This window comes from Lasioglossum baleicum, chromosome 11, assembly GCF_051020765.1.
Source record: "Lasioglossum baleicum chromosome 11, iyLasBale1, whole genome shotgun sequence".
Lineage (NCBI taxonomy): Eukaryota > Metazoa > Arthropoda > Insecta > Hymenoptera > Halictidae > Lasioglossum > Lasioglossum baleicum.
The window spans coordinates 6,019,010-6,227,005 of NC_134939.1; the positions used below are offsets into that span (position 1 = coordinate 6,019,010).

At 36.7% G+C, this 207,996-nt stretch overlaps 7 protein-coding genes and 1 non-coding gene across 18 annotated transcripts; 4 read left to right on the top strand and 4 right to left on the bottom strand.

The window, feature by feature from the left end:
• Positions 1 to 7,714: 7,714 nt before the first annotated feature.
• Positions 7,715 to 10,479, top strand: LOC143213243 (dynein regulatory complex subunit 2). The gene is made up of 7 exons (XM_076432898.1): positions 7,715 to 7,878; positions 7,965 to 8,512; positions 8,789 to 9,041; positions 9,126 to 9,340; positions 9,411 to 9,803; positions 9,888 to 9,998; positions 10,077 to 10,479. The coding sequence occupies exons 2-7, from the start codon at positions 8,369 to 8,371 to the stop codon at positions 10,269 to 10,271; spliced, it is 1,311 nt and encodes a 436-aa protein (XP_076289013.1). The 5' UTR covers positions 7,715 to 7,878; positions 7,965 to 8,368; the 3' UTR covers positions 10,272 to 10,479.
• Thoc5 (THO complex subunit 5) lies at positions 9,410 to 13,574 on the bottom strand. Of its 3 annotated transcripts, none has more exons than XM_076432895.1 (12): positions 13,444 to 13,574; positions 13,031 to 13,139; positions 12,824 to 12,961; positions 12,533 to 12,747; positions 12,387 to 12,462; positions 12,124 to 12,309; positions 11,921 to 12,053; positions 11,617 to 11,856; positions 11,442 to 11,544; positions 11,159 to 11,360; positions 10,784 to 11,078; positions 9,410 to 10,707 (listed from the first exon to the last, which is right to left on the bottom strand). In XM_076432895.1, exons 2-12 carry the CDS (start codon positions 13,124 to 13,126, stop codon positions 10,391 to 10,393), a joined length of 2,001 nt encoding a protein of 666 aa, XP_076289010.1. In that variant the 5' UTR covers positions 13,127 to 13,139; positions 13,444 to 13,574; the 3' UTR covers positions 9,410 to 10,390. The 3 variants fall into 3 exon arrangements, with proteins under 3 accessions (XP_076289010.1, XP_076289009.1, XP_076289008.1); XM_076432894.1 differs by having other exon boundaries at positions 12,830 to 12,961; positions 13,335 to 13,561; XM_076432893.1 differs by having other exon boundaries at positions 13,335 to 13,561.
• Trnaw-cca (transfer RNA tryptophan (anticodon CCA)) lies at positions 13,540 to 13,611 on the bottom strand. The gene has a single exon. It is a non-coding gene; the product is annotated as a tRNA-Trp (tRNA).
• Positions 13,612 to 15,555: 1,944 nt separating this feature from the next.
• Glu (structural maintenance of chromosomes 4-like protein gluon) lies at positions 15,556 to 22,651 on the top strand. 3 transcript variants are annotated; one of them, XM_076432892.1, is made up of 9 exons: positions 15,556 to 15,575; positions 16,444 to 16,727; positions 17,125 to 17,316; positions 17,382 to 17,558; positions 18,067 to 18,359; positions 18,420 to 18,699; positions 18,790 to 19,386; positions 19,789 to 21,956; positions 22,215 to 22,651. In XM_076432892.1, the coding sequence occupies exons 2-9, from the start codon at positions 16,482 to 16,484 to the stop codon at positions 22,348 to 22,350; spliced, it is 4,089 nt and encodes a 1,362-aa protein (XP_076289007.1). In that variant the 5' UTR covers positions 15,556 to 15,575; positions 16,444 to 16,481; the 3' UTR covers positions 22,351 to 22,651. The 3 variants fall into 3 exon arrangements, with proteins under 3 accessions (XP_076289007.1, XP_076289005.1, XP_076289006.1); XM_076432890.1 differs by lacking the exon at positions 15,556 to 15,575 and adding an exon at positions 15,768 to 16,025; XM_076432891.1 differs by lacking the exon at positions 15,556 to 15,575 and adding an exon at positions 16,182 to 16,327.
• Positions 22,652 to 22,779: 128 nt separating this feature from the next.
• On the top strand, positions 22,780 to 46,846 carry LOC143213242 (putative inorganic phosphate cotransporter). The gene is made up of 7 exons (XM_076432897.1): positions 22,780 to 23,014; positions 37,003 to 37,142; positions 38,197 to 38,497; positions 39,317 to 39,579; positions 42,839 to 42,988; positions 44,429 to 44,803; positions 45,470 to 46,846. The coding sequence occupies exons 1-7, from the start codon at positions 22,951 to 22,953 to the stop codon at positions 45,602 to 45,604; spliced, it is 1,428 nt and encodes a 475-aa protein (XP_076289012.1). The 5' UTR covers positions 22,780 to 22,950; the 3' UTR covers positions 45,605 to 46,846.
• An 8,950-nt stretch (positions 46,847 to 55,796) lies between these two features.
• Positions 55,797 to 72,901, top strand: LOC143213773 (putative inorganic phosphate cotransporter). Of its 4 annotated transcripts, XM_076433971.1 has the most exons (8): positions 56,031 to 56,186; positions 61,807 to 62,878; positions 63,025 to 63,158; positions 65,632 to 65,932; positions 67,967 to 68,205; positions 68,767 to 68,916; positions 69,507 to 69,884; positions 71,588 to 72,899. In XM_076433971.1, the coding sequence occupies exons 3-8, from the start codon at positions 63,060 to 63,062 to the stop codon at positions 71,795 to 71,797; spliced, it is 1,377 nt and encodes a 458-aa protein (XP_076290086.1). In that variant the 5' UTR covers positions 56,031 to 56,186; positions 61,807 to 62,878; positions 63,025 to 63,059; the 3' UTR covers positions 71,798 to 72,899. The 4 variants fall into 4 exon arrangements, with proteins under 4 accessions (XP_076290085.1, XP_076290086.1, XP_076290089.1 ...); XM_076433970.1 differs by lacking the exon at positions 61,807 to 62,878 and having other exon boundaries at positions 55,797 to 56,186; XM_076433974.1 differs by lacking the exons at positions 61,807 to 62,878; positions 63,025 to 63,158 and adding an exon at positions 56,994 to 57,119 and having other exon boundaries at positions 56,039 to 56,186; positions 71,588 to 72,901.
• A 1,076-nt stretch (positions 72,902 to 73,977) lies between these two features.
• On the bottom strand, positions 73,978 to 91,699 carry LOC143213772 (aminopeptidase N). 2 transcript variants are annotated; one of them, XM_076433969.1, is made up of 10 exons: positions 86,537 to 91,699; positions 83,646 to 83,804; positions 81,979 to 82,622; positions 80,770 to 80,851; positions 79,964 to 80,633; positions 79,035 to 79,216; positions 77,317 to 77,484; positions 76,163 to 76,309; positions 75,776 to 75,851; positions 73,978 to 75,654 (listed from the first exon to the last, which is right to left on the bottom strand). In XM_076433969.1, exons 1-10 carry the CDS (start codon positions 87,031 to 87,033, stop codon positions 75,508 to 75,510), a joined length of 2,772 nt encoding a protein of 923 aa, XP_076290084.1. In that variant the 5' UTR covers positions 87,034 to 91,699; the 3' UTR covers positions 73,978 to 75,507. The 2 variants fall into 2 exon arrangements, with proteins under 2 accessions (XP_076290084.1, XP_076290083.1); XM_076433968.1 differs by having other exon boundaries at positions 73,979 to 75,654; positions 81,979 to 82,628.
• Positions 91,700 to 92,103: 404 nt separating this feature from the next.
• On the bottom strand, positions 92,104 to 206,897 carry Gukh (NHS actin remodeling regulator GUK-holder). Of its 3 annotated transcripts, XM_076433966.1 has the most exons (12): positions 206,012 to 206,897; positions 127,419 to 127,669; positions 124,473 to 124,636; positions 123,229 to 123,429; positions 121,570 to 121,821; positions 121,234 to 121,500; positions 119,020 to 119,470; positions 118,036 to 118,879; positions 117,480 to 117,770; positions 94,967 to 95,582; positions 93,556 to 94,012; positions 92,104 to 93,200 (listed from the first exon to the last, which is right to left on the bottom strand). In XM_076433966.1, exons 1-12 carry the CDS (start codon positions 206,328 to 206,330, stop codon positions 92,373 to 92,375), a joined length of 4,941 nt encoding a protein of 1,646 aa, XP_076290081.1. In that variant the 5' UTR covers positions 206,331 to 206,897; the 3' UTR covers positions 92,104 to 92,372. The 3 variants fall into 3 exon arrangements, with proteins under 3 accessions (XP_076290081.1, XP_076290080.1, XP_076290082.1); XM_076433965.1 differs by having other exon boundaries at positions 121,234 to 121,821; XM_076433967.1 differs by lacking the exons at positions 123,229 to 123,429; positions 124,473 to 124,636; positions 127,419 to 127,669; positions 206,012 to 206,897 and adding an exon at positions 121,969 to 121,991 and having other exon boundaries at positions 121,234 to 121,821.
• Between the last annotated feature and the right edge of the window lie 1,099 nt (positions 206,898 to 207,996).

Here is a 207,996-nt window from a genome sequence, read left to right on the forward strand (position 1 = left end):
ACTCTACAATAAAACAGCACTATTTTGAATTGTAGTTGTAGCGACGTTTTTATCAGTCTACACAATCATTCTATTACTGCTTCCTACGTTACTACACGCGGGATGGCAGCTGCGAGCTCTAAAGTTGTATGGATACATTTACAAGGACCACAGCTCACAGGTCGATGCAGTTTGTTTAATGTTAACCGCAATAACCGTAGTAGGTATCTACGCAGTAGTCGGTACGGAATCGACACTCGCCGTTTATGCCTCATATTTCTGTGGACTACTTGAAGTTGCCAGGTATCTTTAACAACATTTTTCTTAGTATTTCAATTAAAGTGGATTTATCAAGATTTTCTTATGAAAAAGAATTTGTTCCTCCCATGCAGGGTGATTCTGGGAACTGGGACAGGCTGCTGTTCTTTTTTCAAGCAACAATAGAAAAAAATGATAGAGGAAAAAATCATATAATACGTCCTACAGTGGCGCACCCAGGGGGGGAGCCAGGGGGCCAAGTCCCCCACCAAGAAAAAAATGTTCAGCTTCCAAAATTAAAATCGCGGAATAGCCCTGGGTACCGTTGATAGATATTTTGGCTTAAAAAAAAGGTCATCACGCAAAACCTAGGGCTGGGTTCAACTCGCCCCCCCCCCAAGATTACATCCTGGGTGCGCCACTGACGTCCTAACTTCCTATGCAGTAGCACTGTACTCTTTAATGCAACCCAATTTTTTCGTTACTATCCTGCGTATAGACGCACTAAATCCAAGGTCAATTGGGAGTTTGGATACTTCCTGTAATAATTAAATGAAAAATTCAATATTTATCATAAAAGTAATATTGAATCCATATTCCGACGATTTGTAGAATGTCTTATGATTGTGTCTGCAATACAGAGTAGGGCAATAATCAACTAATATTTAAAAATGACTAATAGTCTTCTTGAATGTTAGTCGTAGCAAAATAGTAATTAGTCAAAACTTTTTGATTAGTTAGTGATAACTAATTAATGATATTAATGTATGTTAATCGCACAATAGTGACTGATGACTAAAGATTGATGACTGATCATCAACTACTAATTCACTAATAAGCAATAGCTAACGATTGCTTAGAGCTGTGACTAACTATTTGCCATTTAGTTATCACTAACTAATAAAAAAGTTTTGACCAATGACTATTTTGCTATGACTAACATTCAAGAAGACTAGTATGTAGTCATTTTTAAATATTAGTCGATTATTGCCTTACTTTGCTGCAATATATGTATTATTCAAAGTAGTCATTAGACTGCGGATTTTATGTATTTATGACAAAAATGGGCACGTGCAATTTAAAGCAGTGGACGAATTACGAAGATTTAAGGACATCAGAGTACTAATTTCAACTTCATAAGACAATTAAAAGAAGAGAGAAATTTCTATTTGGTGTCTGTGTCTTGCAATCAATGCAAACATTTTTTATGTTGCATAAACATCCGCAGTCTAGTAATCATTTTAACAATATTGGGATATAGTGTAATTTTTCAGTTACCGAATAGGCTTGGCGATTCAGAATGCGGAAAACACAGACTCATCTGTGCTAATAAACGTGCGATCGTCTCTGGATCTGCAGAGGAAAGCCTTATAGTTTGTATCTTCAGTCAAATATCACGGTAACATTAACAGAGGAAAGTAGCCTAATGGGTTCGGAATACTGGGTGGTCTAAAATCTATGCAAAAAGAGTGCCCCTGTCCGCGCAAATGTTACAATTAGTTACAATTTTGTATTTTACTGTTATATTCAGGACTTTGTTCTTAAAAAACATTATCCCCATGTCAGGCCTCAGTCAGTCAGGTCTGCCTCGAGCAGATATCGGGCACAACCTGCAATCGTACGATGCGAGCACATGGCGAGCAATGTGCTCGGAATCTGCTCGATTTTGGACAGCACACCGTGCCAGCATAAAGCGATACTTATTCGGACGCAGATGTATGGTATTCTGCTGGCACAGCCTGCTGTCCAAAATCGAGCAATTTGCTTACTGGGTACAGATCACAAGATGTTGGTTTATTTAATAATACTTGTATTGGGACAAGAAAATTGGTGTACCTTTTTACACCAGCGCGGGTAGTTAAAGGTTAACTGGCCACGAGTGGACCCCGGAAAATAAACTGAGTTCGAATTTCGACGCCGGGGCAACGACAAGACGACACTTGATGACGTGACATAAGCAATCGAGCCCCAGGAAATAAACTGCAGATAGAACTTCGGCGCCTGGCCGATAACGAGACGACCCTCAACAAAAGATACATACCAGACGGGCAACTAAACAAAGGGCACCCTATTTTAAGGAAAACGCTTACATATATTATAACAAATAAACATGATATAAACCTGCCCCTATTATGTCACTTTCTTCTAGTGATTTCATTGTACATACTAATATTGCGTTGTATGGTATTAAGATGTTTTCAATTTTTGGTAATTATGTATACAGAAAAGGTCTGCCCCCTCCGATTTTGATGAAATTTAAATATGTTATGCAGCAACACATTCTGAACAGCTTTTTCCTTTTCCAATATAGGGGGCTCGCTTTAGTTTACGAGATATTTGCAAAAAACTATCGCGAATATTGTATTGAATTTTTCGTATTCCTGCACGCTGCGCTGCAACGTAAGCCTGTTTCGGTGCGACGTTTGTTTACATTTTGACGCTGTAGAGATGAGAGAAAAAACAGGGTCTCACTCTGTGACCATACATATATAGGGTGATCTTTCAGTTTTGAAAGACTACTTCTACATTTTCGTATGCGTGGTCGAGCCGGCCTAACGGCCGGGCCTCTCCGCCCCCCACTACCTAACCCTAACTAATTCTGATCGCATAATCTTTTCATTCTATATAGCCGTCATACAGAATTTGAACCAGTAATGGAAAAATCATGAGATCAGAATTAGTTAGGGTTAGGTGGTGGGGGGCCGGCCCGACCACGCATACGGAAATCCAGAAGTATTCTTTCAAAATTGAAAGCTCACCGTATATATACATGATCAGAGTGAGACCCTGTTTTCTCTCTCATCTCTACAGAGTCAAAATGTAAACAAACGCCGCACCGAAACAGGTTTACGTTGCAGCGGAGCGTGCAGAAATACGAAAAATTCAATACAGTATTCGCGATAGTTTTTTGCAAATATCTCGAAAACTAAAAGCGAGCCCCCTATATTGGAAAAGGTAAAAGTTGTTCAAAATGTCAATATCTATAACATATTTAAATTTTATCAAAATCGGAGTGGGCAGTACTTTTCTGTATAATTACCCAATTTTTTCACGTAGTTCAGTGGCTAAACTCCAACGTCAGCAGACAATCGCTTACTTATTAGCGATTGGAGCAGTTATCATCTCGTTCGCTGTAACCTTATTCCGCGTAAGCATTACTACTGAAATAGGAGAGAATCGCAAAAATTAAGTCGAGTAATAAACTCGATTTTCTCATAAACGAAGTGTCAAATGAGAAAAAGGTAATTATTTCGAAAGGGTCACCGTACTCCGATTTTGATGAAATTTAAATATGTTATGCAGCGACACATTTTGAACAACTTTTTGTAAGGAATATCGAAATTGCGAACGTCGAGAGCGGGCAGCGTGCGGCTCGACAGCGCGACGCGTACCCTTCAAGTAAAAATCCAGTGCACATTTGGGGGTGCAGGTAGCAAACACGCTGGCAACAAGGTGTCCTTAAGACTAGAGCTAACCTGAGCGGTCACTCTTCCAGTGACGCTCGGAGTGTCGAGTACGGAAAGATCATTTTTAATAAATCGCACCTTAGCGGACGGCTTCACCGTCAATCATTGTATTTATTTACCGCCCACACCTTCGACCTAACAATAGGTTTAGTTAGTAGGCAATTATCTTACATTTTTCTGTTTCCAATACAGGGGGGTCGCTTTTAGTTTTCGAGATATTTTCAAAAAAACTATCGTAAATACTGTATTGAATTTTTCGTATTCCTGCACGCTCCGTGGCAACGTAAGCCTGTCCGGCGCGGCGTTTGTTTACATTTTGACGCTGTGGATATGAGAGAGAATACAGAATCTCACTCTGGTTATACATACAGGGTGTTCCATTTTTACCCGGCCCAAATTTGCCAGCGTGTTCTACACGCTCCAGGATCACCAGATCTCACGCCAATGGATTTTTACGTGTGGGAAGTTGTGAAAGCAAAAGTTTATGAAGCACAAATTAACACTCGTGAGCAGTTAGTACAGAGGATACAGACGCATTTGCTGCGATTAGAGAAAATAAAGAAGAAATTAGTAGTACGATAGGGTCAATTTTTGTTAGATGCCAAACCTGTATTCGTAATAACGGACATCATTTTGAAATGTTAACTCGTTAATAAAACATTTAAGAGCATATGTTCATATAACATTTGTTTCTTACTTTTGCGTGTAGAACACGCTGGCACAGTTTGGCCGGAAAAAACTGGGACACCCTGTATACAGGGTGGAATACATACCTATATTGGAAAAGGAAGAAGTTATTCAAAATGTCGAAATCTATAACATATTTATATTTCATCAAAATCGGAGAACGATGACCCTTTCGCAATAATTACCGAGAAAAATGTTATTCTTTTATTGGACTTATTTTTATATGTTAACATGGGACCTAGGTGGTTCGGAAAATCGAACATTTTTATAAATTACTTATTAAATACAAGAATACTGCTGCAATTAGAAATGCGATATACATATATTACTCAAAATAGACGTACGTGCATATTGTATACAGTATACATACATATATTCGATACATGTTAACGAAACTTATTTGTTAAAGTAATCTTTAATTTTGATAGGTGGCTGTTTATTTGCAGCTTCACCTTGTGGTTTCTTACATTTGTTCATAAAATTTTCGTGTATTTTTTATTAGAAAATGTGTACATTACGTGACATGGTCGAATTTATCACTCGACCTAATAATTGCGATAAAATGGTCCCCAACGAACGAAATATACTAAAACAGTGTTTTATGTGCGACAGTTATTTCTCGTAGTTAAGTTTTATTTAACTTTTGAGGATCTTCTCTTCGCTGGTGGATCTTTAATACTGCAACTTTCTATCATGTTCTTCAATAATTATTGTGGACAGTTGTTCAAGGACTGTGGTGCAGGATTTTACGACGTAATGTGAGTCCGTACTTTTACTTACGAAACGTTTCTGCGAATAACGTCCGTGGAATAAAAACCGAATTGATCTGATAGTATATTTATTCTGTACACAACACAAGTGATATTTCGGTCCTGTGATATTTACATTGTATATTGAAACATATCGCTGTCGTTGAAAAAAGATTTACAACTTGAAATCAATTAACAACAAATTCAATTTAAAGATTAATTACAAGTTAAATGTAAAGTCGAGACTAACTAAACAAGACCTACTGCGGTACGCACCTACATACACGTATAAGAAACATGTAATAAAATGTTCCTGTTCTTGTGCAACAGAGTTCAATCGGCATGGTACAATATACCATCGAGATCGCAGAAAATATTATTATTCATAATGTTACAAGCTATCAAAGATGTGGAGTGTAATCTGGCTGGTTTGTACAGACTGAGTTTCGAAGGCTTCGCAATTGTAAGTAATAGTGGTTTTTCTATTTTAGTAGAGTTATTTCATGCCAAGTGATCACTCCTTTCGAAGCATATATCTTTGGATATTCCTTGTATTGTATAACACTAGGTTTACCGCACCCGTCGAAATGACGGGTTCTAATATTCTTAATTTGCGATTATTAAGATTGTAAAGATGCTTCCCTGAGGAATTATTTACCAAATTTATTTCTTTGGGTATATATTGTTGGAAGAATGGTAAAAAATTTGGATGGACACATTCTTGTTATGTTTATAAAATAATGTGAAATAGTTATTTCTAGAGCCAGACCTGCCTCGAGCAAATCAAGCCCAGCCTGGTGAGCAGGTGACGGGCATTACGCTGACAGAACGACGTTCGAAGCTGCTCGGGCACTATGCTGACCGCTCGGTCCTGGATTCTGCCTGAGTTTAAGAGGGCAGCACGGTGGCACTAATGTGACGAATGCCGTCATACAGGGCAGGTTGCACTAATATTAGTGCCTTCAAACGAGAATACCTCGTCTGTGTTAGTACAACGCAGGTAGAATCCAGGACCGAGTGGCCAGCATTGTGCCCGAGCAGAGCAGCTTCTGCCGGGCAGATGCCCGGTCTTTCTTCCAGCAGAAAGCGCTACTTATGCGCGCGCCGATGCCCGTCCAAAATCGAGAATTTTGCTTGCTGGAGTTAAGCTAATGCAGATCCACAAGTTTACAAAATTTCATAGAAATCCAAAGGCATGCGTTCAGAAGCGTGGTCACTTTGCGTGAAATAGCTGGACAAACCAGAGTCATTTGATGAGGGGAGGGAGCACGGATTAAGGGGAAAAAGTTACCCTCTCTCTGCCAGTACGCATGCACGACAGAGACGAAACGCATCACGTGACTGGGCCGCGGCGGTTGCGTGGGAAAGGTAGAGGGAGGAATAACGCCGATGAAGGAGATGGTAGATTGGGGAATTGCCTTGTAGAAGAGTTTCCCTCTTCTATCTTTCCGATAGAGTGGGGACACAAATCTTAATCTGGCGACCCTTTTGTCAACTGATCAAGTTTTCCGTTTCAGATGATGAACTCATCCTTTTCATATTTTACGCTTCTTTGCTCAACCCAATAAACTATTGCAACAAGATAACTGTAAGAGTAATGATTGTAGGCGATCAAATTTCTGGAGAATTATAAATACGTGATTTGGTAATTTGGATGTCGCAATTTCATAGTTTGAGATAGCTAGTTTAGAGATAGCTGATAATGGTACATATCTTCCAGATCAGACTACACGATGTCGTACCATTCAGTTGTGCAAGGAATCTCGGAAAACATTATTCTCTACAGGAATTACACATACACATACGTATAGACCACGTAACGCGAACCGTCGAATCTGCAACATAGTTATTAAAATTGGCCACCAATCAATCAGTCAACGCAATTTATAATAAGCACCATCGATAAACTGTAACAATAAATTATTTTCCAAATAAGAATATTTTAATTCTTACAGAAAAATTCTACAAAATGTAACAATAAAACGTTAGCGTTTACTTACATACTTGTGTAACGTCTTATTGTTAGTACGATAGTAATGGTGTTTTAGAGTTATTTAAATTGAAATATCTCCTGTGAACTACTAAGTTTTCGACATACATATGTTAGTACTTTTTTATAGCGAATGTCCAGCTGCATCGATTGATATATTCAAAAATACCTCATTCCATTTAAAAAGATGAAGATGGCCTTCATATCTCTAAAAAAAATTACATAAAAGCAAAAATTTTTTTGGTATTGTATGAGTCCCATTTTATCATTCAACTTTGTCCTTCAGACATTTGATGTATATTTAAAACCAAGGAAGTTATTTAAGGCGGTCAAGTTAGGTGAAATACCCGGTATACAAAGTAGAATTGGTTGATCATGGTCAGATGCGTGTGTCAGACGATTCCTATGCAATAGCACCAGTACAGCCAGATGAGGGGAATCACGGTGAGTATCCCATCTCTGATGACTAGTCCATTCTACGGCACGGGCACCGTGATCTTAATGGGGGACGTTGGAGAAACAAGGATAATTATTAAATCCTTCTAACAGCTCAAAAAAACTCAAGCTGTTGGGTCGAATTTTAAAAAAGTTATTCGTTTTGAAAAGGTGTACATATATACTTTGTACACCCACTGTATATCATAGGCATGTCTTGCGATATTTTTGTATTTTTAAACCCAACGTTTATGGAAATAAAGCGTTTTACCAAAAAAATTTCCTTCCCCCATGCTGTCAATTCTCGATATATGTATGTCACATTTTTTATATGATTCCTGTTGAATGCATAATAGTGCCATTAATAATTAATAAATATAAATTATTAATTAATTTCAGAGCTAAGAGAACTCGTTTATTATTATATCATTACAAGGAAATCTTTACGGAAGCCACGTTGTTTAATTTACTATGCAATAAATAATGCTACTTAAAAAAAAATTGGTTAACATGAGAAATTATTATTTTCAAACTAACATTACCATTATGTAGAAATGAATATTTTCTGCTGAAATTATATATTTTCTTGTTAGAGGTTCTTCTATATTCTTAAAAGTATACTACTGTATTGATCAAACACGTACATCAGTACGTATATCTCTGAAGTGAGAGATACGTACACATATTTTGGAGTACAGTGATTACGTATAACAATTAAAACTGTGTTTATTATACATTGTGAAACATATTATTATATTGACGAGTAATTGTCTTCTATTAAATAGAATAAGAATTATATAAAAATGATGAAACAACGCAAAAGTAATAGAAACAGTAAATTTGCTCGAATGAGTGAAGAGGAGCGTGCCCGTTACATGCAACATCGTGCTGAATTTGAACTTGAAGCTAAGAGGCGTAAACAACAATTAATTGCAACCTACATTAAAGTACTAGACTTATTAACGTATTGCTACCCATACAGATTTTTTAAATTCGCAGGGGCATAAAATACAGCGACAGATAAAAATTCAATCGGTATTTAAATACGGATGAAATCTAATTAAAATTTAATAATGTTTCGTGCATGCCTTCAACTTATAAAAAAAATTAATTTGTCTTTGATTCATATTATTCTGCAATGCGCACTGAAATTAATACTGAGCAATAAAAAAAATTGTTACAATTTTGTTACATCATTGTGAATATTATCCATATCTTTACAGAATAAATTAAAACATGAAAACGTATTTTCGAAATTAAACACTGCTAAAATCAATGAAACATGGAGACTTGTTTTGAGACAAATAAAATGTAAAGAAATTTATGAAAACGTAAAGGATCTTTCTGAATCATTCGATAGAGTTGTAAATTTGAAAGATAAAACAATTTGTCAGTTGCAAAGTGAATTAAAAGTAGCAGATGAAGATCATAGAAAACTGCAAGAAGCTCACATTGAGTTGATGAATGATATAATCGGTATTAATCGAATTTAATTCAGCGTACTTCTAGTACTGTAATAAAACATAGATATGTAAACAAATCTCTTTTTATGTTATGTAGGAAAATATAAACACAAGTTGCAGGACTTACATGATTTATTCAAATTAGATAACAATAAATCGAGTGCGTTAGAGTTAGCATTTTTGAAAATTAAAATGAAACAAGTCTATAAGGAAATGCAATCTACTGTAGTGAAGAAAACTGAAAAGTTGAAGGAAGAAAAATTTACAGCGAAGACAAGAAATGCTATTAACATTCGTAATATTTTAATTTTGGTAATACTGTAAACATAAAATGTTATTACTCTTTAGACAGTTGATAATAGACAAATTTATTGTATGGTAGGAAGAAGACGTAATGTCGAACCTTATACATATATCTTCGCAAAACCTTAAAAACCTTTGGGAACAATTGAATAGAACACTTATTGAATATGAAAGAGTTACAAAAAATAAAAAAAAACAATATGAATATTTAAAGGAACAAGATAGTGTATATCAACAATGTATATTACAATACCCAAAAGTACAGTTGCAACTACAAAACGCTGCTGAAAATTTACGATGCAATATACAAATTCTATCATTGAAGAGAGATGAACAAGTTGGAAACCTTAAAATGAAAAATGCACATATAAAGAAGGAAACAAGAGATATGAAGCAGTACTTTAGTACAGTTCAAGCTGTAGACTATGTTCAATTAAAGAAATTGACTGTTTTTAGCAATGATGCATTAAAGGTTAAACAATATGTATACTATATGTACTTTCCTTTGCCACATACCATACTGTTCATAATATGAATATTATCATTTCATTTTCAGAACTTGCAGAAAACCATGCAAAAATGTTCGACTATTCTTGAATTAATTACAATATGCTCTAATTTGGAACCATTTCACGTTAATTTCAGAAATTATTTTATTGAAGGCGAGGTAATTCTTTTTACAACATTGTAAGAGATAAATTAAAATATTTTTTGACAAAACTTTAAAGCTGGAAAAATTTTACAGATTCCTAGTTCACATGATAAAATTGAGAAATTCTGGCAAAAGTACAATGACGTAGCAGCAACCAACATTTTATTAAGAAAGGAATGCAAAAAACTTAGTTTAGAAAACAAAAGATTAAAGTACGAGTTACAAGCCCACGTTATAAGAATTTCTGGGGTGCCTGAAATACGCATGAACACGTCAACTTCGATTTGAGCAATCTTTATATTCAAATTACATTTTATAATTGCAGAACGTAGGTAAGTTATGTTTACATTAGAATGTAATATATATCGCACAATATGCATTTAAATGTAATTTAATATCATAGCGAATTAACGATGGATAAAAATTCCACCTCCCAATTCCAAATATTTATAAGGTCTAGCACGAGTACGGCCTTTTATGGGGTGAAAGAAAATTTTTTCCTTTGATACTGTATTTTCTGTTTCCAAATAGATATCGAAACACGCTCTTAATCGCTGCAATTGCGCAGATAAGGTTGGTGGTTTCGTCCACATTACATTTATTTCTCTTTCAATATCTCGTAAAATGTCAACAGCAACTGGTACCGTAGGATTTATACTTATATTAAATACTGCAGCTATCTTTGGATAATCAGGTTTTATAGCAATTTTTGCAATTAACTCGTCTGAAATGGATAACGTATATGTAAAAAAAAATCTGAAATAATAATTTCTATATAAAATAATTTGAAAATATCTTACTATTTCCACGTCGAAGAACAGCTTCATAGAATATGTCTAATGAAGTCACTAAGCCTTGCTGCTGAAGAGCAGAGTTCGCAGAAATAGCATAACCGTTCCAAGACATTGTTGTAAATTTTTGGAGAATTGTATTAAGTTTTTGTGGTAAGATGTCGTTAGTACTAGCAAGAATTGGTAAACTTCCAGATTCCAAGTGTCGAATCTCCATACATAATTCCAATCTAGCTTTCAAGCGTCTTTTAATCTCTCTTAATACACTTTCAACACTATCTTGAGCTATTTCGCAACGTGTAACCTGATAGCATTCAAACAATTTCATCAGTTGAAACAGTTTAGAACCATAAAATACATGACATACGATATTTATGTTTATACCTTTTGTTCACGAGAATCAGGTGAAATGAAATTCAAACCAGCCATTCTTTGTGCCCATTTATATGGAATTCCTAATCCAAGCGATGAAAAGTTACCCAAATTATATCGACTTAGTTGATAGTAATTAGCTGGATTTGGACTTTCTAATCCTAGATCTCTTGGGTACAATTCCCTTAAAATTGATTCTGATGCAAGCATGTCTCTGCAAAATAAATATATAAAAGTTCCGAGAAAGTATACATAAAACGGCATATACTTAATAATGTATGGGAAAATAGCATACCCAGTACTATTGCTCTCAACACCTTCAGTTTTCAATTTTGATTCTACTGTAACTACTTTCAGGAACATTATGTAAAAAAACTGCAATGTCAACTTCGTTTCGTCTGAAAACGTTAATGTTTTAAAATATTTTACATTCATTTTTAGAAATATTGATTTGCATTTTCGAAACTAACTTTTCAATTTAATAATTATCTTCACGTGTAAGGGGTGCCTTTGAAGCAGCTTTAATCTTTTCTCTTCTTGTCTAGCTTCCCTAGACAATCTATGGTGTCTTTTTTTATGAATGTGGGTTTCCTCTATAATACTTTCAGATAAAGTTTCAGGATCTGAATCAGATTCCTGCAATCCTTCCTGATTATTTGCACGTTTTGCTTCTTCCTCGTCGCCTTCTATTTTTACTGTTATAGTACTGTCTGTAGGAAGATGTATATAAAATAAAATGTGTAATGCTTAACAAAATTTTAACATCAAACGTACCATATGCATCTCTATAAGCAGATGCTTTTGCATAAAGAACATATAATGGCGAAGCAAGTAACGTCGCTTTGTGATGTTCTTGTCTGATTCTGTCTAATGGTAATCCAAGGCTTTCTTGTAGTGGTTTGCTTGCCTAAAATATAAAATAGTTATTACTTTTCTGCATTTTCTGAAATATTGTAGTTGGACAATACGCATATTACTTCTAATATTGAATAAAGTTGAGGTGCCAGATTGTCAAGTCGAGATTGTTTAGATTCTATGCTTAATGCTACTGCTTTTTTACTTTCTGTTAATTCATCGCACAAAGCAGCAAGCTGTTTTCTTTGTGTTAATTCCCACTCCAAGCGAGCTAGTCTCAATTGATGTGGATTATGTTTTGCGATGTCCTAAAACAAATTCATTCATAGTATCATAGAAGTAAAAGTAATAAATCTTACTTCTATTATTCTATTATTTATCTTACAGGTCTCGATATGTTCTCAGGGGCTTCTTTATAAAATTCTTCTTCCGATACAAGCTGTATCAGTTCATCTTTAGACCTAAGTAGAATCATATTAATTTGATGTGCAAATTACATTTTAAGAAGATTGTATAATAGGAAATATTTACTTGAATTGAAGACACTTAAGAACTTCCTTCTTCAAGTGCATCACTTCGTATAATAAATTCTGTAAATGTAAATGTCTACTGTCAACACTGCCTTTCGAAGCCATTAAAGAATCTCTTGCAAATTTTGTACGAAATTTTTCCATTCTATTTAATTTTTTAAGCTCGATAAATGCTAACGATGTTTGAATTTGAAGTTCACGTATTTCATCCTTGGCCTAGAAGAGATAAAATTTAGGTGTTCAATAATCAAATTAAATAAATACAGAATAATATTTCAACAGAAGTACAAACAATTACATCTCCATTAATTTTTAGTTCTGCTATTTTATTCATAGCTTTACGTATGTTGTCACACGTTGATAAGAAATTTTCAGAATCATTTTCTGACAATCTTTCTGTGGCTTCTTTCTCTTCGTAACTGATTATAGCCTAAACATAAAAGATTGTTTTATTGAAACTAAAACGCAAGATATGCACAGTTAAAATTAATATTTATACCTTATAAGTATCTCCATCCTTAAGAGAAATTCCAGAATTCCCACTAACTGATTTTCTCCGCTTTTTCGAATTTTCGGTATCAGTTTCCTTACCCATTCTATTCACAAACCTTAAATTATATATAAAATTAAAAACATGAGAGACTTATCATACACACTATAAATAAACTATTATTTCTTTTATAGAAGTCAAAATTTAAATAACTTAATGAATATATATTAATTATTTAATAGAAAAAAAATAATGTAATTATGACCACTTGTATATAGAAATGATTTAATTTAATCTTTTAAAACTCTGTTACATGTCCATGTTGCATTTTAATACACGCTACACAAATACACAAAGCGGTACACCGGGTGAGGTTATGTTTCCACTCTTTAAAATTTCAAGAATATACATTCATCTATTACAAGCTATATTTATAACTTTCTTCATTCGCACGTGTTGCACTATTATGTAGATTATTTTCCAAATTTTTTATTGAAAAGCAAAAGACAAAAATGAATTGACCCCGACGTGATTTGAACACGCAACCTTCTGATCTGGAGTCAGACGCGCTACCGTTGCGCCACGGAGTCTTCGTACAAAACTCTTTTAATATGTAATTTCTTTACGAAGACTACGAATGCAAGTACGTAGAATATTGCTTCTTCTAAATATGTTATTGATATAAAATATTTTCATTACTTTTCATAGACCACCGAATGAAACAAAATGTAACAATTATTTAAAACTAATAGTATAGAATTGTGTATACACTGCTGTGCAAAAGAAAGAAACATCCGGCCATATATTGAATGGAAAAACGTAAAAAATCAAATAAGAACATAATAAGTTTTGAAAAAGAATTCCGCTGTTTAATTGAATATATATTCTCAGAATTATTATATATAAAAATTAGGATCTTTCAGCTGAGTGTTGATTTGTCGGGTGACTCCTCTCCCGGTTGCAGCTTGACGATCATTTTTGATTCCTCGATTAGTCTCGCCAACTAGAATTTTGTCAAAGATCTCTGTGGGAATTCTCTCTCTCTCTCATTATTTTCTTATCTATTCTAAGCTATTGTGCCCAGATAAAATAAATTAGAGACCCCACTCCTGACGCCAGACGCCAGATTGCGGACTCCATCCATTCTTACGCTTAGGTTTTGGCGGGAATAGCCGACATTGGAGCTCAGCGTCAACATGGCAGGAACCCAGACGGCACACCGCACCGGCTCGATTTCAGCCGGGCACCTGTGCACAAAATGGCGCGATTTTCACCTGCCGTGGGCTCGAGCCCAGGGCCTGCCGGCCGGGCTAGGATTCAGCCGATTTGCAAGATTGCAAGGGTGCGGGATTCGCGTTCTCATTGCGTGATAATACAAACACGGGTTTTTTCAGTAGTTAAAAACGCCAGATAAAGGTCAATCTAGGCAGCAATCGCCCTCAAAGGTCTTATTTATTAACTTATTATACTTTTGTCGGTAACAAGGAAGACTGCTACGCATTTGCAAAGTACTGCCACATTGATGTGACCCGCCCTGTGTCGCGCATGCGCGAGAAAAGTTGGGCTCAATCGAAGCACTGATTGGCCACATTAGTGTGATACCGTGCTGCCCTCTCAAAAACAGGCTGAATCCCAGCCCGGCCGGCAGGCCCTGGGCTCGAGCCCCCGGCAGGTGAAAATCGCGCCATTTTGTGCACAGGGGCCCGGCTAAATCGGCCTGTCTTGGTCTCAACGCTGCTCCAAGCATTGTGTTTGCCCGTAACCTGTCGGGCAGGGGCTCTGCTAGCTGGGTCCGGCGGTAGGCTCGGTCAGACTGTGCTGTCTGGGAACGTATCTACGTCCTAAGTTTGTGGGGAAAAATGGCAGGAAAGTACCGGAAGAGTTCAGAAGTTTATATGTATATATATATTATTTCGTAAACATTGCAAGGAACGACAGAACCGTGATACAAATATACATATATCTTTCCACAAGTATTTTATACTTCATATCGCATATATGTATATTGTTCTTACTATTCATATTTTTAAATAGAGTAAGTTGTGAGGAAATATATACAGATTTCGTCGATCAGCTGTGCAGCAATCAGCGGCAATACATTAGACAGAGCAAGAAATAGGGAGTTTTGAAATAATCGCTCGCCGTTCCTGAGTCGGTGGAAATGGCGAGAAGAGTCCGCGGTCTCTTTCTCTCTCTTTGAAATACTCTCTGCTTTGAAGTATCTTGAACTCAGAAGCGATAAATAAATCATTTGTATGGTGACGGTTAGATATCATTATTATATGTTTAGTGTTTGCTGGAAATTTCGGTTACCATGAAGTGACGGCTGCTCAGTAAGCAAACGTGCTCGATTTTGGACGGCATCTACGCACGCATAAGTAGCGCATTCTGCCAGGCATATGCGCGCACAGCTGCCCGTCCAAAATCGATCATCTTGTGCTTCGAGCAGCATCGAGCGTCGTCCTTTCAGCATAATGCAGCATAATGCCCGTTACCTGCTCGCTAGGCTGGGTTCGATTTCTGCTCGAGGCAGGCCTGGCTCCTGGCTGACTGGGTATGTATTGGTATGTATCACTGATATCAGTGGTATGTAGTATATATTTTTCACTGATATATGTGATATCAGTGATGTATATGGTAAATACATCAGCGCTGTCAGGCGCTGTCATAACTACGTGATATTATATGCTTTATGGCGAGGTTAACAAAGTAAAAATGGAGTATAGTATATCCTCTATGTTGATTTGTATAACATGTGCTTGTTCGTTATGTGCGTTACTTTCAATTTGAATCTGGGAAGGTGTTATTCAGTGTTATTTCATAGTTATCAATAGTTATTTAGAATAAAATAAAGTACGATTTCAGAACTATCGTTTTCTACGTATTTGCATTGGCAGTGGAATGATAAAATTGATTACACTTGAGTCACGGTTTTATACTAAAAATATTTTTATAGATGCTGTTTAGTACATACATGAGTATGTTATGTATTATAAATTATAAGGTAAGTTACAGTAATCCAGTGTTCTTAGTTTATCTCTTATATATACATTGTTTTACATTTTTGTTGTGAAGAAAATATATTGTAAATACATACACGTTCAAGCAATGTGATACTTCTATGAAATATTGTAATACATATTTAAATTGACATTTTTGTCTAACCTATAAGTAATAACATGGACGCCGGATTTTATGCATTTATAACAACAATGAACAAGTGCGATTTAAAACAGTGAAAATATTAACAGACTTTAAGAGTATTAATATATTATTTTCACCACATTAAAATTATTAATGAAGAATGTAAGTTTATATTTAGCTCCTGCATCTCACAATTGATGCACAAACTTTTTATTTTGCATAAACATCCGGAGTCTAGTAATAACACTTTGTTTTACGTGATTTTATTTAATTTTCAGATTCTGTAATGTGAAGAATATACCATATTGAAGTTGAAATGAGTGGAACCCATGAAGCTGATCAAAATCAAGATAGTAATGAAATGGAAGTTGTTGAAGATAATGCTACGATAGATACCGATGATGAAGGTGGATTAAGAGTAGACGATGATATATACATTCCACCACCTATCAAAGCTGTTCATGAACTTGATGTTAATGGTCCTAGGCTTATGATTATCAAGATTGTTAATGAGAACTTTAAAAGTTATGCTGGCACTCAAACAATTGGTCCATTTCATAAGGTATACGGCAGAAATTTTTATAAAACGTATGCATCAGGGTTGGACAAAAATAATAAACTGAACAGTCACGAATCACGATATACATTGTGTCGCATATCACACAAATTCGTCTTATACCAGTATAACAACAAAGTATTGCCGGGGGATGACGAGAAAGTCCCTGGCAGGAATGTGGTGGTGAGCTTGGAAGGAGCGTGCCTTCTATTGGCCGAAGCAGTCACACACACACTACTACATTATTATGCAGCACAATAAACCCATCTTGCCTCTGTGTCGTCCCAGGGTCCTTCTTGTCATCTCCCTACAATATATTACTCCTCGATCGACAGTTAGAAAATTTATTCGAGTAATGCTCAACTCTGGTACATATACATCAACTAAATTTTCTTTTTTGTAGTGTTTCTCAGCGATTGTTGGTCCGAATGGTAGTGGCAAAAGTAATGTAATAGATTCAATGTTATTTGTATTTGGATACAGAGCTAGTAAAATTCGGTCGAAGAAGCTGTCTGTTTTAATACATAATTCCAGCGAACATCAGAATATCAACAGTTGTACAGTATCTGTACATTTTCAAAAAATCATTGACAAGGTATTCACTAGACCATTTTCTATTTAAATTACAACCATTTCTGAAATATAAATACTTTGTTGTAGCCTGGGGCAGACTATGATGTTGTTCCTAACAGTGAGTTTAGTATATCACGAACAGCACTTAAAGATAATTCTTCACATTATGAAATTAATAGGAAAAGGGTGCAATTCAAGGAGGTTGCGAAGCTGTTGAAGTCCTATGGTGTGGATTTAGATCACAACCGTTTCCTAATCTTACAAGTACGGAATGCAATATTATTCTATCAATGCTCTCTTTCTATTTTACCATTATACCAATTACATTCATTTGCAATTACAAGGTTCACTTTCTGATCACATTTCATATTATGAAATATATTAATTATGACTATGGAATATTGATAAAACGAACAAAATTTTAAAATAATCTATAGATAGTGTGATGATTAGACAGCAGATCTTTATGCAAAATAAAAGTTTTGTACCTTAATTGCAAGAAACTGGAGTGAAATAGAAATTTATTTTCTATCTTAATATGTTTAATAGGTTGAAAATAATAAGATAGCATTTTTAAATTCTTCTTATGTAATTTAAATTACACCTATTCATTTTTGTCATAAACGCATAAAATCTGCTGTCTAGTGATGATACACGTGATAAGAATACTTTCTAGTCTTATTTCATTTTAAGCTACACAATTTTTATGTATTTGTGTAGCGAGAGGGATTTTATTTTATTATAATTATTTTTCCTTGATCTATTATACCAGGGAGAAGTTGAGCAAATAGCAATGATGAAACCTAAAGGACAAAACGAAAATGATACTGGTATGCTTGAGTTTTTGGAAGATATAATTGGGACAGTACGTTATAAGGAACCATTACAAAAATTATCAGATAAGCTAGACCTGCTTACAGACTATAGAGTTGAAAAGTTAAATCGTTTGAGAATTGTTGAGAGAGAGAAAGCAGCTCTGGAAGAACCGATGCAAGAAGCAGTGCAATATTTAGAATTAGAAAACACAGTGACAGAGATAGAGCATCAACTTTATCATTATAAGAGGTAACTTATTAATATTGATATACAATGATTTTACGAAATTCATAAAATTCCTTTTTGTAGATTCGAAACTACGAACGAATTAGAACAACAAGAAAAGAAAGCTAACGAATTGGATACGGATATTGCAGATCTTGTAGATAAAATGAAAGAAGTTCATGATGAAAAAAGCAAGCAAAATAAAATAATCGAGGAGAAAAACAAGAAATGGGATAGCTTACAACTGAAAAAAGATGAAATTTCAACTCAGTTTAATAATATTCGCAAACATGATGAATCACTTCATGCGGAACTTGTGGAGACCAATAAACGTCGAAAAGCTAACATTGCGACGTTAAAAGCAGTAAGCTACATTACTATACTATCTATAATGAAAAAGTTGAAATATGTAGCGTTTATATTATATAATTAAATAATTTAATATTATTTGTAGGAGAAAGCTAAAGTAGAAGAACTCCGTAACGTGCCTGAGAAAAGCATGGAAAGTATTCAGGAATGTGAGCAGCTTATTGAAACTAATTTAAAAAAGAGAGAACACGAGGAATCAGTACTGGAAAAGTTAATGGTTGGGTTACGCGGAAAAACGGAACCACTATTAAACGAACGTTCTGTACTTGAAAAAGAATTAATTTCTCTAAGGAAAAACGTTGATGAAGCTCAAGCAGCTTTCAATCTTGCACAATCTGAATTTAAATTATATATTTCCGTAGAAGCGACAGAAAGAGACAAGCTAGAAAAGTTGCAAAACTCTTTAAAATTAACAGTAGACACTTTAGCAGAGAAAGAGCTACACTTGAAGAATTTACAAACAAAAATTCCGAGTACTCAGCACAATTTGACTCAAGCGCAACACGCGTTGGAGACAATAAAGCAAAAAGAGATCGAAGAGGCCACAAAATTGAGACGGATGAGAATGTCGTATGAAGAACAAAAGTGTGCTATGCAAGCAAGTCGATCAAGAAACAGAATTTTAGATAGTTTAATGCGAGAAAAAGTGGAAGGGAGAATTACTGGGATATTCGGAAGATTGGTAAGCAGATAAAAAATTCCTTTCTTTGTGAATGTTAATTTTATTTACAAGATGTTCGACAATTAACGCTAATTGACATAAAATTTAAAAAATCGATATTTTCAAACAATTTACTATTTAGAATATACCAGACGATTGTCGCTTAATTTTCAAGGTTTGATAAATTTATAATTAGACTCCGGATGTTTATGCAAAATAAAAAGATTGTGCATCAATTGCAAGACGCAGGAGCTAAATATAAATTTACATTCTTCATTAATAATTTTAATGTGGTGAAAATAATATATTAACACTTTTAAAGTCTGTTAATATTTTCATTGTTTTAAATCGCACTTGCTCATTTTTGTTATAAATGCATAAAATCCGGAGTTTATAATAATTAAGTTATGATTCTATATGTAGGGTGATCTTGGAGCTATAGACGGAAAATATGACGTCGCGGTTTCAACAGCTTGTATGCCCTTGGACAACATTGTAGTAGACACAGTATCCACAGCACAATCATGCATATCATTTCTACGTCAAAATGATATAGGACGCGCAACGTTTATCCCTCTAGAGAAACAGCAACGTCTATTGGACAGATGTAGACAGAAAATACAAACACCTGAGAGTGTACCGAGGCTGTTCGATCTTATACATGTCGAAGATGAACGGGTACTGCCGGCGTTCTATTATGCATTACAAGATACATTAGTAGCAAATGATTTAGATCAAGCTACGCGTATTGCGTACGGCCAAAGACGGTTCAGAGTTGTTACACTGAAGGGTGAATTAATTGAATTGTCGGGTACAATGAGTGGAGGTGGAAGAACAGTACTGAAGGGTAGAATGGGGCAAAAGGTAATTCGAAACGAATTATCTGCCAATGACATTGAAAAACTACAGGGGAATTTGGACAAACTACACGAAGAGTGTACTAAACTTAGAAACGAACATCAATCTTTAGAAACTCAGGTTCATAGCCTAACTGTAGATCTAAAAGATATGGTTGTTGAAAAAGAAAAACTGTGTATCCAAGCTAAAACATTGCAAGGGCAAGAACCATCTTTACGACAGCAGTTGAAAATTCAGGAGAAAAAGGTTACAGAGTCTGTTGCGGATCCGAAAAAGGTCGAACAGCTCAAGAAAGGGATGAATATAGCCGAAAAATCATTGGAGAAAGTGAAAGACAATTCAAAATCTGTTGAAAGTGAAGTGCAGCGTATTAGTAGAAAAATAGAGGAAATTTCAGGAGGTCGTGTAAAAGATCAGCAGAAGATGATAGCTAACCTGAATAAAACAATTGAAAAAGCTAAGGCCGAGATTTGCAAGTTGCAGGTTGCAATGAAAACGTCTGAAAGGAATTTGAAAAAGGTCGAACAACGCATAGATAATCTGGAAAATGATGTTCAATCCGCTGAACAAAGGCTTCGAGATATTCAGAATGAGAAGCAGGAATTAGAGGTACAAGGGAAACAGTGTATACACGAACTAAATGAACTTAACGAAGCTCTTACGGAAAGAGACACAGCTATGTCATCCCTTAAAGAGGAGTTAGACGCTTTGCAAGCGCGGGAGAACAAAATGAAAGGCGTTAAAATCGATTTAGATCAAAGAATGAAAGAGTGTAAAAGCGGAATAAAAATGTTGAAACAACGAATTCCAGATTACACGCGAAAAATTGCTGAATTGAAGCTTCAAGCTATACCTGGCAAAGACTTAGTGAAACTGAGGGAATTAACTGAAGAACAACTACGCGAGCTGGATGAGAAAACGCTTTTGAATGACTTACAAAAGGCTAAAAAGAGATTACCGACCGACGTTCCAAATATGCAGGTTATCACAGACTATAGAGAAAAGGATGTAATATATTTGAAACGTGTAGCAGATTTTGAAAAAGTAACGGGGGAACGCGACAGAATGCGAAAAATTTATGAAACTGTGAGACTTCGTAGAATGCACGAGTTTCTCTCTGGTTTTGGGGTAATTACAAATAAGCTAAAAGAAATGTATCAAATGATAACGCTGGGCGGCGATGCGGAATTGGAGTTGATCGATTGTTTAGATCCTTTCAGCGAAGGCATTGCCTTTAGTGTCAGACCACCTAAGAAATCGTGGAAAAATATTTGTAACCTTAGCGGAGGTGAAAAGACATTGAGCTCCTTAGCTCTTGTGTTCGCGCTGCATCACTATAAACCAACTCCCCTCTATTTTATGGACGAAATCGACGCTGCTTTAGATTTTAAAAATGTATCGATCGTTGGAAATTACATCAAGGAGAGAACGAAAAATGCACAATTCATAATTATATCGCTGAGATCGAATATGTTTGAGTTAGCGGACTATCTTGTCGGTATATATAAAACGTACAACTGCACGAAGAGCGTTAACGTTGATTTGAGGAAGTATTACGAAAATAGTGGGATCGCGCCACCAACGCAAATTACATCGAAAAACCAGCTAACTGCCAGCCAAGCACAAAGATTCAGCTTGCACACTCAACAGAAGGAGAAAGGTGCATCACTAAATCCTAGTAATTTGAGAACCTCAGAAAAAAATCAAGAAGGGAACAGAGACAATGCATTTAAGTAAGTAGAGATAATTGATGCAAGATTTATATTTTTAATTCCCGGGCTAATTCCTTATTTTGCCAATCCATCTTACAAGTGGCATTTAAATAGTGACTCATCCGAACAATTAGAAATGAGTTAGACACTCTGTTTATTGTTGCATTTCTTGAAATTGTTTAAAGTAGTACTTATAACACACATAAAAAGACAGATAGAGGTATTTCAAAGGTGAAGAAACATGAAATAAATTCATAGAATTCTCCATTTCTTTTTTAGTTCACTCGAATTAGGATTGTGTCCAACACCGCAGAAGACACCTATACACAATCGACGATCTAAAGATGATTCCGCATTAGACACAGACAATGAGGACATCAGTGTAACTCCGTCAAAAAAGAAGCGTAGGACATGAATATCGTAAAAACTGTTTTATATTTTTGTATAAAAACAGTTTTAAATTCTATTCGACTACGTGAAAATAGAATTGTATAAACGTACCTAAAACTTTGAGTTGTATCTTATGAGAAATGAAATGATTAATATTTTTATGTAAATTTTTTATGAGAAGTGACAAAATGATTAATATTTTTATGTAAACTTTGCGTATGTAAAAAGTGTATATTACATCTTATATTTAAAGCTTTATTTTAGTATTGATTTTATATTGATGATTATACATTCTGGTATTAAATACTAAGAATAGTCTAACACTATTTTTGTTCTATGTTTAATTGCTTCCAATCATACCTGCTTTTACCTACCTAGATATATACTAAGTCCTGAGTTTATATATGTATATATTAATTTTGTCGAGATACATTTTCGCTATTTTACCACGTTTTTTCTTTTCACGAAGTCTGTTGTGGTGAAGGTTGTCAGTAGGAAACTAGCGAGATATACGTGCAAGAAAAAGGAGAGGAAACCGTTTCACGGTGGGGCGCATGTGTGATATAGGTAATATCGAGTACGAGATTAGAATTTGAACAGTCTGTGTTTGAAAGTGTCAGAAATAATGTCTACAAAGAAGGAGCAGTTCGTTAATGATGATTTTCACAGGGAAGCTGCCAAATCACCAGGTATGCCATTGAACATTTTACGTTAAATATTTCCTCGAAAAAGTTACAAAATTTGTTGAAAGTTGTTAAACATTTGAATATGTTTAAAAATTGAACTGTATCAGTTTAAGTCAACTGGAATTTTGAGAATATTAGTAAAACATTAGACTGCCTTTTTTAGTAATAGTTATATAAAATTCTAGCAGGTAAAACACAATCAGTTGATAACATAACGACGGTTTAATGATGTTTCTAGTACGTTTTGAACTATCGAATAGCTTCTAAAAACACTTCAATAACAGCGTGTTAGTAGTTAATAGTTGTGTTTTGTTCTACTAACAATGTACAGAGTTATTTAAATATATGTACTACCTAGTAATCAATACTGCATATGGATATTAGTCCAAATTATATATTCTTGTTACAAAAGCAAAAGATAAAGATAAATGTGTTTCACTCGTTAAGCTGTTTATAAAAGTAAAACTACTTTATTCGAAGTAATACACATTATTTATTACAATTTTAATGTATGCAGTTTTACAGTAGATTTGTGTATAACAACATTTTGTTATAACATATGGGATCATATTATGTGTATTGTCAATTTTTAAACACATACTTTCATACTATATCACTCTGGTGGCGTAATATCCTTTATATTATTATTTTTTATATTTCGCAAATGAGTCTGATTGCAAAATATTGGAGATAGACATAATTGTGTAATGTTAGCGATATCAGTGTAATGGCTGGTCGAATTATTTTTAAACAATTTATGCTTCGTGTTTGCGTAATGGATGACCGAGAAGTTTATTGGCGATAAAACGTCATGGAAATTATTATATCTAGCGAAGAAGCATATAAGATATCAAAAATATTCTATTCAATTAACTTTATAATGACAATCGAAGGGAGTAGGACTAATAAACTATTAATTGTTTTGTTTATTATCTATTAAATGCCAGTTGATTACACACGTAATTAACGTAGGTAATCAATGTTAATTTTTCAATCGGACAATGTGAAAACTAATAATCAAAATCTCTAAAATCCTTGTAAATTACTTATACAATCATATAATATCGTGAATCGTTGAACGGTAGTTACATATATGTGCATTGATCTTATCAACGATGTTATCAAACATATAAAATGATATCGATAGAGCAATTGATAAATCTTTAGAAATATCTCTCGTTTTCGAAGTATTCCTTATTCGAATGTTTAAGACAGTTAGATTTATTAAAATTCTCATAAAAGACAGTAGTACTTAAAGGGCGGCAATATTTGCTATAGTTACAATTATAATACAAATATAAATTATAATTACAATTGTTCCGGGTTAACTGAAACCTCTCCTTGCACTTTTGGAGGAAAGACGACAAGTGTCACTTTATTCAGTTAAACTTTGTTAAATTAGATCGAAAGCTCAATACTATTTGTATTTATTCGTAGTAATTAAAAATCAAATCAAGACTCTTTCGATAAGCTTTATTTCGTGATATCTCCCTTCAGCATTGTTAATGCTTTTGTTCACGTTTTATTTTTATACCAAATCAGTTCCAAAAGAAGTTGAACGTACAGAAAGTTATTTCTGATCATTTATTTATAAAGAAAGACCATTAGTATCGTTTTTCTTAAACTTTCGTATAGTATGGGTGAAGAACTTATTTGTCCAGATTTCGAAATTAATTTTGAGGCCAATATATATTCAGTGTACCACATTTGATTAGGATATGAAAAATGCAAGAATGTAGCAAGAGTGCTCAACATCGCATGTCTTAATTTCGTAATGTTGATGTCATTAAGTAAATTACTGATTTCATGGGATTTTTGAGGTTGCTGGGCTGCCAGTGAACGCGTCAAGATCCTGTTGTAACCGTGGATTTATAATTTCTTAGAGTCATTGCCGTTGAACCTTCTGGCATTGAAAATAATCAGCGCACTTTCGCACACGATATCGTGCACCTCAGCGGCGGCCTGTTTTGGTTTATGAGGTTCGCACTAGTTTCGATCACCTGTTCAGGGTACCTTGACCACCTGAGCCACTGTGCGCTACACGTTTCCCTCTCCAACGTGACATTAATCAACCTGCTTTCCGTTTTCGAAGGCATCCAAACCCAGAAACAAATCTCTGCCAAGTTCAATCTTCATTAGACAATCTTTACTACATAATCTTTACTAGCCAATCTTCAGCAGTCAGTCGTCAAGACCGAGGCAGTACATAGTTCGAATCCTTGACGCTTAGCAACGTAGATAACGCTACAATTATCCTTGCAAATAATTCCTTCCGTTAATTATCAAAACAGGTGATTTGTACAATAAAATTGCACAATGGTATTTCGAATTGTACTGTGGCGATCGCCATTGCATACCACACCGTGATCTGTATCGTTGGAATCTGTTAACACTTCGAAGCATGGTAGAGTTTATTGTATAATTATCCTTGATCGAGATTTAGTAAATAGTGTTCTCAAAAAAAATAGTGTATTGAAACAGTATTTTCTGGTGAGGATAACAATACAATAAGACGAATCCACAGTTTAGTCCTTGCATATTTAGTAAAAAGTTGCTAGTTAATATTCTAGATTTAAGAAGTTATTTTCGTAACATTTAAAAATTTCCAACAGTATTTTCCTTATTCATATAATGTGTTTTCTAATGAATCTATATATTCTGCAATTTGTCTTCGTTGACAAAGTATTGCCAAATTATAATCGTACATAAAATTATAGATAAGATAATATAACGCAAGTTATTAACACAAGCGTCCCAGCTTTTCAATATCTAAATATGCACACCGATACATTTTTTATATCCCCTCGAAAAAATAAAATGGCTCGGAACACGTTTCGCACACACACACATTTCGCGTAATTAACATAGGTAGTAACTTCGTATTCTTCGTATTCATCTGATGAATTCTCTACAAATTGAAAGAAACCTACTTTGTTAAATTTCGAACAGTGAAAAAAAGGTTCCAACACAGTTGACCTTGACCCTTTTCTCAAGGTCGAATGTTCTTGCGTGGTATTTTCACTCGTTACTAGGAACAAATGGAACTACGGATCGTAACTCGATCGTTCTGTTGAAACACGATGGACAAGTTTCGTCATCGATTAAATGTCGTTGGCGCATTATGGTTGATCAAAAAACAGAGGCGACACTACGTGGAAAAATAGGCGAAATATTGTTCACCCGAGATTTTCTTTTCGAGAAAAAAATTGAATTCGATGATTGACAGAGCACGAGCGAATCAAGTATCGGGCGACGCGTCTGTTCAGTACTTGCCAATTCTACTTCCGAAAGCGTTCGAAGCGTTTCGCTCTATTTAAGCATTGTCAAGTGTCCATAATCTGATCGATAAATATTACTTGATAAGTTCTTGAAGATGAAGCATCGATTTCCTTTCCAAAATTGGTGTTGGTCAGTCTAATTGTTACGACCACAGCTATCCATTTCAAGTTAAGGCAATACGGTGTAAGGTAATACTACCGTGTACACCTGCACGCAATAAATACAGTTTATCTGTACACGTGAAGGCTTAACTTAGAACATAAATATGTTAATAAATGAACTTGCATAACAGTTAATACCAATGATGGAACAAAAATTAAAAATATTTTGTGGAACTGTTTGTTGTATGTTTCGTATGACGGAGATATTTCATGCCTGAAGGATGCTATATTACGTTCACTATTATGTGGAGGCAGTTTAATTATAATTATCAATATGTATCTGTTCCCACGTGTGCGGTGGTCTACCATCCGTATACAAGTATCCGTATTAGTTGTTAGACTGAAAAGTTGATCCTACCTTTAGAAGAGTAGTTCGAGTCAATTCAGACTTAATATCTTTTGGGATATTTGGGATATTCCGACTTGTATTTGATGTGTGTTTAAGAACACGCTGAAAGACACGGTTGTGAGTAGCACACGTGTTTATTAACCGCTTGCCTTACAATTTTTCTTTCTTCTTTTTTATTTACGCTTACCCAGACCCCTATACAGCTGAACATGATATACATTATTTTACAGAGTTTTACGGTTTGAGTGTCCGTTTATCAGATTGTTTAGCATATCTGGTTATATACGCAGGTTGCATTCTTTCAAGAAAGTAAAGATACGCAAACACGCCTGGATGTTAGGTCTGGTAAAGAACATATCGGCTCTGAGGGGTGGAAAGAACCCCATCCTGCGTAGATCATCAGTTACTCCCTTGCCTTACAATATCGTGTCTGACTCGTGATGAAGATTCTGAATAGATTTTAACAAAAGTGCATGTCAATGATTTCCTATAACCGAGATAACGTTATATTTTGGTTTTGTTAATGTACAGTGTGTTAAGAAATGTTTGGTCTTGACAAGCATAGGCGTATTCTGCATCTTCGAATCGATGGAGATCTGTAAAAAAAAGTTGCCGCAAAATTGTCCTTAACCTTGAATTTCAAGGTCAAATTTTTTTTTATTGTATTGTATTCTACGCATCATGAGGATAAAAAGTGTCAAAGGAACTATGGGTCAAAACTCAACCGTTCTCATAAAAAATAATAGTAGAGTTATTACTAATGAAGCATGCAGTTACTATTGTTGTTTATCTGTTGTTTATCGGAAATCTAACATAATCAATCATAATCAATATTACCTTCTAAGTCTTGAAAGATGTTCATCTTGTATTTCTTCTATAGCCGAGCTTGACTGCCAGCTTCAATATGGCCACCATTGTTTTGCAAACAGGTCTCTAATCTGTTCTGAATATTGTTTATAACTCGCTGATGTAAATTTGATATACTTCGTAATTGTTGGAAGGCATGCTCTATTCGAATTTTCAATTCTTCCACAGTTCTTATTTCGTGCCCCGATTTATACATATGTATATCTGTTCCTTACCGCTCCCCATAAGAAAAAATCTAATGGATTTAAATCGGGCGATCGCGGAGGCCATATAATTGGTGGAGGTTTTCGACCAATCCATTTAGATCCAAACATTTGATTTAAAAAGTCTCGAACCGGCCGACTAAAGTGTGGTGGTACTCCATCGTGCATAAAATAAGTAAAACGACGCATCTCACGCGGTATAATAAGACGCAGATTAGTCAACAATCGTGAACGTAAAAATCTAAGGTAATTCTCACTTGTTAAACGATTTGGAAGATAATAAGGACCAATAATTCTGTTTCCTAGAATAGCTGCCCACACATTGACTGAAAAACGTCCTTGATTGAAATGTTGTATCATGGCATGAGGGTTTCGATAATTCCATATTCTAACATTTTGCCTGTTTTGGAAACCGTGATTAGAAAAACTGCTCTATGTCTGTGTCAACAACTAGAATTTCCATTTGAAATCTCCAATTTCTATGAATAAAATTCATCTTACAGCCGACAAAACTTCCGCATCAATTTTTGGCGAAACGGTTGAGTTTTGACCCATAGTTCCTTTGACACTTTTTATCCTCATGATGTGTAGAATACAATACAATAAAAAAATTTGACCTTGAAATTTAAGGTCAAGGACAATTTTGCGGCAACTTTTTTTTACAGATCTCCATCGATCCGAAGATATAGAATACGCCTATGCTTGCCAAGACCAAACATTTCTTAACACCCTGTACAGCTATTGGAGAACATATAGGCATACTATAGATACAAGTTTTCTCCTTTTTTAAGAAATTACGATCTACAAAAAAGTTTCAATCCCTGAAACTGTAAAGCAAATCGTAGGGCAAGGGGTTAATATTGCGCCCATTTACAAGCACGTTGTCTGTTCAACTTCAGATTAGAGCTAATCGTATGATCGCAACAAACCAGAGGATTATTTACATCGAGATATCTGTCTCATACTTGTCAGTGAAGCGGTGCTCTAAATACCTGCACTTTCAAATGGCGCAGCTGAAAGCTCATACGAGCTTGACCTCTCTTAATGAATTAATTATTATTTAAACACTACGTAAAAGGGAACGATGAATGGAATACCGTTCTTGCAACAATTTTTTCCCGCAACGCACTATTCTTAGATTACAAAATATATATATATATACAGGGTGTCTAAAAAATGTTGTACCTCTCTGCCGGCCTGGACAAGTTGCAGTTCGCGAGCCGCAGACGACTCTTCTCCCTACTCCTGGGTCCTCCTCACCAATCTTCTATGGAGTATAGGAGGAGGTTGGGGAGATTAGGTATATACAAAGGAGGATTTTAAGTTTAACCACTTGCCCTACGATTTATTTTACGGTTTTAGTGATTAGAACGTTTTTGTAGTTCGTAATTTCTTAAAAATGGAGAAAATTTATATCTATTGTATGCCTATCATATTCTCCAATAGCTGTATTTTAACAAAACCAAAGTAGAATATTATGTATTTCGGTTTAAAGGAAATTAATAACACACATATATGTATTGGACTCTGTTCAGAATCTTTAACACGAGTCAAACACGATATTGTAGGGCAAGGGGTTAAATTAATTTGGAAAATTAAGAGGATCTTTATAATAAATTAAATTTTGTATAGGAGGCCGTATAGGGACAATACGATATAGTTGATAGTGATTAAGATATAGATTAAATCATTATTGAAATATTAGAAAGGGAACGACCAGGATTATAAATTTTGAGGTAGCCTTCTTCGGGTTCGAACTCACCGAGAATGCCTTCCTGAAAACATCTAATGACTCGACTTTCGGATCTTCATGCGAAATAAAGTTTAATATTGCATTGATTGCAGGACACAGTAACCAAATAAAAATTCCTTTCTTCTTTTAATTATCCTACCAAGCTGAAACTAATACACTGATGTCCTTGAATCTTACTAATACGTCCCCTGCTTGAAATTGTACGTACTCATTTTTGTCATAAATGCATAAAATCCTGTCTCGCATATCTTAAGCTGAACAGATAACATTTCTACTAAAACATGAGAATTGCGAGGGGAAAAACCGTTCCGTTCGACGTACATCATCCTTCAAGGATAACGAATGGAACGTATTGGCAGCAAGCGATATGCAACGCCAGCGGAGGATTCATTAACCCTCAGACAACGGACGATTTTTATAGCTATTATAATTGGCAATGCTTAGGACCGATTAAAATATTTCAGCTGATAAAAATGACAAGGCTCTATTTATTTAGATCTCACGCAATTTTTAACACAATATGGATGAAAAAATGTATCGAATCAATTTCCATGTGTGCAACTTCATAATTTCAATAATCATAAAATGAAAAATATGAAACTGGTCATTTGACCGACGGTGATAGGTTTAGTGTTAATCAATAATATCTAAAAATTGACTTTTGATGATATCTCGTGTAGACACATTAGTCTTTCCGATATCCTCAATGAAACAGCTATTCAATTATTTTAATTGCCACAAATTGGGTACTCAAATGACAATTTGGATGTTCCCGGTGTAAATAGACCCAGGCACAGCCGTCGGAGGGTTAAACGATTCTCGTGTGTGAACGGCAGGGGTTGAAAATAGTTAGTTGAAAACAGAATACGGGATGACCGAAATCCAGAAGAATAACAGTTATATGTCTTTGCAGCAAAAGATTCTGTAGACTTTCCCGAATACAGTGATATCCAATATTAATACATTATGATTGTTTAAACATGTTTAAACAATGATTAAAGACGGAGGGACACCACTTTTGCACCAATTTTTGCGGATATTTTCGAATTTATCTCAAAAAATTAGGGTCCAGCGGAAAATCGAACTATACCACGCGACAGAGCAGACTTTTATCTTGAAAAACCCCCGTTTGAAGTTTGCGACATCGACGTTTTTTTCGAACCAGAAAGCAAAATATCTTCGCCCGACATGAGTTGTCACCAGTGGCGCTCACCACCAGAACGGTCGTTCGCCGCTCCGTATCCCGTCCCGAGCGCCACTAAACATGTTTAAACAATCATAATGTATTAATATTGGATATCACTGTATTCGGGAAAGTCTACAGAATCTTTTGCTGTAAAGAACAATTCAATATCTTTTATAATAACATTACAATATTTGTTTAAAGTTGAAAAATATGTCTTTTTTTTAAACTCCATTTTCTCAAAAACTGGACGTATAGGAAAAAAATGAAAAACAGATTTGAAATCAGCGCGGAAAACTCTATAAAAATCGCATAGTGGGAATCGAAATACTTTTTGGCTGTTGAACAGTGTAATCGAACAGTTATTTTCAGAACGGTTTCAACCCCTGGTGAACGGTAATGATCAAATACAAAAGAATGTCGTTTCCTTTCGCTGTGTTTTTGCGGAACTTTCGCAGACGACGCGGTGAGGTTCACTGAATAAACGCTGAGATTAGACGTAATGTTGATCTAATAACTTCTCGATAACTCCGAATACGTTGTGTAGTTGGAAATTACGAGTTAGTGACGCAGGAAATCGACGCAACGTCTCTTAGCTACAGTGGCGAGTATATAAATATAAATAGGGAAATTTATCCGCAATTATATAACACGATATAGTTGCTAAAGAGCATCTACTCTGGACAAGGCAACAATGGGTGGAAGTCATTTTCACTGATGAATCCAAATTCAATTCCTTCGAATCAGATGGAAGATGTTACGTAAGACGGCGAGTAGGTGAAGAATTTGATACAAAATGCTTGAAGTCGACCGTTAAAGGAAGAGGTTCTGTAATGGTTTGGACCGGTATGATTATAAACAATATAAACGGTTCTGGTCCAATTTGCAATATCAATTTGTTGACATCCTGAATGAATATTTAATTCCTTTTACTCAAATATGCCGAAACATTGTATATTTCAAGCAGATAACGATCCCAAACACAGGTTCCAAACGCGAAGCGGTTTTTGGAAGAACACAATGTTAACGTTATGTGTTGGCCATCACAGTCGGCCGATTTAAATTCAATCGAGCATCGTCGGAATGACGTAGATAATGAAATTAAAATGAAAAAACCTACGAATTTAAACAATTTATACGAAATAATCGAAGATGCATGGAATGATATTTCAATCGATCGCTGCATTCGACTTATTGATTCTATGCCTTGTCGTTGTGCTGAAATCATGAAAAAGAAAGTTGGTCCAACAAAGTATTAGTTACTATATTATTTAGTATTATTAAATATGTTATTTATATTGATTAGTGCTGCATCTAATGAATAGAGTAACACATTCAATTATTTACGTTTCTATTACGACAATATTATGTGTTTGGTGATCGAGGCATTAGATGTGCTTGAGATAATGCATGAAGTCGTATTAGGATAAGATAATTAAAATGATTTACATATTTGACAAACACAGATACGGAATCATGTTATTTAATGCTACTTTGGAAGACAATTATAGTTGTTTGCGTTACGGCAAGAAGGAAATCATCACCAAAATTATACAAAAAATTGTTTGAAACATTTCATACTGCGGATATTTATGCAATTTTCAATTTTTGTAGACGAATTTTAAGAAATTTGAATAAAATAGAATCGCGCGTATTTTCCGTGGTAGTAGCCTTTTTAGATCTGTAATAAATGAAAATCGTACTAAATTCTGTCATATTTTATATCGTAACATTTTTTTAAAATTTTCAAAAGCCATAATTGCATAAAGATCCGCAGTCTAGTAATTATTTAAATTGAGGATTATAAATATATAATCCTATATAGGTACTATATAAAAATGTGCTGCACAAAAAAGCTGCTTTCCAGGTGAAAGGATAAGCAGTGATGTAGAATATGTTATGCTAATCTTTGATATTCCCTTTTGTGACCTAATGTTACTTAATATCTTCAAGGATGCTGACAATGTGCACATATTATGTATAATATATTTAGTGTTCTATTTTTTACAATTATAATTACTCCAAGTAAAAAGAAATTAAAGTCTGTGAGAGAACTGTTCATTACAGACAATAAAAACAAAAAATACGTTGTATGAGAACATTTGTAATATTTTTGCCAAACAAAACATTAAATAATTTTGTTTCCACTTGGAGAAACTCATCCTTGATTCCGATAATATAAAATTACCTTTTTATTGACATGAAAGTATTGATTTTCTGTGAAATGATTATATTGTGGTTAGATTTTCTGCTCAAGTCAATATTTATTAGAACTGCTACCGAAATTTTGATGATTATTTCGTTAAAGGAATGCGATTATTTGTATGTTCTAATATTATCTACGCCTAAGTTACGAAAAATACTTAAGGCGGGTTTTCCAAATATATTTTGATAGCTATCAGTTTTGCGGAGTGATTTAAAACGTTTGATTGTCATGTCAGTTTAATTGAAAGACAGATTTGATTTGGAAAAACCAAATTGAAATTGATTGATGTCCGTGATTACTACATAATAACATGATCTTATCTGTGATCGATCGTGTCGATCAAATTACATGATGGTACAAAAAAGTAATTTTCCATCTTTTAGATTTATGCGATTGGATATGCCTACTAACACTACCACGGACCTCATTACAATTTTGCGGTTTACCAGTAAACAAAAAGATAACAGATCCTGTAGATTTAATTTTTGCAATTCATCTGCAATGAATTTATTCCCTTCCTTTTCTTATTAGTAGACTGCGGATCTTTATGCATTTATGATTTGTATAAATTAAAAAAAAATGCTGGAGTATCAAATTTGACAATATAATATGATTTTTATTTATTTTGGATCTACAAATGCTATTGCCAATGAAAAAAAGATTTTATTTGGTCCCACTTTCTTAAAATTTTACGAAAAATGAAAATTCCATAAACATCCGCAGTCTACTTATTAGATTTATAGAGTAGTATACCACAAAAATATGCTATAATACATATTGTAAACAATTAAGAGGAAGAATGCAACAGAAAATAATGCGTACTTGGAACATTGTTCTAATCTGAGGGGATTTATAAAATCTTGTAATCAACTTATGGCTGACGTTATCCTATTGTGCTGATATAAAATTTTAAATCTCGAATAGAGTTAACTTGTTTTCCTTTCTGCTACTGTAGATTGTATTTAACGAGCTATAGTTTTCGAAAATGAATGTTCATGCCTTGATCGAGAGTTAGTAAATACTGTTCTCAGAAAAAAATAGAAATAAATAAAACGAATCCAACGATTAGTCCCTGCATATAATGCAAATTACTTAGCAACAGTTTATACATAATTAAAAAGCAAAACGTTACTAGGTATTCTAGATTTAAGAAGCTTATTTATAGTATTTTCAATTGAACATTTAAACAATTTCAACAGTATTTTTCTTATTCATATGCTGTATTTTCTAGTGAATCTATATATTCTGCAATTTGTTATCGTTGATAACGTATTGTGAAATTATAATGGTTATATAAAATGGTAGATAAAATAATAAATAAAATAATTAATGTTCTTATTTATTATTTATGCCATTTGAAACAACTGGAAAGTGATAAATATTCAGATAAGACGTAATATCGTACTTCGTTCGGCAGCGATTGCAAATTAATGGTTAAAACTTTAAAAATGATACGATATCTCCGAAGTAAAAACAAGTGGTTTGCTTAATTTGGTCTAGAGGATATTTCAGCAAGAGGTTTTGAAAAGACTAAGGCGTGGGTGATTTTATCGACATTCTGCATATGGTAAAACAATTTGAAGGATAAAACTAAATGTAATTTATTTGACATAGAAACGATGGAAACATTCTATTAACTGTGTATACTATTTTTTATCTACGAGTGTGTACAATCATTGATAAAATTTGATAATCAATCATCCAAGTCTGAACTATTTCAACGTTCACTATATCAAACTACGGATAACCAAGAGAATTATCCTAATCGCGAATTCCTGAAGCTGGACATTTTTTCTTAAACGAGTGTTCATTCCGTTCATGGAATACTTCTAACTGACACTGAAGATACTAATCATTGCATAATACATTACAGAAATGTTAGTCACAAGCAGAGCTGGATGAGATAGTATTTGAAATAAATAACAATATTTTTAGCGATTATTGTCTAGAATATGTTACATTGTTTAATTCATACAAGTATCCCAATATAGGTACATAATTGTGTTTGATAATTTTGAAAGAAGCTTAAAGTCTAGCGTAAGTTCTGTTTCAGATATTTATTAAATTATACAGTAATTATATACAGCATTGTAAATAAAATTTAAAATAGTATTTGAAATAAACAACAATATTTTCAGCGATTATTGTCTAGAATATATTACGTTGCTTAATTCATACAAGTATCCCAATATACATAATTGTTTGATAATTTTGAAGATAGCTTAAAGTCTACTAGTTATATACAGCATTGTAAAAAATATGGGAGATAAAAATACATGCCAAACTATTGTGAATTGTATATACTGTGCCAATATGTTTATATTATCGCTGTGTAATTTCTAAAATAAGGGAGTCCAGTCGTTTGCATCATAAACCTGTTCGTTTCGATTATCTTTCTGTAGTAAAAAAAATGCCCGTACGTCATAACGTGATGCACTTACGTGAACAGGTATTGGGTCAAGTATAAGATTTTCATGACGATCAGGAACAATTAAGACAATCCTGATAATTATTCAGGACGTATCCTCGACATATTCACGCATCAGAGAGAAACCCAGAGAGACCATTCTTCATTAATGTAGGAATGTTTGATAGCCATCAAAATGTCTTCCCAGAACTCGCTTCACTTTTCCCTGTTTCTGCATTCTGGATTATTTCACTCTCATGCGATATAACATCGATTCTCAGAGGAGATGATGACCTACATTAACTCGACACCTATCTTGGGGGTCATCGGCGATCGACACACAATGGTCATCGGCGACCGACAACTGCAATGTCATTTACATCAGTTGAAATAAGACAATTTATTAGGTACTTGAAGAAGTTCCTGTTGTCCTTTTGGCAAATAAAAGTCCTTCGTTCCTATAGAAAAATACAGAAGATTTTATTCAGAGTATTCTCTATCTATAACATTCTCTCACTTTTAAGTGATAAATGGTTTCCACAATAGAAGAAATTCGGTTTGTGTGACGTAATCCAATCATCATTTTTTTATATCTTCATGTAAGAACCGAGGAACTGCTGGGAAACGGTAATCTAAGAGAACGCGCACAGTGGACCCATTTTCGTCCGATTTGGCCGATGTTCGACGCATGTGTCTCTTTTTTCAAGCGTGCGAAAAAGAGACACAACGTCTGACGTCGGCCGAAACGGGTCCACTGTGCGCGTTCCCTAATGGAGCACTATCTGGTGAACATTCCTTGACTAGTTTTGCAATGTGTAGTCTAGCACAGATAGTGTAGCCAGATTAAGACTTGTGTCCCCACTCTACCTTCCCCTTGTACGACGCTACTCCCCACGCTCCCGCTGCGTCACGTGCAGGCTTGCCATATTCCGCGCGTGCCAGGCCCCTTACCGCTGCGCCCCTCGCCACGCTACTACGCTGAGCTCGCCCCACTCTTCCCACTACACTGACGCGTACCGCGTGGAGCAAGCTAAGTTAACGGTACGCGTCAGTGTTAGTGGGAAGAGTGGGGCGGGCTCAGCGTAGTAGCGTGGCGAGGTGGGGCCTGGTACCGCGCGGAATATGGCAAGCCTGGTCACGTGACGCGTTTTGTCTCGGCCGTGCATGTGTCCGGTACTGGCAGAGACAGGGTAACTTTTTCCCCTTGATTTGTGTTCCCTCCCCAGCTCCCCTTATCTGACGATTCTGGTCGAGCACAATGTCGTCAGAAAGCTACCGAAGCGGATGCTTTTTCCTCTCCTTTTCCCCTTTCACTATCCCATTCCACTACCATGAACACACTCCAACGCCCCCCACTTCTTAGTGGACCACGGTGCCCGTGCCGTAGACTGGTCTAGTTATCAGAGAGGGGGTAAACTGTATTCTCCTCGATTTCCTCGATCTGGCGACACTGGTCTAGCATTGTCGTGCTAGAAATTCACTTTGCCATGTCTTTTAGCATATTTTACGCGTTTTTCTTTCAATGCTCGACCTCAAAATATTGAACATATCATCTGTTTAACAAAGAAATGTATGTATTTCAGGTCGATTTGGAACACGACACCTACAGCTTCTTCTCTGGTTCTTGGGGAACGTGATTGGATATTGCCTCCGAGTATGCATGTCGGAAGCCATTGTGGCGATGGTACCATCGTCGACGAGTAATCATACGTCCGAATCCGAAGTATGTTGTATCATTTAACGAACTATAACTATACTAATTTACCATTCGATACAAATACGAAAATCTATAACTGACAAAATGTGTATCTTCAAATAACATACATAGAAATGATTACAATAATAGGTACAAAAATAAATTCTGCTAGGGGTAGTAGTGTTATAGATAAATCGCGAATATTATGAATTTATAACAAAATCGAGTAGTTACAGTTTTAAGCAAAAATATTGAAGAGTAGGGATATGCTCGGATTTACTTACTCATGACGGCCGAGTTTCGAAGGCTGCGCCCCCTCGACCCGGCCGCGCGTCTCGATCCCCGTGGCGGTCCTATTTCGGAGCTCCTCACACGTGTTCCATACTCGCTATTCGTGGCGCCTAGGAGAACTAGGGCCGTCATGGGAAGTGAGACGCGCGGGCAGGTCGAGAGGGCGTAGCCTTCGAAACTCGGCCGTAGCGAGTATCCGAGCGCTGTATTTAAATGATTGCATAAGTTCGTGTCCGATTTGAATATAAAATTCAATGGTTAAATTTGAAAGAATACAGCTGTATTAATTAATTATACAGCCACCATCCTTTTCTAATTGTAGAAGAAGACTATACAATTTCTTTTACAGTCCACCGTGCAGTACAGTTTTGCGACATCTATGAAAATCGGGCACGAACTTATGCAATCATCTGATATTATATCTTCAATCTATTAAAATAATCAAAGAAAAAAAGCAATTTCAAAGTGGCTCCTGTTACTTGTAGCAGATGCGGACAATTTGTATTTCGCATAAAAATCCGCAGTCTAGTTACAAGTAGACTGCGGATCTTTATGCAAAATAAAAATGGTCTGTATCGGTTACAAGAAATGAAAAGCAGATTGAATGTTATTTCTTCCCTTAATGATTTTAATAGAGGAAATATCATATATATAATTATATATATATATATATATATATATATGTATATACATATATATATAATTTTGAATTTCGCTATAAATGGATAAAGATGCGCAGTCTAGTATGTGTAAAGCTCTTTATTGTCCTGATGACCTAATCTAATTATAGACTTTTAATTGGAGCTCAACCGATAAGTCTACCATCCTGAGTGCCTTCTTTTGGGGATACACAGTTATGCAAATACCAAGTGGCTACATTGCAAGAGTTTGGAGTGCGCAAAGGCTACTTGCTGTGGGCATGCTACTTTGTGGTGTTTTGAATATTTTAACACCGACTGCTGCACATTACGGGGGTATGATCGCTGTCTGCATTTGTAGGGCATTGATGGGTCTCTGTCAGAGTTGCCTCTTGCCTTGCACACACACCTTGCTTTCGAAATGGGCACCTCCGAATGAGAGAGCACGATTCGGTGAGTTACCTTTGTTTGTTAGTCTTCCTAACCGGAGTACATCTTACATGAATTCTACCATTTTACTACGTTTTTATTATTTCAATAATTACATGTAGTCTAGTCAACGAAAAGTTGTAGAGGGAAATGGAAGGAACACAATTTTTAACTTTGGGTCTTTGTTTGGACTAGATAGGAGGTAAACATACTAAAAGGTCCCACTCCTCGGAGGTGAGCGGGGTGCAGGCGGGCACGTAGAACGTCCCCTTCTTCGGTTTTCCGCTTATATCTCGGAAACTATGCGTCGTAGCGATAAGACCATTCTACACAAAATTAAAGCTGACAAAATGCGTCACAAGATTAATTTGATTCAGTTTTTCGCTATCTCGCATAATTTCCGAGATATCCGCGCTCAAAGTTCACTAATTGTGCTGAAGAGTTAGCTAGTCAAATAAGGCAAAAATTTCTTATTCACAATTAGTGAACTTTGAGCGCGGATATCTCGGAAATTATGCGAGATAGCGAAAAACTGAATCAAATCAATCTTATGACGAATTTTGTCAGCTTTAATTTTGTATAGAATGGTCTTATTGCTAGGACACATAGTTTCCGAGATATAAGCGGAAAACCAAAAAAGGGGACCTTCTACGTGCCCCCTAGCACCCCGCTCACCTCCTAGGAGTAGGGACTTTTAGTATGTTTACCTCCTAACTAGTCCAAACAAAGTCCCAAAGTCAAAAATTGTGTTCCTTCCATTTACCTGTACACCAGTATTCATTGATTGGACTAATGAGAATATGTGGCTCTGAATAATTTCGAACTTGATTACATTTGTTTTAGGTGCGTTCGCCTATGCTGGAGGACAATTCGGTACCGTGATCTCGTTCCCAATTTCCGGGGTGTTAGCGGCCTCCTCTTTGCATTGGCAGTCTATATTTTATGTTTTCGGAGCTCTAGCTGTAGTTTGGAGTATCATATTCTTCATTTTTGGTTTTGACAGTCCGTCCAAACATCCACGGATGTCGGAAATGGAAAAGGAATATGTAGAAAACAGTTTAAAGACATCTGAACAGGAAGAGCCAGAAGGGTCGTCCGCCGAAACGGTAAGAATACTCATTGTTTGGTATCGAAGTACCGTCTTATTAAGTAGCAAGAATGTCACATTTTGGTAAAGAAAAGGCCTTTGTTTGTGTCCAAGTATGTTTGAAATGAAATCTCATTTTGATTTTTCCATGTATGAAGATAGAATCTCCATGTGCGCGTCTAAGATCTACCCAAGTCTCCTTCAAAAAATATTTTTCCTTGTTCAAGGAATATTTTCTTTTAATAACATCGCGATGAGTTGTTAATTACAGTAACGTTACGTGTGTCTGGTAACAGGCATCAGATCAGCGGTCGCGGTTATTTAATCATGCTGCATACCTGCTGCATTATATAAAAACGAAGTTTCCATATGAATTGAACGAACGGTATAGTTCATCCAGAAATGGTATTTACGTCTCTAGAGGAAACGGTGATCCATTTTTCATCGCTGACGTTATCCCACAAATTCCAACTTCTTTATACGTTAGAATTACTAATAGACGATCCTTAGATCTTCTAGATACCATTTTTCTTCATTGCTCTTGGTTTTCGAAAAGATTTCGTACCAAACAAAATTGTTGAATTTTGTTAGTTTGTCAATATTTTATGTGTTAACCTTAAAAACTTTGTGAACGTCTCCGAATTGGTTTAAAATAGTTTTTATGACTTCTTTAAGAAAAATTCTTATAAGAATATAACTTCTATTCGGAGCAAAGAACTTTCCATAGTTATGAAAAATTGCAACGGATTGCAATGGATCTCGATTTTAATGAAACTTTTAGAAGATGGTAGGTTCAGTACACGTTGAAAAATATATGTTCTATTAATGAAATTCCTGTTCGAGGTTGGCCAAGCATTGTACAATGCACAATTTAGTATTAATCTCTATACCACGAGAGAACGGACTTGTGTAACGACCAGTTTTCGTTCTTCGCTGCGCATCTTGGCCCTAATTGGTTCAATAAAATGGGGAGTGGGTAGTGGAGTGAGAGATGATAGGTTCGCTGCGCCCCCACCATCTAGATCAGCTCAGAAGGCTGCGCAGAGCGAGTTGGTTCTCTCGTGGGATAGAGAATAGATACAAGCCCAACAAGAATTTTCCACATGAATAGACTTACTTCTCGTATTTCTGGATTCCACATATATGATGCAAACATGAGCCTGCTACATATACAACAAATATTCGAGCTTCATAATAAGTATTATTAAAAAATCAATGGTATAGAAAACGGTAATATGTATATGTATTTATAATGATGTATTTTTTCTAGTGTTCATACATTTATAATATGCTTACAATGAGTTAACTCAAGATATTAAACAATCATTGTATGTAATGTTTCATGATTTGACTTGAACGGGAATTCATGTAAAACTAAACATTCTGAAGTGTGTAAAATGTAAAAAGTGAACACACACATGTGAAACTAAAAAAGATGTTCATTCTGTCTAATGTTCTTTCTAAGTAGTATCTACAACAAACTTATTATATGTATATTGAATTTGTCGCAACAGTATTTTTTCAAAATTACAGTAATTATTAGTTGTGACAGATACGTATACACAGGAATTCGACAATCACTTTTGATCCACATAATGGCTCAATAAGAATGTTTCAAATAGCCTTGGTTGGTGAACCAAGAAGGTGTTCTTGCTCTAATAATATTTGTTCCTTGACCGTCCAGAAATCCGTGTTTGCCGCGTAGAAACTTATTATAACATAAGAGAAGGATTTAAAAGTATTACGGTCCATTATACACAGAATTGATAAAACTCGTTTGAAGCGATTGTACTATCGCTGGCTGGCAATCGAACCACTGATGTGTAACTGTCACTACAGTTTATCTCATGAGCTTGTAATTTATTTTCTAATATAATCTCTTCTGAGGATCGCATATTTTCTAGTCAAGGCTACAGATAAGATTCATTTTTTCAAAGTGCTGCATTGCAATCAGACATAGCACTGACAAATAAAAATTTCAAGAATTGAATGGAACCAGGAAATGAAGTTCAATCAGGATTAAATGACATTTTCCGTGATATACACTACTGTGCAAAAGAAAGAAGCACTTAGTATAATTATAATTATAAGATATAATGACAAACAATATCTTTTTGTGGAAATTGTATTGTACAATGATTGATTTATTGCATTTAAAGTATTAGATAGTCCACAATAACACATATTCTCAGAACTATTCAATTAAATAGCGGAATCCCTTTTCAAAAATTACTGCGTTCTTATTTGATTTTTTACGCTTTTCGTAAAAATGACAAGACGTCCATGCAAAATACAAATTTTTGGTAACAATTACAAAAAATAAAAGTCCAAATCTGTAGACTCCTTTTTCCAGGATTGCAAGGGTGCGGGACTCGCCTTCTCATTTCTCGATAATACAAACACGGGGGTTTTCAGTAGTTAAAAACACTAGATAAAAGATCGATCTAGGGCGCTATCTCTTTCAAAAGTCCTATTTTTCCGTTTATGAGACGTAATTTGCATTATTTGGAAGCATACAACTGCGCATGTAGCTATGGAAATAGCCAAATAATGCAAATTACGCCACGTAAACGAAAAAATAGGACTTTTGAGGCAGATAGCGCTCCAGATCGATCTTTTATCTAGCGTTTTTGACTATTGAAAACCCCCGTGTTTCTATTATCGAGAAATGAGAAGGCGAGTCCCGCACCCTTGCAATCCTGGAAACGAGTTTACTCCCTACTTTCCCCTTCTACGACGCTACTCCCCACGCTTCCGCTGCGTCACGTGACGCGTTTTCTCCCTCATATGTTCCTCAGGGTGAAAACTCACTTGTTCGCTATTTTTACACATCGTAAAATGATTAACTCGTTGCTCTACAATATCGTGTCAGACTCGTGATGAAGATTCTGAACAGAGTCTAATCAATACTAAACAATTGTTAATGTATAGTTATTGGAGAACATGTAGGCATACAATAGATATAAATTTTCTCCTTGTTTAGGAAATTACGAACTACAAAAAAAGTTCTAGTCACTGAAACTATAAAATAAATCGTAGGGCAAGGGGTTAATTCTGTTCGTGTTGTGAGACATACTTCTTTAAAATGGCACATTATAAACGAAACAGATTTTGTTGTTTCAAGGCACAAGAAAAACATTGACAATGTACACTAAATGTCCTCAGTTGGATTAGAATGCAAACGATACTTGTAATAAGTGCAAATGTCCGGAGAAATTAATGTTTCTGTTAATTACTGCTTGAATTGGTATTACACATTTGAATTATTTTGTTACCAGTCAATGTCGATACCATGGAAAGCAATTTTCACGTCAGTGCCAATGTGGGCTCTTATAATTGTCCATTGTGGTCAAAACTGGGGATACTGGACCCTTATCACTGAAATGCCAACTTATATGAACGGAGTTTTGGGATTCGATATGCAACAGGTAATTACAAATTTATATATTATAATCGATACATGATGATACGTGACGTTTCGAACCTGAAAACTATTTAGTGTGTTTACATTAATGTTTCTATTTCGAAGAAGTGAAAGAAGTGATAAAGCTTTGTGACACGAGAAGACTCGCCATTTAATGCCAATATTTTAGTTCAAGGTCACCCCAAGGTCATAGTGTAGTGTTGTAGGTCATTGAACTCGTCTAGAAATTGCCTTCAAAACTATGCAATCCTGGACTTTTCATTGAAATAAAACTTTTTGTAACATTCCTAATGGTGCAATTTATAGGCCATTGAGAACTCATCAACATTTCTTCGAAACATGCTTTTGTCTGAAAAATCCTGGAAAATTATTTTCTTTTCTCTTCTGTGAAATCATTGAACACCAAGAAGAATCGTTGTGGGTGTTAACAATACTATAAATAAGGATGTTATCAATCATACAGCAAAGTCGCGATATTTGTCAGCGACCGCGTACGCGATAGTTGTCAGGTGCCTACCCACTCCACTGCCGGCAAACGCCGCAGGGCGGCAATGATTGATCTCGGCTCGGGTATATCATCGCTGTGAACCACACTAATCCAATGACAAAAAATGAGAAAACTTCTTTATTTTTCATTACTTTTTTTATGGGTCTTCACCAACTTATTTCTAGCATTTTTCTGATTAAAATAACACCAAACACGACATAATTTCATCTGTATTTAGTGGTTTAATCGACGATGAAAGTTTCGAGCGCAAGGAAGGACAGCGTGTGGGAAAGAAAGAGACCCGGATAGTCGCCGCCACCGGCACAGTTCAGAACTTTCATCGTCGATTAGACCACTAAATACAGTTCAAATTATATCGTGTTTGGTGTCATATTAATCAGGAAAACGCCAAAAATAAGTTGGTGAAAGTCCCATAAAAAAATAATAAAAAATAAAGAAGTTTTGTACATTCGATTACGTCGATTAGTAGTGGTCCACACCGATACGCTTCGGCCGCGCGATCCATATTTACATGCTGTTCCTATGTTCTGCTTTTCGTTTGTACTCTCGGCCGGTCGGCGCGATAGACGCAGTCATAAAACAATAATGTCGGTATGCGATAGTTATCCTTACAGAACACAAGCTATTTGACAAGCATCGCGACTTTACTGTATTTTGGGAATGGTACCAGATTAATACTAAACCTACGACGAGGGGTCAAATGTCCCATTTTAGATTTGTTATTTGACAATTATTGAAATTGTAAAGATGTTCTCATGGGAATTGATTGAACACATTTTTTTACTCCAGTACATATTATAGTATAAAAATCGCACAAAATATATAAATAAATTTAATCTTGTTATTTTTATAATACCTACACACATCAGTCACGTTTGATGGTCGGTAGGTTTAGTGTTAAATGACTGTTGTTTCTAACACGTTTCTATATTACAGAATGGACTGATGTCAGCCTTGCCGTATCTGACGATGTGGATTCTAAGTTTCCCAATGAGTTGGTTTTCCGATTATGCCCTGCAGAAAGGTATTCGAAGAGGTGTAGTTAGAAAAGTTTGCAACACTATTGCACACTGGGGACCAGCCATAGCTTTGATTTGCCTTGCCGCGGTGCCAATCGAGAGTCCCGCTGTGGTCGTAACCATGCTCGCAATAGCGGTGGGATTAAATGCTGGAGCGCTTTGTGGATTTCAGATAAATCACGTCGATCTGAGCCCTAATTTCGCTGGGACAATGATGTCAATTACAAACTGCATTGCGTCAGTAATTGCAATAATTGCTCCTCTAATTTGTGGAGTTATCGTACAACACGAGGTACTTTCAATCATAATATTAGTTACGGGTCCGTTCGTCGGAAGATGAGCAGACAAAGTGTTCACACTATCGACTTCCCTACCATTGCACGCATTGTCGCTATTGAACGAAGACGATGACGAAGTATTCTTTGCCTATCCATCATCTGACGGACGAACAGTACTTGAACAAGCTTCTGCTGTTTATTGATAAGTGGCAGGACTTTCATTTTATTTACTTTAAATTATCTTATTTTTTATATCTTGTATCTACTTTATGATCTAAAATGAAAGCAATCGGTGATAATTCTGTATTTTATTATCTAAAGTACGCAACCACTAGACAGCGGACCTTTATGTAAAATTAAAATTGTCTACACGAATCACAACAAATCGCAGTGAAATCGAAATTAATTTTTTTTCTTAATATGTTTAATCGGTTAGACATAATATAACAGTATATTTAAATTCCTTAAATGTTTTTACCATTTTAAATTACACCTAATTTTTCTCATGAACGCATAAAATCTGCTGTCTGGTAATCACAATAGATCATATTCTCTATTTTTCTATTCAAACGAGAGACTCTAGTTTACGAACGGCAGGAATTTGTTCGAGTATCTAATAATTTTGTTATAAAAATGCTTATATTAACACCATGCTTTATGTGCATACGTTTCTTTTTCAGAACAACAAGGGGGAGTGGTCAATAGTATTCTATCTTTCCGCTCTCGTTTACATTCTAGGAAATTCTGTTTTTATTATGTTCGGTCAGGCCGAAGTTCAACCATGGAATGATGTCGCAATTCCGAAGACTGCGTAGAAAATACTGGCGCGTTATGTACTCAGTACATTAGAACCTTGATCGTTGCATGGAACAGTACCGGAAACACGTGCAAAAGTCGAGGTTATGCAACGGAAGAAGTAACAACAATCGTAGCACAGTAAAGTCGCGATGCTTGTCAAACAGCCTGTGTTCTGCACGGACAACTATCGCATACCGACATTATTTTTTATGACTGCGTCTACCGCGCCGACCGGCCTAGAGTATAAACGAAAAGCCGAACGTAGAGAAGGAAGCATGTAAATACGGATTGTTGCGGCCGTAGCGTATCAGTGTGAACCACTACTAATCGACGTAATCGAATTTACAAAACTTCTTTATTTTTAATTATTTTTTTATGGGACTTTCGCCAACTTATTTCTGGCGTTTTCTTGATTAATATGACACCAAACACGATATAATTTGAACTGTATTTAGTGGTCTAATCGACGATGAAAGTTCTGAACTGTGCCGGCGGCGGTGACTATCCGGGTCTCTTTCTTTCCCATACGCTGTCCTTCCTTGCGCTCGAAACTTTCATCGTCTATTAAACCACTAAATACAGTTGAAATTATATCGTGTTTGGTGTTATTTTAATCAGAAAAATGCCACATATAAGTTGGTGAAGGCTTATAAAAAAGTAATGAAAAATAAAGAAGTTTTCTCATTTTTTGTCATTGGATTAGTGTGGTTCACAGCGATATACCCAAGCCGAGATCAATCATTGCCGCCCTGCGGCGCGGCGTTGGCCGGCAGTGGAGTGGGTAGACACCTGACAACTATCGCGACTTTACTGGAATTCGTAGTGTCGACCTTCGTTCGTTTCTACGTAGACCAGAATTCCCACCACGAGATCTAGAACCTTGAACACCTTGCGGTGGGTGTCAATGAACGAAGTTGCAACTAGCGAGGCTTTACTGTATACTGTATATAGTTTGTAAAAATCGTTCGAATTTAGTGTCTTGCAATGTTACGGTATTGTTGAACGGTATTTATACTTTGTCCTAGTATAACCAGTTCCTATAAACACATTCCCAAACCGTTCTGACGAGCGATTTTGTGTACAGCTGGTAGACAAAATGCAAAGAACTCGTAACATTGTTTTGCGTACACAATGAGTAGACTGCGGATCTTTATGCAAAATAAAAAAACGGTTGCATCGACTGCAAGACGCAGAAGCTAAATAAAAATGTCTTTCTTCTTTTAATTATGTTGTTTAATAAATTCTTGAATTTAATAAAACGTTGATGTTCTTAAATGCTTTCTCTAAATTGTACGTACTCATATTTGTTGTGAATGCATAAAGTTCGTAGTCTGATAATGAGAGATCGCCAAATCTGGACCGTTTTGCTACGAAATGCGAATGCTGCCAAAGTGGAGCTTTAAATCTCCTCGAGCTTTAACGCGATGTCCATTTAAGTTTTACCGCAGGAATACTCTGAGAACTTGTTCCACGAGTTCATTACGTTTTGTACATCTGTTACGGCCATGAGTTAGTTCATTAAGGACGAATGTGGTATGGATTATGAAGTATTGATCGTCCATCAGAAGACGCCAGTGAGAAACTTGTAGGGACCACGTGACATCTCTACTCCACGCTACACGTCTTCCACAATTGGCCGAATTGTTTTTGGTGACGCCAATTCCTGCCAGAACCCGAGCGTAAGAGTGAGAGTATCGAAATCACTGCCATTTCCTGATGGACGATAAGTATGACCACTTGAAGTATGCATGGCAACAGAATAATGTACCGCAAAATTCGGAAACCGTTTTTAGTCGAACAATTTGACGACGAAGTTTAGCATTTAGGCGTTAATCCTGCACGATAATGACTTTCGTCGGCGGTGTTCGCAATTAAAGGAGACTCATTACTAGATACTCAATATCGGCCTAACGTTGTCGTAATTGGTCTCACTCTCGTCCTGAGAAAACCTGACTGATTCATCGATAGAACTTTCGTCAGAATATGCATTACTATAGCTTTATACAAAATTGTCCACACCAGTTGCAAGAAGCAGTAGTCATATCAAAGTTTCTTTCTTTTTTAATGATCTTAATAGATTGAAAATAACATACTGAAATTCTTTAATTCGATTAGGTCGCGGCACATGAAATGCCCGAGTTTAGAATGTAAGTTCTAAAGGAAGATTTTGATCGAGTGGTTTCCAGGATTGCAAGGGTGCGGGATTCGCCTTCTAATTTCTCGATAATACAAACACGGCTAGTCAAAAACCGTAGATAAAAGATCGATCTAGGACGCTATCTCCCTGGAAAGTCCCATTTTTTCGTTCACGAGGGTAATTTGCATTATTCGGCAGCATGCAGCTATGAAAATAGCTACAGGCGCAGTTGTATGTTTTCGAATAATGCAAATTACGCTGCCGAATAATGCAAATTACCCTCGTATTCGATAAAATAGGACTTTTGAGGGAGACAGCGCCCTAGATCGATCTTTTATCTAGCGTTTTTGACTAGCCGTGTTTGTATTATCGAGAAATGAGAAGGCGAATCCCGCACCCTTGCAATCCTGGAAAAAGTAGTCTACCCCCTTAAGGTGGTAAATTTTATTTTGTTTAACGCTACTGTTGACAATCGGACAGCTCATATGCAACGAGATCTATTATTAATCTTTTTACTATTTTAATGTGCATTAACTCATTTTTTCCGTAAAGGTCTAAAATCCGCAACCCATGCATTACTTTGATACTACTGACATTGCATTTGGTAAAATGGCGAATCAATGGCAAATCGATATATGTAGTTAGAATTAAACGGTAACAATTTCTGAAGTGTTAATGTAAATGATCGTATTATTAATGGTTAGTACTGTAATCAATTCGAATGGTTGTTATCATAATAGCCGTTGTTATAGATATAGTTAAATAATAACGAACGTGGCACAGCATTACAAATAACGTAGTTAGAACAACGATAAGCAAATAATAATTATAGTTCTCTAACGTTCGTTGTAATGTCGGCAATAATGATTGCGACAGGCACAAGACATGAACGGTGATTCATGACGATTATAATTAGACTGCGAATATTTCAGCGAATGCATGTTACCATAGGAGATAGAGTATAATAGGAGATGGAATATTTTCGGGATCACACGAGAATATTTTTTCATTTTACATAATTTGCATGTTACATATCTCCTGCATACTTTTTGTAAATATTATTTTTATTCTGATGTTCCATGTACATTCATTCGATTGATTGGCTCATAAATAAATTTATAAATTCTTATAAATGCCATGTATTCGGACTGTAATGAATGCATTTAATAATTTTTAAAAGGCTCTTATACATATATTTTCAGGGGAGTTGAAAGTATAATCATTAGACTGCGGATCTTTGTGCAAAATTTTTCTATCTGAATCCCAACAAACTGGTGTGAAACGAAATTTTAATTTCTTCCTTAATCTATTTAATTAACTCTTCTGTTCTACTGCTTTAAATTAAACGTATTTTTATTATAAATGCATAAGATGCGCAGTCTAATAATCACAATCCTTATGTCAAATACCTGTCATATACCTCTTTTATTGTATTACGTGATATTGTACCCTAATTATATTGTATTGTACTATTTTAAACAAATTCTCGTCTATTTTACGAATTGAGGGGAATAAGTTTCCCTCTCTCATCTTTGATTTAAATTATCTGGAAAAGTACTAAATAAGTATCGACTATACAATTTCAAATATTATTTTAAGACAATCAAATTTAAACAATGAATTATAAAATTATTACAAAAAATATACTCCTATATTTATTACGATAATTATCAGTAGATAGGAATAATTTTTTAATGAATTTTAGTGGAAATTTCATCCGGATATGTATTATGTTTTAAGAGTTATAGTAAAATGTCACTAATTTCTCGATCCAGCCCACTGTGGCACCAGATTGATATTGGTCTCGCACCTTCCCCTTTCACGATGCTTTTTTTTATTCTTTAAAGATGAGAGGAAAAATACCTTTATGTACACCCCAGAAGGGGGTAGTGTGGGACTCCGAGGGAACAGATCTTCGGTTCCCCCAATACCCACTAAAAAACCTCTCATCCGGGACCTTTTTAGAACAGGCCCCATCCTCCCAGTCCGAACTAGTTCGATAAGGCAGCACAGGGACCCGCTTTTTGCATAACTACCTGTGCTACCTTATGCATCGAACTCATACCACTAGACCACTACCACTCATGTTCTTGGCTGTCGTTCCCCTTCCACGATGTTGTTTCCCCACGCTTGCGCCTCGGACCGTGGCAGATCCGAGTCACGTTTCGGCTCTTCGCGTATGGGTCAGTATGGGTCCAGTGTCGCCAAATCGAGGAAATCGAGGGGAATACAGTTTACCCCCTCTCTGATGACCAGATTAATACGTGACCAGTCTACGGACTTATGTTAGCTGGGGATGTGGAGTATGCTCATGGTGCTGGAATGGGATAGTGAAAGGGGAAAGGAGGAGAGGAAAAATCGACTAGTTTTGGTCGATTCTGGCGACACTGCACGGGTCAGAATGTGCCGTCCCGAGTGGATTTCGGCTGATTTCAGTATTGCCAAATAGACCGATATCGCGCGGCCATTTCACGTTTCTTCTACATAGGAAAAATGCATTCCCCGTACCCGCGCGTAAGAATCCAGTCCTCCAGGAGGGGGAGAAATTTGCCAGGGGATGGCGACGGGGTTTTTGCCCACAGGGCAGGCCTTCTTTCTTTTTTTTGTTAAGGGTGATGGAAAAAATACATTTACGTACACCCTCCAAGGGGGGTAGTGTGGGGCTCAGAAGATCGGGTGGTTGGATCCCCCACTACTCACTAAAAAAAACCATCACCCAAGACTTACGCCCTTTCATCCCTCAACTTCTGATTCGCGTGTGGAACTGCCGGGACTGTTTGCATTTCTCCCGTCTCACCTAATATGCGAGCTGGCTCCACTCATGTTCTTGTCAAATACCCACAGCACAGGCCTGATTTAACTTGGAAACAATACACGTTGCCTCGCTGGGCCGCACCGCGGCAAACAACGCGTTATCGCATTGCTTGCCTCGCTCGGCCGATTCAAACCACGGATTTACTCATATTTGTTTAACGGTTCATTTTACAGGATTTCTTAAATGATTTCTTAGTCTCTTTATAAAACCTTAACCTTTGAGAAAGTGGAAGTCCAAAATTTATAAGACTTTAAGGAAGCACATATATGGAATATCCTGCAAAATAATGTACAATTAGAAAGAAATACGTTCCGCAAGTTAAAAAGAAACACATTTTCCGCTAACGTTTATTGATAAAATATAGTGAAACCACACCACAAAAAGACGCACCCTGTCCAGATCTACAGGTATCGCCTAACATAATTTTCAACGCGGTAAATAGTTCAGAAGACATTCGAGAAAGATGATTTTGACAATAAAATTTGTTATTTATTTATTAATATCGAAAAATCTTATGGCAGACGAGACTCATCGATCTCGTAGCCGTAGTCGTCAGTGTTTGATAGTTGATCTATCGTCGCTTAGCGTAGAGGGCGTAAGAAATCGACTGGTTTTTAGCGATGTCGGTATTTCAGATAGTGCGACTCGAAAGTTACGAGTCTAAACTCCATACGGTGCGCTGAGAATCATAATGGTGTAAGTTACATGTACATCTCGAGTAAAATAATGTTTTGCGTTTGTTGTTATAAAAAAACTCCGTATACGCATTGAGGTTGCAAAAACACACTTATAGATTCAGGAAAAAATAAAATATTTCTGTATGCGAAAATTACAACACTGAACGGAATTGTATAAATGTACAAGCGAATTAGCTAATTAAGATTGACGTATACAAGGGTGATTCTTATAAAGTGAACGATTGAATTATCCCTGAAATGGATAGACAAACGAAAAAATCGATTCAACGAAAAATGTTCTGCTCGGAGGGGGATATCTACTGCTGTATGCGTTGGCGTTCTAGGTGGAGGATCCTAGGTGATCCCAAGGTCTTTAAAAAAGAACAGGAGTGGAAGGGAGTCCGGGAAAAGCGGCAGACAGGAGAAATGCAAATAGCGGGACCTCTCAGTCCTAGACGTGTGGTTTTTTTAGTGGGTATTGGGGGTACGGACCACCTGCGTCCCCCGAGTCAAACACTACCCCTTCTGGGAGTACTTAAATGTATTTTTTCACACATCTTTAAAGAAAAAAAGGTGATCCCAAGGTCAATTTAATTTTTATAAATGGAGTTCTATATTCTTTGGCCCATACAGTAAATCCTCTATAGACGCAACAGCCTCCCGGGGGGATTTGGTCGCATGTATCTTATAAGTTAGCTATTTCTTATTTCCAAAGGCCGAGCCGAACGTAGAGAAGGATAGCGCGTGTAAAGAGAGTCCACGCGCGGGCCTTTGAACAGTGCCGCTGACGGCAACTGTTCGCGTCTCTTTCTTTTTTATACGCTATTCCTTCCTTGCGCCCGGAACGTTCATCGTCGATGAAACCACTAAATACAGTTGAAATGATATCGTGTTTGGTATCATTTTGCATTAGAAAGATGCCACGAATATGTTGGTGAAAGTTCCATACAAAAATAATGAAAAATAAAGAAGATTAAATATTGGTGTTACATTATGATGACGCACGGGCGTTTGAACTGTGCCGGCGACTGTGACTCTCCGCGTCGCGTTAATAGTGGTTCACACCGATATACCGAGCCGAGATCAGATTACTAAAAGTTGGGGGGGATATTCTTGGTTGCATCTATCGTATAGAAATTGTTGCGCCTACAGAGGATTTACTGTAGTCTGATAGTGTCCTATGTGACGAGTTCGTTAACCACAGCACAAGATCATCCAAGGTCATGCTAATTCAACCGGACCAAAAGCTTCAACTACTATGCTTAAAGAAGATAACGTATTTTTTAATTAATTCGTAAGAAAGGAAATTCTACGCATTACTAAAATTCTTCAGTTTGAAAATATTTGATATAATCCCATCATTTTGTTAAAATTTAATTACGTGATGTGACACCAGTCAAATTTTGTCATATTTTCTTTTAAGTAACTAATATTTCTTCTCTTATTTCATTATGTATCATTTGTAAACTGCGGATCTTTATGCAAAATAAAAAATGTTTGCACTGATTGCAGGACACAGAAGCCAAATAAAAATTGTATTCTTCCTTTAATTATCCTATTAAGCTGAAACTAATACATGGATGTCCTTAAATATTTTTAAAATGTCCACTACTTTAAATTAGAAACACCCATTTCTGTCATAAATACATAAAATCCGCAGTCTAAACATTTCTTTTAAACTCCTTTCGCGTAATTCATATTTGGAAGTCCTCATATAAATTTTCAAATATCGTTTTAGTGGTGATAATCATAGTTATGCTCCACATTGTATTTTTTCATAGATCATAGTGTTCTTACAGAAATTTCGTCTGTTGAACTGTTTTATTTAAATAAACATATTTCGATTACTTTTTCTGATATTTGTTATTTGAAACGTACCCAGCTCTGGTCGTAAGTATACTTAGGCGCCACTGCATGTATTATCCTTGTCCTAGAACTTCGTGTATTGTGATAGTGTACGAAAGTCTGTTTAGGACCGATCCATTACGGAATGTGGTACAGGTAAAATTGCGTAAGAAGTGACATCGACGGTAATGTCACAGAATATTAATAGCATCAATTTGCAATCCCATTATCTTGTAGTGGTTGTTTTCGCAGCAATTTGATGGTCTTAATTTGTATGAGAATGGGACCTGCTGGAAAATTTTGCTTCCTCCGTCTTACCCTTGATCAAGTGTAATTAATCCCTGTCATCGCGCATACTGACTGCCATGTCTCTGTGGTAATGTGCACTGCAATGCACGATGCGTATTCGTGTACAAACTGTTAACACGACTGGTACGTATGCATATATTCTTTTAAATAATGACGAAATTGAATTTACTCACACACACAGATTTTGTACGATTTTTACGACTTTTGCATCAGAATAATTTTTTTAAAAGTGAACCGAACCACTTCACTTTTTCTGTGAAGAAAGAACCATTAATTTAACAGATGCTGCGAAATGGAACACACATTAGAACATAGTACAAGTTGCTTTTTATAATTTTTTCATCCGAGCCTGTAATGAATAAAATTTATTTTGTACATTTAAGCCAATGATATATATAATCTGAAAATGTCTGAAAATATTATGAGCTGCAAATGATTAAAAATTTTGTGGAGAAAAATTTTTATAAAATATACATAATGAGATAAATGGATAAATTTGAAGGATGAGCATATAATAGGATAACATTTTTTAACATTCTTACGGAATTCAATTTGTAACATTTTTTACCATAAAAGGTAAGGTCTCCCTGCTGCTGAATCATGAAAAAAATTTCTTAGGCGAACACCTATTGTGTGTAAGCCTAAACATTAGTATGTATAATTACAGGGGGAGTGAAATAATACGTACACCAGTTACAAACAGAAGATTACAAGAACTGAGATATGAATTCCCGTCATTCTACTGCTTTTGTTGCTCATTATCTATGTGAAAATAATATGCCAAGATTCGTTACAAAAATCATTACGTTCACAGTAACGGAAATATTTTTGATTATTTGCATTGTAAACGAAAATGTCGCATTTATAATGAATTCTATAATGCAATTACCGCCAATTGAAGAAATTTTATTCGTCGATGTTTCTTAAAATTTGATTCAATGTTTATTAATAAAGTTTCCCGGGTATAAGAGGATCTGTCGAGTTTCGACAACGGGATTTAAAATTTCGTTTTATTGGGTTTTGTATAATGCGAAAATCACGTTTTAAACTGGGAAATCCGGTTTTAGATGCTAACGTTAATGTGCAATTGACCATTTGATTACAGACATTAACAATAAAACTTCCGATCACCTCGCCTCGGGCTACAAGATGAAGTAATCGTTCGGTGAACATTGTATGCGTTGGGAGAAAACGGAATAAGTATTTATGATTCACATTTTCTACGGATATTATTTGTTTAGCTCAGCCGAGGGAATATTTTATTTCGCTATATTTTATTATTATTTATTTAATGCTTGAAACCATGCAAGTATGGTATATGTAGCATATACAATAATATATATATAATTAATGTTGTTTCTAATATTTTTGCAGTAGCTATATAGTACAAATAATTGTTTACTGTTCCAATTATAATCCAATTGTTTTGGAATGTTACGTTGTACAGGTTGAACATTATAAAGCGTTACAGACGAATATCTCCAAAAATATTGATCATACGCGAAAATGTTTCAGATGAAAGTTGTTCAGTACCGAGGGGTACATCATGCTGTGGAGCTTTTATTTTTACCGGTGGACACTCCAAGGTGAGGTGAAGGTCAACATTCTTTTTTTAAATGGAATGTCCTATTTTTTATACCACAGATCGATAGAGTATCAAATTCTGAGCATAAAAGTGTTGATCTTCATATGTCCTGAACCTAATAGTTAATGAGATATTATCCAAAGAAGGAAGAAAATTGTTTCGATAATATTTCGTCAACTATTAGATTTAGGACATATGGAGGTCAATGCATTTTTACTCAGAATTCGATAGTCTATCGATTCATGGTACAGAAAGTAGGTGTTTCTATTTTAAAAAATCAAGGTGACCTTCACCTCACCTTGGAGAGTCCATCGGGAAAAATAAAAATCCCACCACACGATGTTCCCCTCGGTACTGAACAACTTTCATCTGAAACATTTTTGCGTATGATCAATATTTTTCGAGATATTCCTCTGTAACGCTTTATAATGTTCAATATATTATCTACGAAACGATGAATTTCCAGAATTCACTAACAGCGGCGTGTACGTTAAAAGATTAGTGTGACGTCATAAGTGTTGCCAAGAATTTTATCAACATAAATATCGATGTCTCGGGATTGTCACGAGATTGATTCTGTTATATCAGATTTAACGGCCCGCAAATCATTCTGATTTATATCGGACGCTTGACCATTGCAATTACAAAATTGCTATTTAATCTATAAGCAGCTGCTTTTATCTCTGCGAAGTGTATACTCAGTCGCAGTTTTTTCTAGTGAACAATTTCCACGGTGCCGATACTCTAGCAGCTGTATTTAAATCTTATTAAGCGATCAAATCATTATATAACTAGCAGTGCATTCGTCGTTTACTGCTCATCCTGGATTCCCTGTTGCATCGGCATATTCTCGAGCATGATCGTTGCGGTTTCGAACAAATTATATTATGCTTTTTAATTACATAACGAAGAAAAAGTGATAACCACGCGGCCGTGTCTGTGTCTGCGCACGTTGTATACTTATTATATGTACGTATACGCTCGGCGAGCACACAAGTGCGACAGGAAGAGTGGGGGAATCCCTTTTCGGTGATGGACTATAAAACCACGATCAACTGATTGATGGATCGTAGTGTCTTTTTCGCGAGTTAGCTCAGAACTCGACCCTACCGAAGAAATCGTGCGGCGCGAACCAATTTCGTTATCAACATGACGCACTCGCACAGCATGAAGAGGGTATCCGTTATATCCATCTCGGAGAAAATGAAGATACCGGCTACAAAACCAGAAGGTATTCGCGACAGTTTTCTTTCTCGAATTTTTCGATTAGCACATCGCCTCGCCAGACAGCCCAACTGACCGGCGTATTGTGTAATATTTCCCGAATTGGAAAACAACAATACCGATCGACGTTCGAGTGCTAGTTCTTCGCAATCATTATCGCGGTTCCAAGTTGTTCTACGTTGTTAACAGTACCGTCCGACAATCATTGCCACTTTTGGGGAAACTATCATTGCCTACGAATCGTCGCTTCTAATGCAGACACGTTTCACGAGTGTATCAATAATCCGGACAAGATAATGTACGAAATCAATCTGATACAGATTTAGTGACAGTAATCGCAGATAACGCGTTATTTGTGACGACTTCTGCAAAGATTAGCCTTGTTTGTCCTCGTTCGAAATCGTGATTTTCACGTGCTGGGGAACTCCCGCTTGCAAAACGATTTTACGTCACGACACACGCTTGTATTTTTTAAACGTAGGTCTGTAGAGTGCTTGGCAGTTTCGATAGACACTCGGGGAAATTTTCGTTATGATATATTCGTGTAAACAAACGTGTAAACAAACAAAATGCGTCTTCGACTCGCAGTTTCTGGTGCATTCGCTTCCAGAAGTGTCACCTGAGTGATTCGCTAAATACGCTCTCCAGTTTGAATAGTGAATAACTGAAAAATCGTCTAGGACCGATACAGAAAAAGTTTTCTCCGGAGCGGCGATAATATAACTCGGCAAATACACTTCCTGGTGGTTTATCTTCGCGATATATGCAGTGTAATGTCCCATTTAAACTGTAAACAACGTCGAATATCATCTAGGACCGATATAGAAAAAGTTTTCCCGGGAGCGGAGGGGGCTTAGGCAAATTGTCGATGCAGAACCGCCGAACAACACACCGCCATACTTCGAAAGGAAACATCGACTATTCATTCGCTAATAACTCGGTAAATACGCTTCCTAGAGATTTGTCATTGCGATATATGCTGTATAATGCCCCGATTAAACTGTAAATAATGTCGAAAATCGTCTAGGACCGACCCTCGCATTATAAAACCCAAACTTCCCGTTAAAAAAATTTGCTATACATTATATTTTGTGTATGTGGGAGGGATTTAATGAAGTCATGGTGCTCCGGTGGTATATTTCGTAGTCAGTCCATCATATCCTTGAATTTCGCTGTTGCAACTTGTCTCATATTTTTATAAACTGGTATCAATACAATATTTTCAAATTTTCTTGGTCTACCCTGATGTGGTGCTAAATTCAGTATTTTAAACTCTGCATTCTCATCCATTGATATCTTATAGAAAATTTTATATGGTTCATTTCTCAGAAAACGCATCCAGCATATTTTTTAACCAATTTATTGTTTCTCCGTTAGAATTCTGTACTCTTTTAAAAATTGCATCCTCCAAACATCTTGTGGATATGAAATCCTCTTGTTTCATTTCATTTAAAATAAAGTTATTACCTTTCCGATACTTCTTGATAACATTATAATAATCTTGGGGGACAAACAGTAAATTATTGTCTTTAATGACATTTCTACGACGCCAAAATCTCTGACATTCGGTAACAACGAATGTCCTGATACTAAGAATTTATGGTTCATTTGTCAACTGATAAATGGACTTAGGCCACTTTCAAAATAAAAATTTGTATCATTCTATTAACCAGCTAATTTCCTATTTACAAAATCCTTGTGATTTTAAATATATTAGTTACAATTTGCTTCAGAATGAAAAGATAACGTAGAAATGTAAATATTAAAATTGCTAGCTTGATTTTTCTCGAAAATGCACTTAGGCCGCTTTCGAAATAAACGGCTCAAATGTGTAATCTTTTCTGTCGAACTACAAGAAATTTTATTATAATTAATGAACGTGCGGTTTTGCATACGGGTCCGCAGTTGAGTAATAAGAAGACGCGAAGGCAAAACGGCCGTTAATTAACTATTTAAAGTACGTTTGAACTTGAATCGCAAGGACTATTCGGAGCACGATGTACGATTGCAAGCAACGCGGTACAAGATAATGAATTTTTCGTGCAACGTGTGTAGCATATGTACGTGACGAATCGCTTTGAATTCCAAAACGTGACGTCAACGATTATCCTCAATGTCAGATTTCTCGCGATGTCCTAGAGACGCGAAAAGAACGATTTGCTCGTCCGCATTCTCTGCATTGCTTGGCCATGGAATGCAACAAACACATGCTGCTGCGGTTGTTTCTCCGCGCGAGTGCATGCGCGACGATAAGTATAACATATAAGCAGACTGCGGATCTTTATGCAGTTATGGCTTTTGAGAATTTCCAAAAAATGCTAGCACACAAAATTCTACAGAATTTAGTACGATTTTTATCTATTTCAGATCTCAAAAGGCTACTATGTACCACGGAAAATAAGATTCCATTTTACCACGCTTATATTAACTTGCCGTGTTGTTGTTGTTGTATGCGTTAAATCTTGTAATCGAATTTTGAACCTCTTCCCATAGTCCAATCTTGCTGAACTTTCGTATACACACTTGCTTCCGAAGACAATAACAGTAGAAAATAAAATATATAAAAATTTAAATATTATATTAAAATGCACTAAAAAGGAGAAAATAATGTTTTTCCTGGTTCTCCATAAAATACCGAATCCAGTTAAATGATTAATAATATTTTCCCTCAAAATTTTAAGGAATTAGTTTAAAATTTCTTCTGTTATAAAATTAGTGTCGGAATAGATAGCAAAATTTAATGTAAATTTAAATAAAATCATGACATTAGTGACTATAAAAATAGAAGCGTGGAGCGCTAAACTATGTTGACGTAATCTTCGTGCACGCTTAACTAATTGCTTAAAATTTTGGGGAAAAATATTATTAATCATTTAGCTGGATTCAGTATTTTATGGAGGACCAGGAAAATAATTATTTTCTTCTTTTTAGTGCATTTTAGTATAAGCGTGGTTTTTAAAAAGCTTGTTTTTATATTTTAGTTTTTACTTTTTATTCCACTTTCTTAAAATTCGTCTACCAAAATTGGAAATTGCATAAACATCCGCAGTCTACTCATAAGTGTAACCAAAGTGCAGAATGGCTCTTTCTGTTTGTGTATCCGCCGAGACTGACTTGACGATGCGGGTCAACACTCAAGTCGCGATAAATTCAATGAACTTTCTTCCTCCGCGTAAGGCTAGAACATGAAATTAAATTTAGATTGTACAGCTACACGCGGTACATAGGTCATGTGCGTGACAGATCGTCCAAGCATGTGGATAGTGGAGGATCTGCATGATTTTATTACGACGTTTATTAAAACAATGTGCATTTAGTACTACTAAGTGGATGCGCTAGATCCAAGAAATATTTTAACACTAAATTATCGAGAAGTTACAATAATTAAGAGAAATTACAAACTACAATAATTATATTTAAAATAATAGTATAACAATACATTTGGACTCATTTTTAAAGCCTCTACTTTCGCAGACGAACATTCATTTTTGTCTAAGATAGTTTTGCACGATGTAGCAAGTGAAACATTGAGGACACGTTATCGGTCGAAAATGCTACAAACTGAAACGTCTGTGAAAACATTTAAAAATTGTTTTCCCGACTGATATTGCAATAGATTTAGAGATTCAAGCTTCCTGTTTACAACGAGGCCTTGAAACTTGAAATACAATCTCTTTGGTCGATTTATCGAATTTTGAATGGAGGGTGTACTAACCAATTTGCAAAATATAAAATGCTCTGGAAGATTTTACACGACCAAACTGGTTCTTCACTTTTGTTCTATAAAACGATAAAAAAAAATCGTAAATATAGTTTTAAAGAATCGTTATAAAGGGGAAGCCTCAATCTTTAAAAACATAGTAGATTTATCTACGAGAAAAATGATTAAATGTTTCTACAGACGTTTCAGTTTGTAGCATTTTCGTTCAAAAACGTGTCCCCTGTTTTTCACACGCTACATCGTGCAGAAATATCCCAGAAAAATGGAATGATGGTACACAAAAGCAGATATGTCAGGTTTTAACACGAGTTCAAGTTTATTCTTATATTTTTCTTAACGAAATTATCGAAGATTGAATATAGACAATTTCTAGATAATCTGAAAAGTGATCAAACACTTTTTTTCGATCCAGTATATTTCTTTATAAGGCATTTTAAGGATTTCGGGAGTTTGATCGCTAATAGTAGTAGCTAATAACACTGTCCAACAAATTTCAACTTTTTAAAAGTATTTCGATTCCCACTATGCGATTCTTACAGAGTTTTCCGTGCTGATTCCGAATCTGGTTTTAATTTTTTCCCTATACGTCCAGTTTTTGAGAAAATGGAGTTTTAAAAAAAGACATGTTTTTCAACTTTAAACAAATATTGCGATGTTATTATAAAAGATATTGAATTGTTGTTTACAGCAAAAGATTCTGTAGACTTTCCCGAATACAGTGATATCCAATATTAATACATTACGATACACCACCAGAACGGTCGTTCGCCGCTCCGTATCCCGTCGCTGCGCCGTATCCCGTCCCGAGCGCCACTGGCGGAAACTCATGTTGCGCGAAGATATTTTGCTTTCTGGTTCGAAAAAAACGTCGACCATGCAAACTTCACAGGGGAGTTTCTCAAGATAAAAGTCTGCTCTTTCGCGTGGTATAGTTCAATTTTTCGCTGGACCCTTATTTTTTGAGATAAATTCGAAAATATCCACAAAAATTGGTGCAGAAGTGGTGCATCTCCATCTTTAATCATTGTTTAAACATGTTTAAACATTCGTAATGTATTAATATTGGATATCACTGTATTCGGGAAAGTCTACAGAATCTTTTGCTGTACACAACAATTCAATATCTTTTATAATAACATCGCAATATTTGTTTAAAGTTGAAAAATATGTCTTTTTTTAAAACTCCATTTTCTCAAAAACTGGACGTATAGGAAAAAAATTAAATCAGATTCGGAATCAGCGCGGAAAACTCTACAAGAATCGCATAGTGGGAATCGAAATACTTTTTGGCTGTTGGACAGTGTAACTAGCAGTAAGATAATTTTTATTATAATACTATTAGTATTGTTTCATAGGAATTCGCAAATAAATAAGTTATTATATATTTACAATAAATATTATATATAATTCATCCACACAAATGTTTATATACAAACAGGAAGAACATAATGTTGTCTCTTACATTCTGACGGTAAACGCTATATGTTACAATACTAGACACACACACTCGCTTCATTCTTAACACTCTTCACAAATACACAAATGATTAGTCTTGATGTATAATATTAAAGTGGTATCACCATTCGAAATTTGATTATTATCAATCTTACAATTTTGGAGTAGAAAGCATTGTAATTTCTAATTTCACGTTTAGTCGCACTTGCAAAATTGTTCGGAAACTACGTTCAAGTATATTCCGAGAATTACAGCACTGTATACATTTTATTGCTGGTAGTATATTTAGCGGATAATTGCCGCTCTATGAAGCGGAAAAGTTACTTTACAAAATTATTAATACATTATTACTGCTGTCATATAGACAAATTGAAACGATTCGTCTTAAAGAATTACGGCTAAATTAGGTTTCGTATCTGCCAATACATGAAAATTATTTATGTATTTTCAGCACGAGAGACTCTGTCGAAAAATAAATGCACTAACTCTCCGATGATGGCACCTGGGTCTATTTTGACCCAGACTATCAACACCATCATTGAATCACTCGATTTCTGGCGGTTCGGTTAAAGGAATAACTTACATTAGAAACGACAAGGAAGCTGATGAGTGCACGCGAGGGACTCTTAAAAATATTTTGAAAATATTGATAAATGACTTTGTGAATGGTGCTAAGTATCATCAATTGTACAGGTGTAAGAGAGATCCGTCCGACCAAGGACTCAAAAAAAGACATCAACAATGTCGTAGTAGTATTATTAATTTCATTCTGGTACCACTCCTTCGTTAATTTTTCCCTTCTTCGTGTATCCATGTTCCACCGCTGCCTCTGTTACGGATTTATCGTTACTTTCCGTTACGGGATCGTTCGCTTTTGAATTTTGCATGTGCCAAACAGAACGAACACGAGATTTCTAAGAAACTAAATTACAGCTGATAAGAAGAATGTATTTCTCCATTGCAACACGTGCGACTGAAAAGTAATGACATATTAGTAATAATATTTCACAGAAGAGTCTGAGCAATGTGATAACGTATATTGATTAGAAGTATTGTTTGACATCAGATTCGTTAATATCTTATCGGCTATCGTTTATTGAGACAAACATATTATTTGATTGAATTGATACTGGGTTATTTATCTCCTGTCCACTTAAATAGGCCATGCGGTTCGCCGAAGTTGTATGCAATTACATTCTGATGTATTTTTGTCCCGATTAATAAAGTGTAAATAGATTGACTACAGTCATTGTAAATTCACCCATTTGTATATAGTAAACAAACAGGCAACTCTCATTAGACACTCGAATGACGTTGTTCTTGTGTTGGGGAAATTAAATAAATTAATAAGACAACTGCTTGTTTCGATTCCTGAAGAGAATTCTTTTTATATGATTGGGAAAAACAACACATCGGCAATAGAAGTCTGCGGCGTTTGAATAAAATGTGGTGATTAAGCGAAACGCGATTTCAAGCCTCTACCCACGCCATCCGCAAGTCGAAGCATCACCTTATCGTGTAGAGTAATTATATTTTCTGCTGCATGGTTAGTTTTATAAACGAATTGAACAATCTCTGCGAAAACTGGCACATATTAGATGCTTCTAGTCTTCGTCTCAATATTTGTCGTAAAAGTATAGTTACTTATCGTGCCCTTCATAATTTGCAGCCTGGTTCGGATGTAGACATGTGCAAATTTCTTTGATGGCCTTGGGCTTTATGTGCTGTTATGCTGTTCGAGTTACTACATCCGTGACACTGGAAGCGATGACCAATGCTACCTCTGCAAATCCTGACTTTGAAGTATGAATCTTCTTTTATTTTAATTTTTTTTTTTAATCTTAATATTCCGCGGTATGATGGGGTTATTCTAGCGTAAATCTATAGGTTCCCCCAGAACAAAGCAGAAAAACTGATTTTTCTCATAAACGAATCGATCAGGCGCGACGAAATCTTCAGCATATACAATGTATATGTACAATAACTTATATGCATCTACAAAATGTTCTAATGTAATAAGTAGACTGCGGATCTTTATGCGTTTATAGCGAAATTGAGTAGATGAAATTCAAAATTGTTGGAAAATTTTTAAAATTGAAGATGTCAATACATGATTTCTCCTTTATTAAAATCATTAAGGGAAGAAATAACATTTAAGTTGGTTCCTATTTCTCACAATCAATGCAGACAATTTTTATTGTGCATAAAGATTTGCAATCTAGTAATAAACAACTTCTACTATCTTTTTTCCGTAATTCGGTGCGAACGCAATTTTTTCAAAAGTTTCATATCATTTAGTAAATATCATCTAGCTTGGCAGAAAAATTGAAGTACTTCAGGTTATTTATAAAAATATCGTGTGCGTGGAGTCCACGTGCGACAGAAGTGAAACTTCTTGCTTATTAAGTATAGATAGAGATAAATTATTAGTATTTTTTTTATTAAACAAGAGATAATAAATGAGAATAGTAAGGATGCGGGTTTTCAAATATATTTTACAAGGATTTCGTTATTTAATTTGACAAAAACATGAATCAATTATGGTAATTAGTTTCTCATTTTTTATGAATCATATTATCCGGAGAATTATCAGTGTCTATTATAGTGACAATTGGCTTATGCTAGCTAAAATACGAGACAAACGTTTGGTATTTAATACGTTCGAAATTCCTAGAAAGTATAGCATCAATTGTTGTACCCAACCTGGTAGTTGGGGTATTGACATTATTGTTGATTTCTAAATTGACTTCTCTAGCCAAAAAGTCAATGAGAGAGGTTGACTTTCAGGTTTGGAGAACTATTTACATAAAAATGAATGATATTTATAAAGCACCTAGCGGCGCAGCGCACAATGGGACCTTTCGTCCAAATCGGAGACAAAATCAAAGAACTTTCGATAGAAATGAGGTAGAGCGATGAAATTTTTTTTAAATTAAAGCTGAAACTTTGCAAAATATGGGAAAAATAGGGAGATTATGGTAAGAACGTTTTTTAATGTTGAGAAAATTCGTTAAACTTGCACAATTTCAAGAAAATTGTGGTTTTTCCAATACCACGCGCGGAAAATTTTTTTTTTGAACTTGCTGTATTTCATTTCCCGTAGATTTTTTCACGCTGAATTCAAATCTGGTCTCAAAATTTGTCTACGACCTCAGGATATTTCAAAACCGATTTCTTGAAATTCTACATGTTTAACGAATTTTCTCAAGATTAAAAACCGTTCGTACAGTAACCTCCCTATTTTTCCCATATTCTGCAAAGTTTCAGCTTTAATTTAAAAAAAATTTCATCGCTCTATCTCATTTCTATCGAAAGTTCTTTGATTTTGACACAGATTTCGTCGGTTTGGCCCACTGTGCGTCGCTTCGGCGCACAGTGGAAAATTTGGACCAGACTCGATTCAAAATCAAAGAACTTTCGATAGACATGAGATAGAGCGATGACATTTTTTTAAAATTAAAGCTGAAACTTTGCAGAATATGGAAAAAATAGGAAGATTGTGGTACGAACGTTTTTTAACCTTGAGAAAATTCGTTAAACATGTAGAATTTCAAGAAATCGATTTTCCAATATCCTGAGGTCGTAGACAAATTTTGAAACCAGATTTGAAATCGGCGTGAAAAAATCTACGGGAAATGATGTGTCGCATGTTAAAAAAAAAAATTTTCCGCGCGTGGTATTGGAAAAACCACAATATTTTTGAAGTTGTGCAAGTTTAACTAATTCTTTCAAGGTTAAAAAACGTTCGCACCACAATCCCCATAATTATCCCATATTCTGCAAAGTTTCAGCTTTAATGTAAAAAAATTTCATCGCTCTATCTCATTTCTATCGAAAGTTCTTTGATTTTGACACAGATTTCGTCGGTTTGGCCCAGTGTGCGTCGCCGCTGACGCAGTCTACTCCTCTATAGGTTCCCCCACCATTTACCTAACTATTCCCCTCATGCGATCAAAATTTTCGTAACGCTCGAAAATTGTAGCCCCCTCAGCAAAGAAGTTTCACTTCAAAAGTTATTCTGATTTAAAGTGTGTGCCATCAGTTATGAGACGAGATATAACAGCAAAGTTCCTTCCCCTTCTTCGACGGTATTCCTGCACTATTCCGCTACGTCCCGGCCACGTGACGCGTTCGTCTCCGTTGTGCATGTGTTATAATGTCCCGTGACACAATGTCACAAATTCGGTACTGGTAGAGAGGGGGTAACTTCAATTCCCCTCATCTGGCGACTCTGCATCACAGAAGTCATCTAATTTCGTTTGCCTTTGTTTCGTAGCAATTCGAATGGAACAATTCGACGAAGGACATAATCTTGAGCTCCTTCTTCTGGGGCTACGTGTGCACGCAAATTATTGGAAGTATAATTGCCCACCGTTGGGGGGCTCAAAAGCTGTTTTCAATTGCGCTGTTTATTTGCGGCTTAGTAACTCTCCTCGTGCCTGCGGCAGCGAAATATAGCGGTTGGGAAGCAGTATGCGTTTCAAGAGTAATCGCAGGCTTTTGCCAAGGCACTGTACTACCTTGTCTTCATACACTACTTTCCAAATGGGTACCCATGGATGAAAGAGGTCGAATGTGTAAGTATTAAACATATTTCTATCTTATTATTTTGTCCAGCATTGTAGGCATTCTTAAATTACGACTACAGTGTTCCCGCGATTGTTGTGAGTACCTCGGGGGTATCGAGTCTCAGGAAACGAAATTGTACTACGTTTTCTGACGTGTGTGTGCCGAACATAGATTTCTTGGATAACTTTTCCAAGTGTAAACGACGATCCTGGGTAAACAACGGTGCTAAGCGGAAAATTGTTGTATTGTACTACATAATGCTATTCCATACCTGAGAATGATACATCGAGTATCATAAAACCCCAATTTAAACAGCCTAATACCTTAATTTCTTTGTAGCGCGACCGACCGCCCAAGGGGGAACCCCCTAGTAGTGGGGATAAAAAAAGTCACATCATCCGCATACCTGAAAGTCACATCAATCGCGGGAACACCGTATTTTGAATTTCACCTACTCATTCGATCATAAATGCATAAAATTCACAGCTAAAGAGTCTAATCATTGGACTGCGGATCCTTATGGCGAATAAAAATTGTTTACATCGATTGCAAGGAATAGAAACCAAATATTAGGTTGTTGTAATTCTTATAATACGTTTCGATCAAGAAATGCTATTATAGCGTCTAGGTTTATTGTTACTAAACGTACCACGACTGTTCGAATGACCGGTACTAGATTTTTCTATTTCACAATTAATAAAATTATAAAGATGCATCCATAAGAAATTATTTAATAAATATCTTTATTAGAACACATGTTATAATAAGAACCGCGCAAAGTCTAAATAAATTAATTCTTGTCATTTTCATAGGCAATCACGTGTCTGTTATTTTTATACAGTGACTCCCATTAATATTCGGACGCTCTAAAAAAAAACGATAACTTTGTTAATACTGGATTATGCGTTTCGAAATTTTTTGGGAAGCTAGAGTAATTTTACTACTAGCTAGAGTATGTTTACTACAGGATGTGAAAAGAAATTTTTTCAAAAATTGCATTTGGTCGGAATTGTAGAGAAAATACTAAAACTTGCATTTTACGACTTTTTTATTCGGGCCTATATTGAAATTTTAAAAAATACTTTTTGTAAATCTGTGTCAATTATATGCACTGCGAAAGTTTCATAGTAATTAGTTGATGCGGGAGAAAACGACAGGCGCAGTTGGAGGCCGAAGATCGCGAAAAACTGCAATTTTTACCATCTTTAAACGTTTGTAGCTCATTACAACGTCAACCGATTTTGATGAAATTTTCAGAATATGTTTACTCGATACAGATCTACGATATAAAAAAGTTGGAAAATACAATTTTCAGTATTTTCTCTGCAATTTTGACAATTTGCAGTTTTTTTTCAAAAAATTTTGTCACGTTATGTAGCAAACCAATTGTGTATATTCCAATATTAAAAAAGTTATGGTCTCTTTAAGGGTGTCCGAATATATTAGCGGGAGTCATTGTAGCTCGGTACGTTTAGTGTTACGTAATATCCTATGTTCAATTTTAATTTAGGTGTATAATTTTACTTTTAAATAAAGTTTGTTTCAACGTCAACCAACGCGTCTGTCGTGTATTCCTTGTATATGTCTGGAAAAATAACTTATTGAGGATAGCATTATGTGATTTTCGGTCAAAATGTGGTCATTAATTAGCTTACTAGCCGTTGGTGGTAAAAATGAACTACAAAATCAAAATCTTGTAAATGAAAAACTTGAATGACCGTAATACGATCAAGAAACTTGAAATTCCTAGATAGAATACGTTGGACGTTGGGCACAAAATTGCGTTTGTTTAATGTTAAAAATCGGACATTTCATATGCAACAACCTAATAGAATGTTATTTCTTCCCTTAATACTTTTAATAGATGAAATATAATATGTTGTCATCGTTAAATGTTTCAAATTTTCCTACAATTTTGAGTTTCGTCTACCCAATTTTCCTATAAATAAATAAAAATCCGCAGTCTACTAATCATAACGGTGACTTTCCGCACGATCTACTGTTTTGTACAAGCCACTTTATATGCGTCACGTTTGTTTCAGCGACGTTTGTCTACGCTGGTGGTTGGATCGGAAACGTTATCAGTTTGCTCAGTTCCGGTCTACTGTCAGTCTCCTCTGCAGGCTGGCCCAGCTGTTTCTACGTTTGGGGTGGTATGACTATTGTATCCGGTTTGCTAGCCTACTTCATTGGCAAAGAATCACCAGCTGAACATCCAAGCATCCCTCAGGACGAGAAAGAGTACATTGAAACTAGTCTGGGAGTGACTGAAACTGAAGAGGTAGGCAAAGTGGATACTGTATTTCAAATTAATGTGTTAGACTGTGGATTTTTATGCAAAATATAAAACCTGTACAAGTCAATTGTAACGAACAGAAATTAGTTACGAATGCCTTGTTTCCTCTTTTAACGATTTTAATAACTTGAGAATAATATACCAACATTCAATCCTTCTAATGTCTAGACAGCGGATTTTATGCATTTCTGACAAAAATGAGTAGGTGTAATTTAAACCAGTAAAAACATTAGAAGAATTTTAATTATTAGTTATTAAGAAAGAAAATAAATGTCTATTTCACTCCAGATTGTTGCAATTCAGGTAGAAAATTTTTATTATGCATAAAGATCCGCTGTCTGCTGATGTCTTTCAACCAATTTGACGGATTTTCAAAGTCGATTTTTTCGAGGACAAAGTCGCGTATGAAAAAATTTTATTCGTCATTTTCGACTTATTTTTCAAATGTAGAATCACTCTCTGTGTTCGGTTGTACCATTGGTTTCCAAACACTGAATATACGAAGATAATGATGTATTTACAATCGAACGAATGATGATGTTTTAGAAATTACCTACTCCGTGGATGGCAATGTTTACCAGCATTCCTATGTGGGCACTGTTGGTGACACAGTGTGCTCATAATTGGGGCTTCTGGATGCTGTTAACAAAAATCCCGTCATACATGGCATCCGTCTTACGCTTCGACATCAAACAGGTAACTAGAAGAATGTAGAAAATTCTACTTATTGATAAATTATAGAACAAAAGCCAGATAAAAATACCATTGTTCGCGTTAAACCGACGATGGATCGAACTGAGATCGTTTGTGGTCAATTTTCTTCTTCTTTTTATCGAAGTTCAAGATTAACAGGAACTGGAAGCACACTTTGGAATAAACAGATAGTGCACATAAAGATCTAAATGATTTTAATTTCTAAACTAAAGTAAACTCAATTAAACCAAATGAAACTCAATTAAGCTAAATTAAACTCAATTCAACTAAATTAAACTAAAAGTAAAACGAAATTGCACTACACCAACCAGTTTAGTTTTATTTTGCCAAAGTCTAGCGGGGCAAAATGATAGCACGCGTGCATAGAAACTTGAAATACTAACAATTATTTTAAATTAATTTCTAGTACATAGTAACATATACATTTTATCTTATAAATTTTTATTTTATTATTTTGATTTTATGGAATTTTTGCTGCATTAATAGCCAAAGCGTTAGAGAATTATGAAAAATGTCGATTTCAGATTGCTCGAATAATCGATCACTGACGTGCCAATTTTTATACTTTTTAGAATGGTATGCTGACCGCGCTGCCTTATCTTACGGCATGGCTTCTTAGTTTTCCGACTAGCTACGTCTCGGATCTTCTTATAAAAAAGAATGTCGTCTCGGTTGGAGCTTCGAGGAAGATTTGCAATTCGATCGGTCAGTGGATCCCAGCAATAGCTTTAATCGGCCTCGGATACGTTGACAAGGACCACCCCCAAGTAGCAGTGGCGATTCTAGTTATCGCTGTTGCTAGTAACGTTGCCGTTTACTGTGGTCACAACGTGAATCACATGGATCTCAGTCCAAACTTCGCCGGCAATCTAATGGGCATTACAAACACAGTTGCGAACGTTTGCAGCATTTTGGCTCCGTTGATTGCCAGTGTCGTCGTTACGGAACCGGTGAGTACACAGCCACAGAAATGCCTCGATATCAGAGTTGGGCATTAATCGATTAAAATTTTAATCATGATTGATTGATTAATGTGTACGATTAAAAGAGAAGTCATCGAAAAATCGACGATTGATTCAATTGATTGATGAAGTTAATCGTCAATCGTTGATTAAAAGAAGAAATCATCAAAAAATCAACGATTGGATCCATCGATTGATGAAGTTAATCGTCAATCGTTGATTAAAAAAAGAAATCATCGAAGAAAAAACGTAAAAGCACGTAAACAGAGTTTATATTATATGTATACCAAATGACAATACACCTAAACTCAGTTTACATTTTTTTCAGTATTCATACATAGTTTTGATTCCGTATTTCATTTCGAAATTTCAGCAGTTAATCATTAATCAATTATCTGATCGACGATTACAATTGAAAGGAATGTAATCGTAAATCGCAATTAACGACTAAAGTAGACATGTAATCGTTAACCGCAATTAACGACTAAACTAGGAGATTAATTGTTAATTGCGATTAGCGATTCAAGTAGAAATTTAGTCGCCAATCGTTGATTAAATTTTGGCCCAACTCTGCTCGATATACACTACTATGCAAAATGAAGAAGCACCCAGCCATATTTAATAGAAAAGCGTAACAAAATAAAATAAGAATCATTGTACAATACAATTTCTACATAAAGATATTGTTTGTCATTTTATCTTATAATTATAATGGGTGCTTCATTCTTTTGCACAGTAGTGTATGTTCTTTCTACTTTTTATTATGTGTATACTCCCTCTGCCCCATAATAATAGAAGCAGTTGATGAATTTAATTTGTCCCATAATAATAGTAGCAAAAGAAAATAAATATAGAACGCAACATTGATTATCAAAAAACAAACAATAAATTAAAAATGTTACTCCTAATTTTTATTTTGGGTGTTCGGATAGTTTCTGGATTTTTCAATAATTTCGTTACTGCATTTTAAACTTGTAGGTAGGATCCCTTGGCTGCGAAGCTTTGATTTCCCTTGCGTGAGCTTAAAATTATTGGAGCCATCGTTCTTCATTGCTTCCAGTATTGCTTGTTCTTTTTTCATCTTACTGTTACAATGGGTTGATATTCAACTGAAATAACACAATTGATTTCGATAAGCGAATGAAATTAGAAAAATAGTTACAATTCGTAATTATTAGATTAACCTAAAAATTGAAAGATGTGTCAAAGCAAATGACTGATGTCATGAAACATTGATTTTGATTGAAGGCTTCGCAATTTTGCGCTACAACATAACTTACAGCTGCATTCGTCAATAATTCCCGTTTAAATATTCACTTGCTACTATTATTATGGGACAGAGGGAATATCAAATAAATTACTAAACATTCGAGTATTGCACGAGTAAATTATATCAGTTTAATATGCATAAAATGAAAAAAATCGTGTACAAGGGAAATATTGTAGATCAGAAGAAATGTTTAGTTTTCGTGTTCAAATACTTCCAAGTGCAAAGGGTTAATATCGTTATAACACGAAGTTCTAGTACACTTCAGGTGTAAGATATTTTTCAGACATGTATCTCTTAATCACGTGAAAAAGCGATTGTGTACTTGTTTTGTTAATTACATAACTCTTGCAATACTTATACAAATGAAGATCGATTTACCACATTGATTGAATGTCATTGGTAATATTTCATTACATTTCAGTCGAACGCGTTGCAATGGAGGAATATATTCTTCCTGTCAGCTATAATTTACTTCCTTGGAAATCTTGTGTTCGTTCTGTTTGGCACAAGCAAAATTCAAAAGTGGAACGATCCCGTAACGGAAAGTAAAGATAAATCCGTAACAGAGGCAGCGGTGGAAAATGGATACACGAAGAAGGGAAAAATTAACGAAGGAGTGGTACCAGAATGAAATTAATAATACTACTACGACATTGTTGATGTCTTTTTTTGAGTCCTTGGTCGGACGGATCTCTCTTACACCTGTACAATTGACGATACTTAGCACCATTCACAAAGTCATTTATCAATATTTTCAAAATATTTTTAAGAGTCCCTCGCGTGCACTCATCAGCTTTCTTGTCGTTTCTAATGTAAGTTATTCCTTTAACCGAACCGCCAGAAATCGAGTGATTCAATGATGGTGTTGATAGTCTGGGTCAAAATAGACCCAGGTGCCATCATCGGAGAGTTAGTGCATTTATTTTTCGACAGAGTCTCTCGTGCTGAAAATACATAAATAATTTTCATGTATTGGCCGATACGAAACCTAATTTAGCCGTAATTCTTTAAGACGAATCGTTTCAATTTGTCTATATGACAGCAGTAATAATGTATTAATAATTTTGTAAAGTAACTTTTCCGCTTCATAGAGCGGTAATTATCCGCTAAATATACTACCAGCAATAAAATGTATACAGTGCTGTAATTCTCGGAATATACTTGAACGTAGTTTCCGAACAATTTTGCAAGTGCGACTAAACGTGAAATTAGAAATTACAATGCTTTCTACTCCAAAATTGTAAGATTGATAATAATCAAATTTCGAATGGTGATACCACTTTAATATTATACATCAAGACTAATCATTTGTGTATTTGTGAAGAGTGTTAAGAATGAAGCGAGTGTGTGTGTCTAGTATTGTAACATATAGCGTTTACCGTCAGAATGTAAGAGACAACATTATGTTTTTCCTGTTTGTATATAAACATTTGTGTGGATGAATTATATATAATATTTATTGTAAATATATAATAACTTATTTATTTGCGAATTCCTATGAAACAATACTAATAGTATTATAATAAAAATTATCTTACTGCTAGTTATTAGCTACTACTATTAGCGATCAAACTCCCGAAATCCTTAAAATGCCTTATAAAGAAATATACTGGATCGAAAAAAAGTGTTTGAGCATTTCAGGTTATCTAGAAATTGTGTATATTCAATCTTCGATAATTTCGTTAAGAAAAATATAAGAATAAACTTGAACTCGTGTTAAAACCTGACATCTCTGCTTTTGTATACCATCATTCCATTTTTTCTGGGATATTTCTGCACGATGTAGCATGTGAAATGACGGGGACACGTTTTTGATCGAAAATGCTACAAACTGAAATGTCTGTATGTTAACGTCAACGTGTTTTAAGCCGAGTCAGGGGCTGATGTAGAGGCGACCATTAAGATTTGTAAGGATTTATGGTAGGACCTGGGCGTACATGACGTCCTGAATAGGGCTGCATTAACATGTAAAATTAACATGTGCTGTGTAAATGCTGGAGAGATTTTAGGACTCACGCGACAATAGAAGCTATTTTTGAGGAAACTATCAGGTAGGCCCATTAAGACACCTGCTAGGGTTGCCATCAGGTTTATTAGCGACAGTATCCATAGCCCTCGCGAAGAGTCATAAAACCCCGAATTTCTAAAGGCCCAAGTCGATGGTACGGGACCCCGCTAAGGTAAAAAGGACCCGTTACCTGAAGATGCACAAGGCACGTTGAGGATGTGGGGGCCCGTGGAAATTCCGCTACAGGGTTAAACTCGCGACACGTCGCTCTCGTGACTTTCCCACTCCTTAGAGAAGTGTTCACGAGTTACTTTGCACCCCCACCTATCAGTGACAAAGATGTATTTTTCGCCTTGCGTTTTTTTGTAATGTTAGGAGACTTCAGTCTTGTCCTAACCAGCCAAGCGAACAGTTCACTAAAATAAAAGGAGAATTCGTCCTTATACAAGCTCTCTTTCACTGAACCTGCAACAAGGTCATGTTTATGAGGTAACAAGTGGAACTTGCCGGGGGGATGCAACCCAAGGTCACACTGCCCTAAAGAATAAGGACTTTGTTCGAGGAGGATCTGGTCACGGAGTGGGGAAGGCAGGGTGCCTTTTGGTGAGAGGACTGTGTCAGACCCCATGTCTCTCACCCTAGAACCGTCTCATTGTCAGAGTAAAGTCGCGATCACTAAAGTTCACAAGTAGAAACATTAAAAATTTTTCTCGTTTAGAAATCTACTATTTTGTTAAATCTTGAAGCTTCCCCTTTATAACGATTCTTTAAAACTAATATATTTAAGAACCAAAAACATCAATTTATAAATGTATAATTTATTCCATATATGTATTTGGATATACATTGAATTAAGCTTGCATACATAAACACACATCAGTTGATAAGATTACATATACAGTTATGCACACAAATGAACACTAGACTGCGGATCTTTATGCAAACTAAAAATTGTTTGCATCGGTGCAAAAAATATAAACCAATCTGCATGTTATTTTTTCCCTTAATGATTTTAATAGAGGTGAAATGATATCGTATATTGACATCTTCAATTTGAAAAATTTTCCAACAATTTTGAATTTCATCTACTGAATTTGGCTTTAAATGCATAAAGATCCGCAGTCTACTGATCACAAACAAGTAAGATCAACTGATCACACTGTGTAAGGTTAGAAGATGGTGAAAAACAATAGTAAAAATCGATTTCTACAACTGTTTTAGCTGTCTCAATAACGAAAATGTAAAAGATATGTTTTGTAAACTCGTATAAATTTATTCCTCGTAGAAATTGATTAATTGGTTAATTATTTATGTATTTTATAATTCTATTATACATATAATCATATAATCATGTATATATTCCATAATTATATAATCATATACTATAATTAATACAATTATATAGATATTAATAATTATATGTATAATATATATATACACATATATATTAATAATTATACATATGTATAATATATATGTATATATCTATACATATATAAAAGCGAAGTCCTGACTCACCTATCAACGCCCAGGCTAAACCCTTGGACTTAGAAAGCTGAAATTTTGCACAGAGGTTTCCCTTATGATCTATACAAGGGATAAGAAAGGATATTTCGAAATTCAATCCCCAAGGGGGTGAAAAGGGGTTGCAACGTTTGTATGAGGAATATTTTGTTCGTGGTCGGATTTACTTCGTACTTGGTCTTAATGCTCTTTGATATAATTAATCAAACATCTATTTCGGCATTTTAAAAAATTCAACCCCTAAGGGGGTGAAAAGGGGTTGCAACGTTTGTATGAGGAATATTTTGTTCGTGGTCGGATTTACTTCATACTTGGTCTTAATGCTCTTTGATATAATTAATCAAACACCTATTTCGGCATTTTAAAAAATTGATCCCCTAAGGGGGTGAAAAGGGGTTTTGAAATCTAAGATTGCGGCATGACATAAAATTAAAACTCTATAGGGGTGAATGGGGGGTTAAAAGGTTTTATATGGAGAAACAATATCAATTTCCGAGGGCATTAAACGGTTTTCTGTGCGAGCGAGGCCGCGGGCAAAAGCTAGTAATTATATATAAATCCTTTTTTGACAAAAGTTGATCAATTGCTGCAAGAAACTTGTGTCTTCGAAAAATTATAAAAATAAATCTATGCAAATTCAAACACAGCAATTTTGAATAATTACTATTGCATTAAATAATAATCGAGTATAATATTTGTTATTACGAATAAAATATTTGAAGTCGAATAAGATTCGTTACATGTTTCCTTCAGTTTCATTTACCGAAACCATGTACAAAGAGAATGTGTTATGACAACAATTTTTTCAGTTAGACCAGCCGCTTAAGAGCGTCGGCGATTATTGGTGAATATTTCTCTGTCCAATCGACATTTTCCGAAGCGACAGCGATCGCTTGTTTCGCGGTCGTCAACACTTCGTCGAGTCCCTCGAGATTTTCCTCGACAAACGCTCGTAACTGGAAAATAGAGATGTGAATTGTAATTAAACTGTAGATTTTAATGCATTTACGTACCACGCACAATATTATTTTGATTGACTGTATGAGAAATTTCATTCAAAACATTAGTGACTAGTACCTGTTCCGTTTGCTTCTGCGACGTAATCGCGTTCCCGATCGCTGTGATCACTTTCCCCAGAAAAGCGTGATCTCTCCTAAAACGATCGAAAATTATTTTTATCGCGATGCAGCAACGAGTCGATGACAATGCAGATACATACACTACTTTGCAAAAGAAACAAGCACCCGGCAATATTTTATAGAAAAGCGTAAAAAATCAAATAAGAACACAGTAAGTTTTGAAAAAAGATTCCGCTATTTAATTGAATAGTTCTGAGAATATGTGTTATTGCGGATTATCTAATACTTTCTACATAAAGGTATTGCTCTTGTCATTATATCTTATAATTATACTGGGTGCTTCTTTCTTTTGCGCAGTAGTGTGTAGCAGGTAGCGTGTACGTACAAGCTGATTAGTTTTTGTAAATTATGTCTCAAGTACTGGAGTAAGCGGTCGACGTTTTCCGTTTCTCCGTCCAAAACAGCGTTGATTATAGTGACTCTGTATTGTTTGCGGACCTTCGATTTATCCGATATCGTCATCGCGAGATATCTACATAGGAATTTCCGATTGCAGTACAGACATGCATGCATGCATTTTACATTCATTTCATTCCATTCATTGTTGAAGATACAAAATAAGGATATTATTCCGAAAGGCACCGGTGGCCAATCGATATGAAATTTGGAGCATGTTATGAAGATTGTGGAAGGACCCCAAATATAAAATTTTAACTACGTTACGAAACGGCTAACGACTGTGGATAACCCGAAAAGTTTATTTCAAGAGCGTGCGGGAATGGTATTAGTCTGAGCTAGGTTTGGCTAGATAACTAAAGTTGTTAATCTGGGCTAAACTTTCGAAGACGTCCATGTTCAGAATTCAGAATAGGTTCCTTTTCGACTAAAATGTAGTTAGCCAATGTAATTAGCAATGTAGTAGCTGCAGTTTGTCGCAAATATCACAAAAACTAAAAAATTCACGAAGTTAAAATTTTATATCTGAGGTCCTTCCCTATCCCTCATAATACCCACCAAGTTTCATCTCGATCGGCCATCGGTGCCTTTCGGAAGTACAGCCCAAAATAATGTTACACTCCTGGACAAAATGACAGCACGTGGTTGCTATCTTGAATTTCTCGAAGACAACACAGATTTTCTGAATGAAATACACAGTGACTGCCCCAAAAATTGTCTGCCCCAGTTGCAATAAACTGGAGTGAAACAGAAATTAATCTTTTTTCTTAACAGGTCTAATGGATTGAAAATGCTATGGCGACATTTTTCATTGTTCTAATGAGTTTTGTCATAAATGCATAAAACTCTAATTATTAGATTTCAATGACCTTGCAACATGTTCTCTCTCAAGGTGTCGTTCTGAAGTTACAGTGAAGATGTTCACTGTAACTTTTTTGTTAACTTAAAATTACAATTGATATTTTGATAAAATTTATGATCGCTTTTGAAAAATACGGTAGATAATAGAAATTGATCATCCTGTTATCATTAAATGTGTGGGTTACCATAATTTCAACGATGGTATATGTATGAATAACCTACTGATCAATCAAATGCGAATTTCCGGTGCAGCCAAGAGCTTTCAATAGAAGCTCTTGCTCGGTGTGCAGATCGGTTACCAACCAAGTTGTCAACATCCGGTACCAGTCTTTATCGCTGCCACTGCGTATTCCTTCGCGGTAGACAAAGCTCCTGGTATCTTGCAATATCCTGCACAATGCACCACCAGGCGGTTATAATGTTGACTGTATTTATAATGATGATGAGCATAGCAAAAATTTCTTTTTGTTAGTAACTTTTTATCATTCGCGTACGAAATCGTATGAGGCGTTTTGAGAGGTTTTTCTATGGTGAATTCAGACGTGAAAGAAATAATAGTATATTCTTCTGAATTGTTTCAGAATCGATTAACCCTCGGAGTACCGAGGCACAGCGGTCCGTGCCAGGTAGGGATGGGATAAAGTTCAATATGTACTCACGAATCCGAGTCAATTTCAATAACCAAGTTTCATTTCATAGGTTTCGATCACTACTTACTTAAAAGCAATAATGTTTCAATGATTATATTTGAAAACTATTCATTGTATACAAACGCATATCGAACCTCGGAATGAGTACTTCCAAGTTTCGAAAAGATACTTATAAGTATGTACTTCGATGTTGAAAGGAATCGAATCTTTCACAAGTAGTACTCGAATCGTGGAAATCAGAACTGCATAGTAGGTTTTAACCACTTTCTTTATTAAATTCGTAACTATTTAAGAATAATATTTCCGATAGATTATGAAATTATAGTCATACATGTTGTATTGAATTATGCATTAGAGGACAACATAATTGATTTTAAAGGTAAAAAGAATAATGATTAGAAAAATCAGAGAATTTCCGGTACGATATTCATAAAAGTATCGAATCTGTTCGACCAAGATTCGAATATACTTGCAAGTATTATTTCCGTTTACCAAAGTACTTGTAAAAGGTTCGAAACTGTCTGGCATAGGTTCGAGTATACTTCGGAGTATTATTTCTGTTTTTCGAGGTACTTATAGAGAGTTCGAATTCAACCAATCAAAGTTCGAACCTGTTTGCGAGGTACTTGATCCCATCCCTAGTGCCAGGGCCAATTCTGACCCCACGCGTATATTCACAAATACATTTACTATCGCTCGAACTCTCCACTATAATTCACGCAAAGCACACAGCGAAAAGACTCCTCTTGCATCTGTGCCGTCTCGCATACCTACTAGGGCTGTTGCTTTCCTTCGAAAGTCGAAGAATTCGAAGCTTCGAAGCTTCGATTTCGGAAACTTCGGTACTTCGATATGTTCGATTCGTTCGATTCGTCTCGAAAAAAGTTGAATCGCGCGAATGAAGAGGCTTATTTTCTAAAATGCGTTACAATTTACAATGTAAGCGTCGACGATGCGAAAGTTTGGACGTAGCTGTTCGCAATTTCGCATCGCTAGGATCGCCGGAAGCGAAACGCGCGACTGGGCCGAGGCGGCGCGACGCGGCGTAGCCTTTGAAAACCGCTTCGAAGTTCCCTTCGTTCCTTCGAATCTTCGAAGAGTCGAAGCTTCGGAAAAGTAACAGCCCTAATACTTACCATCAGCGGCTACGTCACATTTCGTCAACGTGTGCGGCACCGCTCTCGAGGAGCGCGCTGCGATGGGTCAAAAATGACTCCGGCACGGTCTTCGGAAGGTTAGAAGAATGAATTATTAATCAAGAATTGAAGAAAAAATTAAAATGTTACATACTGTTCGTTGAGCTTCCATTTCTCAAACAGGGTTTGAGACATCCTCACGCAATGAGGGTTCCGCATCAAACAGGAAGTGGATAAAATTAGCTCGCGTTGTAATTTCGTCACCACGTTATCATTTGCGGATTCATTGAAACTTAATCGGTTGTAGATTGGATCCAATAAACGTTTCACGTGATTCTGTGGTAAAATAATATGAATTTATTAAAAAACACGTTCGAAGGATTGATAAATAAAGCTGCGAATGATCTCCAATAAATATTAACTTTATACTTCCTAAAAACGACCGCGGTATATGTCTCATTAAACATAAGGCCGTTATTAGACTAGGCCACTGGTGGCGCAACTCGGTTGCGCCACCAGTGGCTCAGCACGTCGTGGGGCATTGAAACAAATGTAACCTATTAGACTACGGTAACTGGTGGAGCCACCAAAAATAGTTGCCGATCTGGTGGACGGCATCGGCAACCGGCCGGGCAACATTTGGTGGCGCCGCCACCAGCCGGGGTATTGATTTGAATGTAGCCTATTAGGCCGTTATTAGACTAGGCCACTGGTGGGCAACTTGGTGGCGCAACTTGGTGGCGCCACCGAATTGAAGAGCTTTTATGAATCGGTAACTGGTGGTACCACCAAGCGTTCATTCCCGCTGTCGATAAAGCTCTTCAATTCGGTGGCGCCACCAAGTTGCGCCACCAAGTTGCCCACCAGTGGCCTAGTCTAATAACGGCCAAAAAGCTCTTCAATTCGGTGGCGCCACCAAGTTGCGCCACCAAGTTGCCCACCAGTGGCCTAGTCTAATAACGGCCTAAGAGCCTTATCATTGCGACGAAGAAAAAGTTGGACAGGCCTGAAGTATGTATGTACATATAAGTGACATTTCGGTCCCGTTTTCGCGCATTTCGAAACATCCAGTGTTCCACTTACCCGAAAGAGCTGGTGCACCTCCGGTACGCTTCTCAACATTTTCTCCAGAAATTTGAAGTTGTTAACAGCCGCGAGCCAAGGTTCGTAGTCAAGTTCCTGGATCAAGTAACTCGATAGATTAAACGGAATCGAGTAATCTAGATATCCTGCTTTGGCCAAGTTGAAAGCGTCATCAATCAGGGAAGCTCTATTCACTTGATGTATCTTCTTGAAGTCTTTCGATATTAAAGAATTGATAAGCAATCGCCAATTTTTCTCGTCATAGTTCACTCGGTAATAACCAATTTGTTGGACGTTGAAGATCACCCAATCGCCGGACGAAAACGGTCCGATAGTTAAACTTTCGTCTTTCGGTTTTAACCAATCTTTCGCGGCTGTATACGAAAAGTTAGCCGGTGATGACTCAGTCGCAAAATTCAGTGGTACCCACCACTTGTTCATTCCACCGGTCTTGTCACACCGATCGACGCTTTGGCAGAATCGTTCTTGTGATATTGAAACTGTGTTTTCATCATAATTTCGTGTCACCGTGACCAAAGGGAAAGATGGCTGATCCGTCCAAGAATCCATTACATGTTTAATCGAAATGTCAGCTCGTAGATAACCAGACTTGTTCGCAGCGAACTGCATGTGTTCGTATAGGTCGTTTGGTGTAGCTGGTCTGTACGATCTGAATCGCAAACGTTTTGTCAAATTAAACAATATTATTTGGCCCGAAAAGTCGGAATTACGCCATATTGAAAATTATGATATTTTGAAAGTCTTAGATAAGTAATTAAAAGTACGATAATTTTAAAAGTACTCACATATCTTTTAAGTAACTTCGTAAGCCATTTTGAAACGCTGAATCCCCAATCACGTGAGCAAGCATGCGTATCACTGACGCCCCTGGTATAAATATATATATACTATATACATATATATATCTTTTATAATACACAACGAAAGGAAAAAACGCAATAATTTTAGCCATATCACAAAATATGAAAAGTTAGATTTTTAATTAATGCTTAATTGTGATACTTCACAGTCACGGACACGTCTCGGATAAGTACATATTAATCAACTGAAGTAGTTATTCGTAATCAGAATATTAAAAATGAGTATTTCTTAATCATTTCAATTTTTGGAATATTTCTTTGAGATTTATTACTGGCATAAATACTCGTTATTTTGGACCTCTGTCTGAAAACATTGATTTTTGCACCAGTAGTTCCTTATGCTATGCTTTACATTTATCGATCATGTCATACGGTGGAACTGTGATTGTATGAACTTCATTTGTACGAACTAATTTTAGGAATGCCTGCTTCACTGAACTCTAGGCGAAATTATCTTATGTGAACGTGGACTCCTATTAAATGAAAGGAAAATCAGTAGCGGGAGACAGGTAAACTCCTATATTAAATGAACCAAAAATCATAACACTGTCCAGCACCAATTTGTTTCAAGATTACTGTTTCCTGAGATAAATTCAAAAATATCTTCAAAAATGGGTGCAAAAGTGGTGTCTCTGTATTCGGGAGATTCTACAGAATCTTTTGCTGCGAAGAATAATTCAATATCTTTGATAATAACATCACAATATTTGTTTAAAGTTGAAAAATATGTTTACTTTTTCAAAGTCATGTTTCTCAAAAACTGTGCGTCCAGGAGAAAAATTAAGGGCAGATACGGAATCAGCGAAAAAAACTCTATAAGAACACCGAACAGTCATTGTGAAACACAACAAAAATTGAAATTTGTTGGACAATAATCAGTAGCGGGAGACAGGTGAACTCCTATCATATGAATCACCCCATTATGTAAGCCAACTTGTCTGCCGACAGGTTCATAGAAATCGAGTTGTAATTACATGGTACATATGTAATTTGTGAACATCATGTGAACGTCATTTTGTAGCAAGTTCTAAACTAAAAGAGAGGAAACATGTTGGGCCCAAAAGCATTTCATAGCTCCTTCTTGCAGTGGACCCCTGAATTATTCGCATACTGTCCAAGTCTAGGCAAACGTACCTTTCTTATAAGAAACAAAATCCAACACAGCCATGATGCTGCTAGGACTGCCCACGTCCAGGCCGTTCATGACTCTGGTATGATTCGCGGAGTCCAAGAGCAGTGTCGGCTGCAGCATATCGACCACGAATTTGTCCATCATGTTCCAGCTCGGTTGCACGAAGGACAAAGCGTAGTATTGGAAGTAGGAGGCGAAGCCTTCTTTCAACCAGGCCACGTTCCAGAAGCTCGGCGTGACGAGGTTCCCGAACCAGGTGTGAGCATACTCGTGAGCCATAGTGGTGGATCCGTCGAACATGTACTTCGTCGGTGTGACGGCCTTCTCATGCAAGACCACCGACTCTCTGTACGTGATCATACCCCAGTTCTCCATCGCGTTGAAATTGAAATCGGGCACGGCGATCTGGTCCATCTTCGGGATCGGATTCTCGACGCGGAAGTAGCTCTTGAGGAAGGAGTAGATCAAGACACCTTGGTTCAACGCGTCAGATCCCCGCCGACGCATCGACGCTCGCGTCCAAATTTTGAAATTTTCAGAGCTTCCCGACGTCTCCGGGAGGAAATCGTGGACTGCCCAGCCGACAAGGTAAGTGGACATTCTCGGGGTTGGCTCGAACGTGGTTAAATAATAGTTCGTGTTGTTCCTGTAACTGGGTAGGATAGAGCAGATGATCGAGGCGGTGCAATTATCAGTAATTAGAATTGCCCGAGGGATGTGAAATTAGTATTGGACGTATTGATCGTCTATCAGGAGGCGGCTGTGAGAAACTTGTAGGGACTACGTGATATTGGGTTGGCAGGAAAGCAGTGCCGGATTAAGCCATCACGGGGCCCGTAGCAAATGTTATCACGGGGCCCTAGGCTTTGTATCAGAACCGCTTGTGTGCAAATGTAGCGCACCCTTTTTAAACAAACACAATGAATGATCTTTCTTTTTGTAGCAAAAATATCTGTGCCTCCTGGTATCGACAGGCGCCCTTGCCCGTTCATGTTTCGGCGCCTCTTCGATGAAGCGCCCGTGTGCGGGACACAACCTGCCCAACCGCACATGGCAGCCCTGTATGGCTGTATTTTGTATGGCGCGGTGCCCTCAGAACAGCGGGGCCCGTAGCATTTCTCTACTTCTGCTACGGGGCTTAATCCGGCACTGCAGGAAAGTAATTTCGGTATTTTAAGGTGAAGTAAAACCGAATTTTTGTTTATTCAAGCGATAAACTTTAATCAATAAAATATTTTCTTGTTTATCCTTTTTGGCAAATGATTATCGAACGAAAAGGCAAATATCTTATTCGTTAAAGTTCAAAAATTGGGCTCTATTTCACCTTGAAATACCGAAATTACTTTCTTGCCAACCCAATATATGTATAAAACAATGGAATTAAAATACATTCTGCTCTTTTGCATGGGAGACAACTGTTTAAACATTGTTAGCACACGCCTTTCTTCCAGAGACGTTCAATTTGCAGGTTGGAACCAATTTCTTTTGAAAGTTCTGATCGATCATGGATTGGAGCGATGCAAAGAGGATCCATGTTTGTTTTTCAAAAAATTTCCGGTCATCAGCGCTTGCAAAACAGAAGACATCAGTTTCTGTTTCCCGTCCACAATGCGTTAATTGTGAGAGTCACAAATGAATGTGCATATCTACTAATATCTAGTAAACTTACGCATATTTGACTGTAGTTGCAATGGGAGTGTTGCTTGTTGCCAGTTGGTTACCTACATGACCGATACGAAGGGTGAAGATGGCTTTCAAGTGGGGCTCGTCGAGACAGGGAAACGCTCGACGCGCGTACACAGGTGAGAATTGGGTGACCCCCATCCATCTAGAAAAATTATTTACTTTTGTCAAGTTCTGATCGTCCATCAGGAGATGGCATTGTGTGATACATAATACATACACTGGTAGACAAAATGATAAGGCACCTCAAGATTTTTAGCAATGAATATTCATTTGTACATATAGATATACATATACACGTAGAAAGTGAATATACAACAAAACAAGGTATTAACTTTTATACAGGGTGTTTCCTACTTTTCCGGAAAGATTGTAGGAGCATGATCTACAAGCGAAAATACGAAAAAAATGTTATATGAAGTTTGTTTATAAACGATATCAAGTTTGTATCAATGCAGAAGGTGGTCATTTTGAAATGATGATTTAAAAATTTTTAACAATCCTCGTACGTTAAGAAATATCTCGTAAGTACAGGCAAAGTTAACACAATCGACCTTCCGTATTATTCAGCTTTAAATCTGCTGTTCCGAACCTATTCAGGCTACATTCAATATTTGCTTACAATATTGTAATAAAGCGTTTATAAATAAAATTCATATAACATTTTTTTCGTATTTTCACTTGTAGATTATGCTCCTACAATCTTGCCGGAAAAGTAGGAAACAGCCTGTATAATATACTAAAAAATAAAGAACTCGTTGAAACCATTATTTTTACAAAAATTGACTTTAGCGTGGGCAAAATGACAAGACACTTTGAATATAAAGTAAGAAAAGTATTAGAATTCAACAAAATTACATAATTTTTGGCAGTTTTAGTAATGCGTCGACTGCTCTTTACGTTGTACCACTTCTATCATTCTTCTTGGTAAACTTCTATACATATAGATTTTTTTATATCATTTTGATGTATACTTTCCCAAGCTTCTAAAATTGCTGATTTCAATTCAGATACTGTACTGTACTGCTTTCCACCTTCGTGTAATATTCTTGACAGTCTTCCCCAAATGTTCTCGATAATGTTTAGGTCAGGAGACCTAGCAGGCCAATTCAAAACCTTTACATTTTTCGCTTCAAAATAATTTTTTACTATGCGAGCGGTATGCACAGCTGCATTATTTCGCTAAAATATATTTTTTCTGCTAGCAATTATGCGAGCATTGATTCCAATTTGCTCTTTCATTAAATTTAAGTAGCCAGCACTATTCATACGGCCTTGAAACAATTTTATTTCTATTTTTCCTCTATACCCTTTGTTCCTTTCTTAAATCATGGGAATAGTACTTGTATCTAGATAGATACAGTCCAAATTTACCATCCAAATTTAGTTTCTTTTCATCCGTGAATATAATTCGTTGCCACTCTGATTTCACGACATATATGAAATTTTGTGTGTGTACAACGGTGCCTTATCATTTTGTCGACCAGTGTATCAGTATGGCATGAATCGCCCGTACGTCATATGACTGATGTGATCATAAAATAATTAAGATGTAATATCAGTATCGTTGAACTATGATTTTGTTATTCAAAGTTTGTGTTTAAATCTTTATCACAGCTACGCGTGGAATTTCCTTGTAATAATAATTTCAGTTAATCTAACGAAAGTATAATGACAATATTCGCATATGTACAAACTGCAATATGCAAATGAAAAAATTTTGTTTAAAAGAAAAAAAAACAATATCGATTTGATTTGTTAAATATTAAATTGTAGTTTAGATTTGATAATGTCGTAGCTGATGTTAAGACGAATTCAACGATATAATATTATCTTGGCCAGTGGCGCACCCAGAATGTAATCTGGGGGGGGGGGGAATCAAGCCCTAGGTTTTGCGTGATGACCTTTTTTTTAGCCAAAATATCTGTCAACGGTACCCAAGGCTATTCCGTGATTTTAATTTTTGAAGCTAAACATTTTTTTCTTGCGGGAGACTTGGCCCCCTTGCTCCCCCCCTGGGTGCGCCACTCATCTTGGCACTATTAACACTAGGTTTACGGGACCCGTCAAAAAACAACGGATTCTAATATTCTTAATTTGCGATTATGTATTAAGATTGTAAAGATGCTTCCCTGAGGAATCATTTGCCGGTAATTATTGCGAAAAGGTTACTGTACTCCGATTTTGATGAAATTCATTTTTGATGAAATACATTCTGAACAACTTTTTCCTTTTCCAATATAGTGGGGGTCGCTTTTAGTTTTCGAGATATTCGCAAAAAAACTATTACGACCACGCATACGAAAATCCAGTAGTAGTCTTTCAAAATTGAAAGCTCACCCTATATACGTAGAGTGACATTCTGTTCTGTTTTCTCTGTCATCCCCCCAACGTGTTTACAAACAAAAACTAAACAAATGCCGCCCCGGAACAGGCTTACGTTGCCACGGAGCGTGCAAGAATACAGAAAATTCAATATAGTATTAGCAATAGTTTTTTGCGAATATCTCGAAAACTAAAAGCGACCCCCCTATATTGGAAAAGGAAAAAGTTGTTCAAAATGTCGAAATCTATAGCATATATAAATTTCATCAAAATCGGAGTACTGTAACCTTCTTGCAAAAATTACCCCAAAATTTCTTTGGGTATATATTACTGGAAAAATGGCCAAAAAATTAGATAGACACATTCTTGTTATGTTTATAAAATAATGGGAAATAGTTATTTCTAGAGCTCCGTAAACCTAGTGTTAATAACGTTGCAATATTAGTTTCGGCTTGCTAAAATGGCCAAATAGGACTGATTGATGGCGGGGACCGTGCGGTTCGCGACGAAGTTTTATATGTAGAGATTGTTTTATAGCACTAATTGATTTACTTTGTCTCTCCGTTCCTGACGTACGAGCTCCTGTAAAATCCAAACACGTCGTCGCGCGCTTCACCATCGAAGTCAAGCTCCAACACGTATATACCGGGTGTCAATTTTTCCGACAATTTCAAAATGTGAAATTGCCTCTTTTCCTCCTGCAAATGACCAGTAATTGGAATAGCAATTAAATTCGTTTCTCCGTCAGCTTGCCGGTAAAGCTTCGACTTCTCTTCCTGTATAGTCAAGCCATCATTATGAAATACAATGGTGCTGGTCGGCTTAATTATTTCGAACGTTATCTTCACGCGGCCTTGGTAATCGAAATCGTCTAATCCCAATCGAGTGAATAACCGAAGGTCGTAAGAAATCGGTACGGCCTCCTCGGGTAGTCTGTATGAATTATGATCGTCGACATTATGGAGTTCGCCATAGATCGTTGAACCTTCGAGACGTTTACTGTTCACAACGATCAATAATAACGCGAGAAAGCACTGTATAGCTGCCATAGCGTCACAATTCAAATAGACATCACAATCACAATACCAGAAAAATCTCTGTCAGTCGTTAGCGTCTTATAGCCCTTGGCATAAATCACAAAGGTGACAGCGATACTAATTATTTTTATCGTCCCAGCTATTTTATCTTTATCAATGTTCAAGATAAGTGATCCCCCACTTCGATTATTTTCTCGCGGCGATGTGAACACAAAACTAGTCAACCATAATACCGTAGATCTTCGAACTGACCGTTATGGAGGCCCTTCTTCATGGAGATGAAGGGAGATCCTCTATTTTCTAACACTGTATGAACATCAACATTAAACAAAGATGAAGGTTCACCATTCTTGTTTCACGATCTTTTTTAGATGTCAACTGAGCGATTTTTGATAATGCTAACGTTATTATTTTGATGATGCTTTATCTCTTTCTACATATGTTCTTCTTAGGTGGATTCAAACTAAGATCCAGGTGGGTGCTGTTGCATCAGTTATAGTGATACCCCTACCTAGAGCTACTGAATTAATATGTAAAACCCGATTCATGGTCTGCACATGGAGTGGGTTCGCCAGCAATGACGAAAGTAAAAAATTTCATTATCTATTATATCTTAAATGAAAATGAAATGAGAAATGATTGTAATACTTTTATGTAATATTTCTGTAAAATACTCATTTCACAATATTTAGTGTTAATAAACACTACTTGATGTTTGCAATAAAATACCAATGAAATACTATTTCTTTATGTAATCATTTCAAAGAAGAATTTCTATTACCAAATTCAGTACCATTTGAAAAAATAAAACTATTTATTTGTATTAATCTATTTCAAAAATCTATTTGTTATCGGCCAACAGTATTTGGATTTTCTCCGTTTCCTTTCGTCGGAAACATTTATATTCAATACGTTCAACAACCGAGGAATTTATTTATCATGACTTGTGTTCTCGCAACTCAAGCGCGTTGATTAATTTTTCAAAATAAATTCTTCAATTTTTAATAATCAATTTAATAATGGAATTACAAGAAAAACGTTCTACAATCTTTCTGACCTAAAATCCAATCAAAGATTAGAATCGTCATCATAATTTATCTTCAATGTAGTTGTTAACTTCAGATACGGTTATCACGGTGGTTGTTAATGCCAACAACATTCTCGTTTTAATTTAGTGTCCACTTTATTACCGTTATTGTTGAGCTTCTTAGATTAAGACATATAGATTAATTAAGTATCCGTTTAATCGAGTTGGGGTTTGTGAGAATTAATAGGTATATATTAGATACAAACTCTACCGTGCTCGTTCAACAGAAAGCTGACATTATATGTACAAAATATACATATATATATAAGACATTTATTGGTTTCTGCGTTCATCGTGTTTGTCGGCCAAATTCTTCAAATAAATAAATACATTTAATAAAAATGATTCTTTTATCAAACGTTATATCGAAACTTAATTTCGTAGCATCTTGTATCCACTAAATTTATTCGACGTTTATTATTTATTAGTTGATTACAAAAAATACTATACTATAAAATTTGATAGAATTTAATAGTACTATTTTTATTTGTTCTGGATCTACAAAGGCTGTTCTTCATGTACAATAGGATTTTAGGCCAATCCACTATCTTGAAATTTGTCTATAAAAATTGGAAATTGCATAAACATCCACAGTCTATTAATTCCCAATAACCTCTATTTTGTCTTGTTACTACAAATGAACTTTTACCAACTATGATAAGGACAATATCAAAGTAAATGACACAATATATAAATATAAAAATGGATATTTTTATACTAAATGTGCAATCGTACTATTAATAATTGGATGTTCACACTGTCGTTCCTAGTAACGGATGATTGATTGGCGAAGACATTGGGCGAATCATAAAAACGATGCTATCGCGCTAAGCAGAGGATGATGCTGGCATAATGTTAAAATAAAAATGTCCATTGAATTATCGTACACGTAAAAATAAAATAACAAAAAACACACTTTAATTCATAGTATTTCGTTTATCTAAAATGACCGCGTGATATTGCCTTAGATCTGTTTAAACAAGTGCTGTTCAAGTGAATGTTGCGCTCTCGGAAACTAGTTCAGATAAAGGAGTATAGAAATTAGCACAAGTGACACTTGAAGCAACACATTTGTCAGTTTTCCGTATTATGTGATGGCTATATAGATTCAACAATAAAAGAACACTATGCGCTACTTGTAGATAAAATGTATAAAAGTGTAAATAATTTATTACGAAAGTTTGCATAAACTTGCACGAGCGAACACTTCTGTGAAATATGTTTCTTTTTATTCTGAATAAAATACAAAACATTCTTGGCTTAAAGACTAACCTTATCGTCCGTAAGTTTGTCGTGTTACATTTGCGCGTACGCCATCAGTATACGAAAATACGATCAGCCGGTCGTAGCATAACTTAAAATAATTTAATTAAGGCAACTCTGTTATTATTCTAGGCATTAGTCTTCGTCGAATATATTACTATTCACCACCCAAATAGAATCGTAAAGCTTATGTTTTATTATACGTCGACTCGCGACTACTACAATTACACGCTAACAGTACGCAATTTCGATTGATGGACTCTGTTCGAAGAAACTTGAGACTAATGGACATTAACACTACCCCGACTAGAGAAGCAAGCCATTAAATTTTAAGCAGAATGCAATTTGTAATTACATTTGTGTGCCACATACGCTATGCACCGGTGTATATGTGTCTCTTCAACATAATTCGTGTCTATGTTTATAACAACCGCGTACGTACAGAATTATTAGTGACTATCTTAGGAGGAAATTTCGTGGAGGAACCTGTAATTACGAACCATCATTATCATCTTTCTCGAAACATTCACAAGATCCATAGTGTACGTTTTTCATCTGAAAAATATCGTGACCGAAAAGTCTTCAACGTTGATGCATTCTTGTTCTTATCCTAGGTTTAATTCGGTACCTTAAATTACTTTTCAGATTTCCCGATGCTGCATAATATTTCGCAGGTATAGTCGTTTAAGTAAAACTATCCTCAGCTGGTTGAACTGTAAGACGTATAGACCTGTCTGAAATGCGAATTATTGCTTTCAGTTTCATAAGAGTTCAAGTTTTCGCTCGGTATAGTAGATGTTCAAGCACAAATAGGCATCCTCCTAGAGCAGGCACGGGCAAAGATTGCCCTTTGGGGCCACTGCTCTGGCTCCGCCGAGATCGAGAGCAACGAAACCACGCCCACCCAGTGCTTTACCACGCCCCCACGACCAGAACCAATCCAGTAAACAGGACTTATTGCCCGCGCTGAGTTTGGACTATGATATATCAAAAACAAAACGAAAACTGAGAACGAAAAAATTGTGGTTACTTTCGATTTATGTTACTAGTAATTATGATTTTTCTTATACTTCAGCAGACAACCGTTATTGGTGTATATAAATTATTGATTTAAGTATAAGTTCATTTTTAACAGAGACTGTCACTGACAGCTCCCCACTGTCGTAACTTATGTGCACCGCTGTTGGCGAGTTGCTATAGTTCAGGGGGAGGTTTAGTTATTAATAACATAAACATTTAGCCTCGACTGCAATTTTCTCATTCTGGAGTTTCATTCTATTCTGGCATGTAGAGGCTGATCCCTATAAAGGATACCCACCTGTGGGCGAACACGTTGTATGTTAATGGATTATTTATCAATAATTTCAGTCTGAGCTTCGTAATACGTTGCACGCTTAACTATTTTTCGGTAATTATACATTATATGTATATATAGACGGTATTGTTATTCTCCATTCCACGCAATTGCTTAGCACTATTCCCTATAAATTATTGCTTCCACGTAGAAAAAGTAATCTAATACTGCGTAATACTAATTACTGCCTCGCAAACACGCACAACGTGAGAAATTGTTCATGGATTCAATCGAAATCAATTTGACTGTAAAAATGAGAATTTACTAAAATATCCGCAATCTAATTGTAATCAATCAATATAATAATAGCTACTATAACATGCATAGGACATTTAATGATTATTCTCATTTTTCATGTTACTGATTGGCCAAGTATTTAAAAAAATAATTAATATCATTCCCCAGCAGTTAAAAAGAAAGTTGCAAGAATTGTCAAGTTGTTGTCACGACGACGTTCATCCTCTTCATTTATTGTCATTGTTTGTCTGTATATATGTATAAACTTTGAACAAAACTCAAAACAAAAATATGTTATCATTATAATGCATGTAAAATAACTTATGTAGCTCGGAATGTTTAAAAAATCTTCTACTTTGTATTAGTCAAATAAGTTACAAATTTCGAAATGTTAAATTGTTCTGAAATATTAGACTCGTTAGAAAAAAAGTCCGGCCACTATATTTCATTAATAAGTATAATCTTTTTTAAGAGCTTCTTCAAGTCTTCAAGTCATACTTGTTTCAATTATTGAAGCTAATATTAATAATAAATAATTATCAAAAAATAAATTCTGTTATTTAACTTATTTTTCCTTTTAAACACTGATGACAGAACTTTTCAATCAACCTACTCATCAATTTCGTATATAATATAGAATGTTCATTTGCATATACCAGGATAAGACAAGGAAAAACAATGTTTCCAGCAAAACGGAAGAACCACGAAAACCACGTTTCCGTTAACGATAATCTTAGATTTAACAAATACTTTATCGCAAAGTCACTTTCCTCGCTATAATTAGACTGCGGATAATTACGTAAAATTGCATTGTTCGGAGCAAATTCGAATGGACAGGACTCGAGCAGCAATATATTTTGTCCCTCCCAAAAACCTATGTATTCAGTGAAAGCTAACATGGAAATTTTATTTCATAAATTCATGTGTGACATATAAAGGCATAAAATCCGCAATCCAGGTATAATATTACTGACCACCACATATTATATATGGCATTGCTTATTCAAAGAAACAACGGATCACTGACAAAATCGACAATAAATAAACACACAAAGAATGCATGTACAAAAGTTGACACATACATGAGGACAATGGTAGAAACAATTTCCTTTCTACGGCCTTGAATTTTTACATTTTACTGTTCGTTGTGAAAAATAAATATATGTACGCGCTCATGAATGTTTGTTCTCAGAAGTGCTAACTACTCGTCTGTTCGAGTAAAAATGATTTTACGGAGAATGCAACTATGAGGACATCCCATGCGATTGAAACAAACTCTACAGTTCGTATCGTTGCCGCGTATGCACAAGAAAAAGCGCGCGACTTTGTTCACGAATGCGAGTGACGTAAAAGTTCATTCATTCTCTGCGTCAAGGTCTTTAGTTTCGTTACGAACAAGCCACACTGCGATCACAAAGCTGTTTCCAACGTAGGGGCGCTGGGACTGCGAGCGACATTCTGAGGCACGATATTCTGCGGTGACTCTGATCTTGCTCGAAATATTTGCCTGACGTAAGTATTGTGAGCATTGTTGCCGGTCGACGTTGTGCCAGCTAAGAACTGCGCCCTGGCTAGTTGGTTGCTGATCCTCCTCGACTCGAAAGCGTTTATTGCTTTCTGACACGAAGGCGTCAACTGTGTACTGTTGTACGAATACTGAATTTTCGGATTCATAGCGTTGTGTTCGGAGTCCGGGACACATTGGATAGGCGATATACTTTGAGTAGTGCTAATTTGCAGATTTATAGTCGGGTAATTGTTACTGGCAGGTGGCCCTACGTTGTCACAGTCACCTACGTTGTCCAATGGCAGCACGTCGTCGTTAGATATGTCAGCGACGTTGCTTCTTGGAGTAGAGCTAGTCAAATGGTTGAGGAGGTCATCGCAGAGGTCGATCTGCCTCCTCGCGTTCAGTCTTGATATCGGAGAAGTGTTTTCTGGGGACGGTTTCATAGCTTTCTCCTCGGCTGCGGTGTCTTCGATTATCGTGGATGAGAGGACGTCTGTTCGCGGCGTCTGGAACCTCCACACTGATCGGGGACTCAGAACTTTCGCCAGGGGAGTTGTATGTGGAATGGTTGGCGATGACTGCTGTTGCTGAGACTGTTGTCGGGACAGTTTCAGCTGCTCCGCCGCTGAGAGTCTCGTGGGACCACTCTTCACACTCTGCTGGAGCAACAGACGTTTGAAGTCCAGTCTGGACGTCGCTGGTGACGACGACTGGGCGTTCTGGAGAATCTGGAATAGAAAGAAAAAATGTTAGTCGACTGAACAATGAAGTACAGATTTATCATTGTATTATCTTTTTTTTTTATCGATATAATCATAGTTCGAATATTGATAATTTCTTGAGAATGGGAAATTTTCTTTTGAGTCATTATTTGCAAGGATAAGACTGCAAGATGATAGATCAATCTCAATCTAACAAAGTCAAAGAAAGACTGTCTGACCAACCTGATGCATTCTTTCCTTATTTACGATTTAAAGTGGGCTTCGAAATTTGGCCCACATAATTTTCTCATCAAGTGTCGCAATTTGAGACCGGGAAAAATGGAAAGTGGAATAAATATGGGCGACCCTAACGTGTACATACCACTGGTGGTTTCTGCATGTCGGAGCTCCAACTGTGTCTGTTCCCTGACGACAGGTTCAGTAGCGACTTGGCTGAGCTGTAGGGGGTAGGGCTGTCACCGTCGTCTTTGATGTTCAACCTCTTCTTCGACTTGTGTATGGCAGCGAACAATTCTTCGTTCGACATTGTGCTCTTGGTCGGCGACAGTACGAGGTTTGTCGGTGTGCTTCTGCCAGAGTTCGGCGTCGGCGAGGAGCAATTCGGGCTACCGATTAGCGCCATGCGATCAGCGATAGTTGGCATAGTATGTCCGATCGGTGTCGACGTTGCGAAACTATTCTCGTGGCTCTGCCTGGCTGGGGAAATTGGATTGTGGTGCAAAGCATCAGCGCTGGAAGTTTTCGTAACGGGATCACGAACAGGCGAGGACCCGAAGAATCGATACCCGTGCGCGGTCAGTCCTAGTGGTGTGGCGAATCTAGAATAAAACGGAAACGAGTAAAACAATGTCTCCTCCTTGACCGGATTGCGGATCTTCGCGCGAAATGAAAAATGTTTTCAGTCCGCCTCGGTCGCAAAATTCATATATTCATTTGACCGTAAGCCTCTTACACTAAAAAACTTTAAATCTTAATTGTTAGTATTTGTGGATCAGGCGTAACTAGACCGCGAATTTTAATAACAAAAATTATACAATATAGAACAGTGAAAACTTTCAACTCGTTAGAAAAGTCTATGTAACTCCTGTATTCTGAAATGTACGAATTTTTATCTCAGGAACTGTTTGTCCGATTGAGCTACATTTTTTTTTGTTTTATACAGAAAAGACTGGGCTATAACGAAATCATTTTTTCAACCTCGATAATTAACTTTATAAAATCGAAAAATGTAAACAAATTCTTTTTTGCCCTCTTTTTTCGCGCCTACTTGAACGGGGTACACCGCGTCCTTTTCCAGCTCATTGTGACGTCAATTTTCAATTCTCCATCCTTCCGAGGGACTCATTTTCAAGGGGAAACTCCCAAGAACATGACTATAATTTTTCAAAATTTAAATCACTCTGTCCCACCATCGAAAAAAAGAAGAGATGTTCGCCAAAATCGGCAAAAAGTGCAAACTTCGAAGGCCTGTAATTTCACATTGACTACGCAATATTTAATGTAGAACAAACTCGACGAGATGGTGACGATTTGGCATGGAATGACCCTATATGAATTCGCAGTCGGTCATAACTAGACTGCGGATTTTATGCATTTATGGCAAAAATGATTGGGTGCCATTTAAAACAGCGAATAAGTTGGAATGATCTGATTCCAGTCTGTTGCAAATGATACAGACAATTTTCATTTTGCATAAAAATCCGCAGTCTAGTCATAACAAATGGTTCACAACCCCGTGACGTCCTCCGCCAGCGAGTGGCGATGTCGCCTACCTGTTTCTGACATCCACGATTGCCGGCTGTTGTCGATTAGGCATCGGCCTGCTCGCATCGAGGCTCTCGAAATGTTTCCCGTGCAGGTCCACCTGCGACTCGAATTGACCGTGCATCGCGTACATGTGCATAGCGCTCAAGGAGCCATGACCGAGGCCCCTGGTGATATCCGGCGTGATACTGCGCGGTGGTTCGACATCCCTTCGGGGTCTTCTCGACGGCAGCGTGTAAAACTGATGGCTGCCGACGTGTCTCCCCGACGCGCAGTATTGCTGATTCCTCGCGTTGTGCATGTTGACGATCTGACGTTGCTTGCATTGGCGCTGGTACTCAGTGCAGTTCGCAGCCCTGTTCTGCTCGAGGTACTTGTTGTTGTACGCATTCTGCCGTGGATCGTGCGGGTACATCTGCTGGTCCTGGTACATTGTACATGGTCCTTGCTGTCCATGATTCTGCTGCTTCTCGCACTGTATGCTCGGGGCGGTCTGAGCGTTCTTCAAGGCCTCCTGGATCTTATGCTCGTTTCTGCACTCCTTAGGCTTCGGGGGCGAGTTGTACGACTGCGGCTGAATGATCCCATGAGGGGGCGCCGAATCGATAGCCAACAACGTGTTATCTGAAACGAAAAGATCAATGACTGGCCATGCCTGCGCTCCACAACTCCATGGTCGACATCTCCTGCTCTCGTCATCCTCCTTACCATCGATCGCTCGACTATCGACCAAAGAGAATTTGCAGATTCTATGGAGGGTGCTGTTATGCTACTTTCGATAAGAGAGCTATCGGTTATCCTATTTGTTAGACGCTCACTGCGGCTCACGCTGCTAACCCTCGCAAGGCGGATGCTTTTGCCAATTTTATGGTATATTATTGGTATACATATAATCTGATGGTAGCCAGATTTATTTGAATCCTTAAGCTATGTCCACACTGAAGAACACAGAAGAAGCATATAAATAAGGAAATATGAAGTCGTCAATTTAGTTGAGTTTAACAGTACAAATTTTAATTTGAATCAAGCTTTTTCACAACAAAATTTTTATTCATTTTAATACACAGTTTCACGTGTGTATAAATTATTTCATGCAACAGAGAAGCGTGGATGAAAATATTATTAAATACATAGACGTATGACAGTAATGAATTCCATGGCATACAGCTTTGCCAAAGTTATTAATAACAAAGTGTTGCTCGATGTTGCTTCAGTGTGGACGTATTTTTACTCCTGTAAGATCAACATTTATTCCCTTATTGGGTAAAACGGAAACAGTTGACGATTTGAACTGGCTACAAGACAATTAGAATACAGATGGAACGTTTGTAACTCCTGGTCAAAATGGACCCCACTTTCGCCATCCGAGTGTTAGAGGCTCACCAAGTGAGTTTGAACATTACGCTAAGGAATCTTCCGCGGGAAGAATTAGGGAGAATTGGTGGCATAAGTCGATTAGGGCACTCTCGGGAGAAACCAATTAGCTTCGGTGCAATAATCTAGAAGTGGTGGGGGATAAGAAGCGTTTCCGATCGATTACATCGCGTCGATAATCATGCCAACTGTCGCTGCTAAATATGAATACTTTCGCAAACGGGTTTTTAACGAATGTATATCAAAGCTGTGAGTGATTGTTACTGAGAAAAGGCACAAATGGACTGAAATATTCAGAATTTTTAATCGGTTATGAACCATAATCTAATTAACCAATTTCTAGCAAAACAAATTTTTTAAATTTTCGTTACCGACCCAATTAAGCAACTTTTTCTATTTTTTCTTCGTAATTTCGACTGAACGTAATTTTTACAAAATTTTCAATAGTTATTCATAATGTTATTTTTATTTGTTTATGTGACTGACTGTATATTACAATAAAAATAGCTAGAAATCTGAATAAATGCATGCTTGCCATGTTTTTAAAATAAGGTACCTTTTCGTAAATAATTACCTAGTCCACTTTAATTAACTGGAAAGGGGAGTCTCGTTGCCTTTATAGCTCGCAAAATCGACCCACGTGCTCGTTAAACAGAAGTCATACTACACGCTATCGTATTATAATGTGACCACATTTGTGAGAATCCTTGCCATATTTATAAAGTGTAAACGCCCCATACTCTTACCGCGCGTGTGCTCTACTTTGCTCGATTCATTTCAGGGCTCTACGGATTCATTGTAATTTGTTAGTAGCATTGTTGTTAGCAGTTTACAAACGAAGCAGGCGACAAATACTTGGTAAACACAAGCATGCGGTAGAAGCGTGAAAAACCATCGATACATCTGTGAAATCCGATATGGAATGCACTTCTGTGCTGTAGCATAACTGTTTTAAGCTGTTATGCAGTTCACATGTTTTGTTGTTACATTTTATGCTGTTACACATGTTTTCGACTGAATGCGGGAACCAGATTTTCCTGGTTAGGATTCGATTCGACATGAGAGGAACCGAGTTGTTTTAATTAGCAAATAAACTGAAAAATGATTCCATATCCGACTCTCGATTTTCTCTGACGAAGTGAAAAATAAAATGTACTCACCGAATAGGATCTATGGTACTATGACATATATGTGTGCTACTAGCGGGGGTTGCCACACGTGTACGCAGTGCATTTTTCTCTAAAACTAGTATGTACGTAGGTACGTGTACGTGGATTGATATAAACAAAAATAAACGATGAATCGCAAAGTAAACAAATGAAGGAAAAAGAGGAAAGAATGTATTGTGACAGAGAGAGTATGTACAAAGCAGTGGTTCTTCATCAGTGAAAATTGGTTGTAATTGTCTAGCCAATTGTGAACAAGACACATTTCAACCCTTAAGTGGACCTTCAAAGTGTACTTTACAAATGCAACTGTTTTGTTCTTTTTGTATTGTATTACTTTTTGTCGGAAATTCATAAAATCCGCAGACTAATAATGAATATAAAATTTTTTGAGTTCGATGTTAATATCATGTACATGAAAGGGTAGACAACCACTGTGTTAGGGGATAATCAATGTACAATGGTGGCTAAAAACTTGACCACTTGCAATTAAAGACAACATGGACAAAACACATAATTTAATTTAATAATGAATTTTTTTGTAATGATTCGAATTCAAACGACCCTATTATCACGGATAAAATGTTTTTAGATGGTCAAAAATGAACAATCTGTTTACATACATGCATAGGTTAATCATAAAATCATTTTCAAAATCATCCTGAATAATTTTAGTTTTTTATAACAAAGATTCTGATTTCCTAAAATTAAGTAGCCAACATCAATACAATTATTGAATAATTTTCCTCTATAGTTTGACTCTTTCTTCCAATTTCAATCTTTTTCCAAAAAGTTACAATTTGTTAAAACATGATGAATTTCATAGTTTAATAAATCACGTTAGAATTGAAAAGATAGCTGTGAAAACGAAACTATTCAGTGCTCGTAGCATTGTTGTTTACTAACGCAGTGTTTAGAACAAACACTGGACTAATTTAATTTAAATTTGATTATTGCATTTCTTCGTACTTCGTCCATATATCAATTAGAAATGTCGAACAATGGGCGAACGGTTTGCATGATACGAAAAAATAGCAGATGTTCGTTCCTGTAAGAACAACAGTATGGTGAACGAGTTAACGTGAAAGAATAGATGTGGCGCGTGCGAGACAAGTGAAACGAGAAATAGAAAAAAACAAATAACAAAACACATCCGTGATTTCTATCAAAGACTGTCATCTATTCACATACATTCCTCCCAGATTTGAACGACACAGTTTGCCGGTATATACAATCGAGAAATAAAATACGCTGTTCGTTAGCCAATTACAACACGGAATATACATATTTATAAAACATACAGTGCACGCGAATGGGAAAGATGAATCTTATAAGTAACACGTGCGTATAATATGTACATATGCATACGGTACACTTGGCCCCATAGATTCACTTATAGATTACAAGAGGAAAAGCTGTTTCTATTGATTAACGATACAATCTACACGTTGACGATTCGGGTAAAAATCATTTACATACAATACCGCAAGAACCACATTTTTACAAAATTCACCAATTTCAAGAATTTTCAAGTGTGATGTTCGAAAGAGATATTAATTGTTGAAAAGGTTATAATGTCTGATAAAAAGTACTTACTGACATACTTTGATTCACAATCACCTAGTAGCAAATTATATTGCTCCTTGGTTTTGTATTCTTACATACTCGGAACGCGTAGTTATACATGGTGCCCCCAAAATGTACTTCCTTGAAAGAGGTGATTCCTGAGGTCATTTCAAGTAACTTTTCCCTCTGCGAAAATGTTCTCCGCGGCTTTGTTAAGGAGTTATTAACGAAAAATCAATCAGATCAGGGGAATTGACTCGAATTGAGGGGAAACCGTTACCCTCTCTCTCTCTCTCTAGTCCAGCGCTCGGATTTACTTACTCGCGACGCCCGAGTTTCGAAGGCTACGCCCCCTCGACTCGGTCGCGCGTCTCGCTCCCCGTAGAGGGGGTAGTTCGGAGCTCCTCAGGCGCGTTCCATACTCGCTATCCGTTGCGCCTAGGGGAACCAGGGCCGCCACGGGGAGCCAGCGTGCGGCCGGGTCAGGGGGCATAGCCTTCGAAACTCGGCCATCGCGAGTAAGTAAATCCGAGCGCTGCTCTAGTCGCGCGACATTGTAATACAGGCACGACAGATACGGAACTTTGCGGAAGCGTGGGGGAACATTGTCGTGGAAGAGGGAGAGGGGGAGACGAGTATTATAATCTAGCGACTGTGGCCGCTTTTTTCTTTTTTGGTCCGTGTTTTTCGTAATACAGTAAATCCTCTATAGCCGTAAAAAGGTCGTACACGATGAATGCAAAAAAATATCCCCTCCACTGCAGTAATCTGATCTCGGATAGGGTATATCGATGGGAATCACTACTAATGCGACGCGGAGGGACGTCTATACCAATATAAAAGTTTTTTTATTATAACTTACTTTTTTATGGGACTTTCATTAACTTATTTCTGGCATTTTTCTGATTAATATAAGACCAAACACGATATAATTTCAACTGTATTTAGTGGTTTAATTGACAATGAAAGTTTCGGGCGTAAGGAAGGACAGCATATGGGAAAGACAGAAACGCGGAGAGTCGCAGTCGCTTCGGCCGCGCGCGGTCTCTCTTTACACGCGCTGTCCTTCTCTGCGTTCGGCTCGGTCTTTGAAGCTCAAAAAAATAGTATCGTCTGCGAACTTTGCAAACGAACCTCCCCGAGGCTTTTGCGACTATAGAGGATTTACTGTAAAGCGAAACTGCAGTGACTGAATGATGCCAAATAGCTGTGCGGGATTATGGTATAAAACATTTGTTGTAAACGGAATATATTTTGCTACTTCTGACCTCACCCCTGCAAATAAAATACTTATTGTTGAAGAGAACAAGGAGAATACTATTCGTTGGCGCAGACTATAATTTTGTAATACGTTTTACATCGAACATGTGTATTGTTACACGAATCCATAGGGCCAAATGTACAAGGCACTGCATGCTCCTCTACCCAGGTTGTAAGTAGTCCTCCCGATATTAGTTGCAAGCTGATTAATTCTTGCTGCAGTCAGAGAGACACGAGGAGATGACGTTCAATGACATGTTACATACACATATACTCATTCATTGCACGGCTATGTTAACTCGTTACGTGAATTCGCAATCGGGACGGTCGTCTACACGTCCCGCGATCCGAAAGTTAATTAACAGGCGAGCTTCCAAGCGTCCGAGCGTGACCAGGTGGGTAACAAGTGGAATGGACTTTCGTATGTACATACAATGGTGCAGGCGTGATGCAACGGTGCACTGTGCAACTTGTGGCCCGGATCGAAGAACTTTGTGCCTCTTTTTTCTAAAAGCTCCATTTTCCCGCATCGACGACTAACGGGCTAGCATCGCTTCCTACATGGCCGTCGACCTCGAAAATTATTTATTAATAAAATTACTTGCAACTTTCCTTACGTCCGTAACGATTAAAACTTCTCTGTCGTTTATAATTTCCTAGAGATTTGCGTTTACTACTTGTCTACATTTATTTGTACCTTGATAATTGTGGAAACTTCGACGACTGTCATTCGTCCATTTTCTCGTATATTACTTTCTAATAAATAATAAATAGTAAGTCTCAATATAATGCAAGAATTTTCACCACTGAACAATGCCTTTCATTTAAACTTTTCAATTGATGAAAGATTGTAACTATTTAGATCTTGAACAACATTTCATGCTGATTGTGGACTTTGAGGTTTGTTATTAACAGTAAATCATAATATAGGCTGTAAATTATTACCACAGAAGATTTACTCAATCGAAAAAAAGCATTAAGAAAATATAATAACTTAGGGCTTAAGGGATCATGAGAGTCCCATTTTTGAGACTGACTAGCATTTAGGAAGCGATACAAATATATACTTCCTTGAGCGGGACTCTGAGGTCTTTTCAAGTAACTTTTTCCTTTGCGAAAATATTCTCCGAGGTTTTATTATGGAGTTATTAACGAAAGACCAAGACCAATCAGAGCTAGGCTGAAGCAGACGGATTCCGACTCGGCCAATGCCAACGCCAATGCCAATGGCTGTCGCCAAACCAGCCAACTTTAGCCAAGCTATGATTGATCCGTGCTTTTCGTCAATATCTCCTTGACAAAGTCACGGAGAAGATTTTCGCAATGGAAAATGTTACTCGAAATTACCTCAGCAATCGCCCCCTTCAAGAAAGCACATTTCTGGGTCACTCCGAACAGTTATCGATTTGGGAAAATCGAGCTTCTATGAAAATGTGGTATCTGAAGTGTCGTGTCCGAAGTTAGTCCCGCGGGGTGTTAGTAAACGCTACTTACAACGAGGGGGAGCACACATCGGGCTAACATGCGACACGGCAAGTCGAGGCACACTCACATCAATAACACATGCCAAAAACGCAATAATGTGTCACTACAATGTAACGGCGAATCAGATTTACGGCGAAGGCTGCCGGTACAAGTACGAGACATTGAACACTCATGGAAGCGTATAAATCTTAACCCATTAACGCTCGGTATGTTATTCGGCTTCGTTCGAATATGATTCGTGTTGATTGTTCAGTCGAGGGAGCCTTGTAGTTTATTTCATTGGAATGCATTCTTGCAGAAGCCTGCAGACGCATCCGGCAGTCGAAACCTGAGTCCATTCTCGTGCAACGTAACAGGAATTTCGATGAATCATCGACATATGTAGATATTGTCATAGATAAAGTCTTAAATTTTTTAAGCTCGCGATTTCCATCTCGAAACTTATTGGTGGGAAATCGCTCTTCCTAATAGAATACTTTTCTGGTGGATATCGCATACTTCGTTTATGTACATAATTCTCCCTTCTCGATAAAAGCATCGAGCGTTGAAAATGGTTTGTATCTCCCTCCATCCTTAAAAATATATTTTCCAGAAAAATCTTCTTTTCATCATTCTCCAAGGAAGACCAGATTATTTTATAAAGTAGAATGTAGAAGAAGACGTGCCTTACACGTTCACTGTCTTGTTCATTTGCTTCGTCATATTGAATCGAGAGAAATAAACGTAAAGTTCAGTATTTTTATGACATTTTCGAAGTAATACTTTATTATTTATTATTCCTAAACCTCGTCCCCAAGGTTCTTAAATTGACACGGTTTCTTCTTTGAACTTTCTAATAATTTTTCTATGCACGCTTTTCAGTAGGATATTCTTGTATTATATGTATAGTTGAATTTTATAAACAAACACCTAAATTAGAAAATTCGCATTAGAATCTAGAATTCTGCTCTACACTGTGGTCCTAAAAAGATTAACCCTTAGCACTCGAGTGGTCACTCGAACAGTCATCACTAAAAATACTCTACCATTATTTGCAGTATTGTTTACATTATTAAATATGTTGGTATCTAATCAAGTACTACACATTTAAGTATTGTATGAAGTATTATATCAATTTCATATCCGTAAAATGAAAAAAATCATAATTATTCTAGGTTAGAAGATATGTTCAGTTTTCGAGTTAAAATAGCTCCGACTGCAAAGGGTTAAAGTTGACTTTTATCCAGTTGCTGTAGTATTTGAAGTAAAGTTTTGAACTGTATTCAAAATAATAGTTATTCGCTCTCAATAGAGCAGAGCAGTCTTTTTTAAAGAAGAGGAAGACTTAGATATACTATGGTTCTAGTCAAAATCTTTTTTTCGAGACCACGATTAGGACGGATTACTTAAAAACTATACGACCGATTAGTTTCAAACGAAGCTCATTCGACTCGTTGTAAGTTTATCCAGGTACTATACTAACAGTATTAATATTATTTTAAATTAATAACATATTTTTAACAATATAAAGACAATTTTTCTAAACGTTAGAACTCGTCCAATCTATAATTTTTTTTTGGAAACTTGTATAATCCCAATATAGAATAAATTAATAAACAAATGCAACTAAAAACATGCTTTCTCGTAGTTTGGGAATATATCTATACATATGTATATCCCAAGTAAGTTTATATATCATCTATAGTTTTCTGTGAAAAATTTATAAAAACACTTTAATTGCTGTCCCACAAGTATCATCCCTTAAGCCCTTTCGTAATAAACATACCATTATGAATCACGTTTGCTTCGAGTTTGTGTGTTTTCTATTGTAATAGAACCACAATGACCCATACATTATTGAAATATCAATTAACAACACATTCAGATGAAGAGAAACATAATTACGGTTCGAACTGTGAATACTTCAAACCCAGAATGTTAATTGAACTGTCATAATTATACTGCGGATCTTTATGCAAAAGAAACTCTCCGATTCAATTATTTTATATCGACAATTTACCGGGAATGTAGTGTTTAAATAATTTGGAATCCATTGCAGATCTCACACACACACACAGAGTATATGTATTCAGAGTGTAACTGAATTGACCGATAACCGTGAAAATGACAAGCTGAAAGAGCAAGTCGAAAGTTTATCGAGCACGAGAGTTGAGAAGATTTTCCTGTTCAGTAGCAACGAATCAATAATATGGTATTGCAAAATTGTTCCACAAAGCGTGTTTGCACTCCGATAATATTCGAAACACGTGCAAATAATGTTTCACAGTCGTCACAGGTCACAGCTGAAGAAGACATTTCGATGTTCTTGGATATCATATGACACCCTGTACACGTCGAAGATAATCGGTTACCAAATGATGCGGGTATAACACACGATTAATGATACGGTGGATCTACAAGTTACAGTACGTGACCTATGTTATCGTTCGTGACGTAACATGAAACGTAATCGCCAACGGGTCGATTAGAAATTAAAGGAATACAATTAAATTACGTATATATTCAATTATTTTAATACTAAAAAATGATGAAAATATTTTTAATATACTCTAATTCAGTACACAGACTAATTCTGAGAATAAACTAATTATAATTTGAAATAAAAATTTCTGATATGTAACACATGCATTGGTTCATATGGTTTTACATTTTTTAAAGGGGAAAACGACATTTATTTCGTGAACGAATTTGAAACTGTGAAGAATGTAATAAAATTTTGAGAGCGATAGACCTATCTTTTGTGACTAACAATAAAATTGCAATATACATATACCAACGTTTGTAACTAAATGGCAATATACACATATGTAACCACTATACAACGATAAGTAATGGATTCATTGATAACACGGTCATTTTGAGAAATAAACAAAAAATGTAAAATTTCTGTGAGAAGTAACAGTCCTGTTTCGATAACCGTATCATTCGCAATGTTACAGTTTTTTCCTCCGTTGCCACATTCTTCCAATAAAACAAAGCTTGTAGATTTGGATTTTGAAAAATATCAGTTCACCGACCTCACAGATTCTTTCGCGGTTGCATTACGCTGAATACTGATTAAATGAAACGAGAAAAATATTACGTTACTATGCAGGTATATTATATTATATTATAATAGATACATTTTCTGCATCAATTGTAGGATACAGAAGCCATATTTAAATTGATCTCTGCTCTCAATGATTTTAATAATTCACATTTGTATTATCGTGTATCACATCCGACAATGTATTTCCCCAGAACATTATTTTCAAATTCTTCCAATGTGTCAGCACTTTCGTTTTTCATTATTTTTCGTTACTTATAAAAATATTTGGACGCTCTAAAAAAGGCGATAATCTTTTTAATCTTGTACTATACGATTTGAACTTGTTTGGAAAGTTAGAGCAAATTAGTTTACTACAGGTTGTGAACAAAATTTTTTTCAAAAATAGCAATTGATCGGAATTGTAGAAAAAATACTAAAAGTTGCATTTTACAACATTTTTATGTAGGCCTATATTGAAAATTTAGTATTTTTTCTACAATTCCGATCAATTGCTATTTTTGGAAAAAACTTTTGCTCACATCCTGTAGTAAACTAATTGCTCTAGCTTCCCAAAAAGGTTCAATTCGTATAGTACAATATTAAAAAAGTTATCGTCTTTTTTAGAGCGTCCGAATATTTTTCCGAGTCACTGTATATGGTTCGATAATGCATAAATCTTTTTTCCAGCCCACGATTATGGTAACGGTAGCGTCGCAGTCAACTTGAAATGTACTTTTGGTGATCGTGTGTCAAACACGTCATAGATCGGATAATAATGTGGACTAGGTCAGCATTGAATAGATTCATTCAAAGCTCATCAGCCTTGTAGGCGAGACAGAGTGAGAGATAACGTCGAATGAATTTAGTAGCGTCTGTACGAGCGAACAATTGTCTCGTACACTACTGTACTATAAAATTATGCCTTATGAGTAGACCAAATGCAAACGAGTAAAGACATACACACACACACTTAAATAAATTAAAAATATTCGTGTGTTGTCTTCAAAATTCAGTAAAATTATTTAACTGTTGCTTGAAATTTTGGACAGATAAATATCATACTATTCAAAGTTTCCTACATCTTCATCAGTTTCCTTGCTAAATACAAACGCTCATGACTAAATTACTTCAGCTGATAACTGTTCTTACTATCTGTGACATAACCTTACGATATAATCTGATTCTATATTTTTATGGTTTTCTAAAAGAAAGTTTATTGTGGAATGCACTATTTCGGAATGCAATATTTCGTGTATTATAAATAGACAGAGGACTTTATGCGCTTACGACAAAAATCGAATAAGCGTTTAAATAAACGAGTAACAAGATTAAAAGAATGTTAAAATACTGTTGTAGCCATATTCGGAATGGTCAGGAAATTGCTGCATAGACAATGTTTATTTGGGATTAGGTTTCGGATACAAAGGTGTGACGGATCAAGGATATGATCTTCGAACGTTCTGATTACAATACGAAAATATGTTTTCTCAAATTCACATGTGTACTCTAGCTAGGTTCCATGGTTCTACTCTAAACAGGACTCTATGTCGAACGAGTGGCTAGGAACAACATATTAAGAAAGAAAATAAATGTTTATTATACTCCAGTTTGTTGTAAATCAGGTAGAAAATTTTTATTTTGCATAAAGATCCGCTGTCTAATTATAAAGATTAATACGTTCGCTATTTGTTTCCTCTAGATTTAAAATAAAGTTGTTACCTTTCCGGCTTTTCTTGATAACATTATAGTAATCTTGGAGGACAAATAGTCAATTATTTTTCTTTAACGACATTTCTACAACGCCAAAATCTCTGTCATTCGATAAAAACGAATGTCCTAATACTAGGAATGTATGTCTATGATTTTCAAATTATGTTCAACAGTTTGGACAATATTTTGCCACGTTAAAGCTACTTTAATATTTCTAATCTGTCCTGCACACATGTCACTGTAAGCTATAATATGCCTTTCATTTCTTAACATCAAACAACTGACACTTAGGCCACTTTCAAAATAAAAATTTGTATCATTCTATTAACCAGCTAATTTCCTGGTTTACAAAATCTTTGTGATTTTAAATATATTAGTTACAATTTGCTTCAGAATGAGAAGATAACGTAGAAATGTAAACATTAAAATTTGCTAGCTTGACTTTCCTCGAAAATGGACTTAGGCCACTTTCAAAATAAACAGCTCAATGTCAAATAAAAAATGTAAAATGGGTCATTTAACCCCTCGTGGTAGGTTTAGTGTTAATTCAGAAATATTACAATTGTGGAGACCGGAGCTGGTCCTAGAGGAGGCCGAAGAGTGGGGGAAGGATAAGTGATCGCCCGATTAATTCGAGTGTCTTTAAATAAACTGTCACATTGTGGATGTCACGTATACGTGCTGGTGGTAACCAACGTGTTAAATCGATGTGTATGATTCTTAATATTTTCGAATTGACTAGACTGCGGATTTTATGCATTTATTTAATGCTACTGTTATATTATTTTCAATCTGTTAAACATTTTAAGAAAGAAATTACATTTTTATTTCAGTCCGGTTTATTGCTACTCAGGTAGAAAGTTTTTATTTTGCATAAAAAGATCCAACAGTCTAGAAATGACTAAATGATTTTCTAAAATGTACCAGTAAGATTTGGGAGCTGGTGTTGCACTTCATTTGTCATAGGCTAACGCTAGAATTCCGCAGTCTGAAAATATTGCAACTATCTTTCCTGGGATTAGGACAACGTGCAATGACAGATGGCATAAACATTCAACTGCAGACTTACATACATTTCTGCCGTGGGTTCTAGGTTTCACTGATCGGAAGGGGTTCTAAATAAAATATCGCGACGACTTACGGTACTGTCTCGTTGCCAGAAAAAGAAGATGTCTCGCCAGCATGTTGGAACACAGCACTGCACTCAGCGAGCGGACTGTCAAACAGCAAGTAACACTCTCACGAACGGATTCCTATCACGCGATGGCGACCGTGTGTCTACCGACAAGATTTCCTCTTGGGAGGACCGATACCGGCTTATCATCGTTTCATACTATATACAATACATATGTGTAACTGTAAACGCGAATTTCCTTCTACCGGCCTCGACGCGCGAAGATTGAATGGCTCTCCGACAAGCGCACACTCACGGCTTTAAACGGAGAACGGAAATACGCGTACATTTGCGCGGGGGACCTGATGTTAGCGCACCCCTTCTCATGCTTCATACTTCACATTTTCTTTTAAATACAGCGACCACAGAAGCTATTTTCGAAATGACTATATGATTTTTTTAAATGTACCAGTAAGATTTGGGAGCTTGTGTTGCACGAAAAATGATTTTATCTGTTGTAATTTTGTTGTAAAGCAGGCCTGGGCAACTTGCGGCCCGCGAGCAGAGTCGCTATGAAGATTCCTATCCCCACTCCGCATTCCCCTTCCCTGGAGCCCAGTCACGTGACGCGTTTCGTCTCTGTCGTGCAAGTGTCCGGCACTGGCAGAGGATAACTTTTCCCCTTTAGTTTGTGTTCCCTCCCCTCATTTGGCGACTATGCTCGCGAACCGACTCCTGTCCCTAATCCCAGGTCCTCCCCACCAAACTATTGCCGAATATAGGAGGCTGTATCCTCGCAGAGTGGGTCTTATGCAAAGAGAACGCACTATAATTACTAGACTGCGGATCTTTATCCAAAATAAAAAATGTCTGCCACGATTCAAAGACACAGCGGCGACATAAAAATTTCTTTCTTGTTTGAATTGTTTCATTAAACTGAAACTAATACGTTGATGTTCTTAAATTTTTTAGATATGTCCACTGCTTTAAATTGTACGTACCAATTTTCGTTATAGATGCATAAAATCCGTGGACTAATAATTACATTGATTGATATGGAAATAAGCGTTACTTCAATGTGACATTAAATATCTATTGTAAGTAAAAACGGAAGTAAACTAGACAAGTAAAATAGAGCCAATTTTGCAATTATTATTGAGTAGTCTGTACCAATATGGCTACCACAACACTACGAAGTTAGTTGCTGTATCAAGAAGAAAAACGAAATGAATCTGGGAGGTGAGAGCAGTCTTGAATGACGAGTTAACTCGTCATCCCCAGTTAACACTTTCAACGCCACGTATATGTAAATGACCATTGAAAATGAATTTTGACTACAATCGATTAAGCCTTATTAGGATGTATTATTACGATAAACTTTGCCTTTTATATTATTGCATTATTAAACAAGTTGTCGTGATTTAGTGATACTTTTGATTGGCGTGGCACTCGACGTGTTAAAAGATTAAAGATCAGCTGTGCACTTTCAAATGATGTACAGGGTGTATCCAGTGATTGGGCCGAATTATAACCCTGTTGTTGTTGAAGATAGAAAAAGATTATACAGCAACATTTTGCATGGATTAACAAAGCGAAATGCAAATATTCATAACCACGATGGCAGATCATCTGACCATATCCTGGAGCTACTGGAAAAAGTAAAAAGTATATATTTCGAAAATAAAAAAATTTTTTACGATTGTAAAACAAGAATGTAAACATTGAAGTAGTATTCGTAAAACAAGTGCAGTTGTATTGTTCAACTTGACCGATGCACGTCCGTAAAAATCATGTAAAACATCCTTCTACAATTTTTTTTCTACCTTGAAGAACAACCGAGCTGTAATTCCTCCCAGTTCGTAGATACACCCTTTAGACTGTAATAGTATTACTTGATCAAAACGATTCGTAACGTTCTCATTCTAAGATCGGACGTTTCATACGTAACCGTAACCCTGTAATATTCCTCGGTGACCGAGAGATTCCTCAATGTCGGTATCGAGCAAGATTGTCGAATGTTACATCAGCCGAATAGCGTGTGATTTATTCGCGAACGTAGACGGAATTCGTGGCGTTGTTGTCTTAAAAATCAGGGAAACCACTTCAATTAGATACGGATTGCGTGATATACCTGAGAAACCGTTCGCGTCCAACGATCGAGACGAACTGAGGGTGGTTGCATTTCCGTGGAAAGTATTTCAATCCTCGGCGAGCAGCACACGCAGGGGAATTTTGTTTATCTGGAATTTGGCATTATCAGACGGGATGAGCATCATGTCTGATGCAACTCCGTTAGTTATTGAGCCAGCGACTAATGATCCCGATAAGGGCTAAACAAAGTGTGGCTTCACTGGGGGCTTCTTGGAGTTTTCCAACACTCTGTCTCTTTGGCCCGCGCTGCTGAACTTCGATACACTACCGCTCAAAAGTACAATAGAATCCTTCTTATCCGAACTCCCGTTATCGTGCGAGTATCTCGTTGTTTGAACAATTCATTATCCATGACCACGCAGTTGGAAACAATTAAAATAGTCCACCACATTTATTTTTTCTTAACACATTATTCACTGAATTGCTTACTAGTTTTTACTGGAATCGTAGAAATACGAAAAGATAGCATTTAACGTCTCAGGCTATCAACACCTGAGAAATTAAAAGTACCAATTGACATCTCTACAGCATTCAAAAAATGGAAGACGCCAATTGACGTCTCCGGTCAACGACGTTCTAAAAATGAAGGACGCAGCTTAGCTTCCCCGTTAAAGTGTTTTTGTTTTACATAAAAAAATGTGTAACTCATGTAATTTTAATTGCTTTTACTTGAAAAACATAACTTGATAAATGCTAAGAAAAATGTCATTTCCCTTAGATTTAATTATTTTAAAAAAATACTAATTGTCTTTCACCAATTGAAACACGTGCCTTAAAAGTCACCGAGAATTGAAATTGAATAATTATTGAGAATCCACGTAGATTACGATCAATAGAAAAACAAGTTAAATTTCTCCAGGTCAAGGTCATTTCAATGACAATATCAAAATTCAGATGAAACACTTGTTTTTTAATTAAATTACTATTTTTCCGAATGTCTGCTATCATTTTGCCTCGGAGTGTATGTAATCTTGTACAAATCGAGTACTGTAACCAGTGGAATGATATCCTCTAATGACAGCAAGACGGACACGTGTAATGTCTACAGCAAACTGATAAGAGATACATTCTATTCATTAGAATGAAATATCAGTCAATATTTGATAGACTGAAATTGATAGAATGCGTACTTGCAAAATCAAGAAATAATTGTAAGTAAAAGTTATGAAATAATTGTCTCCGATCAATTAGCATCAGAATTCACAATCGGTAAGGAAAACTGCAAAAAATCCAATTTGTAATATGTTATTTACACTAATGGCATTTTGAAAGTTTCAGTCAAAAAAATTAACAGCACAATTTTCAACCCTTCACTTTAAGGGCTGTTTTCATCTGTCCAATGTGGACGATGGCTAATTAAAAAGGTATGTATCAAATATTTTTCTGAGAAATATTTCTCACATCGCAATCGGTTTGTGTAACTTGTTTATTATCAACTCTAGAACTACCGAATACTAAAAATGACTATGTAGTATTGTTTGATGCTTAAAAAGTAAGAGTATCTATTCAGATTTTCAATTCTGAATAAGTTTGCTTAGTAATTTCCCACAAAAGTATCTTTAGAATCTGAGAAGTGTAAAGTAAAAAATCTGAAACCCGCCATTTTGAAGGGTCTGGTAGTGCTGGTGTTGATCTAATCGTTCGCATGCTCTACTTTCAGCGTTACCTAGGGTGGGTATCTAATAACACTGCGAAACGATAAACATGAATCCCTTGTTCCGCGTAGCGCGGAATATTTCAGAGTTCAATAATTTCATCGATAACTCCAACAAAGCAATGCCAACATGGCATATCTTTCGCAAGGTTATTAGATAACGCGGATTGTCACGTTTCCACTATTATCATTGTTTTGTATGCGTTCTGGATTTTCTATTTCCATCCCCCATACGAAGCGGATAGATGAAAAGTGTCTCGGCATGTGTGCAATAGGCATATCTATTCAGATAAAGAAAAGTATAAGATAGATAAACAAGAACAACAACAACGTTCTAAAAATACCACTTTCGTTGAAGTGCTAATACCTAAATGTATTTAGAATGTTTTGATCGACTATCAGCTTATAACTAGATTGCGGATTTTATGCATTTATGGCAAAAATGGGTACGTACAATTTAAAGCAGTGGGCATGTTAAAAATATTTAAGGACATCAATGTGTTAGTTTCAGCTTAATAAGATAATTAAAAGACAAATACAATTTTTATTTGTCTCCTGTATCCTGCAATCAATGCAAATATGTTTTATTTTGCATAAAGATCCGCAGTCTACTCATAACATACATGCTATTTTAAATATGTCGGAGAGGACGTACAAAGTTAAAGAAAATACTAAAAAAAAATTGGTTGAAGATTCTTCCTGGGAGTTCACATCTAAAAATAGCGATATCAAGAATATAAAACATTTCCAACAATTTTTTAAAAATAGTTTGTTATGGAAGTAACAAAGTGACAAATTTAACAAAAATATTGAATAAATCTTTGTGGCTTTATAAAGGTGGGATCTCATAAGTCCTAAGCGATCCATACCCAATTCGTCGTTTAAACGCAGACGCAAGCGATCACTTTTGATGAAGTTGGATGAATGGAGTATAAGAGGCTCCAGGATCGCAAAACGCGCTGAGGAGATCTTTGTAGAGGGCCCTAGGAGGACCAGGGTTACCTGGGGCGCCTTCCAAGTGATGAGACCTGGACACCTTCGGTGACTAACGGGGCTCTGGTAGAGACTTAAACCATGATGTAACGATGACGTAGCGACGAACCACAGGAAGGTAGCCCGGTGGTATATTACGGAAGGAAAAACGAGGGTCTTGCATTCACTGGCTGGACCAAGGGGATGTTTCCCCCTTTAACAGACCCCTACCTCTATGCTGAAGACCGCTGCGAAAGAGGTTCCACGACCCTAGCGGCTAACCTCAGAAAACCAGGCGACATCCAGAGCGTAAAAGCCTTCTCCCTGGAAAGGGCGTCACCCGGGAAGCTACTGTCTTTTGTCCCTACTCGTGGGAACAATTATGGAATCTCAAAACCATATAACTAAACGGTCTACCCTTCTGATGATACTTAAGCGGTGAAGGAGCGGTTTTTCCAAGCATACCATCAACGTAGAGCCAGAAAGTTGGACCAGGTAACTGGCTGGCTTTGCCGATATGAGGGGAACCTCGAGCTGCGACATCCTCCCCGAAAAGGGGAGTCAATACTAATAAATGTGCCTTTATTAGGTTCATAATGATTTAGGGTAAGATTACTCCGTGAGAAAAATGGAGAGCTACTCTTTGGAAGGAAAGAGTCTTTACCGACCATCGGCAATACTGAAATCTTGAGTTAAATTACTTGAGATTATGATTAAACATGAACTAAATAAAAAAACTGGGCTCTGTTCGATATGAATGAAAAGATAAACGTACAATTCACGTCCTACAAAAGATTGAGTACAGTAAAATGACGTTAGAGCAGACCGAGAAATAATATTTCAGAATAGTTTATCGATATATTATTATCACAATTTTACTAATTTTAATTTAATTATATTACTACAATGTTTGTAGGCAAATTGTCAGAAAGTGGAACCATGTAAAATCTCATTTTCAGCGGCAGTAGTCTTTGTAGTTCTGAAATGAATCAAAATCGTACTAAATTCTGTGCCATTTTATGTTCCAGCATTTTTTTTGTTAATTTTCAGAAGCCCTAAATGCATAAAAATCCCCATTCTAATTATTACGTAACTGCTAAAAGTCCTTAAATTACAACCTACAGCATACACCTTTGACAATAGACATTGCTAAGATTGCATAAATAGTAGTGAAAGTATAATAATGAACACACAAAAATAGAGAAGACATCATTTATCAAACGGGTCCATAAAAGTTTTAAGTTAGCTAAAAGGCTTTATTGTATCTTTTAAGATTTCAAGAAAAATTTCACTTTATTAAAACAAGTTTTATAAAACTTTGCACATTTTATTTAGTTACTCATTAATAACGTAGAATCATTGACAATATTCTATTTATTAATTAAATCTTTCGCAATATCATCATTGCTCTGTTAAGAAAAACAGCAGACTTTGGTGGCTAACTCAACAATAATTGAATAACTGGACGAGAGAAAAATGAGGATAAGGAATCTTTGTATAAATACGGAAAAGTAATCGCAAACTTTGAGATAAAAATTTTCGGATCAAAGATTATCCTAGTCGAAGAGATTAAATACTCCGATTTTTGATAGGGGTACAAATTACTACCAATACCTACGATGACAAATAATTTCCGGGAAAATATTGTTCGGCCTTGTTGTCATGACTGCCGAGCGAACTGTTTATCGTTTGCCCTCATTAATTCCAAGCAATAACGATCTGCTCGATCTCCCTACTTTTCCTTTACGCAATTCCCAGTAACTGGTCGATAAGACAGACATTTTTCATGCCGGCAAGAAGTCCTCCCTCGTTTCATGATCTCTTTATTACTCTGACATTTTGCCTGTGCCAATTACCTCATCCTGTTCACAGAACATAAGAAAGGGGAAGGTTAAAAACAATAACGGTTTGAACCAGTTCTAAATATGTCGAAGGTCGAATGAAACAGATAAAATTTTCAATTAATTATCGAATAATTGAGCGAGTACAATTTAAACAGTTAAATTATCAGAAGAATTTAAAAATATTGGTAGATTACGTACAAGGGGTTAAAACTATTAACCCCTGGACGGTCGGAATTGGGTCCATTTTGACCCAGAGATAAGAACGTCCTATTTAAATTTTAATCTTGTAGCAGCAAGTTTAAATTATTGATTATTTATAGTAACCAATTCGAATAGACGTTAGAATAATCTCGGTCGTTATCATGATTGATGGACTACGAAAGAAAAACGGAATAATTCCTAACTGCACTTCAGGGCAAGGACTCGACATAAGTGCGTGAACAAAAATATCGAATTCTACGGTTATCTCTAAACCGTATCAAAATATTATTATCAATAGATTGTTGGAGGCACTTCCGATGAAAGCGAGCTCGAACATGAGGTCATTGAGTAATTTTAACTATGCGTAATTGGAATTGCTGTGAAACATCGCGCGTGCTTATTAATCCCATTAAAGACGCTGTGTTTGGACTTCATATGCGATATCTCATCAGTATGTTTTGCAAGTCGTTCATAAAAGTGCGATGAAAGGTGAAGAAAATTTAATTTTTATTTTTATGACTTTTCCTCCACTGCTGTATATTTTAAAAAATTCGATGATCGCTGTGCGCCATAAAAATGTAAACATAAATACTTGCGGTTTAATTGAACTAAGAAATCATCGTAGTATACCGGTACGATGTAGATAAACCTTCCCGTTTTGCTTTCTTTAAAGTCGCCGGCGCCATATAGGTCACGGACAACCAGCGACTGAGAATTTTCCCCATAAATTCTTCTTTGTTTCGCCATGTCTACATTCACAATACCATAAAAGCGGCATTGGGTAAAATACATAAACCATAGACGCAACATTTATATTGGTAAATACGTCAAATATATTAGTGAACAAAATTATAAGACAAAATTATCGGAATAAACATTTGATTTTGCGTTTATATTAAACAGACTTGTCCGACAGTCCATGAATTAAACGAAATATCGAACAATTATATTAAAATGTGTCCAACATCTATGTAAATTAAACGAATAATGCAAGTAATTTGTATTGTTTGTTTAACTTATGCAGCTATTGGTTACAAATAGCCATTAAGTGGCGATTTGAATACTCTGAGACCAAATAGACTCCAACGCTGCTGTCGAATGGTTAATTGGCTGTTTGATTACACCGTCTAGGAAAATATTTTTACAATTCTGTCCATATGAAATGCTATTGCTTTTGTTTAAATAAAAAATGCCTTATATCATGAATTCAATTCACGAAGATATATTGATTATTAATAAATGGTTCCGCTTCACATATAATACTGTTAGACATAAACATAATGCCAAGTCTTTATCGCGACAATTTCGGAATGTCTTACAATTTCGTCCATCAATGTATGTCCAATTGTAAAAGTGAGTGATCGACGATTCAAACGTGAATTCATAAATGGTAATATGGTCCTAGTCACATAGTGACTACTCATACTTAATATGTATATCAAATTGCATATGATTTTTATATGCACTCCGTAAATTCGGATCATCTGAAAAGGGAGAATGGTCCCAGTGGAACAGCTAATCTCGGATATTACTGTTGGTTAGAAGACGCATCTTCAATATCATTGACCTTTACGTATGTTGTCAGCGTCACCTTCCAAATAACTTTCAGAAATTTTGGTTCAAAAATTCAGGCTAACACCTTCTGGAAGTCACTCAGAATTGTGCCCGTAACAATATACGTGCTGGTCAATGAAAGTGAGTCCCCTAAACAGCATTTTTGCCACAACCTATTCATTTGTAACATTACTTTTTAAGTAGTAAGGCAGTGTAGTGATACAACTATAACTTTCTCCAATGATTCCTCAGTATCCTTCTGCTATTTATCGATGATACTAATTACTACGTTTAATTGTTTCGTACCGTTTGCAATACTACAAAACAGTATTCCCGTCCATATCTAATTACGTCCACTCAGGAGTTTACCATAAGAGAAGATGGCGCGGTTAACGAATTAATGCAGAATTGAAATCACCAAATTTCTGTATCGTTTCCGGAATATTTGAGCACTCTCGCGGGCTCAATGTCCGTAGCTCTAGGTCGAGGACTCTTTGGGACAGTAGTAATAGGTACTGAAATCGCTATGTCCGCGCAGAAGCCCAGGTCATTCTGAGGCTCGGGGCTGGACACGGTCTCGGGATAGTTGATGCTCTCCTTCAACAATTCCTCCTGCAACTCCTCCGACGGCGTCCTTGAGATCTTGGATGACTTCTCCGCGGTACTCGAGAACTTTCTTATAAACATGATCGGGCTGTTCGCCATCCGATAGCTCTCGCTGCGTTTCACTTTGTGTTCGATTCTATCCTCCCGGAGACTATCGGATCTTCTCGTCGCGTTGCCGTCGGAACACGTCTCGAGAACGCTGGAGGACTCGAACGCGACGTCTTTGTCGGTCGAGTTACAGTTATTGATGTGTCTCTCGGTGTCCTTGACATCGGCCAGGTCTTTGTTGTCGCCTCGAGGGTCCACCTTGGTCAGTTTCCTGTAAAAGCTCGGCGTGTCGAGGTCCGACACTAGCAACTTCCTGCTCAACTTGGGCGTGTTGCCTGTCGGTCTCAGACTCTTTAGGCAGAGGGCCGACTTCTCGAAGTCGAGGCGCAGGTTTGTTGATCTAGAAGACGACGTCCTCAGCGCGTCTGTCTTATTCATGGACCGACAGCCTTCCTGAGCCGACAAGCTGTCGTCGCCGGTCGCCGGTGGGTGATTCTCGTCGCAGACGATCGCACCCACGGTCGATCTAGCAATGTACGGTTTGTTAGAGGACAGCTTGGGTTTGTTAAGATCTAGGACTTTGTTACTCGGCGCCAGCGCCACGGTTCCGGTGGCAGCGGTCTGACACGTGCCGTTGGCGGACAGCAACGGGCTGCCGTCGGTGGCCACAATTGTACTCGCTTCGTCGTTAAGATGAGTGTTGCCGGGGTGTGCGAATGGTGCTTCTAATCTACCGACACAGCCAGTGCAATCTCGTTCGTCAGCGCTCGTACCAGAAGCCTTCTTACCTTCATCCTCCTGCATGTTCACGTAAGCGCCGCGAACTTGTCGATGGGCTGTCGTTGGACTCGTGGGTCCCACCACGGTCGTCGGTGTTCGAACGTAGTCCGGACTGGATGCTCGATCCGGGCTTCTAGCTGCTCGGATGATCAGCTTGCCCAGCTGAGGCGACGTGGGTGGCGTTAACTTCGTCGGACCATCCACCGCGTCGTTGCTCTTCGTCACTGCTCGAACGTTCGGGGTTGCACGGTGTAACAATGGCGACGGGCTCGGTGATATTCCTTCTCTCACGAATGGACCTGAAATTTCGTGAACATATTAGCGACAGCTTATCTTGAAGGAAACGAAGACGCTATATCGTGAGAGGATCAGGGGTTGAATGTAGCCTTTTAAGGCGTAGCTTCGCCAACGAACACACTCCAGACGATGGCTGACAACTCATCGTTGCGCACACATCAGATGTGGTGCATTCGTTGGTGTTTAGAAAGTTAGGGATCTATAAAGTATGACAGGTGACCCGACGTTGCGCGTGGACAGAACAATGAAATAAACAATGAAATGTACCTGGATTAAAGGTAGAATGCGCCCCTTTCCTTCTTTTCAAGCTGTCAGACGTATAGACAACCTTGCCCTCCGAATCTAACGTGACTCTTGCACCCTGTCTCTTCCTCTCCAGAGAGGAGGTTGGCTTTTTTGGTAACTCGCTTAGACTAACGTACTCGGCGTCCTTCTTGAAGATGTCGGAGTTGGCGTACAAAACTGGGGACCAAGCGGGAGCCGTGTTCGAAGCGGTTGCTGGCTCTTGTCGTTTGTCGTTGTTGTTTCTCACGTCGGCTATGGTGACATAGTCGCCGGAGTCTGCGCTCCCTTGCTCCTGATTCCCTTGATTCTTCGACACGTGCTTCCTGCCCGGAAGTACGCCACGAAGCTTGCCCAAAACACCGCTGAGAGAGTTGATCTTAGCAGACGCCTGTCCGATCGTTGGTTTATCGCTCACCGGCGAAGGTAACACTTGTACAGTTGCGTACAGATTCTTGTCCTGTCCGTTGATTACCTCCATCTTGGAGGTTCCAACAGTGGCGGACATGAGGACCGATCCTCCAGCCTGGATCTCAGACTTCCTGTTTTCGCTTATCTTGATGGGCTGTTCCGATTCTCGAGTGAGTTCATCATCTGAACCAGGTGGCGTGATCACGCACATGGACGGTATGCGACTGGTGTTGATCGCCGTTTTCGAACGAATTCTCTCGATCCTCTCGCAGCCCTCCAGATCACTGGACTCGGAGTATTCGAACTCCGAACAGGATCTTCCCGTGCAAGCTGGACTCGAAGCGGACTCCACAGGCGAGGAGGAGGTGTTGTGCCCGCTGTCCGGAGACTCGTCGCCATTTTGGTTCTGTCCGTGCACCTGGAGACATGAAAGAACCCAATCAGTATCATGCTATTTCTATTTCTCCATATAGCCTGTTGCATAGCTATACGGAGCTATAGAGGGTTAAGAGAACATTGCGCAATGAATGAAGAATAAAAGCCAAGGTGAATCCTCACCATAGCAACAACCGTAAGGCTGGACTTTCTTTCCGGCGGTGGAGGTGCCAATAATGCTGTGCAGACTGTTCCAGCGGAACTTGTAGTCGTCGACGTTGATCCTCTTCCGAATAGTTCGTATTCATTTTCCACTGTCGGCGAGGTGGGATCAGAGCTGACGTCGTTCGTCCTAGTCGATGAAGAACTCTGCGGGACTGTCTCCTCTTCTCGCAGGGTTTTCAAGCCGGAATCCACGTGGAACGACGTGTAGTACCCTTCTGTGTCACAGGAATACACGGACGATGTCTCGCCATCATCGGAGAAAGGCACCACCGCAATATCCTGTATAATATCGGGTGTCAGTGTACCTTCCGATGTGACCGAAGACGAGGCTGACGTATCTCGCCCCTTGAATCGCCTGACGTGGCTCAGAGAAGTGGAGGATGTGCCAATCGATGCTGTTGTTGTTGACCTGGGTAATAACATTTCACATCGTTAGAACGTGTCGCATGGAACCGCATGATTTGACGTAAATCATTTATTTGATCAACTCTAGATCTTCTGAGATATCATGGAAACCTTGGATGTAGGGGTAGTTATCACGATTTCCCAAACCAACAAGGTTCTTATTACATACATTAGTTGAAAATAATTGCTTTTTTCTTTAAATCCTTTGTACTTCGAATTTTGTTCAATTTGGTTCCCAACAATTATTTGTTGGCTAATTGTTATGTAATTTAAAAGATTTATTGATACTAATGTTAAACAGTTTTTTCACTAGTCGTGTTGAAAATAGCTAAATATTTGTATGTGTATTGCTTAAGCTCTAAATAAATAAAAATTCATATTATACAATTTAATGCACGTTTAAACTGACGATTTAAAAACTTTGAGTCACACTCGCATTTCTGTGCTGAGCTGTTCAGTTATTCAGTGTCGACGACAGCTAGTAAGTAACATGAAACTTGAGATCAGACGTGTACTCAACTCAGGACACAAAAAATTAATTATCACGGCAGCGTATCTTGACGAAAACCGTATGTCAGTGCTAAAACAGGCGAATGAGATTGGAATACGTGAAATGATTAACACTAGAATTACCAGACTGATCAAAATGGCATGTTTCTCATCGTTTATTATCAGACAGCGAATCTTTATGCAAAATAAAAATTTTCTACCTGAATTGCAACAAACTGGAATGAAATAGAAATTTCTTTTCTTTCCTAATATGTTTAATAGCATGAAAATAATATAACATTTTTAAATTCTTATAATAGTTTGCTGTCTTAAATTGCACCTACTCACTTTTGTCATAAATACAACAAATCCGCTATCTATTGTTTAATAAACTCCTTTATTCAGGAACATATTACAATAAAGGTCTGAATAAATGCAAGCTTGTTATTATTACACAGTTTTATATACAATCAATCGCCTTTAGTGTTTGATAGTTTCAGTGTTAATAATATGTGGACAAACGGGTGCGTGCAAAATATTTGCATCAAACGGCAAAAGTGAGATTGAATGTAAACCGAATCAAGAATAGCAGATAGAATAGATACTGATTTAAGATGTCGATCGTTTAAACGATGTTTGATTGAATATTAAGAAATCGTATGTCTCGGTAAAAGTAGTTGAAGAATTGTACAAACTTTTAAGTAATACAACAGTGACATACAATTTCTCAACATTCTTTATAATATTCATTCACTGATGAAGATGGAAAGAATAAACTGTTGGATCACACGTTCCAGTTTCGAACATTAACACACAAGTTTCAAATTCGATATACACTCACCGCCAGATAGGTAATACCGACTTCTGAAAGAAAAAGGAAGAAGATCCAAATAGAAAGAATTCGAATCGAATGGGTTAAATGTTGTCAAAGAACGAAGCTTTCACAATCAGCAATACAAAATTGCGCACCATTGATTATGGGAAGAAGTATGTCGGGGGGTTGGGGAGGTCGGAAGTATCGTTGAGCGTGTATGCCGCTAGATTGGTTCCTCGGGGAATGCCCCCAGTTACGATAGAGATCTTTTGGACATTTACGGAGAGAACACTGTATCTCGGAAACGAAGCGAGACCGTCACTACATGCAAAGGAAGAAGTTGTCCAAGAATACTGCTTTCTACAACTTCTCCGAATATCATCGAAGGGTAGATAGTTGTTGTGCAGTTTCACGCAAGTGGGGAATCGGTTGGCCAGGCTTGCTCGAGTCTCCAGGGAGCTTACCTTGGCTGATGGGTGGTGGTGGTCGTCTCGCTGCCGATACTCGCCCTTCCGCTCTCCGAAGACGCACTCCAGTTTCCTGAACTCGAATGAGGCGGGTCATCCCGGTTGCTCCCCTTTCGTCTCTCTCTCCTTTGGACCGCGCTCTCGCGTAATTTCACGCTCGGCTGTTTCTCCGTGGTGGGCACTGACACCGGTATGCTCGCGATACTCTTCCCGCTGGAGCTCGACGAGCTGGGCTTCCTCTCGTGCGACTTGTCCTTCCTACGCCTACTTGTTACCATTTCGTAAATATTTCTCTCTTCCGTCGACCTCGATTGATTTAGATCCGTCTCTGACCTCGTTGTGCTCGCAGCGGTCGTCCCCGGTTGCTCCTGCTGCTGTTGCTGCTGTTGCTGCTGCTGCTGACTCGATTTCGGGCTGATCAACTTCAATCGGGACATGCCCCACGCTTTCAGCGTGTTGAAGTGAGACTTTTTCTCAGTCGGCGACTCCTTCTTCGACGAGCCCAGTATGTCCGTGCTCGCCGAGCGCTGCGTCCGAGACGCTATGTTCGATATCGTTCCGTCCGCGTCTTCGTCGATCGTTTCTCTGCGAACAGACACACGCAAAGTAAATCTAACGAGTATTTCATTTCTACACCAGGATCTCAAATTTAATTGGTCCACCCTTCTCTTTCCAAGAATAAATTACTCGTCCCCCTAACCCTCGGGAAGTCTATCTTCTTTAACCCCTTACCTTATCATCTATTTTGCAGTGATTAGAACTTCTTTGACGTTTATAACTTCCTTTAAGAAAAAGAAAATTTTATATTTAATGGATTGTGTTAAAAATCTTCATCGCGAGTCAGGCAGGGGGTTAATCAAACAGACAGATGCAGTGGTGAACTTTTGTTTCTTAGAACACCTAGAGCATCCTACAGCATGCTGGCAAAAGATGTAAATCGACATCTTAGAGCTTGAAATTATGCAATCTCTATCGAACATGTGTTTAAGACTTACGAAATATATGTACGATCTCTTCAAATTTTCTTATATTTATTTTAGTTAGATTTTGGAAACTGTGTCCAGACGGTACGAGGCATCCTCGCGAGTCAGCCGCATCTGACAACTACCTCAATCATGTTGTCTCAAGAGCTTCTTTACTATGCGTAAGGCAAGGACACGAGACAGCATGAGCCATCACTTACTGCAAGACATTCATGGTATTTGGATCTATTGCTTGTGCTAGAATCTAGCTGGCAATAAGCTGGATGATGCAAGTTCAAATGTAGAGAACAATGACAACTCTTTCTCTCAAATTATCTCAATAATTAAATCACTCTCTTCAACAGGTAGTTAATTAAATATTATAATTTTGTTTACTTTCATTAGCTTCGAAAGCTATTGCTACACAGCTTTGGAATGGACGATCTTGATTTAAAATTTACAATTGTGTTGTTCAGTTAATTTATGATGAGGTTAAGTATTAACGTTTGTTTTTTGAGTTCTCGTCCATAACTTAAGTCTACCAAATTTCATTTTGATATCTTGGTTGTATCTTGATTCCACCCATTTTAATTTCTTATTTGTTTTTAAATTCTACCAAATTTTTCATTTTAATTTCTTATTTGTTTTTAAATTCTACCAAATTTTTCATTTTAATTTCTTATTTGTTTTTAAATTCTACCAAATTTCATTTTGGTTCTCGTATCTTTGCTAATTCTATTGTTTCGAATTTCTTAATTTTTGATGGAGTTGTTAAGGTATATTCCACCCCATTTCCATTCCACCAAAGAAATAGAGAAAATTGATGAAGTAGTGTGCATTCATTTTGAAATGTTCTTTCAATTTTTGTCACTCAGTGGTATTAAGCAGGATTGTGGAAATTTATTTTAAAAAAGTTTATCAATCAAGGGTTTTAGAAGGGAAAGGTAAACAGACTCGAAAGGTGGTTAATTGCTTTGGATTATGAACGGCTCAATTTTGTAATCAATTAAATCGTGCATTTCTAACTTACACTCCAATAGCCTGTCGTATTTCTTTTTGATCGGTACCAGCGATCGTATTTCGTCTTTTCCCTCTAGGCCTGCGAAGCCTCGATCGCCTTTTCACAGCGGTTTCTTGGCATTCTGGACCGGACAGCAAAGATCTCCTTCTCATCGACATTCTTTCGAATCCTCTTCCACTGACGTCCACCGCCACAATTTCTGCCGGGAATCTGAACAACATATACATTATTTTTGTAGCCTTTTCTACTTCTTTTAAGTTGCAGTTCCATTTTATTATTCTGTAATTTGATATAGGATGACCTTTAGTTGTGATGTGAAAAATAGCTTATATGCAATTTGTGAGCTACTTTTTTATAAATAATATTGTTATGTTGAGACAATTTTTTCAATTTTAAGGCCACTCATATAATATTCCGACCAAATGCATTTTTTCAACATATTTTTTAGACGTCATTTACTAAATTAATTCTTCTAGCCTTACAGAGAAATTGACGTTGTTTGGTCCATTCATAATAACGTTATATATTCTGATTTAAAGTGTGTGTGATCAGTTTTGCTCCTAACTGTATAGCTGACACGAAAATGCATTCAAAGAAATCGCATACAATATACATATTTTTGATGCCATCACAACTCAAGAATATATTCAGGTGCATCTACAGAAAAACTTATTCTTATTTACAGTGAGTGTGATCAATAGATTGCCTTTTGACAAAAATGAGTTGGTGCAGTTGAAAACAATAAAAAGATTTTAAAAATTGAAGAATGTCGATTTTTACCATTTTCAATTTTCTAAGATTACTAAAGACCACTGCCTTATTCAGTTCATACAATTTCGTAAAAAATTATTTCGTCCTTTAATCATTTTAACACGTTGAAAACAGTAAATTCATGTTTTTAAATTCTCTTATTTCGTTATTTTATTTTAAATTGTACCTATCCATTTTTGCCACAATTGCATAAAATTCGTAGTCTACCGATGATCAATTACGAGAGTCGTTGCACGCGAATAGTACCCTGATGATTTTACGAATTTCTTTTTATCTTCTGCTTCCTAGTGATAATTTGACTACACATTTATAACAAATTAAATTTTAATGGCGCTACTGCCTTTAACGTGAAAGCTGAAATGGCTCGGCTGCTTGGCGAAGGAAATACGAGAATTTTAATGCGTATAGAAAAAGGATTACGGTATACGTCAGAAACACCATTCCGCAGTTAGCGGTTAAGATGGCATAAATTTCGTTCTTACTTGAGAGCGACAGCTTGAACCTGTTCTTCCGGGCTGGGAAGTTTGTGATCGACGGCATCGTCGTCTGTATCTCCCAGGATCCTGGACATGCAATCCGGTGGTACAGTAACGTCCCCGAGAGCCTCCGTGGACGTCCATCTGCGTAGATCTTCGATAACGGCCGGCTGTATTCCAGAATTATACTCGTAAAATTATTAATAATAACAAAATACTTAATGACTACGCTATCTAATTGTAAAATTTATTATGGAAAAGGAGAGGTAAAACTTTGTCCATTAATATTAAAGACTAACTAAGATTTTTGTCTAGGTTTGTACTTCGTACACTCATCTTTCATTATTTCGAAAAATTCCGATGCTGTAATATTTTTCAGAGGAATTATCAAACACTATTTGCATTATAATTTTCCACACATATTCTTGAGTATTCAAAGTACATACGTTATATTTTTCCAAACGGAAACAATTAAAATTACATGAGTTATATGAGTATTTTGAAAGTGGTCTAAGTCCAGTTTGCGTTTCAATGAAATTAAAAATATATGGTACCTATAGGATATCAATGTATCACACTCCTTAAATGTATCGAAGAGAGTTAAATTTACAATTCCTATTAAAATAATAGCAATTATTAAGCGAATAATATGTGTCTTCTTACCAAGAATGGACTTAAGCCACTTTCAAAATTAACAACTAGATTTGTCATAAAATTTGAAACAGCCCAAGTCCATTCGATATACTTGAAAATGCTTCAAATTGAAAAAACAATATTCAATTTATTTTATACTTCATTACAAAACACCATTTATGCAATTCAAGAAATCTTCTAACTATATAAATTACATAACAATTTACTCCTCGTTTACATTTGTGTATGCTGGAGGGATTTGTATTTCGCTGTTGTAATTTGTCTTATATTTTTATAAAGTGGTGTCAATACGATATTTTCGAATTTTCTTGGTCTATCCCGACGTGGTAATAAATCATCCATTGATATCTTATTCAAAATTTTATATGGTTCATTTCTCAAAAAACCCATCCAGCATATTTTTAACCAATTTATTGTTTATTTTTCAAAATAAAAATTTGTATCATTCTATTAACCAGCTAATTTCGTTTTTAGAAAATCTTTGTGATTTTAAATATGTTAGTTACAATTTGCTTCAGAATGAAAAGATAACGTAGAAATGTCAATATTAAAATTGCTAGCTTGATTATTCTCGAAAATGAACTTAGAAAATAAACGGCTCATATATTTTTTCACAAGACAATGAGGAAGTATATTAAGCAAGATCAATTGAAAATCTCGATCATTTATAAAATGGCGGAATTGTGAACACACGAAGCTGGAATTACGAAGTATCCGTCCGCCGTATTGGGTCAGTCGTTTCTAGAAATATTCAGTTCAACGAACAGTGATCTTGAAAAGCTCGAATCAGAAATTTTTAATGAAATCCAGGACTTTCCTCAGCGATTTTGGAACCATTGCGAGTTGGACGACAGTTGTCAAACTTCGTTCGGTTCGAGCCGACAATGGTATTGTAGGAAGTATTGCCGCATTGCTTCTGTTTCATAGAAACTTGATGCTGCGGCGAAAAGCTACCGACGTGTTTTACGCACTGCGGCACTGCGTGGGCACAGCCATTGTCAGATGTCACCTCGTGACCAAGCGGGTTTCACGCACGGAATACGCAACGGATTGTGTTACAGTCTGCTCCCTTTCTATGCGCTCGTTACGAATACGGTGAAAATGGCTCGACTATATTTAAGACTCGCGATCGTGTCTGCGGCCGAATCTCCCGTGTTATCCGCGTCGTTGCCTGTTTAAAAGCGTATCGAGATTACGCAATTCAATAAGGGATGGAAACTACACTCGTTGCCGTCCACAAATATCTAAATATCTAGCAAACCTACAACGTAGAGAGTAAATGTACCTATTACTGCGGGTGTACGTTTTACTGCGGTATTTTTCCCAATGAGATTAAAATACGTAAAAATAAATATTTTGCCCGAATAAATTTGTACAATTCAATGATAATGTAATCTCGTTGACAAAGCAAACTAACTTGTCAATCATTCTCATACTTTTATAATCTCAGCATTTGGAAAACGATTCTTCATAAAAGGTAAAAATAAGACCTCGGTCTCCAAAGGACTATTGTTCACACGATTGTATATTCTTTATATTGCTTTAAATTGCATATGGGAAAGTTTTATTATTACTTACATACCTACTTCGATACAATAAAAATATAAAAAGAAACTTCTCTTGTCTTTTCAATAAACATATTAAACCCTCAGCATTACGTACATTAAATCACTAGGAATGTCCCTGATACTTCGGTGTGAATTGCAACTACTATAAGAAACGAGCTTCACTTCAGCCTAACGTTTCTGGTTAGGTACATATTCGATACACGTGAATAGGTAGGATACGATTCTAGACGAAAAGTATTATAGATAAAACAAGCAGATATGGCAAAAATTAAATCGAAAAGTAATGAAAAATACAGTAGCAAAAATAAAAATCTTAGTGAAGTGAAGTATACGAAAAAAAATGTACTCATGGAAATGAAAACTTAAAAGACAAAGAAAGAATGGAGATTTTAAGAAATAAAAAGGTAGAAGAATTGAGAAGGACAAAGGAGTTTACATCCCCTCTCTCTGCCAGTACCGGACACATGCGCGACAGAGATAGAACGTGTCACGTGACCGGCACGCGGCGGAAGCGTGGGGAGTAGCGTCGTAGAAGGGGAAGGTAGAGTGGGGGAGTAGTCTCAATTGAGAGCAGTACTGTTTTCCTAAATATTTGTAATAGATGAAATAGCAAAAATATAGAACACTAACAAATAAAGAGAACACTAACGAATTAATTTTCTGTTTGTTCGCAATAATACTTTGATGTCTACTGACATGTGGTTCCACATTCGAACAGATTTATACATACGATTCTGGATTCGATGTCGAGACTCTGGTCCCGTCGTCTCTTGCCAAGGACGGGCGTGCACAGGAACATATCCATGGAACTGCCATCCCTTCTCAGACTATCCAATCCTCTGACAGCGACTATGGCAGCGGCCTCGTACAGCTCTCTCAGCGCCTTCGGTCGTGTGTTCGACGTGAACAACGACGACGACGGCTTGTTGTTCACGTGGAAATGCTCGGTTCTTGCGGAGAACGTGCATATGTCCGATTCAGCTGTAACAGAGTAAACGTTTGTTAACGTTAACAAATCTGTATCAGTACAATAATATTAATAAAAGCAGCCAGGAACTTTGTTCTAACTTATCAGAAGAAATAAATTTTCAATTCCCCCATGTGAAAGTACTGGAAATTTTTGTTGTGGCATATGACACACTTTTTTGTACTTCATTATCTTTTTATGAAACTTTCAGTAACATATTTGTGGCGTTTTTCCGATTAAAATGAGCCCAAACATGACACAATTTGAAGTAGAACATCCATTATCCGAACCAATGTTATATAAATTCTTTATTTTGAACAATTGGATTTCAAACGAATCATATACAATTCATTCTTTCAATTAGTAACGTAAGTGTTCTATTATCCGAACACTCACGATTCATTGATCAGTTTGAATAATCGAGGTTGTACTATATATGTATATCCCGAATTAAATAAGTAAATATAATCTCAATGGTGTCATGTTTAGTGTCATTTTAATTATAAAAATCATATACGTCAACAGTAATGCAAATTCTCTTTTTAGCGAATCTAATAATAATTAACACTAAACCTACCACCGCTGGTCAAAATGACCGGTTCCAGATTTATTATTTTACAATTATTGATTAACAATTTACAATTATTGAAATCAGTCTTGTCATTTTGATAAGGGAACATGTACCAGTTACTTTTAAGGCTCGGTAGGTTTAGTGTTAATTCTATCAATTCTATCTATTGTAGTACTAATATTATTATTGTTATAAAATCTGAAATCACTTATGAAATCACACACAGTTGCATCGAACATTTAGTTCGTAACCTCGAACCATAGCTATCGATGGGAATATGCACTATAGCGAACGTATCTACCTGGCCTATCAATCATACTTCTCTCTGCACCGAACAACCTGTGCAACCGACCTTGAGACATAGTTCGCTCTCCTCTGATTGCGAGAGAGCGAAAAGACCTATTGCCCGAACACTTTTTGCTAACAGCTGTGGCGCTATTGACAATGAAAGTATTGAATGGTCCATTCAAACCTTTATTTACGAATTTTTCTTAATGCTAGAACTACAGGACTTCTCAAAAGAGAGTTGATCCCCATTGTTCCTTCACTTGGGCGCATGATTCTTTCAATGAAGATAGTGGAAAGTGATATTTTTTATTTAATCATCCCTTCAAGAAAATCCATCTCTTTCAATTGGATTCGAGTCTGGATTTTATGCTGGCCAATCTAGAACTTTCAACACACAGGTGAGAATTTAATTGAATTTGTTGAAAATTAATATCGTTTTCTTCGACTGGCATATATTCAATTGCGTTCGTAATATTTCTTTGTATTTAAAGTCACGTGATTCTTGAGATTTTCTTTTAAACACATTAATTTTTGAAAAAATTGTTTCCTTGGGTCATTCTTGCTTTTCACTGCACATATATGTAAAATGATTGATAAGTGACTAATTAGAGAACAAATGAATATCAAGTGCAAAATCTTTTACGTAAAACGGCTCCAACAACTCTTCCCCAAACATCTACCCCAAGTCTAGGTTTTGTGGGGGTGTAAGGGCAGAACACAAATGGTTCGAACCGCGATCTTTCAGCGCCCTTTGGATTCGTCTACGGCGCGAGGGCGAGAACGAATATTCGTTTTGTACTTGAGAAATAGAGAATTGTTCCGTTGTGCGCTGAAACAATGCCAATTGACTCTTCGCGTTATTGTGCGAACAATAAGCAGAGAAAAATGGAAAGGGATAACAAGCAAGTAGGAGGGATAATGGCCGCCACCTACGGCGGCACCGAGGTACACGCGTCATTGTTTCGGGGCAGCAATCGTTGGCTGCCTGCTCGAAACGAAGACAATAATTAAACGAATAATGAAATTGACGTGACCGATGTTCGGTGGACGAACAATACGCGCTCACATTGTCCTAGAACGGCAATCTCCCACGAACACAGCGAACGTGTGAAAACAACAAACCGATGATTCACGATCGACGGGGCTGAACGTTTCACGATTAAAGTTCATGACACGTCATTGAATCTAGAGGACACAGAAATGATTACGTTTACAACAAGAATTGTGGTATCAAATTTTTTATTATAATTTGGTTTCAATTTCATCACTTTCGGCATTTTGTTAGGTAAACTTGTCGATGTGCTACCTCCTCTCCAATGTCAATGATCTTGAAATATGTTCTCAAGGTTACCATTTTATGGCATTTTATGGAAAATTAAACATTTCTTCCGTCCTAGAATAATTCCATTCCTTTTCATTTTATGCAATTGATATAATACCTCGTACAATACATAAATAATTTCGTAATATTGGTTAGATACCCCAACATACTTAATAATGTAAACAATATTTTGATTAATGGTACAACAATTTCTAGTGTTGCTTCAGAGCAGTGTTGGGCAAATTTTATTTTAAATAATAAATAAACGTATGATTTTAATTGCAAATAATAACTAAACTTTTTATCTAAATAAATTATTATTCCTTATTTGCAAAGAAAAGATTATTTATTATTTCGATTGAGGTGGAAATCAAATAAATAGTTTTTGGTCTTCTCTTCTGTTTTTCATTTTGTATATGTAATGAACACGTGCGCGTTTTTTGTCTGTTATAGCAACCTTTTCAGGTTACCGCCAGTGGTCGGGCCCGTCCGACGGGCCTAGCTGCCTATAAAAAAATACAATTTAATTTATTATTTGTCAACACAAATAATAATTGAAATTGTATTCGTAAATAACAATTAACTTTATTATTTTAAATAATTCATTTAGACTTGCTCAAATAATGAATAACTCTATATTTAAATTTTTATTTAAATCATTATTTATTTAAATAAATTTATTTATTGCCCGAAACTGTGCTTCAGAGTCACCACTCGACTGCTAAGGGTTAAGTTCTAATTGGCAGTAGAAGTAAGATGACAACTATTTATGAGAAGTTGCAAGGTGAGTCTAAGAATCGTAGTTCATTTAATTATACAACAACGAATAATTGTGATCTTACTCTTGACTGGTCACTTGCTGGTACACTTATCCTATTTTTATCATCATTGTCTAATAATTAAATGAAAAATGTTCGGATCAGCATGGCCATACAGAGACGTATCATACGAAGGCCAGACGCTTACCTCGAAGCTCTGACCTGGGGCCCAACATAATATTTCTTGTGGAGCTCACATACAAATCGTTGCACGATATTAAACCTGTTTGCTCGTTGAAATCCATATAGGTGTATTAATACCTGCCTTGCTAGTTTTCGAATGAAGGGGGCAAATGCATTCTATAGCACATCATTTACCTTGGTACCATTCTCATTTCCTTCAAATGTTTATTAGTTGATTTTGTATAAATTGATAGACTTCCTCGATTTCATTCGATGTATTTCGAACTTCATCGTCATCCAGCTCATAAATTTTTTCGTTTAATATGAATATAACAATATGAACACTAGACTGCGGATCTTTATGCATTTATGGCTTATGAAAATGTTCAAAAAAGGCTAGAATATATTTGACAAAATTATTACAAAGGCTGTTTCGAATAAAAATTTCATTTACTTCATTCTACTTTCTTAAAATTTGTCGACAGAAATTGGAAAATGCGTAACATCCGCAGTCTAATGAACACATTAAATATGTTCGCATTCACTGGACAGATTACCTTAGCTAACATGTATTGGTTGATTCTTTTATTCAGAATTCTGATGAAGTGTGTGTTACGTAAAGTGGCCACCGTTTTTAACGGCATTAACTATGGTCACGCCTGGTTCACGCCGCGCCGGCATCGGCACACGAGACTCGTTACGCGTGCAGAGCTAAGAAAGAAGAAGCATTCTGCAGACTTTATCTTCAATTAACCGAAGCCTAAACACAGTTAATAGTACAATGCACTTCCTGTTGACGGGCGGTTGCTGTCGGCTATTTTATGAACAACGCTGTCGCGGGTTGGAGTGGAATTTTTCTCGTTTTTACATTTAGCACCGTATGCGTACAAGTAAGTTTTTAAAATAGTATTAGGTTGTCCCAAAAGTTTCTTCCGCATTGTGTTCCTTTAACGTAGCTAAATAAATACAAACAATACGATAATCTTTATCTTAATATTTTAGTACTTCTTAATATGAATTTGCATTATGTGCATGCATCGAAAAACAACTTTTGGGACAACCTAATATGTATTTAGCAATATTAAAGAAAGGCATTGCGGAAGGAACTTTTGGGACAACCTAATATTTTATTTTTGGAGAATATTAAAAATATTTGGATTATTTTCTGAAAATAATGATTTGTATTTAATACATTTATACGTATAAATTGTTTCCTGATGGCAAGATAAGCTGTATGTTTATATTGTTTATCAACAAACCACGCGTATATTAAAGTGGTTGTACTAATGATGGAGTTATTTAACTTGGTCATTAGACTACGGATTTTTATACAATATAAATATTTATTGCAAGGTACGAGGTTTAGTCAGTCGACTATTAAAAATTATTAAATCCTTTGATTGCCCAGTGATTGCGTTAGGCGTTTTACTCCGCATGCGTTACGATAATTAAGAGACCGTTTGCTAACACGTAAGGGATTGCGCCGTGTACCAGAAAGTATCGAGTTGATCGAGCACGAGATATGTTAGAAGGTTTCTGATTCAGGCTCCATGTTATTACAAATAAAGCCGTACTATATTTCCCAGGTAAAGGAGGTACATAGAACACAAAAGATGTGTATACAATAATCACTACATGCTATACCACCGATCTGGGCCAGAGGTTAGGCAATAAAATAGATATAACCGATAGGCGATTAAAGATAACCTTATTGGACCGGTGGAAAAGAGAATCAGGTTGGCCCCTGTTATCTTTTCCTCGTCTTGCCAGGATTGCGTTGCGACTGCCAGTTAAAAGGGTGTTCCAATTTAGTGAGATCATGTTTTAACTGAATAAACATAATTCATATTAAACCGAAAAAATAACAATTCCACTTAGAAAATTGAAAGTTACCTTCATCTCTACAAAAATAATGCAGATAAACAGAATTACAGACACCATTATGTTACAACCTGATTAACATAACATATAGGGTTGCCAGAAATGTTATATCCAAATATAGAAGAAGTAGTGAAAACTGCAATTATGTATGTATGAGATAGGCTCAAAATATAGGAGTTCAAGTAAAAGAGGTACACAGCATATTTTAAACTTTTTTATTCAAACAAAGATTTTTGAAAATTATATGCTATTCAAATATGATATAGGAGATCAAGTTCAAATATAGAAGACTCATATCAAATATTGTAGAAGATCTGGCAACCCTAATAACATATGTTACAACATAATTGTTTGCAAAAAACATTATCACGTTTACCTCTCTCATTTTTTTCCAATGTTTACTATTTTAGAGAGAAACGCTGGCTGGTAACGACGCGCACACCCTGTATACCAGTCATAAAATTAAGTCATCCGTCAATCAGCGAAATTGTATGTCAACTTTGGCATTCGACGTTTCTCTCATTATTCTTAATTTTTCAAATTGGCTCGTAGAACCACCACCCTTTAAAATATTTGACACACGCACATAGTATAGTCGAACACCCTGCATAGCACGCGATGTCTCAGTCAGAATTTATTAGCAGGCTTTGGGCTTGGCCACGTAGAGACGATAAGCATTAGGGATGAAGAATCGATGCATGGATCGAGACGAGGGGCCACAAATGACGCGCGTAGAGGCGAGCGAAACTGTTAGCTATAGCTCATCTTGTACATCCCAGCAAATTTTACGCGCGATTTTTCGCAGCTTTTCTCAACGTGTTTACAAAAACAGAAAATACAATTTAGTGGTAGCAACAGTTTGTTGCGAATATCTCGAAGACCAAAAGAGAGCCCCTGTTATATGAAAAGGAAAAAGTTGTGCAAATTGTCGAAATCTATAACATATTTAAATTTCATCAAAATCGGAGAGGTGTGTCTCTTTGTAAATAATTGCCCTTTTAATTTATATAAAGGGTGATTTTTAGCTAGCATCTCTCCGCGAAGGAGCTTGGGGTCCATCAATTAAGACCCATTAAAGTAGACAGAACCACTGGCGCTGTCATTCCGATTGATTGGCAGGGAGTGCACGGGCTCTTAGAGTCGCCCATGGAGAATGCAACTGGTAAATTGCATTGTCATAGTATACATATATATTCATTTTTTACCCTCCCTCTTGTATGGTTTTCTGCTGGGTCGGAGAAAGCTATTTTGAGAAAAACGTATAAGTTGGGACCGTACTTTTTTCCACATTAACGCACTGGAAACACCAATGTCATGGTTGTCAACTTTATTTCTGTTTATAAACAAACTTTTCATTAGCATTAGTGAAAGTGAATCAGACGATTAAGCCAGTTATTATTCAGTGAACAATGCTTTTCATTGTATCAAATCATGATCTAATAAATAAATACACTCAATAAACATTGTTGATTTCATTTCAACACTTAGTTCTCAGTGTTTTTGATATTTGAGAAAACATTGCCTTCAGAAAATTGGCTACAACCTTTTATCAATGGTATACATTTTTTTCGTGTAATTCTCATCCTATGAAATTTTATAGATAAAAAACAAAAACTGTCCCAACCTGTACGACAGTCCCTTATTGAAAAATGTTACGAGTCCTTTGTTATTCTTCTCCAATTGTAAAAAGATTGAAGAACTTTTTGCGCATCATTTAGCATTACTTTTTAAATCGCACTTCGGTACTTTTCAGCAGAGATTATAGATTTTCGCGGGGCTAGAGCGAGAAAGCAACGCCGCAGACGACATTCCGCGACGGAGGACGCTAGCCGTATACGCGAGCGTACTTCATGACTCTTCTTTTTCCAATGAAATACTATCTTCGACGTATTATGCCAGCGTATACGTGTATCGTGACTTTTAGTTCCAGCCCACACAGTACACTGACCCTCGATTCAGCCAAGTACAGTGCATATGGTACCGTGTATTCGGTACCGACGATGATCGCGACCGAAAGGTATACTTGTCCTTTACGTCTTTCGTCTGCAACCTTTCCGCCATCTTTGTTTCATAATTGCACGATAGAACCGTGCTCGTAACGCGTTAAGTTCTGAATATCAACCCCCATAATTTCCATAAAATCGAAGCAGTTTTACCAGTTCTTGTAGAGGGTCCATTAAGAAGTGTCATTTTAAATGATAAAAAAATTGTTTTTACAAATAAAAAAAATAACGTGTTTAAAATGACACCTCTTATAGATTGCAATGATAATGAATGCGTGTTTAAGCCTAGTTGAAGATTAGTGTCATCCACATGTGACGTGGCAGTGAACGTGCTAAGAATGGCTCTTGTTTAGTGATAACGATGTAAAAAGTATGGGAGCGAAGCCAGAATTATTTCGATTACGTTGATAAATTTCTTGGCCTCTGTGTCGTAGAAAAAGAGATGTCGTTTCAAGTAATAGCTTCTAGACTGTCATCGTTGGCCATTAGTTCGAGGAAGTTGTTAACCAGTGACTCTTGCAACATGAAGACACATATGGACATGTGGCGGCATTTCGTGTACCCGCCATTACAGGATTCCCGAGTCAATACCTTTCCCACAGCTAGGCAACTTGTTGCTGATTACTACACTCTCAATGATTTCAGGTGAAACTCATATAGAAAATTCATTTTGACTTACTAGTTAATTTTGTGTGAGTTAATCAGCCTTGCAAAATACCTCGAGTGTTACACCACCTTTAAGAGTTATACCATTTCTCTGTATATCTTTAAAACTATAGTAGATGCACTCGAATGATTAAAATGGAAATGAATTTCATGTTTCATTTTAATTTTGGAAGTCGAAGAAAATGTTTGTAGTTTGTATGACGAATAATATTGCTTACAGTGTTGTTAAACGTATATTTCTAATTTGCAAACATTAATACTAAAAATAATAGAAAGTCGATGGAGAAATAAAATTGCTTGATACGTCATCTTTACTGCAAACATGACAAAGTTTAAATTCGTCACTTTTTGGTTAACGGAGTATCTTTATATTAACCCCTTGCCTTGCAATATCGGGTCTGTTAATAATTTCCTTTAATGTATGTTAATAATTTCCTTTAAACCGAAATATAATTCTATTTTGGTTTTGTTAATATACACAGCTAATGGAGAACATATAGGCATACAATTTATATCAATTTTCTCCTTATTTAGGAAATTACGATCTACAAAAAAGTTCTAATCATTGAAACCGTAAAATAAATCGTAGGGCAAGGGAATAATAACCTCTGACTTCTCTGAAATTAAAGCGATTATGTGTAATTGGTTCAGTGTGTTGGCTTAATTCGTTGCAATAATTACCCTTGCGATTAAAGGTCCCTTCTGTTTCCTCTTTTCGAAGGGACACGAAAAGGGAGTTATTTTGTACAGTTTCTAAGTAATTACAGTGCCCAAAGCAATCGCCATATAACATGGCGCTCCTACAATATGGTTACACTCTAACGCGGTTAGAAAATTGGGGAAACCACCCTCGTGTTTTATGGAGGGGTGAAAGATCGCAGCGGACCAAAGGTGTATTTTATTTTGTCAAAATGATATGTGGGCAATTTCCTTTTTACTAGGAACGAGCATTGTTTTAGACTGCAGGTGTATCATTTCCAATGGAAACATCATTTTACACATATAATCATAATATTTATATTCACATAGCGTATATCAATGTTACATAATAGTATCTACCATAAGTGAAATAAAAATATTTCTCTTTCTTCTTTCAATTAGTGTTTGCAGACATTTTCCATAATTACATTCAAGAGTGTTAACCCTCAGTTGGTGACACGTTAACAAATATAATGTAAACGCAATAGCAATTTAATTAGCAAATAAAGTTACACTTTATGTCAAAAATTTTCTAATTGCCTGGCGATCACAAAGTCAACAATCTGAACTGTCACGTGTCGTCAGAGACTCAATAACACCAACTAAGGATTAAGCGATTAAGGATTAAAATCCCGTGATTGACGGGTCAAGAGAAAGGCGTCTCTGTAGAATGACACTGTCCTCAAATTGTCCCGAGGTTGTGGATGAAGTCTTTTAAAACCGAATTTGTGCCTGAAAATGAAATGCGTGTTTCTTTCGACACCATTCTACAGCCGTCAATCGCAATTAACTAATTCCGTTATATAATGAAACATTTCTTAACAGCAGTAATAATAATCAAAGCAACCATTCAGAGGGCCTGTCTCATTGCTTGACCCGTTGATCGATCGTCCTGAATCAAGTTCTGGCGCTTTTGAGTGCCACTTGCACGCCGCGCGCAGCCGGACAAAGGGACAAAAGCCTGAGGACACTTATTGTTGCCTCGTGGAACTCGAATGTGATTAAGGATAGTTGTTCTGACAGGACATTTTTAAACTGACCAACAAACGCTGCCTGGCGTCACTGTGCTGATTATCGATGACAAAGTCTCTGAGAAACTACTTGAAGCAGCAGACTACAGCATTCAAAATGATTAGGGGTTGAAACAGTTGAAACAGGGGCACATTGATAACATTTTTGGGACACACTGTATAATAACATCCGGTGGAGCACATTGATACGGCATGATTATACTGCGGATCTTTATGCATTTATAGCGAAATTGAGTAGATGAAATTCAAAATTGTTGATAAATTTTAAAAATTGTCCTCAATTAAAATCGTTAACGAAAGAAATAAAATTCAATGTAGTTTCTATTTCTTGCAATCGATGCAGACAATTTATTTTGCATAAAAAAAGATCCGCAGTCTAGTCATGATTGAATGAACTACTCAGCTCCTGGTGATTAACTACCATTAAATTAATCTGGATAAAATATTGTTCAGAAAGTGTTTAAAAAATTTATGAACAACTGCTTAAATAATGCTGAAAATAAGAATCGTCATATAGAGCTAGATGGTTAAATATGAAGAAGCCATTTGGAGTTAACGATTTGATAATTCATTGATTGCAATTTTGTGCTTTGTTAGTAAATGAAAAAAGATATTGACGATATAACTGAATAACAAATATGCACGTTTTCATCACAAATATGAAACATTTTTTAATTTTAAGATCATTTTGCCAAACTCTACATATATTGCTTGGCTTCTTTTGGCATGTTGATTGATTGTAATTTTGTGCTCTGTTAATAAATGAAAAACGATACTGAAGATAACTGAATACATATATGAAACATGTGCTACTAGTTAAAACAATTATTTTTATTTTAAGATCATTTTGCCAAACGCTATATTGCTTGGCTTCTTTTGGCGTATTAATTGATTGTAATTTTGTGCTCTGTTAATAAATGAAAAACGATATTGAAGACAACTGAATACAAATATGCATGTTCTCGTTACAAAAATGAAACATGTCTGTATGTGCTAGTAGTTAAAACAATTCTTTTTATTTTAAGATCATTTTGCCAAACCCTATATTGCTTGGCTTCTTTTGGCATGTTGATTGATTGTAATTTTGTGCTCTGTGAATACATGAAAAACGATATTGAAGATAACTGAATACAAATATGAAACATGTGCTACTAGTTAAAACAATTCTTTTTATTTTAAGATCATTTTGCCAAACGCTATATTGCTCGGCTTCTTTTGGCGTATTAATTTATTGTAATTTTGTGCTCTGTTAATAAATGAAAAACGATATTGAAGACAACTGAATACAAATATGCATGTTCTCGTTACAAAAATGAAACATGTGTGTGTGTGTGCTAGTAGTTAAAACAATTCTTTTTATTTTAAGATCATTTTGCCAAACCCTATATTGTCTGGCTTCTTTCAGGGATCGCCAGCTCATTGTCAACAGTAATTTTAACAGTATCAACGCGTATGCCACCTGTACGTTAGTCACGCTTCATTTTGCAGTTACTGAGATTCGATCCAGCGATCCATCCTGATCGCCCATTGTCGTCGGTAGCGTCGCGTGACGTAACCAGTTTATGCAAATAAGAAAGAGTTTGACTGAAATCCACCATGGCAATCTCGCCGGACAATGCATATATGAATTTATTCGCGGCCACCGCGTGATTTACAATACTGAGCACAATTTGCAAGGTAAATGCGCATGCGTGTGGATCAGGCCGCAGATCGACCACGTGGAGTAACATGTTGTACACATACGCGTGTATACATTGTGTACATTCAAACTACAGGTCGTTCACAAACATGTGATGATGTACTCTTGAAATAACATTTCACCTCTCAAACGTTTAAAGTCGTTCGAACAATTATGAATGGTACTGTATCTACATACAATGTTTTCGCACACACTCTTCACCGATGCTTTCTCTTCATCCATAAACTATCGTTTTTTCTACTACGTCACGTACACGGGTTTATTGCTCATGATTGGTTGGTATTTTTAAACTATAAATTTTCTAAGCGAAGTTTATGGTACTCTTGCGCAGACATGCAAAATGTCTGGCGAATGGAATATAAATTAATAATTACATTCAAATACTGTGGAACTATAATGTTCATGTGTTACGTTGCCAAAGGGTAAAAACATTCGATTATGCTACGAGAGCATTCATCAAGTACAAACATTGAAATTATTGTGAAAATTGCTGATGCATCGAATATGAATAAAAATGGAAGAAATACAAACATTCGAATATGAATAAAAATTTAAGACATGCAAACATTCGAATATGAATAAAAATTGAAGAAATACAAACATTCGAATGTGAATAAAAATTGAAGAAATACGAACAATCAAATTAATAAAATTAATCAATAAAAATCTAGGAAGTACAAGCATTGAGCTTATTGTGAACATTGCTAGTGGATCGAATAACTTAAAAATTGAGGAAATACGAACTTTGTTCCTGCGTACTCGGAAGTATTCGTTTGTTTCGAAGCAACTTTAAATGCACTTCCGGTGAAGATTTACGTTAAAAGGGGACAGCTGCGATTCGTCGTGCAGATGGTACATCGCATTCGAAAAACACGCCCATTTTTCGGTAAGCAAAACTGGCAGTAATGCTGTCGAGTGTAGACCAGTTTTACTCCAATTGTAATATTCTCAAATAGATGGTTTTTTTATCGAGAACTGGGTTAGTACGTTTCAATTAAAAAGTTTAAATTATAAATATAGAGAAGATAGTATTTCAAGATTCCTTTTACTTCACAGTTTTACATATAAATATATTTGGAAATATTTATTGTACAGAAATTGAAATTATTAATTGAAATAATATTGTTTGTACGATGTATTAGATAGAATTAATGATCTCTCTTTTATTTCAATTTGCTAGGTTCAGCCTATTATTACATTCTTATACATAGATTATGCAATGGTGTTCTAAATCACAATCCATGTAAGCTGTCATGGCCAGTTATCATTGTACTCTATCTGCGCTGAAACAGCACTTGACCAAAGAATAACTTTGTTCCTATCATTTGAGGGATAGAATATCGATCGTAGGATTCTTTACGATTATTCGAGTAGAGTCGGAGGTATTAACGTCCAACATTGGAGACCTAGATCGCGTACGACAGAAGTACCAAACCATCGACAATGAGAGACCACTTGCTCTAAAGCATCAATCATTTAAAATGTCTTGTCTTTTCTGATCAAATGCTTCTGCTTTTGTTTAACCCCTTGCCGTATCATATTCTTTACAGTTACAGCGATTAAAACGTCTTTATCCCCAAAAATGTCGTAGAAGAGAAAAGAAAATTTAATTTAATTTAATTTTATATTTTTTGTATGGCTCAATTTATTTTAATGCTTAACTATTCATTACAAATTAATCAAATCTTATTTCATTTAAAAAGAAAGGAGTAACATTTATATTTATTAGGCTTTGTTTAAAATCTTCATGACGAGCGTGACTCATTAAAATACCGCAAGGGGTTATATGTATAATATCAATACTCGTACAGCATTTAAAAAATCAATGTTTCTTTAATTCGAACATAAACGCATGAAATCCACAATCTACTTGCTACATATGAATTAATAATTAAAATAATGCTTTTCGTTTTATTATTTGAAACAGTATTTTTGTACGAGATGTGTTAGAAATAATAAAAGAAATTATTTCAGCTAACATTTCACATTGACTGATATTTACTTATGAATGTCGAGGCTTAGCCATGCCTATAATGCTTTGTAGAGAGGACGTGAAAAATTTTTTATTGAAAATAATTGATGACTTTGAAGTTCGTTAAAAAAAATAATTGAAATGCACGTTAAATATTCCTGTGAAATCATTCCTGTTAAGACGAAAAGAAAAATGTTTCAAATTAACCAACGTGACAAAATATAGGTAAGAATGTTTGAAACTAGTTTACCAATATTTTTTATTTAGCACTGACTTAAATACTTTTATGAAACTTCTCGGAATTGAATTTTTGTTTCGATGACTTGCAGCTCGGAACGTTAGAATTCCCGAACTGTTAGCCAAGAAGGAGTGGAAGGATTACACTGTCAATATCAGATGAAGAGTCACTAGGAAAAAGTCAGATGGCCTGAATCTGCTGGGCCAAGGCAGCATGGGCACGCCTATAATATATCCCACGATCAATCGATAACGCGTAAGGTGCGCTATCGTGCTCGCAGCCATGATAAGAAAGAAGTTTACCTTCTAAACAAGTTTGTAGAGTCCAGTGTAAACACGACAGACCCCTTTTTCTATTTACAATGTCCCGTTCGTATTGCACAGATCTCGCGTGTACACGAAAAAGAACGAATCAATGAAAAAATAATGGCGTAGAATGGTCTTACATATTTCCCTCTGGAAATCACCTTGCGTTTTGGGATCTTAATTTGTGTTGAAAGTGTACGGAATTCATTAGCGACAATTAACACTTATCCGTCGTAAAACGTTCCCCCGAAACTAAAGTGTAAAATAAAAATGGACGGAATTGTTTTTAGATTAAACTTTCACTCAGGGGACAAAACATTTTCAACTTTTCTGAATGTAATATTGTACAACCCGACGAGACAATGATAATACTTTTAATTCTAGTGCGCGTTCTAGTGAAAGTTCAGCCTTTTTATAGATTGGGCTGTGTGCTACGCCAATTCTCATAAAAGTCGCAGAACATCAAACAGCTGTTTTAACCCTTTGCACTCGGAGCTGTTTTAAATGGAAAATTAAACATTCCTTCCGATTTAGAATATTTTCATCCCCTATGATTTACCTCATACAATAATATTATTACATACGATAATACCACATACAATACCTAAATGTTTAGTAATTGATTAAATACCGCTACATTTAATAATCTAAACAATGTTTTGAATAATGGTACAAAGGGTTAACACTTCGAGTGATTAATGTATTAAATGAAATAAAAATTAGAACAATTCAGATCATTAACTACGTCGGACAGCAAAGATTGTACAACTTACGCAAAATTTTGAAATTGACTTCTTTCTGTGCAACGTGGCACGCAAAGCGCGAAGAGAAATCGGAAGCAGAAAGAAGAAACGGAACATAAATATTCCCATGTATGTAACAGTTTCTAGAGACGCTCATGAATCATTCCAACGTTCTCTCCGCGGGTTCTCAAGTATTCATTCATTCTAAATTAATGCAATTATAAAAATACAGTTCACTGATTAACAATCCCCTCGCATCTCAAGTGCTACGGCATCGTCCACAAATAGTGACCGGACAGCGTGCGTGTTCGAGTCCCTAAAATCATTCATAGATCACCAGTACTATGATAATGATTACCAACACGTAACAGTAGACGATGCGTACCTTGCACATGGATAGGTGCAATGGAGACTTGAATGCGTGCACGTGTTCGAATACGAGGAGCGCATAGACAGATAGAGCCCGCGGCCTGTTTGCTCCGCTCATGGCTATTCCTACGCAGCTTCGTATGCTTACTTTCGGCTCGCTTCGCTGAACTTTCGCCTAACAGTGGACGAAGCCAACAGTTACCGCTTACCAGTAAACCAACCTTCTCTTTCCTCTTCTCCGTCTTCTCCTTGCGAAGGAAAATTGTAATCAGACGGGCGCTCTATGAATAACACTTGGCATTGGTGCAGGAGCCGCTGTATCTGCCTAAGTAAACTTTATAATAATAGCTGATAACGCCCAGCCGTGTTTATAAATACGTTTTGTGGAAGTTTAATTTTTGTAGTTAGGCAGGGTTTCGTTTTAAGTACCATAAACGCTTCATTTTATGGGGTCGTAGCATATAAATTCGTTCGGTTGTTTTCGATGTCCTCTTTTCATTTAAGCAAACTTTGTGACAGTTGCTGATAATAATAGACGCATTTATAAATAAATTTTGGTGAAGTTTCATTTGTATAGTTAGGCAAGTTTTCGTTGTAAATACCCTAAACGCTTCATTTTATGGGGTCGCGACATAAATTCGTGCGATCATATATTAACAAAGTAGAATATTATGTATACCAGGTGTCCCATTTTGAAGTTCCGCACGCAAATCTTATAGTGGTCACGTGACTATCCCGAGACGAATTCACTGATGACATTTTCGTCGTTCAAGGTTATTTAATGCCGGTCATTATTTAGCTAGATGGAAACACGTCGACTTAGAGGTTTCTGAACTTCTTCCTGTTTCTGTGAAAAAACTTATCAAGGCGAATATTTTCCGCTCAGCAATCGATAAAATTGACGCACGATTGATAATTCGACGAATTCACGATCAATTCAATTTGTATGCGCCATTGCAACCTTACGCTTCAGTCTAGTTGCCTCGCTGGATGCATTTGGAATTTCGATTTACATAATAACATCTTAAACTTGCACAATTTACATTTCCTTTCCATTTCTCTGCTTGCATCTCGGATACGACGACGTTGCGGATGTCGCATACTGGCGAGCATGTTTCCGTATTGGAAGCTCGCGGAGGATCAATAAGCTGCGTTTCCATCGAAATTGAAGGCGTTACTTAATTAAAATATTGGAAACTGGAATGAGGATTCAATGATATCATTTTCTTTCCAACCATTAGGAAATAAAGTATTATTATTAAGACATTTATGTATTTTTATTACGCTTACATATTCATGAAAGTTTTCATAAAAACTGAGGAATATTGTTGCACTTATTTTCAAATTATCTCCTGCTTATAATAAAATCTAAAATCAATGTATTAAACAGTCGAATCACAGAATCCAATAAAGTACATTACTGTTAAATTCATTTACTATATGTATTCATATAGTATACATATTTAGAAAATAACTACTCCAAATGTGTTGGCCATTTTCAGAGTTTATTTTTTGACTATGAACTATCTATTTTTGGGCAGAAACTATTTTCGACAATTTGTAAAGAAATTTATAGACAGCCGTGACACTCTGAACCGTTAGAATGGATCGCGATTGTTATGGTAATTTCGGAGCACTGAGCCCACAGACTATCGGAGAAATGGGTTGCCTTGTTACAAAAGTGAAACAAATTGCGGAAGGAAGTCATTGGTTCTGTGACAAACACTGTTTCCGTTGATGCATCGCCGGCAACGCAACGAAAACAGGTTCACATAAAAATTCAGAGCTCCAGCGGCGCGCCGGAAACACCGCTTGTTTACCCATTATCTATTACGTTTTTCACCGACTTCCGGTTTTGCAAATACGAGATTGATCGATCCCGTGCGCAGATCGGAACACGAAATAGATTGGCGCCTCGGCTATGCGAATCTGTCCTTTGTCCTGATACAAGTTTTAGTAAACAACTGACCGTTAAAAGTGACCAATTTGCATTGCTTTTTAAAAATGACATTTTATCAATAAGTTGCACGATTATTTTTTTAAAGTACGCCTGAACAAATAAGTTTACCCAGTAAGTGTCTAATTCGCTATTGTTATAGGTTCTGTAGTTCTGGTGTTAAATCGAGAAAGAATTTAACATCGAATTTACATAGCACTTAAAATGGTTGGTATGTGTTGCCTTCTAAAAATTACATTGTCTGTGATTTTTAGTATAGTGTGTGCTTGAATAGAAAAATTGATTGATCAATTCCTGGGAAAGCATCTTTATGGGTTCAATAATTGGGAAACAACAAATCCAGAACCGGTCATTTGACCTGCGATGGTACGTTCAGTGCTAATTTTACAAATTATCTACTAATAAACGTGTTGTATCTAATTATCGAACGGTGGACCTGTTTTAAAATTGTAGAATGGACGGCGCTATGTCCATCCGCAGTCATATTTATCAATTCCTTTAAACACAATTTTAATGGTACTTCTTGTAGATACACTTTTATTGTTCCTAATAGAACTTAACTATAATTGAATGAGGACGAACTGCTTTCATGTAATTGTGACAGATCGTTAGAGAAGAGAGTTATAAAAAATAAGTTAGTTAAATAAAATAATGTCTCAAAGTAAGTCAGACACCATCGAGTATTGAAATTGATTAATTCATAGAATAGAATTGCAGGAAATAATGTAGTGTTACATTCAATATAAATATACGTAGATACGAATGTTGAAATATAAGTAAGAATTGTGTGATTCCTTCACCCTTGTAAAGGTTTAGGGTACATGCAGGAAACCTTACGACGTGGCTAAAGAAAATATCTGGTGTCGAAGGGGCTGAGTTTCTTCAGAAGAAAGGGGTTTCCTTGGACGAAAAAGAATATCCAAGTTATGTAAGAGAAGAAGAAGTGATGGTTCTTACTACAAGGTTTGAAAAATGTAGGGTTGTCAAATTGGTTAGACATTCTACATAACTCTCTACACTCCATTGCCGGCATTGTCCAGACATTTGCTCAACAATTATTATAGCAATACCATTTTATTACCACTAGAATACAGCAACCCACTAATGGAAATCAAACTAACTAAATTTACAAACAATTCTTAATTTTCTACAATTATTATATTATTATAGAACAGAGTTGTGCTAATTCAATTACATTGTAATTCAATTACACAATTGAATTATATAATTCAAACCTTTCAATTAATTCAATTACTAAGTATTTTAATCAAATGTGTAATTGAAATTATATATAATTAAAATACAGATCTCCAAATTATAGCCCAGAACTTTGAAGAAGTGCGCTATATTTTTACGTTTTTCTTTCATATACTTGTTTCATAATACGTAACGTTATTTTATAATTGTACTCCAATTGCAATTACGAATTACATTGTAATTTAATTGAATGAAGATCTGAATTATAAATTACAATATGACTGAATTACAGTGTAATTAAATTATTTTGTAATTTATTTATATAGATTATAATTACTGGAGTAATTCAATTGTAATTCTGCACAACTCTCTCTCTCTCTCTCTCTCTCTCTCTCTCTCTCTCTCTCTCTCTCTATTATAGAATATAATATAATATATTGTATATATTATACTATTATATTATATCATAAGATGTTATAGAATATTATTATATATTAACAGTTCGTGTTGTTGGTATATAAAAAAATACTCGGAGTGCAAAGGGACAAATATGCATCCTGATGTACAATGTTAAGAATATGCAATTCATATTCACATCCATTTGCATCATTAGAGACAGAAAACTTTTCAGATTTAATTGGAACAAGCGTGCAAGAATTCGTCGAAATATTCACAGCGATTTTTGGATCATTTATATGTATATCTCATTTTCATTCGCGTCAAATGATATATTTTGCAATAGAAATATCTTCCCTATAGAGCTGATGGTATGATGAACTATATGCATTTATGCGTCTTTTACCCGAAGATATATGAACCTATGTTCGTCTGAATATACTTCCGAGGTAACCGGAGCTCCGTTCGAAATACGAAGGCTTCCCGCGGTACGCAACTGTAGAGAGAATTTGCTGCTTGAGGTTTAGGGGCTATACTAAGTCAGCAATTCAAGAATCATTTCATTTCAAATTTTGTCCCATCGACTCCTCCATCATCTTCGGTTTACAAAACGTGAGTTTTGTCGTGTATGTAAACAATTCAGTACCCATGAGTCTGTTGAAAGCAGGAAGGCAAAAGAGTTCGAGTATGATACGTTAATGACATGGTCGTTATAATGTTGAAAGCAGACGGTGTTAACGTACGACGTGTTTCCAGCTTGGGAACATTGGTTGACTCGCGGCGGGATTACCTCAGCTTTCAGTGTTTCATCTTCAACCCGCGATATGGACATGATGCTGGTTAATTGGGTGAAAGCGACGCGGACGACCGGATGGCAGAATTAAGCGATTAACTTAGGTAGCTCGCGGGGCCTCGTTAAGAGGTTAAGTTTCGAAATTGGGGACAACCGAGCCGAGGTTAGAGTTCGAGGCACAGAAGTGACACGTAACTACATGTCGAACACCCACGCCAGACCATGCAATTTCAAACACGGAAAGCACATGTGCTGGGAGAGGACTACCCATTTCTTCGGAGATGATCAAGCGATAGATTCTGTTCACATACCGTGCGGAGCACGAGAGAAAACTAGCGGGAAGGGAACGGGGCAGGAAGCCTGACCATTCAGATTGCCTTCGCGTTCCTCTTGCCCCGTTCCCCTCCCGCTAGTTTTCTCTCGTGCTCCGCACTGTACTTTCATGGATAGAAGCATACCTGGAGATTAAATTCACAAAGACTGAGATAGAAATTCGAAGTACAGACAGTGGGTGCACAAAGTAATCGTACACCTTTTAAAAACGAATAACTTCTTCAAAATTGGACCTAGCAGCTTGAGTTTTTTTGAGACGTTAGAAGGATGAAGAAGGTAATGATAGCAGCTCGAGAAACATTTCTTGGGGTGATGCACTGAATGAATTGAGGAAGTATTTATGCAGTTTTTTACGAAGCAAACGGTCACTATTTAAACAAACTTCAATTATATTGTATATTTAATACGGAAATTCTTTTTCCAATAAATTCGAATAAGTTTCAAATCATTTTCCTTGTTTTAACCTCATTATTAGACAGCAGATTTTATGTATGTACTTATGACAAAAATGAGTAGGTGAAACTTAAAACAGTAAAAACATTTTAAAAAATGTAAAAATGTGGAGTCATTATTTTCAATCAATTAGAATTATTTACGTATGAAATAAATCTTTATTTAGCATCAGTTCCATGCAGATGATGTATAAACATTTGATTTTGCATAAAGATCCGCTGTCTACTCGTTATAGATACAGTAGTAATTCCATTGTAGTATAAATACAACTCACAAAACAGTCTTCGGTTCAGTAAGATATAATTTGAAATTAATGTAAATGTGTTATTTCCTAATTATTATATTTGTTTAGTGACTGATTCTGACTCGAATATTTCGCGGATATTTATTTGCAAGTTCAGCAACAGTGGAGAAAGCACGATTTTGGGCAGCAATGAGTAGAAGACCGGTTTCTTAAATCTGAGCATGAGTTAGACGCAAAGGGCCGTGGATAAATTAAGGGAGACCGTTCCAAGGAGAAAGCGGGAGAAGGAGAAGAGAAAAGAGGAGAACGGTTTCAGCCGGTCGTCTCAAGGTTTATTCACGCTTGCCCGAGCAAAGTTTTGGTTACATTCTCCTTGAACGGCCACGGACCATGCGAACCTTCGCTTCGTTCCTCGTATTTTTAGCAGAAATAACAGATTGCCGCAACAATTCGCCATCGCCGGCGATGACAAGAATTCCGAATCATTATGAACCTTATTCGGAATCCGACGGCCTTGGAAATTTCAATAATCTTCCTAAAGTATAGTCCCTAGAGTATAAAAATATTGTGAATGTTAAAAGTTAACATATTACTCGCCGGTGATTACTGCACAATATTTAAAGGGTATGGTCCATGACTAAACACTTTTTAATGGATCCTTCAACAGCAAACTCCCTGTAACGCCATCTATTAATTTCGTTTAGGATTATTATGTAAAAGTACATTTTCTAAGCTTCCTTTTGGTACAGTATAATTATTGGAAATCCTATTAATAGATAGGATAGTTAAAGTATTAAGAGAAAACCAATTACAATTCTTAGCCATCTTGTGTCACGACACACTTTCATTATGTCAACGTTTGAATGAGTAAGAAGGTATTACGAGAACAATATTGTGAATCACTATCAATGTCAAAGTCCAATAAATACTATTATGTGTCTGCGTTTATTGTGTTAACATAAATATTCTTCAAGATCTTAAGAACTCTCAAAATGTTTGAGAATTAAAAAATTATCATATACAAGGCGATAATGATATCTCGTAATGCGATTATTTAAAATTACTCGTAAATTATTGGTTGTATGAGAAAACATTTCAAACGAAAGCATTTTTATGCTTTTTTTACGAGTCGATGGTCTTTTTATATATACATAGTAGTAATAATAAATCTAACATTATATTGTTATGAGTTTTAGCAATAGTACAGCTTTCTCTGAAATTCCGGGACAATTGACATTCAACCGAGATTCTCGACAGCAATTTCAACTCCGGGACGATCCCGGCCAATCCGGGACGGTTGGCAACTTTAGAGGGCGTGCGTGTGCGTAAAAGGAATACATACGCTGTAGCGTAAGAATTTGTGTGCGTAATACAGACAGAACTTTCCTAAATATAATACATACATTAAGTTAGGTAGGATTTATAGATAGGGTAACTGTACCGATTACTGCGGTATCATGCTTTGATCGTACTTTATTTTAATATTATTCCTAATTTCACTAAGTATCACTTTACTTTGCTTTTTATTTTTGTTACTCTTTAGAATCGTATCCTACCGACTTACGTGTATCAAATAGGTACCTAAGCAGAAACGTTAGGCCGAAGTGAAGCTCGTTTCTCATTATATTTGCAATTCACACCGCAGTATCAGGGACATTCCTAGTGATTTTTGTTCCTCAGTAATGAGCTCCTCTTTCATTTTAATGTACGTCACGCTGAGGGTTTAATATTTTTATTAAAAAGGCGCAGGAGAAGCTTCTTTTTATATTTGTAGTATATCGAAGTAGGTTTCTAGATAATAATACAACTTTCCTTATGCAATTTAAAACAATATAAAATATATAAAGAAAAGTTTTTAGAAACCGCGCTTGTATTAAAATGCACTAAAAATTAGAAAATAATTTTTTTACTGGTTCTCCATAAAATACCGAATCCAGTTAAATGATTAATGATATTTTTCCCCAAAATTTTAAGCAATTAGTTCAAAATTTCTTCTATTACAAAATTAGTGTCGGAATAGATAGAAAATTTAATATGAATTTAAATAAAATCATGACATTAGTGACTATGGATAAATAAAAGCGTGGAGCGTCCAGAAAGATTACGTCAATATAGTTTAGCGCTCCACTCTTTTATTTTTATAGTCACTAATGTCATGATTTTATTTAAAATATTACATTTTTCTATCTACTCCGTCACTAATTTTATAACAGAAGAAATTTTGAACTAATTGCTTAAAATTTTAGGGAAAAATATTATTGATCATTTAACTGGATTCCGGTATTTCATCGAGAACAAAATGGAGAAAAAAAATTATTTTCTCCTTCTTCTTGATATACTTTATTTTCTACTTTTATTGTTATCGGAAGCAAGTGTGTATACAAAATTTCAGCAAGATTGGACTACGGGAAGAGGTTTAAAATTCGATTACAAGATTTGACGCATACAACAACAACACGGCAAGTTAATATAAGCGTGGTAATGAAGATCGAGGTCTTATTTTTGCCTTTAATGAAGAATGTTTTTTCAAATCCTGGAATTATAAAAGTATAAGAATGATTGACAATTTATTTGCTTCGCCAACGAAAATACATTCACATTGAATTGTACAAATTTATTTAAGCAAAATATTTATTTTTACGTATTTCAATCTCATTGGGAAACAATACCGCCGTAAAATGTACATCCGCAGTAATAGGTACATTTATCCTATATCGCAGAATGAAAGTTTCATTACCATTTGTCGTTCACTCTAAAGCCTTCGGAGAACTATTTGTCTTAGGAACGAGACGTTACAAATTCACCGTGCGGAGAAAGTTCTGTTTTAAATGTTATTCCGTTAGGAATGGCTTCCATATTATGAAATGCTCGTGGAAGAATGCATTCATCATTCCGGCAGATCGCTATTTTCGAGCTGTACCTGCGCATGCAACCGTAAATCGCCGCGTCGCATCGGTGCGACGAAAATCCAGTCTCCTGCCGGCGTGCTGCCCATTATGAATTTATCATAAAATGATAACATCGGAAGCATCGCGGGTCATGTTGCATTAGGGGAGATCGGGGCAAGTTGATATGTTTTTCAGTTTTCGATTTTCGTAATTACCAGGTTGCCGCAGAAATAATGGCCGATTCGTGTTCCACAAAGAATTTTTCTAATCAGTTTCATTGCTCATCAAATACACTGTAGTTAGCTTTAAAATAATTGCTATTCCTGGCTGGAAATATTCGATCAAGATCGTGAACATGAATGTTGAACGAATTATTTCGACTGGAAGGCACCATTAATAGTCTCAGGAAACATGAACATATACAGTGGGTGCTCAAATTAGTAGAGCATTGAAATAAATGTATAATTTCACACTAAATCAGAGAATTCTTAATTGGAAACCTAGTTACTCCAAATTCTCATTACTACTTCCGAGCACGATTCTGCAAAAATAAAAAGTCTAACAGAAGGTAGTCAAGGTTAAAAATAGATAGTTCCTCAATCTTACAAAGGAATGTAAAATGGATAGTTTACAAAGTTTATTAATAAAACGTGTTAATCAAGCAACGAATTTAATATTAATTCAGAATATTAAATTTCATTTTTTTCTGATGGAGATATAAAACAGTTTAATACTTGCTAATACATACGTCCACACACGTGTACATTGTCATATTAGAAGCCTGAGCAAACACCTTTTTGTATCTTGTCCTGGTTGGACTACATGTAGCCAGTGTCGAAAAAATTTCTCCGTATCAACCTGCTCATGTATCAACTTACCCAGGTTTCCCCTACATCTAGAGCAACATGTGCCAGTTGAACTTTGCAAACTGTTCATGCTCAGAACACAAATATAATATATTATCTAAGATATATGAATACTGCACGCACTAATATGATTTCTCTTTTGTCCAGATACTGTTAGAGTAATATTGAGTCGTTCCGTAAGTAATGTGAATTTCATTTGAGCCCAATTGAAGTTTCTTTCTTTCTTCAGTGATTGATGAAAGGTGGAACCAACACAGTGTGATATCCTTCAACTTTTTTAATTACCCAATTTTTGGGTTTTCTAGCGTTTTCGAGTTCGAGTGGAAAAATTGTCTGTCAATCCTCCTTTATCTTCCAATTACAAGAAAGAGAAGTCAGATCAGAATTTGTTTTTTTTTTCTCTAATAATTACGATCAACCGAGAATAATGTATCGATATTCTTACGATCTTTGTGTGAATCTTTATATTCTATATTCTTATCTTCTTGTTCGCGATGAAGATTTTAAACAAAGTTTAATACATAATCTATGACTTTCCTTTCTGACCAACCGGACTTTCAACCCCACTCTGCCCTACAGAAGAACCTCGATTATCCGAACTAAACAAGATCGGAGAGTTCGTATAATAGAAGAGTAACTTAATTAATTTGAAGCTTCCAGGGGTAATACAGACTTCAGATATCATTGGTTCGGGTAATCGAGGTTCTACTGTATGTAAAATTGGATGAATGTTCGCTCTGAGGAACGTATAAGGGTTAACAGGTATTCATGAATGCATAAACTTCGCAGTCTGGTTACAACTTTATCATTTCCAAGGTCGAGGAGATGAATGTCTGTGTTGAACAGTTTCCCATCGGTAAGTGTGATATTCTTTCGTAGCACATTTATTGCCGTTCGATTAGTAATGCTAGACACATCGAACCGTGGTTCGATACGGCCCATGATTCAGCGGAATAATACGTACTCGCGGGTGTCTACAGAATCTCAGAAATACCTGAAGAGCCAGACTGCGTTTATTCGCACGCACGCACGCAAACGGTGCATCGAACTCGAACTCACCTATATTAAGCGGCCCTTGACATCGTAGAGGCATAAGCGACCGAGCGCGCGCGTGCGTTCGGCTGGATTTAGACAGTTTCTAAGACAAAGCTTGGCCAGTGCGCGTTCGCTGCTCGTCCAGTTGCTGAGAGACGAGTGTTTAGGGTCCTGGTGCCTAAATATAACTGCCAAGGGTGGCGGTGTCAGGCGTAGCCACCACCGAACTCGGAATAGTGCGACGGCACTCCATAACACGGGGACAAAAATATACGGCCAACTATATTACCCTTAACACTCTCTTGACGCACTCGGGAATTGTTCCGACTCACTCGTAATCTCTCCACGATCTTGTGGACTCGATTTGAAAGCTATAATGAGTTAAAAATAATCTGCCGCAATTCCCGTTAGCTGTTTACTCCTTCGTAAATAAGCAATTCTAAATGCAAACGTACAATCTGTCCAACAAGGACGTGTTGGCGATATCTCTGCAAAAATTAATATATTTGGAAAAAATGTAATATGAATAGAGGACGCACTTTACTTTACCGGACTCAAAATTTGTGCCTTTCTCCTACAAATTATGATGTATTTGGTATGTATCCAGTAGATTTGTACCCTGGGCGGCTGCAGATCAAAGTTTCGATCCTGTAGGATCAATGGTTCAGGACTTATGCTTGCTTAAAGTTGAGAAATCTGCAATGTTTTTGACAGGTAAGGGCTCCGCCATATTGACCATTTTGTAGTGACGGTCGCGCGCCGCTTACTGAGCAGAATTAATTATTTGATTAGTGATTAGCTCGGGGGCGGGGGAAGCGAGGATCGGCGGTTCTGATCGGTAAACGGCTCGCGGTCGTCACTACAAACCAATATGGCAGCGCCCTTATACATGTAATATTATACATGTCAAAAACACTGCAGATTGCTAAACTTTAAGCAAGCATAACTGCTGAACCATTGATCCTACAGCATCGAAACTTCTATCTGCAGCTTCCCCGGGTACAAATCTAATAATTTATAGGAGAAAGGCATTTTGAGTCCGGTAAAGTAAAGTTTACCCTGAAAAGACCTGGAAGCAAATGGACTTTGTAAAAGAATAATTATACGAAACATCAATTGGCCGCGTATGCACGAAATGCATCCCAGTCACCATATACAAATATCATCAAACGACTTTTTAACAAAATGTCTTCTGTTACATCAATTTCCCGATATTTTTCTTCAACACGAGAATTATGTACTTTCGAGTGTGTTACTAAATGCTACTGTTTATGAGGAAAAAGTTTCATTAATTTTGGACACAATAAAAATGTCGACTTCTGGCCAGTCACTCATCGAAGGATTAATTAAAAACTCCGTCCAATATGCTGATCAATCAGATTGATATTATGTTGCAGCGCTGCGGATTAATTTCAACTATCGGAAATGTTTTCGGACGAACACTACACTGCGGTGCATAACTATAGCACCGTTTAAATTTTTACCCGTTTCAGAATTCAGAGTGAAAGCGCGAAAAAATTAATTGTAAAAATCGAAAGGGTATGAAAAATATTGAAGTTTAAATTAATTTTTATTTGAATTCTCCTCTTGTACAAAACGATACAAACAATAGTATGAATTTCACTGTTGCGTAACAATAGCACCACATCAATAAAAACAATGATAAACGATTTTAATATCTTGTAAGACCACCTTTTTTTGAAATTAACTCGAAAACTCTATCTGGTACGCTATCAATAAGTTTCCGAAAAATATCTCTGCTGATTGTTTTTACTAATATCGATTATGGCGCTTTTTAATACGGAAACGTTCCCGTATTGCCGATTTTCTGCGTAAACGTTCCTGACAATTATGCCCCAGATATTTTCCATGGGATTTTGGTCGGGTGAACATGCTGGCCATTTAATATTGTTAATATCGTTTGCTTCGAACCATGCCATCACTTTTCGACTTGTGTGTATAGCCGCGTTATCTTGTTGAAACGTCCAATTTGTAGTACTATTTTCTTGTAGAAAGGGTAGCAAATTGTTTTCCAAGATACCAATATATTCATCACTATTCATTTTCTTCGATGGGAAAGCTAATTGTAACATGCCATCACTGTGAAAAGCCCCCCAAACCATAAGACTTCCTCCACCGAAATTTCTTTTCGTGAAATACCGTGGTTCCTTGCGGAGATCTCGCCAGTAGGAATTGTACCCATCAGGTCCATCAAGGTTGAATTTTTTTTCGTCCGAAAAGATAGTCTAATTGTCAATAAAAGAAATTACAATAAGCTGGGTTTAGAAGATTTTCAGAAATTAACTTACGTTATGCCAGTTCCGATGCATGTTTGCTCGAGCGTATTGAAGTCTTGCAATCTTATGGCGCGGTAGAAGTTTGGGTGCAGACTTTAATTTTTGTCTCACAATGTTTCCATTTGCTTGTAAAGCTCGATGTATAGTCCACCGTGAAACATCAAGATTAAGTTCTTTTTTAATTTGGTTACAACTTTTTAATGTGTTGCTGGCCGTTTTCACAATTATTCGTTCCGTACGTGGACTCAATTTCTTCTTTGGTCCACCCGTTTTATTCTTCCCATAGTTATCTTGGTCACGTAAAAAGTTTATAACAACTTTATGTGACCTTCCTAGCCTACGAGCAATTTCGCGCATGCTAAAATCTATTTCCTTCAGGGCTAACGTTTTACCCCTCTCTTCTTCCGTTAAATATGTACCACGCGGTATTTTCAAGATACAAATTTTTATATTTACTGTGGAAAATTCTTTTTTCAATTTCTATTTTCACGGATACTTCGTTATGTAGGTTAAACGATGCGTAGCGAAACTAAACACAGTGAAATTAGCAAATAACAACGACGGTGCTATAGTTACGCAACAGTTGAAAATCACATTTTCGATTATATCGTCTTGTATAAGAGGGCCATTTCAATATGATTTAGTCTACAGTCCATTTTTTTCATACTTTCACAATTTCTACAATAAATTTTTTTGCACTTTTCACTTAAAGTCTGAAACTGGTAAAAATTTAAACGGTACTATAGTTATGCACCGCAGTGTATAACATCACTGACTGGTGTCAGCGAATCGCGTCGTTGTACGCTGATTTCGCAACCTGGCGCACGGATATCGATGCACGCCGATGTCAATAAAGATAGACCGACCATTGGTAACAGTTTCCATGGTGGACAGCCGTGTATCACCAAAAGCTTGTCATCCCATAGTGTCTCGAGTGGTGTGCTTTGAAAAAATAAATGAGCGAACGAGCGGGATGCTAAGACGGGCAATTAGGTCGGGAAAACAACTGCTTTCTATTTCTTGGTCGTGTCCAAATCCGTCGAAAGCGTCTATGCTCGCAGACGCGTGGGCGTTTGTTTCTAAATCCGTGAGAGTTTACTGTCCGGAATGGGCGCGAGTCTGGTATAGTCTGTCTCTCTTCACCTTGTCCTCCTCCGCGACACAAAGTGGAGTATTGTCCCGAAACGTCAGACCAGAAAGGACCAGAAATACCAAAAAACGGTACCAGAAAGTTCACCGGATATTACTCAATATTATAACAATATCGCCAATGAAGTTTTCTAATAAAAAGAAACTTACATAATGATTGATTGTGCTTAAACATTAATAACTATACTAATTCAGATGATAACGAAATGAAATCTACGCGAAAGTGCTCTGTACACCTACTTGAAAAGCTTCTGCAATGTAAGAATTTACACAATTTCCTTAAAACACTTCAACATAGCTAATGAATGAACGCTGTTTCAGAGACTGTTTAAGAACGCAAAGCGTGCTGCTATTAAATCTCTTGACTATCGATGAAGTAGGGTACTTCACGGGTGTGCAAATAAAAAAATTATACCGAAACGTTATTCTTCATACCTTTAACTACGTCGGACAGCAACAATTCACCCGAACTTACGCAAAATTTTGAAATCTCGTAAATCGACTTTTTCCCGACCTTTCGGGCCAAATCCCGATTATGAGACACTTTGAGGCACTCCGGGGTACAACTAAAAAATTAAACATTATCGGACATGCGTATGTGTAAAGGAACATATTTTATCATTTCAGTCTGTGGAGTCGACCCTCCTAAAAGGTCCCACATGGTAGGAAGCACTCGTTGTAATAGTATCAGAATCATCCGTATGAATTAGAGATACTTAATGATACCGGTCTATTAGGGAAGAAGGATTTCAGGCCCACATGTGCCATTAGTTTTAATTTCCACGGCATTGTCCGAGGTTATTATCGTTTTAGGCATCCGTTACACGGGTGCGACACTTAATTGCTGTAATCTACGAAAGTGCAGTCGTAGGAAGCTTGATGCTCATCCAAAGACCTCACGCCTCACGCCATATACATATACATGTATAGTGATCAATATACTGCAAATCTTTATGAAAAATAAAAATGTTCGCATTGATCGTGGGGCTTCATCCCTTAATGACTTTGTTTCATTAAAAACAACATTACGATATTCTTAAATTGTTCTACTCTTTTATATTTGACCCAATCAGTTTCTTCATAAATGCGTAAAGATCCGCAGCCTAGTGATCAAATATTAAATATTCCAATTTAGCGTTTTAGAGGACGAAAGCCAAGTAGAATTAACATAATGTTACATTAAAAACAACATTACAATGTTCTTAAACTGTTCTAATCTTTTATATTTTACCCGATCAATTTTTCATAAATGCATGAAGATCCGCAGCCTGGTGATCAAATATTAAATACTCCAATTTAGCGTCTTAGAGGACGAAAGCCAAGTGGAATTAACCTAACTTATCTTGCGATGTGAAAACGATAACAAATGCTTGTTGGAGCCACCGTATATCGTCTACCGTACATTCAAATTAATATTTCGGCTCATTTCACTCTTCCATCAGTCACCGGAAACGTTTTACTTAACTTATGGATTCTCTCATCCCCAGCATGTGTACACGCCACCCACAACAGTGGTGGAATCGTTCGTTACCTTGAACAGCTGCCAAGAAACGGATGAAGTGAAAGGGTAATACGTACCTGAAAGAAAAGGCAAAAAAAAGCCGCACGATGAATTACATGACAGTGGCGCGGGGTGAACGATCATTCATTCTACACGCGGCGATCGCACAATGTACACGGCTACCAATAGAAATCGCCTTCCCCGAAAAGTCGGGAGCATTTGGATCGATTCCAGCGGGCGGCGGACTCGCCCTTTCCGTCAACTCATTCTCTTTTCTAACCGGCTTACTTTTTTCCACTCGTCTATCCTCAAAATTGGCCGTAGCGTTTTAATAATTGGAGCTAAGCCAGCCTCGCTCTCGCGCCAATATCTCGCCGTGCCGCGCCGGTCCGACCATTATTCATTACGCTACCGTATCTCCAAAACAATCTGCGGTTCTTTTCTGTAGGAACAGACCGAGTAACGTATACTAACGAGTGCATAAATATGCTAAATTGTAATGCACAGCATGATGCTCGGAAACCTAACTTTTGTGTGAAAATATCTTTTTCAGACTCTGCAAGAGGATGTACTGTGTTTGATAAATCGTTGCAACTATGAAGATTGTTGCTGAGCTAAATACTGGCAGCGATCGTAGTAAGCATTTTTAAATATTTTCTGATAAAATGTTGATTTTACATTAACGAGTAGAGTTTACAGTGGTGGAGTCGTCGATATTAATTAAACTTTTCCTGGTGAATCTGGAGCAAGAATAAGCTGACTCATGTCCGAGTGTTTTTGACAATACTCATTATTTCTCAAGATAATTAACATTTAATTTTATGATATCCAGAAAATTCATTGATTTCATTTCTTAATAATATCGCACACTTATGATAGCGAGGGTGGTAGAGGTAACGTGTGTTCAAATCCCTCTCACGACTAATCTTTTTTTTTTATTTTTGTTTTTATTACTTTGAATTTTAAGTTTTAAATCCTTTTTCCGTGTTTCTTTAAAAATGTTTTTTTCTTCTCTTTCTTTCCAATCTTGCTATTTATTTATTGGCGTGATCGTCAGTAGTATGTATTGTGCAGGAAATGGACATGGGTCTGTTTATTTTTTCTCTAGATTCGCCAGAAAAAGTTTAATTAAAATCGACGATTAACACTATGACCTCTCCTTGTTAAGTTAGGAAGCTTTCGTTTCTATAGGTACTTAATATTGGATGATAGCAAAAGTCCATGTTTTCAGAGACCATGTTTACTTCCAAATGCAACTAGTTTTATTTTCAAATCGGAGGCGGTCCTCTGTAAAGGTCCAGTGGGATGGGTACGAGCATATTGAAGGATGTAATGATTCCGAGTTCGGCAATATGACCAAACCATTTTCATCGATGGATACGCATGACCATGGGCGTGCAGCGGTAACTGTGCTCACTTTGCCAGTGGTGTCGGGCTCGCTCGACCATCGTTTTGTACCAGACTGGTTCGCCCACTTCTTCGAACCCTGAAAAGGGTTCCCCGCGCAAGAATTCTCGCAACTCGAGGCTGCACACTTTCGAGCAGATCTGCTCTTGAAATCGATAAGCTACCGGTAGCCACCCTTTCCTGTAAAAAAACACCTCGGTGTTCATAAATTGACCTGGAATCGGGATCCCTTCGCATCCGTTTGCCTCAAATGAAATATGTTTTATGTATATTGCAGGCAACCAGTGCACAACAATCTTCAAATCTATAATAGACTCAGTCACGAGAAATTTATCAATGCTTTTAGAAATAATTCATAACGATGGAGAGGTCTCGTTCAAAATTTTATTATATTATTCTAAAGATTTAGACTGGAATACGTAAAGAGATATTAATATGTATACAATAAAAATATATTAATTTTATGCGTTAGATAGAATATATTAAAGGTAAACTTTACTTTACCGGACACAAAATTTGTGCCTTTCTCCTATAAATTATGATGTATTTGGTATGTAATTCATTAGATTTGTACCCCGGGCAGCTGCAGATCGAAATTTCGATCCTGTAGGATTAATGGTTCAGGAGTTATGCTTGCTTAAAATTGAGCAATCTGTAATGATTTTGACAGGTAAGGTCGCTGCCATATTGGTTTGTAGTGACGACCGCGAGCCGCTTACCTTGCAGCTCCCCTCTTGTCCTAATCATTAAGCAACTATGTACCACCTAGCGGCTCTGTTCGATAAGCGGCGCGCGACAGCAATATGGCGACGCCCTTACCTGTCAAAAACACTGAGAAATGCATAACTTTAACCAAGCATAACTCCGGAACCGTTGATCCTACGTGATCGAAACTTCGATCTGGATTACATACCAAATACATGATAATTTATAGGAGAAAGGCACCAATTTTGAGTCCGGTAAAGTAAAGAGCAGCCTATATTAATTTTATGCATTTATTTCATTTAGCATTTTAGATATTGGGTTGGCAAGAAAGTAATGTCGGTATTTTAAGGTGAATTAAAAAACCCATTTCTTTTTATTCAAGCAATGAACTTTCACTAATGATGATGACCTGAAATCGCACTTGGATCAGTTTTCGGCCGATAAGGGCCAGAAGTTTTATGAACGCGGAATTGTGAAGCTACCAGAAAGATTGCAAAAGAACATCGAACAAAAAAAGATCGGTTTTATTTCACCTTAAAGTACCGAAATTACTTTCTTGCCAACCCAATAGTATATTCAATATTTCCTCGCTATTTTATCCATCTCTAGTCGGTACGTTGTCAGCTAGGGGAATATACGCCGGGTCAAACATTCAGGCGCCACTAATCATTTAGTCAGACGCCACTAATCATTTAGTCAGCCGACAATCAGAAACGATTACGTTTGTTTTCAATGCAGCTTCCAGTATGCAACGTTAGTGCCGCTGTTCTATCGTTACACGTGAATAAATAATTTTAAAAAATTGGAAGATAATTTTGTGAATTGTGAAATGTTGTAACACTCACAATGCTCTTAATTTAAAACAGATTCAAACCAAAGATAATAATACATACATTCATTTAAAATGTAATGAATAAAAAAATTATTTGTTACTGTACTCAGGATTTATTTAAATTAATGTCTAGATACCTAGTGAGTTACGATGAGAGAAGTTCATTTCGATCGCTCATAACTGTTATCAATGAGAGAAATTTATTTCTATCGCTCATAACAGTTATCAATGAGAGTTTATTTCTATTGCTCATAACAGTTATCGATGAGAGAAATTCATTTCGATTGCTCATTAGAAATTTATTTCGATCGCTCTTAACAGTTATCGATGATCGAATTTCTTTTCACTTGTTCATAATAACTATAGTGATGAGAAAATTCATTTTGGTTGCTTATTTAATTATTGAGTTGTCTACTCTTTTTCGGATGGAGCAATCCTGTGAAATTCATTGAGAGGGTTCCGTACAAGACGAATCAACAGACCATAAAAACAACACAAAATCTGTTTGTCACATGAAATTTTGATTGTAGCAATTAATTTTATTAATAAACAATGTATGAAATAATTGATTGTCTACCATGTGAAAGTTGTACTATTTAATAATAACTATTACGAATTTCCTTCATCAATTACTGTTATGAGCGATCGAAATAAACTTCTCTCATTGATAACTGTTACGAGCGATCGAAATAAATTTCTCTCATTGATAACTGTTATAAGTGATTGAAATGAATTTCTCTCAACGATAACATTTACTAACAAGAGAAAAAATTTCAGGTTACTTATAATCGTTATTTGTAACCAATACGATTGTAGCCGATGAAATACTTTTTTTCTTTTTGTTTATAACAGTTACGGTACCCCTGTTTAAAACAGTACAAACATTCGAAGAATTTAAAAATACTGTTATATTATTTTCAACCTTTTGAACATATTAAGGAAGAAAATCAATTTCTATTTCATTCCAGTTCGTTGCAAATCGAGTAGAAAATTTTTATTTTGCATTAAAATCCGCTGTCTAATAATAAAGTATAAAGTATAAAGATCGAAGCATGATACCGCAGTAATCGGTACAGTTGCCCTATTGAATGAAGTCGAAGTGATAGTTATTTGGCAGCGTCCACAGTGTTTCCTTGGTACGCCAGAGGCGGCGCAATTTCAGCAACAGTTTGGCCCGTAATATTTCACAGGTGTAAGGACCGTTAACATTAGTGATACCCCTGAGATTCCCTTTTCTCCGGGGAGGTCAGCGAACCCAGGTTCATCGGTCATCCCCGGGGTTCTCCGATCGCGCACTTGTCTCACGTCGCGATTACCTTATTCGGCGTATCTTTGTGCCTTTTGCTGTTGGCTGCTACCGCGGGAGGAGCAAGGCAAGGTGGTTTGTCGGCGCGGCGCGGTGGCCGCTTCGCCGAGAAACTTGCCGAGCCAGAAGGAGAAGAAATCGGACTCGCGCATGACGGAGAAACAGAAAACGAACCGAGGAAGAACGGAGACAAAAGAACTCTAGCCACCCGGGAACGAATAAAACCGTGCATTGCGAAATCGGGAGAACGAACCGAGGAACGGATGCACAGGTTGCATCGGCGCACGATCGAGAAATATCCGACAGAGCCTTTTTTCCGTCTAACTTTAACCCTTTGCGGTCATGGTTACTTCTGTCTTTCGTTTCAGCTAGACCGCACGTATTTGGTCATATTCAAGCTATATAACGGGTGTTTCGTTTGTCTTGTCCACTTTAATATCGTCGCCAGTCTTGCAAGTACAAAGACATGCATGCGGGAATGAACGTCGTACCTGACTCATGTTTTTTTCTTTCGAGATGATTATTACAGAACTTTTAAGATCGCCGACAATTTTTCAATAATAATAACAGCCTTTATCGTGTTATTGTAGCTACGAAGAGAGGATTTCAAGCAGAGTAAGCCACAAATCAACTAATACAATTAAAAATGATTAGTCTGATTGATTGTTAGTCATTGATTAGTTAGTCATAGCTACATGGCACTAGTTACTCACAGCTCTAAGTAATCGTTAGTTATTGCTTATTAGTTAGTTTATATGATCAGTCATCAATATTTACATCAGTCACTATTGTGCGATTAACATACATTAATCTAAGGAATTTGCAGTGACCAAACGTGTCATAATCTGTATTTTATATGTTTATAAACTAATAGCATATTTTTTTGTTATTGTTATGTCTTATTTTAACTCATAACCATTTTTCGTCATTAGTCATAGTGAAATTCTGATTGCGTATTTAGTCATTAGTTATGCCATTATAGTCAGTATTCATTAGTCATTACGGTCAAATACTTGTGTAGTCATTGCTCATCAGTCACGCTCAAGTTTTTATTTAGTCATTAATTATTAGTTACTTTTGTAGAGCTTATGAAGTTATTAGTCAATAATCATAATTGTGACTAGAGTTTGCCCAACAGTGATATCAAGCAGGTAAATATATTGACCTGGAAATGACCTTGTGCAAGAAATTCATGATAATTTGACGATTGTTGAGTATAGTTTAACCCTTTGCAGTGGGAGCTATATTAACTCGAAAATTGAACATTTATTCCAACCCAGAATAATTACAATTGATACAATAGCTCATACAATATTTAAATGTTTAATAATTTATTCGATACCAACATATTCAATAATCTAAACAATATTGTGGATAATGGTACAGCAATTTTTAGTGGTGACTCTGAGTCACCCCTCGACGGCTAAGGGTTAAAATATTATACATGTAGTGGGAGTAAAAAGTATTCGAACGTCCTTTAAAACAGAAGAACTTTTTTTATAATTGTACTAAACAACCTGATTTTTTGATATTAGAAGCATTGGTTTCCGAAATGATATGTAAAAAAGATTTTCCAAGAATTATAATTTACAAGCTAACATGCAAAAATGAAAAAGGCATTTTTTAAAACTTTTTTATTTGGACCCTTAATAAAAATTTAAAATATGTTTTTTATAGATCTATGTTAGTTGTACATATGCTGAACATAACATGATCTATAACTAACATAGATGTACAAAACACATTTTTTAAATTTTTATTAAGGGTCCAAATAGAAAAGTTTTAAAAAATGCCTTTTTTATTTTTGCATGTAACCTTGTAAATTATAATTCTTGGAAAATCTTTCTGCATATCATTTCGTAAACCAATGCTTCTAATAGACAATTATAAAAATATTATTCTGTTTTCAAGGGCGTACGAATACTTTTAACATTCACTGTATATCGAATGGATTAGGTCGTCGCGTTGGAGCGGTGATATGAATGTGGCGCAATGTGAATGTTGTCCATGTAGAAATGATCATAGTTTAAATATTGACAATTTCTCGAGTATGGGAAATTTAGTGGTGAAATACTTTTTGGATCCACTGTATATCGAGACATTTTTGTTTCACGTAGGCATACAATAACGCTCGTTGTCCGTGCGTTTCGTCAGGTTTCGATCGCGAGAGCAGGCGGTATGAAAAGCCGGGCAGATTCGCAGAAGGACAACAATGCGGCCGGACGGAGAGCAGCGGCCGTTTCGCGTGCTCGTAAACATCGCATCTGCCATCCGGTTTTATCTGTCCACGGTCTTTTAATCCGATCCCCCGGCCAAGGGCGTGTAAGAACAGCAGATCAACAGGGGGATCAACCCTCTGATTGCGGGAGCAGTGTATGGTCAGCTGCACGAGGTCCATCCCATGCGACATCCTTGCCCAGCTTTATGCTCGCCCTTCGCCGAAAGGGTTGGAACCTATTCGAGCTCGTACGTAATGATTGCCAATTGTAATCTTTGTTTGCGATTGGCGGTCCGAACATATTTGAAAACAACGAGCGAAAATTGACGGTCTACAAATCTTTTAACAGGTTGCTCAACATTTTAAGGACAGTTGTCAATATCGTTCACTTAAGCAATTTTTGGTCCTCGAGGAAATTTGAAGAGCTCTTTTAACCATCCGACAGCGGACCTTCCTCATAGTTGAATAATTGACGATACTTAGGACGTTTCACAGCTTTAATTATTAATTTTTAAGAGTACTTCTTGCAGCTACATACTATATTTTTGTTGTTCCCAATGGAATGGCGAACCATTTAATTAAATTTCCCGGAACTTGAGTACTTGAAAGACAATTTTGACACTCTGGGTCGTAATCGTTATGTTTCAATTTTCATTTCATTAAATAAATCAATGAAATTGTTTAAACATTTGCTCATAAAAGAAGCAGTGCATGAGTAAATTTCAGTGGCCCAGTAAAGTGGCTCACCCTGTATAGAATCCATAATCTGGTCGTAAAAACATGAGAGACGGATTACAAGTAACCCGATAGAGGATGGACGAGTTAATCAGTGCCTCGTTAATCACCGCCGCCGAATTTAAGAACTCTTGCAAATCGCTGAAGCAATGTCGATTACGTGAAGTTTCTATACGACCTCAAACGCTGCAGTTTCTCCGGAAACAACTTGCAAAATGTTACTCGAATTACGCGTACGTATAGATGTGTGTTTGACTGTGTGTGTGCGCGCGCTGGTATTAGTGTCGCAACAGCCGGGAATCCATATACAGGTGGCATTTACGACAGCCGTCAAGACTTTAGACTCTCCTCCCTTCGAAGCTGGATAGATCAGTTACGAAATATTTTTAACGCGTCCATAGGGTGTCCCGAAGATCTCCATCGGCTTTTTATGATACAACTAGCTTTTGCCCGCGGCTTCGCTGGCATAGAAAACCGTTTAATGCCCCCGGAAATTGATATTGTTTCTCCATAAAACCTTTTAACCCCTCATTCACCCCTATAGAGTTTTAATTTTATGTTATGCCGCCATCTTAGATTTCAAACCCCCTTTTCACCCCTTAGGGGATCAATTTTTTAAAATGCCGAAACAGGTGTTTGATTAATTATATCAAAGAGCATTAAGATCAAGTTTCAAGCAAATCCGACCACAAATAAAATATTCCTCATACAAACGTTGCAACCCCTTTTCACCCCCTCAGGGGTTGACTTTTTTGAAATGCCGAAACAGGTGTTTGATTAATTATACGAAAGAGCATTAAGACCACGTATGAAGTAAATCCGACCACGAACAAAATATTCCTCATACAAACGTTACAACCCCTTTTCACCCCCTTGGAGGTTGAATTTCGAAGTATCCTTTCTTATCCCTTGTATAGATCATAAAGGAAACCTCTGTGCAAAATTTCAGCTTTCTAGGTCCAAGGGTTTAGCCTGGGCGTTAGTCAGTGAGTGAGTGAGTCAGCACTGCATTTTTATATAATAGAGATAAAGTGATAAATTGTATTATAAATATGCATCTTAATATTCTAACATTTTTTGAAAATTTTCATACACGTTCAATGCATAAATCCGTAGATCCATAGCCTAACTATAACACTATTTCCAACCTATGAAAAGTATCAACAATGAGAATAAACTTCGGATACTTATTTTCCGTTTGTTACAAACAAAATAAAAAATGTATACTTTGCCTAAAGATGTGCAGTAAACTAATTAAACACGTTACCAAACGCGACGACTACTTTAGAACAAGTATTGCAAATGAAAATCTGAAGTGGCTCAATAATAAATGTTTATTTCTGACTTTCAATGACACGACCGGAGCAACTGGTGGTTACTTGTAGCACGGTCACGAATAGGGAGATTTGCCATACTTTTGCGAGCCACTGTGTGTACATTCGTGCTTACGGACACGCTTGTGGTGGCATTCCCTTGGGCGAGCAGTGGTATCGACCAGAAATCATCATTTTCATTCAGCATTCATCCGCGAGCCAGCTTCCACTGAACGCCAACGAATGCGCATGCACCCGTCGTCTCATCGGGGAAATTAATCGTGTGAACATTTCGTGAGATCACCGCGATGAACTTTGCTTTTTAGATAGTTATTAGTACGTGCTCGTAGGCGATCTAATGTTTCCTGTCTCTTAACCTTTCCTAGTTTAACGCGTACGACGTCAACCATCGGCGAACGGTGCACGATATCTATTTCATCGCAAAAATTATTTATTTATGTAGAATGTTCTTGAAAAAGAGATTTATCACTCGTCTGCGGATGTTTATGCATAATAAAAATTGTTTGCATTAATAGATATAGGCAGCAAGTAGGAAATAATGTTGGTAAATCCTTTAAATATTTCTACTGTTTCAATGAACCGAACTGAATCCAGTTAGGTGGAAAATAGCTCTAGACGCAATAAAATGCATGCGAAACACCGTCTTTGAGGATAACGAGTTTGAAAATTCGTTGAGTGTGCACGCTATTGAACAGGATTTGGCTGACGTGTCTGTTCATGACTTGCAGTTTCTCCTTCTTGTGAATGCACACTATTGCATACGAACTCGAGAAATGCTCTGAAGCAATTTACTCTATAAAACATGGGAAAGTTCGAAGGATGCGTATGAATACCAATGATTTGTTCACTGGTAAAGAAATGCACGTTGGCTAGCAATTTAAATTAATGAAACTAGTGCTTTAAATAAACTATCTGGATAGAATTTATAAATTTTCTGGATATAGAAATTTGTTTCCCCTAATGTTTTCATAGGTTGAAACTAATGTATCGAGATACTCTTAAATTATTTTAATCTCTTCACTATTTTATATGCATCTAATCCGCAGTGTACTCATTATATTAGACAATTTTATGCATTTATGAAAAAATGAGTAAGTTACCGGCACTTCTTGATAACATTATAATAATCTTGGGGGACAAATAGTAAATTATTTTTCTTTAATGACATTTACGAAGCCAAAATCTCTGTCATTCGGTAAAAACGAATGTCCTGTTACTAAGAATTTATGGCCCATTTGTCAACTGAGAAATGGACTTAGGCGACTTTCAAAATAAAAATGTGTATCATTCTATGAACCAGCTAATCTCCTTTTTACAAAATCTTTGTGATTTTAAATATATTAGTTACAATTTGCTTTAGAATGAAAAGATAACGTAGAAATGTAAATATTAAAATTGCTAGCTTGATTTTTCTCGAAAATAGACTTAGGCCACTTTCGATATAAACGGCTCATATTATTTTCAATGTATTGAACGTATAAGAAAGAAAATAATTTTCTATTTCACTCCAGTTTGTTGCAATTCAGTTAGACAATTTTTATTTTGCATATAATCCACAGTGCGCGCATTATATACAAGCATAGAACTACTTTGAATACTAATCTGATTATAGAAGTATAATCTAAAAGCCATTGTACTGTAGAATTGTTGAATCTGGCCTACATGATTAAATCTGTATTGTTAAATACAGCCTTGACTACCAGACCGTGTTTTGGTTGACAGATCTACTTCTAATATTAGCTCTAGTTATCATTGTTAGACTCAATCCTGACTATCAAACCTGAGTCAGTCTATTGCAAACACATTCCAAACTATTAAGCTTAGCTTATACTGTTAGACTTAGAAAGTAAATGATGTAGCCTATTCCTCAGTATTCAAGCTTAATCCTAAAATGCTTATTAAATTCTATCGAATCAATTACATTTCTAAATATTCAAAATTCCATTTTATATCGCAGAATAGCAACAGCATATAATAGTATTTTTGTTAGATCGATTAAATATACAATATTAATAAACACATTATTATAGTATCCGTCGTTATCAAAAATTGCAAATGGAGCTTTTCGAAGTTCTAAGACCAAACTCTATGTCACCGTCGCGTCGTCCCTAAAAAATAAATAATTATTCAGGCGACGTTCGAGACACCCAGTGTCACGTAGCGTGCGTTTAAGGTCCGTATCGGTGATAAAAGTAAAAAGCAGTAAAGGCTGCAACGTAAACCACGGTCTGCGGTCAAAGTTGGATCCTCGTCATCTGTTAACGCAACCTGTTGTTAAAAGTCTGCGTTGAAATATTCCTCAAAGGAGCCGCTACGCGGACAGCGTGAACGTTAGCACACAAAGCACATTGAAGAATATTTCAATACTGTTTCCGGGTAAACGGGAATTTGTAATAAACTATAGCCTAATAGTCATGAAAGTATTTCAAACGAGCATTTGCAATAAAAAGGAAAAATACTTAGGTACCTCGTTCACAGCTACAATGATTGAAACCTCTTTGTTGTTAATAATTTTCTAGTAGCAAAGGAAAACCTATATTTACTGCATATCTAAAGTCATTTTTAGTCTAACTTTATGCATCTGAAACATGCAATTTACTCACACAGTACTTACTTAAATGGTTATCAATGTGTTTAATATAAACTAATTTAATAATGTGAACAATATTCTAAATAATGATATAGCAACTTTTCATGGTGCCTCAAAGCCGAAGAGTTTGTGTTGTATTTATTAAAAATAATTCTTGATCAGGCCATTTATAATTTGATAGAACTCATTTCAAATCTTCATCGCGAGTGTGATTGGTAATTATAGTACAAGGGATTAATAAATTTCTTTTTTTATTTCCATATGTATCCAGCGACTACTTGGGTTAGTTACATATTTATGTTTCTGATTTTTGTTCTATAACGTCGTTACATGCAAAAGAACTTTTGGAAACATGAGAGTTGTTTAAAATTTCGGTTATTATTGGCAGTGCCACGACTAATTCAGACACGGAGTGCAAATAATTAACTTTGAAAGGAAAATGCCGTTTTAAGGTCCGGGTTAGGTACGAAATAAATAAATACGTGCAAAAGGGTTAAGAAGGGACGAGTGTACAAAAAAAGAAACGGAAAACGGAGGGATCAGACAATCTCGTGCACGGCTCGTGTTGAAGCAAGCGCTCTTCCCTACTTAAAATAAACTGAATAGGGTGAACTAACTGTCTGGTGTAAATTACCCGTCCACAGCTTGTCTACACACAGTATTCTCGTTCAGAATACTCGTTAAAAATGGCACTTCGTGCGCTAGGTAAACAAACGACTGAAAAAACATAATAATTTCAACATATATTCCGTTTCGAACCATAAAGGTTCGCAGAGTGCGAATCGAAATATCGAAGGCAAATGCTTCCCTAACGACGCCTTGCAATTGGTAAAATTAATTTCAGAACAAGTTTTAGAGTGAATGACACTGTCTTCTTTTTATTAATTATTAAATATTAATTCATTTAAATAATTGCAGTATGCAGAATCTGAAATCGGTCTGACCAGCATGTTGGATGTTAATTGCCAACACTTTGTAGAAGGCTTTTCGTATACCCTGTAGTATCTGCCGTCACCGCATTAACTTTTAACACGTTCTAGTGTTATTTTTAAGACCTCCGCAGATGAAACACGCGTTACCGATATTCAATCCGCGGTCTCAGATTGCGTTTACAGTCTTGCAGACGCATCCGATACAATCTCGCAGAGAGCTTATGACTAATCGGATCGAAATTATGACAGCCGGAAGTGGCTGACTCTGCGACTAAACTCTCCAAATTTTAGTCTTTATCGGAGGGCTGCTAACAAAGAATTAATAACATTGAAAAGTTAGTTCAAATAACGTCGGGAATCATAATTTTCAAGGAAATACTATATTTCTCGAACAACCTTATCGCAGGACCATTTTTTTTCCAAATTGCTGATCTCTCGACGACAGTACTTGAACACGTGGGATGTCGTTCGAACAAATGACTAAATAAATGAATGTAGTGCTAACACACAGAATCTATAAACTAACAATAGAATATTTTTTCGTTTAATACGATTTATGTTCATTTACTAAACAGGTCACCCTAACAGTCTCAGGTATGGTACTTCAAAATTTGATCGAATTGGCCCAGCAGTCTTCCAGATATTTTCGGTACAACATTATTTTCAAACTCATTTAATTATCAGAAGTGTTAGTATCAGGGTAACACGTCATTTTCGATTAACAAACTAAAAAGGCACAGATCGTGTACCCTCCTCGCGAGAGAAGCCTTAGCCTCGTTTCCAAGAAATCATATCGCATCAGGCAGTAGCAGCAGCAGCAACAACAGCAGTTCTTATTCCCTTGGCAACTCGGTCGGAAAGGAGACCTCCCGTCGCAATTAAATTCGCAGGTTTTGTTACGGTCCTTGACTTGTACTCGCGAAGGTTCTTGAACTTGAAGCGTCCCGACGCAAGTCGCTGATCCTTGTCTTGACGTGCTCCTACGTTGACGTATGTACGTTCGATTTGCTAGGTATTGGCTCAAAACCAGTTCCTCGGCTAGTCCACTAAAAAACTTTCCACTAGTTCCCGATGCGCTTTGCGAAACGGTCATGGGACTTTGAAGTTGCTCGTCCGAGTAGTTCCGTGGTGTATTATGCGAAAGATTGTGGTGTGTGTTTCTCACTTTATGTCGCTTCTGACGGCATACTCGCGGATGCAAACCGTTTCACAGTTATGGAATTTATGGATGATTTAAACGTTTATATCATTGTTACTTTAACCGCGCAAATTTTACGCTTGGGCCTAGTTGAGTTTGCACTCCAACGGTTCGTAGCTGTACAAAGACAAAATACTGGGTGGTCCAATAATTTTGACCACCTTGAATAGTTCCGTCATTTATAGACTGCGGATCTTTATGCAAAGCAGGAATAACGTAAAAATTGATGTCATCCCTTAACGACTTCGTTACGTTAAAAGCAACATTACAACATTCTTGAATTTTTAAAATCTTTTACTGTTTTATATTTCACCAAACCAATTTATTCATAAATGTATTGATTATGATAGCGAAACTTGCGTGAAACATTTTTTAAATCGGTGAAAGAGGTTAGGAGATTTCAAGGTCACCTTGATTTCTTTAAATGACCCACCTCATGTATCGTGAAACGAACATCAAATTCTCGAACACTTGACATCAATTTTCATTTTTCACTGTTATAGTCCTGCACAATACGAAGTAATTCATAATTGAAAAGTTACCCAATAAACAGGATGGAGAACAAACAAACAAGCAAATCAAATATGTTACCCTTTTAACTGAGCGACGCGACGTTCTAATCAATAACATTATGGAGGACGTAATGCAAGATAAAAAATAATTTTCTAAAAATACCACTTTTTTAGAACGGATAAAAGGATAAAATAATACCACGTTTAAAAAACGGACTAAAAAGTATAAAATAATTTAAATAAAAATAGATTTTCAAAATAATACCACGTTTAAAAAACGGATTAGAAAGAATAAAATAATTTTTCCTAGCCCCATACAGGTTCCTAACCCCATAAAGATCCTAAAATAGTCCTGAAAATTTGTGATTGTGAATTTTTAATAGCTATGAAAATAATTGTAAGATTTAAAACGAAAAACGTGGGGCGCGTGCAATACATAGATAATTGATGCATTAATAGTTCACCTAAGTCACTAACAATTTTATTGTACTGCAAATGATATGAACTTTTGTATGAGTTTTCTCGACGGCAGCTACTCTCTACACTCTTTACTATTATCTTGCGCCCCACGTTTTTCGTTTTAAATCTTACAAGTATTTTCATAGCTAGTCAAAAATTCACAATCACAAATTTTCAGAACTATCTGTATGGGGTTCGGAATCTGTATGTGGGGTTAGGAACCTGTATGGGGCTAGGAAAAATTATTTTTTATAGTTTTTAGTCCGTTTTTTAAACATATTTTTTTAAAAATCTATTTTTAGTTAAATTATTTTATACTTTTTAGTCCGTTTTTTAAACGTGGTATTTTTAAAAAATTTATTTTTATTTTAAAATTATTTTCTGCTTGTTAGTCTCGAGTGTGTGAAATTTTTCAATCTATTTTGAACATTTTGATGAGATTATAAAGGGTCCCCTAGACGATCAATAATATTGTCAATACGCCTATCAATAATATTATCGAGGCGCATTGAAAGGGCTTCTTGACCGTTTAGCAGGGATTCAAACGCATTGCCAATTAATTAATTCATTGTTAATTCGAGAGCTTCAATATTATTGTCAACCTACATTTTTTTTTGACAATATCATTGATCGTATAGGGACCCCTTTACAGAGACATGTAGTAAATTTCAGACTGTATTGTCTTAGTTTAAAATCAATTGCAAAATTTGTACCGAACAGACGAACAGACAGACAAGAAAGCGAGCTAATAAAAACGTGGTAATAAAATGGACATAACAAAATTATTTGAATTTATGAGGCCTTATCCGTCGGGCTCAAACTTTGCACGGATTGTGTTTTACTAGTTAGAACAATCCCGGGGGAGGTGGCGTGAAAAAATTTTGAAAAAAAATTTCTTCAAGAATAAGAGCCACCGTAGTACACTGTACAGTGAGTCTCGCGGTGAGGCTTCGGGAATTTTGTCCCATCGGATTGCGATTAGCGTTGTCGACAACTTATCAAGCACGCGAGCCGATACAAACGCCTCCCGGAGTCGATGGATATTCGCTCCCACGATCTCTTTGCTCTCGAGTTCCACGACCCGGTGGTATCGGATGACTGGAACCAGTACTTGTCGGTGTTGGTTTCACGACTCGCGAATCCCTCTTATCGCGCTGCGAGACCTGACCGAGTGATCGGTATTATTAGGTGTGTCGAACAGTAATTTGTAGAAAGTAACTGCCACGGAACCTCCACTATCCGAACTACCGTTATCCGTACATCTCATTAGACCATTCCTAATAGGTACTGCATTTATTAGCACGTTGTATTGAGCAATCCCATAAGTAGGGGAGACCGAAGCTATGAGTTCCGGCTTTAAAGAAACGTATAAAATCCATATAAAGTCTGACGATTCCTGCATGTTCGTGGGATTTTCAATATTATTTTATCTGAGACTGTGATGAATATTTAAAAAATACATTCTAGATTACGTCTGAAATTTTCGAAATTAGTTAATGTTGTTGTGAGCTACTTCCCAAAAAATAGGGAAGTTTGGAATAGGTAATAAAAAGATTGAAATAATTTGCGAATATCAATATATTATTTTCCATCTACTGAAATTGTTCCAGAGAGGAAGAACTACTTATAATTGATACAAAATATGTTTATTTTGCATAAAGATCCACAGTCTTAAAAGTATAATGATTGTTAAATTGTTAACACACATGCGCGCCTATTTTCTCTAGAATGTATACGTGTAATATACGAAGAAAACGTTCTATAAACAACAAATTTTCTTGAGACATTCAGCATAAATTCTTGAAGATTTACCGTGTTCAAGGAAATGACCGACAGAAATTGTCAGTGTGGAAGTTACGTAACGCCATAAACACGTTTTTCAGTAGATTTTTGTTATGTAAGTGGCACCCACGTGTATCCGAATACGTGTTGTTATGAGTATATTACTAAAAACGCTAGCAACGGTTACACAAGGTCGACAACTGTTGTCTATTTGTATGTTCGCATAAAATCAGCAGATCATTTCTTGTAATATATCTTATAATCATCGTACAGACAACAAATGAAAATATTTTAATTTTCTGTGGTCCGACATCGTCCGAGCAATTTCGGACGCATACGTTTTATTTACAAACCTGAAAGAGTCGTAAAGTGAGGTCGTAAATATTTCAAGGTACAACCCAAGTGCTCGGATAACCAAGCCCTCGGATGGGCAAGACTGTGTTCAATCACTACTCGGTCAATCGAGGTTATTTACGATCAATTTTATTCATCAACTTTAATATTAATTGATTCATTTATCTAATTTACGGCTCACCCGTGAATTCACTCATTTGAACGGAGATTTTTAATTACCACAAATTTAAAGAGAGTCAAAATCTACCAGACAGCATAGACAGAGTCGTGCTAATTTAAATACATTGTAATTGAATTATGTAATTTAATTACATTGTATTTTACATACTCAGTATTTAAGTTACATTGTAATTGCATTGCATAATTCGAAGCTTCCACTTAATCTAATTGTTAATTACGCGAATTATGAATGTAGTCGAAATAGAATGTATAATTGAAATAAAATGTAATTCAAATACAATATGATGTAAATTATTCAATGTGTACATAACTCGCTTAATGTGAAAAATATTGTTCATTCTTATCCGTGTTTCTTCCGTTTCGTATTCACAGACATCTTAACGACAAGATGTTTAAAACTAATTTAAAACTTGCTGACAATTTCCATAAGAAGATATGATCGCATTAAGTGATTAGTACCACACGAAAAATGTTCTTGTTTTAGGTCTATCTTATTATTATTTCTATGTATAAAGAAAAATAAATTGTAGAAAGATATAGGACAAAATTTGATTTTATTAAATAGTGTTACTTTTTTTTTGTAGTAATTTTGTCCTATGTCTTTCTACAATTTATTTTTCTTTTCCGAAACCAACGTAATACATAAACAAGTTTAATTTTGATCACACAATATGGATTTATGAATAATACCATGTTCATCACTGATACTAGTCATTTTCTTTTTCCACCTCTTTTATCCTTCTTATAATATATTATTAATTATGAATTATAATTCATAATTGCACCGTACTTTGTAATTGTATTTCAATTGTGAAAACGTATTACACTTGTAATTTAATCGAATTGCAAATCACATTGTAATTGAATTTAATGAAGCGACTGAATTTTGAATTACGAAATAATCGAATACAATGTATTTTTTAATTATAATTTTGTGATTATAATTCGTAACGTAATTCAATTGTAATTCAACACAACTCTGTGCATAGAATTGTTATGGAAGGGTTAAACAAGTTATTCGTCTTATCAAACAATGTCCCAAATGAATTGAAAAAACATATGCGCTGACGGGTTCGCGAAGACCGAGTTTGTCAGATATAAATATCAATCGAGCTTCGACTATCTGCACAAGGTGAGCTCATCGTCTCGTACAATTAGAGTCGAGTCTGGCGGAAAAAACATCTACCGCAAGAAGTGCGCGCCGATACTCGTTCCTCCAATCCATGGAAGAGCTCGAGCAAACCTTGGTTCAAGACGAATTCCTCGACTCGGAACGGAATACATAAGGGGAAGGATGCACAGAGATGCAGGATGCAAGAACTGTGAGAGCCAGCAAGCAGGCATACGTGCCTTGTAACCGAGATAGCCGCAGCGTTTATCCTCTTCAGCGTCCGCAGATACTGGCTCCGTTGCTAGTCGATACCACGGGACAGAAGAAATCGATTGCATTCTGCGAGTCGTGAAATCGTTCAGTTTTCAGTTGCTATTCTGGTTTGAATTTTCGAAAAATCCATTTTTCGCATTTTCTTTCGATACGATTGTTCTTGAACGTGTCCACAAAAGGAATTGTTTGCTGGCTAAAGCACTAACTTGAGCACTATTTTACATTACTTTATAAAAATAACAAGAATAGCCTTTCTTTTACGATATATACCCAAAGAGATTATATTGAACATTTCTTCGTGCAGCTATACAATCTCAATAATTGTAAATTAAAGGAACACATAATCTTGACGGATCTTAAACGTGAATTATGATTTTTATCATAATAAAATGGAATAAATTTAGAACTCGTCATTTTGACTTAAATCTATTGTTAACCAAGAATTCTGTAATATAAGAATTATATTGCACGCACTGATCTATTGTTTACTTCCTGTTTGGTGTTCTACTGACTTTCGTCATAAATGCATAAACCACAGTCTGGTAACTGTGCTGTAAGAGATAGAAACAATGGTGTAGAAATCTAAATAAATAAGAGAATTATGAACGAATCCTAGACGTTTGGAAAGATGTTTCGAGTATTGTCAACAAGGTGGAACAATGAACTGCACAGCGTCTTATGATGAAAGACACTCGCAGAGGTAGAAGGCAGACACGATGCAGCAGCAGCAGCAAGAATTATACACCAGGAAGTGACTTAAAAGAGTCGGCTCACTACAGAAAGTACATCACACTGCAGGTACACCCCCGCAAGCATACTGGATAACGAGGTCTACAAATTCTGCTGGGATCCAACCAGCTACACGGATAAAACTATAACACGCAACCAACTAGATAAATACAACGCTATGAGATAAAACAGCGCAATTAACATATGCAATTGAAAAACAGTACAATTAACATATATCAGGTTGTTGCATACAGTGGCCGAAATTTCTATAAAGTCACTGTGTTTTGTGCCCGTGCGAAATCAATACGGGCCGGTTTATGTGCTTCTTTAAGACCTGGTTTACGTTGTATTTTTGTCCAGGAGAATTTAAAAGTTGTTGCACACGTCTTGTAGTTACTGGGAGCTCCAATTCAGCTCGAAATTGTGCTGCATTTTTCCTTTCCTTAGCTGCAGACCTCATTAATATTGAATGTTGTCTCTTTGACTATTTTTTATTACTACCTTTAAGGTGATTTTTCCGTAATTTTCACGTAAATTGATATAATTATTAATCACAGTATATGACCGATAATTTTTCTTAGCAATTGCGCGATTAGAGCAGCCCATATCTTTCTAAGCATCGATTGATGCTTTTTCTTCACTTGTTAGTACTTTTCCTCTCGGCATTCTCATACACGTGAATCAAATTATAACAAACAGGGGATTTCTGTGAGTTCTAAAACTAATACTTTTAGAATATTCGCAGTTTTCCGCAGTTCTCTGCTCAGAATACAGGGAAACACTAATTGTAAGTGACTTTATAGAAACTTCGCACTTGTGTTCTGCACCACACAGAAAAAAATCGTGAATAGTAAACATAGCGGTCTAGAGTACGCAGTCCCTCTATCCGAGTGTCTACAAGGCACAAGACCAGATACGATAAATCAACAAAAATGGTGTTATTTTTTAAATATCTATGAAAAAGAAGATGACTTCATAGAAATTTCGGCCACTGTATGAAAAGTCCAATTTTATAATGCAAATCTTATACAACGTCCTTCCTGAACAGAGGAAGATCAGGAAACGTTTAACGCAAACGTTAGGATTACAAGGAACATGGAGACCTGGAGCCAGGAGATCAGAAGAGTATCAATCGCAGTGCCAGTAACTGGAACAACGCCATGTTGATACGTCAACTTGAAGGAACTCCAGCTTTACAAAAATACGCCAATGTATTAGTGCAGAAAATAATAATCTTGAGAACTGGCAGTACCCACCGGAACTGTCTACGCGACCGACGGATTCAATGGAACTTCGCCTGTACCTAACTTGGCTGGAGTCCATCAGAAACAAGGATTACCGAGGTCCAACTCGAGGAAAAAGTGAATGCTCAAACTGAATCTTATGTGTCTACAGAAGCGTAAGTCCGTGGTCTTGATTATTGCAAGATACTTGTGAGTGTACAGTGTACATAATGTTAGGCTAGTACAGAAATAATGTTTTGAACCATTCGACAAAAGATTTTGGAACAGTACATCTCAGCCTGCAATACATTTTGCTACGATCTTATTTTTAGTTACACGTAGATTGGAAAGGCTGCAGACACGTTCATTCACCTAATACAAAAATCCATACACACGAGATTAGGTAGCAGCTCCAGTCTTATAGGAATGAACGTAAAAATATTGTATCATTGCAAAATAATATTGCAAATTGTACTTTCTTTAAAAAGAGAGAGAGTGTCAATATTCCGCCATCTAACTCTCTATAAAGAAAATAATTCAAATGATTTAACAGAACTTTTCTTTTTCAGAAGTTTGCATTTGAACATAGTTAACTGTAGCAGTCGTACGTAATATTAATATTATTTAATTCATATTTATTAAAGGGAGCGACCAAGATAGCAGAACGGGAACACAAACGAAGAAACGGTAGGATTTAATAAAAGAAGCGTACGCGGTATAAAAGGAAAAACTGTTACTACACGAACGAAAATTAAATTCATAATTAAGCAGAAACGCAACTACCAGAAACAAATGACGACCAAAATGAAACAGTCGGAAAAGAAATGTACAAAACGAACGGCAAGAAATAAGGAACGCAGATATGCAAAAGCGAATACCGAGATGGAAGCGAACAAAATTGAATAGAAATAGAGGAACTTATTCGATATAGCAAGCATCATAAATGGTTCATAGCGAGACTAAAAGAAAACACGTGTTCTGGACACACCTATATTGATCTGCTACGGGGGTTCTTAAACTTATGTAGACCGAGGCCCCCCCCCCCCTCTTGAACATCTTTTTTGCGGACCCTGTCCCAATCCTAGGCATTTTTCTTCTTCATGTAGGATTTTTATTAAATAAGTTATTTGAATAAAAGCGAAAAGTTGGGGGATGTAAAGTTAATGTCAAAATTGTTTCGCGAACCACAGTTTAAGAACTCTGATGTACTAAATCGCCGTAAATTGACTCGAATTGAGGGGAAAAGGTTACCCTCTCTCTCTCTGCCAGTACCGGATTAGTCACGTGACAGGGCCGTGGGGAAGTGTCGTAGAAGGAGAAGGTAGAGTAGGGAAACAAATCTTAATCTGGTGACTCTGAACAGACATAACACAGAATAAACAGAACGTACAGACGAACCGATTAAGGTATGGAATAAAAGTAGAAAATCGGAATTGAAAACAATATAGCCAGAATAAATGAAGGTGTGGAAAGAACTCAATAGACTACAGTAAACCATTCAAAGCAAATCATGGAACACATACAGGAATTCCAGGACAACAGAGAACCTCGATGGAGTTAGCATGATACTGTAAGATTGAGGAGACGCAAACAATCAAATAAGAATACAATATAAAATATTAAACGAATAAGAAGTATTATAGGAGTTCAATAATGAAAAGTGAGAAAAACGGAATATTAATGAAATCAAGATATATTAAAATAGTGGATTTAGGCCGGACCTTAAGTTTGTTCCTTTTGCAGATAGAAAATTTTGCATTGTTTCACAAGCTACCATCAAGCTTACCATCAGGTGCCAAAGTGCAATTGCACTTGTTTTTTAAATGGAACAAAAAAGTGTGATACCATGTAAAATATTCTAAATTTAGTATATCAAATTTTATTCAAGATCCACTAACGTTGAAATATTATGACGCATGTACTGTTGCTAAGATAACAATGCCTCGTATGAAAAATGTTGTTCTACATTTTCGACTTATTTTTTCACGGAGAACCGCCTCGTTTTCGGTGATGCCGCCAGTATACTTTCCAACTTTTCATTTCCAGCGGACGTTGCAACCTGTATTGTTATGGAAACAAGGAATGCAGAGAGCCTGGTAGATGCACTTCGATCCCGGAAAGGGAAGCGCTTCTATAGCTTCCTACGGGGCAGGAATATGAGCCCGATCTGCGGTATCGATAAAAACGAGGCTCAGTTACCACCGCAATGCCGGGAAGCTAATTAGTGGATGCCAAAATTGTTGGCCGACGAACCGTTACACAGCCACCCACTCACAGCCGAGTGCGTGTCCTTCAAGAAAATTAATTAAATACATGCATTCCAACGAGACAGTAAAATATTATGATTCTCCTCTCAGACGATCCACCGCATGTCCCGTTTGAAAGATGAGAATGTTTTTCGTCCTTTTCTTTCTAATTTATTATCACCGATTCCTCTTCAAGATGGCTTATACTGACATTTTTTCTTCTTCTGTGAAGTATGCATTACCTTAGCATATGTATCACTGATGTTAAATTTAGCTGAATGCCACTTTAACCTGAAATCACTAGTGCCGTTTGCGGCAGGATTCTTGTGTAATCAAAGCGAATGATTTTTTGGATTTTATTATGACTCAAATGAACGTATAGTATTATTTTCAGCAGATTAAAATTGAGAAAAAAATATTTACGTGAATCCTGTATCTTGCAAGAAGGCACAGACAATTTTTGTGTTGTATAGAAATCTGCAGTTTAGTGATTAGAATACGCAGTTTGTGTGTGCAAAACAAAGCAGTGAAACTTTCAGGGGAGTCGAAGAATACTCTTATCAATTCCCAGCTTATCAAAACCCTACAATAAGAGGCTTAGTACCTGTTTGACTTGTAGTTTTTCAAATTGTGTCAGTAGGTTCAGATTTTGCATAAATGTTTACATTGTACACTCTTATCAATTTCCAGCTTATCCTTAAATAAGGGACTTCGGAGAATTTCAGAAGAGTGAAAAAATGCTTTAATCGGTTTCCACCTTATCAGAATTCTTGACTGAGAGGCTTCGAGAGAGTTGATGAATGCTCTTATCAAATTCCAACTTATAACTTAACTCGTGGCTTTTCAAATTGTGTTAAAAGGTTCAGATTTTGCATAAATATATATTTAAATTTTACACTCTTTACTCGTGTGATCAATGGCCATTCCTATGTTGACACATGTACAGTGTACGTGTACGTAGAATGTAATAAAGGATAGAGGATCGCCAGGGTTCACGTGACCGCCATTAACGAGGTATCTTCGAAATTAATCTAGGGCACGTTCCAGTATAATTCCGCCGCTTACCAAGTTTCTATGCGAAGTGAGCATGATAAGACAGCCCTCAATGCTCGCGTAAAACGCAACCGGATCATTAAAAACCACCTGGCAGTAGAAACTAGCACGATTTTATACGAATAATTCATTATGAATTACATAAATATTTTAAATCACGTGGACGGTCAACAAACAGTAACTTACTACGTGTCTGACTCATTATAGCACAGGCAGAATCTTAATAAAACATATAAGCAGACAGCAGGTTTTATGTATTTATGACTTATGCAAATTTCATAGAATTTAGTTTTTATTTATTTTAGAACTACACATAATTTAAAAGTGACTATTTTGAATTATTGCATAAAGATACTAAGAATATATTCAGCCGGTTTTCTCGCAGCTTTTAGCATAATATACGTATGTATGTTCAAAGGAATATATGTGAACGTATTAAATAAATATCTTATAAATAACTGTAAATTAAAAAATTTAGAACCCGGCATTTTGACTGGTCCCGTAAATCTAGTGTCAGAGACAAGCCCTAACTGTTCATTTCAGCCCCTCTTTCATACAACAATTCAAAAGGCGATGATTTCATTCAGCTGAAACACCCTGTAGCATTGTCGTCGTATGGATGTATAAATGTGTATACATATATGTACATATAATGAAAATCTTCGTATATTGCTCTTCCTTATTTCATTAGATTGGCACTCCGATAATCTCGGTTCTACTGTGGTAAATAGTAGACGACCGGCTTATCATGAAACGCTTGGAAATCGCCTGGTCAGATAGCCTCGCTTCCATGCAAGCGAATCGAATTCGCTGACAGATATAACGCGACGCCGCACACTTTCTGACACACAGGGCAACGTCAGTCACGGTGGATTATGTTCTGCACACTTGCCCCTTTCGTGGCAGATATTTTATCTACGCTTGGGATAGCACAGGATGTCCGTAAAGCGCCTGTATGATCATCGAGCCAAGTAATTTTCGTAGAGTAATCATCGCGTGCCTCAAAAAATACTGGCACGAAATTCTCGGTATGCAGCTCTGCAAGAAACCAAGTACTTTGCAGAATTGAAAGAGACCTTGACCTTTATATTACTTAATATTACTTAATATCGTACTAATCAAATTAGATACATTTCTTTCTTTGATACCTAAACTTATGCATTTTCCTACAGTCTACATTCTCTTCTGCAAAAATATTTCAAAGTTATTTTTGAAGCTACTTCTTGTGGACACGTTAATCTTTCTGTTGCTGCTAATGCAGTTCACATCTAATTAATTCATTAAAAACTGAATAATTCAATGATGATTGCAATAGTCTCGAACGCCTGGCCACTGTTTGAAATCTCTGTTGCCCATTTCCACCATAAATGCATAGAATCCGCAGTCTAATTATCACCAATGTGTAATACAAAACATAATCGAGCTCGATCGAGCAAAATTGTACCTGGAACCGATATAAACGTCAATGTGCACTCGCGTTCGAGGACTCGCGTTCATTGACACGGAGGACAACCGGAAGGAGATAGAGAAAGGGAAACACGGCCGTGATTGGTAAAACAAAAACGACTAACGTAATTTCGCGTCCATTCATCGGTGAATTAAGTCCCTTTCATACGAAACCAGTCGCGCCGAAACCGCATAATTTCCGAGCACCGATCCGATCGACTCTTCAAAGGCAGCGCCACAATGGACTGTCCAACATCTGTTCGCGTTTCTTTACCTAAACGATTATCGCATTATGCTCCAGTGCGATACATTTCTGCCAGCCGGTGTGCAATGCTTGTTCCACGGTATGACCGGATGACGAGGCATTTCGTCTTTTTGCTTTCTATTTTTCGTGAAACGCACAATTGAACGTCCGTCATGCGACGGCGACGTTGCGTCGAGCGCATCGTCATTTTGCTTCGGAGTCCCATTAATCGTGTGATTCGATTGTTGTATGATAATTAAACTTGTTTAACACGTGTTTTCGTTAAATATATTCGACATTACGCGAATGCATTCTTTGAGGGCCATTAGTTTAAATTTGAATTTTGTTTACGACTTTCACTTTCATTTTTCAGAGGGAGCACTTCATAATTGAAGGGGTGGATGGATAAAGGTGTCAAGTTTGTTTTCTGTAAAAGAGTTTTTAACAAAATATGTTGTCCTTTTTTGATGAATGAAGATAATTATTACCTTTTTTTGTATTAGAGATTAACCATAACAATATATATATATATTTGTAATTGATTTGTATTATTATTTTCATTCATCAAAAAAGGACAACATACCTCGCTAAAAACTCTTTTGCAGGAAACAAACAATTTGTTACTTGACACCTTTATCCATCCACCCCTTCAATTGTTATCGCAGTAGTCAAATAACAATGAAATATCATTTTAAAGAACATTTTATTTTATTTTATAATTACTTCCATACCTGTGATCAGGTTTATAACAACATTGTTTAAAATAATATTTCAAATAGCATGTTATTGTGTAATTATTTGAGATAATTGTGAAATTGTTCTTCGAAATTATATTTAGTGATCTAATTATGATTATAATCTAATTTCATGGACGACGGGTGGAAGTTTAGAAGAAATGTTAATGCAGAAAATAAACAAGAAATATATATTTGAGACTTCGATCAAGTCAATATATTTCGATACGTTTCGCCACATTGCACGTTGGCACAATAAAGCCAAATCTATTGAAAATTAGGGACAAAGGGCCCTGCGGCTTGTAAAATCCGAAGTTTAATAGCTTCTAATCAAATTGTATATATCGTACGATAATGATCCGTGAATTGTAGAATGGCAGATGGAGCCCTGTGAAAACGAACACCTGACAGATCTTTGGATTGTGTGAACCAGATGACAATCAGCTGCAATCGAACTGGGAGAATCTAGCTACCTGTCAGCCGGTTGACATCATGCGAGTCCCAGAATGCATGGTTCCTTCACCACGAGTAAATAAAAAATTACAAACAAATATGAAATTCGATATCATAGCTTTAGAAATTCGGAGTAAAGGTTTTGTATAAAAGCGTAAACAAGCAAATATGATCCAATGTATAGATAATTGTTACAAATATCGGTCCTTTATGAAAATTCTCATTTTTATTATTTAATAAAAATCATAATCAGGAAGAAATCTCGATCATCAGCTAGATACCATTTTATTTACCCATTGTAGAAATGAAATAGAAATTATTTTTTTTATATAATAATAAATGCATAAAGTCTAATGACCAGTACAGTGCAGAATTTTATCCATTTATGGGTTATAAAAATTTTCAAGAAATTCGATACAATTTGGGCCGTTTTTTTGCGCATTTTGAATCTACAAAGGCTATTACCACCGAGAATAAAATTTCATGTGACTCCACTTTTTTAAAATTCGTGTACCAAAATTGAAAATTGCATAAACATCCTAGTGATCAGTATGCGGGGGAACTGTAACACTAACTTATTCAGAGAACGGGAATCGCTGACTCTCCGGAAAGTGAAACGCAGCGAATGTGGATCGACACGCGCGGTAATTATCTCTGGACACGTATTATGTGTCCCACGTGCGGGCGGGGAGTTGGAAACGGTCGCGAACGTGTTTCCCAGCGAGCCATGTAATGTAACAGTGTTGTCGTAGGCGACAGACATTTCATTCACGGTGAATAAAAGTCCTATTACCTTACGAGCTGAAGAGGCCGACGTTCGATCGCTTTCATCGTCCGTGGACAATTGTCCTCCCTTGTGCACTCGCGACAACTCGTGTCAATTCAGTCTCCACTCGAATTGCTTACGTGTTTCCCACTCATGATTTCTTCGAACGATTCACTCAATAGTAACTAGAGGAATTTATGCATTTGTGGCGTACAGGAAGTGCAGTTTTTAGCTGCCACATAAGGTCTTCCTAAAATATTTAACTAAGAAGCACTAAGAATCTGGCGGATCGAATTAAATAAACGAACCAATCGGAGGATAAATATTTACTTATTAGTATCTTTATTTAGATATTCATTTTTGATTTTTTGAATGAAATTTATTTAAATGTCGATCAATGTGATTGTTGTGTATCCTTTTTATACGAAAACAAAAGTAAAAGTCGATGATAGAATTGTATGATGTTTGGTTAAAAGATTTATGACAAAAATAGATACAACACTTTATCAGTGAAAAATGTAAATTTATATTTAGTTCCTGTGCCTTGCAATTGATGCACAAACTTTTTCTTTTCCATAAAGATCCGGAATGTTCTAAACGAACATTACATCATTACACAAACTCCAATTTTTACGGGTTAAGTTATAAACATCAGAATAAAGAAGAAATTCTTTTCACCATTTGAAAACTTCTGTGTAATACAAAATAAAAATACTCTTTCCCTCCATTCCAAAAATTTCCACATACTGTAAAAGGAGAAACACATTCGCGCAGGATATTGATTATACGATGTGCGAGGAAAAACGAATAGCACAATCAAGAAAAATAGACATTATGCACGGTTGATTTGGCATAATGCTTTCAGGTTAAGATAAGCTAAAGATAAGCTAAAGATAAGCTGCACTGCCTACACAAGTTCTGCGCAATCATGCGCGAATATTGCGGATCTGGACTGCAAAAAGTTGCAATCGTCAGGTACTGGTATCTAGAGTACGAAATATTAAAGCCAAAGTATCATTGAATTAGGTCATTGATAGCTGTTAATCTTACTGACCCAACAATTATAAATTTTCTACTAAAATAATCGTTTTATCTCAAAGAGTACCTCAGCAAAGATTTTAAATTGTATCTCTTCCTCGAAGAACATTTAAATTTAATACACCAAAAAAAAAATGCCATTATATATTTAAATTATTGCATCTCTTCCAGGAGATATTAAATTGTTGCCTCTCTTCTACGAAAAACATTACTTAAATTGAATACAGCGAGAAATGCCATTGTATATTTTTTGATCGAATCAATATTTTGATGATTTACTGGCACAAATAAATCTACTGTTATCCCTCATACGCTCCTCTAAAATAATTACATAAGAGATGATACTTTTACAGTATTATAGTATAGACTTTATAAACACATATATTCTACACATTTTGCAACACGAACAATAAGAGAAATGTCGCACTAATACGTTGTTCTTTAAAAAGATCACCAGACATTTTCCAAGTCGTACGACGATCGAAAGATGGACATGAATACCAAAGACGTTGGCCGCAAGTGAAGGGCTTATCTCAGGCACATGAAACTTGGTTTGCTTATTGATAAGCCTATAAACAATCATTCCCCGAACTGTTTGAATAGAGTACCTATTAACCTTCCGAACTGACCGGCAGTGAAACAATAATTCCACGAACTGTTTGAACAGAGTATACATAGTTCGAGCTCCATCTAGCACAGACATTTCCTGACGAGAAGAAATATTCGGACCGCGACCTCCGCAGGGTTAACGAGCTAAACGAACCGCGCAAGAGTGGAAAATGTCAAAGGAACCGTGACACGGCTGGACTTAACGGGGAAAAAAAGAGCACGTGTGTTGCAGGCCGGCACACCGTGTCAGGAATGCAACGTTGAAAGCGGTTTCGCGTGGTCGAGCACCGTACGTTGACTCTATTCTCGACGTGTACCGGGCAGCAGGTGCTCTTGGCCCGTTGCTCGAGGGAAACGACTGATAACTCGACCCGTGTACAAACCTATGTATGCATCTATACGCGGGCGCACGTGTGCGACGTGCACGTACATTTACATCCACCACGACGCGTCCAGTGGATCGTTCGGGCCCGCACAAACTCGCTCACCTGCAGCCTCTTCTCCCACTGTTCCACGGGCACGAAAGAACGCGCGACAATGTACAGGGTGTCCCCGACCACGTCTCTTACATGATTATATTTCAGGGGTGAGTCACACTGTTAACCCTTTCAGTACACGAGAGCCAATACGTATACACTGGGACTCCATTTATCCGAGCATCTTCGGAATTCCAAATTCGCTGAACTCGTAGCTCCCATTATGCGATCTGACTGCTTGTACCGTTCATCCGAACTGTGTTCAAATGGTGATCACGTCCTGTGATGGGCATGAACGCCAGCTCCTATTCCACCTTTATTATTAGACCGCGAATGTTATGTGTAATTGAAAACTACCGTTCTACTTTTAGCTTATTGAACATAAACAGAACAGAACTTTTTAGAAAAACCTTTACTTCGCACGGAGATCCGCAGTCTATTACATGAGGACCCACCTATGGACATTGGAAGAGTCCAAGGACATTTTTCTATCATTTTCTATTTATCGAAATTATTGGAAGAAGAAATACATACATTCTGATTTACATCAAGAACATTTTTACGTTGCATTCAGTTCCACAGGCTAGTAATAATAAATAATCTTCTACGTCCCTAGGCTCAATGTGCTTTTACTATACTGCTACAATACCGTATTGACAGTACAGAATATTTCAAAGCTTGTTGTTTTAAATCCTCAATAAATTATAGTGTATATGTTGGCTATTTGAAGTTACAGTATTGTATATTGGCTGTTCGAAGGGAACTGGTAGTCGCGCGTCGTCCCTAAGGGTTAAAGTAAATGTGAGCATGCAATAAATATATTGGGTTGGCAAGAAAGTAATTGCGGTATTTTAAAGTGAAATGGAGCCGAATTTTTTAAATCAAGCAATCAACTTTAATGAATAAGATATTTTCCCTTTTGTTCGATGATCTTTTGCCAAAGAGAACAAACAAGAAAATACCTTATCGATTAAAGTTCATCGTTTGAATAAAGAAATTCGGTTTTTTATTACACCTTCAAATACCGAAATTACTTTCTTGCCAATCCAATAAATTCCCTTTTTTCTTCTACGAAGCTATCGAAGACAAGTTCTAATCATTGCAGCAAAGAAAAAAGTAATAAGTGCTTGGCATAGACAAAATGATTCAGTTGATCTTCACGTCGTCAATTTCTCTTTCAGGAAACGATTTCCCGCGCATGTTGACGAACAACAACTTCCAGGCCGCGCTGCGTGCAACATCCGGCGTTCCTCATCGGAATGCACGTTTCCATCGATTTCCCGGGTACGGGGGACTCGTCCCCCATAAATCTTACAGTGGCAACGAAAAGGAGAGCCCCGCCGAGAAATATAATAACGACAGAAACGAGAATGAAAGTGGGCCACGTTCGGCGCGCAACGGTTTGTTAACTCTCACCCCTTCGAAGTGTCTACTTCATTCACTCGTGACGCGCGTTCCTTTTATTTTTTTTTTCCTCCACAGATGCTCACAGCCCACTTCCGGCTGGCAGCTGTGTGGAAGGGAGAGCCTCCCGAGTTCCGGCGACAGGGAGAAAGGGAGAAAGGGCTCAAGAACCCAGGGGGATACGCCACTCGTTTAATTTTAACCTGCTCGAGATCGTGGCCACGTGCGCCGAATGGAACTTTTCCTTTCCGCGTTAAAGCTGGAACTCGTGGGGTGCTGAGGGATACCGTCGAACCCATTCGGGGTGATTTAAATTAGCTGCCTCTCTTCCGCGAAAAATTCTCGGAAATTATTCTCTATACGCCTTCAACCCTTTCGGACCTAATGACACATATACACCGTGATGCAAAATAGCTGGCGCACAGTGGGGTATTTGTACCGAAAAATCGGAAAAAGTAACATTAAAAAAAAGTGAAATTCTTGCTGTCCGACGTAGTTAAAGATCGGGAGAATACGGCTTCAGTGTGGTATTTTTATTTGTACACTACTTCATCGAAAGTCAAGAGTTTTTATAGCAGGCATTATGTGTGTGCGTCCTTAAATAGTCTCTGAAACAGCGTTCATTCATTAGAGTTTATTGGAGATTGTCAAGTGTTTGGAAGAAAATTGGGGTGAACTTTACTTTACCGGACTCAAAATTGCTCTGTTCTCCTATAAATTATGATGTATTTGGTATATAATCAAGTAGATTTGTACTCGGGGCGGCTGCAGATCGAAGTTTCGATCCCGTGGGATCAATGGTTCAGGAGTTATGCTTGTTTAAAGTTGAGCAGTCTGCAGTGTTTTTGACAGGTAAGGGCGCCACCATATTGGTTTGTAGCGGCGCCCTTACCTGTCAAAAACACTGAAAAATGCACAACTTTAAGCAAGCATAACTCCTGAACCATTGATCCCACAGGATCGAAACTTTGATCTGGATTACATACCAAATACATCATAATTTCTCGGAGAAAGGCACAAATTTTGAGTCCGGTAAAGTAAAGAGCAGCCGAAAATTGTGTAAATTGCAGAACCTTTTCAAGTAGGTATACAGAGCACTTTCGCACAGATTTCATTTGGTTATCATCTAAATTGGTATAGTTATTAATATTTGAACATAATAAATCATTCTGTAAGTTTTTTTACGATCATAAAAATTTATGAACGATTTTGTTATAGTATTAAGTAATATCCTGTGCTCTTACTGGTATTTTACACAAAAATGATCCACAGAATTAGCATTAAAATAATAAATAACATCCCCTCATCCTCACTGGTTTCAAGACCGAACATTTTTATTTAAAATCTCGCCTAACCAATTCTTTCGTTCCATATGCAAGTGCCAGTTGCTTTATTTAAATTAAAAATCTATTCTCGGTCTTCTACTGTTAGTCCAGTCGCCAGGTACTTTTACCTGGAAAGTATTCCGAACTTAATGAAATTTTGGCACGTCATTTGGGGGTACTCTGGGGAGTCGAATCTCAGTTTTCGACCTCGAGGACCCTGTGCTAACTTGGGGAGGGGGAAAAACCACGATTTTTCTTACCTGTTTTTGGTATTTCGCCTATAACTCAAAAACTATGGGTCCTACGAACTTTTTCGTAGGAACTTTTTAAATTTCTTTCGAATTTCACTGGTCCAACGTATTTTTTGACCCAATAGGTACCGAGAGACAGGTGTTCAAAATTAGGAAATGTTTCCCAAAATGACATTTTGAGCCACTCATTGTGAAGTTTGCAGGTAATTGCAAGTTTTTGGCTCATAATTTTAGTTTTTCAACACATCTACATATAATCTACATACTATTATGTATACCCCTTACGTTGTAAAGCTTAAAATGTCATTTTGAGAAACATTTCCTAATTTTGAACACCTGTCTCTCGGTACCTATTGGGTCAAAAAATACGTTGGACGAGTGAAATTCGAAGGAAATTTAATGCTCTTTTAAAAAATGAAAAGAAAAAGTTCGTAGGACCCATAGTTTTTGAGTTATAGACGAAATATCAAAAACAGGTAACAAAAATCGTGGTGTTTTCCCCCTCCCCAAGATAGCACAGGGTCCACGAGGTCGAAAACTCAGATTCGCGACTCCCCAGAGTACCCCCAAATGACGTGCCAAAATTTCATTGAGTTCGGAATACTTTCCAGGTAGACGCCTTTTTTTCGACCTGGCGATTGGACTATGTCCTTGAAGTCACACACGAGCAACGAGTGTAAATTATTATGTGCAAAGTGGTGCAAACAATGCGTTGATAACACCTCTCTGCCGTGATGCAATTGCAGTTCCGATTACGGGAAAATGATGCAAATGACTCGACAGAGTAATTAACCAGTTTCGCGCGTGTGATATTTTTCCCAGGCCTCGCTGGCCGAGCTGCAAAAATGTTAATCGGTTGAGAAACGGATCACGAAGCACATGCCGCTAAAGGAAGGAACCCCATCATTGGTTATACAATTAATCACAGTAAACTCGCACACCTGCTCTCGTCTCCCGAGCCTGTTATTAAGCGGCATTGCTCACCTGTACCCTTCTATAGAACGATCTCGCGACCTTCAACCCTCTCGCTCCTACGTGGAGAGCAAGAAACGGCAAACATCTCTCCCGGTGGGCCGATTTCGCAATTAACGGGTTACATACCTTTGAACGGCTGAGAAATCAGGCAAGTTCTACCATTGTTTTAGCACACAAAATTATGCTGCATCGAAATCTCGATGTGTACGTCTAGTGATTAATGTTATTCGAGTCGCGTTTGCTAAAATATTTAGCTCAATCCATTAAATTCCGTAAAAATATGGCTTCCGTTCACTGAAAATTAATTGCGTGGAAAATTGCAGCTATTTGAACTGAAATCTGTCATTTTCTACCTTTTGCAAATTCCTTTGTTAGTAAAAAGAAGAAAAATGCAGGAATGGAAAATTAATATATACATGAATATTCAAATAATACTTCAGAAAATGATAATTATAATGCGACTTTTATTTTAAAGTAGACTAGAATTGGAACTAGACCTTAGAAAGTTTGAAAGAGATTTATTAACATATGACTTTCCTTCAGAAACTATACTAATTTATTCTGTAAATATCTATTGATGAATTGAAAGAATATTTATTTTAAAGAAATTGGTTATGAATAAACCTGTTTGAATTCAGTTCTGATAACAAAGATATACGCAAAAATTATGCGCTACATATCTCTCTGTCAACCAGTGCGTTATTCACAGAAGAGCGGCCACACCGTAGACGTTGGGTTATCGCTCGATTATCCCGACCGTGTAACGACCCCGTTTCCTTCAAAGATTTCTGTTTACAATCCACTGACTCGTCTTGACGAAGATAATTCGTAGCGGAACGTCACAATCTAGCATAAGTAAATTCTCAAAGAAACTGTTCATTTGTACGCGAAAAGGAATCGATCAAGGTAAACTTATAATTCAATGGAAAATTTTTCGTTTTGTTAACTAACATATTTCTAAAAAAATTAATTAAGGATTGTTGGTTACAGCGATATAACGTTATTATATTGCAGACGATTTTTATTTTACATAAAAAAATCCTATCCGTCAGGCTTAAATACTTCTTGAACGTTTGAACAGTTGGAGCTTATTGCATTAAAAGTAAAATATTCAGTAGTCCACAACATTGTTTAACGTGCACTACTTTCATTTTGCATAAACATCTGCAGTGTAGTCATGGGGCTTAAATAATTTTTGAACGTTTCAATAGCTGCAGCTTATTGCATTAAAAGTAAAATAGCGCACAATATTTGATTCTTTATCGTGCGTTATTTTTAAAACACATTCCAAGCGCTTGTGAAGCTAAACTCCAAGTTTATTAGAAACGTAAGATGCAACGTCCCTCGTCTTGTTATCGCAGCGAATACTGATGGTTGAATAAATCTGAATCTTTCCGTTCGTAAGCACTAAAAGAGCGGACTGTTTGCCGTCCCAAATGAACAGTGAAGCCCTCGAACTCCTCTTGCGACGAAGGGTCGCGTAGAGGGAAGTACATGTCCGTGAGAGTGGCATAAATCCATTGAAGCTCATTACGCAGATCGCCAATTAAACGTAAGAGGTTTTTTTCAACCTCTCCATCATCGAGCATCGTTGCGTTCGATGATCACGAGTACATGCTCTTCTTGAACGTTTGAATTGCGCTAGCAAGTGCGTTCCCGGCCCACACCCTTCTAACGAGGGACTTTGATAGAACTCGGAAAGATCTACACTGATCAATAGACTGCGAATTTAGTGAGTTTATAACAAAACTGAGTAGGTGAAGTATTACATATACAAATTGTTGATTATTTACAATCAAAATACATTCTATATAATTTTACATAAATTTATTCATTGTGATGGGTTTACATTTTGCTGGATAAAAGATTTGGATTTAAAATAAAATTATTAGCAATAAATTCTGACGATCAATTTGTACAAAACCGAGAAGTGAAAACATCAGGAGAATTTCAAGATACTGTAATTTTATTTTCGACCTGTTAATCTTATTATTTGAATATAGATTTATATTTTTCAAGTAACAATTTGAATGAAGTGAAAATAATACATTAATACTCTTAAAGTCTTTTAATATTTTGACTGTTTTAAATTGCACCTATTCATTTTTGTCATAAATGCATAATATTTCAAATTAAAAAATATTTGTCAATTTTCAAAATGCACATAGCTTAAGGAAAAGTTTTTATCTAAGATGTTAGTACCTTTCTACCTATCATTTTCTCTCTGTCAAATTTCAACACGGATTAGAAGTACATACTATAAAAGTTAGACTTGGGTGGGTTCAAATATTTTCATACTACATATACTGTATACGGGTATTCGCCTAACTTGGAACCCTTATGTACGAGAACAAAAGCGAACGGCAACAGCGCGACATGTACGGGGACTACCACATTCGTCGACTTGGGCGACTTTCCAGACTCGTTAAGTCCTAGAGGCAAGGTTGGTCAGCTAAACCGAGCAAAATTTTTCAATGATATTTTCACTAACGTTATTGTTCTTTATATAAAATATTTATATGTCTTTTTGTTAGGATCTCCAGTTGATATTTCCAGTTATTGTGTTTTCCTTACAATAAAATAACATAACTGTTTAACATATATTCTATGTCGTAGTAAATGTACACACAATTGTTTAAAATATTGTACACTTACTGCCACGGAAGATGTATATGCAGTCTTTTTAAATAATTTTTTAGCGACGTTATACACTGCATTCCACAAAATTTAAACGAACTCTGAATTGTATCTAAAAAGTCGTCAATTTTTGAACTCGTGTAACATCTAAAAACATTTTTAAAGGGTGAACTCTGTACCCTCATGTCGCTGAACTCGCTACTTCCAGAATCTTTCTTTCAAAAAATAATAATCTCTTTAAAAAATAGAATATCATTTTTATAATTCTTTAGACATGCTTATCGTAATTAAGTAAGGCGTATACGTAATACTTTTGAACGCGCGCGAGAGTATGCGTACACAGTAGAACTTCATTTAAACGTACCCTCGGGGGACAAGCAGTTCATGCAACTTTATTATTCACGTAATTGAATGCTCTTTTTGGCACAAATATTTACCGTTCTTCATAATCAGATAAGTGGATTTCATGAATTATTTGGAATCACGTGTTTCCAATTTTATGAATGTGCAAACTGACACTAGCCAGCGTTTATCTTGAAAATAGTAAACATTAGGAAAAATGAAAGAGGAAAAGTTGTACTGTAATTTTTTAGAAATAAAGGTGACCTTCAATCTTTTAAATGGACTTGTATCTATTTTTTATATCATATGAATTCATTCGTACACAACAGAATGACCATCAAGGTTATACAAGGTCACAAATGGAAGAAATGTTTCTTCCATTTCTTCCTTTTGTGCTCGTTAAGAGTTCTGCTGTATCCACTATTTTTTAAACGGGTATTTAAATGAAGCAATCTTGCAATTTGATTGTCACGATTCAACCGTGTAGCAAAACCACTTTCTGGTCAAAGTATACATGGACCCCATGTCATGAGGGCACACGCTGCGGTTGTCGTGGCGAGTACATACGGTTTTTAGGAGGGTCCTTTATTACCCATTGTATATTTTCGAAGTCCTCAGGGGCGACAGAGCTATTTGGATTTTCTCAGGATACTTTCTATCTTCCTTCTCTCAACGGCAATTAAAGTATCGTGGGACCTCACGCAATGCAAGGACTTCCAGAAAGATTTAGGGATTTGATGTTCCTGAGCCGACTATCTGTAAACGCTACAGGTTCCAGGAAGATATCCATAGCTTCCTATTGAACTGTGCATGACCCCTATATCTAATTGCGTCTACTTTCAAAAGGCATTCAAAAAGAGAACCATAGACTTGTCAGATTTCCCGAATTTTGAATCAGTATCTTGCAAAGCACCTGAATATTTGAATACATTGTACAGATTCCTGTTGCTTCATTTTATTATGTTCCTCACAGGTAACCTCCACTCTTTTTCAAATAGCTTTGACCATTTGACTTATGATTTATCTTACAGCTACAGTGATTACGTAGCCTGCGGATTTTATGCATTTATGACAAAAATGATTTTGTTACTTTATAATTAATGTGGACTCCTGTTATATAATTTCCAATCTACTAAACATTTTAAGAAAGAAATTACATTTTTATTTCAGCCCAGCTTGTTGCTATTCAGGTAGAAAGTTTTTATTTTGCATAAAGATCCGCAGTCTAGTGATTAGAATTTCATATATCGTTCATAAATTCCTATAAAAAAATGATTGCATGCCTATATCTCGTTTAATGGCAAAATATTAATAACAGCAAAATAGAAAATTTCACAAAATCCTGAAATTCTTCTACTATCTTTACGATTTTATTTTTCACTAACCCATTTTATAAAATTACAAAAAAGATTAAATAGAAACTCAAAACATATTGGACCAATTTAAAGATATTGTTATACATTGCTATCGACTTTTTAAGATGATCGAAAGTGAGAATACATATATTTTTATTTAACCTCAGTTTCTTACAACCGACACGAACAATTTCTATTTTGCATAAAGATCCACAGTCCAATTCATTAACACGAAATATTGAAATCACTTTAATAAAATTCTGTTGCAACTAACAAAACATTTCCACATGAATTCTCACAATCTTTCAACAAAATTCTAATATTTGTTCGATCCACGGCCAACAGTCTCACACTGAATCATGTAGTTTAACCATCCTCATTGCAGGTCTCAATAACGGATAAGGACGGACCTCGCGGTGGAAAACTCGCGAGATAAATCGATCTGGCGAGTGTATCTAATTGGATCGCAACGTCGTGAAAGTTCGCGAGAAAGGTAGTAGGGTGTAACGCGAGCAAGGCCACGTGGAGCCACCGATGCCCGATAAAACGAGATATTATGTCCCGGCGTGCAAGTAATGGTAATCGAGGATGCCTCGATAAGGTCGACGAGTTTCTTCCCCGCCTGAACCCGCTCGGTAACGAACTCTTCGGAACCTTTTACTCTACTCCTCGCAACATGTTCCCCGTCAGGCTAGCGCGGGGTCGCATTTGCGCGCGGGCCTAACTTATTGCGTGGCTCGATCGTAAAACAACGTCGATCCCGCACAATGAACCGATTTCTCCCGAGGAAAGCCACCCACCTGACAATTCCAGCTTTAATGGAGCTCCGTACGATCGTAGACCAAGTCGCGTCACACTGGACGCAGACATAGCACCGTTTTAAGGTCCCATTTTGATCGGGGAAAGGTTCTAAAAATAACTCTTTCAAACTGTTATATACAGGGTGTTTCAAAAATGTATTTCCTTGAGAGGGATGCTTCCTCAGGTGATTTGAAGTAACTTTTCCCTTTGCGAAAATGTTTTCCGCGACTTCGTTCTAAAGTTATTAACGAAAAACATGGACCAATCAGAGCGTGGCTACTAGTGGCTCGCGCTGAGGGTAGCGTTGGCATTGGCCGAGCCGGTATCCGACCCCTGCAGCCGCGCTCTGATTGGTCCGTGTCTTTTGTTGGTAACTCCTCAACAAAGCGCGGAGAATATTTCCGCAATGAAAGAATTACAATACTTCATATAACCTCAGCCATTATTCCTTTTAATGCTAAACCCACCACTACCGGTCAAATGATCGGTTTTATATTTCTCATTTTACAGTTGAAACTGTGAAATTGCTTACATGGAAATTGATTTGATAAATTTCTCTATGCACGTACATTTTGTTTAAAAAAATGCCTTGTCCTTTTCATAAGCTAAAACATTTCAATCGCTTTTAGTGCTCGGTAGGTTCAGTGTTAAGGAAGTGCAACATTTTTGGGACACCCTGTATTATATCGGTTCTAATCCGACGCCATGGATGTACGGAAATAAAATGTTCTCGATTCCAGCCACGAGAAAGAAACTCCATCCGGAGACATGCAAATGGCAGCACGCTTCCTCTCCCACTTTCGCCGATGATCATGATCGCGAGCGTTAGCGCCAAGTCGCCAACAGCCTTCGCTGATTTTCTCCCTCTTGAGTCCGCGATGACGCAAAAAGACGCGGTCTTCGAGCGCAGCGAGAGGAATCATTTAAAGATATACTCGTCGCTTGGAACGTCGCTCACCGAGCACGCCTCGTTCAATTGTTCTCAGAACGCACATTGTTCGAGAGGCCAACTCGTCGGCCAGCTGACTTTTCAAACTGCCGAATCGAGCAGCCGAGCCAGCCTCTTGGCAGACCGAGCTGCTCCGCCCTTGGAAGGATCACTTTATTCCGTCGATCATTCTAATCCAACCCTTTTACCCTTTGTGGGACTATGCCGAGTCTGACTCGACAGTTTCCGTCGACGGAGCTGTTAGCTTTTATAAACAAAAGGACTTTTGCCTTTTGAAAGCATCTCTTCCCGGTCTAAGTTAACTTGGCAGAAGTTCTGGAGGATCAGCTTTGAGAACATAGTTAAGGGTGAATACAAAAGTTAGGAGTCTAACTAGGCTGTGGTTTTTAATGCAAAATAAACATTTTCTCTATGGCAAGGCCTAGAAGCCAACTTAAAAGATCTTTCTTGCTTCAATGACTCTAACAAATTGAAAATTACACGTATCCTATAATTCTTCTGATGTTTCTACTCATGATACTCATCAATGCATCAAGTCCTCTATTTATACGTAATAAAAAATGTGGAAATAAGTGAAATGGTCCGACGTTGCTAAGGACACTAGAGACGAATTAGCTAGTAGTCTCCAACATAACTTCGTGTAAAAGTGAATCAGATCTTGATGTACTCAAAAGTTACGATTTCTTACGAACCTCTTGTTAAAAGGTTGCGTGTAGAAAGAGACGTCACGCAGTTTTATTGCTGACAAGTGAAAGGTATAAAAATAACCATTTTTATTGGCCTGTAACTCGTTCTCGAGTCCGAAGACTTGCTCCACTGCAGATCGCGGGAAGCTATGAAATCTTCGAAAGAGGATCGTTGTGTCTTCCTTTCGTAATCAGTCAAGTGTGAAAACGCTCGAGATCTCTCTGCCGCGTATGCATAGATCTATGTACGTGCAGCTGGGGGGGGGTTAAAGGTACGCGGATCTCCGACGCGGAGCGTTGAATGAAGCCTACTAGACAACTTCAACATTCTCAGGAGTCACATTCGCTATCTGTTACTACACCAGTTTCCCAGGAACTTTCTATTTCCGTTTCGTCCAACCGTGGCGTTCCATTTCTTCTTACGTCAACGTCTGCGAGAACCCCATCCGTTTTTCACTATGGTTTCAGTCGATCCGTGCTGCCAAGACACACGAACATTCAGAGGTATAATATCAAAGCAGTCTATGCCCAGTCTAACTAAACCAATCTGAACTCTTAACTCTCGGATGAAACCTATTTTTAACCTTTTGAAACCTATTTCTCAAGGTATTCTTCCTAGACAGGTCAGTCTTTTTATTGATCCTGACGGAACAGCTGTCAATTAAAATTATTTACAAGCAACCGAGCACTGAATTAAAGATTTCTATTTTTCTGAGTCAAAATGAACTCACGAATTAATCATGCTACAACGTCTACGAATTTGCAATGGAATAAATGTATTTTCAACTTGAAGACTTTAACACTAACTGGAAAACTCGCTCTGCTGCTGATAGTTTAAGTATCTAAGGTTAAGAAAAATCGCACAGTGACTCCTCAGATGCCGTTTCAAAGAAGAAGCTAGAATCTTCGAGACCAAGGTGGATTCTGGGTCAGAAATGATCGATGTCGACGATTCTGGGAGTGTTAATTCCAAGGAAATTGATAAGATGCGTATTAGGAGCCTTCCCCAGAGTACACGACTGTATCCAGTAACAGCCGACGGCGTTTCTGCTCGCTGTTGCGCCACGAAGCAGCCTGCAGGTCGAGGTAGACGACGTAGAAAGAATCCTACGGCTTCCATCGGCAAACAGCTGAGGCTTCTTCCTCCTATCGGGGGCCCTAACCCCGAGGGATCGTTCGAGTCGACTCGAGTCGAGACGAGTCCTGTAGGTCTCTTTGGAAGATCGTCTGGAACAGACAGCTGACTGGACAGGTATGTACAGTCAGGCGCAAGAATGTCTTCAAGGTCAGAGTCGGAGGTTTATTACTTCTATAGCATTCCTCGACCTCCTCCGATTAGACCTCCCTTCTCGTTTATGCGAGCCCTTGGCGCCGATAACCGACCATTTGCGAAGATGACTGTATGTCCTTCCAATCGATTCGTAGTTGGGTATGTGTTTTTAATACACTGAAAAATTAATCCCTTGAAATACTATTTTCTTTATTTTTGCGAAGATTAGAATTTTTTTGTCCTTTATTCTAGTAAATGGAACAGAAAATTTGTAGTCATTTCCAGTTTCAAAATTTTTAGTTGAAATTAATCACCAGGACACGAGTGTCCAAGTGTTAAAGTAACGATCAAATCATTAATTACATTGCACAAACAATCTTTAAGTTATAAATGATACTGTGTCATAATTAGATTTTATCGATTAATCATGAACATTGCAAGAATTTTAAAATACTATTTTAAACCTATTAAAACTATAAAAAGCGGGAATAGATTTTCCACTTTGCTTGTGTTTGTTACAACCGACTTAGAAAATGTTTAATGTAGCACTATGTTTTCACACGAATATGCAATTAAAAAGCAGAACAGTCTTCTTCTATAGTATTAAATTTGGATTGTACGTGCAAAATTAGCAAGCAGAATTAAAATGCAAATAAATTGGGAATCGAAGGTTTGTTTACGTAATATTTATCGCCACTTTTTCACATGCAAACTTCTGTAATAGTATCCATTGACTTTGAAGAGAATCGGTAAGAACCACAGCGTTTTCAGGGTGCTATCACGGTATCAGAATTGTCAATTGGGGACAAGATAAGTGGGGAACGAGGATTGAAGACACGGAAGTGAGAGAAGATGCGACAGCGATCAGATTTCGAGGGCAGAGCACGCCTGAAACGTGGCGGAACGAGAAAACAGTGTTTCCTCCGCTCCGGTTCGACTCGAGCCGTCGAATCGTGGAAGGATACGCACAGCATCCTAGAGAATCTGTTCGAAGAAGCTTCGGATCAGAACTCTAAATGAACAGTTAGGTATTCATTTTTTTTTAAATTAACTGCTTCGTTTTACAAGATATCTTCCCGTGGAATTTTTACGAAAAGAATTTTTACTCTTTAAAACTTCTCCGGGAAGTGTCAACATTGAGCAAATATTTTAGAATCTGTACATTTAATGAAAAGTTCGTGTAATAAAAAAGATTTCAATAAAACATTCTTATTATGTATGCAGCAATGATATTTCATATTATTCATAAATTACTGTATGACAATTGAATAAATCCTTCTTTCAAAAGAGAACTTGTCTACAATAATAGAATGTTCAAAGAGACACTGAATACGATTGGAATTCTCATTGAAAAACGAAGAATTTTAAAAAAATTTATCGCAAAGTCCAGTAGAGGCATCTTAAGATTGCAGAATATTCCAACCAAAAGGAAGCAGTATTATAATCAATGCAGTACAGAACAAAGCAAATGGCCTGAATGAAACATCCAACAAAAACCTTCGGCACGGAACGTGTTAATAGCACCCTCCATCGTTACAATCTTTACCCCTTACTTCGGTTATGTGTTCTCTAGTGTTCTATATTCCTTCCAAAATTCGGTATATTGCTCGAGTATTAATCGTTGTTGGGATGTATAGCTTCCTTTCTAGGCTATAAAATATTTCTTACGAGGAATTATAATTACAATATATTTATAATTACTATAATACTGCAGGTATATACATATTATGTCATCTATTGACCCATGTATACCTGACGTTATTACGGTAATGCGCCTTTTCCGCAAGCGTAGGTTGTACAGTGACTCCCACTAATATTCGGACACTCTTAAAAACACCGTAACTTTTTAAATATTGAACTATGCGATTTGAACTTTTTTGGAACGCTAGAGCAATTAGTTTACTACAGGATGTGAAAAGAAATTTTTTCAAAAATTGCATTTGACCGGAATTGTAGAGGAAATACTAAATGTTGCATTTTACAACTTTTTTATACGGGTCTATATTGAAGTTTTGAAAAATGCGTTTTGTAGATCTGTGTGGGTTACATGCATTGTGAAAGTATCATCGAAATCGGTTGATGCGGGGGAAAATGACAGTCATTGAAAGATGTAAGAATTCTTCGATTTACTGCTGTTATAGGTTGAAAATCGTGAAAGTCTGCAATTTTTACCATCTTTAAACGCTTGTAGCTCATTGCAACGTCGACCGATTTTGACGAAATTTTCAGGATATGTTTAATTGAAACAGATCTACAAAACGTATTTTTTAAATTTTCAATATAGGCCCACATAAAAAAGTTGTAAAATGGATCTTTTAGTATTTTCTCTACAATTCCGACCAATTGCAATTTTCGAAAAAATTTCTTTTCACATCCTGTAGTGAACTAAGTGCTCTAGCTTTCGAAAAAAGTTTGGATCGTATAGTCCAATATTAAAAAGATTATCGCGTTTTTTAGAGCGTCCGAATATTAATGGGAGTCACTGTACTGTATATGCGTATAGCTACGATAGAACGGTAGTAACTATTTTCTTTATGACAGATATCAATATATTTTGAACTTTAGTTGCGACAATTTTTTGTTTCGTACACGTTTGCAGAATACAATAAGGTCAGTTTACTACCCACGTATAAAATTCCAATAAAGGACTGCAACTCTGAAATTCTAGACAAATCCGTTCACGGAATACGACTCGCCTCATTAAACGTTCCCTGCAGCAATTTCGGCTGGTAAAACCGAATTACGACCGTGGGGGATCGTTGCTCTCGCGAAATTGCAGAATTGTTTGCAAAAATCGATCGTGCTGGTTTTATTGTTCTCAGAGGTTCGCAAACGAGCACGAAAGCGAAAGATCTGACCAAGAACGCAATTCCTCACAGAAAACGAATATCCTGTAACAACTAATTAGTCAGCGACTCTATCAATCGAATACTGTAGTACAACAAATTGTCTTGTTAACCGGGAAACACCAGTTAACTTATCTGTCGTGTTTGCTTTCACCTGTCGATACCTTTTAACTTTCTTATCTGGTCAACGAGTCTTGTGTTTTATTATATCGTATATATGTACACTGCGTATACATATTAGCATAAATCGTATTATCACATTTAAATACATCACAGCAAAATAACGATCCTATCTCGACGTAAGCATTGAAATTAAAATTATGTAAATGATCGTCACATTGGACCTCTAATAGCTCTTGAAAAAATTATTTTTTTTTCACTTGTAAAGAATATGCATTAAATGGTGTAATAGAAAATATATGTTTCCATTTTTAAAAAGTGAATGACCTTCTATATATAAATTCTACGCGGCGGTCAATAAAGCAGAACTTTTATTTGGCTTTATTTTTCTTGCAATTTTGATACTGACAATTTTTATTTTGCATAAGAGTGACCCGTCTAAAATTTGCATTTCTAATCATCTGTTTCGTCAAGTGTCGCGGTGGGATAGAAGCGTCATGGACGCCAAGAAGAAGATGCATTTTTATCTGACGGAAGTGCGTTCGTCTTATCCCGGAGCCGAGCGGGATCAGAACAAGGGCGTCTTTTAAACAGTCCAGCATCACCGGCAGCTAATCCTTCGTCCTCAGGTGAAACTCGCTTTCAGCATCGAGAGAACCGTTTCCCACGGTACGCGCCAGGTAACCCCGGGCCGTTTTCCCCGTAATGTGGGTCTCTACGGATACACCCTTCGCCCCCCATGCCGTCGACACCACTATAAGCACTGCAGCTACCATTGCCCGCCACACGATCTCGATTGCCCAAAAATTCAGTATCCCCTCAATTTTACCATTTTGTACACACCGACAATAGAAACACTACTATAATTATTCGAGTATGTATCAAAGCGTTGTTATTATTATTAATATTATATTATCATATAATAATTCACATTTCTAATCGACGTTCTAAAATAACTTGTGTTGATATGTGAGCGGAAGAACAAGAGAAGAGAGAGAATGTAGTTTGATGGAAACAGAAGATTATTGTTGTTACAGACTGATTGAGAAACGTGAGAATGCACGTGAACAATTTCTTCATATTATGTTAATAAATTGCACAGTTCCCGAACAAATCCAATCTCCTGTTTTAATAACACTCGTGTTACTTGTACTTCCTTGAAAGAGACAATTCCGTTTGAAGTAACTTCTTCGTTTACGAAAATTTCTCCGTGGCTTTGTTCAGAAGTTATTGACGAAAAACACGGACCAATCAGAGCGCGACTACAGCACACGAATTCCGGCTCGGTGACAGGTCCCGCTAAGCGCGGCGTTGGCATTAGCCGAGCCAGAGTCCGCCCGCTGTAGCCGCGCTCTGATTGGTCCGCGCATTTTTCGTGAATAACTCGTCAACAAAACCGCGGAGAATATTTTTGGATAGGAAGAAGTTACTTCAAATGACCTCAGGAATTAGCTCTTTCAGGGAAGTACATTTTTGCGACACCCTGTATGTTCTTCAACAATCTTCCCAAGGGTGGTTCAAAACTTGCCGCCAGATCTTTTTGTGTCTACACGATTTCCGAGTACGTTACACTGACGTGGGCATAATTAGAGAGACCGCTTGATCGATCATGCATTTATCGCTCTCGTTTCGGTGCATCCGGTGCATCCTCTGAAAAGGCTTTTCGTTGCTATACGTCCGACGCCCCTCGAGACTGAATGAATCGGCGTACAGCGACGACAGTCCAATCGTGAGATCGATTTCACAGGCGGTTTCGCGAGATTCCAAGAATCTCCAGTGCAAATACCAGTTTCCTAACACACGCAACCACTGTGTACCGTCGCCTCGGAAGGAGCGTTAAACGCTTCCAGCGAACAGACTTAAAATGTAAAGGTAAAACCGCTTTAGTGGACTTTTTGCAACTACAACAAGGAAATGGTATGTAACAGTTGCAGTAAAAACGAAAGGAAAATACGGAAAACAGTTTTCAGGTTAGTAACATTAGGTTGTTGCATATAAAATGTCCGGATTTAGAATGCAAATGTTATTTAGTGCAAGCTACAGGTTCATTGCACATCATTTTAAGGTATAAAACTGAGCCTTTAAAGTCTTTAATTTTTATAATTTGATGTGATTTCGATGTCAATCAATTAGTCGAGTATTCTTATTATATGTATAAGTGAAGAAATAATATTAAAATTTATTTTGAAACACTACCTTACACGATTGTACATGAATAATTTAAACAAATGAACTTTAAGTCTACAATATGGTAATGAGTTGGTTAATTGTGATCAACGTATTAATTTTCATAAAAGATTGTTTTCCACTTCATGAACTGTAAACGCTGCGATAAATTGCATACGAAATGAGTCATTAAAAATTGCAGTCTAGAATATATACCTTCATATCGGTTTCTATAAAAATTTTTATTTCATTCAGTACATGTTGCATATGTTTGCTCTTGAATGATTCAATGTCTCGTCTAGGAAGTGTTTCTTTTTAACCTGATAAAACCTCGACGATTGTTCTTCGCATCTACGCCTTCGAACACACAAGCGCGAAAAGAATTCCTTTACCTGCTAAAGTGTTACTTTTACCTGCTACACTGACTCCCCGAGGGGTCTGTGGTTCTCAGAGGTTGCTGACAAAGGACCGCTTGTCTTGCCGCACACTACCATACTTTTATTTTTAATAAGTTCGTAACGTGGCTACCCACTGATTTACAGAGCTGGAGGTCCGAAGAAAATCACGTTCTTTCCTGACTGTTTTAATACTTTTCCATAACCTTCGAAATATAAATTTAATTTAATGGGAAGATGCTGTCCCATCATTTTTCTAAAAAAATTTCTGTGACTATTGAGTTTCTAGAAAAGTTAAAAACCTCTCGAGTTTTTGACTGTTGCAGACATTCCACAAGAGATTGGAAAAAATTGCATTCAGCTGAATAAAGCGTCCGTAATGTTATTGAAGAGTAATTTGATTTTCCTTTATATCAGCAATGAACTAGCAATGGGAAATCTACTATGAAGCTATTGTGACTCCAAACCCAGAAACACTTTCTAAACAAGGAAAAGTAATATTGAGCGCATTTACTCATATTAAAATTAAACGTTTAATATTCTGTGAAATGCAAACAAATTCAATAACACATAAATTGTTCCGAATTATGGTATGGCAATTTTAGTACAACGAATTAAGAACGAAGATCTTGCAAATAAATATTGGAGCATTATTATTTCATGATTTCAAGATTGAATAAGCTATCTTTTTTTTAAGTGCACTTACGTGCTTCGGAATAATCTACAATTAATTACTTCTAAATGTTTTTTGGAAAGAAGAATCATTTAATTAGAGTGTTTGCTATTGCAAGAAGCACATAGGTGGGGCAATATTGGAGTTGATAAATCGGCTATTTGTACGCTGCTTAAAAGGGTAAACACGAAAAGAATCACACTCTGTATATCCTGTCTGCTCAACACTGTCGGGTAGCAAGTTATATTTCTACCTGGAACGAGTTTGGCGAAATTGACTTCTGGCCAGCTGAATTGAGCAAATACCCCGCTGTGCGTCAGTTGCACAACGTAGTAATGCAGCAAAAGTTCAGATCTTCGAACTTCGAACTGTACCAAGTGCTTCCAGCTATTACGTATGTATACTACTCTTAACGAAAACTGACAAACTATCATTATTGACTTACGAATTCAAAATATTTGTCTGGGTCTCTTCGAATGTATTTTACTAACGGCTTATGCTGCTATCGATTTTTAGTATAATCCCAGTACAAAAAGATCCGAACCTTCGACTTTTTGTAAATATGCGATTGATAATTACTTTTAGATAACCATGTTATAAGGTTCTCTTTAACATAAACCTTTTTAAACGCGGAAACATTTATTGAATAAAGTCTCATAGTTTTTGAGAAAAGAATCCCAAAAATCCGTTTTTCAGCCTCTTGACTGAGCACAAGTGTTGAACAATACAAGTAATTAGTGACACCTGTACCATACAGGCATAGTAGGTCTAAATGAGCTAAATTTCGCGAAGATCAAATTGAAATTTAATTTGGTAGGATTAGTTTATGGTAGAAGGAGAATATTTCCATTGGATTGTACTAAAAATGCATCAAATTATTCGATCTGCAACAGCAGGCTTCCATGTCAAATTACGCGGAGTACAAAACCAAATTTTGGGAGGATTCGATGGAAGAAGCCAATACTAAAATCAAATACAAGGGTCGTACTAATATTGTTGGTCCTTCTAAATGAGATTCTCTTTTCAATTGCGTGTAGTTCAAATTAAAATTTTAATTTGCTACCCTGACTGGTAGGATTGGCTGGGAAAAGCCAATACTAAAATTAAATATAAGGGTCGTACTAATATTGTTGGTCCTTCTAAATGAGGCTCTCTTTTAAATTCAAATTTTGATATGCTACCCTGGCTGGTAGCAATGGCTGGGATAGACTATTAAAATCAAATACAAGGGTCGTAGTAATTTTGTTGGTCTCTCTAAATGAGGCTCCCATTTAAATAGCGTGAAGTTCAAATTCAAATGTTGATTTGCAAGCTTGGTTGGCAGGCTTGCCGGTGATCGGCTCTGTTCGACGCTAGGGTATAGAGACGGTTGGTACTCACGGACTGGAATTTTCTTGGGATCGACCGCGGCAAGACGTTCCTCGACCTTGTCGATCCTCTGTCGGAGCCGGCTGCTGCGATCGGCGACCGCGGTCAGCTCGGCGGTCAGGTCAGCGAAGATGTTCTCGGCGGTGGTGAGCAGGGATGCCAACTGTTTCAAGGAGACGGTGAGCGCGCCGTTTGCCACCGCCTCCAATTCAGCGCCGACCGGCCAACCCTGCGGGGCCGATCCTGTTGGCACGTGTCCGCGGCACAGGTAGCGCGGCTCCACTTTCCGCAGCACGAACGGCATGATTCTTCCACGGGGGAACCAACACATTCACACATAACACTGAACCAAAGACACACCGCCGATTTCCCTTGCGTGTGCGATTTGATGTGCTGGCGCGATTCCGGTGCTCTCGCGATCGCTACCAGATCAAGAACGGGAGATGATCGCAACCGTCAACGATCCGGACCACCAAGAGATTCCCATTTCCCGTGTTTCTCCGACGAATACCGCGGCGCCATTCTAAACCGATCGTGGGCCCGGGATTACCTGGCTGGGACACTGCACTACAACACCGGACTACACTGAAAATCCGGAGATATACCTGCATTCGGGGAGCCTTAGCGCTACACGCATTCTCGCGACGATCCACGGCACAGTTAGCCGATCGACCACCAAACTCGTTTGCTTCACTAACAGATTTTTTTTTTTAAAGGCAGACCTTAGCACACCGACGGTTACAGCGAAAGGCGGACTTTCAGTACACAAAGACCATTCTCTCGTTTCGGAGTATGTTCTCTATACTACTACTGTAGCGGCGACGCGAACACACACGGAACGGAGCGTCAATTGAACGTCCGCGCGACTCGACGGCGGTACACGAAATGCCGGCCGGCTTGCTCGCCGTGTCGCCGTGTTGCCGAACCGTTCCCTGATTCAACACCCATTCAATTCCAGATTGCTGTTGGCACCCTTCGCGCCGCTATTGCTCGCCCATCTTGCGTACCTTTGGCGAAGCTGCACCGAGTCGGTGCTGCACCGTTACGTCGATTATGTAGGACTCTTGCATCCATACATTATACCACAGACTTTAGATCCTTGAGATTAAGATGTTAAAGACTGCCAGATATAGATTTAAGATCAGTACACACATCGCATCTTATGAGCTTTTCTGTATAAGCCTCGGGGGCTTAAAGAACTCCCGTACCATTTCAATGTCGCGCCCCATGTTACCGATAAATCGCGGATTTAAACGCATTAGCGCCGTCGAGATACTGTTATCTCGTCGGTGGTATTAGCACAGACAAGGTATCGTCTGTGGTATTAACACTGTCCACCCACTTAGCATTTCTTTATCGTCCCACCCGATGGAAAATTACAAAAATACACAATTAAAAAATAACACGTATTTTGGAATAGCCCCTCCCCCACCCTACATACTTGGCACATATATGGACAAGACATAAAATAGTTAAGAGAAAAATGCATGGGGATCGTATAGAAAAAAGACTCAAAATCACGAAATGAAACAAAATGAAAGAAATTATTAGAAAGCATATGCATGGGAAAAATCAACTTCTGTACTATAGTATAGATTCTATAGAACTATAGTATAGAAGATTAGTTCTTCCAACGGAAAGGCTAGCAATTATGCTCTTTCTTGATATACATTTGTAAAGTAGAAAGTCGAAAGTAAAGCACTGTCAAATGTGTATCAAATGTGTATTTTGTAATTGTGTATTTTTCTTATTTTCCATCGGGTGGGGCGACAAAGATATATTAACTAAGAGGGTGACAATGGGGTTCGATTGTTTTTTCCATGTGCTCTCCTGTTACTTTTGAAACAAAGTGCCCTTATGACAAAGTACCACCTTATATAAATTCGAGTCGTCTAATCTAATATTTCATTTCAAGACTAAGTGTCTCTGTGAGGTATATAAATAATTGTCCGTGCCTTTAACGGGTTCTCAAAACTGATAATGCTTTAATAGTATCT

Bases quoted from the DNA above. Each gene is read 5' to 3' on its own strand.
- LOC143213242 (XM_076432897.1), top strand. From the start codon at position 22,951: ATGTCTACAAAGAAGGAGCAGTTCGTTAATGATGATTTTCACAGGGAA. The intron at 23,015-37,002 runs GTATGCCATTGA...TATGTATTTCAG, and splicing joins GGAAGCTGCCAAATCACCAG to GTCGATTTGGAACACGACAC. The intron at 37,143-38,196 runs GTATGTTGTATC...ATCTAATTATAG, and splicing joins ATCATACGTCCGAATCCGAA to ACTTTTAATTGGAGCTCAAC.
- Gukh (XM_076433965.1), bottom strand. From the start codon at position 206,330: ATGTGTTGGTTCCCCCGTGGAAGAATCATGCCGTTCGTGCTGCGGAAA. The intron at 123,430-124,472 runs GTAAGAACGAAA...TATGTTGTTCAG, and splicing joins GTTCAAGCTGTCGCTCTCAA to ATTCCCGGCAGAAATTGTGG. The intron at 118,880-119,019 runs GTGAGGATTCAC...TCATGTCTCCAG, and splicing joins GCCTTACGGTTGTTGCTATG to GTGCACGGACAGAACCAAAA.
- LOC143213243 (XM_076432898.1), top strand. From the start codon at position 8,369: ATGATGAAACAACGCAAAAGTAATAGAAACAGTAAATTTGCTCGAATG. The intron at 9,042-9,125 runs GTATTAATCGAA...TATGTTATGTAG, and splicing joins GTTGATGAATGATATAATCG to GAAAATATAAACACAAGTTG. The intron at 9,804-9,887 runs GTTAAACAATAT...TTTCATTTTCAG, and splicing joins TTAGCAATGATGCATTAAAG to AACTTGCAGAAAACCATGCA.
- Glu (XM_076432892.1), top strand. From the start codon at position 16,482: ATGAGTGGAACCCATGAAGCTGATCAAAATCAAGATAGTAATGAAATG. The intron at 17,317-17,381 runs GTATTCACTAGA...ACTTTGTTGTAG, and splicing joins TTCAAAAAATCATTGACAAG to CCTGGGGCAGACTATGATGT. The intron at 19,387-19,788 runs GTAAGCAGATAA...TTCTATATGTAG, and splicing joins CTGGGATATTCGGAAGATTG to GGTGATCTTGGAGCTATAGA.
- LOC143213773 (XM_076433970.1), top strand. From the start codon at position 56,105: ATGACGCACTCGCACAGCATGAAGAGGGTATCCGTTATATCCATCTCG. The intron at 65,933-67,966 runs GTAAGTATTAAA...CGTTTGTTTCAG, and splicing joins GGATGAAAGAGGTCGAATGT to CGACGTTTGTCTACGCTGGT. The intron at 69,885-71,587 runs GTGAGTACACAG...ATTACATTTCAG, and splicing joins GTGTCGTCGTTACGGAACCG to TCGAACGCGTTGCAATGGAG.
- LOC143213772 (XM_076433968.1), bottom strand. From the start codon at position 87,033: ATGGCAGCTATACAGTGCTTTCTCGCGTTATTATTGATCGTTGTGAAC. The intron at 80,852-81,978 runs GTACGTTTGCCT...TATTTATACCAG, and splicing joins TTTTGTTTCTTATAAGAAAG to GGGCGTCAGTGATACGCATG. The intron at 75,852-76,162 runs GTACGTACACGC...CGATCGTTTTAG, and splicing joins TTACAAAAACTAATCAGCTT to GAGAGATCACGCTTTTCTGG.
- Thoc5 (XM_076432893.1), bottom strand. The intron at 12,054-12,123 runs GTAATATGCGTA...TTTATATTTTAG, and splicing joins AACTTTATTCAATATTAGAA to GCAAGCAAACCACTACAAGA. The intron at 10,708-10,783 runs GTAAGATATTTT...TATCCATTTCAG, and splicing joins TGTTCTTCGACGTGGAAATA to ACGAGTTAATTGCAAAAATT.